This window comes from Dendrobates tinctorius, unplaced genomic scaffold (genome assembly GCF_039654945.1).
Source record: "Dendrobates tinctorius isolate UK_male_01 unplaced genomic scaffold, ASM3965494v1 ptg000003l, whole genome shotgun sequence".
NCBI lineage: Eukaryota > Metazoa > Chordata > Amphibia > Anura > Dendrobatidae > Dendrobates > Dendrobates tinctorius.
The window spans coordinates 71006157-71294514 of record NW_027361671.1 but is presented as its reverse complement, the minus strand read 5'-3'; the positions used below and the strand labels follow the sequence as shown (position 1 = coordinate 71294514).

The 288358-nt window shown below is 43.9% G+C and overlaps 1 protein-coding gene across 5 annotated transcripts; it reads right to left on the bottom strand.

The window, feature by feature from the left end:
* Positions 1 to 89632: 89632 nt before the first annotated feature.
* Positions 89633 to 250214, bottom strand: CSNK1G3 (casein kinase 1 gamma 3). Of its 5 annotated transcripts, none has more exons than XM_073556758.1 (14): positions 249821 to 250213; positions 200982 to 201404; positions 182947 to 182987; positions 166003 to 166072; positions 142774 to 142922; positions 139745 to 139979; positions 120663 to 120748; positions 119575 to 119659; positions 116780 to 116928; positions 114629 to 114724; positions 105026 to 105121; positions 100565 to 100671; positions 99469 to 99492; positions 89633 to 92078 (listed from the first exon to the last, which is right to left on the bottom strand). In XM_073556758.1, the coding sequence occupies exons 2-14, from the start codon at positions 201157 to 201159 to the stop codon at positions 92024 to 92026; spliced, it is 1371 nt and encodes a 456-aa protein (XP_073412859.1). In that variant the 5' UTR covers positions 201160 to 201404; positions 249821 to 250213; the 3' UTR covers positions 89633 to 92023. The 5 variants fall into 5 exon arrangements, with proteins under 5 accessions (XP_073412859.1, XP_073412798.1, XP_073412929.1 ...); XM_073556697.1 differs by having other exon boundaries at positions 249838 to 250213; XM_073556828.1 differs by lacking the exon at positions 99469 to 99492 and having other exon boundaries at positions 249838 to 250214.
* Positions 250215 to 288358: the final 38144 nt, after the last annotated feature.

Genomic DNA, 288358 nt, shown 5'->3' with positions numbered 1-288358 from the left:
TGATGTTATAGCGCTCCACAGCCAGGGCTGTTGTCCCAGGGCAGGATAGGTGAAGAGACACTTAGATGGTGTAGTGTTTGGCACAGGGGATGTAGCAGTGCCAGGCGGACGGACGCAGGAAGGAATGGAGGACACCAGGGCATGTAGTTCCAAAGCTTTACTCAGTCTGTAGTGCCCGCTTCTGTGCCGTGTCCTCCGGGTCAGGGACTCAGTCAACCTCCAGGCAAGATGGAAAGGAGCCCCCAACTTACCTGGATGGTGGGGCACCACACCTTAGGAGAAGGTGCAGTACCTCTGTGGCAACTGAGCCTCAGGGGCACCACATGTTCCCACTTCTTTTGTTCGGGTTTCATAACTATCACCAAGTTGTCTGCTCCACGAACAATTACTTCAGCAGGTTCTGGAGGACCTTTGTCCCCCAGATTTTTACACCATCATTGATAGAATGTGAGGATCCAAGTCCTTTATCAAATCTAACCTGATGGGCAACCCTCTGGTCTGTGCCCATTGGTAAGTAGCTATTTCTCCCAGGTGTCCATATTTCTGGTGTGCCCATTGAGTCAATCTGAGCAGTCCCTCAGTGGTGTCAGTCTTTGAACTGGATTCAGCGACTGATATTTTGGAATGTTCCTCTGCTAATAAGTTGAAGAGTCTTTCCAGTGTACCTGAAGCACAATAAGTGTGACATCGGCGGCTATGTCCGCCGATGCCCCTTCTGTAGCAGCGCGCGCTGCAGCGTTTCCTTACCTGCGCGCTCCCGTCCGGGCGCGCGCCCGTCGTCCACTCTCCCTCACGGCGGCTCCTGGCTCCCGCCCCCTGTCTCGTGCACGCCTCCTCCCCCTCTCTCTCTCCAGCGGTGGGCGGCGCTGAGGGGCTGGACTGGGGGACGCACTTCCGGGGGTTGGTCTATTTCAGGCGTCCTCGCTGTTAGGAGGACGCCTGATGATTGTGTAGTTCTCTGCACCCTCTGGCCGCTACTGTTCTCCTGTAGCTTTACCTTTCTCTGCCTTATCTCCCTGCCGTCCTCAGTGTCATTCCCTTGCTCTCCTCAGTCTGCCCAGGCGCTGCTTCCTTTCCATTCCCGGTGCCCGTCCTCTGTCTCCAGTTCGCCCTGGTCCTTTCCCTTGCCATTCCGTATTGTGTCTTTTCCTGTACTCCCCGTCCCTGCTTGTATATCAGTCCGCTGCCTCTCCAGGCCTTTTGTCCGTGGAGCCGTCCCTCTTGGTTCCGGCTGTCGCGCCTCCGTCCTCTGTGGTCCTGCCCCAAACGATCCCTGTATAGGGGTCGGTCATCACCTGGCGTGCTCGGCCCAGGGGCTCCGGATCCGCGATCCAGAGGGTCCACTCTCTGACTTAGTTTCTCGTCAGCATTACAGTATCATCAGGCCATGGACCCCGCCGGTGCCGCGGCTGCCACTCAAAAGGAACTGCTTTTCCTAAGAGAGAATCAGACCCGTATCATGTCATTCATGAAGTCCATGGACACCCGGCTCTCCGCCCTGCAAACCGCTGACCCAGCGCATGCACCTCTCTTAGTCAGTCTCCAGCAGGAGCTCGCACAGCAGCGCGATGCTCAATCTCACATTTTGGGGTATATGGCGTCCGTGGATGATCGGCTGCTGTCTTTGCAGTCCTCTGCGGTCGCTTCTACCCAAGCACGGGACGCTGTCTCTTTCCCTCCTCCCCGTCTTGGTAAGCCGCCTAGGTACTCTGGGGACCCAAAATTGTGTAGGGGATTTTTAAACCAGTGCAGGTTGCACTTTGATCTTCTGCCCCAACAATACCCCACGGATCATGCTAAGGTGGCCTTTATAATCTCCCATCTAGAGGGGGAGGCGTTGGCTTGGGTGAATCCGTTGTGGCAGAGGGATGACCCGGTGGTGACTAACATCCAGAGTTTTTTGGAAACATTCCGTAAGGTTTTTGATGAACCCGGACGCCTTGCTTCCTCTACAGAGGCCCTTTTTAACCTCTGCCAGGGGTCCCTAACTGTAGGGCAATACGCCATCCGTTTCCGGACCTTGTCCTCGGAGCTGGGCTGGAATAACGAAGCCCTGGTTGGTGCCTTTTGGAGAGGTCTTTCTAGTAAAATCAAAGACGAGTTGGCCGGGCGTGACCTTCCTACCACCCTGGAGGATCTCATCTCCCTGGCTGCTCGTATTGACCTGCGTTTTCAGGAACGCGCTAGAGAGTCAGCCAGGGAGAGGAGGTCCTTTAGGTTATACCAAGCTCCCATTCCGCGCACTGTTGCTCTCCCTAGTAACACTGCTCCCGAGCCTATGCAGGTGGATCGCATCAAGCTGTCCGAACAACGGCATAAGGAGAGGATGACTAAGGGACTCTGTCTATATTGTGGAGGGGCCAATCACTTTGTACGCACTTGTCCTGAGAGACCGGGAAACGCATCCGCCTAGGCCAGGTAGGAGAGGGCCCCCTAGGTGATCAGACCCCCTCTCTCCCACTTACTCTTTCAGCTCTGCTTATTACAGGTCGGGGGCGTAGCTCTGTGGAGGCGTATGTGGACTCGGGCGCTGCAGGCAACTTCATCCGCCAGGAGGAGGTTGACAAACTCCAGATTCCCGTGGTCGTCTTAAGTAACCCTCGAGCAATCACCTCCGTGGATGGCAAACCTCTTCCTGGGCTCATCACCACGGTTACCATTGAAGTAAAGCTACAAATTGGCGCACTTCATTCTGAGAAGATTGCCTTCTATGTCCTGCCTCAATTATCCCATGCCATTCTCTTGGGACTACCTTGGCTTAGGCGGCATGAGCCAGTCATCAACTGGCGCTCCGGAGAGATCCTGCGCTGGGGGCATACCTGCCATGCAATCTGTTTACGTACCCTGGTTCGTTCCCATCCTCAGCTTAGGCCAACGGACCTCCCCGGCCTTCCTGTTCCATACCACGCCTACGCTGATGTTTTCTGCAAGAAGGAGGCGGACTCCCTGCCTCCGCACCGGTCCTATGACTGCCCCATCGACCTGATTCCTGGAGCAGTTCCTCCCAGAGGTAGAACTTACCCTCTTTCTCCTGCCGAGACCTCTGCCATGATGGAATATATCCATGAAAATCTGTCCAAGGGGTTTATCCGGAAGTCCTCCTCTCCTGCGGGCGCGGGCTTCTTCTTCGTCCGGAAGAAAGACGGATCACTGCGGCCTTGCATTGATTACCGGGGTCTAAACAAAATCACTGTTAAAAATCGTTACCCCCTTCCATTGATTCCGGAGCTCTTCGACCGGCTGAGAGGAGCCCGGATCTTCACGAAGTTAGATCTGCGGGGAGCCTACAATTTGGTCCGGATCCGTGCTGGGGATGAGTGGAAAACGGCCTTCAATACCCGTGACGGGCATTATGAATACCTAGTCATGCCATTCGGCCTTTGCAATGCCCCCGCTGTGTTTCAAGAATTTATCAACGAGGTATTCCGGGATCTACTCTATTCCTGTGTGGTCATCTATCTAGACGACTTTCTCGTTTTCTCGCCCGACTTGTCCTCCCATCGCAAGAGCGTACGCTTGGTCTTGCACCGCCTTCGAGAGAACCAACTCTACGCCAAGATTGAGAAATGCCTTTTTGAGCAGTCGTCACTGCCCTTCTTGGGATATGTCGTCACCGATTCCGGTCTAAAGATGGATCCCGAAAAACTCAGTGCGGTACTCAAGTGGCCCCGTCCAGTGGGGATTAAGGCCATCCAGCGGTTTCTTGGGTTCACAAATTATTACCGTCAGTTTGTGCCTCATTTTTCTACGGTTACCAAACCCATCACGGCCTTGACCCGCAAGGGAACGAAGCCCAACAGCTGGTCCCCTGAAGCTGAAGACGCTTTCCAAGCTCTGAAACGTTCTTTTGCGTCAGCACCCATTTTGCATCGGCCTGTGACCAGCAGGCCCTTCGTCCTGGAAGTGGATGCCTCCTCCACTGGAGCTGGAGCGGTCCTGTCCCAGCAGGCTTCATCCGGACGGCTGGTTCCTTGCGGCTTCTTTTCTAAAGTCTTTTCACCTGCGGAGTGCAACTACTCCATTGGAGACCGAGAATTACTGGCCATTAAGATGGCCTTGGCTGAATGGCGGTATTTACTTGAGGGGGCTGTACATCCCTTTACCATCCTCACGGACCACAAGAACCTGGCTTACCTGCAGTCTGCCCAAAGACTCAATGCCCGGCAAGCCAGGTGGGCCCTGTATTTCTCCCGCTTTGACTTCCAACTTCACTTTCGACCTGATAATAGGAACATCAAGGCCGATGCCCTTTCCAGGTCGTTACAGTCATCGGAGAGGGATGAAGCCCCATCCTATATTATTGAGCCTACTAAAATGATCACTGTGGCCCCTGTGAATTTTGCTATTCCTCCGCCCGGCAAGACTTTCGTCCCTCAAGGCAGACGTACTGAGGTGTTGGACTGGGGGCATTCCTCCAAAATTGCTGGACACGTTGGGACTAAAAAGACTCTCTTGCTGCTGTCCCGGTATTACTGGTGGCCCACGCTTCGCCAGGATGTGATGGACTATGTTGCCTCGTGCACAATCTGTGCCCAGAACAAGGTGGCTAGGACTTTGCCCGCCGGTCTTCTTCACCCATTGCCAGTTCCTGAGGTTCCCTGGCAGCAGATCGCCATGGATTTTGTAACTGATTTACCCCACTCAGCCGGATGTACCACCATCTTAGTCGTAGCAGATCGTTTTTCAAAAATGGCCCACTTCATTCCCTTACCGGGACTACCGTCCGCCCCAAAGTTGGCCGAGATCTTCATCCACCAGGTCTTCAGGCTGCATGGTCTTCCTCAGCGGATTCTGTCAGATCGGGGGGTCCAGTTCACCTCCCGCTTCTGGAGGGCTCTCTGCTGGCTTATGGGTACATCTCTCGACTTCTCTTCCGCATACCATCCTCAGACCAACGGGCAAGTGGAGCGAATTAATCAAGTGTTAACCACCTACCTACGTCACTTCGCCAACGCCCATCAGGACAATTGGGTCGCGCTCTTACCTTGGGCTGAATTCTCGCACAATAATCATCCCAGCGAATCTACCACCAAGTCACCTTTTTTTGTGGCAACCGGTCAAAACCCAGGTATTCCATTACCTTTCTCTACGTCTACAGGAGTACCCGCAGCCGATTCTCTTGCTAAAGAATTCTCGCAGATTTGGAGAGAGACCAGGGACGCGCTCAAGGGTGCCAACAACCGAATCAAAAAACATGCAGACAAAAGACGGAAGGACGTGCCTCCGTACCATCCAGGTGACAAAGTCTGGCTTTCAACTCGACATATCCATTTGAGAGTTCCCTCTTATAAGCTGAGTCCTCGGTACATTGGGCCGTTTGAAGTGATTGGACGTATTAATGAAGTGGCTTACAAACTGAGGTTGCCTGCTTCGCTCCGGGTTCCCAACGCTTTCCATGTCTCGCTCTTGAAACCCGTAGTCCTGAATCGGTTCCAACCAGCTTCCATCGTCCCTCCTTCACCTGTTATCTCGGACAACGTCTTCGAGGTCAAGGACATCTTGGCTATAAAAAGAGTCCGGGGTAAGACCTTTTTTCTTATCGATTGGGTGGGTTTTGGTCCCGAGGAAAGGTCCTGGGAGCCCCGGGAGAATATCAACGCTCCCCGGATTCTGAAAAAGTTTTTGGCCAATCTCAGTAAGGGAGGACTTAAGGAGAGGGGTACTGTGACATCGGCGGCTATGTCCGCCGATGCCCCTTCTGTAGCAGTGCGCGCTGCAGCGTTTCCTTACCTGCGCGCTCCCGTCCGGGCGCGCGCCCGTCGTCCACTCTCCCTCACGGCGGCTCCTGGCTCCCGCCCCCTGTCTCGTGCACGCCTCCTCCCCCTCTCTCTCTCCAGCGGTGGGCGGCGCTGAGGGGCTGGACTGGGGGACGCACTTCCGGGGGTTGGTCTATTTCAGGCGTCCTCGCTGTTAGGAGGATGCCTGATGATTGTGTAGTTCTCTGCACCCTCTGGCCGCTACTGTTCTCCTGTAGCTTTACCTTTCTCTGCCTTATCTCCCTGCCATCCTCAGTGTCGTTCCCTTGCTCTCCTCAGTCTGCCCAGGCGCTGCTTCCTTTCCATTCCCGGTGCCCGTCCTCTGTCTCCAGTTCGCCCTGGTCCTTTCCCTTGCCATTCCGTATTGTGTCTTTTCCTGTACTCCCCGTCCCTGCTTGTATATCAGTCCGCTGCCTCTCCAGGCCTTTTGTCCGTGGAGCCGTCCCTCTTGGTTCCGGCTGTCGCGCCTCCGTCCTCTGTGGTCCTGCCCCAAATGATCCCTGTATAGGGGTCGGTCATCACCTGGCGTGCTCGGCCCAGGGGCTCCGGATCCGCGATCCAGAGGGTCCACTCTCTGACTTAGTTTCTCGTCAGCATTACAATAAGTATCAACATTAAACACAGTCACTTTAATTCTTTGTACAATTGGCCAGATATCTTGCCACAACTATTTCACCACACACAGGATTGTCCCATTCAGTAGTAGTAGGCACAAGCACACCAGTCTCCTCCTAATCCTGTAACCTTGCACCCACTGAATTGTTTTGGATTTACATAAATCAAACTGGCCTCCACCTTCCACCATTGTATCTACCAAAGCTTTATCATGTTGGCTGTTTTTATTGTTCAGTTAATCACCGAATCTACATGGGGGCTTCTATCCATTTGTGGGCCATGGCCAGCAAGTCAGTAACTCTTATCTTTTTCCCCCATTGAGTCTCCATTTTAGATAATAACATCTTGGAAGGATCAAATGATAGCCTCTTCAGCTGGGCTTTGAATTCCTGTATCAAGGATTTCATTTCAGCATAAAGATCCTCAATCCCCTGTGCTGTGGGCTTTGACGAAGACGGAAAGGGAGTGGGCCCTTTCTCTCCCCATGTCCTGTCTCGCCCCTGATGTGGAGATTCAGAATCTTTTACTGTAACCTCTCTATTATGTGAAAGACCTGTTTTTTTATTAATTCCTCTTTTCATACAGTTTCCACATCTCTCCAGTACCAATCCCGTCTATTTTATCCCTGTGGACGCCATCCTTTATTAAGGCCCTAAACATATATTTCCAGGTAATACCGGGTCTAGGATTGTAATGGCTTTTGTCACTGTAATGCTGCTCTTCAGAGAGAAAATTACCTTTTTGTTTGGGACCCCATTCTCCCAGATCCCTTAACTCTCGAATTGCTTCCAATGTATTAGTGATTGTTTTCCCAGTCTGATTTACCATAAACGTCATCATGATATGTTTATAAGCTGGAGGGGCATTTCTAATGATACGATTTCTAAAGGGCCCATCACACTAAGCGATATCGCTAGCAATATCGCTATAACGTCACCAATTTTGTGACGCAGCAGCGATATTGCCAGCGATATCGTTATGTCTGATACTTACCTCCGACCGGCTCCCCCGCTGGTTATCGCTGATCGTGCGTTAACGTCCTGGCCCGTTTCTCATCGGTGACTTCCTGCTGGGCTTCCTGTGGCACCGATGAGCGATGCGTGGACACGGGCGGAGGACGTCTTCATCACAGCGTCTGACAGGTAAATAACGACCACCGACCGCTGCTATGCCGCTGGTGAGATCTGCCTGTTTGGCAGCTCACTAGCGACACATCGCTAAGTGTGACGGTACCCTAACAGATACACTTACACCAACTTGCATATAATCATCATAGGTATTTGCTGAAGTAGCATTTTTCATTACCTCCTCCTTCAACCTCTGAGCACAATCTTTTAACGTAAACCATGGTTTTTCATTTGGTGGCCAGTCCACCTCAGATGGGTATTTATGCTGCAAAGCCATAGCCACAACATCAAGCATACTACACACCACATGTGGTTGCTGGATTATCAAGGTGCAGAATGCCTCCTTCACTACAGGCTCATGACTAAGCTGGACAAATTTTGTGCCATCCACAGAATCCACCTGTACTTCATGAGCCCTCATCTCCCATAATTTGACTGCCCAAGCTATCAGGGATTTATTTGACTTTTGAGAAAAACGATCATGAAGATCATTAAGCTCTTGCTGACTGTAATCCTTCACCACATTCTCATTCCATTTACCTGTCTCTGTCTCTACAATCCGTCTCCGATATATAGGATGAACTTTCAATGGGTTAAGAGGAGGAGCAATTTCCCTCTTTCCATGGAAATGTTCATCCTCAGACTCGGGATCGGTGATGTTTTCAGAGTCAGTTGAATTCCACACATCACCATCCCACTGATCCGGGTTCCACTCTACCCCTGCTTTGGCTATGGCCAAAGCTACTTTCTTTTCATTCACCTTGCCTTTCCTCCTTCTGTATTTATACTCTGCTACATGTATGGCAGCCTTTTCTGCAACATTTTGATAACCATCACATTTATCCATTAATAACTTATTCTGACATTGTGCTATAACTAGAGTTGAGCGATACCAGCCGATACTTGAAAATATCGGATCGGAATGGATCGGCCGATCTTAAAAAAAAATATCGGTATCGCCGATTCCGATACCGGGAACCAATGCAAGTCAATGGGGCCAAAATATCGGAATTAAAAAAAACCCTTTCTTTCCTTGTAGGTTAATTCTACATGAAGAAAAACAACTAAGAATAATGTAGAATGTATTGTGGGAGGTGGAGGAGACATTAAAGCCATAGAGTTTTAGCCCAATCAAAAGGAATAGCAGGAGTTAAACTTTTTTTTTAAAGGCGTTAGGAGTTACAAAGATATTGACTATGTTAGCCTCATTTATATTTTGCCAGACATGTATGTCTTCTTCTTCTTTCTTCTTCTTTCTTATTCTTCTTCCCTTTTTTACCTTCTTCTTCTTCTTCTTCTTCTTCTTATTCCTTTTTTTACATTCTTCTTCTTCTTCTTCCTTTTTTTACATTCTTCTACTTCCTTTTTTTACATTCTTCTTCTTCTTCCTTTTTTTACATTCTTCTTCTTCTTCCTTTTTTTACATTCTTCTTCTTCTTCCTTTTTTAAATTCTTCTACTTCCTTTTTTTACATTCTTCTTCTTCTTCCTTTTCTTACATTCTTCATATTCTTCTTATTCAACAATTATTATTCTACATATTCAACTTCTTCATCTTCTTCCTATTCTTCTTCATCATATTCTTGTTTGTGTCAGGCATTCCTGTAGTTGTTATCTAGAAAAGTTAGAAGTTTACACCTTCCGTTCTGCCTGTCACAAAAGATTTACAACAGGATTTGTCCGCGTTCAGTTTGGCCTGCAGCAGCAGGCCTTTTCCAGGGGCACCACGAGGAGGAACGGACTCACCCCCATACACTGCTTAGTCTTCTTCTGCTTATAAATAAGATAATATCATTTGCTCAGAGTATTAGTCTTATGCTTAATGTTCTTCTGCTTTGTTTTTTTTATGCTTCTTTGTCTTCTCTCTCTTGTTGTTCTGCATCTTGGTGGTTGTCTTCCTGTTCTTTGTCCTCTTGAACCAGCTGACGGTACTGGCACCCGGAGGGGCAGCAGAAGAAACAAGAGCCAATGGCACTACCGAGGACCAGCTGACGGTGCTGGAACCCGGTTACTAAGCAGGAGGTACCTGTGCTACAAAGCACTACCAAGGACCAGCAGACGTTGCCGGAACTCGGATACCGAGATGGAGGCACCTAGGCCAAAGGCTCTGACGAGAACCAGCTGACGGTGCTGGAACCCGGAGGGGTAGCATAAGCTGCAAGAGCAAATGGAAATAGCGAGGACCAGCTGACAGTGCTGGCACCCGGAGGGGCAGCAGAAGGAATAAGAGCCAAAGGCACAACCGAGGACCAGCTGACGGTGCTGGAACCCGGTTACTAAGCAGGAGGTACCTGTGCTACAAAGCACTACCAAGGACCAGCAGACGTTGCCGGAACTCGGATACCGAGATGGAGGCACCTAGGCCAAAGGCTCTGACGAGAACCAGCTGACGGTGCTGGAACCCGGAGGGGTAGCATAAGCTGCAAGAGCAAATGGAAATAGCGAGGACCAGCTGACAGTGCTGGCACCCGGAGGGGCAGCAGAAGGAATAAGAGCCAAAGGCACAACCGAGGACCAGCTGACGGTGCTGGAACCCGGTTACTAAGCAGGAGGTACCTGTGCTACAAAGCACTACCAAGGACCAGCAGACGTTGCCGGAACTCGGATACCGAGATGGAGGCACCTAGGCCAAAGGCTCTGACGAGAACCAGCTGATGGTGCTGGAACCCGGAGGGGTATCAGAAGTTACCCCTGAAAAGCAAAGTTGGCATGCTGCAAGCTGGCCGCAGTTACCGAATCACACAGTCCTACAGGGGGTGCTTGTCCTACTGGCACTATGGAACAAGCCTTTCTTACCAGAACCCGCAGTCCATATAGGAAGCACCTAAACTGCTGGCACCCTAGCCTCGGCTAACCCAACCGCAACACGACATGGCAACTTGGGGTGGCAAACTGACATTGACACTTCCCGGAAACAGCAGGCAGGGCTGGAACCAAGCTGGGCAGGAGGGAGTACCCGTGCCAAAGTCAGTTATGAGCAGCAACTGGCGATGTTGGAGCCCAGGACAAGCACTTAGCAGGCTGAGGCCTGATGTGCTGTCAATTGGGAGGCAGCAGGACAGATTGCCATCAAAACAGCAGGGGAACAGCTGACGTTACTGAACCCCACAAACACAGGAGCTAGTGTTTTACTCTGTGAAGACGGCACTTCCGAGCAACAACTGGCTGTGTTGAAGCCCAGGGACAAGCACGGAGCAGGCTGAGGCTGCATTGAAGAAATTTTAAGATCGGTTGTAGACTACTAATTTTAACCAAGCTCCACTTAGGCCTGTGGCTTCACTGATTTTCGTATTTCCCCTGTCCTCCAACCCCGCCAGTTACAGCTCCGAAGTGGCGTCTGCACAATCCACACTTGTTCCTGTGTTACAGGTGTTCAGTCCGGTCAGTTAATCCCCTGATGTGTGTCCGGCAATGTCACCTGCTCTGTCCACATTCCCATAATGGGAATGTGGACAGAGCAGGCGACATTGCCGGACACACATCAGGGGATTAACTGACCGGACTGAACACCTGTAACACAGGAACAAGTGTGGATTGTGCAGACGCCACTTCGGAGCTGTAACTGGCAGGGTTGGAGGACAGGGGAAATACGAGAGACAGTGGAGCCACAGGCCTAATTGGAGCACGGTTAAAAATCAGTAGTGGTATGACTGTGTAGGCAGCAGGAGACTTTGCCATCTACACAGCAGGGGATCAGCTGACGTTACTGAACCCCACTGAGACACGGGAGCAAGTGTCTCTTTCCGTGTGGACGGCACTTCCGAACTACAACTGGCTGTGTTGAAGCCCAGGAAATTGGAGGGTGTAGGCAGAGGCCTACTGTATTTTGAATGAGGTGACAGCAGGAGAGACTGCCATCCACACAGCAGGGGATCAGCTGACGTTACTGAACCCCACTGAGACACGGGAGCAAGTATCTCTTTCCGTGTGGACGGCACTTCCGAACTACAACTGGCTGTGTTGAAGCCCAGGAAATAGGAGGGTGTAGGCAGAGGCCTACTGTATTTTGAATGAGGTGACAGCAGGAGAGACTGCCATCCACACAGCAGGGGATCAGCTGACGTTACTGAACCCCACTGAGACACGGGAGCAAGTATCTCTTTCCGTGTGGACGGCACTTCCGAACTACAACTGGCTGTGTTGAAGCCCAGGAAATAGGAGGGTGTAGGCAGAGGCCTACTGTATTTTGAATGAGGTGACAGCAGGAGAGACTGCCATCCACACAGCAGGGGATCAGCTGACGTTACTGAACCCCACTGAGACACGGGAGCAAGTATCTCTTTCCGTGTGGACGGCACTTCCGAACTACAACTGGCTGTGTTGAAGCCCAGGAAATAGGAGGGTGTAGGCAGAGGCCTACTGTATTTTGAATGAGGTGACAGCAGGAGAGACTGCCATCCACACAGCAGGGGATCAGCTGACGTTACTGAACCCCACTGAGACACGGGAGCAAGTATCTCTTTCCGTGTGGACGGCACTTCCGAACTACAACTGGCTGTGTTGAAGCCCAGGAAATAGGAGGGTGTAGGCAGAGGCCTACTGTATTTTGAATGAGGTGACAGCAGGAGAGACTGCCATCCACACAGCAGGGGATCAGCTGACGTTACTGAACCCCACTGAGACACGGGAGCAAGTATCTCTTTCCGTGTGGACGGCACTTCCGAACTACAACTGGCTGTGTTGAAGCCCAGGAAATAGGAGGGTGTAGGCAGAGGCCTACTGTATTTTGAATGAGGTGACAGCAGGAGAGACTGCCATCCACACAGCAGGGGATCAGCTGACGTTACTGAACCCCACTGAGACACGGGAGCAAGTATCTCTTTCCGTGTGGACGGCACTTCCGAACTACAACTGGCTGTGTTGAAGCCCAGGAAATTGGAGGGTGTAGGCAGAGGCCTACTGTATTTTGAATGAGGTGACAGCAGGAGAGACTGCCATCCACACAGCAGGGGATCAGCTGACGTTACTGAACCCCACTGAGACACGGGAGCAAGTATCTCTTTCCGTGTGGACGGCACTTCCGAACTACAACTGGCTGTGTTGAAGCCCAGGAAATTGGAGGGTGTAGGCAGAGGCCTACTGTATTTTGAATGAGGTGACAGCAGGAGAGACTGCCATCCACACAGCAGGGGATCAGCTGACGTTACTGAACCCCACTGAGACACGGGAGCAAGTATCTCTTTCCGTGTGGACGGCACTTCCGAACTACAACTGGCTGTGTTGAAGCCCAGGAAATAGGAGGGTGTAGGCAGAGGCCTACTGTATTTTGAATGAGGTGACAGCAGGAGAGACTGCCATCCACACAGCAGGGGATCAGCTGACGTTACTGAACCCCACTGAGACACGGGAGCAAGTATCTCTTTCCGTGTGGACGGCACTTCCGAACTACAACTGGCTGTGTTGAAGCCCAGGAAATAGGAGGGTGTAGGCAGAGGCCTACTGTATTTTGAATGAGGTGACAGCAGGAGAGACTGCCATCCACACAGCAGGGGATCAGCTGACGTTACTGAACCCCACTGAGACACGGGAGCAAGTATCTCTTTCCGTGTGGACGGCACTTCCGAACTACAACTGGCTGTGTTGAAGCCCAGGAAATAGGAGGGTGTAGGCAGAGGCCTACTGTATTTTGAATGAGGTGACAGCAGGAGAGACTGCCATCCACACAGCAGGGGATCAGCTGACGTTACTGAACCCCACTGAGACACGGGAGCAAGTATCTCTTTCCGTGTGGACGGCACTTCCGAACTACAACTGGCTGTGTTGAAGCCCAGGAAATAGGAGGGTGTAGGCAGAGGCCTACTGTATTTTGAATGAGGTGACAGCAGGAGAGACTGCCATCCACACAGCAGGGGATCAGCTGACGTTACTGAACCCCACTGAGACACGGGAGCAAGTATCTCTTACCGTGTGGACGGCACTTCCGAACTACAACTGGCTGTGTTGAAGCCCAGGAAATAGGAGGGTGTAGGCAGAGGCCTACTGTATTTTGAATGAGGTGACAGCAGGAGAGACTGCCATCCACACAGCAGGGGATCAGCTGACGTTACTGAACCCCACTGAGACACGGGAGCAAGTATCTCTTTCCGTGTGGACGGCACTTCCGAACTACAACTGGCTGTGTTGAAGCCCAGGAAATAGGAGGGTGTAGGCAGAGGCCTACTGTATTTTGAATGAGGTGACAGCAGGAGAGACTGCCATCCACACAGCAGGGGATCAGCTGACGTTACTGAACCCCACTGAGACACGGGAGCAAGTATCTCTTTCCGTGTGGACGGCACTTCCGAACTACAACTGGCTGTGTTGAAGCCCAGGAAATAGGAGGGTGTAGGCAGAGGCCTACTGTCTTTGGAATGCGGAGACAGCAGGAGAGACTGCCATCTCCACAGCAGGGGAACAGCTGGCATTGCTGAACCCCACTAACACTTGAACGAATGTGTTTGGCTCTGTGGAGACGACACTTCTGAACACCAACTGACGCTGTTGGAGCCCAGGATTAGGCGTGGAGCAGGCTGGGGCCTACTGGATTTTGGCAGGTGAAGGCAGCAGGAGACTTGCCATCTCCACAGCAGGGGAACAGCTGGCAGTGCTGAAACCCACTAACACTCTAACGAATGTGTTTGGCTCTGTGGAGACGACACTTCTGAACACCAACTGACGCTGTTGGAGCCCAGGATTAGGCGAGGAGCAGGCTGGGGCCTACTGGATTTTGGCAGGTGAAGGCAGCAGGAGACTTGCCATCTCCACAGCAGGGGAACAGCTGGCAGTGCTGAACCCCACTAACACTTGAACGAATGTGTTTGGCTCTGTGGAGACGACACTTCTGAACACCAACTGACGCTGTTGGAGCCCAGGATTAGGCGAGGAGCAGGCTGGGGGCTGTTGTTTTTGGCAGGTGAAGGCAGCAGGAGACTTGCCATCTCCACAGCAGGGGAACAGCTGGCAGTGCTGAAACCCACTAACACTCGAACGAATGTGTTTGGCTCTGTGGAGACGACACTTCTGAACACCAACTGACGCTGTTGGAGCCCAGGATTAGGAGTGGAGCAGGCTGGGGCCTACTGGATTTTGGCAGGTGAAGGCAGCAGGAGACTTGCCATCTCCACAGCAGGGGAACAGCTGGCAGTGCTGAAACCCACTAACACTCTAACGAATGTGTTTGGCTCTGTGGAGACGACACTTCTGAACACCAACTGACGCTGTTGGAGCCCAGGATTAGGCGAGGAGCAGGCTGGGGCCTACTGGATTTTGGCAAGTGAAGGCAGCAGGAGACTTGCCATCTCCACAGCAGGGGAACAGCTGGCAGTGCTGAACCCCACTAACACTTGAACGAATGTGTTTGGCTCTGTGGAGACGACACTTCTGAACACCAACTGACGCTGTTGGAGCCCAGGATTAGGCGAGGAGCAGGCTGGGGCCTGTTGTTTTTGGCAGGTGAAGGCAGCAGGAGACTTGCCATCTCCACAGCAGGGGAACAGCTGGCAGTGCTGAAACCCACTAACACTCGAACGAATGTGTTTGGCTCTGTGGAGACGACACTTCTGAACACCAACTGACGCTGTTGGAGCCCAGGATTAGGCGTGGAGCAGGCTGGGGCCTACTGGATTTTGGCAGGTGAAGGCAGCAGGAGACTTGCCATCTCCACAGCAGGGGAACAGCTGGCAGTGCTGAAACCCACTAACACTCTAACAAATGTGTTTGGCTCTGTGGAGACGACACTTCTGAACACCAACTGACGCTGTTGGAGCCCAGGATTAGGCGAGGAGCAGGCTGGGGCCTACTGGATTTTGGCAGGTGAAGGCAGCAGGAGACTTGCCATCTCCACAGCAGGGGAACAGCTGGCAGTGCTGAACCCCACTAACACTTGAACGAATGTGTTTGGCTCTGTGTAGACGACACTTCTGAACACCAACTGACGCTGTTGGAGCCCAGGATTAGGCGAGGAGCAGGCTGGGGCCTGTTGTTTTTGGCAGGTGAAGGCAGCAGGAGACTTGCCATCTCCACAGCAGGGAAACAGCTGGCAGTGCTGAAACCCACTAACACTCGAACGAATGTGTTTGGCTCTGTGGAGACGACACTTCTGAACACCAACTGACGCTGTTGGAGCCCAGGATTAGGCGTGGAGCAGGCTGGGGCCTACTGGATTTTGGCAGGTGAAGGCAGCAGGAGACTTGCCATCTCCACAGCAGGGGAACAGCTGGCAGTGCTGAAACCCACTAACACTCTAACGAATGTGTTTGGCTCTGTGGAGACGACACTTCTGAACACCAACTGATGCTGTTGGAGCCCAGGATTAGGCGAGGAGCAGGCTGGGGCCTACTGGATTTTGGCAGGTGAAGGCAGCAGGAGACTTGCCATCTCCACAGCAGGGGAACAGCTGGCAGTGCTGAACCCCACTAACACTTGAACGAATGTGTTTGGCTCTGTGGAGACGACACTTCTGAACACCAACTGACGCTGTTGGAGCCCAGGATTAGGCGAGGAGCAGGCTGGGGCCTGTTGTTTTTGGCAGGTGAAGGCAGCAGGAGACTTGCCATCTCCACAGCAGGGGAACAGCTGGCAGTGCTGAAACCCACTAACACTCGAACGAATGTGTTTGGCTCTGTGGAGACGACACTTCTGAACACCAACTGACGCTGTTGGAGCCCAGGATTAGGCGTGGAGCAGGCTGGGGCCTACTGGATTTTGGCAGGTGAAGGCAGCAGGAGACTTGCCATCTCCACAGCAGGGGAACAGCTGGCAGTGCTGAAACCCACTAACACTCTAACGAATGTGTTTGGCTCTGTGGAGACGACACTTCTGAACACCAACTGACGCTGTTGGAGCCCAGGATTAGGCGAGGAGCAGGCTGGGGCCTACTGGATTTTGGCAGGTGAAGGCAGCAGGAGACTTGCCATCTCCACAGCAGGGGAACAGCTGGCAGTGCTGAACCCCACTAACACTTGAACGAATGTGTTTGGCTCTGTGGAGACGACACTTCTGAACACCAACTGACGCTGTTGGAGCCCAGGATTAGGCGAGGAGCAGGCTGGGGCCTGTTGTTTTTGGCAGGTGAAGGCAGCAGGAGACTTGCCATCTCCACAGCAGGGGAACAGCTGGCAGTGCTGAAACCCACTAACACTCGAACGAATGTGTTTGGCTCTGTGGAGACGACACTTCTGAACACCAACTGACACTGTTGGAGCCCAGGATTACTCATGCCGCATGCAGAGGCCAATTGGCAGCGGTTTTTATGGAGGTTGTGGACTACTACTGATTCTAACCATGCTCCACTTAGGCCTCTGGCTCCACTGTCTCTACTATTTACCCTGGCCTCCAACCCCGCCAGCTGCATCTCTGAAGTGGCGTCAGCACAATCTACACTTGTTCCTGTGTTACTGGTGCTCAGTCCCGTCAGTTGATCCCCTGATGTTTGTCCGGCAAGTTCGCCAGCTCTGTCCTCATTCCCACTACTGGTTATGGGAATGTGGACAGAGCAGGAGACCTTGCCGGACACACATCAGGGGATAAACTGATGGGACTGAGCCACAGGAACACAGGAACAAGTGTAGATTGTGCTGACGCCACTTCAGAGATGTAGATGGCGGGGTTGGAGGTCAGGGGAAATAGTAGAGACAGTGGAGCCAGAGACCTAAGTTGGGCACGGTTAAAAATCAGTAGTGGTTTGAATGTTGATGGAGCTGGTGACTTTGCCGTCCACACAGCAGGGGATCAGCTGGCATTACTGAACCCCACTAACACAGGAGCTAGTGTGTTTCTCTGTGCAGACGACACATCTGAGCGACAACTGGCTGTGTTGAAGCACAGGGATTATAGTTCAGGTGGTAGAAAAATGAACACACCAGCAGACCTGGATACAGTTGCCAACCACTAATTTAGTCTGTAAGAGGAATGGCAAAGTCTTTGGAGATCCAGGCCTTGTTCATTTTCAGAAAAGTCAGCCGGTCAACATTATCGGAAGATAGTCGCGTGCGACGGTCTGTTAGTACACCACCTGCGGCACTAAAGACACGTTCCGATAATACACTGGCAGCAGGGCAAGCCAGCACCTCCAATGCATACTGGCTAAGCTCTGGCCATGTATCCAGCTTAGAGACCCAAAACTTGAAGGGGGAAGAGCCATCTGGGAGTACAGCGACAGGGCAAGACATGTAGTCTGACACCATCTGACGGAAGCGTTGCCTCCTGCTGACTCGAGGCGTCGCTGATGGTGTAGACAATTGTGGTGGACACACAAAACTTTGCCACATTTGGGCCATAGTGGTCTTGCCTTGTGCTGCGGCGCTGTCTCTGCTCCCTCTTTGTGCAGAGTTTCCTCCACTGCCTCGACGCACAGAGCTGCTTTTTAAAGCACTAGCAACAATGCTGTCGGGTGGAATGGAAAACATTATGGACTGCACCAGTGACTCTTCGTACTCCCGCATTTTACGCTCCCGGTTCAACGTTGGTATGAGCCTTTGTACGCTGTCCCGGTAGCGAGGATCTAGGAGGGTGTACACCCAATAATCAGCCGAGACGAGAATGTGGGCGATGCGGCGGTCGTTTCTCAGGCACTGCAGCATGAAATCAACCATGTGCTGCAGACTCCCAACTGCCAAAGAACCGCTGTCCCCTGTTTGAGGCGTGACCTCGGCCTGCTCTGCATCACCCCACCCTCGCTGTACATACTGAGTAGAGGTTTGTGTACCTCCCTCCTCTGGAGAGATGTCTTCCTCCTCCATCGACTCCTCCTCATCCTCCTCACAAAGTGTCCCCTGCCTAGGCCTTTGTGAGGAAACACGTAGCGCAGACTGTCCAGAAGCAGATGGCATTTGGGACTCCTCATCCTCCACCTCTTCCGAAACCTCATCCCTTAGTGCTTGCAGTGTTTGTTGAAGCAGGCAGATAAGGGGGACAGTCATGCTGACTAGTGCATCATCTGCACTCGCCATCCGCGTGGATTCATCGAAGGCACGCAAAACGAGGCAGATGTCCTTCATAGAGGCCCACTCAATGGTGCTGAAGTGTGAACGGCGCACAGTGCGACTTGTTTGCGCCTGATGCAGCTGGTACTCCATGACTGCTGCCTGCTGCTCACACAACCGCTCCAACATATGTAACGTTGAATTCCACCGGGTGGGTAGGTCACATATGATGCGATGTTCCGGAAGGCCAAATCGTCGCTGCAGAGCAGCGAGGCGCGATCTTGCCGTGCTGGAACGTCGCAAGTGAGCGCACTCTATGCGGACCTTGTGCAACAGTGCATCAAGATCCGGATAGTCCCTCAGAAAGCTCTGCACGACCAAGTTAAGAACATGTGCCAGACATGGGATGTGTGTGAGGTTGCCTAGGCCAAGAGCTGCCACCAGATTTCGGCCATTGTCACACACTACCAAGCCCGGCTGGAGATTCGCTGGCCCAAACCACACATCGCTCTCCAGCTTGATAGCATTCCAGAGCTCCTGCGCTGTGTGGCTTCGATTCCCCAAAGAAATTAATTTGAGTACAGCCTGTTGACGTTTGGCCACGACTGTGCTCATATCGGTCGTAACAGGCTCCTGCTCTGCTGTTTCTGAGGAACTTGAGTAGGAGGAGGAGTCTATGTGTACAGACTGGAGTCCTGCAATCCGTGGCGTTGGAAGAACACGTACAGCGCCACTCTCCAGATCCGTACCCGGCTCCACAACATTGACCCAGTGGGCAGTGAGGGAAAGGTATCGTCCCTGTCCATGGTTACTGGTCCACGCATCGGTGGTCAGGTGGACCTTGCTACTAACGGCGTTTAGTAGCGCATGTTTTATTTTGCCCTCAACATGTTTCTGCAGGGCAGGGACGGCTCGCCTGCTGAAATAAAAGCGGCTGGGCACGTTGTATTGGGGGACTGCCAATGCCATTAAGTCCCGGAAGGTGTCAGTGTCCACCAGCCTGAATGACAGCATTTCAACTGCCAGAAGTTTGGCAATGCCAGCATTCAGAGACTGTGCTCGGGGATGGTTTGCCGAGTAAGGGCGCCTTTTATCCCATGCCTGTGCTACCGATGGCTGTGATGGATGGGAACGTGCTGCTATGGGTGTAATCTGACAGGGTCTCCGGACAACAGTGGCAGAGGTTCTTCCTTGGCGATCCTGTGAGGAAGCCGAACCAGCAGTGTGTGAGCTGGAGGAAGAGGCCCCAACACGAACTGAAGAGGTGGTAGGTGGTGCTGTACGTTGGCCTACGTCTTCAGGGTGTCTCTGCAACTCCAACTCGTGCTTGGTGCGCACATGTTTCCACATATTTGTGGTATTGAGGTTGCTGACATTTCTCCCTCTTTTGACTCTCTGATGACACAGCTTGCATTTGACAAAGCAAATGTCATCTGCAACTGTGTCAAAAAAGGACCACACACTGCAACTCTTGGGAGCGCCCGGTTTGCCTTTGGAATGAGGAATGCTCCTAACGGGTGCCGAAGTGGAGGGTACAGGCAACCAAGTCTTCCCCCTCCCTCTGCCTCCTGTTTTGGCCGGTAGGGGAATCTCTTCCTCCGAGCTGCTCCCACCACCTTCCTGTTCCTCACGCCATGATGGGTCAAGGACCTCATCATCTTCCCTCCCCTCTTCAAACAGCTGCTTCTCCGGGGTTGTCTCGCCAGCACCGTACGCACCAGAAAGTGGCAACTTAGTCTCGTCATCATCTGATGCATACTGAGGTGTGCTGACCATAGGCACTGGCCCACTCGCCTCTTCAGATTCAGAGGGACAAAGAAGTTGCGCATCACTGCATACTCCCTCTTCTTCACATTCAGGAATGCTGCTTGGCTGGCCCCCTCTTTCCAAGCCAACAGATTCCGAGAACAGAAGTAGAGACTGTGATGGCTCCTGTCCATGTCTCTCTGACTGCCTGGGCACTTTGGCAGGTGGTGAAGAGACAGATGGTTGCTCTTCGGTGCTCTGACCCTGAGAGGATGCGGAAGTAATTGAAGTCGATGCGTTAGCTGCCATCCATCCGACAACGGCTTCAATTTGTTCCTCCCGCAGCAGTGGGGTACGTTGAGGTCCTACAAAGCTGCGCATAAAGGACTGTTGCCTGCTAAAACTGGGGGATGCTGATCCACTGGTGCCCGCAGCAGGCCCAGAATCCCCACGTCCTCTACCTGTAGAATCCCCACGTCCTCTCCCTGCAGAATCCCCACGTCATCTCCCTGCTGAAACTCCACGCCCACGCCCACGCCCACGTGCCTTACTCACTGCCTTCTTCATCTTGCAAGACTGCTTAAGATAGGCAGAAAAGTACAAAGGGGGGCCTTAGTGTGCTTATTCCTGAACAGCTGGTTACAGGTACAAGAAACACTAATTTTATGAAGTGTGTGTGTGTGGACTACACTTTAATAGGAGCTGATGTGGCCTACACAAGTTCCAAATGTAGTGTTTGGTGAACTTTTTTTGTGGTTTCTTTGTTGGAAACAAACTCAAAGTATGTGAACAAAGAATTGAAACTGATAGTATCACCAACTTTTTGGAGCTATTACAATGCAGGCAGGTAACCTACAATGCAAAAGATGAGGCTCCAAAAAAATTGGGTAATACTAATCTGGCTGCGCCGGCAGGGCACAAGCCAGAAAAAAAGGCTCCTCTATCTACTCCTATATAGTGTTTGCAACCAACCAATGTTGATGGATACGGATGGATGCACACTAATAGGAGAAGAAAAAATGAGATGCACTCAAAGACAAATATGTGTGAGGCAGTGACGCACGTTGAGCGTCCTACAACCAGACGTAGCTGCAGGACACTCTACTCAGCGTGAGCTGCACTCACACACAGTCAGAGACCTCTCAGACAGCCGTCAACAGTGCAGCTAAGTGGGCACTGGCACTGACAGGCTGCAGAAAGGCTCCGCTGTGTACTCCTATATAGTGTTTGCAACCACCGTAGATGGAGACGGATGGATGCACACTAATAGAAGAAAAAATGAGCTGCACTCAAATAAAAATATGTGTGAGGCACTGACGCACGCTGAGCGTCCTACAGCCAGACGTAGCTGCAGGACACACTACTCAGCGTGAGCTGCACTCACACACAGTCAGAGACCTCTCAGACAGCCGTGAACAGTGCAGCAAAGTGGACACTAGCACTGAAAGGCTGCAAAAAGGCTCCGCTGTCTACTACTAGTGTTTGCAACCAACGTATATGGATACGGATGGAAGCACACTAGATTGAAATTATGTAAAAAATGCAGCTCAAAAAATAAAAGATGTATGAGGCAGCAGTGATCACACTGGGTGGCCTACAGCCTGACGTGGCTGCAGGACCCACTCCACAGCGTGAGCTGCACTCACACAGCCCTTGCAGACAGCTGTGAACACTGCTGCTAGGGCAAAGAAGGCTACAGTGGTGGTTTATGTAGCCTGGGTAAAGCACTAGATGTTTGGTGGAATCGCTATTTCTAACTGTCCCTCACAGTCTTCTACAGCAGCCTGTCCCTAACTGAATTCACAGCAGAGTGACCAGAAATGGCGGCTGCGGTGGCTTTTATAGTGCATCATGACATCATTTCGGCAGCCAATCACAGCCATGCCAATAGTTAACATGCCTACATGCCTAACAGGATGTGCCCACACTTCGGAGGATTCCCATTGGCTTAATCAAAGCAAGCAGGCTCATAGCATGATGGGAACTTCCGATTCCGATTCCGGAATCCGATATGACAAAAGTATCGGAAGTCCGTATCGGAATTCCGATACCGCTAATATCGGCCGATACCCGATACTTGCGGTATCGGAATGCTCAACACTAGCTATAACCAATGCATTCTGGGCTTCACACAACTGTTTTTCCAATCCCTGTAGTTTTGATAACATACCTAATCTTTCCTTATGCTATTTTTTTTTGGAGACAACAATATCCATCCACGCCTACCAACAGTGCCCAACTCTTTACCTTTCTCCACTTTCACTTTCTCTAAGCATGCAACCACATCAGCAGGTTCAGCGTCCTTCAAACATTTATCCCATGCTTCAACCAAACCAGCCCTGTGCGACCACTTGGTTGCCAAAATATGATAGGGAGCCTTTTCCCAGCCTGGAATCTCAATAGATTCACACACAGACACGTTTTTCTTAAAGACAGGCATGTTCTACGCAATATCACACTATCACACAGAGTCCTGTTAATATTAATAAAAAACTTCTGAGCCTTCTGCGTATCCTGCTAACTACGCCAATTATGTATTGTCAAGTTTTTAACACTAAGGTTTGGATATGGCTTTAAAGAAGGCTACTACTTGCGATATAACGCAATTTTACTTCAAGGTACAAAATTAAAGGAATAGTGTGATTGGATAGTATGATTGCGTACACTTTTGTATATTTTAAGATACAAAGGTTAAGTACATATAAAGATTGAATACATATAGTGATTAAGTATATATAAAGATTAACTATATACGGTATACTCACATCATCAATCACCAAGAGGCTTTTAAACATCATCCGTCTGGAATATCAGAGAAGCAACGCCAAGACAGAGAACCCCTGAGAGATTCACTACACTGCATGGGTGTCCCCAATTATGCAGGTATCAACACTGTACATGTGTACACGTGTCCAAGTTGTTACTTCTGTCTTAGGCTGGTTTCACACTTGCGTTTTTTTGCACAAAAAAATGCATGCGTTTTTTTCCTATACTTTACATTGGTGCTTATACACATGCGTTTGTACGCGCTTGTATGCGCATGTGTTTTTTTGTAGTGTGCGCTCGGGCGCACAAAATGCATCCTGTTGCATTTATTGTGCGTCCGACTTGTCCCAAAAAAACGCATGCGCAAGCAATGCGCACAAAATTCACCCAAACACCCATTATAGTCTATGGGTGCGCTGACATGCGCATGGTAATGCGCACATCAGCGCAAAAAAAGCATGCGTTTTCTTAAAAAACCATGCGCAAAACCGCAAAAAAACGCACACAAACGCATGATGCGTTTTTTATGTGCGTTTGCACTGCGCACGGTGCGCAGCGAAAAAAAACGCAAGTGTGAAAGTAGCCTCTGGCCTTATATACTAATAAATTACTCTTATGTGTAACTTGCTTCACCCAACCCTTCCAGTGGCCAGCCTTCAAGGTCTGATGAAACAGACAACATGGCATCATCATCAGACAATGGATCGAAAACCCTTACGATATAAAAGCCACATGGATTTAGATAAAACCAACACAGACAGAGGTTAAATAAACCTTAATATTTTACAATGACAAACATAGAAACTTAGAACTATTTGTGAAACAACAGTTCTCAACATTGTGTCACTTAGGAGCATTGTCTGTCACATCAGAAATGCAGCTATCTAATCGTCTGATAAACCCACCACAGTCAGAGATTACGTCATTGTCTCGGTCTGTAACTGTTTGACCAGAAATGCAGCTTTGTCATGTCTGCATTTTGTATATTTCAATATATGGACACAAAATATCCATTTTTATATTTGCAGTACACCAAGGCAACAAATTAGTGGCTCAAAAAGAAGCACATTAAGGTCATGGAGTGGCCTAGCCAGTCTCCTGACCTTAATCCCATAGAAAACTTATGAAGAAGTATGAAGCTCTGAGTTGCCAAGCAACAGTCTCAAAATCTTAATGATTTAGAGTTGATCTGCAAAGAGGAGTGGACCAAAATTCCTCCTTACATGTGTGCAAACCTCATCACCCACTGCAAAAAACGTCTGACTGCTGTGCTTGCCAACAAGGGTTTTGCCACAAAGTATTACATCTTGTTTGCCAGAGGGATCAAATACTTATTTCTCACTGCAAAATGCAAATAAATTTATATAATTTATGCAATGTGATGTTCTGGATTTTATTTTTTATATTCTATCTCTCAATGTTAAAATTAACCTGCTCTTAAAATTATAGACTGTTCATGTCTTTGTTAGTGGGCAAACTTACAAAATCACATTTGAAAGGTTGACTCACCAAAACCCTGATTAATGCACTAGCAGGATGCAGCAGACCTCCATTGATAAAGGCTGGAGCAGTACAGGTGCAATCCACTGATGAGAACAGCCAGCAACCCAAAAGGGTCTGGCTGCCTAGTGGAAAAAATGCACACAAATAGGGCTTGCATAGGACAACAGTCACACAGATAAGTGTGGTGCAAAGTGTCTGAACAGCCTATTAATGACGCACATAGTATTAGCAGGCGGGCTGCTCAGCACTATATATATGCATCACACAGAAAAAACCAAGCCAACATGAAGAGGTCTAGCTGCATCCTGCAAAAATGATAAAAAGTGCAAAAAGATATAGGGTATTAATTACTATTTTGGCCAAAGCAGATAAGCTCACAATCCAACGTCAAGGGTCCCCAAATTTTGTGAGTCCCTAACACTAAATCTGAACAGCGCACATAAGGAAAAAATTCTCAAAAATTAAAAAAAAACACATTTGAAAGGTTGACTCACCAAAATCCTGACTAATGCACTAGCAGGATGCAGCAGACTTCCATTGATAAAGGCTGGAGCAGCACAGGTGCAATCCACTGATGAGAACAGCCAGTAACCCAAAAGTGTCTGGCTGCCTAGTGGAAAAAATGCACACAAATAGGGCTTGCATAGGACAAAAGTCACACAGTTAAGTGTGGTGCAAAGTGTCTGAACAGTCTATTAATGACGCCCATAGTATTAGCAGGCGGGCTGCTCAGCACTACACTGTGTGCAGAATTATTAGGCAAATGAGTATTTTGATCACATCATCCTTTTTATACATGTTGTCCTACTCCAAGCTGTATAGGCTTGAAAGCCAACTGCCAATTATGTAAATCAGGTGATTTGCATCTCTGTAATGAGGAGGGGTGTGGTCTAATGACATCAACACCCTATATAAGGTGTGCTTAATTATTAGGCAACTTCCTTTCCTTTGGCAAAATGGGTCAGAAGAGAGATTTGACGGACTCTGAAAAGTCAAAAATTGTGAGATGTCTTGCAGAGGGATGCAGCAGTCTTGACATTGCCAAACTTTTGAAGCGTGATCACCGAACAATCAAGCGTTTCATGGCAAATATCCAACAGGGTTGCAAGAAGCGTGTTGATAAAAAAAAAGGCGCAAAATAACTGCCAATGAATTGAGGAAAATCAACCGTGAAGCTGCCAAGATGACATTTGCCAGTAGTTTTGCCATATTTCAGAACTGCAACATTACTAGAGTATCAAAAAGCACAAGGTGTGCCATACTCAGGGACATGGCCAAGGTAAGGAAGGTTGAAAGACGACCACCTTTGAACAAGAAACATAAGATAAAACGTCAAGACTGGGCCAAGAAATATCTTAAGACTGATTTTTCTAAGGTTTTATGGACTGATAAAATGAGAGTGACTCTTGATGGGCCAGATGGATGGGCCCGAGGCTGGATCAGTAAAGGGCAGAGAGCTTCACTCTGACTCAGATGCCAGCAAGGTGGAGGTGGGGTACTGGTATGGGCTGGTATCATGAAAGATGAACTTGTGGGACCTTTTCGGGTTGAGGATGGAGTGAAGCTCAACTCCCTGACCTACTACCAGTTTCTGGAAGACACCTTCTTCAAGCAGTGGTACAGGAAGAAGTTGGTATTGTTCAAGAAAAACATGATTTTCATGCATGACAATGCTCCATCACATGCATCCAAATACTCCACAGCATGGCTGGCCAGTAAAGGTCTAAAAGAAGAAAAATTAATGGCATGGCCCCCTTGTTCACCTGAACTGAACCCCATAGAGAACCTGTGGTCCCTCATAAAATGTGAGATCTACAGGGAGGGAAAACAGTACACCTCTGGGAACAGTGTCTGGGAGGCTGTAGTGGCTGCTGCACGCAATGTTGATCGTAAACAGATCAAGCAACTGACAGAATCTATGGATGGAAGGCTTTTGAGTGTCATCATAAAGAAAGGTGGCTATATTGGTCACTGATCACTTTTTTTTGTTTTTGAATGTCAGAAATGTTTATTTCTAAATTTTGTGTTGTTATATTGGTTTACCTGGTGAAAATAAACAAGTGAGATGGGTATATATTTGGTTTTTATTAAGTTGCCTAATAAATCTGCACAGTAATAGCTACCTGCACAAACAGATATCCTCCTAAGGTAGCCAAATCTAAAAAAAACCCACTCCAACTTCCAAAAATATTAAGCATTGATATTTATGAGTCTTTTGGACTGATTGAGAACATAGTTGGTGTTCAATAATAAAAAGAATCCTCTCAAATACAACTTGCCTAATAATTCTGCACGCAGTGTATATATATGCATCACACAGAAAAAAAACAAGCCAACATGAAGTCTAGCTACATCCTGCAAAAATGATAAAAAGTGCAAAAAGATAAAAAGATATGGGGTATTAGTTACTATTTTGGCCAAAGCAGAAAAGCTCACAACCCAACGTCAAGGGTCCCCAAATTTTGTGAGTCCCTAACACTAAATCTGAACAGTGCACTGTTGTGAATTCACTTTCTGGCCTACCTCTGGTTGCTGGTGAAGGGAGTGGAGATGGTTGTATTGACAGAGGGGTCGCGAGTTCTCTTTCCGGGCTTCCTCTGGTGGTTACAGGAGGTAATGGAGCTGATCTAATTAACAAAGGCCTGCCACCTGATAATGAGGAGGACGATTGGACATTGGGAGTTTCTGACTGGATTTAAGACAGCCAACTCCCTCTATCCCTGCTGGTGATTTTTTCCTGCCTCCTGAGGTCTTAGTATCAAGCTCAGTCCCTGCATGCTCAAAATAAGTGTTCTTTTGCTATTGTTCACATTTGATTTGGTTTTGTCTAACTCAGGTTTGTGTGGTCAGCCAGCCCCCCTGGGCTGTGCTGAATTTCCATCCTTATGTTATTGTTTGTGCCAGTTTGTTTTTGTCCCTTATTAGATTGGCCTCTCTTTGCTCTGTTTTCAGAATATACCAGAGTGCTGATATAGTGGGCGAAGTCTAGTGACTTCAGTATTTTTTCTATCAGACATGTTGGGCATTTTTTGCAGGGTTTTTTGCGTGATTGCAGAGAGTGTCTTTCCTTTCCTGTCCTGTCTAGTTAGTTTGGGCCCCATCGTTTGCTCAGCCTATTTTCCTACCTGCGTTTGTGTTTTCATCTTGTCTCACCGACAATATATGTTTGGGGGCTATCTATTCCTTTGGGGTCTGCTCTGGGGCAGTTTAGATTTCCTCTTTCTTGCTTTAGACTTATTTAATTCTCCGGCTGTGTCGAGGCGTCTAGAATCATAGTAGGCACGCTCCACGGCTACTGCTAGTTGTGTGGATAGGATCAGGGGTCTGCAATCCGCTTAGTTACCAACCTCTCTGGTTTTCTGTGGCTTAGCTTGGTCTTGCTTTCCTCCTCGGTGACCCAATCATAACAGAATCACCAGCCTAAACCGCAGATTCTAGGGTACTCAAAAGCAGGAGAGAATTGTAAAAAAAAAAAAAAAAGTGTCAGAAATTGTTTTATATATATATATATATATATATTTCTTCCTCTTTTTCTCTGGGGCCGTAGGAGGAATTTTTCTTTAATGGAGATTAAGCAATTGTCTGATCGTGTTGAGCAGCTCGCTGCTGAAGTGCGGGGAATTTCCGCCTATCTCGCTCAATCACCTGCTGTTGAACCAAAAATCCCTACTCCTGATGTGTTTTCTGGGGATCAGTCTAAATTTTTGAATTTTAAGAATAATTGTAAACTATTTCTTGCCTTGAAGCCTAACTCATCGGGGAGCTCTGTGCAGCAGGTTAAAATTGTCATCTCCTTGCTGTGCGGCGATCCCCAGGATTGGGCTTTTTCTCTGACACCTGGAAATCCTATTCTGACTAATGTGGATGCATTTTTTCAAGCCTTGGGGTTGTTGTATGATGAACCTAATGCTATTGATCAAGCTGAGAAAACCCTATTGGCATTGAACCAGGGTCAGGATTCTGCAGAGTTATACTGTCAAAAATTCCGAAAGTGGGCGGTCCTTACTACATGGAATGACGGTGCCTTAGCAGCTCTCTTTTGGAAGGATTTATCAGAAACCGTAAAAGATGTTATGGTGGGATTTCATGTTCCCTCTGGTCTTGATGATTCTATGTCATTAGCCATTCAAGTTGATCAGCGTCTACGTGACCGTAAAGCTACACGAGAGGCATTGCTGCCTTTTGAACAAACGTCTGAACCCATGCAATTGTCTAGGGCCCAACGTCAGGAGTTTAGAAGGCGTAATAAGCTGTGTTTTTCTGTGGAGATGCCTCTCATACTATTTCTGTCTGCCCTAAACGAGAGAAACATTTTGCGCACACATTTGCTGTGGGCAGTGTACAACCTAAGTTCCTTTTGGCAATTACTCTGATCTGCTCCTTATCTACATTTTCCGCTAAAGCTTTTGTGGATTCAGGAGCAGCTTTGAATCTGATGGATTTGGACTTTGCTAAACGCTGTGGTTTTCCCATGGTACCCCTGCGGACTCCTATCCCTTTGAGAGGTATTGATGCTACTCCTTTGGCGGAGAATAAACCCCAGTTTTGGACCCAGGTGATAATGCTAGTTTCCCCAGACCACCAAGAAAATTGTAAATTTTTGGTGCTGCACAATTTGCATGATCCTGTTGATCTGGGTTTTCCCTGGTTGCAAACTCATAATCCTGTTTTGGATTGGAAATCTGTGTCTGTGGTGAGTTGGGGTTGTCAGTGTGTTCTTAGTGACACTCCTGTTTTCTCCACCTCTCCCCAGTCTCATGATATTCCTGATTATTTGGCTGATTTTTCTGATGTATTCAGTGAGAGTAAGTCTGCATCTTTGCCTCCTCATAGGAGTTATGACTGTGCAATTGAGTTGATGCCCGGGTGTAAATTTCCCAAGGGTCGGCTTTTCAACTTATCGGTACCCGAATATGATGCTATGCGATCTTATATCAAGGAGTCATTGGAGATGGGTCATATTAGACCATCCTCTTCACCCTTAGGTGCTGGGGTTTTTTTGTGACCAAGAAAGATGGTTCATTAAGACCTTGTATTAACTATAGTTCCTTAACAAAATCACTGGTAAATATCAGTACCCATTACCTCTGATTTCTGATTTATTTTCCAGAGTTAAAAGTGCCTGCTGGTTTACCAAGCTTGACCTCAGAGGGGCGTATAATCTTATTTGCATCTAGCACGAGGATGAATGGAAGACGGCGTTTAATACTCCGGAGGGACATTTTGAGTACCTGGTGATGCCTTTTGGACTCACTAATGCCCCTTCTGTCTTCCAATCATTTACGAACGATATTTTCCGGGTCTTTGTGGATAAGTTTTTGATCATTTATCTGGATGATATTTTGATCTTTTCCAGTGATTGGGATTCTCATGTGGAACATGTCCAGACTGTGTTCCGGATTTTGAGGGAAAATTCCCTGCATGTTGAGGGATCGAAATGCCTCTTTGGTGTACAGAGGATTTCATTTTTGGGATTTATTTTGTCTCCGTCGGCTATTGAAATGGAACCGGCCAAGGAACAGGCCATGTATGATTGGGTTCAGCCCACTTCTTTGAAGGCTCTCCAGAAGTTTTTGGGTTTTGCTAATTTCTATTGTAAATTTATAGGTAATTTTTCTGGTATTGTCAAACCACTGACTGATCTGACCAAAAAGGGCGCTGATGTGGTAAATTGGTCTCCAGAGGCAGTCTCGGCATTTCAGGAGCTTAAGCGGAGATTCACTTCTGCTCCGGTTCTACTGCAACCTGATGTCTCACTTCCATTTCAGGTGGAGGTAGATTCTTCTGAGATTGGTGCAGGAGCTGTTTTGTCCCCAAAAGATCCAGTGACTTCTAAAATGAATCCCTGTGCCTTCTTTTCTAGAAAATTCTCCCCATCTGAACGTAATTATGACGTGGGGAATCGGGAATTGTTGGCCATGAAATGGGCATTTGAAGAGTGGAGACATTGGTCGGAGGAAGCTAGACATCAAGTTGTGGTCCTCACTGACCACAAGAATTTGATTTATCTTGAATCAGCCAAATGCTTTAATCCTAGACAGGCTAGGTGGGCCTTGTTTTTCACGCGTTTTAATTTTGTGGTCTCTTTTCTTCCGGGCACTAAGAATGTTAAGGCAGACGCCCTTTCTAGGAGTTTCTTTGCGGATTCTCTTATTGTGACCGAGCATACTGCCATTCTAGGTGAGGGGGTAGTTCTTTCCGCCATCTCACCCGATTTCAGACGTGCCCTGGAGGAATTTCAGGAGGACACACCTGAGCGTTGCCCTATGGGAAAATTGTATGTTCCTGACCAGTGGAGGAAGAGAGTAATGTCTGAAATTCATTGCTCCGTGTTGGCTGGTCATCCAGGTATTTTTGGTACCAGAGATTTGGTGAGTCGGTCTTTTTGGTGGCCTGCCTTATCTCGTGATGTCAGGAATTTTGTGCAGTCCTGTGGGACTTGTTCTCGGTCTAAACCCTGTTCTCGTTCTAGTGGGTTGTTGATGCCTCTGCCGGTGCCCAAGAGGCCATGGACCCATATCTCAATGGATTTTATTTCTGATCTTCCTGTCTCTCAGAGAATTACTGTTATCTGGCTGATTTGTGATAGATTTTCTAAGATGATCCAGCTTGTACCACTCCCAAAATTGCCATCTTCTTCAGAGTTGGTGCCCTTGTTTTTACCACAGGTGGTTCAGTTGCATGGGATTCCTGAGAACATTGTGTCGGACAGAGGAGTCCAGTTTGTTTCCAGATTTTGGAGAACTTTTTGTTCCAATCTGGGAACTCAGTTATCTTTCTCCTCTGTGTTTCATCCTCAGACCAATGAGCAGACTGAGAGAACAAACCAGACTTTGGAGTCCTATTTGAGATGTTTTATATCTGCTGATCAGGATGACTGGGTCTCATTTTTTCCCTTGGCCGAATTCGCGCTAAACAATAGAGCTAGTTCTGCCACTCTGATGTCGCCCTTTTTCTGTAACTTTGGGTTTCATCCTCGATTTTCTTCAGGGCAAGTGGAATCTTCGACCTGCAGGAGTGTGGACACTGTGGTAGAGAGAATGCAGCAGATTTGGGACCAAGTGGTGGATAAGTTGTCCCTCTCTCAAGAAAGAGCCCAACGGTTTTTCAACCAGCATAGGACCATTGGTCCCCGGTTTAAAGTGGGTGATATGGTTTGGTTGTCGTCAAAGAATATTCCCATGAAGGTTGCGTCTCCAAAGTTCAAGCCAAGATTCATTGGACCGTATAAGATTTTGGAGATTCTTAATCCTGTTTCTTTTCGATTGGCTCTTCCAGTTACGTTTAAGATCCATAACGTGTTTCATAAATCTCTGTTGAAGAGGTTTGTGGAGCCAGTAGTTCCTATGGCTGCACCTCCTGACCCTCTATTGGTTAAAGGCAATGTGGAATATTAGGTAGAGAAAATATTGGATTCTCATTTGGCTAGACGGAGACTCCAGTACTTTGTCAAATGGAAGGGTTATGGCCAGGAGGATAATTCTTGGGTCTCTGCTTCTGACATTCATGCCGATAGATTGGTTCGTGCTTTTCACCGGGCCCATCCTGATCGGCCTGGTGGCATGGATGAGGGTTCGGTGACTCCTCCTCAAGGGGGGGTACTGTTGTGAATTCACTTTCTGTCCTACCTCTGGTTGCTTGTGAAGGTAGTGGAGATGGTTGTATTGACAGAGGGGTCGCAAGTTCTCTTTCTGGGCTCCCTCTGGTGGTTACAGGAGGTAATGGAGCTGTTCTAATTAATAGAGGCCTGCCACCTGATAATGAGGAGGACGATTGGACATTGGGAGTTTCTGACTGGATTTAAGACAGCCAACTCCTTCTATCCCTGCTGGTGATTTTTTCCTGCCTCCTGAGGTCTTAGTATCCAGCTCAGTCCCTGCATGCTCAAGATAAGTGTTCTTTTGCTATTGTTCACATTTGATTTGGTTTTGTCTATTTCAGTTTTGTGTGGTCAGCCAGCCCCGGCTGGGGCTGTGCTGAATTTCCATCCTTATGTTATTGTTTGTGCCAGTTTGTTTTTGTCCCTTATTAGATTGGCCTCTCTTTGCTCTGCTTTCAGAATATACCAGAGTGCTGATATAGTGGGCGAAGTCTAGTGACTTCAGTATTTTTTCTATCAGACATGTTGGGCATTTTTTTCAGGGTTTTTTGCGTGATTGCAGAGAGTGTCTTTCCTTTCCTGCCCTGTCTAGTTAGTTTGGGCCCCATCGTTTGCTCAGCCTATTTTCCTACCTGCGTTTGAGTTTTCATCTTGTCTCACCGACAATATATGTTTGGGGGCTATCTATTCCTTTGGGGTCTGCTCTGGGGCAGTTTAGATTTCCCCTTTCTTGTTTTAGGCTTATTTAGTTCTCCAGCTGTGTCAAGGTATCTAGAATCATCATAGGTATGCTCCACGGCTACTGCTAGTTGTGTGGATAGGCTCAGGGGTCTGCAATCCGCTTAGTTACCAACCTCTCTGGTTTTCTGTGGCTTAGCTTGGTCTTGCTTTCCTCCTTGGTGACCCAATCATAACAGCACACATAAGGGAAAAAATTCCCAAAAACTAAAAAAAAAGCACATTTGAAAGGTTGACACACCAAAACCCTGACTAATGCATTAGCAGGATGCAGCAGACCTCCTATGTGGTTTTTTTTTTTTTTTTCCTTATATGCAACTTACAAAATCAGCAAGGGATCAAATACTTATTTCCCCCACTGTATAGATACACTATTAAAAAAACCTTCCTTCTCACTCCCCAATGGGGGTGGTCTTTTTTTGTCCTTTCTCATTCTTGCATCCTCTACCAGGGGCCAAGGAGTTTGAGGGTTCCGTGCAGGATCTTAGTTGTTCCCAGAAATGCGCTTTTCTGGACAGAGTTCAGATGTTGCTCCTAGGATCTGTTATAGCCATTTTCCTAACTTAGGGGTTATATATATTCAATAATGAATTGTGACTGTCTAAATACATGACCATTAATAAATATCACACAGTACACAGTTGAAACTAGAAGTTTACATACAGTATACAGTTGTGGCCAAAATTATTGACACCCCTGCAATTCTGTCAGATAATACTGAAAATGATTGCAAACACAAATTCTTTGGTATTATTATCTTCATTTATTTTGTCTTAAATGAAAAAACACAAAAAGAATTGTCCTAAAGCCAAACTGGATATAATTCCACACCAAACATAAAAAAAGAGGGTGGACAAAAGTATTGGCACTGTTCGAAAAATCATGTGATGCTTCTCTAATTTGTGTAATTGACAGCACCTGTAACTTACCTGTGGCACCTAACAGGTGTTGGCAATAACTAAATCACACTTGCAGCCATTTGACATGGATTAAAGTTGACTCAACCGCTGTCCTGTGTCCTTGTGTGTACCACATTGAGCATGGAGAAAAGAAAGAAGACCAAAGAACTATCTAAGGACTTGAGAAACCAAATTGTGAGGAAGCATGAGCAATCTCAAGGCTACAAGTCCATATCCAAAGACCTGAATGTTCCTGTGTCTACCATGCGCAGTGTCATCAAGAAGTTTAAAGCCCATGGCACTGTGGCTAACCTCCCTAGATGTGGACGGAAAAGAAAAATTGACAAGAGATTTCAACGCAAGATTGTGAGGATTTTGGATAAAGAACCTCGACTAACATCCAAACAAGTTCAAGCTGCCCTGCAGCCCGAGGGTACAACAGTGTCAACCCGTACTATCCGTCGGCGTCTGAATGAAAAGGGACTGTATGGTAGGAGACCCAGGAAGACCCCACTTCTTACCCCGAGACATAAAAAAGCCAGGCTGGAGTTTGCCAAAACTTACCTGAAAAAGCCTAAAACGTTTTGGAAGAATGAGACAAAAGTAGAGGTTTTTGGGCAAAGGCATCAACATAGAGTTTACAGGAGAAAAAAAGAGGCATTCAAAGAAAAGAACACGGTCCCTACAGTCAAACATGGCGGAGGTTCCCTGATGTTTTGGGGTTGCTTTGCTGCATCTGGCACTGGACTGCTTGACCGTGTGCATGGCATTATGAAGTCTGAAGACTACCAACAAATTTTGCAGCATAATGTAGGGCCCAGTGTGAGAAAGCTGGGCCTCCCTCAGAGGTCATGGGTCTTCCAGCAGGACAATGACCCAAAACACACTTCAAAAAGCACCAGAAAATGGTTTGAGAGAAAGCACTAGAGACTTCTAAGGTGGCCAGCAATGAGTCCAGACCTGAATCCCATAAAACACCTGTGGAGAGATCTAAAAATGGCAGTTTGGAGAAGGCACCCTTCAAACATCAGGGACCTGGAGCAGTTTGCCAAAGAAGAATGGTCTAAAATTCCAGCAGAGCATTGTAAGAAACTCATAGATGCTTACCGGAAGCAGTTGGTCGCAGTTATTTTGGCTAAAGGTTGTGCAACCAAGTATTAGGCTGAGGGTGCCAATACTTTTGTCTGACCCATTTTTGGAGTTTTGTGTGAAATGATCAATGTTTTGCTTTTTGCTTCATTCTCTTTTGTGTTTTTTCATTTAAGACAAATTAAATGAAGATAATAATACCAAAGAATTTGTGTTTGGAATCATTTTCAGGAAGAAACTGAGTATTATCTGACAGAATTACAGGGGTGTCAATACTTTTGGCCACAACTGTACATGAAGATTACTATACCTTTAAACAATTCTGGATTTCCCATATAATGATGTGTTTAGAAGCTTTTGATATGTTTTTGGCAACATCTGAGTTAATTAGAGACACACCTGGGGATGTATTTTAATGCACACGTGAAACACACTTTTTATACCATCATGGGAAAGTCTAAAGAAATCAGCCAAGATATAAGGAAGAGAATTGTGGACTTGCACAAGTCTAGCTCATCCTTGGGCACAATTTCAAGATACCTGAAGCTGCCTCTTTCATCTGTACAAACAATTATACCCAAGTACAAACAATATGGGAATGTCCAGCCATCGTACTGCTCAGGAAAGAGATGGGTTCTGTGTCCCAGAGATGAACGTGCTTTGGGCCAACATGTGCATATCAACCCAAGGACAAAAGTAAAAGTGTCAATATCCACAGTTTAACCAATACTGTATCAACATGGGCTGAAAGGCCACTCTGCCAGGAAGAAGCCATTACTTCAAAAGAAACAGATTAATGTTTGTAAATGCACAGAGAAACAAAGACCTTATTTTTTGCAGACATCCTGTGGTCTGATGAAACTAAAATTGAACTTTTTGGGCATAATAACCATTGTTATGTTTGGAGGAAAAAAGAAGCTTGGAAGCTTAAGAACACCATCCCAACTGTGATACACGGGGGGTGGAAGCATCATGTTGTGGGCTTGTTTTGCTCCAGGTGGGACTGGTGCACTTCACAAAATAGATGACATCATGAGAAAAGAAGATTATGTGTCAATACTGAAGCAACATCTCAAGACATCAGCCAGGAAGTTAAAGCTTGGGTGGAAATGGGTCTACCAAATGGACAATGACCTGAAGCATACTTCCAAAATGGAAATAAAGTGGCTTAAGGATAACAAAGTCAATGTTTTGAAGTGGCCATCACAAAGCCCTGATCTCAATCCTATTGAAAATTTATGGGCAAAGCTGAAAAAGCAGGTGCGAGCAAGGCGACCTAAAAATCTGGATCAGTTACATCAGTTTTGTCAGGTAGAATGGGCCCAAATTCAGACCAACTATTGTGAGAAGCTTGTGGAAGGATATTTCAAATGTTTGACCCAAGTCATTAAGCTTAAGTGCAATGGTACCAAATGCTAATGAAATGTATTTAAATTTTGACTTTGCAGTAAGCAATAAAAATGCCTTAAAACATTCTCTCTCACATTATTCTGGCATTTTGCAAATATTAATAATTATTGTAACTCTAATTGACATAAAACGGGAAAGGTTTATTCTGATTTCATGTCAGATATTGAGGAAAACATGCGTGTGTCTTTTTATATAGTGTATGTAAACTTCTAGTTTCAACTGTATTTAACTATGGTGTGTGATAAAACACTCCGGGATCGCCTTTGCTGGGGTCAAAGGTCACGTGCGTTCAGTATGAAACTCAGGCGCAGAGCTGGATTCGGGTATAACTGACACTGGGTCAGGTTTATTCAAGGTGAAAGCAATGCAAAAGGAAATAAAACATAAAACAAATCCTTGCCTGTCCGGCACTAACTAAACAAAGTACAACCTAACTACCAACTGGCGGGCTTCTCCCGTCCAGCCAAAACCACAGTTGCAGTGGGCACTACTTCCACTCACGTGTGTGTCTCTCACACAGACAGGCTCTCTGTGTTCCCAGGCTGAGACACTCACACAACCACCTTGCATCCTTTTATATCCACCTCCCATTATCCATTAGTAAGCAGGTGCGATACTGACCAGACTAGGCCACATAGGAAAGGAATCTGGGCGAGATATACCTGCCCTCATCCACTATTCCCACATGATTCTCACATATCCCCCCCCTCTGCTCAGACCACTCCGGTCGAGCAATGACACCCGCCAAACAGTGCACTCGGGACAGGGCATCTGCGTTTCCCATCTGTACTCCTGGGTGGTGCTCCACCGTAAAAGTGTAGGCCTGCAGGGCAAGGAACCACCGGGTCACCCGGCTATTCCGTTCCTTGTTCAAGTGCATCCACTTGAGAGGGGCATGGTCAGTGATCAGCCTGAACTTTCGGCCCACCAGGTAATATTTGAGGGCCTCTAGAGCCCACTTAATGGCGAGGCACTCTTTTTCTGCGACGGCATACCTTTGCTCGTGTTTATTCAGCTTCCTGCTGAGATAGAGGACTGGGTGTTCCACTCCGTCCCTCACTTGTGAGAGTACGGCCCCGATACCGGTATCAGAGGCATCCGTTTGTACCACAAACTCGCTGCGGAAGTCCAGAGTCACCAGTACGGGCTGAGAGCAAAGTGCCCGTTTTAGGCTATGGAAGGCTTCTTCAGCCGCTAAACTCCATTTAATCATGACGGAGTCTTTCCCTTTTGTAAGATCCGTCAGGGGGGTAGCGATGGCTGCAAAATTGGGTATGAACCGGCGATAATAGCCGGCGATCCCCAGGAAGGCTTGCACCTGCTTCTTGTTGACAGGTTGTGGCCAGTCCTGAACCGCCTGAATCTTATCAACCTGGGGTTTAACAACACCCCTCCCAATTACATACCCCAAATACCGGGCTTCTTCTAGCCCGATGTGACATTTCTTGGGGTTCGCGGTTAGACCTGCCTCCCACAGGTCGTCAATCACAGCTTGTACTTTCTGGAGATGAGTCTCCCAGTCCAAGCTGTAAATGACAATGTCATCCAAATAGGCCGAAGCATACCGCCTATGTGGCCTCAAGACTCGATCCATCAGTCTCTGGAAGGTCGCCGGTGCCCCGTGCAGTCCAAACGGCATATACACATACTGAAATAAACCTTCCGGCGTAGCAAACGCCGTCTTTTCTCTGGCAGCCTCAGCCAGAGGGATCTGCCAATACCCCTTTGTTAGGTCTAGGGTCGTAATTTACCGGGCTTTTCCTAACCGATCTATTAACTCGTCGACCCGGGGCATGGGGTAGGCATCAAATTTTGAGACCGCATTCAGTTTCCTGAAGTCATTGCAGAACCGGATGGTGCCGTCCGGTTTAGGAATTAGCACAATCGGGCTGGACCACGCACTGTGCGATTCCTCAATGACTCCTAACTCTAGCATTGCCTTCACTTCTCGGGAAACGGCTTCACGGCGTGCTTCCGGGATTCGGTAGGGCTTTACGTGAACTGTGACACCAGGTTCCGTTACGATGTCATGTTTCATTAGCATAGTCTGCCTGGGTTTTTCTGAGAAAAACTTTTGGTTGTGAAGTAGAAACTGCCTGACTTCCGTCTTTTGCCGCTCCGAGAGAGTCTCTGCAACCCGTACCTCTGGTACGGTATGCAAGCAGACAGGACGGGCCAGCTCCGCTGACAAGGCAGACCGATCCTTCCAGGGTTTTATCAGATTTACATGATAAATCTGTTCAGGTTTTCGTTTACCTGCCTGGTATACTTTGTAGTTTACTTCACCAACTCTTTCCTTAATCTCAAAGGGGCCCTGCCACTTTGCCAGGAACTTACTGTCCACCGTGGGGACCAGGATCAACACCCTATCTCCGGGTGCAAACGTACGGATCTTGGCGCCCCTATCATAGATTCTTTTTTGGGCTCCTTGAGCCTGTATCATGTGTTCTTTGACGATAGGCATAACAGCCACAATACGGTCCTGCATTTGTGTGACGTGATCTATCACTGTTTTAAACGGAGTGACCTGACCCTCCCAGGTTTCTTTTGCAACGTCTAACAGTCCACGAGGACGTCGGGCGTACAATAACTCAAAAGGCGAGAATCCCGTGGAAGACTGGGGTACTTCCCTGATGGCAAAAAGCAAATACGGAAGTAAATAGTCCCAGTTCTTCCCATCCTTGTCTATCACCTTTCTCAGCATCTGCTTCAGAGTTTTATTGAACCGTTCGACCAACCCGTCTGTTTGAGGGTGATACACGGATGTGCGTAACGGTTCGATTTGTAACAACCGGCAGAGCTCCTTCATTACCCTGGACATAAAGGGGGTCCCCTGGTCGGTGAGTATCTGTTTTGGTATACCGACCCGACTAAACACATGCACCAGTTCCTTGGCAATCGTCTTGGTGGCCGTGTTACGCAAAGAGATGGCCTCCGGGTAACGAGTGGCATAATCCAAGATGACCAGGATATGTTGGTGTCCACGTGCAGACCGTGGAAGGGGCCCAACTAAATCCATCCCAATCCTCTCAAACGGGACTTCAATAATAGGTAGGGGTACCAAAGGGCTACAGAACCGGGGCTTAGGTGCAGAGGCTTGGCAGTCAGGACAAGACTCACAATATACACGAATATCGTGATGCATGCCTGGCCAAACAAAACAGTGTAATATCCTTTCGGTGGTTTTCTGGACTCCCAGGTGACCTCCCATCACATGTCCGTGGGCCAGGTCCAGCACCTGCCGCCGGTAGGGTTTTGGCACGACTAATAGTTGCACCGTATCTTCCCCCTTTTTCTCTATCTGATAGAGTAAATCATTCTCCAGAACCATGTAAGGATATGCCAGCCTAGAGCCAGGTTCTACGGGTACCCCATTTATCACTTTTACATTTGTCCTAGCCTGAGAAAGGGTAGGATCCTTTATTTGCTCGCTTTGGAAGTCATCTTTCTGAACTTCTAAATCCGGCAAACGGGGAGGTGGACGGCTGTCGGCCTCCTCCTCTTCCCCGGTCTCCTCCGTATCACCCGCCATGACTGAAAACGGGAACGGCAGGTCATTTCCCGCAGACTCTTTTCCAGAGTCTTCCGGGGAGACCTCTTCCAGGGGTTCGGGAACCAACGCGCCCTGGGAGAAGAACCATGTGCACTATTACCCGAGGGCATCAACTGATTCTCCCACAATTGCCAGAAGTGGGGAAAATCCCGGCCCAGGATAACATCATGCAATAACGCCGGGACGAGTCCCACTTTATGTTGCACAGACCCATAGGAAGTAGTAATGCATATGACCGTGGTGAGGTATGAACAGGTGTCTCCATGCACACACGTTACAGAAAATTTGTCTGATGGTCCAGTCGGGGCTGACACCAGACTGGCCTTCACCAGAGTCACCACACTTCCCGAGTCTAACAATGCCACCACATTTTTGCCGTCAACAGTTAAATCACACAAGTGTTTTTCCACATCCTTTTGACCGGCATTCACACTCACTACCCGTGCAACCATAGACATGCGGTTTTTAGAGTCTGTGATGTCGCACTGCATTGGTTCAGTAGTGACCGGACAGTTCGCAGCAATATGTCCCATCTCTTGGCAGCGGAAACACCTAACGGGCCCCTTGCTTAGACCATAGTTCGTTACTCTCGGCCTCGCAGTGCGGGCAGTCCCGTTTTCCTCCCCCACTGTCTTAGGGATTTTTCCATCTCCCCTACTCCCTGGAACAGTCTTACCGGTTCCACGTGGAGATGATGAAGAACGAGGTGGGGTAACGTCGTCTCGGAGTCCTTCCGCCACGGAGTAACGTTCAACCAGATCCACCAGTTGATCTGCCGTCGTAGGATTTCCATGGCTTACCCACTTCCTCAGGGCTGGCGGTAGAGCTCTCAGGTACTTGTCCATGACGACTCTCTGGATTATCTCTGGCGCTGTCAACACCTCGGGTTGTAGCCACTTCTTCGTCACGTGGATCAGGTCGAACATCTGTGACCGCGGTGGTTTATCCGGCTGATAAGTCCATTGATGCACTCTCTGTGCACGGACAGCGGTCGTCACTCCCAGCCGGGCCAAGATCTCGGCTTTCAGTTTGTCAAAGTCCTGCGCAGCTTCAGGCTCTAAGTCATAATAAGCCTTTTGGGCCTCACCGGAAAGAAACGGGGCAATCAGGCCGGCCCATCGTGCCTTCGGCCATTTTTCTCGCACCGCCGTCCGTTCAAACGTGGTCAGGTATGCCTCGACGTCATCTTCGGTCGTCATCTTCTGCCAGTACCGACTCACGTGAATCACTCTCGACTCGGCTTCCAGGTTAACCTCCTGTAGGCTTGCCAGGCGCTGCGCCACCTGCTGGAGAAGCGAACGATCGGTAGCTGTCATGTCCACCAACTCCTTCAGCTGGGCCATCATCACCCGATTAGCTTCTTGCTGGACGGCGGTGGACTGTACCAGCGCTTTCACCACGTCCTTCATGCTCATGCTTGCAACGTGATGCCCGCATTCTCCACCACAATGTGATAGAACACTCCGGGATCGCCTTTGCTGGGGTCAAAGGTCACGTGCGTTCAGTATGAAACTCAGGCGCAGAGCTGGATTCGGGTATAACTGACACTGGGTCAGGTTTATTCAAGGTGAAAGCAATGCAAAAGGAAATAAAACATAAAACAAATCCTTGCCTGTCCGGCACTAACTAAACAAAGTACAACCTAACTACCAACTGGCGGGCTTCTCCCGTCCAGCCAAAACCACAGTTGCAGTGGGCACTGCTTCCACTCACGTGTGTGTCTCTCACACAGACAGGCTCTCTGTGTTCCCAGGCTGAGACACTCACACAACCACCTTGCATCCTTTTATATCCACCTCCCATTATCCATTAGTAAGCAGGTGCGATACTGACCAGACTAGGCCAAATAGGAAAGGAATCTGGGCGAGATATACCTGCCCTCATCCACTATTCCCACATGATTCTCACAGGTGCTACATAGCTACATACTGCCTGTCATCATAAATCCGAGTCTCAGCAGTAAGAAGATAATACAAATAAATACAATATACCATATATACTCATGTATAAGCCAAGATTTTCAGCACTTTTTTTGTGCTGAAAACTCCCCACCTCGGCTTTTACATGAGTAATTGTCCTAGAAGGGATGGTGAGGGAGGGGGAGATGGGGAGCTGCAGGTCACAGGAGGCAGGAGCCCACTGCTGCCGCTAAAGCCTGTGCCTGCAGCTAAAAAGAAATGAATATTCACTGAAATGGCAATGAATATTCATTTCTCTGATAGCGTGCACAGTTACAGCCGCCGGCGTAAGAGTTTTGAATATTCACCTCTGTCCACTCCCATAGGTGTGGGGAGACGTGAATATTCATTCCCTTAATGAGCGGGGACACGTGATCGCTCAGCCACAGGAACAAGATGTTGTGAGGACACACAGGGAAAGTAAGTAGGATGTTTTTTTTTTTTTTTTATGCTTTTTTCATTGGGGCCACGCATGCAAGGACATGGATCAGGAATAGTGATGAGCGAGAATGACGGAAGACCCGAAAAAAGATACCGACCACAAGTACTCAATATTGGATATTAAATAGCATACAATTTATTAATAAATCAGGTAAATCATAGCAGAGCAGCCAACAATGCAAACTTAAAAAACCGTAATAATCTCACAAACAAAGATAAGATAAGATAAGATAATCCTTTAATCGTCCCACCATGGGGAAATTCAGAGCATTCCAGCAGCAAGGCAGGAACAAGTACAGATACAGATGCATAAAGGCATTACATTGACAGTAGGGCACTCAATCCAGTGATAGAAGTATTGCCATATGAACTAGTATATAATATGACCAATATGTGAAAAAAGTGATATGTAAAATACCAAGGTACACCATAAATGACTCAAAGTGTACAAATAAAAGCATCCACAAGTGTACGCAAAAATAAAGTGCAAGTGCTAACAGACACCAATAGATGTCAGTGTAAGCAAAGCAAGAGTCTACAGACCGAGGACAAAATAAAGTGCAAATAATTGTAAACAGTATATGATGAGTGAAACCACAGTGGGACGGCCACTTACAATAGTGATACAGTCTCTGTCTCCTGGATGGCGCTCTCCCCAATGCGTGGTTTGGCACGCTGCCTTCGTTTGGGAGGTCATATTATATACGAGTTTATATGGCAATACTTCTATCACTGAATTGAGTGCCCTTTGTATGTGATATTGTTACAGTTTAAGTTTGCATTGTCATCTGCTCTGTTATTTACTTGATTTATTAAAAAATTGTATGCTGTTTAATATCTAATATTGTGGACTTGTGGTGAGCATCTTTTTTCGGGTCTTCCGTCGCTCTTGCTGTAATTTTCCAACTGTCCAGCACTTTAACTTTAGTCCATATGCTTGGGCAGCAGGTACACTTGTACTTTTAGTACCTCACCTAGATCACTTTTAGTGAACTCACTGTGGATTACATGTGCTCTGCTACCAGGTAGCAATCCTTTGTTTTGTTTTATATAGTGAGGAAGGAGCAATCTCAGTAATGCTCGGTACTCGCCCGAGCAACGCTTTACTCGCGGTACTTGGCGAGCGCCGAGCATTTCCGGGTTTGCTCGGCGGGAATTTGGTTCCCCGCCCTGCATGTTTGGCGATCTTTAGAGCGTCAATCAACATGCAGGGATTGTCTGACACCCACTGTAATATCGCAGCCATGTTGGTTGTGGTACTACAGTGATTGGCTGCCCACTCAGTATCATCAGGTCTATATGAGACCTGACGCCACCCTGCTCATCACAGTCACTGAATCAGACAGTGTAGGGAGAGTTGCTGGCGAGATGGAGTCAGATTTGGGAGTTTATATGTTAGTGTGGGTATACCATAATAGAATACAAAAATCCAGCTTAATCAACAGTCCTTCTAAGGACTAATTATGGGATGTATAGATTGCATTGCTAGGTAGGCAGTGAGTGTCTGTGGGTATATAGATATCAGTAGCAGGCAGGCATTGTATGTGGCATGCAATAACACTGGTCAACAGCATTTTTGGTGCCAAAGATATTTCATCGAATTTAGGGTATTTTTGGGGTGCTGATTCTGAATATGTCATCAGTTTTGCCAGATTGGCTCAAGTTTTTGAGATTTTTGGTATCTTATTTATAGCACTTGTTGGTAAATGCGACGCATCATCTCATTAATTTCTTTGGATTAGTACTTGAACTGAGCAGTTCTCAATATAGTTTTGTGTTAATTAGTGTTCTAAAAGTTTGTTCATAGCTTGATTTTTGCACTAACTTTATGTTGTTGTCTGTTTTCCAGTGAAAAGCATGAACTCATCAAGAAGAAGTTGTCTTAACGATCCAGACACATTCTGTTACATTTGTGGTGAATACACACTGCCAAAACATAGAAGAAACATAACAGACTTCGTAAAAAAAGTGTATTTTGCCTATTTTGGGGTTATGCTTGGGGACCAAGACAAGTTTTGGGCACCACACATAGTGTGCAAAGCATGTATCGAATTATTACGAAAATGGAGCAAAGGACAAAGAAAAAGCTTCAAATTTGGTGTTCCAATGGTGTGGAGAGAGCCAAAAAATCATCATGATGACTGTTATTTATGGTAAACACAGGTACAGGCACATCTTCACAATGAGGGACAGGCCTTCTTGCAGATTCCATGTTACTCCCATTTTCGTTTCTTATGCTTATTGAATCCTTGCACTTGCACTGCACAGAAATAACAGTCATCATGATGATTTTTTGGCTCTCTCCACACCATTGGAACACCAAATTTGAAGCTTTTTCTTTGTCCTTTGCTCCATTTTCGTAATAATTCGATACATGCTTTGCACACTATGTGTGGTGCCCAAAACTTGTCTTGGTCCCCAAGCATAACCCCAAAATAGGCAAAATACACTTTTTTTACGAAGTCTGTTATGTTTCTTCTATGTTTTGGCAGTGTATATTCACCACAAATGTAACAGAATGAGTCTGGATCGTTAAGACAACTTCTTCATGATGAGTTCATGCTTTTCACTGGAAAACAGACAACAACATAAAGTTAGTGCAAAAATCAAGCTATGAACAAACTTTTAGAACACTAATTAACACAAAACTATATTGAGAACTGCTCAGTTCAAGTACTAATCCAAAGAAATTAATGAGATGATGCGTCGCATTTACCAACAAGTGCTATAAATAAGATACCAAAAATCTCAAAAACTTGAGCCAATCTGGCAAAACTGATGACATATTCAGAATCAGCACCCCAAAAATACCCCAAATTCATTAAAATATTTTGGACACCAGAAAAAAAAATTTTTAATAATAAAGTAAAGAAAACATATTTAAATTTTTCCATTAGGGTTAGGGTTAGAATTAGGGTTATGGTTGGAATTAGGGTTAGGGTTAGGGTTGGAATTAGGGTTAAGATTAGAGTTAGGGTGTGTTGGGGTTAGGGTTGGGATTAAGGTTAGGCTTGTGGTTAGGGTTAAGGTTAGGGTTGGGATTCGGGTTAGGGGTGTGATGGGGTTAGGGTTGTGGATAGGGTTTTGTTGGAGCTAGGGTTGGCGTTAGAATTGAGGGGTTTCCACTGTTTAGGCACATCAAGGGCTCTCCAAGTGCGACATGGCGCCACCATTGAATCAAACGGTGCTCCCTCCCTTCAGAGCCCCGACGCATGCCAAAACAGTGGTTCACCCCAACATATGGGGCAACAGCGTACTCAGGAAAAATTGCACAACTTTGCGGGTCTAATTTCTCCTGTTACCCTTGGGAAAATAAAAAAACGGGGGCTAAAAATGTATATTTATGGAAAAAAATTATTTTTTATTTTCCACGGCTCTGCGTTATAAACTTCTGTGAAGCACTTGGGGGTTCAAAGTGCTCACCACACATCTAGATAAGTTCCTTGTGGGGTCTAGTTTCCAAAATGGGGTCACTTTTGGGAGAGCTCCAATGTTTAGGCACACATGGGCTCTCCATACACAACATGGTGTCCGCTAACGATTGGAGCTAATTTTCCTTTCAAAAAGTCAAATAGCGCTCTTTCTCTTCTGATCCCTGTCATGCGCCCAAACAGTGGTCCCCCCTACATATGCTCATTTCAGTGTACTCAGGACAAATTGGACAACAACTTTTGGGGTCCACTTTCTCCTTTTACCCTTGAGAAAATTTAAAAAATTGTTGATAAAAGATCATTTTTGTGACTAAAAAGTTAAATGTTCATTTTTTCTTTCCATGTTGCTTCTGCTGCTGTGAAACACCTGAAGGGTTAATAAACTTCTTGAATGTGGTTTTGATCAGCTTAAGGGGTGCAGTTTTTAAAATGGTGTCACTTTTGGGTATTTTCAGCCATATAGACCCCTCAAACTGACTTCAAATGTGAGGTGGTCCCTAAAAAAAATAGTTTTGTAAATTTTGTTGTAAAAATGAGAAATCGCTGGTCAACTTTTAACCATTTTAACTTCCTAACAAAATAAATTGTGTTTCCAAAATGTAAAGTAGACATGTGGAAAATGTTATTTATTAACAATTTTGTGTCACATAACTCTCTACTTTAACAGAATAAAAATTCATAACTTGAAAATTGCGAAATTTTCAAAATTTTCACCAAACTTCCAATTTTTTCACAAATAAAAGCAAAAATTATTGACCTAAATTTACCACTAACATGAAGCCCAATATGTCACAAAAAAACAATCTCAGAATCTCTAGGAAAATGCTAGGATCCGTTGAAGTGTGAATCCGTTGTACCTCATAAAGGGACACTGATCAGAATTGCAAAAAATATCCAGGTCATTAAGGTCAAAATAGGCTGGGTCGTGAAGGGGTTAAAGGAGTCTCTGGGCCCATATGTGAATTGTGAATCTCTCTTATTACAAGTTGTGTCGTGTCATCATAGCTTAATCTTAAATGCAGGTGGTTGGATGACTGCTGATGACTCTGAGGATTTAAAGAGTGCTTTTAAGATAGTATCAGGATCAACTTCAGGTGGAGGATTTTAAGCAACACTGGAGGAGGAGGAGGTTGTGTTTCTTCTAGATTCACCTTCCTTCTTTGATGGGTTGTCACTTAATCTTAGAAGTATGGGCTGGTCTGATGTTATCACACTACCATTCAAAGGAAGATTGCATTTCATTGGTTGTCCATCTAGGTATCTGTTGTTCTATTTTTCGTAGGCACCAACTGCATCTAACTTTCTTACAAACACAACCTCGGCAGCTCCGTAACTCAACAACAACAAGCAGGTGCGCTTCAAGGCACCGCTTACACAGAAAAGCTCCACGATATCTTCCTCTGTGACTCTTGGATACAAATTATTAATGGTCATTTTTTGGCCTTCTAAAGGGCTAAAGACAGACTCTTTTGAAGTGGGTCCTACTGATGAACTGGCCTCCTTTGTGACAAGTGTCCATGACACATTGGTTAGAGACTTTGTGTGTAATAAAGGTGTTGAAGTCCCGTGCTGAGTAGACATGGGAGCTGTGTATGCCTCATTCTGTACCACTTTAGGAAGAGGCAAAGTTTGACCAAGCAAAAATGAATTTCCAGACATTCACGGCCTTTTTTGCACATTGTTGGCAGCTGTGATCTTCATCTTCTTGATGGGGATGTGGGAAAGTTCCAGGTCATCATCAATACCATCATCTTCCATATCTTGTAAAAAGGAAATCTGGTGTTTCCCAGGGTCGTGGTTAACTAAGTTTATTGGCATTCCTTTAACCCCTTCATGACCCAGCCTATTTTGACCTTAATGACCTGGCCATTTTTTGCAATTCTGACCAATGTCCCTTTATGAGGTAATAACTCACGAACGCTTCAACGCATCCTAGCGATTCTGAGATTGTTTTTTCGTGACATATTGGGCTTTATGATAGTGGTATATTTAGGTCGATAATTTTTGCGTTTATTTGTGAAAAAAATGGAAATTTGGCGAAAATTTTGAAAATTTTGCAATTTTCAAATTTTGAATTTTTATTCTGTTAAACCAGAGAGTTATGTGACACAAAATAGTTAATAAATAACATTTCCCACATGTCTACTTTACATCAGCACAATTTTGGAAACAACATTTTTTTCCGTTAGGAAGTTATAAGGGTTAAAAGTTGACCAGCAATTTCTCATTTTTACAACAAAATTTACAAAACCATTTTTTTTAGGGACCACCTCACATTTGAAGTCACTTTGAGGGGTCTATATGGCAGAAAATACCCAAAAGTGTCACCATTCTAAAAACTGCACCCCTCAAGCTACTCAAAACTACATTCAAGAAGATTATTAACCCTTCAGGTGTTTCACAGGAACTAAAGCAACATGGAATGAAAAAATGGACATTTTAATTTTTCCAACCAAAATTTTATTTTAGCATCAGTTTTTTCATTTTCACATGGGTAACAGGATAAAATGTATCCTAAAATTTGTTGGGCAATTTCTCATGAGTACACTGATACCTCATATGTGGTCATAAACCACTGTTTGGGCGCACGGCAGGGCTCAGAAGGCAAGGAGCGCCATTTTACTTTTTGAATGTAAAATATGCTTGAATGTTTAGCGGTTGCCATGTCTTGTTTTAAGAGTACCTGTGTGCCTAAACATTGGAGCTCCCCCACAAGTGAGCCCATTTTGGAAACTAGACCCTCCAAGGAACTTATCTAGATGCATAGTATGCACTTTGAACCCCCAGGTGCTTCACAAATTGATCTGTAAAAAAAAAAGTACTTTTTTTTTTCACAAAAATTTTATTTGGCCTCAGTTTTTTCATTTTCACATGGGCAACAGGATAAAATGGATCCTAAAATTTGTTGGGCAATTTCTCCTGAGTACATCAATATCTCATATGTGGTCATAAACCACTGTTTGGGCGCACCGCAAGGCCCGGAAGGGAAGGAGCGCCATGTAACTTTTTGATTGGAAAATTAGCTCCAATCGTTAGCGGACACCATGTCGCATTTGGAGAGCCCCTGTGTGCCTAAACATTGGAGCTCCCCCACAAGTGACCCCATTTTGAAAACTAGACCCCCAAAGGAACTTATCTAGATGTGTGGTGAGCACTTTGAACCCCCAAGTGCTTCACAGAAGTTTATAACGCAGAGCAGTGAAAATAAAAAAATAATTTTTTTTCCTCAAAAATGATTTTTTTAGCCCACTATTTTTTATTTTCCCAAGGGTAACAGGATAAATTGGACCCCAAAAGTTGTTGTCCAGTTTGTCCTGAGTACACTGGTACCCCATATGTGGGGGAAAACCACTGTTTGAGCGCACGGCATGACTCAGAAGGGAAGGAGCGTCATTTGACTTTTTGAATGGAAAATTAGCTCCAATCGTTAGCGGACACCATGTTGTGTTTGCAGAGCCCCTGTGTGCGTAAACTTTGGAGCTCCCCCACAAATGACCCCATTTTGGAAACTAGACCCCCTAAGGAACTTATCTAGATGCATAGTGAGCACTTTGAACCCCCAGGTACTACACAGAAGTTTATAACGCAGAGCCGTTAAAATAAAAATATTTTTTTTCCCTCAAAAAATAAATTTTTAGCCTGCTATTTTTTATTTTCACAAAGGTAACAGGATAAATTGGACCCCAAAAGTTGTTGTCCAGCTTGTCCTGAGTACGCTGGTACCACATATGTGGGGGGGACCACTGTTTGGGCACACGTTGGGGCTCAGAAGGGAAGTAGTGACGTTTTGAAATGCCGACTTGATGGAATGGTCTGTGGGCGTCATGTTATGTTTGCAGAGCCCCTGATGTACCTAAGCAGTGGAAACCCCCCACAAATGACCCCATTTTGGAAACTACATCACCCAAGAAACTAATATAGATGTGTGGTGAGCACTTTGAACCCCCAAGTGCTTCACAGAAGTTTATAATGCAGAGCCGTGAAAATAAAAAAATATTTTTTTTTCCTCAAAAAATTATTTTTAGTCCACTATTTTTTATTTTCACAAGGGTAACAGGATAAATTGGACCCCAAAAGTTGTTGTCCAGTGTGTCCTGAGTACGCTGGTACCCCATAAGTGGGGGGGACTACTGTTTGGGCACACGTTGGGGCTCGGAAGGGAAGTAGTGACGCTTTGAAATGAAGTCTTGATGGAATGGTCTGTGGGCGTCATGCTACATTTGCAGAGCCCCTGATGTACCTAAACAGTGGAAACCCCCCACAAGTGACCCCATTTTGGAAACTATATCACCTAAGGAACTAATCTAGATGTGAGGTCAGCACTTTGAACCCCCAAGTGCTTCACAGAAGTTTATAACGCAGAGCTGTGAAAATAAAAAAATATTTTTTTTCCTCAAAAAGTGATTTTTAGCCCACTATTTTTTATTTTCACAAGGGTAACAGGATAAATTGGACCCCAAAAGTTGTTGTCCAGTTTGTCCTGAGTACGCTGGTACCCCATATATGGGGGGGACCACTGTTCGGGGACACGTTGGGGCTCGGAATGGAAGTAGTGACGTTTTGAAATGCCGACTTGATGGAATGGTCTGTGGGCGTCATGTTACGTTTGCAGAGCCCCTGATGTACCTAAACAGTGGAAACCCCCCACAAGTGACCCCATTTTGGAAACTAGACCCCCCAAGGAACTTATCTAGATGTGTGGTGAGCACGTTGAACCCCCAAGTGCTTCACAGAAGTTTATAACGCAGAACCGTGAAAATGAAAAATCTTTTTTTTCCACAAAAATAATTATTTTAGCCCCCATTTTTTTACTTTCCCAAGGGTAACAGGAGAAATTAGACCCCCAAAGTTGTTGTGCAATTTTTCCTGAGTACCCTGATACCCCATAAGTGGGGGTACACCACTGTTTGGGCACACGTCGGGGCTCGAAATGGAGGGATCACCGTTTGACTTTTTGAACGCAAAATTGGCTGGAATAAATAGCAGCTCCATGTCGCGGTTGGAGAGCCCCTGATGTGCCTAAACAGTGGAAACCCCTCAATTCTATCTCCAACCCTAACGCCAACACACCCCTAACCCTAATCCCAACCCTAATCATAACCCTAACCACAACCCTAATCCCAACACAGCCCTAACGAAATCCCAACTCTAACCCTAACCACAAGCCTAACCGTAATCCCAACCCCAACCCTAATCCCAATTCCAACCCTAACCCTAAATTCCACCCTAACCCTAAATTCAACCCTAACCCTTAGTCCAACCCTAACCCTTAGTCCAACCCTAACCCTTAGTCCAACCCTAACCCCTAGTCCAACCCTAACCCCTAGTCCAACCCTAACCCCTAGTCAACCCTAACCCCTAGTCCAACCCTAACCCTAACCCTAGCCCTAACCCTAGCCCTAACCCTAACCCTAGCCCTGGACCTAACCCTAATGGAAAAAAAAATATATATTTTATTATTTGTCCCTACCTATGGGGGTGATAAGGGGGGCGGTGATTTACTTTTTATTTATTTTGATCACTATGAAAGTTTATCATAGTGATCAAAATAAATGAATGAATCTGCAGCGTTGCAGATTCGATTCGGCACACTGCGCATGCGCCCGCCATCTTGCAAGATGGCGGCGCCCATGACGCTGGACGGCAGGACACCGGGACGGATAGTGGGAGATCGGAGGCACAAAGGAGGGTGAGGGGGTGATCGGAGGGTGAGAGGGGATGATCGGAGGGCTGGGAGGGCGGAGGGAAGGCGGGGGGGCAGATCATGACGGCGGCTGCCGATCGGTGCCGTCAGAAGGTGGCGGCAGCTGATCGGTGCCGTCAGTCGGTGTGGGGGGGGTCGGGTCTCGGTGTCCAGCCATGTCCGATGCTATTTCAGCATCGGCCATGGCTGGATTGTAATATTTCACCAATTTTCATTGGTGAAATATTACAATCGCTCTGATTGGCAGTTTCACTTTTAACAGCCAATCAGAGCGATCGTAGGCACGTGGGAGCTAAGCCACACCCCCAGGTGTTAACTCTGAAGGGTCCTTTGTGTGCGGGTCGGGTGACCTTTCAGTGACCCCGGTCACCCGACCCGCAGGGGGGCTATTTATAGCATGACGCCTACGTAGGCGTCATAGGTCGTTTGGGCACTGCTTTTCATGACGCCTACGTAGGCATCATAGGTCGTGAAGGGGTTAACAGTGTTCGATACACCGGAACAAATAGTTTTCGGCTCTGAAATTTGGATATTTTTGGTAATATAATATGCATGGGTGAAGATGAAGAACCTTGTGTCACTGGTGTGTTGATAGTTACGGCTGGTGCACTCCTCTTTAAAGTTAGTTTTTCCCAAGCAACCATCAGTTTGTTTGGTTTTCCACCAACTTTGGTTTCATGTGGCCATCTAGGACGTCAGTTCCGAGTGTTATTAGGGTGCGTGTAACTTTGGGCAAGACAGGCCTTGCATTAAATGCATAGTCTAGCAGTATTGCAGTGCCAAATGAAAACAATGGCAACTTTGCTTTCATGTGGCCATCCAGGACGTCTGTTACAAGTGTTATTGGGGTGCGTGTAACTTTGGGGCAAGGCAGGCCTTGCATTAAATGCATAGGTAAACACATTTTTATAATGGGAACATTTTTTCATGAGGCCCTCCTGTACGTCTCTTCAAAGGGGTATTGGGATGTGTCCTAATTTTTGGCAGCCCAGCTACTCACTGCATAGGCAATAACAGTATAGGAGACCCACTGTTTAATAATGGGAACAATACAGCATAGCCGGCTGTTGGCCCTTTAGGAAGATTAATGCTGCTTGATGCCCCAATAAAAATAGGCTTTGTGACTTTTTGTCCCTCCTTCAAAAATGTAAAAGGATGTGTCTGATGTGTCACACTCCACATGGCCAGCTAAGGTTGTTAAAATGACATTTCCCAGTGAATGCATTTGTATTGGTTGAAAGGACTGCTACAGTTGAAAAACGCATCAAAAACTCTACGTGTGAACATAGCCCAAGTGGTGGAGGTAGATTTTTTTAGGGGGGTTAATTATTTTTCCTTACATACGAATCATTACCCTGGAAAGGATGTTCCTTAACATATTTCCCAGTAAAATTCATTTTGGTTTTGTTTTTGTATGTTTTAGTGTGCGCCTGTAAAAGTGGGGTAAGACTCTGACAACATTGTTCTTCACAGCTGTGACCTCGGATTCAGAAATGCTTCCAGGGGTATTCCTCTTGATGTTCCCATGGCATTTCAGTACTGTTCCCATCGATTACAGACATTTTTAGACCCTAAAATGGGGATTGCATAAAAAATGCTCGGTTTTCTCTTAGACTTATATTGGGCTTGTTGCTCGGATCGAGCAACCAAGCATTCCAATTTGCTCGACCCGAGCAATGAGCACCTGAGCATTTTAGTACCCGCCCATCACTAATGAGGAACCATGCATACAAGGATAGGGATGAGGAGCCATGCAGACAAGAATGGGAATAAGGATGGGAATAAGGAACCATGCATGCCAGGATAGGGATGAGGGGACAATGCATACCCGGCTTATACTCGAATCAATAACTTTTCCCAGTTTTTTGTGGCAAAATTAGGTGCCTTGGCTTATACTCAAGTCTGCTTATACATGAGTATGTACGGTAAGTCAAATTTCTCCTGCAGAGAGTGGTGCCTGACACATGTTTCGGCCTATACAATTTTTTTACACTGATTTGATTATGAAAACAATTTTACAATGTGTCTCAGGAGCCATTTTTCAACAGAACAATGCCAGGCCACATGATTCTTGTGCGCATATATAGCCTAAATGTTCTACCTCGTCCTGCACCATCTCTGAACATATTTGCCATCATGCACATCTGGGACATCATTGCTGGGCTATTGTAAAGGAAGCTGCCAGTAGAGAATCTTGCTGATTTCCGTACCCAATTGCATTCTGGGCAGCAGAACATTCCTCAGACAGCCACTAATAATCTCAATGATAGCAGTCAAGGCGTGTAACTGTGTATTGCTGAGATCATATACTCATTACTGAATAAATCAAGATATTTAGAAAATGATGTTTCCAGTTTATTATGCATAACATTAAATACACTAAATGATTGTATTTCTATAGCTCCAACATATTCAGCAGCAAAAATTATTCAACAGTATGTTAATCATTCACCTGAGTTCCATAATTCCATGACTTTCCCTTTTGGTGTTGCAATTTCAATGTTGAGGTGTGTATATCAAACCCATTTGAGCTTTCCATTAGAGTGATTGAAATAAATGTATACCAAGCACATAGTGGATTATGTGGATGAGCTGCTAAAAATGCCTCAGGTCGCGCCTCAGGGATTTGAAGCCATGATATACAAGACATCCTGACATTATGTGTATCCCACTGCTGTCACAGACTGTGCTGTTTTACAGCTTTGACAGAGAAAAAACCTACTTAAGATGTCCCAAAAGAAACTTCTCACATGTCACAACCTCTTGGCTCTTTACCTGATATGCATATTTAAGCTGATACTTATATAAAATGTATGTAAACATTGAACAGGTCGTGTATTATTGAGAGTTCAGATCAACTCCATCTTGATAAGTTTTGCATAAATGCAATATTTTGTTGCTCTATTTCTAATTTAAAGGGGTTGTCCCAATTTATCAAGTTATCCCCTATCTTCAGTATAGGTAGTGACTGTCTGATGTTTGTGACCCCTACCGATCCCTTGAATGGCACCTCAGAGTCTGATTCTCAGGATTAGGCCGGGGTCACACTTGCGAGGAACTCGCACGAGTCTCACATCTCAATACCCGGCACTGCCGCCGGCACTCGGGACTGGAGCGCTCAGCTGCATGTATTTTTATGCAGCTGAGCGCTCCGGTCCCTAGTTCCGGCGGCAGTGCCAGGTATTGAGTTGCGAGACTCCTGCGAGTTTCTCGCAAGTGTGACCCCGGCCTTAGTGGAGAGTCCATCGATTGGTTAGTTTCCTCAAAAGGGTCTGAGTGGGTGATAATAACATACCAAACATTAATTTCCCTCCCCTGCTCCATTGTTGGCTCTTCACTGCTGCCTATGGAGATTGTTTTAAGGGCTGCAGTATGGACATCATGAGAAAAGCACATGTGGCCACTGAAGCTAATCACTGAGCTCAATGTACACAGTTCAACATAGAAGGGGCACATTGGGAACTAATATATTCAACCAAAAGGACTACAGTCATATATCAATGACTGGTCTCTTAATGGTCCCTTAATTTTTGCCAGAGCTGTATTTTTCTTACAATGTAAGAAAATGTTATTAAGTTACAGTATATCAACATACAATATGTGGGATATTTCCCAATCTCCTTGAATTAAGAGTCCCTGTCTTTTACTCAGGATGCACAGAGAAAATGAGCTATAAATATACCGTTATACGTAGCAAAGGTTATCATTAGTGATGAGCGAGTATACTCATTGCTTGGGTTTCCCTGAGCATGCTCGGGTGGTCTCCGAGTATTTTGGCGTGCTCGGAGATTTAGTTTGTGTCACCACAGCTGCATGATTTGCGGCTGCTGGACAGCCTGAATACATGTGAGGAATGCCTGTTTGTTAGGGAATCCCCACATGTATTCAGGCTGTCTAGCAGCTGCAAGTCATGCAGCTGTGTCGACAAAAACTAAATCTCTGAGCACGCCAAAATACTCGGAGGACATCCGAGCATGCTCAGGGAAAACCGTGCAACGAGTATATTCAATCATCACTAGTTATCATGACTCACAATTCATTATCGTGACAATTTGGCACAGAAAGTCTGCAGTCACTCTAAGTGAATCATTACAGCGCGTACAATGAGCGCTATCAGGATTCTCTAGCGGTCATATGACTGCAAGTATGCGATATGCATACTTCAAGCCACATTCCAACTAGTCATGCACAGCCTCGCTCAATTCATTTGTATTAAGCTAGGCCATGCAAATCTAGTAGGAATATGGCTGGGAATATGCACATCCCATAACTGCCATTACATAACCACCTGCTCCCAACACTGAAAACAGAGAATCCTGACAGTCCACACTGTGCACACTGTAAGGATTCTTAAGTTTGCAGTCACATAGAGTGATTTTCGTGCTAAACCTGGCAACCCCCTTTAAGGTGAATTAACACTGCACAACCCATTGAATTATGTCAAGTTAAATATTACAGGACACTTTTTTTTGTGCCCTGATATCCCGATGCTGTGTTGTTTGAGTCAAAGAAACCTTTTTTGGGGGGTGTTAAACCATTTTCGATAAAAAAGTAAACAGTTATGGAAACACTACCCATTATTGTCCACGTAGGATTATGTATGGAAAAAATAGAACAATCTTGACCTAAGTTTCTAAACATAGACTTGTTTGTACCTTCTAGGTGTGTACGATTAATGGGTAAACATATGAAAGACTGCAAGGAAAAAGAGAACATCAAACTTGACACAGTCATATAGAATATGAATCCAAAAAATATAATGGACTGATAAAATAGAAAAGACAGGAATAACCAAACTATTAATATTCCGCTCAACTTCCTTCCTTCAAGACAGATTGTCTGTAAGTTAGGCTGTTTCTGGGAAGTGCACACAGGAATATAAATGTGGGATCTAAGGACATGCTGTGTAGCTACACAATTCTTATGATTTAATGCAGCATCAATATATTATACAAGTAAGTCAATGTCATAAGAGGGTTTTTTTGTCTAAAAGGTTAGAAAGAAAAATAATTGTTGCTTGTGCACTTATGCTTGCAGACACAAGATTCCCATAATAGTGAAATTAAAATGTTGGAAAGTTTTATTTTCCTTCCTTTGCTATAAAATTTCACATATCCCAATTTAAGGGCAGGTATGCAAATTTAATAAAACTGCACTAGAACCCATCAAAACCCACAAAAATTAGTATTTTTTTAAGCAGTGTTATCTGTGATCTGTTTCTACAGCATTTAAAAGTAGTCTGTCACTGCAAAATGACTGTCCAAACCAAGCACATGGACTCATGCACCCTTGGAGTGCTCAAACAGTTCAGTTCACCTTACCACCTACTGCACTTATTTTGTATCCTTGCTCTTCTCTGGTTCCTGCAAAGTCACAGCCATCGATGAAGAAAGAAGACAGTGGAGATTGATGGCAGACAAGTACCGTAACTGGGAATATGCACTGAACTGCTCAGCCTTTCCAAGGGTGCACAAATTCCCTGTGCTTGGTTTCGACAGTCACTTTGTGCTGAAAGACTCACTTTAACAGAGTTCACATTGTAACAATTGAAAAACACTGAGCAATGCAAATATGTAAAACTGTATTTACAGGATACTTTAGACTTGATCATATAAGCTTACAATCTATTATGGATAAAGAGGTCAGGAAAGCGTGAAATGGAACGGCGGCATTTGAGGAACTCGTTAGACACGTTTTGTGCATGTCAAAGGGAGGATGTATTTGGATTTGCAGAATGCTTTATAAAAGAATAATAAAAATTGATGTTTTAACACACTGGCGCGAGTCCACTTGAAGGAAGGGAAAGGTCAAAAACGATCCCAGATGCAGCTGGTGATAATCAGGCTCTATGCTGATGCCTGTTAAAAAAACAAGCTGATATACAATAAAAATCACTGCACTATGCTAAGATAAGAAAAAATCCGGTTACCGGCTACTCACTTGAAGTTGTGATACTCGCTGTCAAAGAGTAGGAACTTGCTGTCACAGAGTTATAACGGTATCCGGGGCAATTCACGCTGATAAAGGTGTAAATGAATCCATATAGATGCCAGAGCTGCTGGATAAATATTATAAGGTTAAATCCAGGCTAGCCTGTCTGTAGGCTCATGGGCAGAGTGGGCTGGACTTGTAGTACTCACTTATAATAGGCCAAGCCGACTAGGAATCCTGCTTTAAATAGAGCTGGTGCTGTGGCGGCAAGATGAAAGTGCTTGCCAATTGAGGTTCTGATTCTAGAAGGAGTATGGCAGTTAAATAAAATAAAATATAGTTGAATAATTGTGGCCACTTGTATGGCAGATGAGCGCTGCACTTACTGCGTATTGGGTTGTATATGCAGAATTACTGCTGGTAGGTCCAAAGTGCAGATGGCTTTAGTAAACAATGCTGTGAGATAGAGGTGTATAAGTGATAACGATTGCCCCCTATTTGAATGCGGTGCTAGGCTGGGTGCACTTACTTGTGATGTCAGGGGCTCAGTAGGCAGGCTGGGTGCTGAGGAACGCTGCTGCCCTATATGCTCGTGAGGACCGCCGAAGCCCAGCGCGCTCCGGCCGGAAGCGACGCTGGGGAGGCGGCGTGATGGGGGGCGGAGCTAGTGTGACATCACACTGAGGTTGGACAGGTGCGCGAGAGGCACAGAAACCAACGCATTTCAAGGGAAAGCTTCCCTCTTCATCAGGGTTGGCCAGCAGTAATTCTGCATATTTAAAGCAGGATTCCTAGTCGGCTTAGCCTATTATAACTGAGTACTACAAGTCCAGCCCACTCTGCCCATGAGCCTACAGACAGGCTAGCCTGGATTTAACCTTATAATATTTATCCAGCAGCTCTGGCATCTATTTGGATTCATTTACACCTTTATCAGCGTGAATTCCCCCGGATACCGTTATAACTCTGTAACAGCAAGTTCCTACTCTTTGACAGCGAGTATTTTCTCACAACTTCAAGTGAGTAGCCGGTAACCGGGTTTTTTCTTATCTCAGCATAGCACGGTGATTTTTATTATATATCAGCTTTATAAATTAAATATCTTGCATTAAGTTTTGTTTAGCTTTGATTTTTCAGTGTGAGATGAATAGCATGTGAATCTACCATAATGCAAGTGTTTTACTCAAAAATAAATGCATAATACACACTCTCACACAAAACCTGTAGAAAAGTATACTCTTGCTGTGATCTCACTCACCGCAACAAAATAAAACTATTTTTGGTACACGATATTAGTCTACTATGTCCAGGTACTATCCCAATTCTCATGCTCTGCAACTAGCCAGTCACAGTTTTGGAGTGAGCTTTTTTGTTTTACCAACATTTTGACACCACAGACAGGAGGGCAGGAGCAGAGAGGCAGACCGGAGCTCAACTTTCTAAAGTCTGTCTCGTCATATCTGCTGCTAGAAATGGGTTACACTTGCTAACACGTAATGGACAGCAAGTTTGTAAGAAATGAGTTGTTTAGTGGCTGGCATTTTGGTGCTTTTTCGGGGGGGTTTAAAACAGAGATTTGCAAATAGGTAATATGCTAAATAAACCTTTCAGTCATTGGCAGCAGGCAGAAAGAAGCTGCCTGGGACCGAGACCTTGTAGACAGGCAAAATTTAAAGTATGCTAACTTTGAAACTAGAGGGGATTATAGGGAGAAAAATGGGAAGCGCAAGCTTCTAAGTGTAGTAATTAGTTTCCTAAGGTATATACTCAGTGTGAATACACTCACCTATTTGGTGTCTTGAGATACTGTGTGTAGATCCAATCCCTGGATCACTCCATTCCTCTTTCCATTCAGTTTGCTGCAAAGATCTGGGAACTAGTGAGAGCACTTGACAGTGCTTCCATAGGCTATAACACTTGGTGAATGTTTTTCCTAGCAATACAGGAAAGATATCTATCTTTGTACCGTGTTAGCCAGTAGATAGAAGAATATTTAGAATTGAGAGTCTTCAGTGGTTGATACCTTAATGGCTAACTGAAAAGATGGTAACAAATTGCAAGCTTTCGAGACTACTCAGGTCTCATCATCAGGCTAGACTAATACAACATCTGAAGAATCACATATTTATACTCAAAACAGCACAGAAATAACGCAATAGATAAGACAAGTGATGTGAAGCAGAATTGTCATTATGGGAGAGGGATAAACATAAATATTGGAACAGTTCATAGATAAGGAGTGTGACAGTTTTATTGCCCTCTGATTGGGGTCTGGTTCTGTGTTGTGATGACTCCAGAAGGTCTGAAGAGCAAATTCCTTAATTGATGTAAAAAGACATAAATCCATGCCACACATTCATTCTTGCACTGAGTGTGTCAAAAATTGTCATAAATTTATACTCCCAGACTCTTCTGTCTCTCTGACACATGAAGTTACCTTTTAATACAAGTAATTTAATGTCCATCATGCTATAACCGGTGATACAAGCAATCCCAGCAATATGTGCTCCTGAAGGATGATGATGGAACTTGATATTCAGATTCAAGGATGATTTTTATTTTTAATTCAAACTAGAACACAACCGGTTTCGACTTCTTAGAGTCTTCCTCAGGTATAATGTGAAGCATATAAACAGATCTATCTGAACATTTTTTATAGCAGATCTCCCTACATGTGGTTTTGGGTGGGGGCTGAAAGGTCTGTTTTTCAGACACACCCAGATACTCAGATATGCAGGATTTTGCACTCTGAGGAGTCTAACAAAACCCATATACCAAATGAATATTATACAAAAAAATTTTCACATAAAAAAATAATGAAAAATATCTAAAAACATTTCAAACAAATTTTTCACACTAAAAGTTTTTTCTTTTCTGAAAACACTATAAATATGATACAACTATATATAAAATTTCTTTAAAATGTTATTAAACATACTGAAGTACTGAAGTGTGCTTTGATACAAAAATATAAAATATTAAATCCTCCAGACGTACATTATAGCAAAATTTAAAACTCTTCCTTTTTTGTTCTTTCTTCATATTATAACTTATAACATTTCCGAAAACCAAATGGAATTTTTTGATATCTCATTCATACATGTATAAAGTTTGTATGCAATTTCATACCTGTCAATTTATTTAATTTGTATATCATATACCCTCTATAACATCATTTAATCCATCCGGGTATAATGTACCCAGACGGAAGATCCAATATGATTCTTTCCGGTTTAGCTTTTGTATCCTATTAGTACAATTCTCAGGTATTTGCTCCTGCGGGGTCACGGAAATATTGAATGTTTTATTATGCTTCAAACATAAGTACCGGGATAAACTCTGTTTTAAAAAAACATTTTTAGTATTATGTCTGTGGCCATTAATACGGGATCGTAAGGATGTGAGTCAGACCACTCAGTCCTTATGATCCCATAATGTGCTCAGATAGATCCGTTAATATGCTTGACATTATACCTGAGGAAGACTCTAAGGCCGGAGTCACACACAACGTATAAAAATACGGTCCGTCTTTTACGGATGAAATACGCAGAAATGTTCCCTGAACAGTGATCCGTATGTCATAAGTTGGCAATGTGAGGATGCGATTTTCTTGCATCTAAGCATCCGTGTGACATCGGTATGACATCCGTACGGTGAGATTTTATTGCCAACTTGCAAAATGGACATATAATGGGTTCATAGCCTCAAATATTCGTGAAAACATGTATATAGTCTATATATACAGTGTGTATATATATATATATATATATATATATATCAGTGAGACACACACATATATATATACATTTATATTTAATACAGATCTAGATAGCAGAATATGTGAAAAATCAATTGTCGGCATCTGGAAAATCATTACAGAACCTGAGAGGGACCATTGTTTTGGGGCCCCCTGGCTAAAAAGGCTTACTGTAATAAATGCTTTTGAGCAGTTGCTTTTTTCTGGTTTCTTTCAGCATCAGGTTATTGAGAGGATCTCTTTGATATCACTCTCAGCTTTCTTTGTCAGTCACAGGGCAAAAATCCTCCATCTCAGTGAATGAAGACACATTTGAAATTGTCTATATGTGGCGCCCCCAGGAGTATGGTCGCCACAGTTGCATTGCCTTCCTCCTAGGGAGTGTGATGTCATGCTTGGAAGCAATAAAGGATCTCTCTGGCAGTTAATTACAACACACAACACAGCTCCCACTCCAGGCCAGCAGAGGGAGCTCTGAACACAAAACTGGGGGAAGAGCTGATCTCTGGGGGCCAGGAAGGGGAAGTGAGGAGGGCAACGTGTGTGGACGTGAGGAGAAGAGCTGGGGGATTGAGGAGACAGTGGAGGCTCATTCCCAGCTATAGCGCATGATCTGGAGCCCGGTATCCAAGGCTGTATGGACACTGATTTTCCTGCAACAGAAACCGGAGGAATAGGAAGCTGTAAATGCTCTATTCCCACATAAGACTCGGAGGCACAACAGCGACGAGTGAGCCAGAAGAGAAAGGCTACAGCTGTCTGCCATACGAGGGAGTTCTAAAGAGGATAAGCAAGTGGAACTTCAGTGTAACACAGTACTGCAAGTACCTAAAACTAAGCGCTAGGAAGGAGACTACACAACCCATCTGCATATAGAGATTCCTAAGTTGCTTCCAGGCTAGCCAGCTCCTGTGCCATCTGTAATCTGGACCCCATTTGCCAAGCAAAGTAAAGGTCAAGAAACTGCACCCTGTTGTGTCCTTGCCTCCTTCCTGCAAACTCTCCAGCACTGCTACATCTCTGTGCCAAACACTACACCCTCTTCCTCAACACCTACCTTCTTCATCTACTCTGCCCTGGGACTACAGCCCTGCCTGTGGAGGGCTACACCATCATTGCTGCACCACACCATCTGTCCCAGAGGATCTGTCTGCAGCGTCCGCTTAACACCTTCATTGCCGAACACCACAGGTGGCGTCACAAATCATTCACTCATAAACTTTATTCCATCACTTCATCCCTTTTACATGGGCGCCCAGGGCCACGGACCGGGTCACCGCTACTGTGACATTCCCCTCTGAGAGACCGGCCTGGTGCCGAGTACCCCACAGCCCTGGGAGGGCGACCCATATACATGTATGGAGAGTGTTCAAACATTGAAAAACAAGAGCCTCAGTCAATTTATATCCTAAAATCTGCAGAAGAAAATGTGCAAATCACAGGTTTCGTTGCAGCCTTTGAGGCACACATTGCCTGGTTTGAGAAATATGCTCTAAATGCTAACAGAGTCTGTGGGAGAAAGAATACGTCATCGCAGTGGCTGCAGCTGAAGATTTGGGTGTGGTATTGGGCTTCAGCAACTCAGGCCGTACAATGATCAATGTGGATTCTTTCTTCTCTAAGAAATACGAAGCTCAATGATGGTTTCTGTTAACTACCACACACATATAAAAATGATATATACCCCTGTGTGTGTGTCTATAAATAAGTACATATATATATATACACATATATACTGTTTGTGTATATAATCTGCATATATATATATATATATACACACACACATACATATATACATGCATACATATATGTATACACACACATACATATATATTATATATACACATATACACGCACACATATATTATATATATACATACATATATAGACACGCACACATATGTATATATATACACAGTATATATATTTATATACATTTATTTTTATATATAGTATATATATACACACATACATGCACACACTACTAAGGCATCTTGCTTTTACTAGGATAAAAGCCTCATATTCACCATTCACCAGAATAGTCAGTGACAAGGATGTTCAATAAACGTTTTAATAGACCTTTTTCTAGAAGAAAAAGAAAGATGACTGCTGAACTAATGGTGACATTGAAAGGTTGCTAGAAGCATCTTTGACATTAACAATGGGAGGCTGTGAAGAAAGAAAACAAGAATGTATTTCAGGCCGCACGTGATGGTTTTCTAATGAGAGTCAGATGGGTAAGCAATATGCAAAGAAGCGCCGGGTATAAAAACCCTCCAACGCTTTAATGAGAACTGCATACTAATCATTTATGAGCTGCTCTAACTGTTTTCCCAGGCAAACATGGGATTTTTTTCCCAAGATAAAAATTGGCTCCAGTTCAGAACATAATTGCATTCTGCCAGCCTTTAGAAAGGCGCACATCTTTTTGTATTGATCAATGGACTCATTCCAAGAAATTTCTCATGAATAAATCACATCTAAAATAACAAAATCATGTGAGCATTTTCACAAGAGACTTCTGCTTCTGAAGAACAGGGCACTTCCATGCGTCTCCTAATTGTAGAGATATTTAGAAAAGGTCAGAAATAATTTATACAGCCCTTGTAATAAATGAGCACAGTAACCATTCTCCATCAGGCGCAGGGCTTCCCAGTTTTATCCGGCTGTAGATATTCCTTATTGTTGTAGTACAACACAATAGTTATCTCCAATGACACGTTTTAGCCCTACAGATATATATATTTTTTTACCCACTGGATCAATGCCTGGACTAATTGGGGTGAAAGGTGAGCATCTCAAGAGGTTATACATACATTTGCATTGCTATTAATCTTTAACGGCAATGTGAATCTTGCTTGTACTGAATTATCTGACAATGCAAGAAAAAAAATACATGGAACTTGGAAACTGGAGAAAGAATTGATAGGGAAATAGCGCCATCAAGTGGTAGATGGTGTAGTTGCTATATGGATTTTAAAAACCTAGCTTTTCAAACACAAAAAAAATAATACAAGTATGACACTTCAACAACATTTGACTTTCTAACAAATTATTTTATCTGGTATTGACCGAAAAGAATTAAAAACTTTATTTCATTATCTCTGAAAAGTGACTGATAAGAAATTTCAATGCACTTTTATTTCACAGGTAGTTAATTTATGGTTAACAGTAATGAGCGAACGTGCTTGGATAAGGTTCTCTCCGAGTGTCTTTGGCTTGGTCAAACAATATGTTTGAGCCCCGGCGCTACATGTCTCGCAGTTGTTCGACAGCCACAACACATGCAGCAATTACCTGTTTGTTCGGCAATCCCTGCTTGTGTTGCAGGTGTCTAACAGCCACAAAACATGAAGCTGCGGGGACTCGAACATGTCATTCGAGCACACCCAAGACACTCGGATAGCACCTTATCCAAACACGTTCGCTCATCACTAGTGGTTAACTATTAGGTCAAATTCACAACTCTGTGACTTTTCATGTCTTCAAAGAATGGATCATTTTTCCATCAGTGTGCTGGATCCAATTTTCATCAGTTTTGGTTCATGTGTCTGTTTTTATTATTTATTTAGTTTACATACTTTACATTAGTTTCCACATCACCTTACATACCATCAGAGTTTCATTAGCTTTCACATATGCAAAAAATACATATACTGTATATATTGAGGTTCCCCAAGCTTCTACTAGCAAGCAGTCAACTTAAAAAGAACAGCACAAGGGCCAGATACAACTAGGATGGTATTAGCCTGCTGTCCACCATCATTGGCTTATTCATTTGAATGGGTGAATTTTGTCTGCAATATGAAGCAGAATATCATGTACTGATATTGTGTTTTCATGCAGCCCAACCAAAAATGTTCACCAATATGTATTACTCTACTGACATAGATTTTCTTTTGCTCTGGCAAATAAAGACTGTCTACAGTATGGCAACTGTTTGGCCACCACATACCGCTACTTTTCCTGCTATAGAAGATAACCAGAGCAGAGAGTAATGGCAAGAGGAGGCAGGTCACTCAGACAAGAGTGACCTGTCAATCAGGGAGCAAAGGACAGTGGAGGGTTGGGAAAATAGGAAAGCAGAGTGTTATGGTGTGTGCACATGTTGCGGAATCTGCTGCGTAATTTTCAGCGCGGATTTGTCCAAATCCGCGGTTTATCTGTGCATTTTCTGCGGTTTTCCCCTGCGGTTTGACACCTGTCATGGAGCAGGTGCCAAACCGCTGTGGAATCCGCACAAAGAAGTGCTGCGGATTTAAAACCGTAGCAAATCCATATGGAAAATTCTGCACTGAGGGCACTGCATTTTGCATTTTTCATTGCCTTAAATGGTACTGTAGGGCCAAATCCACTGTGGATCCGCAGCAGAATCTGCAACGTGTGCACAGACCCTTAAGGTTGACGGATCACAGTTTATTAGTCATTTTATTTAGTGCGATCGCAACCTGGGGTCCAACATGCAGAGATGTTAACCTGCTGCTGGTGAGTAATGGCGGAGCAGTGAGGCGAGCGATCACAAAGAACACATGGGGTTAAACGTCACCCTGTGTGGATTAAGTGCAGATTACCCAACTCTGATAATTTCTCAGAGGGGTTAGCACTTGCCAAGGAATACCAGCTCAGCTAACTGCCGTGTGGCAACCAAAGTGTTGGATGTTGAGCTTGTGTTTTGCATATATTTACATATTTCCCATAAGGGTGGGGGCATTGCCCTAGAATCACTGCGTTGAGAAACATGTGATGTGTCTCCGCAGTGTTGGATGTTGATCTCCATGAGTTCATTCATCCTCATTTTTCACAGTCTTCTACTAGGCATTGCTCCTACTGGCCAGTTTCCAACTCCACACTGATGAGGGGCAATACCCCGAAACAGCTGTCTGTGGATGGATACCATGTTTTGGCATAGGTGGTTTCCTTCTTTGGAGACTGCCCTTCCCATGGTTGTTCCTTCCCGGGAAAAGACCTGGCTAGTCATTGCTTGCATTGAGAAACATGTGATGGTGTCTCCGCGGCTTGTGCTTTGCATGTTTTTACACCATACCTATGGGACACATTACAGGTATGAGGAGCTATTTATAAAAGTCGATATTTCAGCGTTACTAGGGGTCAGAAACAGAAGAGCCACCTTCACAGAATGCAGCCTTAGTGCTGTTGAAGGTGGCTCTTAAACTTAAAAACGCCCTGGGGGGTGACAGGTTCCCTTTAAGTCCAGTCAGACAGGACCTTGCTCGTGGACCAATCCAGAACTGCCACATCACCTGAGCAGCTGACAACCGACCACCAATGAGAGGTCATCACCTCACGAGCATGCCGAGTAGGATAATTCCCGGACTTAGCCTCAGGAATGTCTGTTCGCCACTGCCTATTGCTAGTTACTATAGCTGTAGCTGGAGAGCCAGCAGCAATAAAGCGCACAGCACGAGTCTGAGCAAGACTTTGAGACCCATGTCTTTGCTGAGCAGCACCCTCTGTGGTTGAAGCTGAATGGGAGATAAACCTTGGGATCTACCTTGTGCAGAGGGAGAATCCTGGCACCTAACACAGAGAGCTGTAAGTGCAGCCAAGTTACCTGCACTTGCTGCTCATTAGTATAAAATTGAGTAGAAAATTACTTTGGAACGCAAAGAAGGATTAAAAAAATGAAGGTATGTTTTGATTGTGGAATACAGCCATCTAACATAGATGTGTTTGGTTTGTGGTAATAAAGCCTGCTGACATGTTCCCTTTAATGACACCACACAGAGAAGGGCATGCCCGTCTAGCTGATCTTTAGACCAGCTTGTATTTAAAATGGACTATATCCAAGAGACAAACATTGATCTCATATGTGCTCATTTCGCAATTAGCAGACATTTCAGCCTTATTTCCAATTAATGAAATACAAAGTACCATAAATTCATAAGATGGTGTTTTCTCATATGATGTGGCCACTACGGATTTTGCTTCAGAAATACTACGGATTTAAATTGGAAAGGTTGAAATCCGTGGTGAAATCCACAACACAACAAAAAAATTTCTGCAGATGTCTAATCTGCATTGCATGACAACTTATTCTGTAGATTTATTCCAGGGTGTGTGGATAACATTTCACAAAATCTCATTCACAATGCTGCGACTTTAATATGCAAAGGATTTTTCATCTGGAAAATCTGCAGTATACACAATATAACCTTCATTATAAACACATTAAAATATGTTTCATGATTCCATTGTGAGCAGGTGCTGGGATGCAGTACGCAGGGATTGCAGAGCAATGCGGTATAACAGTATTATTTAATTTAACAGTAAAGAAGAAAGTAATCTCCTCGCAGGGAGTTAATAAACAGTGAACTATGAGGATTAAAGAGCACTTATCGTGATTTCTGCTGGTCCTCCTCTTTATGCAGTCCAATTGGGGTTGTAGTACCAACAACAGCCGGCGTAGATTCCTCAGATGGGGTCCTCTGGCAACAATCCAACTTCTGGCAGCAGCTGGCGGTCTCTGGTTTTACCTGCTGAGCCCGTGGTCCATAAGCCTGAGCAATCAAAGTGAGGGAAGCTGTGACAAACATGGGCTGATGCTCGCTGGTCAGCAGAGGAAAACACACCTCAGTGTCCTGTGGACGGCCCACGCTTCTCAGTACGAGCACTACCCGACATTTATCCTGCGCATGGCGCTCTCTTCAGTCACAGTCCACCTCGAGCGTGCAGGTAAGCCTGGTTGCAGCCCATCTCGGATCTGCTGCACTAGACGCAGAGTACGCTGCTCACCCTCCTGCGCTTTCCTGATGGTATGAAACCCTCTGCCGGGTTTCAATGTAGCCATTTGGTAAATTCAAAAAAGTTAATTTTTTCTCATTAATGTACACTCTGTACCCCATATTGAAAGGAAAAAAAAGAAATGTAGAAATTTTTGCAAAATTTTTAAAAAGAAAAACTGAACTATCACATGGTCATAAGTATTCAGACCCTTTGCTCAGTATTGGGTAGAAGCACACTTTTGAGCTAGTACAGCCATGAGTTTTCTTGGGAATGATGTAACAAGTTTTTCGCACCTGGATTTGGGGATCCTCTGCAATTTTTCCTTGCAGATCCTCTCCAGTTCTGTCAGGCTGGGTGGTGAACATTGGTGGACAGCCATTTTCAGGTCTCTCCAGAGATGCCCAATTGGGTTTAATTCAGGGTTCTGGCTGGGCCAGTCAAGAACGGCCACAGAGATGTTCTGAAGCCACTCCTTTGTTATTTTAGCTGTGTGCTTAGGGTCATTGTCTTGTTGAAAAGTGAACCTTCAGCCAAGTCTGAGGTCCAGAGCACTCTGGAAGAGGTTTTCAACCAGGATTGCTCTGTATTTTGCCGCATTCATGTTTCCTTCAATTGCAACCAGTTGTCCTGTCCCTGCAGCTGAAAAACACCCCATAGCATAATGCTGCCACCACCATGTTTCACTGTTGGGACTGTATTGCGCAGGTGATGAGCAGTGCCTGGTTTTCTTCACACATACCGCTTAGAATTATCACCTTAAAGTTCTATTTTCATCTCCTCAGACCAGAGAATCTTATTTCTCATTGTCTGGGAGTCCTCCATGTGTTTTTTAGCAAACCATGTGGGCTTTCATATGTCTGGCACTGAGGCAAAGCTTCTGTCGGGTCACTCTACCATGAAGGCCCAACTGGTGGAAGGCTGCAGTGATAGTTGACTTTGTGGATCTTTCTCCCATCTCCCTTCTGCATCTGTGGAGCTCAGCCACAGTGATCTTGAGGTTCTTCTTTACCTCTCTCACCAAGGCTCTTCTCCCACAATTGCTCAATTTGACTGGACAGCCAGGTCTAGGAAGACTTATGGTGGTCCCAAACTTCTTCCATTTAAGAATTATGGAGGCCATTGTGCTCTTAAGAACCTTGAGTACTGCAGAAATTCTTTTGTAACTTTGGCCAGATCTGTGCCTTGCCACAATTCTGTCCCTGAGCTCCATGCACTGTGAGTTGTGAGGATTTATATAGACAGGTGTGTGCCTTTACAAATAAAGTCCTATCAGTTTAATTAAAAACAGCTGGAGTCCATGAACGAGTAGAACTATTTCAAGGAGGATCACAAGGAAATGGACAGCGTGTGACTTAAATATGAGTGTCTGAGCAAAGGGTCTGATACTTAGGACCATGTGATATTTCACTTTTTCTTTTTTAATACATTTGGAAAAAATTCTACATTTCTGTTTTTTTTCAGTCAAGTTGGGGTGCATAATGTACATTAATGAGAAAAAAATGAACTTTTTTGAATTTAAAAAACGGATGCAATGAAAGAAAGAGTAAAAAATGTAAAGGGGTCTGAATACTTTCCGTACCTACTGTAAAGACATGGCTGTAATGGAACTGTAATTCTGATACATTGATATCTTTGTGGAAGAAATATGCTTACTTGTTCTTTAATCATTGTTGAAGTTTTCTGCTAATTAGATTTTGGTGCACAGGGGTCGGACTGTGCACTGTGTCTTCACCTCCCAGTGTGTAATTCTGTCCCCTCCGGGTTAAAGTGCCGGAAGCATTGTGGGCACCACTCCTGGTACTGAGTGCCGGGTGTCAGCTGTGAAAATCAGCTGACACCTGGACGCAATCGTGCAAAATCACCTTGACGTACTCAGTAGGTCCAAGGTTGGAAAGCACTTCCTAACCAGGACGTACTGAGTGTGTCCAAGGTTGTGAAGGAGTTAAAGATGATTTCTGTGCCATTACAACTATGTCTTTAATTTACATAATAAAATCATATTGACAGATTCTATATAAATAGAGCCACCATGTTTAGATGAACTGTTTGAATTTGTTGACAGGGTGTCACCAATTTAGAAAAAGAAGCCCCCAAGGTTCTATCACTCATGTCAAATATAATATTGCAATTCTAAGCATGGTACATCCAGCATACGAGAAGGCTACATTATCGTCTCTCTCTCTCAAATCAAATGCGCAGGCTAAACCTATTTCTTTATGCTTATTGGCTGCTAGTTGTTGGATACTAATATGACACCATAATTTTTACAGCTATTGATTATTGTCCCTTTATATCATAAAATATAATAACTGAAACACACGTGGTCAAAATTGTTGGTACCCCTCGATTAAGGACAGAAAATAAAGACAGAAATGACTTGACTCTGTCAAAAGTAACAATAAATAAAAATTCTATGAAAATGAACAAATGAAAGTCAGACATTGCTTTCAACCATGTTTCCATTTAAAAAAAAAATAAATAAAACTCATGACATAGGCCAGGACAGAAATGATGGTACCTTTAACTGAATATTTTGTTGCACAACCTTTTGAGGCAATCGCTGTAATCAAACGATTCCTGTAACTGTCAATGAGACTTCTGCACCTCTGGACAGGTATTTTGGCCCACTCCTCAAGAGCAAACTGCTCCAGTTGTCTCGTGTTTGAAAGTTGCCTTTTCCTGACAGCATGTTTCAGTTCTTTCCAAAGATGCTCAATAGGAGTTAGGTCAGGGCTCATAGAAGGCCACTCCAGAATAGATTAATATTTTTCTCTTAGCCATTCTTGGGTGTTTTTAGCTGTGTGTTTTGGGTCATTGTCCTGTTGCAAGACCCATGACCTGCGACAGAGACCAATCTTACTGACAGTGGGCAGCACATTTATCTCTAGAATCCCTTGATACTCTTGAGATTTCATTGTAGCCTGCACAGATTCTAGGCACCTGTGTCAGGTGCAGAAAAGCAGTCCCAGAACATAAAAGAGCCTAATCCATGTTTCACAGTAGGGACAGTGTTCTTTTTTTGATATGCTTCATTTTTCCGTCTGTGAAAATAGAGCTGATGTGCCTTGCCAAAAAGTTCCTTTTTTGCTTCATGTGTCCATAGGACATTCTCCCAGAAGCTTTGTGGCGTGTCAACATCTAGTTTGGCAAATTCATGTGTGGTTTTTTCGATTTTTTTTCCAACAATGGTGTCCTCTTTGGCATCTCCCATGAAGTCCACTTTGGCTCATACGACAGATGACACTGATGTTCCTTGAGCTTAAAATTCACCTTTAATCTGTTTAGAAGTTTTTCTGGGCTCTTTTGTTACCATTCGTATTATCCGTCTCTTTGATTTATCATCAATTTTCCTCCTGCGGCTACGTCCAGGGAGGTTGGCTACAGTCCCATTGATCTTAAATTTCTGGATAATATGTGTAACTGTAATCACAGGAACATCAAGCTGCTTGAAGATGGTCTTATAACTTTTACCTTTAACATGTTTGTCTATAATTTTCTTTCTAATCTCTTGAGACAACTTTCCTTCGTTTCCTCTGGTCCATGTTGTGTGATGCACACCATGTTACCAAACAGGACAGTGAGTATCTGTAGCCCTCTATACAGGCCCACTCACCTATTCCAAGATTGTAGGCACCTGTGATGCTGATCAGTGGACAAACCTAGATTTAATATGTCCCTTTTGTCACATTATTTTCAGGGGAATCATCATTTCTGTCCAGGCCTATTTCATGAGTTTTATTTGTTTTTAAATTCTGTGGAAGCATGGTTGAAAAACAATATCTGACTTTCATTTGTTTATTTTCATAGATTTTTGATTTATTACTTTTGTCAAATTCAAGTTATTTCTGTTACCATTGTGGGTTTTTCTGTCATTAAACGAGGGGTACCAACAATTTTGACCATGTGTTTATATTAATCTGCTATCCTGTGCACTATAGCAGCAGCTGTTGTTACTTGATTACTAAAGCTACTTTACTAATGTTACTTGGTAACTAAGTTTGATGACCTGCGAATAATATGCAGGTGTAAGTAGGTGACCGAATGCAGCGCACAGAAGGCAAGAGGCAGGAACAGTCTGTTTAATGCTTTCAAATACAGTAGGAATTTTTCAGTAGTTAGGTGATAGTTAATTATATCAAACAGCGCAAAACAACAATAAACCAAACAACAATACAATCATAATTACGGGGAAATGATATCAATGTTCTTTATACAAGGGTGGTATGCCCATTCCTGGGAGCTACCACGTTAGCTCTTCCTGCAACAATGGACCTAGTGGGAGTCACTGGGTTTTCTTGCTAGGCCGCAAGTCCACCTGATAAAGTCTATCAAAGAGTGTTGAGCCTCTTGTGCACCAATCGGCCCCACCAGTTGTTCTTTCAAAGGCCAACCACTGTACCTTATGTTAAGTGATGGTCCTGCTCACTAGTTCCAACCTTCTGTAACTGCAAGCATGCTCCCCTGATCAACGCCTTCTAATGGATCTAATCTATAAGCAGGTGCCTTTTAGGCCTGGGGCAGAGAGGACTGGGTCCCAATTCTCTGACATCGGGGACTCGACCGGAGTGGAGAAAATAGTCTGATCTAGACGGGCATAGGTCGGGTCTCTGGGTCTTGACCGGTATAGTTGGGTTTCTTGGTCTCACCAGGCATTGACTGGGCCTTGTCTGGTGGTGACCGGCACCCTGGTGGCGCATGTTTTCCGCTGCGGCCTGTCACACTAGCTTCAGCATCATCTCTGGTCCACATCTGCATAGCTACTCTTCTTGGCACCAAATCCCCCTGCGTTTTGGCATGCATGGCTTTTACATCCAAGATCTCTGTCATGCAGGCACCTGACATGTTCTGTACAATAACTGCCTCCTCCTAAATTCTTCTTGTGCTAGTTTGTTCCCCATAGTCTCCTGGTTTTGTCCTGCCAGCAGATGGCAGTCTTTCCTCACTAATTTCATACCACACAGAGGCTCTTCAGAGGTACCATCACTTCCACTTACACAGGAGCTAACCAGTCTCTAAAGACCAGACAAAAATTATCTATCTTTTATATTAACACTGTTGGCAGAACCACTACATGTAGATACCATGTTGTAATTCTAGATACATGATATAAGCTGCTATTTGCTGAATAGCAACATTTCAATATAATAATTAGATACTGCTGATATTATAACTGGTCTCAACGTGTTTCATCCACACAGTTATTGGAGGGCACCTCAGGAGAGATAGTACTGTACATTGGCACCAGAGAAGATAGAAAATGTAGATTGATTTCTCTTTAGTTTACTCACTTTTCATTTTGCTGGTTAGTAAAAATAAAATATTGATTTCTCTATTTTTGAAGGAATTCTTACTATGCAACATTTTTTCCTCATCTGCCTGAGTAACATGTGGCCTCACGTTGTCTACTTAAAAATCAGCTCTTGGGACATTTTGGTGAAATAGCAGTAATACTGTTTCCACAACCAAATCAATACAAATATATCTCTCTGTTTATATTAAGGAAGGTGCCAGTCACAAGGGGGCATTCTCTGCATCTGGAGGAGAGAAGGTTTTTCCACCAACATAGAAGAGGATTCTTTACTGTTAGGGTAGTGAGAATCTGGAATTCCTTGCCTGAGGAGGAGGTGATGGTGAATTCAGTCGAGGGGTTCATGAGAGGCCTGGATGTTTTGCTGGAGCGTAACCATATTGTATCTTACAGTTATTGTTAGGTTCTTTAGAAGGACGTAGATCTGGGGATTTATTCTGACAGAATATAGGCTGAGCTGGATGGACAAATGGCTTTTTTCGGCCTTGCTATGTTACTATGTTATAATGTAACACCAACCTGTTAGTGAACCTGGAAGGAAGACAAGAAGTGTCATGCTATCATACATTGATATGGCCTTTTCTCCAAAGTGTCCAGAGAGCCATTTTTTAACACAACACCAGACCACATGTTGCTCATACCACTGTACCACCTGCACGGCCTAAACATGCTGCAGCATCTCTGAACTTGTCTCCCATCGACCTCATCTGCAACATCATTGAATATTATATGAAGGCACCAGCCATGATGTTGTCTTTAGGCTATGTTCACATGTTGCAAATTTATTGTGAAAACTATATGCAGCAAATCTAGAGGAAAGTCTGCAGCAATAGATCTGTTTTAACCATATAAGATCCCCTATAAATATACATAGTGCCAAAAATGCATAGAAATCCAATTGGTCTCCTATATTTTCTACTTCAAGAGAAGGTGACCAAAAAAAGCACAATATACTAATATAATTGCAAAAAATTACATATACTTTATTATTTTCCACATGACAAAATTTATGTTATAAAAGAGAATGCCTCCAATGTGAGGAATTTTTAGGCTAAGAACATCATTATACACTAAGTTACAAAGTTCATATAATTGTCCCTGAGGAAGTGTGTAACGAAACGCGCGTCGGGGAGAGGAATAAGGACTGAACATCACACTTTATGTAAGTTCCAAAAGACATTTTTCTAAATAATTTAGGAACTGAATTACTGCTAAATTAGCAGTTCTATTCATGCGGATGATCAGATATCAAAGAAATAATTTTCGGATTAACCGTGCGCTGCTAGACAAAATGACTCCTTTCCAGATTGTGTACTTGTATACTTTTATTTTCCCAGGGAAAATAAAAGTATACAAGTACACAATCTGGAAAGGAGTCATTTTGTCTAGCAGCGCACGGTTAATCCGAAAATTATTTCTTTGATATCTGATGATCTATGGTCACGGCGTGGCCATCTGGATGTGCAGCAGCTTTGACCTCCATTCCTTTATGCCTTAAACTCTCCTGCTATTGGTGAGTATAATAGCTTGAATTATATCTCTTTTACCTGGGTAAGACCCTATTGCGCTCTTTCTCTTTTAGTTTTAACCATTCATGCGGATGAAGCAGACACATTCAAATGATTAATTATCGCTATTTGTAACAACTAGGATATGGACTCTATAGTAGCACATGAGAGTTGTCTGGCTTGTTACAGAGTGTCGATATAGGCTGCATGATTACTACATATAATTAAAGGAGTAATTTTGTTGAGAAATTGTAGTATAATATTTAATTCCTTATTTATTTATTATTAAATACAATTATATGAACTTTGTAACATAGTGTATAATGATGTTCTTAGCCTAAAAATTCCTCACATTGGAGGCATTCTCTTTTATAACATAAATTTTGTCATGTGGAAAATAATAAAGAATATATAATTTTTTGCAATTATATTGGTATATTGTGGTTTTATTGGTCACCTTCTCTTGAAGTAGAAAATATAGGAGACCAATTGGATTTCTAAGCAATAGATCTGTACCAAATTGTGCTGACCTTGCTGGTGAATTTCGACTTTAGCAGGCATTAGTAGAATAAAAATACCTATGCAGCTTATTTCTCCAGACCTAACAGTGTTTCCATGTCTGTATCAATATTTCCCAGCTTTCTGAAGAACGATCTCTGTTTATAGCAGAAAGGAGTATGCAAATAAAGTCCATGGAGCCTCATTTAAGAGTCTCAAACACGGGACTAGTCAGATCTTCCTCCAGGGAAGGACCAAGCCAAAGAGCGCTTCCTTTCGGAAACCACCATTGCCACCATATTAAGTGGCCCTTTAAGTCAATATCCAGCTCTTTACGAGTTTACAGATATGACAAGGGAAATACCAAGGCCAGGTATCCATCCACAGACAGCTGTTTCAGGGTGTTGCCCCTCATCAGTGTGGAGTAGGATTCTGGCTAGGTGGGAACAATGCCTACTAGACCAGTCCCGTGTTTGAGACTCCTAAATGAGGCTCCATGGACTTTATTTGCATATTCGTATTTCCCAGGGAGCAATGCACCTAGGATTTCACTGATTGAGCACCTTTGCAGGCTGCCGCAGTGTTTTCTTTGACTGGTCTCCCTGAGGTCAGTGATTGTTTTGTGATATAGCAGAAAGGAGAACATTCCTTCAGTTCCAATAGCGAACACAAAACGGAAACCCAGACGGATACCATAATATTTACGGTAATTGTGTCTTTCCACTTCTGTTTGCATAATTAGGGCAATGAACTTCCTGTGTCTGTTCCTCTAAGTGGAAATGTGAACATGGGATGAATCACCACCATAGGGTCACAGGGTGCCATGAGACCTGCAAAGAAACCCTACAGTTGCTATCAAATTATTCAATCCCCATTGCAAATTAGGTTCAGTAGCAAAAGTTACAAAGGTTCTGCTGTTTTTTTTTATCAAATATTCAAAGTCTAATTTAATTTGGTTGAACAGAAAATGTGATGCATAGACAGAAAGCAAGCCTCTGGCAGTCTTCCTGAGGAAGCTTAACCCACTCCTCATGGATAATGGCCTTCGCTAATATTCTTGTGTTTGCATGCTACAAACATTCGTCAAATTCTTCAAATCCCTCTAAAAATTTTCGATGTGGATCAAATCAGGAACTGTTTTTCCACTTCAGAATCTTTAAGGACTTCTGCAGCCAAGCCTTAGTGGACTTTGGGGAATGCTTGGGATCACTGGCATGTTGATAAGTCCATCGTTTCAGCTTCTTCACAGAAAGTATGATGTTTTCTCTTAGGATTGCCTATATTTTTATTGAATTCATCTTGTCCTCCTCACACTACAGGTTTCTGGCAAGTGCCAGAGCAAGCAAAACTGCCCAGAACATCATGTATGGATTGTAAAGACACATTCCAGCACTCTTCCTATCAAATCCCTTCTTTATTCTTCCAAAGAACAAGTTATAAAATAGACATTGCAAAAAGCAAATAGGATCAAAAGAGCATTTCAAACACTGAATGTTACTCATAGCTTATTGTAGTCCTCAGCCCATTAAAATACCCATTATACCTGTTGTACTCTGCCAAAAATAAAGACAAAACTTGATGAAAACAAACCCAATACCATTAACCAATATATACAAAAGCTGGCAAGTCTATACATGGAGACAATACATTTCATTAGAAAGCAATAGATTTCATGAGAATTGCCATATATCTCCTACAAAGAAAAACAATACCATACATAAAAATAGTAAATAGTGAGAATGACACCAAAACAATAACAGCTCAATAAATAGAAGATCATTCAGCATTCTGGCTGTTAAACATAAAATCCAAATGGCCTCTCTACCAAGGAACCATATCATCCAATTAAGGCCTCTTTCAGGATTCGAAATTTCTGCAAAACAAAATCTATCTAAAGTGCCATCGTGTGTATGAACAAAGGGGTCTATTCACAAAAGAGTTCATACTAGACAACTGGAGTATAAGGCTGTGTGCACACGTTCGCATTTGTTTCGCGTTTAAGCGTTTTTTCCCCTGCAAAAACGCTTAAAAAACGCATACATTAAGCATTCTATTCTTTGAATGAATTCCGCAATTTTTGTGCACATGGTATGCTTTTTTCTGCAAAAAAAAGCAGCATGTTCATTAATTTTGCGGAAAAATACGCATTTTCAACTGTATTCAATGAGAATGTGGATGCTACGGAAATAAACCGCGACAAAAACGCACAAAAAAATGTGAAAAATAAGAATGCAGATTTCCTGGAAAGGAATCAGGTTTTGCTCAGGAAGATTCTGCTTACGTGTGCACATAGCCTAAAAGTTGAAAAAAACGCATACATTTTTGCACAATGCAGAGTTTTGTAAAATGTAGCTATTTTTAGTTTTTTCATTTCAGGTTTGGGAAGTTCCGCTAAGCCAGGCAGAACTGGTGATGAGATGGTCTGGCAAAGGCCGTGGTGATGCTTCCCCGTCACATTCATCAAAAGTGGCGGCGTTCCATATGCCAGAAATGTTACTCCAATCCTCAACAGTAGTAATATTCCAAACGCTAGTCTTAATGACACCAAAGGTATTAGGCTATGTGCACACTTTGCGGATTTTGATGAAGCACTGTTTTTGGATGCGCGGAATTGCATAAAATCCGCAGAGTAGTGCACAGCCAATGTTAGTCAATGGTAAATTAAGAATTGCTGTGCACATGCTGTGGAAAAATCAGTGCAGATCTCTCTCCTCTCTCTCGCACAGCAAAAACGCATTAAAATCAGCAGGAAATCTGCATCAATTCTGGATGAAATCTGCAAGTGTTTTGCGCCAAGAGGTGCTGATTCTCTGTAGAAAATTACGCAGGCTAATCTGCAACGTGTGCACATACCCTTTGGCTGTGTTCACACAGAGCGGATTTTTTTCACGTTTTTTTAGCAGATTTACCAAAAAATCCGCTCAAAAAACTCTTAAAAGCTTCCCATTCATTTTAATGCATTTTGCACTTTTTGTGCATGTTGATGCGTTTTTTTACCGCGAAAAAAACACACTTTGCGGTAAAAAAGCAGCATGCTCATTAATTTCGTGGAAAATTCCGCATTTCTGGCTATTTTCTATGTGTCTGGGGACGCGCGGAAAAAAACGCATAAAAACGCACATTTTTTGCGCAGAAAACGCGCGTTTTTTACTCAGAAAACGCGCGTTTTCTGGGAAGGAGTCTTGTTTTTATGCAGAAATTTTCTGCATACGTGTGCACATAGCCTTACGGTGTTTATTTTAAATTATTTTAATGTATTTGGTCATGTGCACTTTTAATTTTTTAGCAGTGCATCTACATATATGAGCTCCCACAAAGTGTAGTAGACCATGTACATAATATGGTGTCTCACACTTCACAAAAATGGTACTGTAAAGTGTTCTTTTCCTTTTACTGGTATAAAAACAGGCTGTTTTACATGCCCATATGAATGAGTTGCATCATAAACCACTTAGTTCTTCTTTCCCAACATAAGCTGACAGATAAGTTATCACCTAAACTGCAACCTATCTATGACAAAATGTCATACTTGTACCTATAAAAAAAATGGTTGAACTTGTAATCGGTTTAAAGTTGTTACTGAGCGGTGTGGTAAATATTACACCCTTCTTATTGCGATTGTGGTTATTGATGTTACACTGATTTTGCTTTTTATTGAGTGCTTTGCATGCATTAACAACTCTATCCAAATACAATGACTTGCAAAAGTATTCATTCCCTTGTCTTTTTACCTATTTTGTTACATTACAACCTGTGTTTAAATATTTTTGTAATTTGATTTGTGTGTGATGCATCACCATTACATAGCCTAAGTTACTGAAGTAAGAAAAATCTGGGCATAAATTAAATTTGAGGGATCAAATTACTGAAAATTGGCATGTGCATATATACTCACCTCTTTTGCTATGAAGTTCCTAAAAATTTCTGGTGCAAGCAATTACCTTCATAAGTCACATGCTTAGTGAAAGGAAGTTCCACTGTGTGCAATCTAAGTGTTACATGGTCTGTCAGTATATACACACACCTTTTCTGAGAGGCAACGAAGCTGCAACACCATTAAGCAAGAGACACCAGTATCCAAACAACACCATGAAGGCCAAGGAGATCTCCAGACAAGTTGTAGAATCATACAATGTTAGAGTTGAAAGGACTTCAAGGGTCATCGTGTCCAACCCCCTGCTCATTGCAGTTCAAGGTTCAATAAACCAACTCAGGCAGATGTTTGTCCAGCCTCTGTTTGAAGACTTCAATTTAGAAAGAACACACCACCTCTCATGGCAGTCTGCTCCACTCTGTCAAAAAGTTTTTTCTAATATCTAATCTGTATCTTTTTCCTTTCAGTTTCATTCCATTGCTTCTTGTTTTTCGATGTGCAAATGAGAATAAGGGTGATCCCTCCCTGTACGCTGCGACATTCCTTCAAATATTAGTAGACCGATATTAAGCCTTCTTTTTTGCAAGCTAAACATTCCCAGATCCTTTAATCATTTCTCGTAGGACATACTTTGCAGTCCGCTTACCATCCTGGTAGCTCTTTTCTGAACTTGCTCCAGTTTTTCAATGTCTTTTTTAAAATGTGATGCCCAGAACTGGATACAGTATTACAAATGAGGCATGACCAAGGGGGAGTAGAGGGGGATTATTACTTCTTGTGATCTAGACTGTTTGTTTCTCTTAATGCATCCTAGAACTGTTTGCCTTTTTTGCTGCTGCATCATACTTTTGACTTATGTGCAGTCTGGGATCTAGTAGTACATCCAAGTCTTTTTCACACTTGCTGTTGCTTAGTTCTATTTCTCCCATTCTGCAGATGTATTTTTTGTTTTACTTGCCAGATGTAAAATCTTGCATTTCTTCCTGTTAAATACCATTCTATTAGGCGCTGCCCATTGTTCAAGCTTATCTAGATACAAGTGTTAAACAACACTGGGGCCAGGACAGAGCCTCGTGATACCCCACTTGAAACACTCTTCCAATTGGATGTGCAACCATTTATTACCATTGTTTGAGTACGGTCTCTGAGCTAGTTATGAATCCACCTAACCATAGCCTTGTCAATCCCACACTTGGCCATTTTTTCAATAAGGATAGCATGACACACTTTACCAAATGCTTTGCTGAAGTTGAGATATACTATATCTACCGCATTTCCCTGATCCACCCAGTCAGTGATTCCATCATAGAAGGAAAATAGATTAATCTGGCATGACTTGTTTGATACAAACCCATGCTGGCTCTGGTTAATTACTGTAGTCTTATCCAAGTACTTACATACATACTGTTTAATAATTTGTACAAAGCTCTTTACTGGTATAGAAGTAAGGCTCACTGGACTGTAATTTCCTGGCTCCATCTTCTTTCCTTTTTAGAAGGACAACATTTTCCCTTCTCCAATCTTCAGAGACTTCTGTTCTACAGGATTTTTAAAAGATTCTGGCTAGTGGTTCTGCAATTTCCTTTGCTAACTCTTTGAGTATCCTAGGATGTAATTCATCTGGACCAGGAGATTTAAATTCATTTAAATTAGCTAAATATTCCCCCCACCATCTCTGTTTATAGATAGTGTGGATTCTTTTATGCCTTCGATGGCACAGTGAACATCAGTTGATGTTGGATTTACTTTCTTAGAAACACAGATACAAAATAGGAATTTAAGGCTGTGTACCGACATTGCGGATTGTATGCGTTTTTGCATAGGCAGCCTCAATAGTAAAAAGTTGGTCACACTTGTCAAACACAATGTTTGACGAGTGTGACCAACCTGTCAATCACATTCCAAGCGATGCTTCAAATCGCCTGGAATGCACTTGAATTCTGCACGTGAAAACGCTTGTTTTCGCGGGAAAAACGCATGCGAAATTTCCGCAGCATCTCTGCAATGTGGGTACATATTACAGTACAAAGATCATGTCACTACTCAGTGGCACATAGATCAAGAGTGAAACAACTTTGAATAAAAACTCAATTTTTATTAAAGAATAAACATATCCGTTGCCTCAAACCACAAAATACATGAGCAGGGAGAACAGCAATAACAGATGGATACATAATTTGCATTATCCCTATATACCATATTTTGTTCATAAAATATTTTTATAGAAACCAATTGCACAGACCTATTGTAGTATAACTTATTTCAGAAAAGAGCTACAAATATCCTCCACAGTACAAAAAGCAAAAACCCCCAGGAAGCACGGGCAAAATGCGCGTCGGGGTGCGGAGAGACAGTGTGCAATGGTGTCCAAGAGAACTTTATAGGCTCAGGTAATGTGTCTGTCCTTTTTCAATTGTTTACTGGGACTAGTCATTTATGTGGACATGGGAAGATATGGCAATTTAGCCGGTGGTTTTTTTTAAACCAATAAAACCTGTGTAATTGTATTTACTTAATGAATTCTTTGGCCCGAAAAATATCTGTGATATAGGCATTTTTATTCAAATTAATTGGGTATAAAAACCTATCCTCCCCATGCGGCATTAGTAATATATGGCACTATTATATAGGAATATATTTTTGCACAGTGATTTTTTGTTCACCTATTTATGGTTGCTATAATATTTTCTTTACTATATGAAGACCTTTTTGTATTGAGCATTTTACCCAGCAATTTTTGCTTTTTGTACTGTGGAGGATAGTTGTAGCTCTTTTCTGAAATAATTTACACTACAATAGGTCTGTGCAATTGGTTTCTATAAAAATATTTTATGAACAAAATATGGTATATAGTGATAATGCAAATTATGTATCCATCTGTTATTGCTGTTCTCCCTGCTCATGTATTTTGTGGTTTGAGGCAACAGATATATATGTTGGTTTATTCTTTAATAAAAATTGAGTTTTTATTCAAAATCGTTTCACTCTTGATCTATGTGCCACTGAATAGTGACATGATCTTTGTACCGTAATAGTTTGTTGGAGTGGAGCCTGTCCCTTGGGACAATGGGCTTGGGTATTGTGCTTACTAAACGTGGGTACATAGCCTAAAAGTTTGGCCTCACATCTCTCTCAACATAATTTTCATCCTGTAAAAATCTTAGAGGATCTGAATTTTCTTTTCATTTTGACTGCTTGGACTTCATTTTCTTTTTTACTGCTTTTGGTCTCCCTTGCAAGCCTCACTTCTTTTCTGGCCTTAGCTCTTCTAACACTTGCACTGTATTCCATGCAAACAGCATTATATTCTTTCGTAGATATGAACCCCTCTTTGAATCCCTCCAAAAGAAATTCATGAAACGCTGGTTTTTGATCATTCTGAGTCCCAAAAATCAGAATAAAAACCGATAAAAAAAGTCACGTGTCCGAAAATGGTACCAATAAAAACGACAACTCGTCCCGCAAAAAATAAGACCACACATGACTCTCTGGGTCAAAATATGGAAAAATTATAGCTATCAAAACTATTTTTACAATAAAAAGCGTCTTTTAGCGTGTGACAGCTGCCAAACATAAAAACCCACTATAAATAGTAAATCAAACCCCCTTTATCACCCCCTTAGTTAGGGAAAAATAATAACATTAAAAAAATGTATTTATTTCCATTTTCCCATTAGGGTTAGGGCTGAGATTAGGGTTAGGGGTTTCCACTGTTTGGGCACATCAGGGGCTCTCCAAATGCAACATGGCGTCTGATCTCAATTCCAGCCAATTCTGAGTTGAAAAAGTCAAACGGCGCTCCTTCCCTTCCGAGCTCTGCCATGCGCTGAAACAGTGGTTCCCCCCACATAGGTATCAGCGTACTCAGGATAAATTGCACAATAACTTTTGGGGTCCAGTTTCTCCTGTTACCCTTTGTAAAATAAAAAAAAAAAAAATTCGACCTGAAGTAATTTTTCTGAAAAAAAAGTTAAATGTTCTTTTTAAACATTCAAAAAATTTCCGTGAAGCACCTGAAGGGTTAAAGAACTTTTTGAATGTGGTTTTGAGTACCGTCAGTGTGTGTGCACACTCTGCGGATTCTGCTGCGGATTGATCAGCGCGGATTTTGCAATCACCTCTACAATGGAGATGGTAAACCGCAGCAGAATCTGCCGATTAGAAACCACAGCAAATCCGCACCGTCTGCACTGCGGTTTCCATTTCCCATAGGGTATTATGGTACTTTACAACGCAGCAGAAACTGCTGCGGATCCGCTGGGCCAAAACCGCTGCGTATCCGCAGCGTGTGCACACACCCTTACGGGTGCAGTTTTTAGAATGGTATCAATTTTTGGTAGCTTTATCATATAGACTCCTCAAAGTGACTTCAAATGTGACGTGGTCCCTAAAAAAAAAACAAAAAACAAAAAAAACAACATGTGGGAAGTTACTTAAGTTTTTTTGTGTGCCATATCTCTGCGATTTAAGGGCACAAAAATTTAAATTTGGAACATTGCGAAATTTTCTAAATTTTTCGCCAAATTTCCACTTTTTTCCCACAAATAAACGCAAGTTATATGAATGAAATATTACCACTAGCATGAAGTACAATATGTCACAAGAAAAATAATTTCAGAATCACCGGGATCCATGGAAGTGTTCCAGGTTATGACCTCATAAACGGACAGTGGTCAGAATTGTAAAAAATTGGCCCGGTCATTAACATGCAAACCACCCTTGGGAGTAAAAGGATTAAATTAAGTTTATGTTATACTGATTTGGAATAATAAAAAAAATAGTTCTATTACACATTAAAATCTTGCAATATTCATATTGGCCACTAAGGCTTTTTTAAACTAACTTCCTTTTTCAATAAAGAACACAATGTACAAGGCTATAATGGTCGGACCAGACCTTATCTTTTGTATGAAGTGTCTAAAGAGCCTGCGCCTAGGTCATTGTAAAGGTACTGTCACACTTAGCGATGTACCAGCGATCCCGACCAGCGATATGACGCGGTCAGGATCGCTGGTGCATCGCTAAGTGGTCACTAGTGAGCTGCCACACAGGCAGATTTCACTAGCGACATCGCTGGGGACGGGGGTCGCTACTTACCTGTCACACCAGGCGATCCTGACGTCCTCCCGCCCGGCTCCACGCATCGCTCGTCCTCACAGCAGGAAGCGCCACAGGAAGCTGACGACGAGAAACAGTCCTGAACATTCTCGCGCGATCAGCGATAACCAGCGGGGGAGCCGGTCGCTGGTAAGTATCAGACACAGAGATATCGCTAGCAATATCGCTATAACGTCACTAGTTATAGCGATATTGCTAGCGATATCTCTTAGTGTGACATGCCCTTAAGAGGAGCAGGGTCCGCTGTGACATCACCCACTATAGAATCTGTGTCATGGGCTGTGTCTAGAGGTGTTACCTGTCACTGGCATCTGTGATATGATGTATGCCGTAATCCTTCCCTGTGCCAGTATGAAACTAGCAAAATTATGAGTGGCTTTTTCTTTTTTTTAATAAAAAAAAAAGATTGTAATATGGGGGGAAAGAAAACCACATTTAATATAAAAACCCAATTTAAACCCAAGGTAATTTTGTGTGCCAACAGTTTTTCTTTAAACTCACTGATGCACACAGAGGCTATCTTGCCAGGTCTGACCCCCTATAAGAGCTACTGTTGCACAAATTACTACAATGCCCTTCAGGACCAGCAGAATTGTTTTTTTTTCTTCCCTCTATTTCGTCCAAGGGCCATTAATTTTTTTCATCAATATAGCTATATGAGGGCATGTATTTCTTATGGACGAGTTGTAGTTTTGAACGACAATTCATTTTACCATATCATTCAAAAAAAAAAAAAGGGGGGGGGGGGCAGAAAATTCCAAATCAGGGAAGACTATGAAAAACTGCAATTTTGCCAATCTTTTAATGGAGTTCATTGTGCAGTAAAAATGACGTGTCAACAGGATATTTCTAAGTCAGCACAATTACAGCAAACTTGTATAGTTATCAATATATTAGATGTAAAGAAAAGTTGTGCCTATTTATTTTTTTAGTTATTATACTGACATTTAGCTCCCTTGATTCCGCAGCGCTTTACAGACTTTATCCTAGTCCATTTTCCGAGGTTTATAACCATCGATGGAGCAGTGTGAGAGCTTTTATATTTTGAATGTCGACCTGTAATTTTCTTTTTATTGATGTCATTTTGTGGGCAAATGCGACATATGGATTACTCTTTATTGTATTTTTGAGGGGCACTGCAGTTACTAAGAAAATGCAAATCTTGAATTTTACATTTTTAAAGGTTTGTTTTCGGAATCCAAATATTTTAAACCATTTTATATTTAATCTTTTATGGCAATACCAATTATGGTTAGATTTCATATTTCTCTTAAAGCTTGGAAAATAGGGGTGAATGATACTTTTATAACTTTTTATTACCTTATTTTATAGTCCCAGAGGACGTTAGTTTGATCACTTACACTATACACTGCAATACTGTGTTGTTCCAGTATAAAATATAAATCGTGATTTCCTTTGAAGCTTAGTGTATGGCTGAGCGGCAGAGGAGTGTCAAGATGGTGATATGGCCAAGATGGTGACGAGGGCCATCAGCAGGGCCTCGACAGACCTAGTAACCCACTACTGACCACGATCGTGTTGCGGGGAGTGGAAGCTGTGGGTGCCGGTGAGATCGTACACCAGCAGTCACGCTATTTAAATGCGGCTGTCATGAACCCTGCCCATGATGTACATGTACAGCAGGGTGCACAGAGAGGGTAAAAGTTTAAATAGTTGTCTCACAATAGACATCTAAGGCTTATTCTGTGCATAGGCATAAATGTCTGTTGTGAGACAACTCCTTTGATGCAGCTTTCTAAATAGGCACAGACCTGTCAAAGTTCTCAAGCTGGAATATGGAACAATTGGCATTTTTCTTACAGTGAGCTATGTGTAAAAGAAAAAAAAAATGGACCCAGCCCAAATGATATGGTGACTTTGGCAAAGTTCTAGACATTAGCGTACAGTGATGTATAACCTTCTATAGTTCATAAGTTATGGTACCACTGTCCAAAAATTTCCATGAAAAGAGCATCACCCAAACACACTCAACTCCATCCAATCCAGAGAACCAGGAGGGGGCTTTGCGGTTTTAGTGGGGCAATAACTAATTTTCAGCATTGATGAGGGGGCCCAATGATCAGACCCCTACAAATATGCTGTTTTAGACACCTATTCTGAAAGTAGTAAAATATAAAGGCAGAGACCCCGATTCCAGCGATGTGTGACTTACTGGGCTGCTCTTTATAGTTTTAATAAAATCACTGTTAGCAAATTTGTAGTCCTCCACATTCATGAGTTCTGTATATAACCCTGCTCACACCACTGAGTCACATATTTCTGCCTATGCACAGTGTACTTAGAAAGCTGCCAATCAGTGGTGTAGGTGGTTATACAGAGCTGAACATTCAGAGAACTGATAGTTTTGCTGAAATCACCATTTTAAATGCTACAGATCTAACAAGCAGCCTGGCATGTGACATCACTGGAATCTGGGTATCTACCCTCCACATCATGCTGCTCTCAGATGCCATAGCAAGAACATGGTGATGGATTCTCTTTAACCCCTCCACCACCTTGCAATTTTCCATTTATTTGCTCCCCCTTCTTCCAAAAGCCATAACTTTTGATTTTTTAGGCAATATAGCAGTGTGAGGGCTCGTTGCTTGCGGGACGAGTTGAACATAGCGCACTAGAAAACGGGAAAAAAATATTCCAAGTTCAGTGAAATTGCAAAGAAATAATGCAATTCCTGTTTTCAGGTTTTTGTTTTTTTCCCATGTTCACTAAATGGTAAAACTAACCTGCCAATATGATTCTACAGGTCAGTGCGCGTTTGTAAATACCAAACATGTTATTTTTTATTTAACCCATTTACCCCCAAAGGTGGTTTGCATGTTAATGCCCGGGCCAATTTTTACAATTCTGACCACTGTCCCTTTATGAGGCAATAACTGGAACGCTTCAAGGGATCCCGCTGATTTTGAGACTGTTTTTTCGTGACATATTGTATTGACATATGTGCCTCACAGAATTTTATATCACTGAGCGGTAAAGAAAGAATAAATTACATTTCTACCACTAAAATGTTGTTTTAGCCCAAGTTATTAATTTTTCTAAGGGCTAATAGGACTTTTTTTTTTTTTACAACAAACTGAGGTCCATTTTTCCTGAGTGCGCCAATACCCTACAATGTAATTGGGAAATATTTTTCAGGCATAGTAAAAATCTCAGAAGGAGCGCTAGATTTACTGTTATAGTTTGCAGGTGCCATGACCCACTGCGAGAGCCCATGAGATGCCAGGACAGCAGAACTCGCCATAAGTGACCCCCATTTAACAAACTACACCCCTCAAATAATTCATCTAGGGGTGCAGTGATCATATTGACACCATGGGTGTTACAGAATTTTATACCATTGTGCAGTGAAGAAAAATAATATACATTTTTACCACTAAAATTTTGTTTTAGCCCGATTTTACATTTTCACACAAGTTGGTAAAAATGTTACCAAAATTTGTCCCACAATTTCTCCTGAACGTGGCAATACCTCATATGTGGCTGTACAGTACTACTTAGTCATACGGAGAGACTCGGGAGGAACGGAGCGCTATTTGCCTCCTGGAGCACAGATTTTCCTAGACCAGTTTGCGGGCTCCATATACAAAGCCCCCAAGTGCTAGAAAAGCAGAATCCCTCCCTCAAGTGACCCCATTTGGGAAAATATACCCATTGGGGAATTTATCTACAGGTGTAGTGACTTTCACTCCATGGGTATCTTCCAGAAACAGGCAGCAATGAATGTTGCCGAGTGAAAATTGCAAACTGCAGTTGTACTGATCAGTACGCTGTAGTGACCAGTACGTTATGCCCTGCCCGTGCTTCTGGAGACACGCACCTGTAAGTTAGGCGGGCTCTCATCGCTTACAAAATGCCAAACGGGGACGGAATATGTGGTTTAGGTGCACTGGGGGGCTCAAAGGGGGGAGGGCATTTGGATTTGAGCATGCAGAATTTGCGGAATTTCTTTTGGCGGGTGTGGAGTCATTTCGCTTTTCCAGAGCTTTTGTACTACCAGTAACATGGAAGACCCCAATATTTCCGTTAAGAGATGACAGACCTGAGTGGGAGTTTACGTTTTTTGGTGGATTGAGTTGAAGCTTTTACTGGGAACATTTTACATAATGTTTGGGATCACATTTATCCAGCACTCTACGCTGACCACTTACTGTGGGGTCTCTATCTAAATCTGAGTGACGTCATTCAGATAAAATCCTCGAGGGATCCATTCACTATAATGAGGCAGCAGTTACTCAGGACTCCATGTGGCCTCTGTTCAGTGGTGTCCTTATCAGAAGTTCCCAAAACTATGGTCGGCGGCATTTTTATGCAATCCTAAAAAGACCAACACCGCCGCATCACCGGTCAGGCGGTGTTCACAGTGCATCCATCTGCCTCATTAAAGGGAATCTTCAGCCAGAAGTTCCATCTGATTCTCATATTTCAGAGATTTACACGGAAACTCCAATGTTCGCACTCAGCGCAGGATAAATGTGTGCCTAGCCTTACTGCAATCGTTGGGAAGCAGAATAGGAAAAAAAAAAAATCAACAGCCGTTGAAGAATTGTTTTCATTTTTTATGCCATTCCTCGTGCGGTAAAAGTGATTAGGCGACTTTATTCTTCGGGTCAGTGCGATTACATCAATACCAGATTTATATCAGGTTTTTGTGTTTGGCTGCTGTCACACACAAAGACACATTTTATTGCAAAAAATATATACCGTATTTTTTGGACCATAAGACGCACTTTTTTCCCCAAAAATTTTTGGGGAAAATGGGGGTGCGTCTTATGGTCGGAATATACTTACAAATACTATGGCAGCGATCCCAATCCGACACTGCAGGGCGATGCAGCCTCCCTTCCCAGGATGGGTGTGGCTGTGGTGCTCCACTGTGGGGCGGCGGCACTCCGCCGGCATTTTGTGAAAGCCCGGAGACCCCCGCAGATCCAGTGCTGCGATGGCCTCCAGGAAAATAGGCATCGGGGGTAGCACATGCTCAGAATCAGATCTCGGCAACAAGATCTTGTCAGCGAGATCTGAATCTGAGCATGTGCCGCATTCGGTGGCCATTTTCCTGGAGGCCACCGCATCACAGCACTGGATCTGTAGGGGCCTCTGGGCTTTCACAAAATGCCAGTGGAGCCCTGCCGCCCCACCACCACCACTGCACCTGTCGCAAAATGCCGGCGGAGCCTTGCCGCACCACAGAGCAGCACCACCACGGCACCAGCCTGGGATGGAATTTCCTGCAGGCCACCGCACCAGCCTGGACCACCAAACAACCTCTGTGACCACTCCTCCACATGAGCCGATCCCCCCCTGGTAAGCTGAATTTGGACTGTAATACAAACCCCCATTTGACACTTAGTTTTTTTCCCCATTTTCCTTCTGAAAATTTGAGGTGCGTCTTATGGTCCAATGCGTCTTATAGTCCGAAAACTACGTTAGATACTTTTACATGCCACTGTATCTACATGTCCAAGGTTGTGAAGTGGTTTAGAGGTGAAAACTTCTTAAAAACATTCATCTTACAATACCAAAAAGACTCAATTTCTTTTCACTAAGAGGAGGACACAGGGGTTGAGATATCGGTCTTGATAAAGATGACCAATAAACAAGAGTAGATTCTTCTAGGAATTTAAAAAAAAACGCAAGTTAAAAAAACTACCTTTATTTTTTATTTCTTCAGTTACATACTTTTTAAACAGGGATGTATTTCATTATTTGAACATTCAGGCAATGTTGACTTCATTAGTATAGACAGGGAAAAAGCATATAAATGCAAAAACATCGTTGGCTTAACCTGAACATACCTGCATTACCTATTATTGACCAGTTTTGTGCTGCCAAAGAGAAAAATCCCCTTTATACGGCAGTAAATGGAGCACTTAAATATTGCTAAAAAGCAAAATGTCTACACACTGGTCATTGCAGCAAATAAAGGGTTTTGTATTTTAAATATCTGAAGTCCACAATTGGATTAATATACACATTTCCTTGTTATGTGTGATGAGCTCAGATCATATAAACACTGTACAGGCCAAATAGCTTCTTCTCTCCACACAAAAGAAAGGTTTACCAAGAACAAAAGAAACAGAGGTCTTATAAGAAACACAAGTTGCTGCATGTATTTACAATATGGTGCAACAAAATTTGGTCAAACACTGTAGAGACAGAAGTGATTTCACATTAGAATGGCCACAACTCTCATCTTTCATAACGAAAAAAAATATATATGTATTTATATATATATATATATATTTATATATCATTCTTGAGATTAAGACAATAACACAAACAAGGCAGACTGAGAATTGCAGTATGGATACTGTAGTTGATAGAGGGTTGAATTCATGTATTTGACCAATGTAAAAAAAAAAAAAAGTAATGTACAGCGACAGTGAAAATAAACAACCATCAGATCAGTAATTTTCAGCGTTTTATGTGAGCGCATAAACCATCAAAAAAGAAGCACTGCACTCTTGGTTGTTAACCAAAATAAATTACAAATTACAATTAAAATCCCTGTAAATGCAATAATGAACTCAAAGATGTGCATTTATTTCTCTGCAATACACATTGTTTAATGTTACCACAAACCAGACTTAAAAAAATAAATAAATTAACTATAGGGCGTGCATGGAAAGACATAGAAAAAGTAAAAAAAAAATAAAAAATAAAAAAAAAAATACAGGTTCGATCTCGTTGACCTTTGGAGATTTTTTTTTTGTCTTTTTACATAAATTAGCCATAGTTTGGTTAATGTATTTGTTCTAGCCACTTCCCCAAAGAAAAAACAAAAATCCCCCCCAAAAAAGTCGGCCAATCTACCAGCTTAACAAAAAATCATCATGGCTTCAGGACAAAGTTCTGTGTCAGAATATTTACTGCTGACCTTTGTAACAATTTTTAAATGATTAAATTATGTAGGTCACCACCTCACTCAACAAAAAAGGGAAAAGTAAAAAAAAAAAAAAAAAAAAAGAAACCTACAGAGAATGAAGTGTCAGGCTAATTCTTTCCACATTCTCTACTACAACTTCAAAAGTTGGGTCAAGGTGAGAACGGATCTGAAAGCACCAACTAAGTTTAGGTATGTGGAGGGCAGTGAAGCGTCCATCAGCGGAGCTGCTCCGTGCCAGAAGAGATTGGTTTACACTCCAACCACATGACGGATCTGGAGATTGCCACCAACGGAGTAATAAGCTCTTCTGCAACGAGCAGTAACAAAGTGCTCTCCAGCTAAACTATGCATAATTCAGTTATTCTTAACCCCTCTCCTCCATGTAGTGTTTATTTTCTTACATCAGTTCAATAGTTTCTTTACAATGATCATATCATTTTACTAGACATTACCGTGAAGCCCACCTTTCCTTATACAGTAATATACATCAAGGATTGCTGTTCTTGTGGCTTCCACTTCTCTCCATCACTGAAAGAGGTACAACATTAAACCATTTGATATGTTTCGTAGGAGTCCGTTTCCTACTGCCTTGAATGTTGTTCTTAGACTGGTTCATCCTCGATGCTCGGTACCTCTGGCCGGCGGCTGCACCATTCACATGGTGGAGAGAAAGGTGATGCCGATCATCGACTAATGCAGTACCATTCAGTAATACTGTGAATCTCGCCAACATCAAACTGCAAATCTCCAAGGGTTAAGACTTTTAGTGTATTATATTAAAGCTTTAGCAAACAATCCTTATCCTTTATTTATATGCAAAATGGCCTCTTGCGGAGTTATCCAACTATGAACAGCTCGCAGTTCCCAAGGGTGGTGTGACCACTTTTGGCTGAAGACAGGTATTCGTGTCTGTGCCACTTCATTGGTCCATTGAAATAACGCTAACATGACAAAACTTTAAAGCTTCTAAAAGGTTGGACGTAAAATGTAAAACAATCAAACAGAAGCATGGGACATTATATTTTTTAAGGGGGAAAGACGTATGAAGAAGAAAAACATGTTCGTTGTGGAGATGAGGTTTGTGATCACAGGACAGCAGATGAACAAGTGAGTAATTCCCCATGGTCTGCCCTTCTCCAGAGTCATTTGTGACGTTGAATAGTTTTCCTTTTCCTCCTCTTGAAAAAACAACAGCACCTAAAAAAAAAAAAAACAGTAACGAGCCGTTAGGAACGGTCATGGGTCACACTGCCAGGCTTATCAAGTGAACTTGGCATGCACAAACATCTAGAGAAAACCACAATGGTGAATACAAACTCATTCTCCTGACAACACTCATGGGGAACACAAAATCTAAAACAATGCCGTATTTTTCCCATTCAGTCCCTCTAGAGGTTCTTGGTACACAATCTCAGTGCGGCAGAAATGGCGATAGTGCTCTATTTTAGAGAATGGAGCGACTTGATTTAATCTCTTGTGAAGTGGCAAATGGGAACTTTTTGCTGTTTTGACTAACGTGTACACCAAGGATTTCATGTTCTTTACCAACATTCTTTTACCAATCTTGTGCAAAGTTCTCTGTGACTTTTCATTTTAACCAAGCATAAGGAGCACAATTGCTCCAGATCAGATAAAAAAAAAAAAAAAAAAAAAAAAAAAGTGGCTGACTGGCTGCAGTTCTCCCATTACATCCCCAGCAAATGCAAATCCCAGCATGCCGGGGAGAGACGCAATGACTAGTAGAGATGAGCGAATTTGTTCGGATTTGGTTCAGAATACAATCGGATTCAAATATTGTTTTTGCAATATTCGTCGAACACAGCCGAACTTCGTTAGAGTCAATGGGAATAGAAATTACCGAAAATGTTCGGAACCGAACATAAGCATTTGGCCCGAATAGTGTTCGAATATGGCCCAAATGTGTCAAAATCAGATTCTGGGCCAAAATGCGAACAAATTCGCTCATCTCTAGTGCCGAGAACAGCGGTGTGTTGGTGGATCCTGCAGGTATCTATTTTTCACTTTCATATAATAAGTGTTTTTCCAATAGTGGACACAGCCCCTTTAGTATAAGGATAGTGTCCTGTTATAGGTGTAGTGAAGATGTTCTCTACAACAGATATTTAGTCATATCTCTGACAGTTTAATGTAACACTGCAAGGCGGCAGCAAGTGCTGAATGCTATGGTAGAATGACTATTCCTAGCAGGTCTCTGACTTAAAGGGAGTCTGTCACCTCTGAAACATTAAGACAGTGATATAGGAGACTGAGCCCCTATGAAAGTCATACAAAGCAGTATACACTTCATTGCTTAAATTACTTTTAAAACTAGTTTTACTTTATATGTATACGAGGTGGCTTAGGTGCACCCTTGGTGTGGCCAAGAGCTTGGTGCACCTTTATACCCCCTCAAACGCAATACTAAGCAGTACATTTGACTAATAGACAACGCTCGTTTGGCCACAATGAGCCATGCCTGAACCCGATTGTGTGGCTTGTGCAAACTGACTGAATGAGTCAGCAGCTCACTCACGGTGTGGGAGGACGGCCTCGCTATCCTCATTGCTTCCTGCCAGTGGCCACTGCTCCCCATACACAAGTGTAGTTAGTGTCGTTGGAGAGGATAGGATAAGCAACGTGCACCTTCTGTGTGCAGCACACGGTAAGGCTATGTACCCACGTTGCAGAAATGCTGCGAAAACCTCCACAACATTTCCGCACTCCTGCCGTGGGTAAAACGCATGCGGTTTCCCGCGGGAAAACAAGCGTTTTTCGCTTGCAGAATGCTTGCGCATTCCAAGTGATTAGCATCGCTTGGAATGTGATAAGTAGGATGCTAAAATAATAAAAATTGTTATTCTCACCTTCGGACGGCCCCTGATATGCCCTGCGGGGCTCCCGGCATCTTCCGGTCCCAGTAACACTTTGCGTGAAGAACCTGAGATTATGTCACGCTCGCGAGAGCGCGACATCATCGCAGTCGTTCGCGCAAAGCATTACTGAGACCGGAAGATGCCGGGAGCGTGATGAGAGGTGGGAAGGACTCCGGGGGCCACCGGAGGGCGAATATCTCTCTACTTTTTATTTTTATTCTATTTTTTACAGGATTATGGTACCCAGGGCCTGGAGGAGAGTCTCCCTCCTCCAGACCCTGGGTACCAACCGCACATGAGCCGCTTACTCTGCGCATGGTGGGCGTAGCCACATGCGGAAAATAAGCGGATCAATGCATTCCCATGGGTGCGGAATCACCACGATTCCGCAAAAAGAATGAGCATGCTGCAGATTTTACCGTGATGCGGTTCCACAGCGGTAAAATCGCAGCATTAGCACAGCAATGCGGAATCCCATAGGATTGTATGGGATGAGTTTTCTTAGCGTTTTCGCAGAGGAAAATCGCCACGAACACACAAAAAAAAAGGAACTTGTGAAGGCAGGAACTGCTCAGAATGCAAACTGAGAGGGTGTAAAGGTACACAGGTGCACTGAGCTCTCTGCCACACCAAAGCCACCTCATTTGCATATGAAATAAAAATAATTTTAAAAGTAATTACAGAAATTAAATATGTACTGCTTAGAGGATTTATATATGGGCCAAGTACCCCTATATAATAGTTTAGTTAGTCGGTCATTCCCAAACTATGAATTAAAAAGAGAAAGAAAAGTACGTCTAGCATGCAATCCACATGTACTCATTTAGTGGCTATGGCTTTCAGTATTATTCTAAGGGAAACAATTCAGTTGTCAAAGAGCAACAGATGCGAGATGCATTGCATAACAGATGCACATGGCAACCAGTCGGAGCCCGGCTCTTCTGACCTAAATATGGCAAGTGACAAGACGAGCTAAAATTCAGGTCAACAGAAATGCAGTGCTCGAACAATCAATGGTTCACTTCATTTACTTTGAAATTAAAAGGACCACAGTCCCATTCTACACCACCTCTAACACACATGTAATAAAAGTGAAAGCATTAAAACGGATGTGGTCTTCAGAGCACATATAGTTACTATATTACTAGAGAAGGTGGAGAGCATTGCTGCTGATTAGGACAAGTGGGAACAAGAACAAGAGGTAAAGCCGATGCTGTCTGATCTGCTACACACATTAATTATAGAGCAAAACCGCCATTATAGAATATAATGACTACGACCCTGTGCCCACCAAAAGAACTGCTCACAGGATCAAAAAATAGATGGCATAGAAAAAAACCAAAAAAACAGTGATGAGCAGCCAAAATCACGAAGAACAAGAGGCCTTCATTCACACATCCGCACACGGATGACATCGGCCTATTGTCTGTTACATCACAGCCCATTCATGGACACGTGTGAATTTGGACCAAGAGTAGAACAAAACTCAAGTGCCCAAAAAAGGATGAATGAACCATTAGGATATAATATGTACATGACTGATCAGTCAAAAAAATATAAAACCACCTGCCTGAATCATGGATGTGTGAATGAGGCTTTAGGATAATTTTCACATATTGAGGATTTGCCTATGGCAAATAGGACATCTATCTTTCTAGAGAAACCGCAGCAAAAAAAATGCAAGAATAATTAACATGCTCTTTTTTTGTGAGTCTTTTCCCATGGCATGGGAGGAGAGGGATTCATTTTACCCCTTTTTCGCCCAACCGATTCATTTGACTACAATATGAAAAATCAGATTAATTTGCATTACACGTGGAATATTATCAGATTCAATTAAGATTTTTCGAATTCCTCATCAATTTCTGAACATGTGAACACTGCCCTAGAGGGGCGCCTTTTGCTTTTCAGGGGTTTCATTTGTATAATAAAGCAAAACCTTCCCCGGTCATGTGAAATACACCCAAAGCCTACTGTAAAATGATCACACCTCACATTTCCATCAGCTTTTTTTACATTTCTGTTGCTTTATGATGAACAGAATAGCACATCATGCTGCTCTATTCTACCCCGTAAAATAAATAAAAACAATTAAAAACACAAGCCTACATAACAAAGGATAATTAAATGTCACGAAAACTGGAAAGTAGAGGATGCAGCAATGCTAGAGTGAACAGAGCCAACGGGGCATAAGTCTCCTGCATCAGGAAATGTGCAGCACCGGCAAAACAGCTTTACAGTCATGTACGGCAACCACAAAAAGTTACTTTTGGCAAATGAAATGGCTCATTAACAATCAGAAGGCCACCTGTCAATCAGGCCACAGTGACAAGCAATTTTCCCACTAATATCCATACTTAGACACAACTGGAAGAAACCAGAGCCGTAGCTACCAGTGCTGTGGAATCAGAAATGTACAGACTCCAGATTTATACAAAAATATACCATATACCTTACACACACTACTGCGCAAAATGCTGCAGAGTCAGAATGCGTTAGATAAAGAGAAGTGTTAATACTGGAGAACTAACCACAGATCTTCTGTGAATGTAGGCTTGCAAAAATCCTTCTGTCTCTAAGGCGATGTGCACACGTAGTTTTAGGTGCTGCGGATTTGTCCGCCCGGTTCTGGGAAAATACGCAGGTCAAAAGACCTGCGGTTTACCTGCGGATTAGCTCTGCGGTTTCATACCTCTACAATGGAGAAGGCGTGAAACCGCTGCGGATTCCGCACAAAGAATTGACATGCTGCAGATTTGAAGCATCCATAGCATGTGCACAGCGTGTTTCATTTTACCATTGAAAACAATGGTACTGTACAACGCAGCTAAATCTGCTGCGGTTCAGCAGAGCCAAAAACGCTGCAGATCCGCAGCAGAGTCCGCAATGTGGGCACATGGCCTAATAGTAATCCCAGACCAACTTGATGATACAGAGATCAGGGCGCTATTATGGGCCATATTATTATTTCCAGGACTCCTTGCACTGTTTTTATACAATGTAGATATTCCTTAACGACATCGAATGTATATCTGATGTCATTTTCGTGCTGCAGAGACAATTTGGAGCCGATCAGATGCCTCCCTAATGGTATTGCATCATGGGTGAGTATTTGCATGTAATTCTCAGCACTGAGGAAACCAAGAAATGGGCAACATTTAGCATCGTAGAATCAGTAGATGGCAAAGGAAACTTAGTGCAGCAGATGAAAGACACATCAATGCTTATTTCACACAGAAAATCAGAAGATGGCCAGCAGTGCACTCAGCACAGAACTGGCAGCAAGCCAGTGGGACCCAAAAACACACAATGGTTTGGAGAAGTCTGGCTAAAAACTGGTCTCATGGAAGGATTGTGGCCAAAAATCTTCAATATCAAGGCAAAGTCAAGCCATGCACAAAAACCTAGAAGGGGGCGAAAAAAAAAAAAAAAAGGATTACAGGTGCTTCAGACTGATGAGTGAAGAGTGTTACAATAATGAGCGCCTGCAGGCAACAGTAGAGACTGGTGGCAATTCCTGGCAATTTTGAAGCTGCATTTCAGCAAAAGGAGTTTCGAATTTGGTCAAGGTTAATGGTGGCGTCTGATTGGCTCCAAAGTTATGCAGCAGGAAAACAACCCCAAAATACAGTCATTGTCAATAAGAACCATCTTCAGTGTATTGTATAGATCTAATATACCGTATATACTCGAGTATAAGCAGACCCCCCTAATTTTGCCACAAAAAACTGGGAAAACTTATTGACTCGAGTATAAGCCTAGGGTGGAAAATGCAGCAGCTACTGGTAAATTTAAAAAATAAAAATAGATACCAATAAAAGTAAAATTAATTGAGACATCAGTAGGTTAAATGTTTTTGAATATTCATATTGAATCAGGAGCCCCACATTATGCTCCATACAGTTCATGATAGCCCCATAAGATGCTCCATACAAAATAAACCCCATATAATGCTGCACAAAGGTGAATAATAACCCCATAAGATGCTCCATAGATTATGCCCCCATATGCTGCCCCCATAAGATGCTCCATAGATTATGCCCCTATATGCTGCCCCATAGATTATGCCCCCATGGGCGGGCGCATTAAAAAAAAAAAAAAAAAAAAAATGACATACTCACCTCTCAGTCGCTGGGGGCCAGTTGCCGGTGTCACTGCTGGCACCTGAGAAATTCACCTGTCCGGGGTCCATCGCTGCTTGCTGCTGTCTGGCATGTCATCGGTCAGTGATGTTCAGACTGCAGGGGGCGCGGCGCGCACTAACCACGTCACCGTGCCCTCTGCTGTCTGAACGTCACTGACAGATGACATGCCAGACAGCAGCAATGGACCCCGGACAGGTGAATGTCGCTATACTTACCCGTCCTGGCAGTCTCTGCAGCCCCGTTCTCCCAAGGTCTACCTTTCTGCCTTCAGCGGTCACGTGGTACCGCGCATATTCATGAGTTTAATGAGCGGTACCATGTGACCGCTGAAGGAAGAGTGATCGTGGAGAAGCTGGGGGCTACAGAGCCAGCGCCAGGACGGGTAAGTATGACCTGACACCCCCGCCCCCCCCCCCCTCCGACCCCCTGGTGTATATGACTCGAATATAAGCCAAGAGGTGGACTTTCAGCCCCAAAAAATGGGCTGAAAATCTCAGCTTATATTCGAGTATATACGGTAGGATTGATTTGATTTAGATTTCGCTCTTGTTCATTCACTTTGCATTTTGTTAGATTACCGTACAAAAAATTAGTAACACTTCTATTTTAGATAGCATTCTAAATTTGCAGCTTTATTTATCCCCAAGCCAAACTTTTGCACCATATATAAAATATTATTGTATACATTTATTAACTGTCGTAAGAATTTACACAAGCACACAATTTTTAATCGCCCCGTTAGGGTATGCGGACTCTGTTGCACACACTGCGGATTTGGCCCTGCGGGTCCGCAAGCAAAGTTCAGTACCATGTTAGCCAATGGGATTTCAAAACCGCAGTGCCCACCTTGCAAATTTTTCTGCACAGATTTGCTGTGGTTTTAAATCCGCAGCATGTCAATTCTTTCTGCAGATTCCGCAGCGGTTTGACACCTGTTCCATTGTCCAGGTGTCAAACCGCAGGTCACTTAACCTGCGGTTTACCTGCAAATCCGCGCAGAAAAATCCACAGGTGATTGTGATACAGGGATGTTATTTTACCATAGTACATTTACTAATACTAGTTAATGGCCAGTGCCACCTATAAAGGAGTCAAAGCCAGATTGTCAGAAAAAAAAAAAATAAAGGTGCTGGAACCTTAGCTTACTAATGTCCAACAAAGGCAAAGTGGACACCCGCTTACATGCTGTGCCAAAATAAATAATATGGTACTTTATAAAAATGTTATAGTGAGGTGAAGACCAAAGAATTGTGATAAGGTGGACACTGAACTACACATTAACCTGTGTGGCAGATCAAGGAAGCAACAGACATGAAGCTGTGAACAGAAAACATTACGTGTAACAGGCAACTGTGCACAAAATGCTACTCCACTGACACAAACACAAAGCTGCGGCAGGCAAAACAGCTCCCGACACGGAGAACAGAGAAGTATTAATGCTCTAAATATTAAAATGAGATGGTAAAGGCAATAATGGTAGAAATCTAGGCATGTTTCACAATGGACTTTTGACAACGATGTTATTTTAGTGGAGCCTGTTCTGCCTGCCTCTGCATATGGACAACTCACCACATGTTCAACACTTTCTGGCAGCTATGCACGGGGAGAACACAAGGGAAAAAGGAGAAAAATCAGACAAGGAGCCACATATAACTTCCACAATTTCAACCATCGCCGGCTTTTAAACATATGTTATATGTGACATAAATGTGATCGGTTACATTCGTTTGATTTCCCTAATAGATGACCTTATTTCAGGTAGTGGGGCGCAAACAGTTATAGAGAAAATATTGTATACTAGAGAAACATGGTAACCATTGGGCAAGTTTTCACACGTCTGGCTACATAGTGAGACGTCAGGGCCGGATGCGTGTCTCCTGCTTAGAGTTGAGCAAATTTGTTCTGGTTCACACTTATTTAGCAAGCTATAGAGCTTACCAAGTAAAGCTTCAGTGGGAACCCGGCTTCTTGAATCGCGCCGGCTGATCGGCGCCGCAGCTGCATGTGTTGCGACTGTGTGACAGCCACAACACATGCATGGAGAGCCCAACAAACAGGCTCTCCAGCCATATGTTGTGACTGACACAGCCACTCTGATCAGCCGGCGCGATCCAAGAAGCTTCTCTCTGCAACTTATTCGGTAAGCGCAATGGCTTGCCAAATAAGAGGGAACCCAGAACAAATCCGCTTAACACTACTCCTGACCAGAACTTTGAGTTAGGGTCAGGAGAGGATTCTCAGACCGTGAATGTCGAGTGTGTGATTTCTTGTGCTTTTGCTATATATGAACATATAAGCTTTGTTCAGTGCGTTCAGGCTTCTTTTGCATAGCGCAGTAATATTTAGCTTCCATTAAGGTGGTTAGCCTTGCCTGAACCCAATTAACCTTCACTAAAAGTACACAGTTTCTGCCTCAGGGTCAATATAATGTAGTAATTAAACTATGGTTTTATGTTCTTCACATTAATCCACTTGTGAATGACCGCCTAATAACAGGTGAGAAATTAATAAGGCCCTGTCCAAATACCCCAAAGAAAACCCCCACTTTCCTTAATTAAATGCTGCCACTAGGAACACCCCTATCCCGCAATACATGGTACGAGTGATCACCCAACAGAAAATGCAGTGTGTACAGTGTGCGCGGCTGGTGCAGTGAAGGACGTACTTTGTTTCATCTAGGACTTCCACTTCTGCTGGGGCGGTGATCGGTGCGTTTGAATGTCCAGCGGTGGGGTCGTCTGTGTTCAGCTCACCATTTGTTGAACTAACGACCTGCAAAACAGTACAGACGATATAAACACGCGTTTCTGAACGCTCATTATGGGCACAATCCTCCAAACAGAACACGACTTCTTGTTCTACACGCAGTAAGGACACGTGGTCGCCCTTAATGTGTTTTGAAATTATGAAAAGGCAAAATCGATTGGGATTCACAAACACGCAACTTGTAAAGAGGAAATAATCGATTAAAAAGCCAACACAAAACAGTGGAACAGGGAAACAAAGTGCCCAGTTATTCTGTTACCAACACCAGTGCCCATCGGACTATTTCAATTGATTTTCATTATGGAAAGTAAAGAGATCAAACAATGACCTAACTATGCTGCTATCATTTACGACAAATTGGCAACTTCAACTGTGTCCCAATAATTTCATAACAAAGCCGTAATCCACAAAGAAAGCGTGTTCACACTCTGCAGTGCTTTTTCTGTACGTTTTCCAAAGGTAAAAAAAACCTCTGCCCTTTACGGTGCCAGCAAAACGAATGAGATTTCTGAAACCATATGAACATGCCGTTTTTTTCTTTGCCGATTTGAACCACTTTTTTTTTTAACCTGCAGTACATCAATTCTTTCGACATTTTAAAAGGGAGGAAAAAAGGCAAAAAAAAAGTTAAAAACGCAGCCTTTTGTCCTGCCGATATGATTTGCAGCACCAGACATGTGCACATACCCTAGTAAGAACAACTATAAAAAAAAAAAAAAAAAAACAAAAAAAAAAAAAAATAATATATAGGATTCCTGGAAGTTCCAAAATTGTTACAAATGTCAAGTCTATTATGTTATGTTGCCTTCTCTGCAGGCAGCGGTTCATTTGAGCAGTGTCACTTATTTATGGAGACATTTCGGAGAAAATGCTTCCGTCAAGGAGTCCGCTGTGCAGGAGGAGTCAGATGACATGTTATACAGGCGACACCACCGTCCCAGGCGCAGATTGCTGCATGTGAACGCTGCCTGAAAGAAATTGGTCAATCATACTGCAGATGAAGATCGCAGCAGCCTGTCACTGTGGCCTTTCCACTGGTTTCCTGCACAGATTGTAATGGCCCCACAGTTTGGCAGATGAAATGCTTATTAGAGAGAACATGTGACAGCAGCCTAAATCTGCGTAGAGGGGTGTCGGTCAATGTGGGGCTGGAGGACAGAGAATCAGGCATAGTTATCTGAAAAGCAATGTCTACCTAAGCAATGCCACTATTTCCATTACAACACCAGCACTGGATGTGGCTAATTCTCCGATTCTTTTTTTTTTTTTTTACAACTTTTCTTAGGCTTGATTGTGATTGATAAGTTGCAAGACTTAAGATGTACCCGTCAGCTCTAATATTACTATGCCAAAGCAGAAGCACTTTTGTAGCTATTTATACCGTAAGGTAAATAGGCTAAAATGACACAAACAAGACTGACGGCTAATTTATGCTGAAAGCCTGCCAAATTACTATTATTCCCTACCGCATGGAAATGAAGATAAAACATGGAGGCGGCATGCTGGGAATGGATTTCATTCATTTAGACTTGAGCTCTCAGGAACATTTCTGTTTGCAGCAAATATGGAAAAAATGGATCTCATCTATAGTCAACGCTTGGCATTTTATACAATGTGATCCTTATGACAACTTGTCAATGCAGCTGAATAGGGCTGGGAGAAGCTGGCGCGGACCCACTCATGTGGCTAGTCTTCGCAGACAAGTCATTCCAGGCTCCTGCTTTCTACCGTTTTTTTCTGAAACCCTGCAGCAGGATCCCTTTAAGTTCTTCGGCATCACTAGAGCCATGAACCTTTTTAGGGTTTCCCAACAGATCAGTGCATTTATGCAACACACATCCCTTTATGCAGTACAACCAAACAAAAGCAAAATAGGCACGAACTGAAAAATGGCTATATTAACACAGAAAGCTTTTCTCCCCACAACTTGTGCTCACACACTTAAACATCTGTTTAACCTTTAAAGTAGTCAAATGACCCAAAAGGTTCATAAGTATTTTGCAAATGTAAAATAAAACACTTATACTTCATCACCAAAAGGATTGGTCACTTGTTCCCACGTGTAAAGCTTCTAATACTGTCAAGGAGCAACCTCCTCTTGGTGTGTTGGTGATGTGATTAATGGTGCTGTAATTAGTCCCTGTTAGCGCTGCTATTCTGCTGCACACCAAGTCTATGGTAACTGCTGCCCAGCATGTGAAACACAATCCCTTCAAAAGACAGGGATGGAAGCTAGAGAACAGAGGAGATGAGAAGAATGTGATGAGGGATGTTCTGTACTATGGGCAAAGGGATGAGGCAGGATACGTGTGTTCAGAGTACCAGACGGCACACAGGACATGACAGTAAGGCATATCGGTAGGAGACACTTGTCTGAAGGCCGTCTGCATCTGACTTGCCTCTGTAAACCAGACTACTTTGTTACAGCAGTTAGGTCATCTACACACAAGTTTTAAAAGTCTCTTAAGTCTAAATAATTTAAATCAGGTGTGTCACATCCTAAAATATCCCCAACATGTCTACAATATACCTTTGAAAAAAAATAAAATGGTTGATTGACGGATTTGACAGAACTGCATCTTATCTGTTTTTGAGGTACAAAATTGTAGACATGCACCAAAGGCTGGTGACCAAGCATGCCACATAGCATCACAAAAAATTACATACAACCAATCAGATCACTGCTTTCATATTCTAATAATCAATACAAAGAGAAAACTAGTGTCTGGTTGGTTATTGTAGGCATCTTCTCTGCTTTGTCCTTCAGGGCAACATTTTGTAATAAAGTAAGGTGATCTCCATGTAGAGTGCCTTTCACCATCATAACCAAGCATGATTTTCCAAAATCTGAGTGCCACTTTTAAGAAGGTGATTTTTAAATGTACAAATTAAGAGCAGGGAACCACAGGTGGTCTGGAGCGCCATTCCTTAGTCAATCTGACATCCCATCTCCACCCCTTGCTTCATCGACTGACAGTACTGAATTCACCTGAGAATGCACTGTCAACCCATGAAGCATGTGGAGGAGCTCGGTGGCCAGACTGACCAAAGGACCGAGCCACGGACTGCCCACAGTGCACCAAGCGCTACTTCAAAGAAGTGCTTCAACTTTAGAACTACAGATATGCTGCCTCTCATGGAAAGCCACCCTACATGGACAAGTGTTTACTTCTTTATAGCAAGCACCAGATTTCTCATTTCTTGGACCATCTACTGCCCAGAGAAGTTACATAATTCATGGATCAGAGAACCGCCCATTATTTTACAGACAGTATCACCTTGTGCTTCATGCTGAACCTTGAATAGTCATACAGGCTCAAATCAATATATCCGTCACATATTGCCGTGCGCGACATGCTGTAAACCAGTGGATGGAGGGATTAGAGATCCTTAATATTAGAAAATGTGTGTTTACAGTGCTAATCATTCAAAGAAACAAGGAGTACGCTTCCACCACATTGCATATTATTCTAAGTGCTCATTGTTTATCTTAAAAAAAATCTGTCAGCACTAATGACTGCTCAAACCAAGCGCATTGCATCCTTGATGTGGCCAAACAGTTCAGTGCACCGCCCCGCCCAATTCTTCTGCATCCATCTCCATCTTCGGCTTCCATGATTGACAGATCTTTGGCGTAACAGAAAAAGGAGACGACAGATGGATCATAAATAGGAGAGGTGGTGCACCCTTGGTGTAGCCAAATGGTGGTGCTTAGTTTGAACAGTCATTTTGTGATAAATGACTGCTTTTAACTATGCTGGATGGTTGTCATGCAGTACTGGTGCATAGCAATACATGAAATCAAAGCCTGAGCTAAGTCCAGAAGCCAGAAAGTCAAAGAATCGAGAAATTTACTTTTGGTTGGACTGTATTCTGTAGCCACTAAAAGTGGTGCCATGGTCGATCTGGCTCCGGGAGACTATACAATTTGCAGATCTCCAGATTATTCAGTTTTTCAAAGCAAGAAAATAAAACAAATAGCAGGTCCTTAGTGTGACAATGTAAGGAAGAATATTTAAGTTGATACATAATTGTAAAAAGTGTTTCTTTTATACTTTAGAACACAAATAAAATGTCCACTATGATCATATGTTAAATAATAATAATAAATGTGATTCTGTTATTTCACCTTCATGGAAAAATAAAAGTTGGATATGTAAAATAAAGACATTTATTCCACGTCTCAGAAATGATGCAAATTTTAGTGTTACCACATAATGAACAGCAATGCATTCAGGAACACACTAAAGGCATCACATCAGCTAGAAACAAGAGGCATGCTATGGGAATCTGAGGTTGGGGGGCACGCGGGAGTTAGGGGACGCGCAAATAGCCAGACATGCAAAGAAGCAGAAAATACCTGTACCGAGCCACCATGTCTGTCAGCTGCTAGGTGGGCTCTTACGTGATGGGGGTTGGCCTGCTGGGAGTCCCAAGCTGCCCTGTGGTCTGCCGACTGCTCATTATATAATGCATAAAACATGCATGGAAAAGGAAGGAGAAAAACCCAAAACATATTAAACACCTCATGCGTCATCACAACATGTGAAATTAAAGAGAGCAAGCAAATTATACCAGAAGAGTTATAATTACAGCGCACACTACACTTTAAAGCAAAAAATGGCATGCAAACTAGAGAAGCAGACGCACACAATTAGTGGAGTTCAGTCGGGTTAGGCTATAGGATTACGCCATTCGCTCCTTGCAAAGATGCGTAGCCAAAGGTGGTGCCGTGTTCAGACACAAATGTGCACATATACGACAACCTGTATAAATATACTGCAATGTACATATGTGGGCGTTAACACACGTGCAAAAATGCAGATATTTATACAAAAGACCCAGGAGACTATGGATGACATGTAATGGTACAGTTTCAGGAGTAAAAATCCATATTTAATAACAATGAATGATAAACTTATTTCTACAAGATGTGTCTCACCAACTCCTCTGTACTAATGGACAAAACTGCACGTTTCTAAAAGTGACGAGGTGGTGTCATTTTTGGAGAATACCGGGCCTTCTGCAGTTTAACTATAACTTATGGCAGAACATAAGGTGAATGCCTCTTCAGAAATGTAGTGTACTGTTGTTTAAGTCGTAGGTCACACCAGTCTTCGCATCCCCCTCATGTTTGCACATGTTTACTGCAAATAATGCAAAAAGGGCACCCATCTCGAGACAGACGGCACCCATCCTGAGTTTGGGGCTGCACTTTTCATTTAATAAGAGTGCATAGCCTCAGACTGGGGATTTTCCTAAACAAAAGTTACAGACAAAAGTGCACAGGAATCAACCTACGTCTCACGAAAAAGGCCGCATCTCTAGGAAAATTTGGGCCCAAACGACTGGGTTGTGAGATCCAGGCAAGCAGAGAGGGGTCCTTCAACCCTTTGCTCCCTTCTCCCCTACCTCTCACAGTGAAAGCGCGAGATGTCATTTACCATGTGCTGACTGAACATAACATACTTAGAGCGGTAACCTAATACTTTACTTGTTATCGGTATCCAGTGTGCTGCAGTCTTCACTAGTATCAGCACAGCTTAAATGCTCGGAACAATAGCAGATACAAGTGCTTTCCTCCCCATCTGCAGCTTGTATTCCCTGCCCTACCTGAGAACACAGATGCCTCCCCCCCTTTCCAAACTCCGATCTGTCGTGTACTTTATCATTCCCTTTTCTGCAGCCATTTCTCCTGAAAAATGTATGGCAGATTTCATACACCAGTCAGCTATGTGGACGACTTACTGAAACACTCTACAGAAGCAAGAAAACGAGGACATTTGAATTGACGTTTTAAAAAACTGTCAGATTTTGAATATAGAAAGTTAACTTGGAATAAAAAAAAACAAAAAAAGACAAAAAAAAAAAACAGGACAACATAGCCTTTAAAGACTATACAGATGTAAGTCATACTGTTTTTACCTGCTCATGTGAGAAGCCCTGAAGCTCTACAATAAGTACTATTTTACTGTACGTGCTGCATACAGCTCCAAAGAATACAATTCAACAATTGCAGTTTTACTGGAAATGGTCCCAAAACGATGTCAGTGCCATAACTAACATTTTATCTTCTGTAATGCAACGCGATAAGGATATGTTTGGAAAATAAGTGCTCTCTTACTGTACAACCCCCTGATACTACCTACCACCAATCTACAGCGATGGAAGATTGAGAGTCTATGCTCTACAGAGCCGGTCATAAGTTTCTCCTTGGGGTAAGGAGACTCAGCCAGGGCTTACAGACATAATAATGTCACTAACCAATCAGGTCTCAGAGGTGAAAAACCTTTTTTGAGCAGAAACTAGTAGGAAAGGCAGTATAGTATCAATTATTCATTGGAGCACCAAATAAAGGGTACAAAATGGGAAAATAACTGTATAAACACTGTAGGCTGTCATTCAAAAGCGCATTTACAAATGACAAATCAATTTAATTTCCAGTTATCCTAAAATAACTCCATGAGGTGAATGAACAACACTTTCCAAGCTCTAACGCATGTGGCCCGTTGTAGCATACATCAGCTGACAGGTACCCTTTAAATAGGTTGTCTCTTTCTTCTGATATTGATGACCTATCCTCAAGTCATAGAACCATCAGCATCTCATCTATGGGGGAAATCAGCTGTAAGGAGCCAACCTGTCCACTATGTACATCCAGTTTTTGGTGGTGTCCCAGGTGCCACAATCGGATACAGATGACATAGCCTAAGGATAGGCCATCAGAATCTCATCGATGAGGGATCAGCTGTAAGGAGCCAGCCTGTCCACTATGTACATCCAGATGTTTCTGGTGGTGTCCCAGGTGCCACAATCAGATACAGATGACATAGCCTAAGGATAGACAATCAGAATCTCATCTATGAGGGATCAGGTGTAAGGAGCCAACCTGTCCACTGTGTACATCCAGTTGTTTGGTGGTGTCCCAGGTGCCACAATCTGATACAGATGACATCCTCAGAATAGGTCATCAGGTGTAAGGAGCCAACCTGTCCACTGCGTACATCCAGTTGTTTGGCGGTGACCCGGGTGCCACAATCTGATACAGATAACATATCCTCAGGATAGGCCATCAGCTGTAAGGAGCCAGCCTGTCCACTGTGTACATCCAGTTGTTTGGCGGTGTCCTAGGTGCCACAATCAGATACAGATGACATGGTCTAAGGACAGACCATCCATACCAAAGCAGTGGACAATCCATTGGTTATAGCATTGAGTGAAGACTATAAGCAAGATCGTAAATATGGAGCCCCATACCCATTAGTCCAAGGCATCTGAATCTGCAAATTTTGGAGAAAGACCATCTAATCTGAGATGTCGGGGCAGGTAATGGTGGAAAAGTTAAAATACACAAGTACAATTTTTTTTATTCTTCTCTTTTCTTCAGAGGAGACAAAAAAGCTACCAGAAGATTTCATCACCGACTTTCACCCATCTTCCCATTGAAAACCACATTAATGTAAAGTGTATATGATAGATAGTTTATTGACACAATCAATTAGCAAGTTGTTTGTATGGAAAAGGTCAAACAAGGAATAATATTTGACACCACTAATAATTTCCATGTTGAAAATTCGTTCCATCCTTGTAATAGTTTTCCTGTGGTAGGTCATAATCTTACAGAGCCATTCACTATTTGCAAGAGATAAAGCACTACTCCATCAGCTTTCTTATTTCACTGTCGTAATGGTATCTCTAGTGAATGTTCCCTGTGTGCACCAACAATGACACACCGCTGCATTCTGTTCTCGGCACCACTCCGGCCAACTTCTGTGTGTGAGCGGCCAGATGGCTGGCTGCAGTGTTTGCTGGACCAGTGGATGTCACTTCTCAATTTAAGTCTATGAGAGCCACAACGAGGCCCTCAGACTTACACAGAGAAATTGGGACAGTGACCTCTGATAGTCAGTCAGAAGCTGTGGTCACAAGATGGTGGAGTGGGACTGGCGTGGCACTGGGGAAGGGTACAAGACGGCAGCTGGAAATCATATTGCAAGGGGCAAGGAACAGACATTAGTGATATCACTCCAGCCGCAAAGTAACTACATTTAAAAAAACAAACAAACACTGGAGTGGTGTTTTAACCCTTTGAGGAGCATGGGTATTTCTGTTTTTTGCTTCTCCATTTTTTGCTCCCATTCTTCCCAGAGCCATAACTATTACTTTTCGGTCAATATGGCCATGTGAGGGCTTGTTTTTTGCGAGACGAGTTGTACTTTTAAAAGACACAATTGGTTTTACCAAATAGTGTACTGGAAAATGGGGGGGAAAAAAAATTCAAAGTGCGGAGAAATTGCAAAAAAAAAAAAAAAGTGCAATTCTACAATGGATTTTTGTTTTCTTTTTTACCAAAACGCTAAAAATGACCTGCCATTATGATTCTCCAGGTCATTACGAGATTGTAGATACCAAACATGTGTAGGTTCTCTCTTTTTTATTTAAGTGATGAAAAAAAAAATCCAAAGTTTAATAAAAAAACAAACAAAAAAAAACAAAAGATATATGAACAGCCCCACAGACATTAATAGGTACGTGTTCTCTGTGAAAAATAGATGTCTGAATGAGATCTTACTTGCCAAAGTAATACGGACAACAGATGTCACCCACACTCTGCTTCACCCCTTTTGATTGTTGAATTAAAGGGGTATTCCCACCTCTAAGAGGCCATCTCAATATGTAGTAGGTGTAATAAAAATATTACCAAACACTTCCTATTAGAAATGTATAGTTTTTATAATCACTAAAATTGACAAATCCCCAGGCCCGGATGGGATACACCCCCGAAGTACTGCAGGAATTAAGCACAGTCATAGATAGACCATTATTTTTAATCTTTAAAGATTTCATAATAACAGGGTCTGTACCACAGGACTGGCGTATAGCAAATGTGGTGCCAATATTCAAAAAGGGGACAAAAACTGAACTTGGAAATTACAGGCCAGTAAGCTTAACCTCTACTGTGGGTAAAATCCTGGAGGGTTTTCTAAGAGATACTATACTGGAGTATCTGGAGAAGAATAACCTCATGACCCAATATCAACATGGGTTTACAAGGGACCGTTCCTGTCAGACTAATCTGATAAGCTTTTATGAAGAGGTAAGTTCCGGACTGGACCAAGGGAATGCAGTGGATGTGGTGTACATTGACTTTTCAAAAGCTTTTGATACGGTGCCACACAAAAGGTTGATACATAAAATGAGAACAATGGGGATAAGGGAAAATGTGTAGGTGGGTTAACAGCTGGCTCAGGGATAGGAAACAAGGGGTGGTTATTAATGGAGCACACTCGGACTGGGTCACGGTTAGCAGTGGGGTACCACAGGGGTCAGTTTTGGGCCCACTTTTTAATATATTTATTAAGGACCTTGTAGGGGGCATAGAGAGTAGAATTTCAATATTTGCAGATGACACTAAACTCTGCAGGGTAATCAATACAGAGGAGGACAATTTTAGATTACAGGAGGATTTATGTAAACTAGAAGCTTGGGCTGATAAATGGCAAAAGAGCTTTAATGGGGATAAATGTAAGGTCATGCACTTGGGTAGAACGAACAAGATGTATAATTATGTGCTTAATTGTAAAACACTGGGCAAATCTATCACTGAAAAAGACCTGGGTGTATGGGTGGACGACAAACTCACATTTAGTGGCCAGTGTCAGGCAGCTGCTGCAAAGGCAAATAAAATAATGGGATGCATTAAAAGAGGCATAGATGCTCATGAGGAGAACATAATTTTACCTCTATATAAGTCACTAGTGCGACCACACTTGGAATACTGTGTACAGTTCTGGTCTCCGGTGTATAAGACAGACATAGCTGAACTGGAGCGGGTGCAGAGAAGAGCAACCAAGGTTATTAGGGAACTAGGGGGTCTGCAATACCAAGACAGGTTATTACACTTGGGGTTATTTAGTTTGGAGAATCGAAGGCTTAAGGGTGATCTTATTACAATGTATAAACATATGCGGGGACAGTACAAAGACCTTTCTAATGATCTTTTTACTCTTAAACCTGTGACGGGGACAAGGGGGCATCCTCTACGTCTGGAGGAAAGAAGGTTTAAGCATACTCACAGACGCGGATTCTTTACTGTAAGAGCAGTGAGACTATGGAACTCTCTGCCATATGATGTTGTAATGAGTGATTCCCTACTAAAATTTATGAAGGGACTGGTAGCCTTTCTTGAAAAGTAAAAGAAACAAAAACAGGGCGCATCCACTGTGTGAAACCTTTAAAATACAATTGTAATGGTGAGGCAAGGAGAGACTCACCTATGTCTCTTTCTTCATGTGCAGGCATTGCAGGATCTTGGGTATCCACGGTTACGACCACGAGCAACGAACTAACTGTCACTATATATCAGTGGTCGTAGCCATGGATACTTAAGGTCCTGCATTACCTGCACATGAGGAAAGATCTAGCGAATCAGAAAAACTATACTACATTTCTAATTGGAGGTATTTGCTAATATTATTATTACTCCTACTATAATTGGGATAAGATCTTGTAGATGGGAATACCCCTTTAAATGTTTGTGACATATATGACCGATTGTATTTCCCGTACAGTCTTCGTTGTCACCTCTTGGATTTCACCGTAGGCCATTTTTGCCACGCACTAGTGCAGGGGTGGGGAACCTTTTTTCTGCCAGGGGCCATTTGGATATTTGAACCATTCTTCGGGGACCATACAAAATCAACTTGAAAATTATCCTGCTATATTTTGTCAAGCATTTAATTAACTCACCCTTGTGACAGCTGGAGCGGCTTCTCTTTGGCAACACGTGTAATGTTAGGTGGAATTGTTGATGCGGATATTTGTAATTGGCTTTCCAGATTTGCATCTGTCTGAAGCACAGGCGACTCTTTGTGAAAAGTTTTGTAAAGAACTCGCAGCAGTAAGTTATTCTGAACACAGATGCATATTGCACTGCAGGTCTCCTCACAGTGGGAAATTCATCACTGCTCACATTACATTTACAGAGCTCTGAGTATACGTCACACAGGAGACTCCGGGGCTGGAGCAGACATCACACAGGGGACCCAGGGGGACAGATTTCAACAGTATGTCCTTGCATACATGCTCGCAGAGTAAGAAGGAATTCAAAGGGCAGGTACACACGTGGTCAAAATTGTTGGTAACTCTTGTTTAATGACAGAAAAACCCACAATGGTCAGAAATAACTTGAATCTGACAAAAGTAAATAAAAAATCTATGAAAATGAACAAATGAAAGTTAGACATTGCTTTTCAAACATGCTTCCACAGAATAAAAAAAAAAAAAAAAACTCACAAAATAGGCCTGGACAGAAATGATGGTACCCTTAACTTAATACTTTGTTGCACAACCTTTTGAAACATTCACTGCAATCAAATGATTCCTGTAACTGTCAATGAGACTTCTGCACGTCTTGACAGGTATTTTGGTCCATTCCTCAAGAGCAAACCGCTCCAGTTGTCTCGTGTTTGAAGGGTGCCTTTTCCAGATGGCATGTTTCAGCTCTTTCCAAAGAAGCTGAAAAAGATTTAAGTCAGGGCTCATAGAAGGCAACTTCAGAATAGTCCGATGTTTTCCTCTTAGCAATTCGTGGGTGTTTTTAGTTGTGTGTTTTGAGTCATTAACCTGTTGCAAGACCCATGACCTGCAACTGAGACCAAGCTTTCTGACACTGGGCAGCATATTTCTCTATAGAATCCCTTGATAGTCTTGAGATTTCATTGTACTCTGCACAGACTCTAGACTCCCAGTGCCAGATGCAGCGGAGCAGCCTCAGAACATAACAGAACCTCCTCCATGTTTCACAGTAGGGACAGTGATTTTCTTGATATTCTTCTTTTTTCCGTCTGTGAACTTAGAGCTGATGTGCCTTGCCAAAAAGTTCCATTATTGTCTCATCTGTCCATAGGACATTCTCCCAGAAGCCTTGTGGCTTGTCAACATGTAGTTTGGCAAATTCCATTCTGGCTTTTTTATGATTTTTTTTCAAACAATTGTGTCCTCCTTGGTCATCTCCCATGAAGTCCACTTTGGCTCATAAAATGACAGATTTTGCGATCTGACACTGATGTTCCTTGAGCTTGGTGTTCACCTTTAATCTGTTTAGAAGTTTTTCTGGGCTTTTTCTTGTTGCCAGTCGTAATATCCATCTCCTTGATTTGTCATCAATTTTCCTCCTGCGGCCACGTCCAGGGAGGTTAGCTACAGTCCCATGGAGCTTAAATTTCTGAATAATATGTGCAACTGTAGTCACAGGAACATCAAGCGGCTTGGAGATGGTCTTATAACTTTTACCTTTAACATGTTTGTCTATAATTTTCTTTCTAATCTCCTTTGACATCTCTTTCCTTTGCTTCCTCTGGTCCATGTTGAGTGTGATACACATCATGTCACCAAACAGCAACAGTGAGTATCTGTGGCCCTCTAAACAGGCCACTCACTGATTCCAAGATTGCAGAAACCTTCATGCTAATTAGTGGTCACACATTGATTTAAAATGTCCCTTTTGTCACATCATTTTCAGGGGTACCATCATTTCTGTCTAGGCCTGTTTCATGAGTTTTATTTTTTTAAAATTCTGTGGAAACATGGGTGAAAAGCAATGTCTGACTTTCATTTGTTCATTTTCATACATTTTTGATTTATTATTACTTTTGTCTGATACAAGCCATTTGTCACCATTGTGGGTTTTCTGTCATTAAATGAGGGGTACCAACAATTTTGATCAGGTGTGTAGCCATCAAAACGCTGTTCCAAGAACTGCAGTTCCTGGGAACCTGTCTGGAGAAAAGGTCATCACAGGTTATTTACTGCCCTAGGGCATGAGGATCTTCAACCCTGCACTAGTGTAATATTGCATCGAAATTACAAACGGTAAAAGATGTGGCTTTTTCCCTTTCCCTGGGGCAGCAAAGCAACCCCAAAACATCAGGGAACCTCCACCATGTTTGACTGTAGGGACCGTGTTCTTTTCTTTGAATACCTCTTTTTTTCTCCTGTAAACTCTATGTTGATGCCTTTGCCCAAAAAGCTCTTCTTTTGTCTCATCTGACCAGAGAACATTCTTCCAAAACGTTTTAGGCTTTTTCAGGTAAGTTTTTCCAGCCTGGCTTTTTTATGTCTCGGGGTAAGAAGTGGGGTCTTCCTGGGTCTCCTACCATACAGTCCCTTTTCATTCAGACGCCGACAGATAGTACGGGTTGACACTGTTGTACCCTCGGACTGCAGGGCAGCTTGAACTTGTTTGGATGTTAGTCGAGGGTCTTTAGCCAACATCTGCACAATCTTGCGTTGAAGTCTCGTCAATTTTTCTTTTCCATCCACATCAAGGGAGGTTAGCCACAGTGCCATGGGCTTTAAACTTCTTGATGACACTGCGCACGGTAGACACAGGAACATTCTGGTTTTTGGAGATGGACTTGTAGCCTTGAGATTGCTCATGCTTCCTCAAAATTTGGTTTCTCAAGTCCTCAGACAGTTCTTTGGTCTTCTTTCTTTTCTCCATGCTCAATGTGGTACACACAAGGACACAGGACAGAGGTTGAGTCAACTTTAATCCATGTCAACTGGCTGCAAGTGTGATTTAGTTATTGCCAACACCTGTTAGGTGCCACAGGTAAGTTACAGGTGCTGTTAATTACACAAATTAGAGAAGCATCACATGATTTTACGAACAGTGCCTAGGAGATGCCAAAGATGTATGGTACATAAGAGGCCAGGCGCACATACAGTCCATCTGCACGGATACACATTCTCAGAAGAGAAAAACTTATCACCCAATATTAGGCCGACATAAAATAAAGTAATGTGTTAGCTGGTGATATAAAAAACGAGTGCTTACAGTAAGGTTATTTGAATTATCATACAACTTAGATTTATTAATTACAAATTATGTATTTGCCAAAACAAAAAATGAAAATTAAACCTCGTGAATGAGTGGTTAAGGAGGTTTCCCTACATTTACCTGGTTTTTGGCTTGCTGCATCTTATCTCTGTGTTGATGTGCTTCTCTGTTTGATGAAAGTGCTGGATCGGCATGAATGGAGCCAACTGGTGTGGGCTAAAGTCAATGAAAAGTATAGAAAGAATGAGAATTATTCTAAGAAGCTGAAGACCTACTGATGAAAGCAACGTGGAATCTGAAGTGACTACAAAACAAGGAATCGCTGTCTGCAGGATACATTCTGCTCTGAATTACACCGACTCTAGTCTCCCTTATTGAATGTGGCCCCATCCTTTAGAAAGCTCTCTGTATTCCTCATGGAAGAGGCCAATTTAAATTCCTTTTGCCCAAAAAGCATCACCTAGATGTCTCCTTACCAAGTGTGGCAATCTCCAGGCGAAACATGATCCCCCTAGAACTCCAGGGATATCCTCCTCACTTAACTACTGTAGTGTACAGAACTTTGAATGACAGCAGTCAAGTGTGCTTGGTGCCACTGTATTCAGAGTCTAAAGGACTGACAGACAAACTCTAGTACGGTGCTTTACTGAATCCATCAGCAGTCAGACATTAATTAGAGCAGCACCACTCAAGTTTGATGGCCACCCTTTCAACGTCCTCCCACCTCCAGTCATGCAGCTCAGGATCCAAAACCTAGGGACAAGTGGGGGTCCTGCCCTCCGGATAGGTAGTAAGTGGTCATTATGATAAAACCACTAAAGACATGATTAGACTTAGGCTGTGTGCCCACGTTGCTTTTTTTTTTTTTTTTTTTTTTTTTTTTTTTTTTTTAAGCGTTTCTGAAGCGTTTTTCGGGGTCAAACCGCTTCAAAAACGCTTAAAATAAGCATCCCATTAATTTTAATGCATTTTGGCCTTTTTGTGCCAATTGATGCGTTTTTTTTTCCGCATAGGAAACGCTTAGCGGCTAAAAACGCAGCATGCACATTTTCTGCTTCAGTCCGCGTTTTTAGCTGTTTCATATGAGTCCAGAAGACGCGCGGAAAAAAACGCATCAAAAACACGTGGCTTTTAAGCAAAAATGTGCAACGCATGGAAAAAAAAAAAGCGCGTTTTCTGGGAAGAAGTCCGGTTTTATATCAGTTTTAAAACGCTAACGTGGGCACATGGCCTTAAAGGTAACTTGTCACCCCCCAGGGCGTTTTAAAGTAAAAGAGCCACCTTCAGCAGCACTAAGACTGCATTCTGTGAAGGTGGCTCTTCTGTTTCTGATCCCTAGTAACACTGAAATATTGACTTTTATAACTTGCTCCCCATACCTGTATTGAAAACAGAAGGGCACAACAACAGACACCCATCAAAACACAAAAACAGAAGGGTGCAACAACAGAGACACCCATGAAGCACAAAAACAGAAGGGCGCAACAACAGAGACACCCATAAAGCACAAAAAAGAAGGGCGCAACAACAGAGACACCCATCAAGCACAAAAACAGAGGGGCGCAACAACAGACACCCATCAAGCACAAAAACAGAAGGCACAACAACAGTGACACCCATGAAGCACAAAAACAGAAGGGGGCAACAAAAGACACCCATCAAGCACAAAAACTGAAGGGCACAACAACAGAGACACCCATCAAACACAAAAACAGAAGGCACAACAACAGTGACACCCATGAAGTACAAAAACAGAAGTGGGCAACAACAGTGACACCCATCAAGCACAAAAACAGAAGGGCGCAACAACAGACACCCATGAAACACAAAAACAGAAGGGCGCAACAACAGACATCCATGAAGCACAAAAACTGAAGGGCGCAACAACAGACACCCATGAAGCACAAAAACTGAAGGGCGCAACAACAGAGACACCCATCAAACACAAAAACAGAAGGGTGCAACAACAGACATCCATGAAGCACAAAAACAGAAGGTAGCAACAACAGACACCCATCAAGCACAATAATTTTGATATGTCACCAGTAAGTTTGTATATAAATCCTGACCTATTCAGAGAGATCAGTGACCAGAAAAATCCTGTAAGCCCATCTGTATTACAGGAGACCACAACCATCACGTACAGTCCACATATGTTGTCAATAAGCAGATCAAGAATCAAGATCCGTGATGTGACCTACACTATACTGAATTGTACATACCATACAATAATATATACCGGTATATATTGATTATCATCTCAGAACTTACCAGTTGCTTACCAATCCAGTCATACTCATAATCAAACATATATCCCTTTCGATCGAACAAGTCTGTAAATAATTTCCGTAAGTAGTCATAGTCCGGTTTCTCAAAAAAATCTAGTCGTCTTACGTAGCGCAAGTATGTGGCCATCTCTTCTGCAAATAAGTGGAAAAAGAAACACTGTAACTGGTAATAACTATATAAGCAAGACGTCGTACACTGTTACAGGGAACAGATCAGAAAGTTACCTATTCTTTACAACAGGTTCTTTTCAAATCACAATACTAGAGTATCGCTGTACCCAAAATAAAAGCAAAGTGAGCAAATATGCTGGAGTAAGCAAATAGTAATAGGGCACTTAGTTAACATAGGTTTGAGCAAAAAATTACTACTAAACTTTAATTACTGCAGGGTGCTTGGTCATTTTGTATTTATCTTAGGTTCTGCTTGTTAAATGGCCACAGTATGAATGTTCACCTATGTGTTGCACTTCTATAAAACATATGCTCTGGCTCATTATTTTAGGGTTTGGTTCAGTTTTTTTTTTTTACTCATTTTGCATTTATGGTATCTTGGGGTTCTGCTTGTTAAATGGCTACAGTATGCATTGCGCTTCTACTAAAATATTGAGGTGCAGAGCAAAAAAAATCGCGGTCTCATGAGTCACAGGCTGGATTTCATGGAAGTAAGCCGTCAAGACAAGTGTACAGGGGTCGTCAGCAGACTGAATAGCAGGCAAGTTGATGGGCACTTTCAACAGTGCCACTGGCAGGGAGTGACAACGGCATTTAATGTTCACACGTTGCGGGTTATTTCTGCTTTTTTCAATGTAAATTTTCAGCTGCGTTTTACAGTACTGGCAAAGTCTAGAAGATTTCAAAAATCTCATGCGCACAGCTTGGGGTTTTTTTTTTGTCCTTAGCATTTTGTGCAATACCTTGTTTTTTTTGCAAAATGTAACATGTCGCTTCTTTCAGTATGTAACTTCTTCCAGTGTTTCACCCATTGAAAGCAATTTGAGGCACAAAAAAAAAAAAAAAACTGGGCAAAAACACAGATTTCAGTTTTTGCTGCATTTTTGAGGCCAAAGCCTGATGAAGTAGAGTCAGATTTTTTCCTCTATGCACTAAACTTTATCAGCATGCACAAGAGACAAAATGTACCCTGAAAACATGCAAAAACGCAGCAAAACCTGCTTTTTTGAAGCAAGTTTCTCACTGCCAAGACAGAAGGTTTTGCCTGTGGAAAAAAAACCGCATCAAAAATGCAACGTGTGAACATAGCTGACAACAACAGTGGGTGAAGCAGAGCTCCGTTACAGAATATCAGAGCCATCATCTGCCGGGAAAGTTGTGGGCTCAGGAGCTGAATAAGGGGACCAAGCATATGACATAGCAGTACACTGGAGGTGGGGAATGGAGCACTGGCTCATAAAACACGTCGGGCCCCTGTAATAACCATTTTTAACTATTGCTACCGGAGCACAGGTTTTGCAGTCTGATGTGATCAGTAGAAGAGAATTATTTTTTTCCAGAACTAATCAGGTCAATTTACTTATCTTTTTTTACTTTATAGGATAATCTGCCAAGTATTCCTATATGAGGAACGCCTATGGGCAACATGTGTCATGTAGTCTGCTGAGCCTTCCTTTACAGAGATCGGAGCCTACGTGCAGCACATGTCACTATATAGAAGCATATGTTATCTATTTCCACAGGCATGTTTTGGAAATAAGTATAAAGTGACAGGAACAGATCCAAATGTAACATGCAGGAGATGAGATATCACCGATGACAATAGCTTAATTCGAACGTAACAGAAAAGCTGAGAAAAAAGACCGACCCACAGCGCAGCAGAAATGATTTACTGCTTTTGCTAAAAGGTCTGTCACAATGAAAACAGAAAGAATTTTAAAATGTTGCTTCCTATAGTTTGTGAGTTGGACTGTAGCCTTTCCATTGCTGACTGCAGAATGAGTTAACTGAGAATCCATCAGTCAGCACCCTAGGACTAAAACCACTATCTTTCTCTGAGTGCCTCTCAGCTGATTGAGGACCATAGCCACCTCAAAGGTGAATGTGCGCTGAAACAAAGCCTGCATAAGGAAATAGGTGCAACATTTTTAATGAATTCGAATTGCAAAAATGATTTATTTACTTTTTAAACACCAATTATACATGCATTTAAGTATTTATAAAGATGCCTCCAATAAGTCAGGAAAAATCTAAACAAACTCTCTGAAAGATAGAGTATAAAATAGAGGGGCTCATTGAAATCTGGTAAACTTTTTAGGAAGTGGGGGAGGGGGAACGGTGCATTAAAATGGAATTTATGACTATATCAAATATACCCAACTATCTATCCATCATTGGGATCCACTCCTGGTTTTACTGCTAAAAGTGCCCTTTGTGAATAAGCTGTTATGCATGACGCTTCATCCGGTCTCAGAAGAGAACCCGAGTAACATCTCCTTCACACAAATCTTTCCGATCTCCCGAGCCGTCTTCTGGATGGCAGAAATGCGCATCCACGGCGGAGCATTAGCAAATCTACTGTCATTTAGTCTAATTTAGAAGACAATAACAGCAGACTGTAAGAGGCGCTCCGTGCAGGAGGAGGCAAGTTTCATCAAATCTTCTGCCTGCTCAGAGAAGCCCCAATTTACATACAGATGAGGGAGGCAGCTTCATAAAAACTAAAATAGCATTTCAAGGAGCGCGGAGTGGTTATTGAGAGCAGGTACTGATCATTCATCAGCCCGCTCCGCACGGAAATGAGGCCACTCGGCAGCAGTTAGTTACCTGGGAAATTCTCGCACAGCACTTCAATCGGAGTCGCTCGCTTTGTATCGCCAATTTTCTGATACCTTTCTTTTAACGTGTCTGCCTACAATAAAGAAAAAAGACAAAGAATGAACGGATTTGGTAAACTGGAAACTATAAGAAAAATTGAACAACTCAAAAGAACCATTAATGCCGCCATTAAGAGTAATATTCCTTCCGCTTCTGACATTTGTAGTCATATTACTAGGATAGAAACCTAGAGAAGCTTTCCATACCACGAGGTCACTACATTGTGCTGGAGCAGAGCCAAGCTCCTATACCCTCCCAGCTTCATTAAGGGTCTGCATCTTCCCCTAAAACATCACCATATTTGTCTAGTGGATGTGCTTGATATATAGCTGCTGCTCAGTGTCACTGATTGGAAGCAGAACGATCCAGCAAATGGCTTCAGTGGGATTTTTTTTTCTTGTATTGTTAGCGGCACATGAATGATGCCCACCATCTTCTAGAGTACCTCATTTAGCAGCAGCTTTGTATTCTACATATGAGTGTGACATTTATAAAGGACCATCCAATCAGTAAGATAAAGCTGGGAGAAAGCGCTTTAAAAAAAAGGATGTCCACTACTTTTACACTGATGGCCTGTCCTTATGATAGGTCATCAATATCTGATCGCCCAGGGTCCGACTCCCAGCACCCCCCACCAATCAGCAGCTATCTGTGACCAGAAGTACTCACCTGCCGAGGTGGTGGCCAGAGCTTGGTACTGTACATCCACCTCCTATACAAAGCAGTAGCAGGCAGATGTGTAGTACCCTGCAGCGGCCACTACAAGTAGATGGAGCCACTCTGCAAGTGAGTACTCCCGGCTGACGCCACCGATAACAGTTGATTGATGAGAGTGCCGGATGTCAGACCATTGGTGACCTATGCTTAGGTCATGCAATCAGTGTAAAAGTAATGGATAACCTATTTGTGGATGCTGGATTCTCTGATCCTTGACCCTTTTTTTCAATATTTGAAAAAAGGTGTTAATGGAATGGCATTTCATGTCCTTTCTGGGAATTGTACTACTGAGGTCTGCCCCATAGTGAACCGTTTGTTACCTTAAGTCCTTGCCAAGGCAGGCTTCCTCGTAGAAAATACATAAACATATGTCCTAAAGCTTCTAAGTCATCTCTTCTACTTTGCTCTAAAAAGAAAGAAAAAAAAAAAAAGAGTATGTTACCCACAGGAACAAACAATACAATCCCAGCAGACAATATAAGCTCAGAAGAAAACCAGATACCAAGCTATTTCTCACGGTAAAGCCCCAATGTACACTCTCGATGGTTTACCCAGCAGCTATCTCACCCGACTGCCCTGTGATCTCCATGGGAGAGCCACTGTCAGACATCATTGGCGGTGGCTTCTCTCGCAGACCAATTTCGGAAAAATGACCCTCTAATAGTCATTGAGCAGGTATGGGCGACATATCATGGTAGCTCAGTGGTTACTATTGCAGCGCTGGGTTCTTGGGGCCAACGTCTAGTAAGGATGCCATTTGTATGACATCCCTCCGGGTGCTCTCGTTTCCTCCCACATACATAAAAGCCAAATTTAATCTTCAATGTAGCACCAAACCGATGAGCAATGCCAGCCTTTGTCCATCGCTGCGGAATATAAACTATGGCATGAATGCCCTCTGTCACTAGACCACAATCAGCACGGACGCTTGGCATTCTTCAGTGGGTGACAAAACAATAGCATTTCTGTGCAAGGGGGGGGGGGGGACAGAAATTTCAAGTATTAACGCTTCTGAACAGGCGAAGAGAAATGCCTTGGGCTATTTTTATCACCCTGCTCACGGCCATGGTATCCAGAGACACAGGAGATGGCGTTTTCATGGCCAAGTAATGCTACGCGGGTCACCTGAAATGTCCTGTTTACACTACACACTTCACGGAGTCAAATTCCCCAAACTAGTGAGCCATTCAGATTCTCCGCCAGCAGGTGGCAGCAATACACTACTCCCAATCCAGAATATGGTCAAAACTGGCTTTTCTTCTCTTTCTGCAAGTTCCTATACTCTGTAAAGCGACCGGTGTCACTAAGAACCTGCGTAATGGCTGCAGCTTAGCATTTCCAAGCATGCCGAGCAATCCATTAATGAAGCTGGAAATCCTGAACAGAGGTAATCATAGAAACCGGAAAAGAGACCAGACAGATCAATGCCATCTTCCCCGCTCGCAAACTGGAGATCTACTTAAGTTGTACACATTTATTTTTATGTCCGGCCCGGAAATTCTTTAATTTCTTTATTGACTTCCAGCGCCAGGATCGCTGCCAACAGTAGGAGATGCCAGAGCCTATTCCAGGTTGTGTAACTTCGGGCCTGGCATACATTTCATACAGATGACCTGCAAATATTCCCAAGTAACTTGTAGCCCAAAGAAGAGTCACATATTAGGCTACAGCCACTCTATAAGTATTTGGTCACTATTTTACCTCAGTATTTTCAAGCCAAAACCAGGAGTGGGAACAATCAGAGGAAAAGTATAAGGCCACGTTCACACGGTCAGTATTTTACCTCAGTATTCATAAGCCAAAACAAGGAGTGCAACAGTCAGACAAAGAGTATAAGGCCACGTTCACACGGTCAGTATTTTACCTCAGTATTCATAAGCCAAAACCAGGAGTGCAACAACTGGAGAAAAAGTATAAGGTCACGTTCACACGGTGAGTATTTTACCTCAGTATTCATAAGCCAAAACCAGGAGTGCAACAATTGGAGAAAAAGTATAAGGTCACGTTCACACAGTCAGTATTTTACCTCAGTATTCATAAGCCAAAACCAGGAGTGCAACAGTCAGACAAAGAGTATAAGGCCACGTTCACACAGTCAGTATTTTACCTCAGTATTCATAAGCCAAAACCAGGAGTGCAACAGTCAGACAAAGAGTATAAGGCCACGTTCACACGGTCAGTATTTTACCTCAGTATTCATAAGCCAAAACAAGGAGTGCAACAGTCAGACAAAGAGTATAAGGCCACGTTCACACAGTCAGTATTTTACCTCAGAATTCATAAGCCAAAACCAGGAGTGGAACAGTCAGACAAAGAGTATAAGGCCACGTTCACACGGTCAGTATTTTACCTCAGTATTCATAAGCCAAAACAAGGAGTGCAACAGTCAGACAAAGAGTATAAGGCCACGTTCACACGGTCAGTATTTTACCTCAGTATTCATAAGCCAAAACCAGGAGTGCAACAACTGGAGAAAAAGTATAAGGTCACGTTCACACAGTCAGTATTTTACCTCAGTATTCATAAGCCAAAACCAGGAGTGCAACAGTCAAAGAGTATAAGGCCACGTTCACACGGTCAGTATTTTACCTCAGTATTCATAAGTCAAAACCAGGAGTGCAACAGTCAGACAAAGAGTATAAGGCCATGTTCACACGGTCAGTATTTTACCTCAGTATTCATAAGCCAAAACCAGAAGTGCAACAATCAGAGGAAAAAGTATAAGGTCACGTTCACACGGTGAGTATTTTACCTCAGTATTCATAAGCCAAAACCAGGAGTGCAACAATTGGAGAAAAAGTATAAGGTCACGTTCACACAGTCAGTATTTTACCTCAGTATTCATAAGCCAAAACCAGGAGTGCAACAGTCAGACAAAGAGTATAAGGCCACGTTCACACAGTCAGTATTTTACCTCAGTATTCATAAGCCAAAACCAGGAGTGCAACAGTCAGACAAAGAGTATAAGGCCACGTTCACACGGTCAGTATTTTACCTCAGTATTCATAAGCCAAAACAAGGAGTGCAACAGTCAGACAAAGAGTATAAGGCCACGTTCACACAGTCAGTATTTTACCTCAGAATTCATAAGCCAAAACCAGGAGTGGAACAGTCAGACAAAGAGTATAAGGCCACGTTCACACGGTCAGTATTTTACCTCAGTATTCATAAGCCAAAACAAGGAGTGCAACAGTCAGACAAAGAGTATAAGGCCACGTTCACACGGTCAGTATTTTACCTCAGTATTCATAAGCCAAAACCAGGAGTGCAACAACTGGAGAAAAAGTATAAGGTCACGTTCACACAGTCAGTATTTTACCTCAGTATTCATAAGCCAAAACCAGGAGTGCAACAGTCAAAGAGTATAAGGCCACGTTCACACGGTCAGTATTTTACCTCAGTATTCATAAGTCAAAACCAGGAGTGCAACAGTCAGACAAAGAGTATAAGGCCATGTTCACACGGTCAGTATTTTACCTCAGTATTCATAAGCCAAAACCAGAAGTGCAACAATCAGAGGAAAAAGTATAAGGTCACGTTCACACGGTCAGTATTTTACCTCAGTATTCATAAGCCAAAACCAGGAGTGCAACAATTGGAGAAAAAGTATAAGGTCACGTTCACACGGTGAGTATTTTACCTCAGTATTCATAAGCCAAAACCAGGAGTGCAACAATTGGAGAAAAAGTATAAGGTCACGTTCACACAGTCAGTATTTTACCTCAGTATTCATAAGCCAAAACCAGGAGTGCAACAGTCAGACAAAGAGTATAAGGCCACGTTCACACAGTCAGTATTTTACCTCAGTATTCATAAGCCAAAACCAGGAGTGCAACAATCAGAGGAAAAAGTATAAGGTCACGTTCACACGGTCAGTATTTTACCTCAGTAATCATAAGCCAAAACCAGGAGTGCAACAATTGGAGAAAAAGTATAAGGTCACGTTCACACGGTGAGTATTTTACCTCAGTATTCATAAGCCAAAACCAGGAGTGCAACAGTCAGACAAAGAGTATAAGGTCACGTTCACACGGTCAGTATTTTACCTCAGTATTCATAAGCCAAAACCAGGAGTGCAACAGTCAGACAGAGTATAAGGCCACGTTCACACGGTCAGTATTTTACCTCAGTATTCATAAGCCAAAACCAGGAGTGCAACAGTCAGACAAAGAGTATAAGGCCACGTTCACACAGTCAGTATTTTACCTCAGTATTCATAAGCCAAAACCAGGAGTGCAACAGTCAGACAAAGAGTATAAGGCCACGTTCACACGGTCAGTATTTTACCTCAGTATTCATAAGCCAAAAGCAGGAGTGCAACAGTCAGACAAAGAGTATAAGGCCACATTCACACCATCAGTATTTGGGCAGTATTTTTTCCTCAGAATTTGCAAGCCAAAACCAGGTGAGGAACAATCAGAGGAAAAGTAAAGTATAATAGAAATAAGTGCACCAATTCTGCATGTTTGACCCACTCCAGGTTTTGGCTTACAAATACTGATGTGAAATACTGACTAAATACTGAGAGTGTGGCTGTAGCCTTAGAGGAAAATCCTGAAGGATCGTCCGACAATCTGCAGGTTTTACAGGATTTTGGGAGCGTGGGGTTGGGCGTTTTGTATATTTCTCTAAACATGTGACGCTATGCTGATCTTAGTGCGCTCACTGTTCTAGTGAGCCAAGCACTCGTCCATTAGCTCATTATGGAAGAGCAGCCATCGAGTTAAAGGTGAATTGTCAGACACCTGTTAGACAGGTGGACTCACATTTGTCTCCATTCCAGGTTTTTTTCTGCTATTAGGAAGCACTGCCGGGGTCTCCAGGTTCTGCCCCCTCAGCAGGAGTGTGATATTAAGATTTTTATGGGAATGGGCTTTTCACATGCGCTCCCGTTACAGACAGGCCCACAGCTAAAACTATAAGAAAGGTCAGGTAATGAGTCCACTGCGGAGCACCCAAAGTCCTATGGGTCCGTTCACACGAATGGTTTTCGAGACCGCATGGTGTGCGGGGAAAACGTACCGTGCACGGAACAAGTAGTAAAGGAAGGTTCAAATGGAGTGAGAAGCTGCAGAGTTTAGACTCAGATTGCCTATTTTAAGTGAATAAAGTGAGGGGCACATTTGACATCCATTTTGCCGCTCATCCAGGCAACCAGATCACCAGACCGGACCGAGGTTCTCACCAGAGGAACGAGTCAACAGCGGCCACCTTTCAGAGGTTTATGGCATATTCTATACATCTGTTGTAAGTGCTGGCGACGGGAAAAAACACAAACGCTAGAATATTCTATGAGCGTTCTGGAAGAAGCTGTTGTGTAACACATTGGCCTTGGGAACGCTACTTTTGTGCCGGCTGATCCTATTCCTCACATAGGAGCGACTTATTTCTGGACTTGTGACCTTCAGAATACAAAAGACTTTAGTGCTTTTGTTTTCTCACAGTAAACCGATCCAATAAAGAGCGTGTCATCAGCACAACGGTGGCCTTATGTCTCCGAAAGAGGGAGATGGTCCACGATAGTGCGTTACAGCCACTGCAGGAGGAATACAGGAAAAGCCAGACAAACCGGTCACTGGTTTATTTTTTCATTTGGCTGAGGGGAGGTGGTTGTGTCTTGCTGCATTCATGGTGAAGTAAAAATGTCATTCTTAAAAATGCATTCAGCCGAACAGTACGATAAATGGGTTGTCGAGTCATATACCTGTGATCTAGCCACAGGGTAGGCCATCGACATCTGATGGGCACCCAACTCCCCCAAAGAACTAGCTGTTATTTACTCCTGCTGCAGCAGTTTGTGGTATTAGTTATCTGTGTCGTCTTACCATGCAAGAGGTAACACCAGAAAATAACACCTTTCAGATAAGGTCTAGGAAAATTTATCTGTGTGACAGTCCAAACCCTTTTATCAGCTCTCCCCCTCTCCTAGCACTGTCACCTCTGCTGTGCTGCCCCACACCCCATACCGCCTTGTCCAGAGATGTGTCAGTATCCCTCTTAAGTGAGTTGTGCTCATCTTGTCATCACTCTGCAGTGAGATCCGAGCAGGCTCATAACATCGCACACAGTAGTGCAGACCAAACTAATCTCACTGGAAAGCAATGACAAGCTGCTTGAGCACATCAGACAGTGTGATTACCTCAAACATGGAGAAACCTGCGTTAAGCTATGGTGGGGGCGTGTTCTTTTTCCAGTGTGTTGCTGTTTGCATATGGTTGGTCAGTATCATACAGGGGGAAGAAGTACAAGTCCCCAATGAAAACTCTCTCATAACTTTTGTTAAGTTTAAGGCCAGGATCACACATGCGAGGAATACGGCCAAGCCTCACATCTTAATACCCGGCAGTGGGATCGGAGCGTGAGGCCGCATAGCAATACATGGAGTTGCACGCTCGGCTCCTGAGCGCCGGCGGCAGTGACGGGTATTAACATGTGAGCCGTATTTCTCGCATGTGTGTTCCCGGCCTAAGGTGGGTGTTAACATATTTAACTCATTAAGTGCCAAAGACTTTGCCAATATCTCTGCAACACAGGTGGAAAAAAAAAAACAAAACATGTTTTTATTCCACTCCGCAGACACCATTATACATCATGTCCAATTGAACATGAAAATAGAAATGTCATGATCGGATGTCAAACCGCTCAGATATCGCAGTCACTATTGACCACTAAATGGTTGTGATAAGAATTATCTCCGATCCCAGCTATTGCAGCAGAAGGTTGGCTGTATATATTACAGCTAGTTTCCACTGCTTATTGAACAAATTTAGCTTTAAGAGGATACTGCAATAAAAATCAATAACTTTAGCAATTCTTTACTGTCCTGCAAATTCAAAAAATCCTGTTTCTGCACCTTTTTCCTCCTCATCTGTAAACAACGATGTCTCAGACCATCAGGATACACGAACCATTCACAGGTACGATCTGAAACAGGCCAGTATTGGGGGATGCAAAACTGAATTATTCAGGTAAGCATATTTGCTCCATTTATAATATTTGGCAATACTAAAATCAAAGGAGTGGTCAGATAAATATTTATAAAAGACATTTTAGTTATTTTTACACCTTAATCACTTTTGTAATTGGCTTTATTACAAAATATGCTACAATTCTCCATATTCTGCTAAGCCCTAAATGTGTTTTCGCATTTTTTATTTTAAACTTCACTTCCTGTAATACTTTGATCAATAGAACAAAGTAGCAGAGGAGATTATATATATATATATATATATATATATATATATATATATATATATATATATATATATATATATATATATATATATATATATATAATTATAAATAAAATAAATTCCTCTGCTACAACATTTGAATGGCAGACCATTCGGTAATCATATATAGAGAGAAGGAAGTACATCCACAGGGTTGAAAGTATATAAATGGGACATGAATCATAATGATAAAAAAAACCTTTATTAATAAATGGTTATATAACACTGTATCCACACAAAGACACCGAGATATAAAAACAGGTATATAATATAAAATTATTAGACCCACTATAATCAATATTTCTCCAGATAAGTTCCTATACACTGTATGACGCACAAGCAAAAATAATTGCATAAAGTGAACAACGAAAAAAATAAATAAAAAATTAAAATTAATAATTTCTGAAAAAATAAAAAATATATAAAGTGCCAAGTGCTAATTCATACCAAGTGAATATATACCAAAAAATGAACAACATAAATTCATCAAAAAAACAGCGATCAAGATGCAAGGCATATAAAGTGCAAAAATTGTTCCCCGCTAACATAAATAATCACTCCAAATGGGAAAAAAAATATACAATATATGATAGACTCCCAGCTGTGATTTTAAAGTGCTATTGTGTAATACACCTGCCAGTATAGATATTTAATGTGGGTTATATATAATACCAGGATTGTGCAAATTGCAATAGTGCCCTATGCTTGCCGCTGAACAATGAAAAGGAATCAATCTGAATGCAATTCATCCATTATACCAGAGGAGGAAATAAAGTGCTAAGTGCAGTTTTCTCCTATTAATGAGAAGCGATTACTCTGGTCGCATGAGATGAGCAAAAAATCTTACATGGAGAGGACACAAGACATTAAAAGCGCCTCCCCTTAATTACCATAATGACCGGGTCAACAAAAGGACATTAGTCCGCAATAATACCTGAATAGTGGGTCAGAGAAGATGATGATGGGGCGCATGTGTGGATACAGTGTTAAATAACCATTTATTAATAAAGGTTTTTTTTATCATTATTATGATTCATGTCCCATTTATATACTTTCAACCCTGTGGATGTACTTCCTTCTCTTTATATAATACTTTGATCAAGCAGAGTCTGAAACAAGATGTCTCAGAAGGCTGGAGCTGCACTCTCTTTCCTGTAGGGTCCATCACCAGGACATAATCAGGGTGTGGCACTGCAGTTACATACTACAGATTTTATTTTTTATTTCCATTTATGCCCTCTGAAGATGTCCTGGTTCCATAATGGTGATCCAAGCTGTGGGAGTGGTGAGCGCAGCACCAGCTCTCTCCTTTCGTCTCCGTTGGCAGACTCTAAAGGTGAGTTCACACAGTGCAGATTGCCCTGCGGATTTTTCCGTGCGGATCTGCAGGTAGAACCGCAGGTAAAGTGACCTGCAGTTTTCCTGCAGATGTGCCAGCGGTTTTCCCCTGCGGTTTGACACCTGGACAATGGAACAGGTGTCAAACCACTGAGGAATACGCACAAAGAATTGACATACTGCGGATTTAAAGCCGCAGCAAATCCGTGCGGAAATATCCGCAGCATGTGCACTGCGGATTCTAAAACCCATTGATTAACATTATACTGTACATTGCTTGCCGATCCGAAGCTGAATCTGCACATACCCTTAGTGTGAAATAAGAGGTCACCAGGGGTTGGAGGTAAAAAAACAGTGAAAGTGACACCAGTGCTGGACACACTTTGTCATAAGCGTAAAACGATAGAAGCAGGGCGAGTGACATCAGCGCTGCCCACTTATGACAATTCGTTTGAGGACAGTGATAGAAGCTGTGGGACTGTGCTGGTGTCACTCGCAAATTTGTTTTTTAAAATCATCTCCACCATCTAACGACATCCTGTTTCAGAATAAAAGGCGGCTGTGGCCGTTGAAGACAGAAGCAGAGTGCCGACAATTGGGTTCACCTCTCCCACAGTTTTTATCAGTACCAAGCAACGATGTAAAAAAAAACTAAACAAAAAAAAAAAAACTGTAGAAAGTAACTGCAGCGCCACCCCTTGATGACATTCCAAAGAAGGGTGATAAATGCTGCTGAGTAAGTTAGTGCAGACCAAGCCTCCTGTGACGTCCAGTTTCAACCTCTTATGAAAGGTTCCAGGAAGTGATGTAAAAAAAATAAAAATGAACCACATTTGGAGATTAGCTGGATGTGGAGAAAGCGCAGGGTATATTGTAATAAAGCAAAACTTCAAAAGTGATTAGGGTGTAAATATATATGTAAAAATGACATTTTAGGCATCAGAGCACTTCTTAAATCTCTTAACCCCTTAGTGACAGAGCCAATTTTGCACTTCATGACCAAGTCAATTTTTACAGTTCTGACCACTGTCACTTTATGAGGTTCTCTGGAACGCTTCAATGCATCCCGCTAATTCCGAGATTATTTTTTGTGACATATTGTGCTTCATGTTAGTGGTAAAATTTCTTTGATATGACTTCCAGAAAATTGGCAACATTTTTTGTACCCTTAAATCGGGGTCATAGCACAAAATTGTTAATAAATAACATTTCCCACATGTCTATTTTACATCAGCACAATTTAGGAAACCATTTTTGTTTCCTTAGGATGTTTTAACCCCTTTTTTCATTGGACGTAATATTCTGTCCATGTGCCCTGGGCCCAAATTACCATGGACAGAATATTACGTCATAGCGATAAGCGGCGCCCACGTGGTGAGCGCCGCTTATCGCGGCCGGGTGTCAGCTAATTATCATAGCTGACACCTGGCACAATGTGTCAGGGGCGGTCACGGACCGCCCCCGACACGTTAACCCCTTGTACACCGCGATCAAACACGATCGCGGTGTACCGGGGGTTACAGGGAAGCATCGGCAAGGAGGGGGCTCCCTCCATGCTTCCCTGAGCCCCCCACGGCAGCGCAATGTGCAGCGCTGCTGCGGGGGGCTCCTTTCCTGCAGGTCCCCGGATCCAATATGGCGGCGGGGGCCTGCAGGAAGCCGGCTTCCTCACTGCCCGCACAGCGCAGGCATGAGGAAGCCTGCAGCAGTGCCTGTGACAGATCGCTTCCTTGGTGGGTCTAGTTTCCAAAATGGGGTCATTTGTGGGGGTGGATTCCAGTGTTTTGGTACATCAGGGGCTTTGCAAACGCGATATGGTGTCCGATCTCAATTCCAGCCAAACAAGTCAAATGGCGCTGCTTCCCTTCCAAGCTCTGCCATGCGCCCCAAATAGTGGTTTACCCCCACATGTGGGGTATCAGCGTACTCAGGACAAATTGCACAATAACTTTTAGGGTCCTGTTACCCTTGGGAAAATAAAAATTGGGGGTGAAAATATCATTTTTGTGGAAAAAATATGATTTTTTAATTGTACCGCTGTACGTTATAAACTTCTGTGAAGCCCTTGTGGGTTCAAAGTTCTCACCACATATCTAGATAAGTTCCTTGGGGGGGGGGGGGGTCTAGTTTCCAAAATGGGGTCACCTGTAGGGGGTTTCCACTGTTTAGGTACATCAGGGGCATGGCGTCCGATCTGAATTCCAGCCAATTATGCATTGTAAAAGTCAAACAGCACTCCTTCTCTTCTGAGCTCTGCCATGCGCCGAAACAGTGGTCCCCCCCCCACATATCAGGTATCCGCGTACTCAAGACAAATTGCACAATAATTTTTGCAGTCCAATTTCTCCTGTTACCCTTGGTAAAAATAAAAAAAAAATGAACCTGAAGTATTTTTTTTGTGAAAAAAAGTTAAATGTTCATTTTTTTTTTTTTTTTTTTTTAAATATTCAAAAAATTCCTATGAAGAACCTGAAGGGTTAATAAACTCCTTGAATGTGGTTTTGAGCACCTTAAGGGGTGCAGTTTTTAGAATGGTGTCACTTTTGGGTATTTTCTATCATATAGACCCTTCAAAGTGACTTCAAATGTGATGTGGTCCGTAAAAATAAAATGGTGTTGCAAAAATGAGAAATCGCTGGTCAACTTTTAACCCTTAACTTCCTAACAAAAAAAAATTTTGGTTCCAAAATTGTGCTGATGTAAAGTAAACATGTGGCAAATGTTACTTATTAAGTTTTTTGTGTGCCATATCTCTGATTTAAGGGCATAAAAATTCAAAGTTGGAAAATTGCGAAATTTTCAAAATTTTCGCCAAGTTTCCGTTTTTTTCACAAATAAACGCAAGCTATATGAATGAAATTTTACCACTAACATGAAGTACAATATGTCACGAGAAAACATTGTCAGAATCACCGGGATCCATGGAAGCGTTCCAGAGTTATGGCCTCATAAAAGGACAGTGGTCAGAATTGTAAAAATTGGCCTGGGAGTTAACGTGCAAACCACCCTTGGTAGTGAAGGGGTTAAGGATTACGATTTGACCAGCGATTTCCCATTTTTCCAACAAAATTCACAAAACCATTTTTTTTCTAAGGACCACCTCACATTTGAAGTGAAGTGAATTGGGGGGGGCAATATAACACAAAATACCAAAATGTGACACCATTCTAAAAACTGCACCCCTCAAGGTGCTCAAAACCACATTCAAGAAGTTTATTAACCCTTCAGGTGCTTCACGAGAACTAAAGCAAATGTGGAACGAAATAAATGAACATTTTACTTTTTTCACAAAATAATTACTTTGGAACCATTTTTTTATTATTATTTTCACAAGGGGATCAGGAGAAAATGGACCACAAAATGTGTTATGCAATTTCTCCTGAGTATGCCGATACCCTATACAGTTGTGGCCAAAAGTATTGACACCCCTGCAATTCTGTCAGATAATACTCAGTTTCTTCCTGAAAATGATTGCAAACACAAATTCTTTGGTATTATCTTCATTTAATTTGTCTTAAATGAAAAAACACAAAAAGAATTGTCCTAAAGCCAAATTGGATATAATTCCACACCAAACATAAAAAAGAGGGTGGACAAAAGTATTGGCACTGTTCGAAAAAATCATGTGATGCTTCTCTAATTTGTGTAATTAACAGCACCTGTAACTTACCTGTGGCACCTAACAGGTGTTGGCAATAACTAAATCACACTTGCAGCCAGTTGACATGGATTAAAGTTGACTCAACCTCTGTCCTGTGTCCTTGTGTGTACCACATTGAGCATGGAGAAAAGAAAGACCAAAACTGTCTGAGGACTTGAGAAACCAAATTGTGAGGAAGCATGAGCAATCTCAAGGCTACAAGCCCATCTCCAAAGACCTGAATTTTCCTGTGTCTACCGGGCGCAGTGTCATCAAGAAGTTTAAAGCCCATGGCACTGTGGCTAACCTCCCTAGATTTAGACGGAAAAGAAAAATTGACAAGAGATTTCAACGCAAGATTGTGCGGATGTTGGATAAAGAACCTCGACTAACATCCAAACAAGTTCAAGCTGCCCTGCAGTCCAAGGGTACAATAGTGTCAACACGTACTATCCGTCGGCGTCTGAATGAAAAGGGACTGTATGGTAGCAGACCCAGGAAGACCCCATTTCTTACCCAGAGACATAAAAAAGCCAGGCTGGAGTTTGCCAAAACTTACCTGAAAAAGCCTAAAACGTTTTGGAAGAATGTTCTCTGGTCAGATGAGACAAAAGTAGAGCTTTTTGGGCAAAGGCATCAAAATAGAGTTTACAGGAGAAAAAAAAGAGGCATTCAAAGAAAAAAACACAGTCCCTACAGTCAAACATGGCGGAGGTTCCCTGATGTTTTGGGGTTGCTTTGCTGCCTCTGGCACTGGACTGCTTGACTGTGTGCATGGCATTATGAAGTCTGAAGACTACCAACAAGTTTTGCAGCATAATGTAGGGCCCAGTGTGAGAAAACTGGGTCTCCCTCAGAGGTCATGGGTCTTCTAGCAGGACAATGACCCAAAACACACTTCAAAAAGCACTAAAAAATGGTTTGAGAGAAAGCACTGGAGACTTCTAAGGTGGCCAGCAATGAGTCCAGACCTGAATCCCATAGAACACCTGTGGAGAGATCTAAAAATGGCAGTTTGGAGAAGGCACCCTTCAAATATCAGGGACCTGGAGCAGTTTGCCAAAGAAGAATGGTCTAAAATTCCAGCAGAGCATTGTAAGAAACTCATTGATGATTACCGGAAGCGGTTGGTCGCAGTTATTTTTAGGCTGAGGGTGCCAATACTTTTGTCTGGCCCGTTTTTGGAGTTTTGTGTTTAATGATCAAAGTTTTGCTTTTTGCTTCATTCTCTTTTGTGTTTTTTCATTTAAGACAAATTAAATGAAGATAATAATACCAAAGAATTTGTGACTGCAATCATTTTCAGGAGGAAACTGAGTATGATCTGGCAAAATTGCAGGGGTGTCAATACTTTTGGCCAGAACTGTATGTGGGGGAAAGCCATGGCTTGGGCGCATGGCAGAGCTCAGAAAGGAGGGAGCACCAATTGATTTTTTTGAACGCAAAATTAGCTGGAGTCAATGGCGTGCGCCATGTCGCGTTTGGAGATCCACTGATGTATTTAATTGCCCCCTGCTGTGAACCGTCCTCCACCCCCTTCTCCTCCTCCCTCACTCACCTGGCTTCATTTCATGAACATTTGAATGGTATAAGTTGAAGAGAGCAGGTCAGATATGACATCATTTAAAGTGATAGATGAGAAATATACCATAAATAGTCCAGAAATCGGTCAGACGGTAAGACTAACCACTGCTTTTTTACTTTACTTTTTTTTTTTTTTTTTTTAAACCCTGCTCTTCAACCATGCTCACACTTGCCATCACCGTTTTTGCTCCACTAATCTTCACTCTCCTTCGCTATCCCCAAACCCCTGCAACCTTAAACCAAATAATCTCCCCCTCTCTTTTTTACCCCCCCACCTCGCTTCATTTGCAGACATACTCCTAAGGCTATGTTCCCACGTAGTTTTTAGTCTCTACGGATTTTGTAGAGAAAACCGCAGGAAATCCGCAGGACAAAGTGCTGCGGTTTTTCTGCGGATTATCTGCGTTTTTTCTGCTGTTTTGCCCTGCGGTTTTACACCTCATAATGGATGAGGTGTAAAACCGCAGCGTTTCTGCACCAAACAATTGACATGCTGCGTTTTAAAAACCGCAGCAAAACCGCGCGGAAAAAAACGCAGCATGTGCACAGCTTTTTTTTATTTCCATAGGAAATAAAGGTACTGTACAACGCAGCAGAATCTGCAGCGTTTCTGCAGAGCCAAAAACGCTGCGGAAACGCAGCAGAATCCGCAGCGTGTGCACATACCCTTAGCCTCAGACCTCTCCTACTAAAATACAAATCACCCTCCTTCACCCACCTGCTTTCCCTTTCTCTGCTTCTCCTCACTGCTGGTGACGTATCCCCCAATCCTGGCCCCCCCTGCCTCATACATCCCACTAATCCTCACCCCTATCTTTCTCACACTAAGAGAAACTACTGCAATCCCTCAAACTTAAAACCTGTGCCACTGACCCCCTCCTTCCCTCATCATCTTTATGGAGCACTTTGGAATGCTCGCTCCATCTGCAACAAGCTCCACGTGATCCACAACCTCTAACTCCTGCAAACTTTCCTTCCTGGCCCTCACCGAGACCTGGCTGACGGCCTCCCTGGCCGCACTGAATTATGGCGGGCTCCACTTTACCCACACTCCTCGCCCTGGCAACAGACAAGGTGGAGGAGTGGGTTTCCTCCTTTCTAAACACTGCTCCTTCAACCCTATCCAACCCCCACCCTCCCTTATCCTCCCTTCTTTCGAGGTTCACTCTGTCCGTATTTATTCTCCCTCTAATCTCTAAATGGCTGTCATATACCGACCACCGGGCTCAGCCACTGCCTTCATTGACCAATTCTCCACCTGGCTCCTCCACTTTCTCTCTTCTGACATCCCCACCATCATCATGGGGGACTTCAACATCCCCATTGACACCCACCAGCCAGCAGCCTCCAAACTCCTGTCACTTACCTCATCCTTTGGACTTATTCAGTGGTCCTCCACAGCCACCCACACAGATGGACATACATTAGCCCTCATCTTCACTCGCCTCTCTTCCCTATCTAATCTCATAACCTCTCCCTTCCCCCTATCTGACCACCATCTACTCACCTTCTCATCCTTATCATCCTCACCTGGCCCCCATGTCCAGCCACTAGCACATCCTCGCAGAAACCTCGCACACCTAGACATCCACAGACTCTCTTCTACCTCTGTCCTCCATATCTTCACTCCACAACACGGACAGTGCCACCGCTTTCTACAACACCACCCTCACATCAGCCATAGACTCACTCGCTCCTCATGCATGGCAAAGTGCGACAAACCAATAGGCAACCCTGGCACAAGAACCTCACCAAAAAACTTTGACAAGCATCCAGGGTCGCGGAGTGGCGTTGGAAGAAAAACACACCTACCAGATGAATTCACTGCTTTCAAACAAGCTACACTTGCCTTTAAATCAGCCCTCACCTCTGCTAAACAGACCTATTTCACAAACCTTGTATCTTCATTATCCCACAACCCTAAACAACTGTTCAGCACATTTAACTCTCTCCTCTGCCCACCACTGCCACCTCCAACTCCCCTCATCTCTGCTGAGGACTTTGCCATCTGTTTTCAAAAACAAGATCGACCAAACAAGGCAAATCTTTACAGTTCCACCACCCCAACCGCTTCACATACCAGACCTCTGCCCTTCCCTAATAACATCCCTCTCCAACATCACTGAAGGAGAGCTTACTCATCTCCTTTTTAAATCACGCCTCACCACCTGTGCATTTGACCCCATCACTTCCCACCTGCTCCCCAACCTCACCAACATGATCATTCCAGCCCTAACCCATCTCTTCAACCTATCCCTAACTTCTGGTACCTTCCCCTCTGCCTTCAAGCATGCCACCATAACACCCATCCTCAAAAAAATCAAACCTTAACCCAACTGCTATGCCCAGCTATCGCCCCATATCACTGCTCCCATTTGCTTCCAACCTCCTCGAACAGCATGTCCATGCTCAACTTTCCTCCCGCCTCTCATCTAACTCCCTCCTTGACATCCTGCAATCTGGCTTCCGCCCCCACCACTCCACTGAAACTGCCCTGACCAAAATTACTAATGACTTACTCACAGCCAAAGCTAACAGACCGTTCTCCATCCTCCTTCTTGACCTGTCAACTGCCTTTGACACAGTTGACCACTGCCTACTGCTACAGATTCTTTCTTCCCTTGGCATAAAAGACCTTGCCCTGTCCTGGATTTCCTCATACCTTTCTGACAGCACATTCAGTGTTTCCCACTCCCACACTACCTCCTCATCCCCACCCCCTCTCTGTTGGGAGTCCCCCAAGGCTCTGTCCTGGGGCCCGTACTTTTTTCCATCTATACTCTTGGCCTAGGACAACTCCTAAAGTCCCATGGCTTCCAGTACCACCTGTATGCAGATGACACTCAGATCTACCTCTCTGGCCCAGATGTCACCTCTCGGTTGTCCAGAATCCCGGAGTGTCTATCAGCCATATCCTCCTTTTTCACCTCGCACTTCCTAAAACTCAACGTAGACAAAACTGAACTCATTATCTTTCCTCCATCTCACGTATCTTCCCTACCCGATCTATCTATTATGGTAAATGGCATCACGCTCTCCCCCGCACCTGAAATCCGCTGCCTCGGAGTAACTCTCAACTCTGCCCTGTCCTTAAAACCACACGTCCAAACTCTTGCCACCTCCTGTCGCCTCCAACTCAAGAATATTTCCAGAATCCTTCCCTTCCTCAGCCCTCAATCTACTAAAACTCTTATACATGCCCTCATCATCTCCCGCCTTGACTACTGCAACACTCTCCTCTGTGGCCTCCCAGCCAACTCTCTTGCACTACTCCAGTGTGTCCTCAATTCTGCTGCCCGACTAATCCACCTCTCACCTCGCTACTCCCCTGTCTCTCCCCTCTGCAAATCCCTCCATTGGCTCCCAATTCCCCAACGAATCCAATTCAAACTACTAACACTGACCTACAAAGCCATTAACAACCTTTCCCCTCCCTATATCTCTGAACTAATCTCCCAATATCTTCCCTCACGTAATCTTCGATCCTCCCAAGACCTCCTACTCTCCTCCACATTTATTCGTTCCTCACACAACCGCCTCCAAGATTTCTCCCGAATATCCCCTATCCTCTGGAATACCATGCCTCAACACGTCCGATTATCCACCACCCTTGGATCTTTCAAATGGAACCTGAAAACCCATCTTTTCAGGAAAGCTTACAGCCTGCAGTAACCATTCTGCCGTCTCACCACCACCTGAGCTGCTGCACCTCTGACCTTCTGTCTCTTCCCTATTATCCCGTAGAATGCAAGTCCGCAAGGACAGGGTCCTCACCCCTCTGTACCAGTCAGTCATTGTAAATTTGTTTACTGTTAACGATAGCTATAACTTTGTATGTAACCCACCCTTCCCATATACAGCACCATGGAATTAATGGCGCTATATAAATAATAATATTTAACGAGTGGAAACCCCCCCAATTCTAACTCCAACCCATAACCCCAACACACCTCTAACCCCACCCCTAACACTAGCCCCAACCCTAACAGAAAATGGAAACACTTTATTATTTTTCCTTAACTAAGGGGGTGATAAAGGGGGGTTTGATTTAGTTTTATTTTGATCACTGTGATAGTCTATCACAGTGATCAAAATTAACATATAGGAGAAATATATTGTTGCTGGCAAGCAGATCTCGGCGGGTGCACTGCAAGCGCTCCCGCCATTTTTTTCCCGAAAGAAGATGCCGAGGAACATCACCGAGGGATGCAGGAAGTGCTGGATGTAACAGAGGGGGCTCCCATTTCTCTCTCCTCTGATGTGCTAGATCATATCAAAGGAGAGAGAAATAGGAAATCTGACTTTTGATTTTTTTGTGGGGTTTTTTTTGTGGTAGCCGTTATTCCGTGAATAACGGTGATCAGAACACTGGGGTCGGAAAAACCATCCCAAATCATGTTCTCCAAGGTCTCGGCTACCTTCTGGTAGCCGAGACCCTGGAGAATTTCCGAAGCTGGGGGCCGCTAGAACCTTATTTCTCAGCGCCATTAAGGCTATGTGCACACGCTGCGGTTTTTGCTGCGGTTTTGGCCGCAGCAGAACTGCAGCAGTTCTGCAGATAGTGTACAGTAGCATGTTATCCTATGGGATTTACATTCTACTGTGCACATGCTGCGGATTATTAACTGCGGAAAAGCTGCGGTTTAATTGACTTGTCAATTCTTTTCTGCGGATTCTGCTGCGGTTTACCATCTTCTCCATTGTAGAGATGAAAAACCGCAGGGAAAACCGCAGGTCATTTTACCTGCGGTTTTACCGGCGGTTCCGCAGATAAAAAATCCGCAGACCAATCCGCAGCGTGTGCACTTAGCCTAAAAAGCGGAGCTGAGGAATAAGTAACCTTAACTGCTGCCGTTAAAAGGTGTATCGATGGGGTAAAAATTAAATCTCAAAAAAACTTAACGATTCATAGTGCACAAAGTAAACAGATTGCTCCACAGAGCCTCTCTGCAGTCTGAGAGGATGCCAATGTGATTGATGTTCTCATGATTGGTCAGATCACTTTGATGCCAGACAGAAGTGACATTTGCTGAAGCTGCGCTCACTTATCAGTTGTGTGTGGCCTGTTTTGAGCTTGAGCACCTGTCTAGTGCATGCTACTGACTATAAAACATCTACCACCACAAGTGATTGACATAAACCCGACACCAGCAGAAACTATAGGATCAGCTTTGTCAACAGCTGCCCTTCAACGCAGTACAAGAATGCCAGATGGAAGAGGAAAGGAAATCTATGAAAGCGCCCTGGCTGCACCTTTATGGGATGTAAACTGCTTCATCATACAGAATACACCGTAATGATGCCCAGGTCGTGTTTATTAAAAGGGATGTTAGCAATATAGTTTTATTTCGGGCAGTCCCATGAACAAAGTCTAGGGCAGTGGAGTTAGAGTATGCACACCTCCGCTTTATTCAAAGTGAGGCTCTGCAGAGCCCGGTTCCTGGGTCCCAAAGCCTAGTTCTTGAGCTTGCTGGTCAGCAGCAGTCAGACCCCCAGAAACCTCCTCACTCACGGAAAGATGATGACATACAATCTAGAAAACAATCTTTTAACCTTTAGAGACTCCATTTGCAGTAACTGTGGAGAGGCTGACACGTGTCACACCTACCTTTTCCTAAATGCGTGTTTATACTCATGTATCTAGCTGTTCCTGTAAGGCTTTTGTGTTCTCTGTAGGGTATGTGCTTCTTTGTTTCTGGGTCTATGTACTCTTTTGCCAAGCCGAAATCTATTATGTGAATTATTTGCTGGTTCTTGTTTCCTGGACGACCTATCAAAAAATTTTCAGGCTTTACATCCCTATATATCAAGTTCTTGGAGTGAACATATTCCATGCGGGAAATCTGTAAGAAGAAAACATACAGGCATTAATAATCTGAAGTAAATTGGTAAGAATTATTTATTACAGTTGTATATTCACAATGGTCACAACGTTGTTACGGGGAACCTGTCATTTGAAACCGGCATCTGATCTGCAGGCATAACGCTGTAGAGCAGGAGGAGCTGTTTAGACTGATGGACATTTTTTGTGGGAAAGTCTCTGTATACACTACATTTCGTTCATTGATATCCCTGGTGCTTGGATGTATGAGTCCCCCTAGTCCATGACTGACGGCCTTCCTTATAATTGTGCAGGTAGCGACTGCTGTTAATCACTGATTATACGTATACGAGTCCAGTGGGCGATCCCAACGTTGATTAACAGCTATCTCTACATGCACAATATGAAGACTGTCAATCACTGGTTAGGACCGCCCACTGGACTCAGACATACAGACAACAGGGACTTCAATTAATAAGATAGAAGCTTTACTGAATCTTTTCCAACAAGCCTATATATTATTTTGTTCAGCTTCGCCTTCTCTGTTCCAAGCTGTCCAGAGATTAAACCAAATGCGCAACATGAGAGGTCCCCTTACATTGGGTTATCTAGAAAGATCATAATCATTTGGCATTTGTCAATTTGATGAGTTTCTGCCTCCAGGACCCTCCAAAAGCAGCGATCATTGGGGTACCAAGCAGTAGTGTTCCTAGAAATCAGCTCTCCACCCTATATCATAGGAGAGTTCTCCTCTCTAACATTAGGAGCACCCAGAGAACATGTAAGGGGAGCCAGAATTTGCCTTTACACCTAGCAGCACAATGCATTTAGGCCAAACTTTCAATACAGAAACTTGTTCCCAACATGTCTACAGGAATGAATCAGGTTTCTCTTTTTAGACCTGTATTACCATTCCTTGGGTCAAGTTCAAAAGAGCTTTACAGAACGACAGAGAAATGCTGCAGAGTTCATTCAGTATGGAGGGAAATGTTTACACTAAGAGGGCGGCTCAGAAAATTCCTTTATAGTGGTTGTCTGAGAACTGAAGACATTAAAGTAGATGAAGGAAATGTCAAAGGAAAGAAAACAAAACATTACTCTGTGGATGCTATGGTGGTCCCCATCAGCCTTCGTTTACTTTCCTAGAATAATGAAGGCCGTAGCTACAAGTGACTGATGCAGCTAATCACTGGAAATACCTTTCCTTCAGACAAATAACCGCAGAAGAATCAATTTTGGGGATTTAAAGAGGTTATCCCCTACTTTATCAATGATGACCTACCCTTAGGACAGGTCATCAATGTCTGATCGGTTGGAGTCCGACAACAAGCTCCCCCGCTGATTAGATGTTCTATCGGTAGGCACTGCTTAATTGGGGAGCTGCTACGTCTTCGGATTGTCGCAGCAGCATGGACTGCACATCTGCCAGCTGATCAGCAGGGGTGCCGGGTGTCAGACCCCACATGATCAGATACTGATAACCAATCCTAAAGCCCCAGTCTCACATAGCGAGATCGCTAATGCGTCACCAATTTTGTGACGCGCCTGCGATCTCGCTACATGTGACACGCAGCAGCGTCCGGCCCCCCCTGCTGGATATCGCTGATCGTGCAGGAATGTCCTGGGCCATTTTTTCGTCGTCGGCGTCCCGCTGGCCAGCATGCATCGCTGTTTGATAACAAGATTGTTGCTGCATCGCTGAAGAGATCTGCCTGTTTGGCAGCTTACTAGCGATCATTTAGCGATGCACCAGCGATCCCTACCAGGTCGTATCGTTGTCGGGATTGCTGGTGCGTCACCAAGTGAAACGGGACCCTAAGGATAGGTCATGAATGCTAAAATAGTGGACAATCTCTCTAATCCCAGCTCAAATGCATCCACACATTCCGCCCCCACCCACCTTTATGATAGGCAGCTATCTACCGAGTAGACAGGTCAGTCTGACTTCCTATGTACTCAAGAATAGCATCAAAATCTATAAGCTCCTTTCCCAACCAGCTCCGCTCTCCATATTCCTCTGCGTGTACCCCATGTATAGATGGCTGTTGAAGGTATCATTTCTGCCCTACTGAAGAGACCAGGAGTACAGCAATAAAGTAGCTAAAACAATGATCATCTGATGTCCCTTGACTTACAATTGGGATATGCAGAATCCAGACACTAGTGTATTCCTACACAATGTAGCTCTACGCTGTTCTCCTGCATCCTGCTTGTGAGAGCAGACAAGCAGAAACCCATCATATGCAGGAGGCAGTCTAAATCTGTAGTACATAAAATACAACAAGACTTTGCAGTATAGTCAGGAGGCAGCTAGTCTTTAATCACGAATCTCTCAACTGCTGCCCTCAGATAGTATTTTGACCAAAGCAAGCAAGACTCTGAGCCCCTTAAGCCTTTGAAGAGCCAAAGTCTTCAAGATATATTAGGGAAACCATATCAAAAGGAAGTGAGAATGAGCCATGATAAACAATCCATAAAATTCACATTAACCAAAACTGGCATACACAAGATACACTAAAAATCCCCTACAAATTTCTTTATTGGCATATGCTGCACTATATAGGTAAAACATGCCACACTGCTTTTCTAAAGATGTTCTTACAAAAAACAAATCAAACCCACAACACTAAAAAATTAGTCACAAGAACCAATGAAAAAAAAAACATTTTGAAACACCAGTTTAATTGTGGAGGCATAGCTATACGATGCGACATCAACAATACCACAAACAGCAGCACTGAAAATACTGATAGACAATGAACAATAAACACAGTCACTAATGTGAAACGGGAGAAAAACTACACAAGGCAGCTTACCAGCTGTATGGCTATCATAAGGACTGTCTTCAGCGAAAACGTTCTGTCACACAAGTCGAATAAGTCTTCCAAACTTGGCCCCAGTAGTTCTAGCACCATGGCGTTATATTTACCGCAAGGACCAAAGTAATAAACCTGAGGTACACCATCTACGGGGAGAGAAAAGAGAAGTATTAATACAACGGCATAATCAACAGAATAGAATAAATAACAAGTCTGCTAAAATATGATTACTACATACAGAAGAAATAATTATCTGCAAATTAATGGCTTTTCAGTGTTAGAAATACAGAAATTTCATGGAAGACTCAACTGGATTCAGTGCATAAGCCAAGCTACAGCGTTTGTGTAGGCTAAATTGGCAAATTCAGCAGCTTCTAAATGCCCCCAATATGGTCCAAACTGGCTAGTGTGTGTCTATGGATTGCTGCTGGATCCATCCTAATGAATGACTACTGGACATGTTAAACAGCCATCAGGCGAACAGACTGCTTCATCTTCCAACACCTACAAAAGAAACGCTCTGCAGAGTGCTCCTGTGCACTCTCAGAGAAAGCCAAGGGGTAATGTTTCTCCTTGAGGCTAGTGTCCTGTCAAACCTGGCATGCCAGGCTAGACAAATCATTTTCCGCAAGAAACGTTACTCCTTGGATCCCAGTCAGAAGCCTCTCACCAAGCCAAATCAGATCTTACACTTTGTACTGATGAGGGGCAAAACCTAGAAACAAGGTCTTCAAATTGAGATTCTGTTTTGGCTTTTATTCTAAGTAATGTGACAAGGATTGTTAAAGGGTCGATATTGACTTTTAAGATTGCAACTTCCAATAGCTGGCACTAGAGTTCTAGTCCTCTTCCTCCCTGAAGAGACAATTTACATACTCTAAGAAGAAAACACTATTAAATTTATGTATGATGAGAAAAGGATCCGCAGCTGAAATTAAACAGGGTCTGCCTTGCAGAGGTTGGACAAAATAATGGAAACACCTAATGTTTTGGCATCATAATCTTTGAACATGTTAGAAACATGCAAACCGTGACATATGGTAATTGTTATGTAATTGATTATTTGTGTTATGTGATATGTGTATGTAAATTAACTGTTTGTTTTGCAGAATTGTAAGAACACTCATGAGAGCCTGATACCAATGGCAGACCTCTCGGACTTTCAAAGAGGCCAAATTGTTGGTGCTCGTATAGCAGCCGGTAGTATAACAGAAAGTGCACGAATGCTTGGCATGTCAAGAGGTACTGTCTCAAAAGTAATGACTGCGTTTGAAAGAGAAGGAAAAACGTCCGCAGCAAAGCACAGGTCCGGCCGAAAGTCGAAGTTGACTGAGAGAGACCGTAGGACTCTAAAGCAAATTGTGAGAGGATCGGAAGACCACGGCTCCGAAAATAACTGCTGAGCTCAATGAACACCTACAGAACCCAGTTTCCACAAAAAATGTTCGTCGGGAGCTGCACAAATCTGGATTCCACGGAAGAGCTGCAATTAGAAAACCGCTGCTCTCAATGACAAATGTTTCCAAGCGTTTGGCGTGGTGTAGAAACCTCCAGAATAGGCCCTCGAGCAGTGGAAACGTGATATTCTCAGACGAATCATCGTCTTACCCCATTTCCAACCTCCGGCCAAGTGTATGTTTGGAGACAGCCAAAAGAAGCATTCCATCCAGACTGCCTTCTCTTAACCGTAAAACATGGCAGAGGTTCTGTGATGATCTGGGGTACTATTTCGTGGAGATCCGCCGGGCCAATGATATCCCTTCATAGAAGAATTAACAGCCGAGATTTAGGCATTTTGGGTGACCAAGTGCATCAAATGGTTCAAGCACTGTTCACGGAGGGGAACACCATCTTTCAGGATGATAATGCACCAATTCATACAGCTAGAATCGTTAAAGCATGCCACGAGGAACATTGTAATGAAGTTGAGCATCTCATCTGGCCCCCACAATCCCCAGACCTCAACATTATTGAGCATTTATGGTCGATTTTAGAGATTCAAGTTACACGTCGATTTCCGCCGCCATCGTCACTCAAAGAACTGGAGGGTGTTTTATCTGAAGAATGGGCTAAAATTCCTTTGGAAACAATTTACACCTTGTATGAATCCATACCTCGGAGAATTGAGGCTGTAATTGCCGCAAAAGGTGGACCACCATATTAAACTAACTTTTGTTGATGTTTCCAGGTGTTTCCATTATTTTGTCTAACCCCTGTATGTCCCCAACATCTTTTGTCAGACTAGAGTCAAGAAAACTGATAGGCTAAGTGCAGACGTACTTTTTAGCCCTTCGGATTTTTCCGCGAAGAATTGAAGAAATCCGCAGGTCAAATGACCTGCATTTTTCCTGTGGATTTCTTCCTTTTTTCTTGCGGTTTTCCCCTGCAGATTTCCCCCTGCGGATTTGGAGAATGGAGCAGGTGGAAAACCGCACAAAAGAAGCGAAATGCCGCATATTTAAGAACCACAAGAAAAGCGCACGGAAAAATCCGCAGTGTCTGCACAGCGGATTTTTTCTATTGACTAACCTGCTACTGTACATCACAATGCGGATATGCAACGTTTCTGCGCGTTAGAATCCGCTGCGGATCCGCTGGATATCTGCATCGTGCGCACATGGCCATATACATTCAACTGCTGGTTCAGATGGCTTTAGTCTAAGGTGTATTGGAGCCTTTGGAAAGTGCCTAGCAGATTAACCTGAGCAAGTCATTAACGGAAGCACTTTTTTTTTTTTTTTTTTTTAAATCAAATGGTCACATTTTTTCTAAATCCCAACTTTTAACCACTTCATAGGACAATTCGTAGTTGACTTTCAGCGGGTATAAATGTGTCCTGATTACATGATGGGCGGAAGGGGTATGGCGCAGTTCTCAGCTGTGTATTGTAATAAGCCATGTACCACTGTGCCCATTTGTACAAAGGTTCCTATGGAGTGGCTACAAAAAGATCTAGAAAAATAGTTAAAAGAAAAAAAATGCAAAACAAAAAAAACCCCATTGTATTTGCTGTAACTATTCACCATTGTGTATGCTTCAGATATTATAAAGGACACGTACAAAATACATAGAGAGCGTAATGCAAACAGGAGGGTGGTGTCCTCCAATACACATTTTCCTTTCCATCACACAAGTACAAATGGCAGGAGGAAGTGATCCAAAGGAGGCAGATACTAATATCCAGATTTTTTCTAGTGACAGAGTAAGTACACATTGCCACAAGACACGCACGGATACAGCACAAAGCACAGTTTGCAGGAATTGTTCAGATTCCATCTTCGCTCATACACACAAATCCGGCACAGGCTTAGCCATGTATTCATGAATACAGTTTAATACACCAGATTAAGCAGGATTAAGCATATGGAGTATGGACAAAAAAAAGATTTATCCATGACATATTCCCTAATAGAGTGAAGAGTCACAATCCAATAGAAGTGAATCGTACAAGACGAGCTGTAAACAGCTTCTGATGCTCATACGACGCGAGCCGTCAGCAGTGGAGGGGAATAGTCTTTGGTCCGGTTGGAGAACAGTTTCTTTTGAAGAGAAACCCCAGAAATCTATTCACACACACATCAATACACAAATGTCCTAAATCTGGTGTCAGATAAGTTCATGGTATAATGAGCATTCATAGCTCCCCAAACATTTTTTCACGGTCTTGTAGAATACCTATTAAGAAAAAATATATACATTACACACATACATATATATATATATATATATATATATATATATATATATATATATATATATACACACACACATACATACATATATATATATATATACATACATACATATAAAAAAATCAAACCAGGCGGTGTATCAAATCTCCAAATGGCTTTGCTAAGGCCTATAAAACCGGTAATTGTTGCAGTGATATCTGACTTTACACATTAATAGATGATAAACTTAATAAAGGTTGGTAAGCCGCTAACAAGGAGTAAATACTGTATAATTTATATACTTCAGGCTGTGGCAGTTTCATAGCTTTTGTAAGGAGTGAGTAGGCAGGAATGCATTATTAAAATCCGGCTTGCAGCATTTATGGAACGAAAAACATATCACAACTCATTCAATGGGAAATAAGTTATCATGTAAAAAGAATCAGTCACCAGGTTTAGTCTTCGCAATCAGACAACAGCCTAAAATTGGAACACTAGGACCCAAATTTCGGCGACGTGTCACATACTGGGCTTCTTGCTGTAATTTTGATACAATCACTGGTTTCTTTGGTGCGGCTCTGCTAGTACTCTCAATGAGGATCTCCGTATGATCACACCATTTAGTGACAGCTGCTGGAAATGGGCGAGTATAGCAAATTCTACTGAATATCAAGGATTACATATGAGGAACTCCTTAAGAGCCGCAGCAGATAAGCAGCACTTTATCAAAACTGCAGCAAGAAGCCCAGTAAGGGTCATCATTAGAATCGGGGTCTCTGCATCTACATTATGCTGCCATCAGAAGGGCTAACAAAAAAACCTGGTGACAGATTCTCTCCAACAAAACTAAATCTCAGCTGCCAGAGGACGTAACAGTCAAACCAGCCTAGAGGCTTATAAAAAAGGGTCTAAAAGGAAGAAGCGATAAAAAAAGAGGGCACATAAACATTCTACAGCATCTTACAAAAGATGAATAGCCAGATATAACATTTGCTGATAGTGCAAGCAATATTTTTATGTGCAGCCATATCCCCTCTCACATATACATGCAGTAAGTTATACCAATACCCTGTCAGTCCCAAAAACACAAATTTCTTCCTAAAAGAAGCAGAAGTGCAGCGGCGCAGCCAACCGTGCAGCTGGTTTCAGCAGCTGTCAACAAATCTGCTTAGATTGGGATCATAGTGATAAACCAAGGGTAAATCAAGTACTGTAGGGGTTTTTTTGTTAAATAAAAGTCCTTCTTAACCATTCTAATATCTGTAATATCAAATCAAAGAACCCATCCTGTGTTCTGTATTCTAATGATACAGTATCTGGGGGGTCCAGCAGCTGGGACACGCACATAGAAAAAAAATCAGATGGCGTGCCATCTCTAACGAAGAGCTGCTGAACCTTGAACACTATAAATGTTAATATTCTGCGATGACACAGGTCTGAATAGAATGCAAAAAAAAAAAAAAAACTTAAAAGTGCTTCTTAAATTTTTTCTTTTTCTACAACCCCAATGCAGATCAGCGTGTGACCATTCATGGTGACAGTCATACCCCACCCTCAGTCTGTCCCTAACTCATGCCAATACAGCAAATGTAGGTAGCCAGTGACAGCAATAAAATAATTGGTCAAAAAAAGGTGTACACAGCCTTTGAGAAAAAGCTAGGTGGCAATCCATTAAGCATGAAAAAGCATTCAAGGGAAACATCGACCTGTCCAGTTATGAAGCAACACCTTCAAGTTCTGAATCAATTTCTCCTGCTGTTGTGCAAATAGAAAAGACAACAGGTTTGACTGATAGGCAATTACCAAGACAACCCCTATAAAAGGAGTGGCGCTGCAGGTGGTGACAACAGACTAGAGATGGCGGAACCTGAACAGTAAAGTCTGGAGTACATACCGAACACCTACAGTTCGGGCACGAACACCAACTTCACTAGGACGTCCGTGTTACTGTTGAGGTTCGGCCCCGCGAACACCGGGTGTTTGTCGCACTGTCATGTACATGACAGCACAGAAAACACTGCTTCAGATGGGCGGTAAAATCATCCCCGCCGGTCAGACAGCAGTGGTTCCCCAGCTGTGCTAACAAATAAAAAGATAAAACGTTTACCTCTGGTCACTGGCATTAGCTGATGGGACTACTGCTGCCACCAACCTACGTCTGCTGCTGCTAATAAGAGCTAGACCAGGCGGCGCCTGATGGGAGTATTAGTCAACCAGCTCCTGCACTATTTTTGATAACCAGCCAGGCAAAACTAAGTTAGCAAAGCTGGTTAAGAAAAGAGCGTTTTCCACACTTTAAATTATTTAAATACATGCCAAAAATGGGGGGGACCCCACGCCGTTTTTTGTAAATCAGCCTTGCTAAAGCAGGCAGCTGGGGGTTGGTATTCTCAGGCTGGTAAGGGGCCATTGATATTGATCCCCCAGCATAAAAATAGCAGCTCGCAGCCGCTCCGAAAAGGCACATCTATTAGATGCGCCAATTCCAGCGCTTTGCCGGGCTCTTCCCACTTAGCCTGTAGTGGTGGCAAGTGGAGTTCAGATTTGTGGGGTTGATGTCACCTTTGTATTGTCTGGTGACATCAAAACACCTACCTGTTGCTAATCCTATAGTTGTATTGTAAATAAACACACAGCAAGAATAAAGTCCTTTGTTTGAATTAAACACAAAACACTTTAACAGATGTGCCTTTTCTGGGCAGCTGCAGGCTGCTATATTCAGGCCAGGGGGCCCCAATATCCATGGCTCCGTACCAGCCTGAGAATACCAGTCCTCAGCTGTCTGTTTCGGCAAAGCTGGTTGTCAAAAAAAAAAAAAAAAAAAAGAAAAAGAAATTGAGAAGTGGGGGGACCTCACGGCTTTAAAAATTTTTATTTAAATAATTTAAAAAACAGTGGGAACCACGCTATTCTTGATAACCAACCTTGCTAACTCTGGCAGCTGAGGGTTACAGCCCCTAGCTTTGCTTGGCTGGTTATCAAAAACACAGAGGAACATAATAATAATAATAATAATAATTTTTTTAAACTCTTCGGCCTAACCCACCAGACCTGAACATCCAGGTGTCTGTCCATGTCTACAACAGACCATTTCTCTGTTCTCATCTTTTTTGCCAGTTGTTTTGGTCTCTTGAATTTTGTCATTGCTCTCACCCATGGGTACAGTAGCATGAGGTACTGTCTACTGTACAAACCACAGAAGTTGCTCCAGTAGTGCAGCTCATCCAGGATGCCACATCAATTCGAGCTGTGGCAAGAAGGTTAGGTGCGTCTGTCAGTGTCTAGAGCATGGAGCAGATACCAGGACACAGACCAGTACACCAGGAGAAGTGGAGGGGGCAGTAGGAGGGCAACAACCCAGCAGCAGGACCACTACTTCCTTCTTTGTCCAAAGGGGAACAGGAGCAGTGCCAAAGCCCTGCAAAATGACCTCCAGCAGACCACCAACATCCATGTGTCTGTTCAAGGTGTCAGGAACAGACGTCATGAGGGTTTTACAAGGGCCACAGCCCAAAACCATGCAGGGCGATAGGCATTTGCCAGAGAACACCAAGATTGGCAAATTTAACATTGGCACCCTGGGCTCTTCAAGGAAGAGAGCAGATTCACACTGAACACATGAGAGAGTCTGGAGACGCCGTGGACAATGTTCTGCAGCCTGTATCATCATCATGACTGGTTTGGCAGTGAGTCAGTAATGGTGTGGGGAGGCATTTCTTTGGAGGACCGCACAGTTCTCCATGTGCTAGCCAGAGGTACCATAACTGCCATTAGGTACCAGTATGAGAACCTCAGACTCATTGTGAGACCATATGCAGGTGCACTAGGCCCTGGGTTCCTTCTGATGCATGACAATGCTAGGCCTCATGTGGCCAAGTGTGTCAGTAGTTCCTGCATGATGAAAACATTGATGCTATGGACTGGTCTGCTTGTTCTCCAGACCTGAATCTAAACTAGAGGAGCACATCTAGGACATCATGTCTTGTTCCATGCACCAACGTCACAAGGCACCACATACTGTCCAGGAGTTAACTGATGCTTTAATCCATGACTGATGCTTTAATCCAGGTCTGGGAGGCGTTCCCTCAGGAGAACATCCGCCGCCTCATCAAGAACATGCCCAGACGTTGAAGGGAGGTCATACACGCACATGGAAACCATACACACTACTGAGCATCATTTCCATGTCTTCAGGCATTTCCACTACGGTTGGATCAGACAGTAATTTGATTTTCCACTTTGCTTTTGGTTATCATTCCAAATTCAGACCTCCATGGGATATTAACTTTGACTTACATTAATCATTTTTATGTTTTATTGTTTTCAATGCATTCCACTATTTAATGAATAAAAGCTTTGCAACTGGAAGGATATTTCGAATGTGGTATTTTAGTGTTATTTTTTGAGCAGTGTATATAAATAAGCATTTGAAGCTTTTGGGTTTGTGATAGAAATTCCCATAGATAATGATGGGGAAAAGTCTCAAGAATTGACATGATTTACAATTCGGCAGTGCGTGATTTTCCATCGCTACTGTATTCCACTGGTCTTCCTGTCCAGATGAAAGAACTGCACTGATCCGAATACATGATCCTTAGAGTTCAAATTAGTCCTAGCAGTACCATTCTTGCCCTATGATATTTCTCCTTTATATTGGTGACTGAACATTGTCAACATTTAACAAATGTAATGAAAAAAGTACATTTCCAGAGGTGACACTTTCTTGGAAAGGCTGATTGCTTCCTTACAGCATTGTTTATTAGGAGATCAGATGCCCTCGGGAATTATTATAAGTGTTCTTAATCCTCAAGGGATGACACTTTTCCATGATGCATGCCAAAATTAAAGGAGACAAACAAAAGATCGATACCCGAACAAGATTTTTCTTGGTCACAACAAGACGTATCTTAAGTGATCTGACCGATATGCTTAGCGCGACAGAGGAAGTGGCGCGCTGGTGTAATGTTACAGTAATGTAAAAGATGTAGACCTACTGCAGGACCCTGCAAGCTAATAATCTTGACCTTCTCCATACACATTACATAGTATACATACAATATCACAGCAAATTCCATCTAGAATCAATTTGCTTGTCCACTCCCAAGACACAATTTGGCATTGGAGCACACATTAGAAACTGTTCGTGCTTGCTGATAGGACTGAAAGTACCACTTACTGAGAAGAGCTTTTTAAAGCTGCATTACTAGGGCGGGATAGGACAACATTTACCCACAATTATTACGATGGATTGATTGTTATGTCTAATACATTTGCTTCAAATTATTTGTTTTGTTTTGTTTTTTTTATAGAAAATGTAAAAACTACTACTACACATGGAGAATTTAAAGGCAATGGTCATAACAAATCAGTACTACATGACAACACACAAAAAACAAATAAGCCTCATTCACAAATATTCTAGCATAGCTTCAATGGCGATTCTGTAATAGTAAAGATCTCTCATTTCAGTGGCACTGGGATCAAAGAGTAACAGATCCACAAGAGATTCCTCAATCACGTCACCCTCCCGACACTCTGGTTAATGGAAAACTGTCTGTTGCATAAGAGCCAATAGTCTGCTAATACAATGCTGGGCAACAGGTTGGCATAATTCTGAAATACAGGGGTTGGACAAAATAATGGAAACACCTGGAAACACCCACAAAAGTTAGTTTAATATGGTGTAGGTCCACCTTTTGCGGTGATTGCAGCCTCAATTCTCCGAGGTATGGATTCATACAAGGTGTGAATTGTTTCCAAAGGAATTGTAGCCCATTCTTCAGTTAAAACACCCTCCAGTTCTTTGAGAAACGATGTAAGAACAAAACCGTTGGCACAACCCTGAGAATTGTAGGTGGTGCCCAAGTAGGATCCCAATCCGTGAACTAAATATATATAAACTTGGCACACACCAAAGGTTTCTGATGCAGAAAGGTGATTTTTAATTATACAACAGTACATACATACACAGACGTTTCGGTCTAGGACCTTCATCAATGTACGATATATTGTACTGTGAGATTCTTAGTGACTGGGCTTTGTGAGATAGACCAATCCTATGAGGAGGCACATGAAGCCGTCCCACTGCGTGGTGATTTGTGGAGTGTGGACGCAGTATCCACCGCGAATCCCATGCTCAACTTCATTACAATGTTCTTCGTGCCATGCTTTACCGATTCTAGCTGTATGAATTGGTGCATTATCATGAAAGATGGCGTTCCCCTCCGGGAACAGTGCTTGATCCATAGGATGCACTTGTTTGCCCCAAATGCCTAAATAATCGTGGCTGTTACTTCTTCAATGAAGGCATATCATTGGCCCGGTGGATCTCCACGAAATAGCACCCCAGATCATCACAGAACCTCAGCCATGTTTTACGGTTGGGAGAAGGCAGTCTGGATGGAATGCTTCTTTTGGCTGTCTCCAAACGTACACTCGGCCGGAGGTCGGAAATAGGGTAAACGATGATTCGTCTGAGAATATCACATTTCCACTGCTCGAGGGACCAATTCTAGAGGTTTCTACACCACTCTAAATGCTTGGAAACATTTGTCATTCAGAGCAGCGGTTTTCGAATTGCAGCTTTTCCGTGGAATCCAGATTTGTGCAGCTCCCGACGAACATTTTTCGTTGAAAATGGGTTCTGTAGGTGTTCACTGAGCTCAGCAGTGATTTTCAGAGCCGTGGTCTTGCGATCCTCTCTCACAATTCGCTTTGGAGTCTGACGGTCTCTCTCAGTCAACTTCGACTTTCGGCCGGACCTGTGCTTTGCTGCGGACGTTTTTCCTTCTCTTTCAAACGCAGTCATTACTTTGGAGACAGTACCTCTTGACATGCCAAGCATTCGGGCACTTTGTTACACTACCGCCTGCCATACAAGCACCAACAATTTGGCCTCTTTGAAAATCCGAGAGGTCTGCCATTGGTATCATGTTTTCATCAATGTTCTTACAATTCTGCAAAACAAACAGTTAATTTACATACACATATCATATAACACAAATAATCAACTACAAAACATTACCATATGTCACGGTTTGCATGTTTATGACATGTTTTAAGATTATGATGCCAAAATGTTAGGTGTTTCCATTATTTTGTCCAACCCCTGTATGTGTACACTGTTACAATAAATACTGTATTTAGTGAGGAGTGAAAATGTTTGGATAAAGTGTTGCCAGAGCATGTTCGTGTTCTAACAGAGTGACTTCGGCTTGCTAGAAAAATATGTTTGAGTCTTAACATACTGTACTTTGAGCACGCCGAAGTTACTCGGTTGGCACACGAGCATGCTCTGATAACACCTTATCCCATCACTATGTATGATATCTATTTTTTTTTTACAGATACTGACTGTAACAATCATGGGTTGATGCAACACATCATCACGAGACCTCAGTAAACAGACTGAAGACCAAGGCAGCATTGGTAGAGGAGCAGTGAAGGAAAATTTATAATAAAGTCATGCAAACCTGCAAATATCTAATATGGAAGGGAGAGCTGCCAACTCCATCGGCCTCAGAGTTATCATTCCTGACAATCCGTATGGGAAGATAAGGGTTGGGTAGTGTGAACTTGAACCCCGACCCTTTTCTCCTCCGGGTATTAAGCTACAGCTTTCTCCCATATACCAACTGAAAACACATGACTGCTGGCGTGAGCATTAGTGAGTGTATAGGACAGTAATGGCTAGTCAGGACCGACACCTATGGCATGTGTATGACTAGCTTTTCAGCTAAAACAATACCATCTCCGTAAGATTATTTTTTAATATCATTTTTTATCAAGTTGAGCCTACATATCGGAAAATGCCCAAAAAAACAAACAAACAAAACACGCAGCACACCATATATAATAAAGTAGTTTAGTGACATTCTTCATGTGCTAAATTTCTCCACAACATTACTTCAGAGCTGGACAACCAGGAGCCGAATGGTGCAAACACAAGGTCCCATTCATTCATGCAGCTTCTACAGTGCCCATAAGTAGTAAAAGTCATGAAATGCACCAGAAAGCCCCATCGTATGCCACAGGAGACACATCGTGGCATATATTAGTTAACGGCTCACGTTATTCTTAATTTAAAAAAAAAAAAAAAAAGTGCAATCTACTTACAACGATAAGCCATCTACTGTAACTGAATAAAGAGTATGCAGACCTGACTGATGCCAAAAGATACCTGTCAGGAAATATAGAGTAGCCATAAACCACAATAGAAATATAAGAAAAATGAAAAATAAATCTTTATTAACACATCTTAAAACAATCAGACATTTATAAACACATAATAGAGATAGATATACAAGGAATGATCCCAGTGTAGCGCACGGTAAACGTCCCTATACCTAAAGTGACAGCAGGCAAAAGCACCATATGCTAAAAGTATGAAGCTTAGTCTAAGCACCAAAGGGTATTATGCAACTTATCCAGAGACAATGTCTCTATATACCTAAAAGAACCAGGTGCTATATATAACGTCATGCTAAGATTATATAAGCAATTGCTGGCTCAAGGGAATATATCGATCAATTCTGGGATCATACCCAATATCCTTATTGCTCATGCCACTTACCCATAAGGGAATATAAATGCAGGGAGGATACCGCGCTCAACCCCGACGCATTGCACAAAGTATGAATACATTACATATTTCACAAAAATGTAAGAATGATCATCATAAGGTGAAGAGATGTGTGGCTGATACAGAGCACACATGGATTTGTGCAGATAAAAGCATAACGAGGAAGTTTTCTGACAGACAAATTCATTAGATCAATACAGCAGCTGCTAAAATACCCTTAGAAAGTAGCAAATAAGTATGTGAAACTGCTGCAGCCTCTGGAGTCCTGTGAACAACAATGTTTAGGATCCTTCATAGGCTTGCAGCTGTGCTTATACTATTTGGCCGCCGCTAAACAGTGCTCACAAGCAGTAACAGTTGCAGCGGGCCTAGACATACCTGAAGACTAATTTTAAAATAGTCTTTTGTACTGGCGAGTGCTGTGCAACCCTGGATGATCCAGATGGATGTAGTAGACTGAAAGGTCAGCAAGGATGGGACGGTCATGTTTTGGCTGCAACCATAGAGAGCTAGTAGGCCTCTTTAGGATCCCTGAAGGTGTGAAATTGACTTCAGCAAATTATACAGCGTTTCTTACTGACCACTTTCTTCCATGGTACAAAAATAAAAGCATCTTCAGTAGCAAAATCTTCATGCATGACAAAGCACAATCTCATACCGCAAAGAATCATTGGCTGCTATGGGCATAAAAGGAGAGAAACTCATTGTGTGGCTTCCATCCTCCCCTGACCTCAATTCTATTGAGAACCTTTGGGGTATCCTCAAGCAAAAAGATCTATGAGGGTGGTAAGCAGATCGCATCAAAGCAGCAGCTCTGGGAGGCTATTCTGACATCCTGCAAAGAAATTCAAGCAGTGACTATCCAAAAACTCACAAGCTCAATGGATGCAGGAATTATGAAGATGATATCAAAGAGGGGTCCTACAATAACACAGTTTGGCCTGTTAAGATGTACCGTATTTGATTGAAAAAGCTTTGGATTTCAGCAAATGTGACCTCTTAATGGCGAACGTTCAACAAATGACCATTTTCAGGCATTTACAACCTATACAATGATTGGAAACTCTTGTGCATAATAATTTGGAACAAGACATTTTGAGTTATTTTAGCTTTAAAGATATCCTGCTACCATTGCGAAGTTTGCCCAATAATTTGTGATACTTCCCAAATCAGGGATCTACTGTCACACGAGAAATAGCATCTCATTTTGGAAATCATTGAGTTGGAGCGTTGACCATTGTCCACCAGTGGCCAAGGAGTGATATCTTCTAAACTGTCTAGGAGCTTACACAAGGACAGTTTCATTACACCTTCTAATTGTTTGGGTTTTTAAACTTTCAAGTCCTCACTCTAATATCCCATAAAAACCACAGTAGGCCTCGTTGTACGTACAAATATGTGAAAAGCTGGATTGAAGACCACACTTTACTGTATCAATCTTGTACTAATTTGCAAACCAGAGAAAGATGACGGCACAGAACAGATGCTGTTCTTGTATATACGGCAGGAGTCTGGGAAACGGTAATGAACTTTTTTCCTTCGAGCGAAATATAGAAAGAAGGAAAATAAGAGCAAAAGAATTTAGGGGAAAATAAAAGGTAGTTTGGTATAAAGATGGCAGTGGGCCAAATAGTTCAAATGCTTGAGCCATGGCATATGTTATTGAGACACCACATGTAAGTCGTGTAATTTAAGCAAGTCAGAATGTAGAAACAACACTCCCTTTTAGTTAACCATGTCTGAAATGCTCGGCAGCAGGAAAGAGCAGATCGGTTACCGTCACTTCCAACACTACACAAAGGTGACTGGAGCCGTCCAGGAAGACCACCTCTAGCAGTAATAAGATCACAAGTGCCAGGACGTCCTTCATAACGGGCAAAGACTGCACACTCCGTGCCAATTCTACCAGCTTAAAGGGAACCTGTCACAATGAAAATGCAGTAGATTCTGCAGGCGGCATGTTATAGAGCAAGAGCGGAGAATGTGGATGTATTGTATTGTGGGGAAAGATTCCGCCTAACTTCTAATTCATTGACCTAAATCTTGGTACTTTGTGTTAGACAAGTCACTGAACTGCTAATAGTCAGAAACCCCCGACTGGACCTTTAAAGGGTCTCTGTCCGCTCAGATTGACTGTTCAAACCAAGTACAGGAGCAGGGTGTTGCACAGTGAGGTCAATCAATTATATACACCTTCCAACTTGCTTGGTTTCCATCCATGTCCATCAGTCTCTGGCTCTATGAAGGCAGAGGTGTCAAAGAAGAGATAAGGGGGGTGGTGGAGAAAGGGAAACAAGAAGGTGGGAAGGTGCATTTATATTGCTTGGCCCCGCCGTGAAGCAACAAGCAGCAGGAGTTGGCTTGAACAGTCGTTCTGTGCCTATAGTCCCTTTAAGCCAAGAACAGAGAATTAAAAAACACAAAAAAAGATTAAAAAAAAAAAAACACCAAACACCCTAAAATTACAAATGCCATTTGTTCATTCACTGCAACACTCAAAAATGTAATAAAAAGCCATAAAAACATGTGTAAGCTAGCCCTCACATCTCCATAGCTGGAAAAATACGTTACGGTCTCAGAAAATGGCAAAACAATTAATTTTTGATAGAGGTAAAAGAAAAGAAAAAAAAAAAACCTATAAAGTTTGGTTTAGCCGTAAAAGTACTGACCCGGAGAGTCAAGCGGATAGGTCAGTTTTAAAATGAACACAGCAGTGAATAATAAAAAATAAAAAAAGAAGGTGGATTGGGGGGGGGGGTTATTTTGCTACCCTTGAAATTTTGTAAATCAATGGTGTTATTAAAAAACTACAATTCGTTCTGCAAAAAAAACGAGCCCTGGAAAGGGGGAAGGAGGGTATAAAAAAAAAAAAAAATAGAGGTATGCCTCTATAAAATGTGAAGACGAAAAAAAATCTTCAAAAGATGTTTTTTTCAATTCTTAACTTTTCCTGCAGTGAGAAGTTAACATCCAAGTGACCACTGCAGTCAATCATGGGCCAGAGTGGTCTTCCGCAAAGTCACACTGTAAACAGTGAAGAAAAAAAATAAGCCCTGCGAAATCTATTTTTTTTTTTAATTTTATCACATTTACTAAAAAAAAAAAAAAAAAAAAAAAAAAAAGTTGAATCCCTGAAAAAAGACTGCTTTTAAGTTGTAAAACGTTTCATTACAGACATTTTTACGTAACGCCCCCTTTTATTAAGCAGAGCAACCACTGGAAGGTACGGTACCAATCCAACAAGAGAACGCCCTCCATGCCAACATTTTCAGAATCCTTTACAATGCCACACAAGTCCCTAGCAACCTTACTTGTGGCGATTCACTAGACCATTAAACTATTGTATCGCAGCCTAATAAAAGCGTTGTCACCCAGCATTTTACACTCAGCATGTCAGGTCTTTCTTATGCAGAACAAAGTTAAAGTTAAAAAAAAAATATATAAAAAACCATTAGAAACCAGTTCAGCAACGCGATTGTGACAAAGACTGGAATCCGGTGGCCTTTCATGTATTTCAGCACTGTACTTATGCCATGAATAGATGACTTTTGTATAAGTGGGGAGGATTCCTGCTCGTTCTATTCGGAGATGGAAGGAGGAACTCCGGGGCAGATGAACTTGGCTCCTTCCCCTACGACGCACGCCCACAATACACACCTACAATACTCAGCTTACTTTTAGTCTGTGCGCCCCGAGGGAGTGATCTGCAAATCTTTCTGGATTAAAAGGCAGGAGATCAGCACTTCAGAAGTAAAAGCATTTATAAAAATGGGAACCGGACCCCCTTAATAAGAGTGGTCAACTTTGGATCAACAGGAGTGAAGCCGCGCCCAGTAGACCGCTTCAGCCTGGGACCACGCATATAGATATTGCACACTTGTTCACCATTCCCAGGGCAGACAACAGGGAATACTTGCAGCGTACAATCCATGAGCTGGGGGGAGGGGGATTCAAAAATCTGCAGTCACAGAGTGACTGCAGACTTCTCATTTTAGACCAGAAAACACCTTAAAAAGGGAACCGGTTACCAGAAAAATGCTATTAACCTACAGCTTATAAGCCAGCACATAGCAGAACACTGCGGGGAGAAAATAAACTTTAATCCCCCTGGCACGTTCTGGTATTATCAGTCACATTCTGTATATACACACACTCTGTGTATATACAGTGGCGGCTGTAACCGCACTTCTGAGGGTCGGCTGTCCGTCAGGGCCGGGGGCGCAGTTATAGCTGCTGTTGTCCATACTCCGAGCCGGGACTGAACCGATGGCGCCCCATGACAAACCAGAACACAGCAGGGGGAATAAAGTTAATTTTCACCCAGCAGCGTTTGGCTAAGAGCGGGCGCCGGTTGGGTTAGTAACGATATTAACCTGCAGATTAACCGTACAGCTGCATGTTAATAGCGTTTTTTTTTTTTTTTTTTTTTTTCCAGGTGACAGGTTCCCTTTCAGGCAGAAAGACCCATAAACCAGCCACAACTGAAGTCATCTGCAGTAAAGACCTGGCAAAGCCTCACAACGGAGGAAAGGCGGCGTTTGGTGATGTTCATGGCTTGTAGATTTCAAGCAGTCATTGCCTGCAAAGGATTCTCTGCAAGGTATTAATGAACATTTTATTAATGGTGTATATAATTTGTCCAATTACTTCTGAGCCCCTGAAATTAGGAGGCTGTGTCGAAAAATGGTTGCAATACCTAAATGTTTCACATGATATGTTTGTTCAACCCTTTAATTAAACCTGAAAGTCTCCACTTCAATTTCATCTCAATTGTATCATTTTAAATTAGAAATAGTGGCATGTAGAGCCCAAATCACAGACTCGGCCAGTGTCCAAATACCTCTGGACCTGACGGAGGTAGATATACATTTTATATTTTTATGCTTGGTTTTTGTTTTTACCAATAAATGATTTGTTGCCTCCATGCTCATACATATATACCAAACCACACTACCATTTTATTAGTCTACGTTCCCAAGTAGTTTTTTTTTTTACGCTGCGTATTTTAAAAAAAATGCAAACATCCTATCTTATTTAATGGGTGCAGGAAAGCTGCAACATCAAAAACTCCCCAAAATACTCATGGGAATGCAGCCCTACTAGAAAATGACTGGAATCAGGGCAGTGTAAAGATCTAGAGGAGATTTTCTTAGAGAATTTCCAACAGTCTGAAAGGTGATCCAATTAAACGTGGTCTCAATAAGAGGGTTCTCTTTCTATTGCTACACGGGCCGTAATACACTGTAGAAATGAGCGAGCTGCTGGTTGCAGCTGTACTATATGGAAAGGAAGCGGTAACAATACTGCAGGCCGAGGATTGTGGCACCTACACAACAGATGTCCTTGTGAAGCTCCGGCTGACACAATGAAAACAACAATTTGCACCTTTCTACATTACTGATTATTTCCTTGCCAATTTCCTTAGATTCTATGCAGAAAGAAAGGAAATGTAGAATCCTCACATAAATAATGTGAATGTGGAGACCGGAGAAGTTATTGTATAACGGAACGTGGGATAAGAAGGAAGCTCGCCGAATCCATGAAAGTAGTGGTTAGAAAAAGTGTTCTCTCGATCCTACCATGAAACATGCCCAAGAGTGTTGAAGGTCCGCCATGCTCATTCAATGGTTGTCGGCTGGCAGTCATCTTGGCCGGCTTTCCCATACACAGGAGCGTCTAGGTTGAGCATCTAAGTTCTCCATGAGAGCCGTTGCTCGACAGTCATCTCCAAGAGACAATATCATCAGCAGCCAAAAATCGGACATGCTGGACCAATATTTCCCCCCTCAATAAATCAAGGCTCCCATACACAGACAGTTGGCCGAACCAGTGTATAACAGCCAACAGTTTAATATGCATGTTGGAAGGGGGGGGGGCCCTTTACGCTCCATAGGTACACAATCTAGATCCTCAGACCTAGACTAGGCCCTCTGACCTGACTGATAACATTTCTAGATCCTTTCACAGTATGGATACAAAGACCAGAGGCCATATTTGGCACTTGTTCACTTGATGCAAGAATCCAAAACAAGAGAGATCAGACAAAAATAAAGCTTATTTGTCGTCTGATGCCATTTTTTTTTTTTTTTTTTGGAGGGGGGGGCTAAAAATCAGCTCCTCATATTAAGGATTAATTACAACTATGTGGTTTGCAACTCCCCGTGTAGAAAGGCCCCAAATGAGCACTGCTAAGCGTTTTATGATCGGTTTGCCCCTACTCTCGTCTTTTGACATGCGACCTTAGAAATGCCAGGTTGTGCAGTTTTTCAGTACATTATTTTTTTTTTTTTTATTTAGGAATGAATATGCAAAGGGTGGGGGAAGCCCTGCAGTCTTTCCCACTAGATTTGCTACCAAAAAAAGTACTAAATCATCTATAATTCAGAAAATTCTCTCTGAAAATGCTGAAGTCTTGAAAGTAAAAACAACCATTTTTGGCATAAATTGAGCCTTAGAAAATCGGAATTTGCACGAACTGGACAAAAAATGTTTTACTTTTATAAAGTGCTTGCCAAAAGCTGAAAAAACTGCAGCTGGTTAACCAGGAAAGGTTTGTGAACCATAGACAGATTTATTTGGTCTAAAGGTACTGTCACACTTAGTGATGTACCAGCGATCCCGACCAGCGATATGACGTGGTCAGGATCGCTGGTACATCGCTAAGTGGTCGCTAGTGAGCTGCCACGCAGGCAGATCTCACCAGCGACATCGCTGGGGACGGGGGTCACTACTTACCTGTCACACTAGGCGATCCTGCGTCCTCCCGCCCGGCTCCACGCTCGTCTCTCCACAGGAAGCGCCGCAGGAAGCTGATGACAAGAAACAGTCCTGGACGTTCTCACGCGATCAGCGGTAAACAGCGGGGGAGCGGGTCGTAGGTATCAGACACAGCGATGTCGCTAGCAATATCGCTATAACGTCACAAGTTATAGCGATATTGCTAGAGATATCGCTTAGTGTGACAGGCCCTCAAAGCCTTAAAAAGGAGTCGCACATTCTAGAACAAACCTACGACTTTAAATCCATGTAAAGATCAAATCAAAGTTATCGAGTGGTCTACGTCTTATGCAGTTTACTCCAACAATTTGCTGTTTTCAATGTTAAAAATTGAAAAAAAAAATGCACCACTTGGTGCAGAATTCCCACGGTGTATTTCCAGAGGCTTCAGTATGAAGACTTAGCGAGGGTGATGATTAAGCATGTTTGAAGTCAAACAAAAGAGAACGAGAAGCCGAAATGACCAAAATTATCATTTTGGTAAAAATTGGCAAAAAGCGTCACACATTTACAAGGTTGGCAAAGTGAAGCTAATGTAATAGGGCTGGCACAGAATCTACCAGCTGATACTTCAGCATCATCTAGGATCAGAATTACAACCTTGGTTGTTTAACCCCTCAGATGCTACTCTCAGACATGGTATGCCGATAGGTTGCTAGTTGCACACGCCAGACATGTTATTTTTACATATACTCCGGGTAGTGAAAGGTTTCAGTAGTTGCCTGTTGATATAACAGTAAAGTATTTCTGTAGGGAGGAAAAATGAAATGGCATTTACAATGTTTATGGGTCTTTTTTTCTGAGCGATATAAACAGGAAATGCTTGTGGAAAGCTCGATCTTCTGGAGACCCTCAGGGGAAAATGTGAATAATGACATCAGAGACCACAAGCAGCCAGGATCATGGCATATACAGGCAGAAATGGAGAAAGACGCCGTCACAGGAGGATACTGCAGAATGTACTATTCTGATTGGATAGTAATCGTAAACCAAAAAGGAAGAGCCAAGCTGTGAGCGCCACCTACTGTCAGCGCCACCTGTCAACGGGGTGACTCAGGCGGATGCTCCACCTTTACAATAGAGGCATTAGGCACGACAATAATCCAGCCCTGAGATGACAATAGGACGGCTGCAGACCTCATCCACAATGTACGGCCTCAGTGCAAAGTTGTTATATTTCATGATATCTGCCATGTTTATAACCTCTCCCATCAACAAAGGAAAGGCGACAATACTCATCTGTCATCAATGCTAAATCCCGAACAGAAATATCAGCGGCGTCCTGGAAAACCTCTTCCCCATTTACTTCAGAATATCAACTGATCATACGAGTGGCAGCCGCAGTAATGGGAGGAGGTGGAATATATATTTCCTAGCCTGCTTTTTCCTGTAAAGATATTTTTAGTGCTATTGGCTGTCTGTCCTTGTTAGTAAAGTGGATTAGCTTTGCAATATTTTGATAATGTACCTAAGGGTATAAGGTAAATCGCATCCGAAAAGCAACAACGCAAAATCTGCCGCCAACCGCAGGACAGTTTTATTGCTACAGCCAAACCCATCCAGGCCATGGCTGAACAGGGGCTGAAATATTAACTAGATGGCAACAGGGAGGATTAAAATACAAGAATGCTAAAAAGGCGAAAAAAAATATAAATATTTTTTTTTTTCATTGAGCAGCGAGGTTATGGGGAGACACCGGCCGCTGACCTAGGTGGTACAACATTTGCGCCCACCTGTTATGAAGCCAGGCTGTAGGGTGGAGAGCTAGGAGGGTGGCATTAGCAATGCTGTTGAACCCATCGATACCAGTTAAACTAGACCAATGAGCTGTGGCTTGGAGCAGAGAAGCCCGACATACTGAGCCATGTGGTGACAGACATCTCCACAAGGGATCAGCTTCCTCGGCATTGAGAGAGGAGTACTTCAAAACTTAAAGTGCTGAAGGAAACAAGCAAAGAAAAGAGTAGTCATAGCCAGCTCAACTTGTAATCAAAGTACATTGCAGACATTTTGCTCTGCATATTGCTACCACTTGAAAAACATTACAATTCCTGGAAATCCCCACTGAAGAAGTTTTCGCACTGATCCTACTAACCCTGACACTCCGCACTTTACTGATCCACAACACTTTATCATGCCACGTGTCATCCAAGACAAACTGGTAAAACCGTGCATTATGTAGCCAAGCCAGCAATTTACATTGCAGTGCTGCCACATAGTCAGCTCTACTTGTACAAAGATCAAAATTAAGCGGTAACTCCAATCTAGAACATAGCCAGTATCTTATACCATAGCCCAACCAGTAATCTGACAAAGTACAGTTACCAATAATCCGCAAAATACATATTCACACATAAAAGGGGAAAGCTAAAGAGAGTCAATGCTATGTGCAAATTGTAGGTACATAGTGAAAATGAAATGACCATCTATATTGCATTGCAAGTAGGGATTCTAGTGAGGAGGTCTTCCTTCAGGAGATGACAAGTATGATTAAACTATGATGGAACGGATGGAAAATCTGGTGGTATAAGGGGCTGTTCTTGCAAGAAGGGGGACTTGAAATTTTATCAAGACTGGTAATGCTCCATATTTTCATGTATAGTTTGGGACAGCTGCCCCCAGTAGCCTCGGCAATCACAAATCTCTGGTCTCACCCCTCAGCAGTGCTGCACATGACCACTAAGGGTATGTTCACACGGCGCGGATACTGCTGCGGTTCCGCAGCGTTTCTGCACCTGCGGGTCCGCAGCAGATTCTGCTGCGATGTACAGTACGTTTATTTCCTATGGAAATTAAAAAACGCTGTGCACATGCTGAGGATTTTTCTGCGGTTTACAACCTGCAGCATGTCAATTGTTTGGTGCAGAAACGCTGCGGTTTTACACCTCATCCATTATGAGGTGTAAAACCGCAGGGCAAAACCGCAGGACTTTTGTCCTGCGGTTTTCTCTACAAAATCCGCACACCAAGAAAACTACGTGTGCACATAGCCTAAGGCCACCGATTGTTTACATGTGGTTGCAGAAGGCAAAGACTGGAAGGACAGACCGTGGGGTAGAGGGGGGGGGGGGGAAAGGGGGAGGGGATGGACCGGAAATTTGTTTTAAATGGTATTTATCCAATGTTATGTAAAACATTTAATTGTTTAGTATTTATTTTTCCCCAAATAACATTTATCATTTTGGTGATAAATACCTGATTGTTGGGGCCCCACTAATCACTAGAATGGGTGGTCCCGTTTCCCTGGTCAGGAGTTAATGAAGTGCCACTGGTTAGACATGACTGCTACTAATCGACTGACAGTGACAGCCAAATGCCGCACTCTGTGGTCTCCACCAGTCCCATAGACTATGAATGAGGATGCACAGCGCTGATTAATAAGTGTAGGTCCTAACATTGAGGCACGCAGAGATCAGACTTTTCTTAGCAATCATGGAAGCAGGCAACAAGTCATCTGTGAGAAAATCCTCTTAAAAAGGGGTTGTCTGGTCTAAAAAGACTAGTTTGCAGACAAGAAGCAGGACTTGGCAATGTTAGTGGATATATATCCTTTAATTCTTCCAGTGGAATTACAGAAAATCAAGAAAAAGGTAATGACTGCACCTAAAACTGTTCCTAGTGGATACAATATAGACTTAGCAAAATGGAGTCATAATTACACCCAATACTTTAGTTGCATTTATTTTAAGACTTTTCCCCCTTCCAAACAGCGGCAGGTAAGGGTTTTTTAATTCAAAAACTTGTGTGATGTATTCTAGATTAGCATATCTGCAACTTGTTGACTCCTCAGCCCCACTGCATAGGAGAGCACAGCAGGAAAGCAAAGAAACAGCCAAGAGACTACGACTAATGAAAGCAATTAGTTGAATTTTAAAGGGGTTTTCCAGTGAAAACAGGTTATGTTCCCGTCTGCTTAGTAATGGCGGCAGAACTAGAGCTGCAGCATACATACAGCCCAACCATAATCAGACACATGCAACAATCTCCGTTCTTAAAGCCTTGACAGTGGTATCCATGACGACGTGTAGAACACAGAAACCATAGCTACCGTGCTCCAGGGAACAGTACAATAACGCACGGTGCAGCCTGCATCGCCTTTGTGAGGACGCACACAATATACAGCTTTAGCATATGCTAAATGCCACATTTCACCTTGAACAAAAAGTGTATCATCTCGGAAAAACAACAACAACTTACCGACAGACCCCAACTGCTTGTAGAATCGGTATTCCAAGTGCAGCTGCGGCGCTCGAGATTTCATAGGTTCCTGGGGAGGAATAAACACATTAAAGATTAAAACGTAGACTCGGGCCGCATTGAGGACTCTGCTAGCAGAACATACCCCTTTACCCAACATAATGCCAGGGGCGAAAAGAAAGCTCAGATTCACGGCGCCACAAACAGTACAGTCTCGTGGCAGATTTGTAGGAGAAAGCTGTGGACACTGCTTACATACATGCGAGTACGGCGGATGCGCCTGCTTCTGCCGCGTGGGATTATACCATGTAACTGTCTGTATGCACCACCGCTTCACAGGGCCAAATTCAGACATCCGTTCTTCACGGTCTGAGTAGGGACTGGCCGGGGGTCTCCTGACTTTTACTTGACAGCCTCCTATATTCCTATGAAATTATCAAGTTCGGGTCAGCAGAGATGTGGCCAGGCTGTGTGCGGCCCATGGTAAACAGATGTCTGAATTCAGCCCAAGTCGCCATCATCTGATTGGAAATACAGTGTACACTGCTCGCTTGAGGTGATGGTACAGAAACCACACAGCGGACAACAAACGGAAGGCATTCACCTTGAATTTCCAGTAATCCAGCAGAAAGCCATTGTGACCTTAATAAAACGGCTTAATTGTGCCTACATGACGGCTACAATGATTGCTATGTGGGATGATACCTTATACGTGTGGCCAAAGACCGGGGTCCCACGTGACACATGGCATGCTCAGGGCATCGGATGGAACATTAAAAATTTAATGCACAACCATGCGGCCACATGAACCAAGTATTCAACAGAAAGCAGCTGAGAACTTTAAGCAACTTAGGAGCCGTACCATGGAGGTGCACCGAACACTACATGGGAGCCCCGCCAGTATGGGGTTTTACTAATTGTGGACACAGGCGCACATTGGGGGGGGATACAAGGCGATCCGGTCACTTGCATATTCATGTCTCTAAGATTTAGGGTTCGCTCATTACATTACAATTCTGTAGCATAGTAAACTACAAATGGTCCTGTAAAAGGAATAGCTGCCGAGTAAAAAAAAACGATTCTATACGGAGAGCACACAGATGACAAGGGAAAAAAAAAAAATGGTCTCTCTCCTGGATGAGAATGGGACTGATTATTTATACACCAGTGTGAGAGGACCCCATGAACCCACAAAGATGGCACAGTGACTGCGAACAGCTCATTGAAACAGCCACAACGATGAGGACCACACTATCACTATACAACACAATAACCTAATAACGTGTCCGAGCAAGTAGCCAACCCGGAAAGAAGAATTTCAACATGAACCACTTTTGTTGCCAAACTGGCAAATAGGGCTAAGCAACAGCACATGTGAAAGACTTGGGTATACTAATAGATCAACGACTGAATAGGAGTCAACAGTGTGATGCAGCAGCAAAAAAGGCAAATGCAATTCTAGGATGTATTAACAGAAGCATACAGTCTAGATCACGTGAAGTCATTATTTCCCTCTACTCCTCTTTGGTCAGACCTCATCTGGAATATTGTGTCCAGTTTTGGGCACCACATTTTAAAAAAACACATCAACAAACTGGAGCAAGTTCAGAAAAGAGAGACCAGAATGGTGACCGGTCTGCAAACCCTGTCTTATGAGGAAAGGTTGCAGGATTTGGGAATGTTTAGTTTGCAAAAGGGAAGACTGAGAGGAGACTTAATAGCTGTCTACAAATATCTAAAGGGCTGTCACATTGTAGAAGGATCATCTTTATTCTCATTTGCACAAGGAAAGACTAGAAGCAATGGGATGAAACTGAATGGGAGGAGACAGATTCGATATTAGAAAAAACTTTTTGACAGAGTGATCAATGAGTGGAACAGGCTGCCACGAGAAGTGGCGAGTTCTCCTTCAATGGAAGTCTTCAAACAGAGGCTGGACAGACATCTGACTGGGATGATTTAGCGAATCCTGCTTTGAGCAGGGGGTTGGACCAGATGGCCCAGGAGGTCCCTTCCAACTCTACGATTCTATGATTCTAAGATCTTCCCTATACAGAGCATCAATGCAAACAAATATACCTTAAGCGCAGATACATTCAGGGCTCTGGAGTCAGAGTCGTGGAGTCAGTGCTCATTTTGGTGGAGTCGGTATAAAATGGACCGACTCCTAAAATATATAATAAATTGGGTACCGTAATTCAATGCAGAATGTGCTGAATATTTTTTCATAGGAATTTGGGAAAGTTATGAAATGTCTTATAAATGGCTGTTATATTCCTGATCTAGGGCTACATTCACACACAGCGTTTTTCCTGTGTTTTAGGAGGATACGTTTTTCAGCTGCAAAAGCCGATCAGCTTTTTAAAAAACTGCATCACCTGAAAGGTTTTTGAGCTCATAGATAATGTTTTCAATAGCCAAAGCAGATTAGAAATCTGCTCTATCCATTTATCCATATCTGTCTATCCATATCGTATCTGTACCAAAAATAATGAAAACCGGGTAGTACACAGACTAACACTAGTTTTTTTTAACACCAGTCAGGTACACCTCATAGCTGCCCAAAAGGACGCCCAGGACAGGCATTGCTCGTCTTCAGTAACACATCAACATCAATTGATAGTTGGAATAAATAGACTGCATTCATCACCACCACATCATCTTAAGGTGCAGGCTTTATTTTCAAGTGTAGGGGTGTGCAGTATGAGGTTTTGCAGCAGCTGAGGTGTGCAGTATGAGGTTCTGCCCCGCCCCCCCAGGTTTGATCTGGCTACGCCCACGGTGTGAATGTAGCCTGAGGATCTAGGCTTTGTCTTAGCGGAGATAAGTCATAGTGATATTATATATATATATATATATATATATATATATATATATATATATATATATATATATATATATATATATACACACACACACACACATACACACATACAGTACAGACCAAAAGTTTGGACACACCTCATTCAAAGCGTTTTCTTTATTTTCGTTACTATGAATATTGTAGATTCACTCTGAAGTCATCAAAACTATGAATTAACACATGTGGAATTATATAATTAACAAAAAAGTGTGAAACAACTGAAAATACTGTATGTCTTATATTCTAGGTTCTTCAAAGTAGCCACCTTTTGCTTGATTACTGCTTTGCACACTCTTGGCATTCTCTTGATGAGCCTCAAGAGGTAGTCATCGAAAATGGTTTTCACTGCACAGGTGTGCCCTGTCAGGTTTAATAAGTGGGATTTCTTGCCTTATAAATGGGGTTGGGACCATCAGTTGTGTTGTGCAGAAGTCTGGTGGATACACAGCTGATAGTCCTACTGAATAGACTGTTAGAATTTGTATTTTGGCAAGAAAAATAGGTATTAGACTTACCGGTAATGATGTTTCCAGGAGTCCATCCTGACAGCACTATGGAGGACGTCCTCCTCCTCCTTACAGGGACAGGAAAGCACACGAGAGGTTAAAAGGCCATGTCCCACCCCCTTTCCCTCAGTGATTTGACAAGTACCACAAGGTGGATGATGCTAGTAACGGTTTAATGAAACAATCATATTACAGCATATGACATAACATATTACAACATAGTATAACATAACAGGGAGGGAACTACCCGTGCTGTCAGGATGGACTCCTGGAAACATCATTACCGGTAGGTCTAATACCTATTTTCCAGGACGTCCACCTGACAGCACTATGGAGAGTACCAAAGCACCTCCTCAGGGTGGGATTACTGCTTGGAGAACTTTTCTCCCAAATGCGGTTTGTTGGCCAGCTAACACATCTAGTTTGTAGTGTTTGCAGAATGTATTAAGACTAGCCCAGGTTGCCGCTCGACAAATTTGATCAACTGACGCCCCCGCCCGCTCGGCCCATGAGGCCGATACCGCCCTCGTAGAGTGGGCTTTTAAGGAATCAGGCGGGCTGGCGCCTTCAGCCTGGTAGGCGTCCGAGATTACTGAGGTAATCCAACGTGCGATGGACGCCTTAGAGGCCTTCTTCCCTTTATTCCTACCTCCAAAGAGAACGAACAGGTTCGGGTCGACACCCCAACTATTGGTGGCCTCTAGGTATTCTATAACTGCGCGCCTCACGTCTAGCGAGTGGAGCCGCCGCTCCTTCTCATTTCGGGGATTATCGCAGAAAGAGGGTAACACTACCTCCTGGTTCAGATTTCTTGTAGAGGCTACCTTCGGGGTAAATGCCGGGTCTAACCTTAGGATTATACTATCCTCTCTTATCTGGAGGTATGGATCCTTAGTGGATAGGGCCTGGATCTCCCCTATTCTTTTGGCCGTGGTAATGGCTACTAGAAAGGCCGTTTTACGAGTGAGAGCAGGGATGGCTATCTTCTCACTAAGGGCGAAAGTGTCCGAGCAGAGGAACCGAAGTACCAGGCCCAGGTCCCATGGCGGGGTGAGCTGCCTAATCGTGGGGCGCAGGCGCTGTGTGGCTTTTATAAACCTTATCACCCAGGGATGTGCAGCTAACTGATAATCGAAGAAGGCGCTCAAAGCTGAAACCTGGACTTTTAGAGTGCTGGGCTTGAGGCCTTTATTAAAACCTGCCTGCAGGAACCCTAGTATGTTAGGGAGATCAGGGGTACCTGCCACGAGCTCGGACCTGCCACCCTCCAGACAGAATCTCTTCCATATCTTCCGATAAATTGCCGACGTCACCGGCTTCCTGCTGGCCTGTAGGGTGGATATGACCTGCTCCGACAATCCTTTTGCCTTCAGGATGTTCCTCTCAGGATCCAAGCCGATAAATGGAGTCTTGCTGGGTCCGGGTGGTGGATCGGGCCCTGGTGGATGATGTTCTCCCACAAGGGCAGCTCGACTGGATCTTCTACTGCCATGGCTCCCAGAAGGGAAAACTAGCTTCTCCTCGGCCAGTATGGCACTATCAATATCACTCTTGCGTGGTCCTCGCGTATCTTTCTGAGCACTGCCGGTATGAGGGCCAGTGGTGGGAACGCATAAGAGAGGGATTCTCCCCAAGTCTGACTCAGGGCATCTACGCCCTCTGGATGGTCCATCGGATTTAGGGAGTAGAATCTGGGAACCTTCGAGTTCTTCCGGCTTGCGAAGAGATCTATACTGGGGTTCCCCCAGCGCTGACAAAGCTGGTCGAAGATCTCTACGTTCAATTCCCACTCTGTCGGGTGGATCTGTTGTCTGCTCAGGTAGTCTGCCACTTCGTTTTGGGAACCCTCTAGATGTACCGCGGTCACGGATCGAACTGTCCGTTCTGCCCACGTGAATATCTTTTCCGCCAGTGCCTGTAGTGGTTGATGTCTGGTTCCTCCTTGGTGTTTCAGGAATGCCACTGTCGTTGTATTGTCGGATAAAATGTGAACATGACGACTCTTTAGTACCGACCGGTTTCTCCGCAACGCTTCCCAGACCGCGAAGAGTTCCTTGAAATTGGAGGATCTGGCCTTGATGCTTGCTGGCCACTTCCCCTGGAAGATCTTCCCTTCTATGTGGGCTCCCCATCCCCACGCACTTGCGTCTGTGGTGACTACCACGTATGGAGAGGTTGTCCAATGCACGCCCACCTGAAGGTTCCTGGCCTGTAACCACCAGCGAAGGGACTCCTTTACTCGTCCTGAGAGCCTTAGGGGTTTGTCTAGCGACGCCTGACTCCTGTCCCACCTCGCGAGAATCTCTCTTTGTAACAACCGCGAGTGGAATTGGGCCCAACGGACACACTGGATGCAGGCCGTCATGAGGCCCAGGACCTCCATTGCTTCCCTTATGGAGCATTGACGCTTCAACAGGCCTCTGGTTCTGGCCTGAATGGACTTCTGCTTCTGCTCGGGTAGCCAGGATATTCTGTCGGCTGAGTCTAGGAGGACTCCCAGGAATACCTTTCTGGTGTCTGGTGTGAGGTCCGACTTCTCCCAGTTGATCACCCAGCCCAGGAACTCCATCACAGTAGTCGTTCGGATCCTGTCTCGGATGAGCGCTTCTTTGGATCTTGCCACCAGTAAGAAGTCGTCCAGGTACGGCACAATCACAATACCCTGATCTCTCAGGTAGGCCACCACCTCTACCACCAGCTTTGTAAAGATCCTGGGAGCGGAGGCCAGCCCGAATGGAAGACCCTGGAACTGGAAATGGCAGGTCCGGGCTGGTGAACTGATCGCGAACCTTAGTAGGCCTTGGGATGAGGGATGAATAGGAACCTGATAGTATGCCTTTTTTAGGTCTAGGGTGCACATAACTGCGTCCCTGTCTATCAGAGGAATTGCGGATCGGATTGATTCCATCCGGAACCCCCTGTATCTGACCCAAGCATTTAGTGGCTTCAGGTTTATGATGGTGCGGGCCTCGCCGGATTTCTTTGTGATTGCAAACAGGGAAGAGTAGTGCCCTTTCCCTCTTTCTGACGGTGAAACTGGTATTATGACCCCTGAGTCTAACATGTCCTGAAGATCCGACCACATTGCGGAGTCCTCCTGGACGACAGTGGGGGCAATATATCTGTCGGGGGGAGGAGAATAGAGCTCTATCCTGTAACCTTCTCTGATGGTTCTGAGGACCCACTGATTGTTGGTGACTCGTGACCAGTTTGCTGCAAAGTGGCGAAGTCTCCCCCCAATGCCTATGGCGTCATTGTCTCCTCGATCTAGATGTCGATGCAAATGGGGGACCTCTGTTCCTCCCACTTTGGCTGAAGGAGCCTTTGTAGGAGCTTCTATTAGACCTCGCCCGGCCCCTAAACTCTGACTGTCCTCTGAAGAAGGAGCCTCTCCGAAAGGACTGGGACCGCCTGGGCTTTTCTTCCGGGAATCCCTTATTCTTATCGGACACCAGCTCAAGGATATTATCCAGGGCTGGACCAAACACCCTCAGACCCGAGAAAGGGATGGCACATAACTTTGCCTTAGAAGGGTTATCCCCCGACCAGGATCTAAGCCAGACTGCTCTCCGGGCCGCATTAGAGAGGGAGCTGTTTCTGGCCGTAAACCTAACTGATTCCGCCGACATATCCGACAGGAACGCCGTGGCTGATTTCAAGAGAGGAAGAGATGCTAGTATCTCTGACCTCGGGGTCTTGTTGGTTAGGTGTTCTTCCAACTGCCCCAACCACAGGAACATAGACCTAGCCACCGAGGTGGCTGCTATGTTTGCTCTAATCAGGGCCGCCGACGTCTCCCATGCTCTTTTTAACAAGACGTCCGCCTTTCTATCCATCGGGTCTCGAAGACCGGATGAGTCCTCGGCTGGGATAGCCGACTTCTTAGTAACCTTGGCGACCGGGACGTCGATCTTAGGGACTTCTTCCCACGCCCGAGTTTCCTCGGGATCGAAGGGCAGTCTATTTTTAAAGTTTCGGGAGAGTGTCAACCGACGCTCTGCTTCTTTCCACTCCTCCAGGATCATTGCTTTGATGTGCTCGCTCACAGGGAACACCACCTGTTTGCGGGACACCAGTCCTCCAAACATTAAGTCCTGTCTGGACTGTGGCTTAGGGACTTCTTCCATCTGCATGGTATTTCTGACCGTGTGTACCAGCTCGTCCGTATCCTCCAGTCTGAATAGGTACTTTCTGTTCTGCTCCTGACTATCCCCCAGGATCTCGCCTTCTTCCTCCTGATCTGAGTCCCGGAAATCGGATTCCTCGCTAGGGCTCGCCTCGGATACTGGGACTGGTTCCCACCTCGGACGCTTGCGACCTGGCCCAGGGCTGGGGGATCGACGCCGGGTTGTAGAGGCCTGAATCTCTTCCCTTATCAGCGACCTCATTTCGGAAAGTAGAGATTGCTGTTCCTCGCCTATGACCCTGGAGGTACAGGGACCGCATAGGGTCTTGCTATAGGTGTCTGGCAGCTTTACTCTGCACACCGGACATCTGACTGATTTGGAGGTGGCTTTCGCCGGGTCCTTCCCCGAGGGGGACTCAGCCGGGGTTCCCTTTTCCTGATAACATAAGGGGCACCTCATCAGATCTGGGCTGTGGGGACGGGTGGGGAGGGTGGTCTGCGCTATGCGCACTTACCCCTCCACCAGATGCAGTGTTGCCTTCCATCCCCTGGCGTCCGATGCAGTCACACAGCCTGGAACGACCTGTGACGACTCTGGAGAACGCTTTGGTCCAGGAGCGCGCGCGCGCCCTGGATTTGAAACCGGCGTCTGACGTCACCGGATGTGACGCTGGTAAGCCGCGCCTCCACTTCCTGCCGGGCATCTGCGCGCGACCGCGCTCGGCGCGTGCAGGGAGCCGCCTCCATTCCTGCTATGGCGCTCCGGCCTCCACTGCCCAGCCGTCGGCGTCGTCCTGCGGGTACTCGGCCCGCCGCGGCCGATTGCGCCCACTTCTGTCGGTGCCCGCACGGCCAGCCGCCTGCGGGGAGCCGACCCGTCCTGGAGCCGAGAGCCCCCCCACCGGGAGGAACGGCTCCCTCCAGGAGCGTCGTCCTGCTCCTGGCCTTTGGAGCCGAGGGACTCCCCACCGGGAAGTTTCGGCCCCGGGACCTCTTGACAGGGGAAGGATTGGACCGGCCGCACGATCCCCTGGGCCCCTCCGGTAAGCTCTCGCGTGTCCCTCCGTGCAGGGACAGGAAAAACACTGAGGGAAAGGGGGTGGGACATGGCCTTTTAACCTCTCGTGTGCTTTCCTGTCCCTGTAAGGAGGAGGAGGACGTCCTCCATAGTGCTGTCAGGTGGACGTCCTGGAAAAAGCAGCTAAGAAAAACGAGTGGCCATCATTACTTTAAGAAATAAAGGTCTGTCAGTCCGAAAAATTGGGAAAACTTTGAAAGTGTCCTGAAGTGCAGTGGCAAAAACCATCAAGCGCTACAAAGAAATTGGCTCACATGAGGACCGGCCCAGAAAAGGAAGACCAAGAGTCACCTCTGCTGCGGAGGATAAGTTCATCCAAGTCACCAGCCTCAGAAATCGCAGTTTAACAGCTCAGATTAGAGACCAGGTCAATACACAGTTCTAGCAGCAGACACATCTCTACAACAACTGTTAAGAGAAGACTTTGTGCAGCACGCCTTCATGGTATAATAGCTGCTAGGAAACCACTGCTAAGGACAGGCAACAAGCAGAAGAGACTTGTTTGGGCTAAAGAACACAAGGAATGGACATTAGACCAGTGGAAATCTGTGCTTTGGTCTGATGAGTCCAAATTTGAGATCTTTGGCTCCAACCACCGTGTCTTTGTGCGACGCAGAAGAGGTGAACGGATGGACTCTACATGCCTGGTTCCCACCGTGAAGCATGGAGGAGGAAGTGTGATGGTGCTTTGCTGGTGACACTGTTGGGGATTTATTCAAAAGTGAAGGCATACTGAACCAGCATGGCTACCACAGCATCATGCTATTCCATCTGGTTTGCGTTTAGTTGGACCATCATTTATTTTTCAACAGGACAATGACCCCAAACACACCTCCAGGCTGTGTAAGGGCTATTTGACCATGAAGGAGAGTGATGGGGTGCTACGCCAGATGACCTGGCCTCCACAGTCACCAGACCTGAACCCTATCGAGATGGTTTGGGGTGAGCTGGACCGCAGAGTGAATGCAAAAGGGCCAACAAGTGCTAAGCATCTCTGGGAACTCCTTCAAGACTGTTGGAAGACCATTTCCGGTGATTACCTCTTGAAGCTCATCAAGAGAATGCCAAGAGTGTGCAAAGCAGTAATCAAAGCAAAAGGTGGCTTCTTTGAAGAACCTAGAATATAAGACATATTTTCAGTTGTTTCACACTTTTTTGTTAATTATATAATTCCACATGTGCTAATTCATAGTTTTGGTGCCTTCAGAATGAATCTACAATTTTCATAGTCATGAAATAAAAGAAAACTCTTTGAATGAGAAGGTGTGTCCAAACTTTTGGTCTGTACTGTATATATGTAATTGATATTATATAGTGTATTACATATTTACAATTTATTACAGTTTGTGTTCTAAAGTTGTATTCCAATAAATATATATTCGTTCTAAATATCTTGATTATTGGATCATAAAAATTATTAAGGCTGTGTGCACACGATGTGATGTTTAAGCATTTTTGCCGCGATTTTCGGCAAAAAATCTTGTACATGACGCACCCCATGCATTCCTATGGCATTCCGCACATGCTGTGCTAATGCTGCACTTTTTTCCGCGGCGGAATCACATCGCGGAAAAAAAAAAAAATCGCAGCATGATCATTCTTTTGTGCGGAATCGCAAAGAATTGCCGCGATTCCGCACCCATAGGAATGCATGAGAATCGCTTACTTCCCGCATGTGGCTATGCCCACCATGCGGGAAGTTAAGCGTCTCATGTGCGGTTGGTACCCACGGTGTGGAGGAGAGGAGACTGTCCTCCCGGCCCTGGGTACCATAAAAAAAAGAATAAAAAATAAAAATCGGGGTAGATTTACCTTCCGACGTCCCGCGCTGCCATCCCGGGCCTGAGCGTTCCCAGTAATGCCTTGCAGCAAGGTCCTGTGAAGACGTGGTCTTGCGAGATCGCTATAGTAAAGCGAGACCAACGTCATCACAGGTCTCGCAAGGCATTACTGGGAACGCTGAGGCCCGGGATGGCAGCGCGGGACGTCGGAAGGTAAATATACCCCGATTTTTTATTTTTTTTAATCATTTTTAACATTCTCTCTTTTACTATTGATGCCGCATAGGCGGCCTCAATAGTAAAAAGCTGGTCACACTTGTCAAACACTATGTTTGACGAGTGTGTCAATCACTTTCCAAGCGATGCTTCAAATCGCTTGGAAAGTGCTTGAGAAAATCGCGGCAAAATCGCGGCGAAATCGCGCGGAAAAAAACGCGCAATTTCAGGGAAGGAGTCCGGTTTTCATTGTGCGTTTTAAAACACTACGTGGGCCCATAGCCTCAATGTCTGATGTTCACATTGTACTACAATAAATTTTTCACTTAAATATAAGCAATATGTGTGGGAGTCGGAGTCGTGGAGTCGGAGTAAGGGAAATTGAGGAGTCGGAGTCGCAGGTTTGGCTTCCCGACTCCACAGCCCTGGATACATTTCTTCCAGTTTTTATGGTGAGTGGATGTCTAGGCATTCATCGAGACTGAGGTCGCTGTCAAGTGTATACCAGCTGAGCGTATACACCAAAGAGTGCCTCGTCAACGAGCATTTAGCCCAAGTGTGGGAGCCCTGCGAACTGCAAGCTGCAACAGCCATGGAGTACATCAAGTCAAAATACGAGTGTCCTGGTAGTAACCATTACCGCTGCACACAGGACCGTCCAGGAGACCCCAGCATGGCGCACGGACCACGCACGAGGGTTCGCAATTAGCCTTGATATACTTCAAATCACCATTTCATCTTTCAATCCAAACAGCACTGCTACACTGAATCATGAATATAAGAGGGGCAATCACCGCCACAGCAAGTGTAATCCCCTCATTTAAATATTAACCCCTTAATGACCGGAGCTTTTTCCATTTTTTTTCCGCTCCCCTTCTTCCCAGACCCATAACTTCTATATTTTCCCGTCAATATGGCCGTGTGAGGGCTTATTTTTTGCGGGACGAGTTGTACTTTTGAAAGACAGTTTGTTTTAGCATGTCGTGTAGTCAAAAACGGGAAAAAAAATTCCAGGTACGATGAAATTGCAAAAAGTGCAACACAGCACGTTTTTGTGCACTGGGCGCAGCATCAAAACGGCGCAGCGCCAGCAAAATCAGACCTGCGCACGATCAGCGCACTCAACGCTAAGTATAGGGTACGCTGATTGCATGCACAGTCATGCGATGGGAGGAGATAACAGGAGGGGGCGCGGCCGGGGGCTTAGCGGCGGCCCTGCGCCCAGAAACGCTAGTCTGAAACTAGCCTTATTCTGATATTACGCCTAGATTTAGCGCAAAGGTCCTCACTGTATATATAAATTGGAAACTAAGTCACCAAATCAGTCTCCACTACTTAGGATTATCCTGCCACAGCACAATTTACCCAATATAAAATGGGACAGTAATAGAAACATTTTCATATACCAGTCTTGATCTGCATGTGAATCTGCCTCCAGAGCTTATTTTACATGAAGGGGGGTAACCAGTGTGATGAGTAATGGTCGCTCTCTGCTCTCACTGCAGAGCTGTGTGTGATTATACCGGACACATCTGCAGGTTCCTCTCAGCTTCCAGCTCACAGGCAGACAGGGTTCAACTATTTCTGTAATACAGCAGAGCTGTGAGAGCTGCAGATGCCATCATGTTTGTTATGAGGCAAAGTTTAGTTATACTGTTCTGTGTTAGTTATATGTCTCACACTGGTAACTGCCCTTTTCTTTTAACATAAGCTCTGGAGGCAGATTATCATGCAGATCAATGTTCAGACTTCGGCTGTGGAGTCTGTAAGCCAAACCTCTGACTCCAACGCCTCAATTTCCCCGACTCAACTCCACAGCACTGGCTCACTACTGAGCATGCACAAACTGCAGCACAGATTCATCTCGACTAAAAGCCGAGATCCTTAGATCAGGAACAGATATTTTTGGGACATTCGGACATTTCATAACTTTCCCCAAGTTCTTATGAAAATTTTTTACAGCAGATCCTGCACTGAACTACTGTACCCAATTTATTATACATTTTAGGAGTTGTAGTCGGTCCATCTTATACTGACTCCCACTTGACCAAAATGGACACCAACTCAGACCCCACAGCCCTGGTCCAGACCATTGTCCTGAACAGCTCATTTATGTATTTCAGGGAAATCTAGTTTTTTTTTGTTTTTTTAAAGACTGATCAGATCACAGATATCAAGGTATCACTTTATTCAGTTTCCTATGACCTACATGCCCACATAGACCGCTTAAGGCCGGGATCACACACATGCGAGGAATACAGCCGAGTCTCGCATGTTAATACCCGGCACTGCCGCCGGCATTCTGATCTGAGCGTGCAGCCGCATAGCAATACATGGAACCGCACGCTCTGATCCGCCGGGTATTAACATGAGAGACTCGGCAGTATTCCTCGCATGTGTGATCCCGGTCTAAGAGGTTTGATCCTACTGACAGATTCCCTTTAAAAGGTGTATGCAATGTAGTGCAAGAGCCATAAAATACTTATCGATCGCTGTCTTCTCAGGATCACAAGAGCTGCAAGTGGTTTTTATAATGTAAGCCTACACATCCTTGTTCTGACAAACTATAAACTTACACTTGTGACAAAGTAAATGGCAACATACAGGAGGGGAGATGTGCATCACTGCAGTTGTTGGCTTCAGTGGTGTGAACCTCACACTGCCTTTCTGGCCTAATACTGCACTGGTTTATGCAGTACCTTTAATAAGCCAGTGAAATATTTAAAGAGACAGCGTTCCTGTGTCTACCTCTATGTGTAGCCAAGTGAGACTATCTAAGATACACTGGAAAAGCAACTTCCAGCTCACGCATAAACCCCAGTGTGATTCGGAGAGTCAGAAATTTGGGCACTTAAACTATAAAACATCATGTTTGTTTAAGGCATTTAAGAAAAAAAAAAATCTTGGCGGGTTTCTTTAATTACAAATGTGATGGTTAAAATGCACAGCATTTACTAAGTGGAGCAACCTGTTAAAAAGATTTGCCAAAATTTTGGGCAGCCCATGTGCCATAAGACAACAAATGTACACAAGCTACGAGGGGGCGCAGAAGTATGCCATTATGTTACTAATGTAAATTAGAGCAAAAACAACTATGCACCGCCTCATCTTAAAGTGTAATGGGTAACACAAAAAGGGTAAAACTTTTGTGCAAGTACAGTTTGACAAAAAAAAAAAATCTAACTTAACAAGTTGGGCTGTGGAGTCGGTAAGCCAAACCTGTGACTCCGACTCCTCAATTTCCCTTCCACCGACTCGGACTCCGACATATATTGCTTATATTTAAGTGAAAAATTTATTGTAGTACAATGTGAACATCAGACATTTAATCATTTTTATGATACAATAATCAAGACATTTAGATAGAACATAATATATATTTATTGGAATACAACTTTAGAACACAAAAAACTGTAATAAATTGTAAATATGTAATACACTATGTAATAAACTATGTAAGTGGCAAAAAACAGTTTTCAACAAAAACATACTAAATAATATTTGTGCAGTCTATGAATTTGTTCTAAGAAATAGAATTGCATCCTCAGATCCTCCTTCATAGATGACCTCACATCTGACCTAATAATTTTAAGGCCAGAGAACAACCTCTCTACACTAACTTGGGTTGGAGGCAAAGCCGTAACCACATGGGCAACATCTCTAACAATTTCCGGGTATAAAGGAATTGACTCATGCACAGTCAGTTTTGATGAACGGTTGAATTTTTCTTTGAGAGTAAGTGAAACATTTTGCTGAAATATGGTCAATCTTCTTGCTATAGGAGACGGAGTGAAATCTTTTTCTTGCAGCAACGCTTTGCCTGCTCCATGTCATCCAAATACTTGTCAAAGTCAAACTCCTCATCTGATGAGGATGAAGTTATGGCAGCAGTAGCAATGTCAGGACCCAAGTTCCCTTGCGCCTAGCAGTCCTCCTGTAGGCCACTCATCCTAACTGCTACCTCAGTCAGAGCTTTTCCTTTAGTAAGCTGTTGATCATCAAGCAATATACGATGACTTGGGTCCACAGTCATAAACAGCTGTCAGAAAAATTTTATTTTCCAATAGCTGTGTCTCTCTCCGTTTCATTGAAGCAGAAATGCCATCTGCAATTAAATCTCCTCTTTGGGACAGGCAAAATAGCAAGTTCTTCCACTCCCATATGAAAATGCCAGGAGTTAAATCCTCAGCTTGTAATTTTTTAGTCACGGTAAATAGGTGATTAAGCAATTCCTTCAATTCAGCCACCTGTCCCCATTGACCTTCATTTAGGGTTACCTGAGGGTTCGCCATATCAATAAGAAACGGTTTTAGCCAGGATCAAGACTAGGGGGGGGGGCAGAATCTCATACTGCACACCTCAGCTGCTGCAAAACCTCATACTGCACACCCCTACACTTGAAACCTGCACCTTAAGAAGATGTGGTGAATGCAGTCTATTTATTCCAACTATCAATTGATGTTGATATGTTACTGAAGACGAGCAATGCCTGTCCTGGGCGTCCTTTTGGGCAGCTAAGTGGTGTACCTGACTGATGCTAAAAAAAGGAGTCTGTGTGCTACCCGGCTTTCATTCTTTTTGGTACAGATAAGATATGGATAGACAGATATGGATAAATGGATAGATAAAAGCAGATTAGAAATCTGCTCTGCTATTGAAAACATTAGCTATGAGCTCAAAAACCTTTCAGGTGATGCGGTTTCTTAAAAAGCTGATCTGCTTTTGCAGCTGAAAAACGTATCCTCAAAAAACGCAGCAAAAACACTGTGTGAATGTAGCCTTAGATCAGGAATAGAACAGCCATTTATAGGACATTTCATAACTTTCCCAAATTCCTATGAAAAAATATTCAGCACATTCTGCATCGCAGTACTGTACCCAATTTATTATATATTTTAGGAGACGGACCATTTTATACCGACTCCACAGCCCTATTAACACACATTTACCGTATTTTTCGGACCATATGACGCACTCCAAATTTTAAAGGGAACGTGTCACTTCCCCAGGGCCTATATAGGTATATTTTCTCCCCCTGACTCAGATGCCTTGCAGCCGTCCATCATCCCCCTCTGGGCTCCGTGCGCCGCCTCCTCTCTTTGTGACGTCAACGGCGCCTGCGCTCTGCAATCATTTCTTGGGCATGTGCGCTGCCCGGGACCTTACATTAGGTGATTCAAGGATATCGCGCCTGCGTGTAGCGGAGGCCGCAGATCCCACCCCACCGTGTGTTATGATGTATTCACACTGCGGGGCTGGGAAACCTGGCACCTACGCAGTGAGGATCTCTGCGCCTGTCCCCATCTCCCTCCGCTGGCGCATGCCCGAGAAATGATTGCAGAGCGCAGGCGCCAGTGACGTCACAAGAAAGAGAGGAGGCGACGCACGGAACCCACAGGGGGGATGATGGACGGCTGCGAGGCGGTTGAGTCAGGTGGAGAAAACATACTTCCCTGACCCAATAGAGGTATTGCGGGAAAGTGATTTCAGCGTTCCAAGGGACACTAAACATAAGAAATGCAGCCTTAGTGGCTCTTTTACTTTAATAGGCCCGGGGGGGGGGGGTGACAGCTTTTTAAGAAGGAAAATAGGGGAAAAAAATTAATGCGTCACATGGGGGTCAGTCTTGGGCAGTTCGAATTCAGCTTACCGGGGTTGGGGGGGGGAGGCAGAGCTGGTGAAGCGGGGTCACAGGTGGTGTTCGTGGTGATCTGACTCCCATCCCAAACTGGTGCGGTAGCTTCAGCGGTGCAGGAGCTCCACTGACGTCTTTTGAAAGCCCGGAGCCCCTCCCCCCCCCGCACATCCATTGCTGTAATGTGGTGGCCTCCAGGAAAATGGCTGCCACAGGCGGCGCATGCGCAGATTGAGATCTAGGTACCAAGATATCGTCTCCTGGGATCTCGAGACAAGATCTCGTTGCAGCGATCTCAATCTGCATATGCACCGACTCTGGCAGCCTTTTTTCCCCCCTGAGGCCACCGCATTGCAGCAATGGTAGTGTGGGGGTATCTGGGCTTCCACAAAAAAATTCAGTGAACACCCTGCACCACCGAGCACCATCAAATACTGCCTGACCAGTCTGGTATGGGAGTCAGATAATCGCCCTGCAGCATCAGACCACTGAAGACCATTCTTCCCAGCCCAGGGCCTGCAGAATCGCCTGACTCCTGCTGCCACCACACTCCTGGTAAGTACATTCCAACTATAAGACGCACCCCCCATTATCCCACCAAGGTAAGGGGGGAAAAAGTGTGTCTTACAGTCCAAAAAATCTGGTAACATACAAATATTGAACATACAGATTGGAAACTACAGGATAATGCAAGTATCCAATGGCTCAAAAATGATATAAAAGATGAATACAAACTTACCAGTTTAATTGCCACATACTCATTTGTGTACAGATTTTTCCCTTGAAAAGAACAAAAAACAAGAATGTCAGACGTTGCCAGGACTAGGTTTATAGCAAAGCATGAGAAACAAGTGAGCAATGTGACAATCTAAAGTCCACATAAAACATCAATAAGGCCCCACTAATGGCTTTTATTTAAGATGTTTGCCATAAAAACCTTCTGCCAGCCACTGCTTATGTGAATGCCGACTGTTACAAAACCCATTCACTACATGAAAAAGTTACGGATTTCACTCATTCGGCGACTGTCAGCTGTAAGGATTCTGTGATGGTGGAAGACGGAAGTGCACATGGCTGAGCCAACAACCCACATATATAGAAATGTACTCCCCTCCCCCCCACTAGTTGTGTCTAAAGGTGGATTCATACGTTCAGACTTTAGGTGTCCTGACCTAAACTGGGAAGCCTCAGACATATAGGATGACGACTAGCTCTGACCACGAGACCTGCAGCCAGTCCGAGCACTGTGAACACCATATCAGAGGCACTGTTCTCAATTACCCTATGGGCCTCCAATTGTCAAAAAAAAAAAAAAAAAAAGGATTCAGACGTCTCCATCTTGTCTAGCTAAAAAGACAAGAGAGGCAAACCGCACTCATCCGAAGGGCGTAAGGGCCATAAACAAAGAAATCCTACATGGCTGACTATATCAGTGGACCGTGCCCAAGTGGGTGGTCATTTGCAAATAGGAAAACCATTTATTCAGCCTAATACATAATCGTTACGTTTCTATCTGGTACAGGTCTTTGTCAAGCATGCAATTATGTTTTGGGGCTTTATAAAGTGTTCCATCGTACATTAGGTGCTTGATAAAAACCTATAATAGATCAAAAAGATGCTATTATATATTAGGCAGAATAAATCATTGCACTTTCAATCGTGCACCGGTATCTACTCTAATTACAATGGCTAAAAAAACAGAACACAAAAAGAAAAAAAAAAAAAAAGTCAAACATTGCATGTTTTACACTCACTTTGCTTACTTGAAGTTGAGTGAAATGGTATGGGTATGTTCCCACGGTCAGTAAATGCTGCGGTTTGAACGCTACGTACATCCACAGCGTCCAACCCGCAGTGGCCACATGTTCCAGCACAGTGGATGGGATTTCAAGAAACCCCATGTCCACTATGTGTGCACTGGTGCCCGCAGATCACCTGCGGAGACAGACATGTGGCGCGTCTTTCCAGACCGCAGCAGGTCTCCGCAAGATAAATCTCACCCATACATTGTATAGGGCACGGTAATTCCGCACGGCTTAATGAAGACATGTAGAATTCCCTGCATTCAAAAGCCGGCAGCGCTATGGACGGAGCGGATGTGTTGCATTTGCATTCAAAGCGCTGCCAGTTACGGACCGTGTGAACGTAGCTTAAGATGGAGCGCTTTCAGGACATTAAGATATGAACCCCTGAAAGCAAGTAGGCAGATTTTGCTTTGCTCAAACCATTTGCTGTCACCCACGATTTTATATTTAAAGTAGTTGTCTCATCAGAATTTTTTTTTCCCCCCTGCTCTCTTTATAGCAATTGCTCCACACCCCTAAAACAAACAATTCAGCCAGACCGTGCCTGCCAAACCTGACAGTCGCTCTTCTACAGTAGCCATCTGGTTGATTAAAGGTGGGGTCAAGTAGTCCATACTTCCAAAACATTTATATTGTGCTGTATAGTGAGAAGTTTTATAAAAAATAAAAAAAAAAAATCTTAAATAAAATATTGATATGAAGAGGACCCCAATGGCTGACTGTTACCAGGGCCAAGTTTTGGCATCCTCTGAAGGCGCATCTACAGCACAATGTATCATTTAACAAACACCTAGATCTACACCACTCAAAAATGTGACAGATTTAGGACACGGTCTAAAGGCCCCGTCTCACTAAGCAATCTCGGTAGCGAGATCGCTGCTGAGTCACAACTTTTGTGACATAACAGCGATCTCACCAGCGAGATCGCTATGTGTGACAGCGATCAGCGAGCGGCCCCCCTGCCGGTATCGCTGATCGCTGCAAGAAACCTCTGGACATTTCTTTGGTCGCTGGTCTCCCGCTGGCCAGCACGCATCGCTGTGTGTGACAGCGGGAGACCAGCGATCAGGTGTAAAAAATAAAAAAAAATAAAAAAATATAGTTATTCTCACCTTCCGACGTCGCGTTCAGCCATCCCGCCTCTCTCCACGCTCTGGTCCCAGTGATCCTTTGCACGAATGACCGCGAGACTTTGTTATCCCGCGAGACTGTGACATCTCGCGGTCATTCTCGCAAAGGATCACTGGGACCGGAGCGTGGAGAGAGGCAGGACGGCTGAACGGGACGTCGGAAGGTGAGAATAACTATTTTTTATTTTGATTCTATTTTTTACAGGATGGCCAGCGATGCCGGGCGCTCGGCATCGCTGTGCTGATCGCTGGTGAAGCTGTCTGTGTGACAGCTCACCAGCGATCACATAGCGATTTACCAGCGATCCTGACACCTTCATATCGGTGTCGGGATCGCTGGTAAGTCGCTTAGTGTGACGGGGCCTTAAGAGAAAAATGGACTCTTGGCCACTGGAACCAATCACATCGCAGACTCAATTCTAATAAACGCACTAAGAAATAAAGCTGCGCTGTGTTTGGCTGCTGGGCACAACAGATTCTTTTCGACAGTGTCAAAAATCTCTTTTACAGGTTTCCTGTTGGAAGACACCAAAAACTTAGATATTTTGAAAATCAAATGGGAAAATGACTAGCATGACCCAAGCAATAGCGGCAAAGTATACGAGGTGTCAAACTGATAGGAACCCCAAAACCGGCTACCATTAAGCTTGGTTTACATCACCGAAACAATCTGGGTGAGGCTGCACTACACAGGCGATCCTCATCTTAGAGTCGCCCATTTCCCTTCACTGCTAAAGGTGTATGGAATATAAAAACGTCTAAAACTTGTGACAACCTGAACATCATTATCCAAATGGCAGTGAGCACCTCCACGTCCTCAACCTCCATTTACTCCTGGTGAGCATGGAATGACATGTCCATGTAGACGTACACAAGACATGTACAAACTGCACATCCTCAACTTTTATTGTTAGGTCTTCTGTGATCGGGTCAGACGTTGTGAATTTTTACACATTTTTTCATGTTTCAATACAAAATTGAAAATGGAGTGAACATGACCGTACTTTACAGGCTTTGTCAGAGTGTGCCAGGCGTCTACTTTCAAGAGGGTTCATCACAAGTCAGCCAAAAAAAAAAAAAAAAAACACGGGGGATTTTGTTAGTTTTTGTCAGGCAATCCCCCTATATTTTGTTGTAGTTCACAACCGTGAAACACGGGGCAGCAGGGCCTGGAACACATCATTGAGCACCCACGATACTCGGTGCGTACTCCATCACCTGGGCAAACTCGGGTAACAAGCGCTTGCGCTCATCACTAGTCATCACGTACAGAGACGGAAATGCCTGGTTAAAAAGAGCTGCCCACCTTAGTGACCAAGCCAAATAACTCAGAAATGTTCCAACACATTGTTTTTTTGTGGTTTATTTATGAGTAAGTTAGGAAATTGCTTTTTTGAAATGTCTATTTTACATCAGCACCAATGTCAATTTTTTATTTTGTTAGGATTCAAAAAAAAAAAATTCTTTTCAAGGAAATTTACAAAATTCCCTATTTTTATCTTTTTAAGGGACCAATTCAGTCATGACACAACTTTGGAGGACCTTTATATTATAAAGCCCCCCATAAGGATTACCAATTTGATATCCACCCAAATGAGCATATTCGAAACTGTCAGGTAGTCTGTTAACCATTTAGGTGCTTTTCAGAAATTTGTGCAAAGTGGAATGAAACTAAAACGTTGCTAACATCTGAAGAGGCCAACAAAATTTCAAAAACCACCATAGAATAAAAAGATACAGCCTTACGAACACCCGGTCAGATTACCAATGCAGCTGACCCCCTTGATAAAGGCAGGGGGCAGCACAGGTGCAAAATACTGATGCAAAACAGCCACTTACAAACCTACCAATTCATGGAGGGGGTGGCTATGTAGTATTAAACATGCACTCAGGTGGAGCTTGCATAGGACGCCAGTCACACAGCTATTTGTGATGCAGCGTCAGGCTTACAGCCCATTAATGACGCCCATACTTTAGGGGTAAGTTCACACTAGGCATTTTTTTTTCCAGCACGTTTTCTCTGTTTTATGTGCTGTTTTGTCATGCTAGATAGGTCTCTTGTGCATGCTGCTAAAGTTTAGCGTTGAAAGAAGAAAAAAAAAAAGAAAAAAAAAAAAGATATCCTATAGAATCAGGTTTTGGCACAAAGAACACAGCACAACCTGATATTTGCGTTTTTTCACCACCCATTCATTGCAATGGGTGAAAACCGCTGAAATAAGTGGCCAAAAAAAAAAACATGCAAAGCACAAAATCCTGAAGACAAAAAACAAGCTGTGTGCATGAGATTTCTGATATCTCAGACTTTGCTGGTTATGTAAAATGCAGCTGAAAATTTGCATTTAAAAAAAAAAAACAAAAAAAAAAAAAAAAAAAACGCTACAAAAGCGCACCTCGAGTATTTGCTTGCAGAAATTTCTGCAAGATTTCGGCATTTCTTGGCAGAAAAAATGCACGTTTTGCCACGTGTTTTTGTACAGCAATGCATGTTTATTTTTTTAACCCAACTAAAGATATTTAAAAAAAATGTTTTGTGATGTAATTTCCTGGTTCAACACCTGCTTTTCATTCTGATGCAGTGGCAGCATCAGGGTAATGGGATTAGGGCACGGTGTCAGCAGCTATCGCTGACACCAAGCCCTAGGTTTAGTAATGGAGATATCAGCCAGACACCTTCATTACTAAACCGGTAAGTAAAGAGTTAAATATAAACTCAGTCACCAGCCTACAAACGAATATAAATGAACATAGGCTGTAACCTAACAGCAACATGCAGAAATCAGTGTGCACCACGATAACTTAATTTTTACAAATGAAAAAAAAAAAATTGTGTGGGCTCCTACATAATTTTCATAACCAGCAGAAGGAAAGCAAATAGCTGAGGGCTAATGTTAATATTCTGGAATGGAGACAATAGCCATAAAAGGTACCCAGGCTAATAATAACCACTCACAGCTGTTTGCTTAGCCTTTACTGGCTAGTTTACAGGGGGTCCCCAGAAAAAAAAAAAAAAACAAATGAAGTAGGGTCTCCCTATAAAATCTAACCAGCCAATGCTAAGCAGACAGCTGCGGGCTGATATTAATGGCCTAGGAATGGGCCATGGATATCGGGCCCCCCTCCTAGACTAAAAACCATCAGCTCTCAGCCACCCCAGAAAGATGCGCCAAATCCGGCACTAAGCCTCCCAATACTAACCCCATAGTGATGATATGAAACAAAAAAAAACAGAATAAAGCCCTTTCTTTGAAATTATACTGACGACTACTTTATGGTTTAGTTTAGATTTAATACTCACATCATCGCTCAATCCACTGAAGCCATGATCTCCTGTAACAGAATTCAAATAAACAATGTCCGCAGAGAAGATAATTCACAATGTCCCACAACGATCCTGATGTGCCTGCTCTCAAGGACAGCTGGCTACACACTGACACAGGAGGTAGTCACTCCTGCATTGTGAAGCGCTTTGCTGCCATGAGAGTGGTCACACAAATTCATTAGCTGGCCTCTCCCACAGCAGCACAGGACTATACACTGCAGAAGTGATGACGCTTTTATCAGTATGAAACTGACAGCCAGTTAGGTAAGGTTCACATTTGCGGCTGGGCGAGCTGCAGACTACCACCATGAAGCTCCGGTCAGCTCTGCATACTTCTGCATGCGGCCTGCGTACCCTATCTTTAGCACTGGGTACGCAGGTTGTGCCACGGTATGCGGAAGCCTCCGCATGCAGCGTTTTGACGATGCGACAAAAAAAAAAATTCCAACATGGTGCGTTTGATGTGGGTCGCCGCATCGTCATAACGACGCATGCGGAGGCACCCGCATACTGCGGCACGATCTGCGTACCCAATGCTAAACATAGGGTACGCAAGCCGCATGCAGAAGTATGCGGCCGTAGGCGGAGTTGACCGGAGGAGGTGCGGCCGTGGGCAGAGCTTCACGTAGGACATCCGCAGCTCGCCCAGCCGCAAATATGAACCTAGCCTTAGAGCAGTCACAGTGAATGTTCTACAAGCGAGATCGCCGTGGGACACTGGATCACGTGGACTATGGCAGACAGGAGAGTATATGTTTTATTATTTTTGATTGTTTAGAGACATGGGCATTGGGTGTTAAGGTGAGTATGTAGTTATTTTTTATGTTACTTTTTTTTTTTTTTTTTTTAGAAGAAACAAGGGCATCAGCGATTTGTTAGGGGATTATGTGTTTATTTTTATTTGAATATGTATTTAATTTTAAAGGTTTATTTTTTAAGTTTGAGCACAGGCGTCGGCTGACGAGAATCTACTTGTCCCATCAGCAGCGCCTGCTATCACTGTTATCAGTGACAGCAAATGCAGCTTGATGGAAGTATCCGTCTCATCAGCAGACACCTGCTGACCTGCATTAAGATCAGGTGGACTGGTCTGCACATTTTAAGTGCACCCCATAAGGACAGACACCCCAATACACCCAACCAACACTAAAGGGCCTGGCTGCATATACAATGGAAAAAAGTGCAATAAAAAAATATGATGAATAATGTATAAGAAATACATTACATGAGGTATTGGTTGATGTTTTGTCCAAAATAGGCAAGCTCGCAACCCACGCCAAGGGTCCCCACACTTGCGAGTCCTAACACTAAAATTAAAAATGGCTACTATAGGACAAAATTTCAAAACACATCACAAAAATAAAAAGATACAGTCATGGCCAAAAGTTTTGAGAATGACACAAATATTAATTTTTACAAAGTCTACTGCTTCATTTTTTCTAATGGCAATTTGCATATACTCCAGAATGTTATAAAGAGTGATCAGCTTAACAGCAATTACTTGCAAAGTTAATATTTGCCTAGAAAATTAACTTTATCCCCCAAAACACATTTCAACATCATTGCAGCCCTGCCTTAAAAGGACCAGCTAACATCATTTCAGTGATTGCTCCATTAACACAGGTGTGGGTGTTGATGAGGACAGGGCTGGAGATCAATCTGTCATGATTAAGAATGACACCACTGGACACTTTAAAAGGAGGCTGGTGCTTGGCATCATTGTTTCTCTTCTGTTAACCATGGTTATCTCTAAAGAAACACGTGCAGTCATCATTGCACTGCACAAAAATGGCCTAACAGGGAAGAGTACCGCAGCTAGAAAGATTGCACCTCAGTCAACAATCTATCGCATCATCAAGAACTTCAAGTAGAGAGGTTCCCATGTTGCCAAAAAGGCTCCAGGGCGCCCATGAAAGACCAGCAAGCGCCAGGACCGTCTCTTAAAAGTGTTTCAGCTATGGGATCGGGCTACCAGCAGTGCAGAGCTTGCTCAGGAAAGGCAGCAGGCAGGTGTGAGTGCATCTGCACGCACTGTGAGGTGGAGACTCTTGGAGCAAGGCCTGGTCTCAAGGAGGGCAGCAAAGAAGCCACTTCTCTCCAGAAAAAACATCATGGACAGACTGATATTCTGCAAGAGGTACAGGGAGTGGACTGCTGAGGACTGGGGTAAAGTCATTTTCTCTGATGAATCCCCTTTTCGATTTTCCAGATGTCCCAAACAACGGCTTATTCGGAGAAGACCAGGTGAGCGCTACCACCAGTCTTGTCTCATGCCAACTGTCAAGCATCCTGAAACCATTCATGTGTGGGGTTGCTTCTCAGCCAATGGAATGGGCGCTCTCTCAGTCTTGCCTAAAAACACAGCCATGAATAAAGAATGGTACCAGAATGTCCTCCAAGAGCAACTTCTCCCAACCGTCCAAGAGCAGTTTGGCGATCAACAATGCCTTTTTCAACATGATGGAGCACCTTGCCATAAAGCAAAGGTGATAACTAAATGGCTCAGGGAACAAAACAGATTTTGGGACCATGGCCTGGAAACTCCCCAGATCTTAATCCCATTGAGAACTTGTGGTCAATCATCAAGAGACGGGTGGAGAAACAAAAACCTTCAAATTCAGACAAAATAAAAGCATTGATTTTGCAAGAATGGACTGCTATCAGTCAGGATTTGATCCAGAAGTTGATTGAGAGCATGCCAGGGAGAATTGCTGAGGTCCTGAAGAAGAAGGGTCAACACTGCAAATATTGACTTGCTGCATTAACTCATTCTGTCAATATAACCTTTTGTTACTCATAATATGATTGCAATTATATTTCTGTATGTGATAAAAACATCTGACAAACACATAAAAACCAGAGGGCAGCAGATCATGTGAAAATATAATATTTGTGTCATTCTCAAAACTTTTGGCCATGACTGTACAGCCTTACCATTACCAGGTCAGATTACCAATTCACTAGTAGATGCAGCAAACCCATGTTTTAGCAATTGAACAGGTCATTATAGATGTCGGACTAAGACCAGTACTGGCCCTTGGATTGCCATCGCAACCATCAGGACTACACAACTGCAATCTCAGGGTGCCAATGGGGTTAAATATAGAGTCCCCATACTCTTAACCATCTAGAAGCCACTGTCACTGTTAGCAGCATCTGAGGGATTAAACAGCAAAGGTCAATGCAAACAACAATTGTGGTTCATGCGGCAGGGTGTCGGCTCTAGTGTACAAATGCTGCATTCTCTCTCCTAGGAGTATGCCATTTGCTTATATCTCAGGTCATTAAAAGGACATATGGGTGGCCATTAAGAGCGAACATCCACCAAATATTTCTTGATGAACTGGACATGATGTAATAGTGGCTGCAGAGTCAAATAACTTTTTAAAATTTTGCTTCCTCACTGCAGAGATATTAATTTTTGTTAACTTATAAAGTGCCAAATAGTTTAAGTCCTAGTGGGCGTTCTCACACAGTTTTCACTGTGAAGCATATCATTCTCCTTGTATGAGGCTGACTAATCATAATCAGGCAACAGCAAAGCAGAAAAAGAACACAATGAATAGCATAGACCAGGGTTCTTAGTGTGAGATGTATTGTCAGAGTCTTACCTCCAGTCTAACCTCCTCCATGATTAGAAAATGTTGGAGTAAGGCACGGATGACCAACACATTTCAAAAAAGGTGCAGGTGAGGGCAAGAAGCATCACAGCAGAGTTTAGCTGGGTCACAATACAAACCCTTCTATAAGCTCTCCATTTCTCTGCAGCCACCTTCACAGTACTGCCCTTCCCATTACTCTACCTGTTGGGACATGTGTCAATAACACTTATGTTACTTTGTGCTAAACTTGCAATCCCTCTTCAGTGAGATCAGAACAGGGTTTCATTACATCTCACACAGCCATACCCAGACCAGACTCCTCCTGTGCGAGATGTAATGACAGCCCTGATCTCACATTAGAGCAATAAGTTGCTTGAGCACAGCAGACAAGTATGATTACATCTCACACACTGAGAAACCTGCATATTTCCCCAAGTTTTACCACTTGACTATGATTGGTCAGCATCAAACAGGAAAACGAAGTATAAGCCCCCAGTTAAAACTACTTCAGAAATTTTGCAGAGTTTAAGTGGGATTTAATTCAATGGGTGCAAAATACTTCTCAATATCTTTGCAACAGAAAAGCACAATAAAAAAAATACCACAAGTTTTATTTTGCTCTTTATGCACTATTGCATCATGCGTCCAGATCAGCAGGAAATATATTATGAAAGTTTACTTTTTAAATGCATGTATTTGGTGTCAAAAATCAATTTTACAATTGGGTTTCATTAAAATATTTGCCTTTACAGCTCTTCGTTCCCCTGCACACTCAAACTTTGATGTGTTCTGAAGTCATAAATCAGCTCAGAAAGACAGATTGAAAAGAAAAGAAAAATACTAAACACTCCTGTGTCACGGTGAATGTGTAAAATGGTCCTGAAAGGTAGACAACCCCTGTCCAAGTCCCTTCCGATTGATCAAGTCTTTTAAACGGAGACTCTCAAATTGCACCTTGAATTTGTTTTATATCTGTAGACTTAAATACATTTAAAAATGGAAAATTTGTCAAACTTTCTTTGTAAAAGGCTAACCCAAATGAATAAGGCCTCTCTCTAAATCCCATTAGAGCAGTGTTCCTCAACTCCAGTCCTCCAGAGCCACAAATGAGTCATGTTTCCAGGATTTCCTTAGTATGACCCAGATGATCATTGCATAATTCCATCACCTGGTCAATGCTAAGGTAATCCTGAAAACTTGACCTGTTTTGTGGCTCTGGAGTTGGGGTAATATTGTTACGAGAATATGGACCTTTAAGAGACCCTCTAAAGACCACTATACAGATTATTGGCTGATCGATGGTTTGGCCAAATATCCAACCAGATGTTCTCGGCTGTCTCTCTAAAGGAGCACTCGTTTGGTCAAGCGCTCCTGTGTTCTTTACGAAAGAGAGACACTTCTAGAAATCACTTAGAGCAGCTTATCTCCGTGAGAACAAAGTATCATCAGTCTGAAATCAGACATGCCAGATCCTTAACTCCAACAATCAATAGTCTGATGCTTCCATACACGATCCTGTAGGCCGAACTTACCGTTCTTGATAAAGATGGGTTAAGCCAACATGAAGTCTCATGTATAGGAGGTTTAAGTGTTAGGACTAAGGCTGCGTTCACACGTTGCGGTTTTTTGAGTTATCGCGGCGGTTTTAAACACGCGATTTTGCCGCGAAAACGCAAAGAAAAAGCATCCCATGCAATCCTATGGAATTCCGCAATGCTGTGCTAATGCTGCGGATTTTCCCGCGGCGGAATCGCATTGCGGAAAAATACGCAGCATGATCATTATTCTGCGGAATCGCGGCGATTCAGCCCACATAGGAATGCATTGTTCTGCTTAGTTTCCACACGTGGCTGTGCCCACCATGCGAAAAGTAAGCAGAACATTTCCGGATAGTACCCAGGGGGTGGAGGAGAGGAGACTCCTCCAGGCAGTGGGTACCATATCCCCGTATAAAAAAAAAAAAAAAAAAAAAAAAAAAAAAAAAAAAAAAAAAAATCGGGTTATAAGTCCCGCGCAGCCTTACCGATGCTCCCGCCAACTCCCGTTCCCAGAAATGCTTTGCGGCAAGGACCTGTAATGACTTAGCGGTCTCGCGAAACCGCTACTTCATCAAAGGTCTTGCAAGGCATTACTGGGAAAGGGAGCATCGCGATGATCGGGAACGTTGCACGGGGCGCCGGAGGGTGAGAAAAACACGATTTTTTATTATTTTTAACATTAGATCTTTTTACTACTGATGCCGCATAGGCAGCCTCAATAGTAAAAAGTTGGTCACACTAGTAAAGCACTATGTTTGACGAGTGTGATCAACCTGTCAATCAGTTCTCCAAGCGATGCTACAGATCTCTTAGAAAACGCTAGCATTCTGCAAGCTAATTACGCTTGCAAATTGCTAGTTCTGCAACATGTGCACATAGCCGCCCTAAGCAGTAACCTGTGCTCAGGCAGTCCTGGTCTGTGCACATATAGTTAGGTCAGGCAGTCATAGCCAACAAAGGGTTTTCAACCAAGTACTAGAAATGAACATTTTATTTACAATTATTTAATCTGTACAATTACTTTTGGCCCCTTTAAAAACAGGGTGGCACATGTTAAGGAGCTGAAACTCCTAAACCCTTCATCCAATTTTAATGTGGATGCCCTCAAATGAAAGCTGAAAGTCTGAACTTCAACTGCATCTGAATTGTTTTGTTTAAAATTCATTGTGGTAATGTCTAGAACCAAAACTAGAAAAATGTTGTCTCTGACCAAATATATATGGACCTAACTATCACATGGGCATTAAATCATCTGTATGACCACACGTACTGGTAGTCATTTCCTTAGGGTGCTGCAGGGAACAGGCAATGGTAATTTTAGTGGGATGCAGAGAGTAGAATAAGGCTGACCACTATGGCTGTTCTCAATGTCAATGGAGGAAGGTATCCGATGCAGAGAGTTCAGCTGGATCCGGGGATTTATCTGGATAGCTCCCAACATCTATGACATTGTGTAGAAAGCTGAGGATGATAATTGCAGTAATAGCAATAATTAGAGAATTCAGCTTCCAGTTTGATGACCTTGTGCTTTCATGAAGTGAAAGGTTTGCAAGCCTCTAATAGCCTTCAGTCTTAAATATTTTATACGTACTATCCGCTATCTACCCGGAGATACAGAGTCAGGAACACACAGATCCCTCTGCAGAAACAACACATGGACCCCGAGCACAATTATTCACAGCAGCTAATTGAGTCACCCAGCAACAGAAAGTTCCATTAGTGGACAATTATTTCAATCAGCCCAAGCTGAGAAAAATACCAGTATTGTCCTGGGAATGCTGATAAATCCTGGACCAAATCCAGAAAGCAGCGACATACGCAAGCAGCCATCGAGAGATGGAAGGATTCTCCCAGGCGGTTACTGCACGCCGGAAGGCAGGCAGCGGATGGCGAAACTGGAGAAAGTAGCGGGGAGAATGGATTAGACAATGCCCTTTGACCTGCAAAGAGCCAAGATCAGGACCATACGGATTTGGATTACCAACTTAAATGTTTTTTTATGGGGCTATTTATTTTTTCGTCAGTATAGAGGACGGTGAGCAGACACACAGCAGACTGACATCTGAACATGGCCATATCTAAAATTTTATCACAGCGCAAATACAGAAATAAAAAAAATTATGCTCATGTTTTACACAAATATGTTAAATAGCCTTTCAGAAAAAAAAAAAAAAAAAAAAAAAAAAAAAAAAAAACACATTATGTTCAGAATTTTATCTTAAAACACAGGGTGGGTAAATAATCTTCCCAAGGAAGAACATGAGAACCGGAGTGTGGTGGAGGGAACATAAACCTGGGCTCGGATGACTGCACTGAAAAGCGGGCGAGGTACATCTGTAAATGGCAGATGTGACTGGATACTTGTGCGGCCCCGGAGTTGACCGCAGACGGGGGCCGAAGCTTTACATTGCATGAGTTAGTCGGCCCCAGAGCAGTGCACACCTATACTCACTTCCCACTAGTGGTCAGTTTCATGGTCCTTGTGCAGACGGTCACACACGAGCAGTGTGCAAAGCAAATCATAGACTCATCTGAATGCCTGAATTCTGGGGCAGGAGGAAATTCTATTTTTTATTTATTTTTAAACACAGGATTCTAGAGGCACTTAAACCCTTAATGACCGTCAATATAACCCCTTACTGACCTGAAATATAAGCGTATCATCCTCCTACAGGTGACCATCCAGCAGCTGTCGGCTGCACACTATAGCTGACAACTTGCTGCCTCAGCCAGCCACGATCAGTGTTGTCACTGTCCATCTATTTAACCCCTTAAATGCTGCTGTCAATAGTGACTATATCATATAAATGTTTTAAAGAGTGTGGCCTCTCCCTCTTTATCCCATTTGGCACTCTGAGATCATGATTGTGTGGTCCTGATGTTTGCCATGGCAAGTCATGAGTAAATAGCGGCCTTAGAGTCTGCCGGCTACACTGACCTGTTGAAAAGTCAGCGACATTTAGGTGGTAAAAAAATCAACTTTTTCATTCCCATCATGCCATTTTGTATTAATTCCTGAAAAGCACCTGAAGGGTTAATAAACTACCTGACAGCAGTTTTCAATAAGTCAAGGGGTGCCGTTTTTAAAATGCCATCACTTTTGGGATTTTTCCAATATATACGGCCCCCAAACTCACTTCAAACCTTGAGAGGTCCCTAAAAAAAATTATTTTGTAAATTTCCATGAAAAAATGAAAAATTACTGCTACATGTTTCAACCTCCTAAAATGCTAACAAAATAAAAACATTTTTCAAATGGTGCTGATGTAGAGCAGACATGTGGGAAATATTAGTTATTAAAGTTTTGCTATGGTATGACTCTCTGAATTAAAGGGATAATCAAAGTTTGAAAACTGCTAATTTTTTTTACATTTTTGTCAAATTTCTGATATTTTTATAAATAAACACAAAACATGTGAACCTAAATTTACCATGATCATAAAGTATAATGTGTCATGAAAAAAAAAAAAAAAACAATCTCAAAATCACTGGATTTTGTCAAAGCGTTCCAGAGTTATTTCCACAAAGTAACACTGGTCAGATTTTTAAAATTTGGCTGTCACTAAGGGGTTAAAGGGGCTGTCCAATAGCATAGAACCTTAATGGGGGCTTTACACACTGGGAGTATGTAATTGATGTTCAATTTTCAACTTCTACTAAAAGACATTTGTGCCACATGTACACGTGACGCAAGTCTAATACTCATTCCACATGTCCATGGGGCCCAAATATCTTCATCTGATCCAAAGCGCAATTCTGGAACAGTACGAGGTTCAGTATTCTAGAACCACACTATGGGCCAAGTGACAAGATAACTGGGCCATTGAACATGTTTAAATGGCGGCTTACTATGGGCCACAGAGTGCGCTATTCAGGCGGTGCAGCAGTGGAGCCATTACATTGTGATAAGTATCTGCAGATAGGAGCGCACACAGCGAGGAGAGACACCGCGAAGAGCGCACACCGTTACTGCACAGTGTGTGTAATATAGTGTGTGCACCAGGTAAGTGTGTCTTCGAGTCTACGCTTGTCAGGTTCACACTGCCCTAGAAGTCCCCGCAGCATCTCATTTCTATCCCCCATAACAGGGACAGATGTGACTCGTGGGCCGGTTTGCAAAGGTCTGCATCAAAGAATTATAGCGTTCTTAGTGCACAGACATCCATGAAGTCATTTCCAAGAACCCTAAACTGACTGCAAAAGGGGGGTCCCCCAGCATTTGTGTCACAGTGGAACCATGGTGACGATTGCAAATAAAGGGTTCAACAGCCAGGCCAGTGCAGCACTTTACAAGTAAATAGCACAAGGACCCAATGCCATCCTATACGCTAGACTACAAGGACCCAATGTCAGCCTACACGCTAGACCACAAGGACCCAATGCCAGCCTATACGCTAGACCACAAGGACCCAATGCCAGCCTACACGCTAGACCACAAGGACCCAATGCCAGCCTACACGCTAGACCACAAGGACCCAATGCCAGCCTACACGCTAGACCACAAGGACCCAATGCCAGCCTATACGCTAGACCACAAGGACCCAATGCCAGCCTATACGCTAGACCACAAGGACCCAATGCCAGCCTATACGCTAGACCACAAGAAATCCCGGAGTGTCAACTGTAGATTCTTTGGCTATTGTTACAATTCTTGATACGTATTTTACATAGTACAGCAAGAACCACCATTAAATGACAGAACGAGCCATATGCACTACAAATGCAGGTTATATTCTAAGCCCCACTGGAGCCGGCTACAGACCCAACCTGAAAGAGAATGGAGGAAAAAATACCAGTTAGGCGGGCCGTGCACATACGATTGCTGATGGCAGTGGAACAGGCTGTCACGAGGTGGCGAGTAGGGATGAGCCATACACATCAGACTCGGCAGGGTCAGTTAACATAAAGGGGATGTCCACTTCTCGGACAACCCCTTCTCAATACCTGTATCCCACCCCCCCCCCCCAGCAAAATAACACCTACACTCCCCTCCAGCGCAGTTTCAGTTGTGTCACTGGCTCTGTCGTGGCTCGTGACATTGTTAGCTGTGGCTGCCACCTCATTTCTTCCGGATGTCTATTACATCCGTAGCAGAGAGGAGAGGAGCCAGCGCCGATTGCCATGTCACACAATCCCTGTGGCCAATCAGCAATGGCTTCACATTGCTCTCCTGTGGACGCAAATTAACATCCGGTGGAAGTCAATCAACAGCCGTGTCCAACGGTCCCGCGAGCGCCAGTACCGGGACCCCTGAAAAGGTGGTGGCGAGTGTAGGTGTTATTACTATACTGGGAGGACACAAGGATTGAGAAGGGAGCTGTCCTGTTCTTATGCAATAAGTACAACACGCATTACTATATAACATAAGCTTTATTACTCCAGCGACAGCTCACAGCATATGCCAGATGAGTGAGAATATACAATATGTGAATACACAGGATCACAAGTATATGCCAGAGGAGTCCCGTACAGTCAGAATATACATTATGTGAACACAGGATCACACACGTATATGCTAGATCATATATAAAAAAATAACGGAGACTCCTGATACACAAAAACTAGGCAGGGAAACTATCTGGTTACACTGTAGAGAAACTTCTAGGGGTCTTCAATGAATTAACCCATGGGATAGGTCATCAATATGAGATCAGAGGGGTCAGACACCTGGTACCCCCCATTGATCAGTAGAAGTCAGCTTAGGGTATGTGCACACATAGTTTTTTGTCTCTGCGGATTTTGTAGAGAAAACCGCAGGTAAATCCGCAGGACAAAGTTTTGCGTGCGGTTTTGCCCTGCGGTTTTACACCTCATAATGGATGAGGTGTAAAACTGCAGCGTTTCTGCAACAAACAATTGACATGCTGCGTTTTGAAAACCGCGCGGAAAAAAACGCAGCATGTGCACAGCTTTTTTTTTATTTCCATAGGAAATAAAGGTACTGTACAACGCAGCAGAATCTGCACCGTTTCTGCAGAGCCAAAAACGCTGCGGAAACGCAGCAGAAACCGCAAAGTGTGCACATACCCTTAGACCATGGCCAGTTATAACCAATGGCGAGAGCAGAAAACCAACTCTATACATTACTGCAATCTCCCATTAAAGTAAGTACACTGCAGTAGTCTGTGGCCATGTACATTGCTCAGTCAATGCTGACTCTTTACACCCACCTACTCTACTTCTATCAGGCAGGTGTAGAAACAGATTTTAGCTAAATAAATGGAGGTGGCGAGTGTCGGATCCACACCGATCTCAGATTGATGAAAATATAGGTCATCAATTGCTCAGACCACACGGCTTCTTTAAAATGAGTATGCTATGTTGACCCACTTTGTCCCTTGGCTCTCCTATGCTTGACACTACCATGGGGACAGTTTGAATGTCCACCAACCAACAAGTAGAGAGAGTAGAAACATCCTTCAGTGAGGACTCGCATAACTCCTGTTGCTTTGTATAATATGTCGATTTGGCCTCGCCCTGTCCAGAAAAAATTGTGGGTTAGTACTAGTTATTTTTCTCAACAGTCTGGTGGTGCACACAAGGAGTCGTTACCATAGTTCTTAAAGAGAACCAGGCATGTCAAAAACAGACCATTAACCAACAGATGTGTGGTTAATATGCAGGTTATAGCGTTGTAAAGCCGTGCCGCCGCTGCACTTAAAGTCCAGATGTCGGGAGAAAATTATATTTGCTATTCCTCCCGGCAGCCTCAGGCTTTCGGTCAGAGGTGCGGCCTCTACAGTTATGGCTTAGAGCATAGCGAGTGGCGGCTGTAACCACTCCCTGGCACTAACTGACAGCCGGCTCAACAGTGCATCAGTGCCGAGCCAGCTGTCAGTCAGTGCCGAGGAAGTGGTTCCAGCAACCGCGGCAACTGAAGCCGCAACGCTGAGGAAGGAATAATAAAGTTTATTTCTTCCCAGCAGCAGGGCTTTCAGTGACCACATGGCTTTAGAACGCTATTAACCTCATAACTGCAGGTTAATAGCTTTGGGGTTTTTTTTTTTTTGGTTTTTTTTACACATGAGAAGTTACCTTTAAAATAAGCAGAACCCAGACACCTACTACAGGAAGGCTATAAAGTGAACAGACCAAGTCTAGTCATATAACACTGCATTTATGAGAATGTTAGCCTGGCAGAGAATATGTGATTGCAAATTAAAAAGACAAAAATTATCCAAAACTCTCAAGGAAGATCCATTTCCTAGAGGAATTGCCAGATGGTTCATGTGCACAAAAGAGAAAACTTCATTATTAATTTACTGCGATCTCTGAATACACTACAGAAGCGTCTTCACAAGTCTGGGACTTCTAATATAATAGACTACAGTTTTATAGGTGTCTGTCTGGACGTCCAGGCGTTGTCATTGCACTTACCTAATCGAAGCTCGCCAAAATTTCCACATCCAATCTTTTTACCCACTCTAAAATTAGGTCCAACCATCAATACTCCAGAGTTTGAGGAACCAGTACGTGTGCCATGACCCGACCGTCCACCACTAGGCCGGGCCATCCTCTCATCAGGTTTGTCCTTGTCTTTCTTTTTGCCATCCATATCAAGTTTACGGTACTCCACTTTGAATTCTTTTTTAAAGACAAGCAAACTTAAATGGGGTGTTGTAAAAGTGGAAACATAACTAGAGAAGCCCCCCTCTGGATGTTCTTAATCTCTCAGCTGGTAATGAGGGCTCAGCAAAGGCGGATTCATCCCATTCGCAAATGGTTTCCACTGGGGACTTCCGCGCAGCAAAGGTTGTCCTCCGCGTCAGTTCGTCAATCCAAACGGCCGGGGCCAGATACCTGGAAGAGAAAAAGATTTGGTAAACTAAACGTCAAATAAAATCACAAAGACATAAGAAAGTCCTAAATGATGGGGCACGGTAGTCTACCCAGCATAGCCATTAATAAACGTACAGGGAAATGAAAATATGGAGGAATCTGCAGCGCTAGCCCCGAGTCAGATCTTCAAAGATTATCCGTACGCAGTCAATTTTTATAGATTTTTTTTTTTTTTTTAAACTACTCCACCATTTTTCTCCCATTGAGCCACCACCGAACCTTTAGCATTGTTCCCAGACATAGGCCTCAGCAGTCTACAAGTTTCAATGCTCAACAATGATAGTCATGATGCCAGGAATACAGAATACGACTGCCAAGATGGGAGCCCAGCTGGAGAGTTAGGCCAGGGTCAGACTTGCGAGGACAATGCGAGAAACTCGCGAGAGTCTCTCGCATCCGGCACTCGGGACCGGAGTGTGCGGCTGCATAGAAATACATGCAGCCGCACACTCCAGTCCGAGTCCCAGGGGCAGTGCCAGGTATTGATGTGCGAGTTTCTCGTGTCACACTCGCAAGTCTGACCCCAGCCTTAATGTTGGACTATCTGGGAGAAACCAAAATAAAATTGAAAATGAACAACGTGTGTAACGGTTTTCATCTCCAATCCATTTTCGACAGAACACTGGCAAGATCCTTTCAAATTCAAGAAATTTTTTGCATAATCTGTAGTAACGCAGAAATTAAAGAGACTTGGCGTTTTTATTCCAGATTCGATCAGCTCAACCAAATCATTGCATAGAACGCAGAGCATAGACACTCGGAGAGAGCACACAAAACGGAACAAGGTAGACAAGTTAATCATAAATTTACGCCGTAAGTGTGCTCCAATCACTTCCTGGAGTTTTTATTTCCTTCAGTGGCTTATTCCAGCGCACTTGTCATCAAGACTGACATACTAACAGCCGTCCGGTGAATCAGGACATTAGGTTTTTTTAGCCCAAGGATGTTGTAGAGAATCGATAATTAGCGTGGTGGGGATACGCACTCAGTCACAGCTTGGATTTCACATAGAACTCAAAATAATAAAATGTGCCGTCAATAGTTGCATAAATCTGCACTTCTATATTACAGCGCTGCAGTGGCTGCAAACTAATGTATCTATCCATTTGCTGTGATGGCAGGAGTCTCATGTATTCATATGTGGGGTTCCCTCACCCCAGGCTGCTGTGTCAGTTTATCCCCCATTTACCCAATCAGTGCCTGGAAGGTGCATCAAAACTTTAGCCAAGGCAGCATAGCCACGTTGGCATGTTCCCCTCAACCAGATAATGACCAAGCAAATTAAAATTATATTGTTTGATTCTGAGCCTTAACCCCACGCCGTAGGGGTACAGTGGTGGGAGGTTAAAGAAATCAAACACAAGCAAGTTGCGTGCCCATCTGTCAGACACTGAAAACCTAAGACCCTGGGGAGAAGAAGCGGTTTATTACTGCTTCTGTCTTCTCATTTGCCGTCCACATAACGCACATCACGTGCCATGTAGCAAACCGAAGCATCGGCAGTGTAGGACTTGGCAATCACATGATCGTTGGGTCTCTGCCAGTGTAGCAAAGAGCCAGGGTCCTAGAAGGCCCAGATCAGCTCTGCTAATGAAGCCTCGTACACCAAGTTTTCCCCTGTAACTGGTACTCTTATGGGTGCCACAGTTACAGTGGGGGGGGGAAAAAAAATTGTTCCCTAAAGATCTTATGATATCTTGGAGTACAAAGTAATATTAAAAATAAAACATCTGAAAATAAATATATGTAATATATATAACAAAACCTACACAATAAGTATCTACGGAATTATGATAACTTGGAGAATTCATTCAATGGGTTATTTGGTGTGAAACTTGAAAAAAAAAAAAAAATCATTATGGTTATAGTCTGGTTACTAAGCAGTTAAAATTAATACTGAAAGAGGAAAGAAAAATAGTTTTATCAATATCCTCCAGTCATGTAATATAAGATGGCAGGTGAAAGCAGAGCGAATGTGCTGCAGAACAGACATGACCACATTGCTTTCTGTAGAAGACTTCAGTACTGCTAGACCACATTCTAACACACAAACCACAAAGAAAACAAAACCTCCAAAATACACAGTCAGCACAAGTTACATCACTAGTACGAAGATGGGTCTGCTGAAATCACGCCATTATTCATCGTCTGCTGCCTAGCTCTCATGTCATCAGAGCTCCAGCCTCTTGTATACTCATAGTATCACAGAGCCAGCTTCCATGTTATCCATACAACCTATATAAAATACTCCAAATACCATACGAAGCTGATAGACATTAGTAGAAATTCACCTTTTCGGTGTCTTGTCACAACGCCATCTGCAGCACTTCCTTACATGCTCAGGCATTTAGCTTTGTGCATACTGGGTCATCCTGAACGCCCAGGCAGCCAAATTTAGGCATCTATTTCATGAAAGGCATTTTTTTCCCAAACTCAAAAAAATTTGTAACAGGTTGGTCAAAAACAACTATATCACAAGGATGGATCCCTACTGGGTGTTTATTCACTCTAGGACCTAGTGTCTAGGTGATCTGCAGAATCACTGTGAAGAGCCCCTTTTGGCGTTACATTAACGACCAAGTAATATGATATTGCACAATTTTCCTTGCAGTGATGTTTGGAAAGTAAAGTGTCAGCAGCCAAACTGGTAGTGCAACACCCCCAGGGTCATCTCATTGTCAAACAGGGTACATTTAGAAAAATAAAAAATAAAAAAGCTGTTCTTGCTGGAACCTCACTACAGTTGATATTTTAATGGTAATGATGGCTCTAGCAGTTTTTACATATGTGATCAACAAGATGCGTCAGTTCCAGCCCACATGACATTTGGCTGTCCTGTATAAGGGTGAGTGCACACGCTGCGTATTCTGCTGCGGATAATTCCGCACGGATTTGCAGGTAAAACCGCAGGTAAAGTGACCTGCGGTTTTCCTGAGGATTTGCCGCGGTTTTCCCCTGCGGATTGACACCTGGACAATGGAACAGGTGTCAAACCGCTACAGAATCCGAAGAATTGACATACTGCGGATTTAAAACCGCGGAAAAATCCGCAGCATGTGCACTGCGGATTTGAGATCCCATTGGCTAACATTGTACTGAACAATGTCTGCGGAACTGCTGCGGATCCGCAGGGCCAAATCTGCTGAGGATCCACAGCAGAATCCAAAACGTGTGCACATAGCCTTAGACTTTTTTGATTTTACAGAATCATTGACCGTTGTTTCCGGTAATTCTAAGGTCAAGTTGCAAAGATGGGTTTTGACATTGCGTATTTTCGTTTTGCAGAGCGCCGTATCTTGCAGTTCCAGCCAAGTGATTCATAGAAACTTAAAGTGCTGAAGGCTGCGTTCACACGTTCAGGTTTTTTCGCGTTTTCGTGGCGTTTTTTAGCTTGCAATTATGGCACGAAAACGCAAAAAAACAGCATCCCATGCATTCCTATGGGATTCCGCAATGCTGTGCTAATGCTGCGGATTTGCATTGCGGTAAAATACACAGCATGCTCATTAATTTGCGAAATTGCGGCGATTCCGCCCACATAGGAATGCATTGTTCTGCTTACTTTCCGCATGTGGCTGTGCCCACTATGCAAAAGTAAGCAGAACATTTGCGGATGGAACCCACGGTCCGGAGGAGAGGAGACTATCCTCTGGGCGCCATATCCCTGTAAAAAAAAAAAATAAAAAATAATGGAAAAAAAAAAAAAAAAAAAAAAAAAAAAAAAAAAAAAAATCGGGTTATATTCCCCTTCCGACGTCCCACGCAGCGTCCACAGGCCCCTGCGATGCTCCGGCAGGTCCCGTTCCCATTAGTGCATTGCGATGACCTTTGCTGACGTCGCGTCCCGCGATGCTGTAGCGGTCTTGCGAGATTACCACATCAAAGGTCATTGCCGCAATGCATCACTGGGAACGGGACCTGCCGGAGCATCACGGAGGCCTGGGGACGCTGCGTGAGACGTCGGTAGGTGAATATAACCCGATTTTTTTTTTTTTTTTTTTTTACTATTTTTTTAACATTAGAGCTTTTCACTACTGATGCTGTATAGGCAGCCTCAATAGTAGAAAGCTAGTCACACTAGTCAAACACTATGTTTGACGAGTGTGACCAACCTGTCAATCAGTTCTCCAAGCGATGCTACAGATCGCTTGGAAAACGCTAGCATTCTACAAGCTAATTACGCTTGCAAAACGCTAGTTTTTCCGGGGGAAAATTGCGGGAATTTAAAATGCGATTTTCCCGCAGAGTGGAAATGCGGAATTCTCGCAGTAACTTACGAGGGAATTCTGCTATGTGTGAACTTAGCCTTAATGCTGCCAGTTTCAAAATTTGCAGAGTGTCAATGTCTCTATGTGCAGATTTTCCTCATAGAATTGCATTAGATGCCGAAAATCTGCAGGTAAAAAACCTCATGTAATTCGCATACAACAGTATAAATAACGTTATCAAAGCCAAATCCTAAGGAGAATTAAAACCAAAGCAGCTTTATTTAAACCATGACGTAACAAACAGTTGCATAAAAAAAAAAAATTAAACACACACAACCAAATTTAGTTGAGGCACCACTCCAGCAATTTTTTTATTGCAGCGTTGCTACTAATCCAAGTTCCATGCCCTTAGTCACAACTCAATGTAAGTCTATGGGAGCCAGAAAGAGAGACTTGCACTGAAAGATTGTGACCGTTCCCGCTGACTCCCAGTCAGTCAGAAGTTGCTGTCACAAGATGGCAGAGCCGCTCCGGGATGGCAGCAGGCAAATCTGAAACTAGGGTTAGGGAACTTAGATTAGTAGCACCACTACAGTCCTGAAAGTAAAACAAACAAAAAAAAAAAAAAAAAAAAAAAAGCTAGAGTGGTGCTTCACCGAATACTCAACGTGGAAACAAAGCCGAAAAATGTAGTTTCCGCTAGGATTAGTTTTGGGTTTTTTTTCCATTAGGCAAACAAAGATTGACATGTCTATCCTGGTGGACATAGATATGTTCTGTTGTACTATAGAAAGGTGAATCCAGCTTCACGAACAGTCTTCTTTATTAAATGTACGCAAGAAGAAAAATGACATGTCCAGGCAGACACATTGTCAATGCTCCAAACTGCACCTGAAGCCTACAAGGATATTCCTATTGTCTATTGTACAATACAGGAGAGGACATTTTTTCCCTTTCATCACGAAATGTTTCAGCAGGATTAAATGCCATGTGAAATAATCTAGGCTCACAACGCTCGCTTTAACATAGTATGTAAAGCACAATTGTCGGGCCTGTACAAACCTCGTCTTTAATATCCTTGTAATTGGGAGCGCTTTTCCCAAACCTGATTTTCAGATCCCTGCAATTAAAATGATTTATGTACTTTAACCATGCGAGTATGTAAGACCTCTAGAATTCCGTTTCAGAGGCGAAGTGAAATAAACAGAATTAATACATTATTAATTGAACAGTACATGAAAAGTAACCCAACTAAAATACCCGCCAGCCTGTCTGTTTATGCCCATTTATCAGACTGAGCGCTAGAACAACCTAGTGCTGTAAAAGAAGTAATGCGGAAATAAAAGCGTTTTTCAGCACCAGTGAGCATAACATACTAATCACAGGCCAATCTAAACTAATACCTTCAGCTTCGACACATATGGTAGACACCAACAGCTCAGCTGCCCAAACCCTATAGGCCAGGGCAAAGAGATCTTTCCTGGCAACTGAGTATGACTTACTAACATGTACATTTAGCAGTCAGGTACTACAATCTCAATGGGTAGTCCATCATTTCCACAAACTTTCCATAAATCAATAGGACTAGTGAACAAACTGGTAAGGCATTTTTTCTTCTCACCACTGGACTAGTCACTCTCAAACACTGCTAAAATCGGTGAAAAACAAGACAGAAGGCCAGTTTACTGAGGGATCAAATTACAGCTGCCTTCTGAGGTCTACACAAATGCTATAGGGTGAGAGGGATCAACAACACAGGTTGAAAATCAAATACAGAGATGCTGCTTCCTGAAGTTTTAGCTCACCCTCTAGATCAGGGGTCTCAAACACGTGGCCCGCCCTGAGGCAGGCATCTGCGGCCCGCGGTGCACCACATGTCTCACTCCCTGAGGCAGGGGGAAGGCACGCATTCAGGAGCGGCGATGGCATTGGCTGTTCTGTGTGCACACACTGCACAGGACCTGTGATGAGGTCACAGGAAGGGGAGGAGTCAGGGGTCACATGATCAGGGGCCTCAGTGTGTGCAGGACGGACGCTGCTGTCTGTGCTGGTTGTCATGGAACTGGATGAAGGTAAGTTTATGCGTGGGGTCAGGAGGGGTTTACAGGGCGTACGGAGCAGAGTCCAGTGTGTTCGAGGTGTACGGAGCGGAGTCCTGCGTGTACGGGGTGTATTAAGTTTGAAAGGAATGCGGCCCTCCAGCTCAATTTTTTTTTTTTTTATGTGCGGCCCATTTACTCTGCCGAGTTTGAGATCCCTGCTCTAGATGGACTCAGCTACACAAATCAGTACAAACAACTGTATAATGTCCTCCATGTTGCTGCTTCGGAACATGTGAGGGCACACAAGAGCAGGAATTCGTCATGTTTCTGTGTGTATAGTGTATGGGAAAAATTATAGCACTCTCCATCTCCACTAGCTTAGAGACAACTGAAAATTAGAGAGCACGCAAGGGGAAAACTGGTGAAAAATTCAGGATACATATCAAATGAGCAGGAATAGTGTTCTCTCTCATGGGCCCCCATATCTTATTCTGAGCAGTCATCTTAAGTTAAAAAGTATGCTTTAATGCTGAAAACATGACACCAGCACTAGGCTACGTGTGACAGCAACCAAGTCTATGGCTTAGTCAAAGAATGTAATAAGCAAGGTAAAAATGGAGCAAAGATTTCGAAGTGCACCAGACACTGATAGTGGGATAGAAAGCAAAATAAGAGCAAATTCTGAAAAGAGCTACCAGGATGGTGAGCGGACTGCAACCCATGACCTACAAGGATCTGGGAATGTATAGCTTGCAAAAAAGAAGGCCCAGAGAATTAAATTGTTGTCTGCAAATATCTGAAGGGCTGTCACACTGTAGAAGGATCATCCTTATTCTCATTTGCACATGGAAACATGAGAAGCAATAGAATGAAACTGAAAAGAGGAAAGATACAGATTAGAAGCTAGAAAAAAAACTTTTTGACAGTGAGGGTGATCAATGAGTGGAACAGGCTGCCATGAGAGGTGGCGAGTTCTCCTTCAATGGAAGTCTACAGATGCTGGACAGATATCTGTCTGAGATGATTTAGTGAACCAGGCATTGAGCAGGGGGTTGGACCAGATGACCCATGAGGTCCCTTCCAACTTTACCATTCTATGATAAGTTACCCACGATTCACTGCACATTTCAGATTGCCAGCAGAGGGTGAAATGTAGGAAATTGGTGGTTAGCTAAATGCGCATCTATTGGTTTGCGGTCACTACTAAAAACTAGAGTTGAGTTCCCCACACATATAGCAGTGAGTTTTGTCAGTATGGAATATTTTTCCTCTGCCTCTGGAATGTTTTAGTGTTTTTATCATGGAGCGTTCCATGATAAAACTCCTGCTCTATGCCACCACTAGGGGGAGCTTACGAACTAAAAGCTAAATCGAAAATACCAGCTATAGATGGGGAGAGGTGGTTTGAACAATCACCCAAATATCAAGTTATTTGTTTGGATAACAACCAGGGCTGTGGAGTCGGTAAGCCAAACCTGCGACTCCGACTCCTCAATTTCCCTTACACCGACTCCTACATATATTGCTTATATTTAAGTGAAAAATTTATTGTAGTACAATGTGAACATCAGACATTTAATCATTTTTATGATCCAATAATCAAGATATTTAGATAGAACATAATATCTATTTATTGGAATACAACTTTAGAAGACAAAAAAACTAATAAATTGTAAATATGTAATACACTGTATAATATCGATTACATATATACAGTACAGACCAAAGTTCGGACACACCTTCTCATTCAAAGAGTTTTCTTTATTTTCACGACTATGAAAATTGTAGATTCATTCTGAAGGCATCAAAACAATGAATTAACACATGTGGAATTATATAATTACCAAAAAAGTGTGAAACAACTGAAAATACTGTATGTCTTATATTCTAGGTTCTTCAAAGAAGCCACCTTTTTCTTTGATTACTGCTTTGCACACTCTTGGCGTTCTCTTGATGAGCTTCAAGAAGATGTGGTGATGAATGCAGTCTATTTATTCCAACTATCAATTGATGTTGAATTGTTGATGTGTTACTGGGTATCGGTTTGGGCAGCTATGAGATGTACCTGACTGGTGCAAAAAAAAAAAAGTGTTAGGGCCCCGTCACACACAGCGACTCACCAGCGATCCCGACAACGATATCAACTTGTCAGGATTGCTGGTGTGTCGCTACATGATCGCTGGTGAGCTGTCAAACAGGCAGCCTTACAGCGATCAGCACCAGAGACGCCGAGCGGGCACGTCGCTGTGTACGTTAGTTACCAGTGCGCTGATGCAGGGAGCTGGTAACTAAGGTACACATCGGGTTTTTAAGCAGAGCGCGTCACTTAGTTACCAGCGCGCTGATGCAGGGAGCTGGTAACTAAGGTACACATCGGGTTTTTAAGCAGAGCGCGTCACTTAGTTACCAGCGCGCTGATGCAGGGAGCTGGTAACTAAGGTACACATCGAGTTTCTAAGCACTGCGCGCTGCTTAGAGACCCTGCGTTTACCTTAGTTACCAGCGCGCTGATCGCTGGTCTCCCGCCTGTCACATGCAGCGATGCGTGCTGGCCAGCGGGAGACCAGCGATCAAAAATGTCCTGGCCATTTCAGGACGATCAGCGATAAACGGCAGGGGGCCGGTCGCTGGCCAGTGTCACACATAGCGATCTCGCTGGTGAGATCGCTGTTGCGTCACAAAACTTGTGACTCAGCAGCGATCTCGCTAGCGAGATCGCTATGTGTGACGGGGGCTTCAGTCTGTGTGCTACCCGGCTTTCATTCTTTTTGGTACAGTGAAGATATGGATAGACAGATATGGATAAATGGATAGATAGAGCAGATTTCTAATCTGCTTTTGCTATTGAAAACATTATCTATGAGCTCAAAAACCTTTCAGGTGATGCGGTTTTTTAAAAAGCTGATCTGCTTTTGCAGCTGAAAAAATATCCTCAAAAAACGCAAGAAAAACGCTGTGCGTGAAGGTAGCCTTAGATCAGGAATAGAACAGCCATTTATAAGACATTTCCTAACTTTCCCAAATTCCTATGAAAAAATATTCAGCACATTCTGCATTGAACTACTGTACCCAATTTATTATATATTTTAGGAGTCGGACCATTTTATACCGACTCCACCAAAATGAGCTCCAACTCCGACTCCACAGCCCTGATGACAACCCCAAAATTCAACTGACCAATGTATTCAGAGTATATGAGGCCACAAATGTAAAAGGTCTAACCTTATTTTTGGAGAATATTTAAAGGCGTGGTGAGCACAATCAATGATGGTGAGCACTGAGCAGTTCACCATTAGCTCTCGTGGGACAAGACTACATACTATCTTTACTACTTAGCCTCCAGATAATAAATGATGGCAATGTGCTGCAATGTTAAAGAGCTTAAAAAGAGAATACTAACCAATGCCCTACATAAGAGGAGACTTCAGGCATCGCTACGCAAAAAGTGTTACAGCAAAGAAGAAATTGATCGACCATTTCAAAGGCTGCAGAGATCACTGGGAATAAAGAGTGACACTTGATCACAGTCATCGTGCCAAATGCTGTTTGAACTCATCCTGGACCTACATTGTTTAACCTTTCCAAGAACCCATGGAGGACACAGCTGGGTGCACGGACCAAGACATACGTCAGACATGCTCTTGTCAGCTGCCATTCAGGAAAAGCTCGACTACATGACTACCTACCACATTCTGTTGGCACAAGGGAACCTTGCTCCAGAATGGTTACTACAGTGTGACTGCAGTAAGATCTATGGCGAGGCACACGCCACGTGCCAGATTCATTAAGTGGTGTGCACCTCTTATGAAATGTACAATGCCACACTTAATAAAAAAAAATAAAAAAAACAGCATGAGAAAAGCCTAGGGCAATAATGACAGATAATGGAAAATGAGCATTTTTTATTGTATGTCTGTTCTGCAAGGAAGTTCCCATTCAACATATTCCTAATGCCCGCATCTGCAAAAAATAACGTATCTTGTCAATCTAAGGCCCTAGGGTACATTTACACATGAAAGATGCACATACTGCAGAAACAACCCCAACCGCATATATGGAAACCATTTTTTAGTCGCAGACATTTCACAACACATCTGTAGGTTCAGCCATCACCTCTCCTAGACATAATCTGCACGCAAGAACGTCTCACAGATTACAGCAAACACTGATGCACGATAAGCCACCATTGACTCTGAATGATGCGCCGTATTCTGCGGGCCGCTGCCTGGATCTGTCCTTACTCTGCCGGCAGACCGCTTACTAATCAGAACCCAATGAATCTTGATGAACCACATTCCCAGGACTCTTTCATAGACTCCAGAGAAGAGGGACATGAAAGATATGACATCAGGAAGAGAGGGCCAGCCTTAAAGGGGTGATCATCTACAAATTGTAAATAAAGATGTAATGTTGTAAAGTCTCAGGAATGCCAGAGTATGTGGCACACCCAAGGTACGTGTGACAAAGCCGGAAACACAGATGTGTTCTAGGGACGTGATCAGACCACGGAGTATGCCCCCATGCCAAGCTAACCGCCATACCACCATGCCAAGCAATGCGATCGGTATGTAAGCACTAAATGCATGGAACCTCATTATTAAGTAATTAGCCAGGGTTTTGCTCAGAGATTAAAAAAAAAAAAAAAAAAAAAAAACAACCTGTAAGAAAAAAAAAAAAAAAAGAAATCTACAAGATATCTTTCTGTAAAAATGAATCCATAATGGTGTAAAGAAAAAAATTGTGTGTGTGTGGGGGGGGGGGGGGGGGACGCTAATTGGCTGCAGCGGTCATGTGATACAGAGCTAGAAGAGGAAGGACCCATGCAGGGGAAGACACCAGTGTGGTCCTATTTTAAGACCATCAAAGTCCTCTTTTTTAAAAGGTAGGGTGAAGAAAAAAAAAAAAAAAAAAGTGGTGAAACGATTTAACTTCTCATGAGATTTTACTATATGGGGGGGGGGGGGGGGGGAAGACAGACCCTTGTTCAGCTATCATTGGATGCGTCTTTGCCATGCTTGTGAAGTGATGAATGCGGATACTAATATTTTTCTTTACCTACCACGCATTTCGGGTTTTGCTTACCATTTTAAAAGCATTAGAAATCTTTTCAGCACAGCAGTCAGTTATTTTCTAACCTTCTTTATACCTTTCCCCCTCTCCAATCAACTTGTTGATCAAAGTTCCTTCTCCTTTGGTACAATGTATGGAACAAGCCATTTCAGTCACTGGGCAAGGGCTAAAACCAGCAGGTACATTTGCTGCCCTCCATTAAAGAAGGCCCATAATGACACCTGTGTCTGCACAGAATGAATAACCTTACTAATTGACCTCCGCACCACTTTTAATTAGAACACCCCCCGTTTTCATTAAATGAGTCAATTACACCCAATTAGCAGCGTGCATGTCATGACTGTTGATTGCCCATTACTCGCCTACACCTAGTCATTAATTTTTCCATGTTATATGATTTTTATTCTTCAAAAACACTAATTAAAAACAGTGATGTTAGACCGCTATTATTTTGCACATAATTCAAGTTGAACAAAAAGCAGAGTTTAACATTGTTCTATGGTAACTTGTGCGACTTTCTGCGGATACCAGAGACCCTGCTTATTGTCAGATTCCCCTACAGGCTCCATGGACTAGTGTGTGTTAATACTTCACATATCCAGAGCCCGGATAGAGGCTGACAAAGAGCCACAATAATGGACTACATGTCCAAGCAAGAACTCCTAACAAACCATTCTTCTGACCTAAGTAGTTCTGCGATATTAGTCCAAATGACCAGACCTACTAGTGCAAACCAGACCAGTCTTCTGTATCACCTTGGTTTCACCATGTTGCCATTTCCCAAGAAGGGTTTATGGCAACAGTGTGATGCAGCAGCAAAAACAGCAAATGCAATTCTAGGATGTATTAACAGAAGCATACAGTCTAGATCACGTGAAGTCATTATTTCCCTCTACTCCTCTTTGGTCAGACCTCATCTGGAACACTGTGTCCAGTTTTGGGTGCCACATTTTAAAAAAAGATATCAACAAACTGCAGCAAGTTCAGAGAAGAGCGACCAGAATGGTGACCGGTCTGCAAACCCTGTCTTATGAGGAAAGGTTGCAGGATTTGGGAATGTTTAGTTTGCAAAAGAGAAGACTGAGAGGAGACTTAATAGCTGTCTACAAATATCTAAAGGGCTGTCACATTGTAGAAGGATCATCTTTATTCTCATTTGCACAAGGAAAGACTAGAAGCAATGGGATGAAACTGAATGGGAGGAGACACAGATTAGATATTAGAAAAAACTTTTTGACAGTTAGAGTGATCAATGAGTGGAACAGGCTGCCACGAGAAGTGGTGAGTTCTCCTTCAATGGAAGTCTTCAGAGGCTGGACAGACATCTGACTGGGATGATTTAATGAATCCTGTTGTGAGCAGGGTGTTGGACCAGACGACCCAGGAGGTGTGTATGTATGATATATATATATCTAGATCTATCTCCATCATCCAGTCACAGCTGTGCCCTAACAGAGGTACAAAGAACAGCAGTGCCCATGCAAAGGTGCCCTGAAATGCCAACACTTCTCCATGGATATATACAGGTTTCTACTCCACTAAAAAGGGAGACTACCAACCCCTAAAATGCATATCGAACTACCCATTTAGGGATATAGGGGATTTGGCCATTATAAAATGAAATAAATAAAAAGATCATGGCAAAGTACAATTTAATGGTAGAGTGACTTTAAAATTAACTGTTTGAATGCAAATGAGCAGGCTACGGTGCACCCTTGGCATGGCCAAGGGCTCAGTGCATCCTTCTCAATTTGCGTTTTGGGGAATTCCCCTGCACTTGCCTAGAGCTAGTGCTGCATGAACTGCACATCCATACAAATACTGCCCGAGCCTGGTCAATACCAGCACGTTCTCCTCCAAAGCAGCGCACTTACTAAACTTACAGCTGTGCCAGTGTAGCTAGCGGAGGCTGCAGAGAGGAGCCACGGTGAGGATCGGGAGTGCATCCCGGCTCAGGCAGTACCAGTGCGCACGTAGACACACGGGATAAGTTTAAGCAGCGCTCTCTCTTGGCCATATCAAGGGTGCACCGAAGTACACACGGAAAAATATCCCTTGGCTGCAGATCCAAAAGTAAAAGTCTGTGCTACTGCTCCCTGTGTGTTATTATCTGCAGTGCTGAAATCCTGACAACAGAGCTGCAGACAATCAGTGAGCTTACCAGCTCATGTCATTAGGCACAGATGCTAAGAACACAGATTGGCTGCACCTGGAACACCGGTACTGGCAACATCAATAGACACTGGGATCATCAGCGAGACTCAGCAGTGGACCAGGGGAGGGTGGAGTAGGGAAGTTTATTATTGAAAAATTTTATTTAAAAAAAAATTTAAACGCTTTAATCTTGTTTGCATGGCCTACCTAATGAAGCTCTAATCCACTGCCGTTCTATGCAGCAGAGCCCTGCAATTTAATGGAAAGAACGGTTCTTTCCTAGGATCCGACCTGACATCCATACTGTCCCACAATATCCCTGACGCTTGCTCTTCAATGCACAGTCTCATTTTTTAAACCCAAGTCGGAGGTTTCCGAAGTCTTAGTCTATCCCATTTTTACATAAAACTAATGCAGAGAACGCTAGTAAAACCAATTTACAAACGAAAAAAATGTAATATAAAAACACCACTAGTCGGGCAGGCAGGTCAATGATTTAACTGCAGGCAAGATTCCAGCCCTACATGTGAAATAAAATACATTTTTGCAGGTAATAAAACCTTTGATGACCATGTTCTCGTGTGCAGCAACACAAGGCTTCCTTCAGCAGAACACAGACATTTTGGGACTTTCCATTATATTTGCATATGAAATAAAGTAAGGCTTTTTACACACAATATTTAGTTGAAACAAATCCATTTCCCACTGTGTGCATAAATCAGCAAATGGTGGTAAAGCATCTGTCACGTCCATGTGCTGCTGAAGAAACCAGTGATCTGGCAGCAAGTAGATCACACAAACCAGAACAGAAGAGTCAGCTGTTCAAATTCCCTTAAACTGAATGGGCACGGTGCCCCATTAGAGGGACTTACTGTCAGCCTGCCCTTGGCTTCCAGGATTATACCTCAGCTTCATAAAACTAAATTCTCCTAGCAACTAGTTAAAAAAAAATTACAAGGCAGATATTGGAGATTTATTACGACTTTTTGCATGCGTTTCTGAAATGGTCACTGGTATTTCAACAAGATTCTGATAAACCAATAGGACAGCTGAATGTAAGACATTGTAATAAGTTATCCTTTCTCCACTTACTAGCCACGTCTTTAACTATAGCTAGTCCAATTAGTAATGGTGTTACTAATCTTCCTCCTGTTAATTTGAGATTTTGGGAAACCCCTTGCAGGGGTTGTCCAGTCTTAAAGGGAATCTGTCAGCAGATTTTTGCTATGTAATCGGAAGACAGTATGCTGTAGGGGTTAAAATACTGTATTCAGGCACCTATCAGGTTGTGTGCTGTTTACTTACAAAGAAGGTTTTATCAACAGGATATTAACACTGCCAGGACTACAGCTCATGTGCCAGTTAGAGCACGCCCCATCCTGTGATAAGCAGCTCACTGTCAATAGACAATGTACATAGAAAGCTGTGGTGTGGGCAGGGACAGCTTTCTCAGCTCTGCTACATCTAAGAACTCTGTCACAACTGCTGCACCCAGTACAGTAAGCAATACATTGTTGGAATCGGGATCTTTTTTCCTACATTGTGCTGCTCTCAGATGAAGCGAAAAGCTGGTAACAAATTCCCGTTAAGCTACAAGTCTGTAGTCACTATGTGACTGCAGACTTGTGAATCCTCAGATCGCCAGCACTGTGCACTCTGAAGATTCTCCGATGCCGGGAGCTAGAGTTCATGTGACAGCAAATTTGCGATATGAATACAGCCATATTCGACTAGACATGTAGTCTCAGAATAGAGCCGGGAGTACGCTGATCACATACTTGTAGTCACACGACAGCTCGCTCATGGGGCTGGCACTGGAGAATCCTCAGAGTGCACGCTATGACCACTGGGACCACCAGCGATCCTCAGACCTGGGCACAGCAGAGGTGGATGCTCAGCCTCCGATCCATTCAGTCCCCATGGGACGGTCAGAATACAGTGCCATTAACAATGAAGTAGGCAGGGTCCGGGCATGTACCTCTGCGTAGCTCTAAAGTGTAATGGAGGCAGTTTCAAAGCATTGGGGGACCCAGGATGTTTCCTTTAGGCGTTTGTCACAACTTCCTTTATATTTAAAAACATTAAAATTTATTTTTTGTCCTAATATTCATTTTCGCTGCACAGTTTTGGTGTATCACTGCATTTCTGGGTACAGGCTAAAGCTTCATGACAAAGGTCATAATATAGGACCACAGCATGACATGTGTCACACCTCCATTTCCTTTCTTCAGAGGATCGGGGGTGCTGATAAATACAATTCCCTTGTTAGCAAATGTGCACCACTACCACAGACCAAGGAAAAAAAAACAAATAAACTGTTCACTTAGGTAGTAGTATGCAACTAAGGTTCTCCATACATAGACCGTAAGACCGGTGTTTATTCATATCCATGTAAGTGACATTTCCCAATGTGCTTCAGACACCACTGTTTCGGAATATGCCCTGTCTTGTAGGACAAGAAAAAACACGGATCTTCAGAGATACTCGCAGAGAAAGTTAAAGGAGAGAAATTATGTAGAGCCGCAGCACCACACAAATCCTAAACAGAGATAATGAGGGTGAGGACAACTTAATGAAGGTCACAAGAAAAGCTCAACCAGCCAAGGAGGAAGAGCCAAACAGGGAACAACAGAGATCCAGAACGGAGGGCGCAGACCCGCACCAACTGCAAGAATTCAGAAGTGTCAAGGGAACTTCAGACCTGGAAACGTGGCAACCTCTAAGGATACAAACCCACAAACCACGCACAATCCTACAGCAAGTTTATTCAGCATTACACGGCACACCTAGGCTAGGGTCACACTTGTGCTTGGGCCTCCATTAGCCATGCTGCACTATTTTTTGAAGGTAAAAATGACATGCACAGTAACAGAGCAACGGGGACCGTCTGGCGCCATTGATGCCCATGATAGGACAGGTTCTGATCCTTCAACAGAAATGCAGAATAATTCCAAACACCAGTTCAGATGAGCGCATTACACATACATATTTTATGTGAATATATACATAGCATGCACTAGTCTTCTGAGTTCTCCGATGATCTAATTTTAAGATTTTCTATATAGCGTTCGATTTTAACATTCGTTGCCATTATTAACCTAGGAAATAGGAAAGTGCTTTTGATCACGTACATTTTCAACGGTTGATGTTTTCCAAAAACAAAATTCCACACGATTTTCATACACATCTGACGTTGGCCTTATAGTCAGGTAAATGGTAATAGACCCAATTACAGAAATCTCAACAGGAGATTCATGCTGCGTTCACAAACAACTCCAGTACCTCCCTGCCCACCCAGAGACAGATGCTTTGGAGAAGTCATCTGAGCGACCCCGCTTCTTATGCTTCCCTTTTCTGTCAAGCCTTCCAAACTAGAGCAAAGTAGATTCTAAAAATGATGCATAAAAGCCACAGCATTTTCTCAGGTAATTATTGGGAACAGAAATATATACTAGTTCGCCCATGCAAAGTTTTCGCACATTAGTCGTCGGGGGCGCAGGCAATTTCAGAAAAAGCAAGCTGGTCAAATGTAAATGTATTTCATGAGCTGATGAACACAGACAGGTATGTATATATGTAGATTGGTAATACAATAAATTGGTTTGATCAGTAGAGGCCAAAAAATGTCTTCCGGTTGAGGTGCCACCTGCAGGTCATTGTGTCTTTCTGCAGGTTTATGAAAATGAATGTTTAAACTGTATGTCATGATAAAATCGTGAATGTGTGGTTTGTTTGGCTCTTTCCTTGCTGAAGGGGGCATGTTTACCTTTCAAATGGTGTATCATGTGTGTGTGGGGCGAAGTAATCACCGAAAAAGCAGTGCATGTATAAAAATGTGTTTGCATATATGACTCACCTGCAGTGAAGTGTGCAATCCTTCAATATGCCTGAAATAGGCTGGGCAAGCTGGAAAGACCCCAAGGCAAATGTGAGGTGAGTAAGTGTTTTATTATGAAGTCGCCAAATATTCAGCATGATACAGGGTCCCACTAGTGGACAACCCCTTTGAATGTCCAATTTAGTAATGACTTGATTTTCCCAATGATTCTGTAGCATCTTACCTTAGGGTGTGGCGATCTTCAGCAATGCCAGAGATAAACGGAGTAAAATGACAACTAGGTGCTACCATTCACCCTGTCCTTATACAGTCTTATAGTCAGACCTGGCTGAATACTGTCAGTTTGGCATGGATTCATGATACTGTGTTAATTCATTTAGCGTCAAGGATCAGGTCAATAAACTCTTATCTTACCCGATCTGAACAAAGTTCCTAAACAAAAGGAGTCTAACCTGGTAACGTGAAAGTGGTTATATTCCTGGCATTCATGCCAAGGTACAGTTCATTGCATGTTAATATTTGACCATTTTTAAGCTGTAGTCGCTACCATATTAGTGGTAGGACCTCAGTAATGGTAGACATGTCAGCACTAGGGATGAGCGGACCCCGTGGTAGGGTCTCTCTCTTGGACTTCCTCCCAGCTGCCTTCCCTTTCTTCTGCAGCACCTACCCCTACCTACAGGACTTCCCCTCCCCCCACCCCTACGGACTTCTCCCCCCAGAACTCGGAATATTGAGATTTAAACCTGCGCAAAAGAAACAAGAAGCCAATGTTCATAAAGGGCCACTATCATAAGGACAGGGCGCATGCGCAGAACAACTAGACCTGGACTAGACACTAAGGCCCTGTGACACTCATGGGAGGCGACAGGCACGCAAATGAAGAACGGAGGCAGAGTTTGTCAGGCACCGCACTTCCCGGAGCAAGGGATTAACAAAGAATTAAAAAGAGGATATCTGAGGTCTTGTTCTTCAGAGATCAGGCATACAGGTATGACTATTCTAAGTATTTTAGTACCTGTATGCCCAGATTTAAAGCTTAGGTACATACAAGGGGGTGACAGATTATCTTTAATATTAATGGGCTTGTCCTATCTGCAGAATACTCTACAACTTGCTGTTCGCTGCTGGTCCCAGCAATCACATAGATACCATTTATCCTGGGGATAGGCAATAACTTGCTAAGATGAAAGTAAAGATGCATTTACACAACGACTGGAGTTACCGCTCGCTCATAATAGTGCAGTGTAAGCAGGCGGACAGACACCCGATGAAGGAGCAAAACAGTGTGTGAATGGCTTTTCTACAAACCATACAGGATAATGTGATGCCGATCTTTTCAACAGTACAGCCGTTGAGAACAATGGCAGCCTATGCACAATGAACAATTAATGTTCAATGCATATCTGAAGCAGGGTTGTCTGTGTAAACAGGCTATTAAATGTCTGCTGACCAGCAAGTATATTGCCGATCAGTGGTAGTTTAACAATGAGCTTCGCATAATTTACATGGTCTTTACCACTTTGAAGGACTGTATCATAAGAGTAAAGGGGGTTTTACACATAGCGATATCGCTAACAATATCACTAAAGCATCACCGATTTGGTGACGCAGCAGCGATATCGCTATGTGTGATACTTACCTCCGACCAGCTCCCCCGCAGTCTGTCGCTGATCGCGCAGCTCCATTTCTCGTCGAGCGCTTCCTGCTGGCGCCGACGAGCGACGCATGGACGCGGACGGGAGGACGTCAGGATCGCAGAGTCTGAAAGGTAAGTAACGACCGCTGTATCGCTGCTGCGATCTGCCTGTGTGGCAGCTCACTAGCGACGCACCAGCGATCCTGACCGGGTCGTATCGTGGTCGGGATCGCTGGTGCATCGCTAAATGTAAAGGGGCCTTAAAAGTAGAATTGTTGCATACAAAATCCAAAATCTAACATTTAAATTTCCCAAATCTAAAATTTAAATTTCCCAGCATAGTATAAAAAAATGGAAATTAAATGTGACTGGTTACTATGGATGAGGCCCAAACTGTGAATGGTCATTATGGAAGAAGTCTACACATAGCCGAGGTCCTAACTGACTGGTTACTGTAGACTGAGCCTACACATACAGTGGGAAAAATAAGTATTTGATACACTCCCGAACATACAAGTTTTCCCACCTACAGAGAATGGAGAGGTCTGCAAATTTTACCGTACAAAAAAAAAATCTCATTGTATGATTTTTACATAATTAATTTGCATTTTATTATATGAAATAAGTACTTGAAACAATAGAAACCTGGAACTTAATATTTGGTGCAGAAACCTTTGTTCGCAATTACAGAGATCAGATGTTTCCTGTAGTTCTTGACCAAGTTTGCACACACTGCAGCAGGGATTCTGTCCCACTCCGCCATACAGCTCATCTCCAGATCTTTCAGTTTCGGGGCTGTCTCTAGGCAACATTGAGTTTCAGCTCCCTCCAAAGATTTTCTATTGGGTTCAGGTCTGGAGACTGGCTAGGCCACCCCAGGACCTTGAAATGCTTCTTCCAGAGCTACTCATTAGTTGCTCTGGCTGTGTGTTTCAGGTCATTGTCATGCTGGAAGACCCAGCTGTGACCTATAGTCAATGCTATTACTGAGGGAAGGAGGATGTTGACCAAAATTTTGTGATACATGACCCCATCCATCCTCCCTTTAACATGGTGCATTCATCCTGTCCCTTTTACATAGAGGCAGCCAAAAAGTATGAGGTCCCCCCCACCATGCTTCACGGTCAGGTCCGGGTTCTTAGAGCTGTACTCATCTATCTTCCTCCAAACACTTCGAACGGAGTGGATACCAAAAATACCAATAGTTCTATTTTGCTCTCATCTGACCACATGACCTTTTTGCATGCCTCCTCCGAATCATCCAGATGGTCATTGGCAAACTGCAAACTGAATATGTGCCGACGTGAGCAGGGGGGCCTTGCGTGTCCTACAGGATTTTAACCATTTCGCGCCAAAGCCAGTTTTTGCCTTCGTGACCGGGCCAATTTTTTAAATTCTGACCAGTGTCACTTTATGAGGTCATAACGCTAGAACCAGTTAACAGATCACGGTGATATTGAGAATGTTTTCTTGTGACATATTGTACTTCATGATAGTGATAAAATTTCTTTGATACGACTTGCGTTTGCTTAAAAAAAAAATGGAAATTTGGCAAAAATTGAAAATTTCGCAATTTTCAAACTTTTAATTTTTATACCCTTACATCAGAGTCATATCGCACAAAATAGTTAATAAATAACATTTCCCACATGTCTACTTTACATCTGCACAATTTTAAAAACAAAATGTTTTTGTTAGGAACTTATAAGGGTTAAAAGTTGACCAGCGATTTCTCATTTTTACAAGATTTACTAAACCATTTTTTTTTTTTAGGGACCACCTCACACTTTAAGTGAGTTGGGGGGGTGGGGCAGCATGACAGAAAATACCCAAACGTGACACCAATCTAAAAACTACACCCCTCAAGGTCCTCAAAACCACATTCAAGAAGTTTGTTAACCCTTCAGGTGCTTCACATGAATGAATGGAATGTGGAAGGGAGAAAAAAAAAACATTTAACTTTTTTTCACAATTTACTTCAGAACCAATTTTTTTTTTTTTTTTTAATTTTCACAAGTGTAAAAAGAGATAACGAACCACAATTTTTGTGTGCAATTTCGCCTGAATACGACCCCATATGTGTGGGTAAACTATTGTTTGGGCGCCCGGCAGAGCTCAGAAGGGAAAGAGCGCTGTTTGACTTTTTCAATGCAGAATTGGCTGGAATTGAGATCAGACGCTATGTCGCATTTGGAGAGCCCCGGTTGCGCCTTAACAGTGGAAACACCCCACAATTGACGCCATTTTGGAAACTAGACCACCCAAGAAACTTATCTAGATGTGTGGTGAGCACTTTGAACCCCCAAGTGTTTCCCTAAAGTGTATAATGTAGAGCCGTGAAAACAAAAAAAAAAAAAAAAGTTTCCACAAAAATGTTTTAACCCCCAATTTTTTATTTTCACAAGGGTAGCAAGAGAAATTGGACCCCAAAAGTTGTTGTCCAATTTGTCCGGAGTACGATGGTATCCCATATGTGGAAGAAAACTACTGTTTGGGCACACGGTGGGGCTCGGAAGGGAAGTAGTGACGTTTTGGAATGCAGACTTTGATGGAGTGGTCTGCAGGCATCATGCTGCATTTGCAGAGCCCCTGATGTGCCTAAACTGTGGAAACTCCCCAACCCTAACCACAACCCCCTTACCCTAGCTTTTTAGCCTAATCCTAAACCCTAGCACTAACCCTAATCTACATGTGTTTTTTTTTGTTTTTTTTTTTTAAATTGACAACAAGATCGCTGACTGGCACAGCTGTTGCCAGCAGCGCTTGTCACACTGTTTCTCCTCTGATCTCTGACAGGAGATCAGAGGAGAAACAGCATTACTATGAGGCAGATCACCGGCAAAGTTCGTTGCTACAACAATCTTTCCCAGTGATCTCTCTCATTGGCTGGTGTGACACTCACGTCACCAGGACCTGAACCAATCAGGTCTCGATGAGGTCGAGGGTCACAGAAAGCGCGGTGCGCCGGGTTCCCCTCATTAAAGCCCAGCAAGCGCCGACGTTTTTCTACATAATACATACATAGTGCGTTACTAACTGGAATGTTTGAGACTGTTGCCACAGCTCTTTCAGGTCATTGACCAGGTCCTCCCGCGTAGTTCTAGGCAGCTTCCTGATCTTTCTTAGAATCATCCTTACCCCACAAGGTGAGATCTTGCTTTGAGCCCCAGACTGAGAAGATTGACAGCCATCTTGTTTCTTCCATTTTCTAATAATTGTGCCAACAGTTGTTGCCTTCTCAGCTAGCTGCTTGCCTATGATCCTATAGCCCATGCCAGCCTTGTGCAGGTGGTCTACAATTTTGACCCTGCTCCTGTCCATAGACAGCTCTTTGGTCGTGGAGAAGTTGGAGTGTCAGACTATGTGAACAGGCGTATTTAAGAGTATGTGCACACGATCAGGAATGGCTCAGGATTTGATACAGTGAAATCTGCATCTGAGGTCACTGGCAGGTCACCTGCGTTTTTTCATTGCATGCGTTTTTTTGTCACTTGAAATAAAGCTAGTTGAAAGTTGGCTTCTGGGGAAAAAAAAAAAAGTGATTTCCTGTTTGCAGTGTCCAGCTGTTACAGCATAGTGGATGAGATTTCAAGAAATCACTTTCCCACTATGTGTGCACCGATGCCCGTGGCTCACCCGCAGAGACAGACATACGGAGAGTCTTTCCAGACCACAGCATGTCAATTTATGTAGTGGAGTCTCCGCTGCATATAAATTACCCATAGACTTATTAGATGTGGTCAAACTGCATTATCTTCCTAGTCATATGCGTATTAAGTGCGGGAACACAGCTTACTATGCATGTGTACTAATTTACATAATGGTGAATCTTGTGACACAGCTGGACGTACATGACACAGGAAGTGGAGGAAAGTACAGAGAGAGGTCCCCTCCTTTTTCAATAAATAAAAAAAAAAAATAAAAAAAAATAATATAGTATGGAGTCCCACTATATTTGTTAACCAAAAAAAAAAAAAAAAAAAAAGGGTTGCCGTGACGTGGCGGGATGGCTTGTACATTATTTTGATCAAAATTATGTTTTCTAAATACCATTATTATTATTACCTTTATGCATTATTTGCAGTATATTTTTTACTTTTAGTTCAGGATATTTGTGTTTTTTGCTTTTTGTTTTCTCTGGTTAATGGTCATGTGTTAATATGCACTTACATTGTGCATACACATTAACTTACTTTTCTCAGTTCAGATTTGTTTTTTATTCATTTCATTGTGCATTCAGTGTATATATGGGTGTGACCGCCCTCTTTCTGAGCTGGGAAAGCCATCCAGTCTGGCCTAAGCTGTTACAAGTGGTTCAGCCGCTCGACCCTTATTCACATTCACGCCACTTGGCAAGTGATAAGGTTTTAAATACTAGAGTAGGGACTGTCCCACAAGGGTTGCCGTGACGTGGCGGGATGGCTTGTACATTATTTTGATTAAAATTATGTTTACTAAATACCATTATTATTATTATTACCTTTATGCATTATTTGCAGTATATTTTTTACTTTTAGTTCAGGATATTTGTGTTTTTTGCTTTTTGTTTTCTATATTTGTTAACCAGCCAGAGTAAGCAGACTACTGGGACTGGTATCTCAGGCTGGTAAGGATCCAATAGTCATGAACCTTACCAGCCTGATAACACCAGGCTGGAGCCATCTGCTTACCTTGGATGGTTAGCAAAAATAGTGGGATCCCCCCCAAAAGAAGTTATTTTTGTTAACTAGCCAAGGAAGAAAACCGACAGTTGCAGCCTTATATTCTCAGGCTGGCGAGGCCCATGAATTTTGGCCCTCATCAGCTTAAATATAGCAGCCTGCAGTCGCCCCACAATTGGTACGTCCAAAGATGCACCAATTGTGGCACTTTACCCAGCTCTTCCCACTTGTCTTGTCGCGGTGGCAAGTGGTGTAATATTTGTGGGTTTGATGTAAACATTGTATTGCCTGGTGACATCAAGCCCATGGATTAGTAATGGAGAAGCTTCTATAAGACACCTATGCATTACTAATCCTATTGTTATATGGTAAATAAACACAGACAGAATAACGTATTTTAATTGAAATAATGACAGACTCCTTTAATACATCTTAATTAAACCATTCTTACTGCATAGCCTAATCAGCCACTGAAGCCGACGTCTCTTGCGAGAAAAAAAAAAAGCAACAATATCCTTACCTGTCCGCCGAGAAGATATGGATACTGCCCCACGACGAGTCCAGCTCTGTTCCATCGGGATACCTTTGGCTGAACGGTGGCATTATGCCACCATTCAGCATGACATCCAGACACAGCGAAGCTTGAAAATGATCACCAGAGATAGCTCGGTCCTTGGCGGTCACATGCACAGCAGTTTTCGTGATCAGCTCAGCTCATCGTGAGACCTGCAGTGTAGGTGAACTTCCGGCTGAAGCAAGATAACATTATTTAAATTAATACACATGCGTAGTAAGCTGCATCTCCGCACTTAATACGCATGTGACTAAGATGATAATGTGGTTTTACCGCATCTAATGAAAGTGTATTGGCAATTCACACAGCAGAGTCTCTGCTACATAAATTGACATGATGCGGTCTGGAGAGGCGCGCCGCATGTGCGTCTCCGCAGGGAAGCCGGGGGCGTCCGTGCACGCGTAGTGGGCATGGGGTTTCTTGAAATCCCATCGACTATGCTGTAACATCTGGACGCTGTAGGTTTGACGCTACAGATGTAAGCAGCGTCCAACCCGCAGCGTTTACTGACAGTGGGAACATAACCTTATACAGGTAATGAGTCCATCAGGTTCAATTAACACAGGTAATGAGTGCAGAGCAGGAAGAATTCTTAAAGAAAAAAAGATTCTGTCTTGCACAGTTGGAATGTACCTACAAAATAGGTACTTTCTGAACCAGTCACTGAAGCCAATAAAAGTTACAGACCTCTCCATTCTTTGTAGGAGGAAAACCTTACAAAATCAGTAGTGTATCAAATAGTTATTTTCCCCACTGTAGCTGAGGTCCTAACTGACTGGTTATCATGGACGAGGCCTAAACAGAGCTCAAGTCAGATGCTTACCACAGTCAGAGTGACTAACGCCAACTCCATGTGGTAAACTGGAGAAAAGGCAGAGAAAGTGACCCGTTATATGACACAGCTGTACTTGGGAAAAAGCAGCAACCTCCTCTTGGCATTAGGCATGACATTTAGCGAACAATCGGCTCGGCGAAGACAACAATCAGTAAACTGTCTTTACTTTCCACAATGAGCTGATCCCTGATGCTGAACAAAGCAATGATAAATTACCTCAGGCTTTCACAGACAAACAATGTACTCAAGAAGCCAATTTGCAAATTCTGAGGCCAAAATGTTACTAGCTAGCCAATGATTTTGAGGAGCTTGTCTACCAAGCTCATGAGATTTGTCCACTCCATGTGACATAACAAAACGTGTAGAACACGAGAAAACTCTCATCTGAGCTATGTAATCCATATCTGCAAGGAGATCCCTCTGCAGAGCCCGGCACAGATAATTAGGCGAGTCATCACTGCTCGAGCATTTACGGGCAGAGCAACCAAACATACGATCAAGGCAATGGTATTGTGCACCCGGGCCAGATTCTGGCACTCGCATGGCAGTCTGTCAAGGGCTGCATGAAGAAAGACCAAAAGTATGTACATGATTTCATTTTCCAAACTAACAAATACAGAGGAAGCTAGAGTGAGTCTTGCTGCCTCTTCTGGAGTGACGGAACTAGGTAATACGGTTTTTTTTTTAGTGGCCTTGTTCTCCATAGACAAACACTTCTAGGAACCTTGGCTACTTCTTTCTCAGAATTTGAGAAGGCCAGACGTCAGCTCATCAAGTCTCATCCCTACATGTATGGATCAAGGTAGAATCTTGAGATTCCAAATTCATCATACATAGCTGTCAAGAAGAGAAAAGGGTTCTCTCATGTGTCACACACACACCTTCCCCAGGTCCAGAGCTTTATCGCTGATGCTGAACCAAGCTGTTTGGGTGCAGTGTTGTCGACATGGTGTTACCTCTGCAACTAATCGCTAAATTCAGCGGCTCTGGCAGCCTATATCGGTATAGCGGATGATCTCAACGAGTGGTTGCAACGCTGCTAACTTGCTATTTCAGCTGCAGCCAAACATCACAGCCTGGGGCAGCAGGACAGATCAGAAGACGGTAATTGTTTTTATAAAGGTCCATTTACACCGAAATATCATGAAACTAGCACTTTTTTTAGTGTAAACAGGCTACCGATCAACTGATAAACGAGCAAAACACTCATTCATCGCCTGTGTCTGCAGCAATTCGAGGTTATGGCACTTCAGCACTTTATGGACAGTCACACCAAGAGTTTTTATTACTTCTTTGTAAAAGTAGGCCATTGTTTTCCTCTTGGCATTCTAACATGAGATCTGCCATAAATCAATCTCAATTACTAAGACTAGAAGTCAAGAAATCTGGACATCTCTCCTAAATTGACTGATAGAAGCACTCAACCATGCAAATCACCATAGAGTAAAGTTAGCGACCACCTTCTCGATAAGTGAAATACGGCCATTTGTGTGAGCCCCAACACTGACTAAATAACGGAAAATGTTCACTTTAGTGTGTGATGCATTACTTACCATTGATAATAGCCAAGAGTGTTTATAGGGGTCCTACACTGCAACTGTGCGAAAGAACTGCCCTACTGTCATCTACTTCACCTCAAGTGGGTCACAGAAGCTGCCAGAACAGGAGAGACAAGTGAAATCCTAGAAACAGCAACAAATTCATTTTTAAAGAATCACAAAAGAAACAAAAAACTAAGACAAGGAACAGGTAAATATTACCAACTATTTCTGGGTTTCAAAACCCATTAGCCAACAACAAGGTGACCAATTTAGATGTGATCCTATACTTAGGCTATTTTCACACATTGTGTTTTGGGGTTGTGTTTTTAAGCAGGCAAGACCTGCTCTCTTGGCAGTAATAAACTTGCTTTAAGAAAAATAAAAAAAATAAAAAAAAAGCAGGTTTTGCCTAGTTTTTTGTTGCTTTTTTTGTCCTGCATTTTTGTCATGGTGCATTTATCTCTTGAACATGCTGATAAGGTTTAGTGTATTAAAAAAAAAAAAAAAGGTTTTGGCACCAAAAACTGATACCTACACTTTTTGCACCGCCCATTGCTTTTAATGAGTGAAAAACACTGAAAAAGGGCTGAAAGAAGTGTCATGTTGCATTTGGCAGAAAACAAGGTATTGCACAAAATACGGAGGACAAAAAAAAAAAAAAAAAGATTTCTGATCTGAAGTGTCGGACTTTGCTGGTAGTGTAAAACGCAGCTGAAAATTTGCACACAAAAAAAAATAAATAAATGTGTGAACATAGCCTTAAGACTCACCCCTGCTGGGGTAGATATGATCACTGCAGTCACTAGATAGGAGAAAAAACAATGTGACGACACTACCACCTGTTATTTAGGGCAACCATTCCCAACATCAAATAAGGCAGGTTTACACAGAACCTGCCCATTATTAAGTCTGTCATAGACATACTAAAGAACAAAAACTGGGGTACTGCTGCTGGAATCCTGCTTTAGGCTGTGGCTACACAGTGATTTAGCCACATTGGTTGAGAGCCTAAGGCTAAGTTCACACGTAGAGGAACTCTCGCGGAAATTACCACGAGAGTCCCGGAATTCCATTCAGCGGGGGGGGTGGAAATCGCATTTTAAATTCCCGCGGAAAAAGCCGGATTACTTACCGGTAATGCTCTTTTAATGAGTCCACGACAGCACCCACTGGAGGTATCGGATCCGCCCATTTGGAACAGGAAACCCTACAGGAAAGATAAAAGGGGCGGTCCGCCTTTCCTCCTCAGTTTTACGTTTCAGAGTACCAGAAGGACCGCCAAGGATTAGGCAATGTTCTCTTATTTTAACATCTTTCTTATCCATTATTTGGTTAATATACTTTAACTATTGATATCTTTAGGGGGGGAAGTGAGCGGGTGCTGTCGTGGACTCATTAAAAGAGCATTACCGGTAAGTAATCCGGCTTTTTACTCTTCGCCACGACAGCACCCACTGGAGAGATTCCAGAGACCTTCACCTGGGTGGGACCACCGTGCCAAGGATAGTCCTGCCAAAGCTTAAGTCAGAGGTTGATGAAAGATCAAGTCTGTAGTGCTTATAGAAGGTAGAAGGGGATGACCAAACTGCCGCCTTACATATAGTTTCAATCGGAACATCTCCCTTTTCCGCCCAAGAGGTTGCCATTGCCCTGGTGGAATGCGCCCTGATGTTCCCTGGAGGATCTTCGTTTTTTGCGGAGTAGGCTAAACGAATGGCCTCTCTGATCCACCGGGAAATGGTGCTCTTCGTGACTCCATACCCCTTCTTACAGCCCTGAAATGAAACAAATAGGGCCCTGCTCTGCCTCCAACTGTTGGACCTCTCAATACATTTTAGGACAGTTCTTTTGACGTCCAGAGTAAGGAACTTCTGCTCTTCCGGAGTAGAGGGATTTTTATAGAAGGTTGGGAGGAGTATCTCCTGAGATCTATGGTATTTTGTTGCCACTTTTGGCAGGTAGGCAGGGTCTGGTTTTAATACTAATCTGTCTTGGTATTCTTGGAAAAAAGGTGGATCTATTGACAAGGCTTGGATATCACCCACTCTTCTAGCTGAGGTTAGTGATACTAAGACGGCCATTTTAAGTGCTAAGTATTTGAAGGGTATTGTGTCGATCGGCTCAAAGGGGTCTACCATTAGGGCGTCTAAGACCAGATTTAGATCCCATGTAGGGACGGAGGGTATGTGGATTGGAGCTATTCGTTCACATGCTGTAATAAAACGAGTTATCCACTTGTTGCCTGCTATATTATGGCCATATAGTGCTCCTAATGCCGATATTTGTACTCTCAGTGTATTTACTGCTAAGCCTGTCTTTCCCCTTCTGCAGAAATTCCAAGATTGGGATTATCGGAACTTCTGCTGTATGAGGTACTGTATGGAATTGAAGAAATTTTTTCCATATTCTAGTGTAAATTTGGGTTGTGGACTGTTTTCTACTTTGTAGTAGTGTAGTAATTAAGGACTCCGAGAATCCTCTTGTCCTCAATAACTGCCTCTCAAATTCCACGCCGTCAAGTGCAAGCTGAGCACTTGAGGGTGGAAAAAGGGGCCTTGGGAGAGTAGATTGGCAGTCGGAAGGATCCAAGGATCTGTTATTGACATAATCTGCAGCCACGAAAACCACGGTCTTTTTGGCCAGAACGGTGCTATTAAGATTATTCTTGCTTTGTCGTCTCTGATCTTCCGAATTACTTGAGGCAGGAGGATCAATGGAGGGAACGCATACGCTAGGTTGAAATTCCATGGAACTAGAAAGGCGTCCAGTATGTTTGGGTGATCTGACGGAGATAGGGAGGCAAATGTTTTTATCTGCCTGTTCTCCCTTGTGGCGAAAAGATCCACCTCGGGTTGTCCCCATGCAGCTACTATGTCCCTGAAGACCTTCCGATTGAGGCACCACTCTCCTTGTCGTAGAGTGTGACGGCTTAGGAAGTGTGACTTTTGATTGCTCTCGCCTCTGATATGAAGGGCCGAGAGGGACAAAAAATAGTTTTCTGCTAAGTTTAAAATTCTTGCCGCTGAAGACATCAGAGTCTCTGATCGAGTTCCTCCTTGTCTGTTTATATATGCCACTGTGGTGGTATTGTCCGACAGGATCCTTACATGCTTCTGTTGGAGCTGCGGAAGGAAGTTGTATAGAGCATAGAACACTGCAGTCAGTTCTTTTAAATTAGATGAGTAATCACATTCCTCTTTACTCCACCTTCCCTGATAAAACCCATTCTCCATGTGGGCTCCCCAGCCCTGGGGACTGGCATCGGTGGTTACGATACAGGATGGAACTATAACCCATGGAACTCCTGAACATAAATGGTCATCGTCTAACCACCACTCTAGGGAAGTCAAGACTTCTTGTGACAGGGTTATTTTGCTCTGTAAATGACCACTATGTCGCTTATCCTCCTGGAGGATCTGGTGTTGTAGCGTACGGACATGGTACTGGGCCCACCGGACTGCCGGGGTGCAAGAATTTAGTGATCCTAATAGTGACATTGCTCCTCTTAAGGATACACGTGGTTTATCTATAGCTGCTTGTATTTTTTGTTTTGTGAGGATGATTTTTACCTGGGGTAGTAGACATCTCTGGGTCAAGGAATCTAGTTGAAATCCTAGAAATGTCTGGAGAGATTGCGGATCGAGTCTGGACTTTTGGATATTGATGATCCAGCCAAGGCTCTGAAAAGAGGAGATTGCGTCAGTCACGCGTTCAGTACATTGTTTGACTGAATTCCCAATTACTAGGAAGTCGTCTAGATATGGCACAATTAGTGTGTCCTTTTGGCGAAGGTAGGCCATCACTTCTGCCATCACCTTGGTAAATATTCTTGGTGCCGTGGAAAGCCCGAAGGGCATTGCCGCGTATTGGAAATGATGAATCCTTCCCTCGACTTCCACTGCGACTCTTAGGTATTTCTGGAATCTGTTGTGTATAGGGAGATGATAATAAGCATCTTTTAAATCAATCCCTGCCATTACGCAATTTGGGAAAAGAAGCTTTATAGTGGATCTAATTGATTCCATTTTGAACTTATAATTTTTTATAAATGAATTTAGCTTCTTTAAATTAATAATGGTTCTAAATGTACCGTCTGGTTTAGACACCAAAAACAGGGGAGAGTAAAAGCCTCTACCCTGTTGTTCCTCAGGGACGTCAACTAAAACTTTTTTAGCTAGCAGGACTCGAATCTCGTCTTCGAGAGCCTTTTGCTGAAGTGAGGAATTAAGGCGAGTTATAACAAAGAACTCATAGGGGATCCGAAGGAATTCAATCTTTATTCCTTCCTTGATTATGTTCAAAATCCATGGGTTTAACGTAATTTGTTCCCACTTTGTAAAAAAAAAATTTTAATCTACCCCCAACTGGTGGGTCTAAACTTTTAATTTTTATCTCTCCTATATGTTGGCCCTCTGAAGATGGTACCCTTCTGCTTTTCGTCTTTCGTGGCCCATCTATTCGTTCTGTCCGATTGTCTTCTTCTCCCGAATGGCCGTCTCTTAAAGGTTTTCCTATAAAACGGAATGGGAGAATCACTGAAGGCCTTTTTCCTTTCTTTTGCCTTGGCGAGAATTTCGTCTAAGGCTTTTCCGAAGAGGAACTCACCCTCGCATGGGGTTGCACTAATTTGGGATTTTGACTGTGCATCCCCTTTCCAGCTCTTTATCCACAGCGCGCGTCTGGCGTTATTCACCAGGGCTGCCGACCTTGCTGCCAGTCTTAGGGTGTCCGCCATAAAGGCAGCTGCCCCTCTTATCAACGGGATGGCTGCACGCAGTTTCTCCCTTGACACTCTTTGCTCAATCTGCTGGTCTAATTGATCTAGCCATACCAGCATTGACCTAGCAGTACATGTGCTGGCTATTGCGGGTTTGAATACCCCGGTGGTGGATTCCCAGGACCTTTTGAGCGAGGATTCAGCCTTTCGGTCCAATGGGTCTGCTAACAATCCTGCGTCCTCGACCGGGATCGAGGTTTGTTTGGAAGTGGAGGATATGACAGCGTCCACCTTTGGTATTTTAGTCCATTTTAATAGATCTTCATCAGTGAACGGGTACTTCCGTTTTGAAGCGGATGGGAGAAAACCCCTTTGGTCGTGTTTTTCCCACTCCCTTTTGATGAGATCTTTAATTGCCGGTATCACTGGAAATGATCTCCTCTTTTTCTCTGCCAATCCCGGAAACATAATGTCCTGCGCGGTCTGGGCTCCCCTTTCCTCTTCACACCCCATAGTATTTCTAACCGCTTTTACCAGGTTATCTACGCTGTCCAGTGGAAAACATGCGCGTCCTTCCACCTCCGAGGATGATGATGAGGACGTGGATGCGGAGCCTGAGTTTAACTCCTGTTCTTCCTCTGACTCTGAACTAACAATGACCTGTTTTCTATGACTGGACTCTGCGGGAGTGCTGGCGCGGTTGATGGCTTGTATTTCCTCCCTAATTATGGCTCGGATATCCTTAGAAGATATCGTCGACCCCTGCCTGGTCTCTTTAATGCATTGTTTGCAGAGTTTTTTGGGGTAGGAGTCAGGGAGAGGCTCTGAACATAATGCGCATTCTTTATGTTTTGTTTTTTCCTTTTTTCTTTGACTGAAGTGGGAGGTCAAAGGTAAAGAGAGGGGGGAGGGGGGGGAGGAGAGGAGGTTAGCTTAATAGGTAGAGCATATACTTTGCACACTCACCCAGTGAAGCTTAATACCGGTTCGGATGGCGGAGACGGTTTGGATCGGGTTTCTGCTGCCTCGCTCCTGCGGGCAGTCTCTGTCCTGGCGCTGCGGTCCCTGGTGGAGTTGCCCCCAGCTGAATCCCCTGCTGGGGTCTGCGACTCTGCGGGGGACGACATGGTTCCAACGTTGCAGCGCTGTTTTATCTATACACTTATCGTACCCCCGGAAGTCGCCCTGTCACAGGGCGCATGCGCCGCGTCATCGCCATCTTACCCCGGAAGTTCAACCATTACTTCCGGGGTATAGGAGCGTCGGGCGCCGGCCCGCTCCCGCGCCACCGCTACTGACACGCGCGGCTCGCGCGCTCATGGCCTCACCATCCACGCTATACCCCCACCTATGGGGGGGGGATCCCCCGGATGCCAGACCGGCCCGCTCCCTGGTAAGACCGGGCGGCCCTCCCCGGACCCGGCCATTACCACTATGCCACCAGACGAGGGGGGAGCCGTCAAACGGAGTCTCCCCCGACGCTGCTTCCGGACCGCAGCCCCTGCCGTTCCCGAAGAGACCGCACAGGCGGATGCATGGCCCAGGTAAGATCCTGCAGGATCCTGCTCCATTTGGAACAGGAAACCAAAACTGAGGAGGAAAGGCGGACCGCCCCTTTTATCTTTCCTGTAGGGTTTCCTGTTCCAAATGGGCGGATCCGATACCTCCAGTGGGTGCTGTCGTGGCGAAGAGTAAAAACTAGCATTTTGCAAGCGTAATTAGCTTGCAAAATGCTAGCGTTTTCCAAGCGATCTGTAGCATCGCTTGGTGAACTGATTGACAGGTTGGTCACACTCTGTTTGACAAGTGTGACCAACTTTTTACTACTGAGGCTGCCTATGCAGCATCAGTATTAAAAGATAAAATGTAAAAAATAAAAAAATGGTGTTATTCTTACCTTCCGATGTCCCGCGCAGCCTTCCCGCCTCTCTCCACGCTCTCGTTCCCAGTAAGTTCTCGCGGGATCGCGACGTCTAGCGGTAATTCGCGATGACGTCGCGCGAATGACCGCGAGACTTCGCGATCCCGCGAGAACAGACGTCATCGCGGGCATTTTCGCAAAGGATTACTGGGAACGAGAGCGTGGAGAGAGGCGGGAAGGCTGCGCGGGACGTCGGAAGGTAAGAATAACACCATTTTTTATTTTAAATTCTATTTTTTACAGAACAGACGTCATCGCGGGCATTTTCGCAAAGGATTACTGGGAACGAGAGCGTGGAGCGAGGCGGGAAGGCTGCGCGGGACGTCGAAAGGTAAGAATAACACCATTTTTTATTTTAAATTCTATTTTTTACAGGGATATGGTACCCAAAGCCCGGAGGACAGTCTACTCTCCTCCGGACCATGGGTACAATCCGCAATTGTTCTGCTTACTTTTCGCATGGTGTGCACAGCCACATGCGGGAAGCGGAACAATGCATTTCTATGGGTGCGGGATCGCCGCGATTCTGCAAAATTAACCCCTTCACCCCCAAGGGTGGTTTGCACGTTCATGACCGGGCCAATTTTTACAATTCTGACCACTGTACCTTTATGAGGTCATAACTCTGGAACGCTTCCATGGATCCCGATGATTCTGACATTGTTTTCTCGTGACATATTGTACTTCATGTTAGTGGTAAAATTTCATTCAAATAACTTGCGTTTATTTGTGAAAAAAACGGAAATTTGGCGAAAATTTTGAAAATTTCGCAATTTTCCAACTTTGAATTTTTATGCCCTTAAATCACAGAGATACGGCACACAAAAAACTTGATAACTAACATTTCCCACATGTTTACTTGACATCAGCACAATTTTGGAACCAAAATTTTCTTTTGTTAGGAAGCTATAAGGGTTAAAAGTTGACCAGCGATTTCTCATTTTTACAACACCATTTTATTTTTAGGACCACATCACATTTGAAGCCACTTTGAGGGGTCTATATGATAGAAAATACCCAAAAGTGACACCATTCTAAAACCTGCACCCCTTAAGGTGCTCAAAACCACATTCAAGAAGTTTATTAACCCTTTAAGTGCGTCACAGGAATTTTTTTGAATATTTAAAAAGAAATGAACATCTAACTTTTTTTCACAAAAAAATACTTCAGATTCAATTTTTTTTATTTTACCAAGGGTAACAGGAGAAATTGGACTGCAAAAGGTATTGTGCAATTTGTCCTGAGTACGCTGATACCTGATTTGTGGGGGGGGGAACGACTGTTTCGGCACATGGCAAAGCTCAGAATGGAAGGAGCGCCGTTTGACTTTTTCAATGCAAAATTGGCTGGAATTTAGATTGGACGCCATGTCACGTTTGGAGAGTCCTTGATGTACCTAAACAGTGGAAACCCCCCACAAGTGACCCCATTTTGGAAACTAGACCCCCCAAGGAACTTATCTAGATATGTGGTGAGAACTTTGAACCCACAAGGGCTTTACAGAAGTTTATAACGTACAGCGGTACAATTAAAAAATCATATTTTTTCCACAAAAATGATCTTTTCACCCCAATTTTTATTTTTCCAAGGGTAACAGGACCCTAAAAGTTATTGTGCAATTTGTCCTGAGTACGCTGATACCCCACATGTGGGGGTAAACCACTATTTGGGCGCATGGCAGAGCTCGGAAGGGAAGCAGCGCCATTTGACGTTTTTGGCTGGAATTGAGATCGGACACCATGTTGCGATTGGAAAACCCCTGATGTACCTAAACAGTGGAAACCCCCCACAAATGACACCATTTTGTAAACTAGACCCCCCAAGGAACTTATCTAGATGTGTGGTGAGCACTTTGAACCCCCCAGTGCTTCACAGAAGTTTATAACGCCCGGGCGTGAAAATAAAAAAATTGTATTTTTTCCACAAACATGATCTATTAGTCACCTTTTTTTTTATTTTCCCAAGGGTAACAGGAGAAATTGGACCCCAAAAGTTGTTGTCCAATTTGTCATGAGTACGCTGACACCCCATATGTGGGAGAAAACTACTGTATGGACACACGTCAGGGCTCGGAAGGGAAGTAGTGACGTTTTGGAATGCAGAGCCCCTGATGTACCTAAACTATTGAAACTCCCCACAAGTGACCCCATTTTGGACACTAGACCCCCCCCACGGAACTTATCTAGATGTGTGGTGAGCACTTTGAACCCCCAAGTGCTTCACAGAAGTTTATAACGCTCGGACGTGAAAATAAAAAAATCATTTTTTTCCACAAAAATGATATTTTTGCCCCCAATTTTTTATTTTTCTTAGGGTAACAGGAGAAATTGGACCCCAAAAATTGTTATGCAATTTGTCCTGAGTAGGCTGATACCCTACATGTGGGGGTAAAACACTGTTTGGGCGCATGGCAGAGCTTGGAAGGGAAGGAGCACCATATGACTTTTTCAACTCAGAATTGGCTGGAATTGAGATCAGACGCAATGTTGCATTTGGAGAGCCCCTGATGTGCCCAAGCAGTGGAAACCCCCAATTCTAACTCCAACCCGAACCCCAACACACCCCTAACCCTAACCCAAGCCCTAACCCAAGCCCTAACCCTAACGGAAAAATGGAAATAAATACATTTTTTAAATTTTATTATTTTTCCCTAACTAAGGGGGTGATAACGGGGGGTTTGATTTACTATTTATGGCGGTTTTTATTTTTTGCAGCTGTCGCACACTAAAAGACGCTTTTTATTGTAAAAATAGTTTTTGCATCACCACATATTGAGAGCTATAATTTTTCCGTATTTTGACCCACCGAGTCATGTGAGGTCTTATTTTTTGCGGGACGAGTTGACGTTTTTATTGGTACCATTTTCGGGCACGTGACATTTTTTGATCGCTTTTTATTCCGATTTTTGTGACGCAGAATGAACAAAAACCAGCGTTTCATGAATTTCTTTTGGGGGAGTGCGTTTACACCGTTCCGCGTGCGGTAAAGTTGATAAAGCGGTTTTATTCTTCTGGTCAGTACGGTTACAGCGATACCTCATTTAGGTCGTTGTTTTATGTTTTGTCGGTTTTATGCAATGAAAACTATTTTATATAAAAAATCATTATTTTTGCATCGCTTTATTCTGCGAGCTATAACTTTTTTATTTTTTCACTGATGATGCTGTGTGGCGGCTTGTTTTTTGCGGGACAAGATGACATTTTCAGCGGTAACATGGATATTTATATGCGTCTTTTTGATCGCGCGTTATTACACTTTTTGTTTGGCGGTATGATAAATCATTTTTTGCTTCGTTTTTTATTTTTATTTTTTAAGGGGTTCGCTAAAGGGGTTAACTAATGGGACAGTTTTATAGGGCGGGTCGTTACGGACGCGGCGATACCTAATATGTGTACTTTTATTGTTTTGTTTTTTTTTATTTTCAAAAAATGAATTTATTGGGGAATATTTTTTTTTTTTTAACTAATTTATTTGGCGATTTTTTTAAAATTATTTTTACACTTTTTTTTTATTTTTTTTTTACTTTATTACATAGTCCCAGGTGGGACATCACTGTCCTGTGACAGATCACTGATCTGTCACATCACAGATCACTGTGACAGATCAGTGATCTGTCACAGGCAGTGCCGAAGGCTTCCTCATGCCTGCGCTTTGCAGGCACTGAGGAAGCCAGCTTCCTGCAGGCCCCCCGAAGGCCCCCGTCGCCATCTTGGATTCGGGGGCCTGGAGGAAAGGAGCCCCCTCCCTGCCGATGCTTCCCTTTAACTCCCGGTACACCGCGATCATGTTTGATCCCGGTGTGCAAGGGGTTAACGTGTCGGGGGCGGTCCGTGACCGCCCCCGACACATTGTGCCGGGTGTCAGCTGTGATAATCAGCTGACACCCGGCCACGATCAGCGGCGCTCACCACATGGGCGCCGCTGATCGCGCTAGACATACTATCCCGTCCATGGGCATAGGGGCCCAGGTCTCATGGACATGACAGTACGTCGGATGGCAGGAAGGGGTTAATGAGCATGCTGCGTTTTTTTTACCACGAAGCGATTCCCCCGCGGTAAAAACCGCAGCATTAGCAAAGCATTGCGGAATACCATAGGAATGCATGGGATGCTTATTTTTCGCGGCAAAATCGTGCGGTTAAAAAACGCCACGTGTGAACTCAGCCTAAAAGTCATTCTGTGCAGATGCTGGATGGATGTAATTTAGGTGAATAGGACCACACTGATGTGTCAGATTTAGATTGTGAGCCCCACTGGAGGGAGCGATTATAATGTGTGCAAACTGTAAAGCGCTGAAGAATATGTTGGTGCTATATAAAAGATTATTATAGCGCAAACAGCAAAAAAAAAAAATATATATATATCTGGCAAAAAGTAAGAGACCACCACATCAAAACCCTGTCATGAGCAGCCCATTCTCCAGACCTGAACCCCATTGAAAACCTCTGGAATGTAATCAATAGGATGATGGATAGTCACAAGCCATCAAACAAAGAAGAACTGCTTAAAGTTTTGTACCAGGAGTGGCATACGGTCACCCAAAAGCAGTGTGAAAGACTGGTGGAAAGCATGCAAAGACACATGAAAGCTGTGATTAAAAATCATAGTTATTCCACAAAATATTGATTTCTGAACGCTTCCTGAGATAAAACATTAGTATTGCTGTTTCTAAACTATTATAAACTTGTTTTCTTTGCATTATTTCAGGTCTGCAAGCACTGGTTTGTTTGTTTTTTAATTTTGACCATTTTTCTTTGTCAGAAAAAAAAAAAAAAATTAGTGCTTGGAAATTCGGAGACATGTTACCAGAAGTTTATAGAATAAAAGAACAATTTACATTTTACTCAGAAATTATATACACACACCGGTATATAAAAATGAATGAATGCATGTATGTGTATCAATCCACGCCCACTCCACATAGCAACCAATCACTAAGCATCTTTCATTTCACCACAGCTGTTTAAAAGATGAAAGCTGAGCTGTGATTGGTTGCTATGAGCAACAGTTTTCCTTGTAGACAGTTGTGGTAACTGAGGTCTATTATTCTTATTTCTATGGTGTTATCGTCCTTATGTAAAGCTGGAAATAACAATTACTGTGCCGAGACAGACCACCCTCTCACAGACTGCAGGGGGTGCCCAGAGGTAGCCCAGTATCACACAGGATAGCATTAGATACACGGCTCAGCAGACAGTAATACACAGGATAGGATTAGATACACAGCTCAGCAACAGGATGTTCCAAAGGAGATGACATTTTCATTCCAAGAATTCCAATAATGAATCTGATTTGCCTTTTGATTGTAAATGCCTCCAGTTAATTTTTAGTTTTTTCCAGCTCGACTGGCATTTGCAATGTCCATTAACAATGCTCAGGGACAGTCCTTGAAAGTAGTAGGGATCGATTTGCAATCTCCATGCTTTTCTTATGGTCAACTTTACGTGGTCTGTTCAGGAGTTGGATCTGCCAAAAATCTGTTCATCTTTGCACCGAAAGGAAAAACCAAAAAATATTGTTTGTTCATCAAAAGGCTCTTGAATGAGTTGAAAATAAAATACTATCAATACTTGGGTAATCGTTTAGTTAATTGTTGCAAATCTGTAGTGTTGAATATATGATGTGAAATGTTTTAATGTGCAATATAATCATAATTTGTTACAGCTAATCACAGTTAGTTACTATGCCCGGGTTCTTCAGCTAGTACACCTATAAGGCCGGAATCACACTACTGTGTGTGACACGATTCTCTCGCATCCTCAGGACCGGAGCTGCGGCTGCACAGAAATACATGAAGCCGCGTCCGCCTGTGATAAGCAGCTCATTGTCAAACTATGGACATGGAGAGCCGGTGTGGGTGAGGGAAGCACTCTCAGTTCTGCTTCATGGTACAATCAAGAATTTTGAAGATGTATCGCAATGGCTGCAACCAGTAATCTAAGTGATGCATCACTAGATTCAAGGTCTCTGCCTACATGATGCTGCTTTCAGATGAAGTAGCAAAAAAACCTGTTGGCAGATTTCCCTTCAGAGTTGCAATGTACCCGCAGTCACCTGGACTATGCTGTGACACATGCAGAGCCATCTTAATCCTCCTTTACACATCCGTGTTTCCGATACCTTGTGGCATCCATTTTCACGCGTACCAGAGATCGGCACAGCCATTATAATCTATGGGGCTGCACACATGTCCATGCTTTTACACAGACCGTATGTCCGTGTGAGTCACACGAACTGTGTCCCCCACACACAGACAGGTCAGTTTTCTTCCGGAAGCACAGATAATACGTACTGAACAAGGATGACATAAGTGTGACACATACGGGAATAGAATGCACAATAGAAATGACAAATTTGTATGTGTTAAAACATGTACAAAGATACAGGTGCTTCTCACAAAATTAGAATATCATCAAAATGTTAATTTATTTTAGTTCTTCAATACAAAAAGTGAAACTCATATAGAATCATCACAAACAGAGTGATCTATTCCAAGTGTGTATTTCTGTTAATGTTGATGATTATGGCTTACAGCCAATGAAAACCCAAAAGTCATTATCTCAGTAAATTAGAATTAACAAAAAACACCTACAAAGGCTTCCTAAGCGTTTACAAAGGTCCCATAGTCTATTTCAGTAGGCTCCACAATCATGGGGAAGACTGCTGACTTGACAGATGTCCAGAAGGCAGTCACTGACACACTCCACAAGGAGAGTAAACCACAAAAGGTCATTGCTAAAGAAGCATGGCTGTTCACAGAGTGCTGTATCCAAGCATATTAATGGAAAGTTGACTGGAAGGAAAAAAGTGTGGTAGAAAAAGATGTACAAGCAACCGGGATAATTGCAGCCCTGAAAGGATTGTTAAGAAAAGGCCATTCAAAAATTTGGCAGAGATTCACAAGGAGTGGACTGCTGCTGGAGCCATTGCTTCAAGAGCCACCAGACAGATGTATCAAGGACCGGGGCTATAAGTGTCACATTCCTTCTGTCAAGCCACTCATGACCAATAGACAACGCCAGAAGTTTCTTACCTGGGCCAAGGAGAGAAAGAAGTGGACTGTTGCTCAGAGGTCCAAGGTGTTGTTTTCAGAGGAAAGAAAATTTTGCATTTCATTTGGAAATCAAGGTCCCAGAGTCTGGAGGAAGAGTAGAGAGGCCACAATCCAAGCTGCTTGAGGTCTAGTGTGAAGTTTCCACAATCAGTGATGGTTTGGGGAGACGTCATCTTCTGGTGTAGATCCACTGTGTTTTATCAAGACGAAAGTCAAAGCAGCCATCTACCAGATAATTTTAGAGCACTTCATGCTTCCCTTTGCCGACAAGCTTTTGGAGATGAACTAGATCACTCTGTTTGTAATGACTAATATATGAGTTTCACTTTTTGTATTGAAGAACTGAAATAAGTTAACATTTTGATGATATTCTAATTTTGTGAGAAGCACCTGTAGATATCCGTGAGATATATATATATAGTTAGTGCTTTGCGTAGTCTACTGTACATGTATTAACCAATTAAAAAATTACCGTATTTTTCGAATTATAAGACGCACATTCCCCCCAAACTTGGGGGGGAAAAATCGGGGTGAGTCTGAAAATGCGTATATACCTTACCAGTACCGTTGCTGCAGGCCGGGATGAGGGAGTGCCTGGCGGTGCTGCGGGTGCCCAGCGGTGCTATGCCGACATTTTGTGACAGGCCAAAGGCCCAGCAGTTCCAACCGCACAGGGTACCATGGAACTGCTGGTGCTATGGCCTTAAAAAAAAAAAAAAAAAATGTCAGCAGAGCCCAGGCAGCGCCAGACACCCCTGTAGCACCGCAAGGCACGCCCAGCACCACCAGACACCAGCAGCTGCGCGCCACACATCGGAACACACCCTCATCCTAGCCTGCCTCCTCCAGCAGCAACCCTGGGGCCAACCCCACCGGTAAGCAATAAGACACATGGATTATAAGAAGCACCACCATTAAAAAAAAAGTTCCTATTTTTCTCCTCAAAATTTGAGGTACATCTTTTAATCCAAAAAAATATGGTATGAGGAGTCACTCCCATTTTTGTTAACCAGCAAAGGTAAAGTTGAGAGCTGATATCAGGCTGGGAAGGTCCATGGTTATTGGGCCCTTCCCAGCCTAAAAATACCAGCCGCAGAAGTAGAGCATAACATGAGATGCACCAATTCTCGCACCACCTAGTATGCCATTCTTGTATACAAACCTTTTGCATGTAGAATACATGAGCATAAACAGGTTGGCAACCAGATCTCCCATCTCTTTTCACTGTCCGGTGTCCTTCTGTCAAATTAACTATCGATCTACAAAGTTATTGCACTGTTAATGTTATTAAAAAAATATAAAAAGCATGAAAAGCAAGCAGGGCCCCATCCTGCAAGGGCGACGCTGCCGCAATATGTCAACGCTTTGCAGGATACATTCTTATTAAAGCTGCACACACACACACACAACAAGCCACTGAAATATATATACACCATGTGGCTTTACACTACTCCTGTCAAATGGAGAAACATGTCACACTAACAGCCCAACACCTCACCTGACAGCCCGCTGTACGCCCCCCAGACATTCACTGGTGGTAATACAATCTGTGTGTCCCAAACCAACAACTAAAGCATTTTGATGCTAGGATGGTGACAGAGGAGTTACTTCAGGCTGACCTTCAATTAGGCCTCATCTTATATCGAGCCGTCATATTGCCAGAATACGCCCTCGCATTATGATTGTGAGCAGTTGTGAAAGTGACACCCACCCCCCATCCTTCCACGATACCCTGAATGCCATAGTCTTTCCTTTTACACATAAACACCCCTATGTACCCGGAGTTATAAAAATAAATTAAAAAGTTGCAGTCATGACAACCTATTTGGCAGCGGTCATGTGGTATTTTACTTTGTGTGCAGACCAAAAGACATTAAAATTAAAGTAAAATATAAACGTTTTAAAGAACTTTTGCCCAAAACCATAAGAAGTAAAAGCTCAAGTTGGTCTCCAAATATAAAAACTCTATTAGGTATAGGTGAGATGTAAATTTGGTCCAAAAGGATCGTCTGAAATGGATGGTAAGAGGAACCACCATGTTTTTTCCCCCATGGCATCCAATAAAAGTTGGAGAAAAACCATGCAGCTCCCTTCCCAAACCGGCATCACACCTGTCATTGCCAATGTGCAAGTACAGTTTATAGTCCTGCACCACCTCTTTAAGCATCGGCCTGGCAGGCTGACAGACAGCTGCTCCACTTCCACGATTTAGTCATTTCTTCTACTGCAGTTCTTACAGAATAATTACGATTAACAATTTATAGAATTTACAAACCATATTCCTTTCAATGAATAAACAAACGCCCAATAAAGTACCAGGCCTCAGCAGTCTATTACCGCCCGTCGCAGATTCTGAAAGGGAAAAATCAATAGCCAGGAATGAACAGATCCTCTGAACTTAAGGGAAATGTTCCTTCCATATTACCAGAAGTCTGAGCCGCTGAACACAAGGCGTTATCCACATCAAATACCGCGCACCATACCTATACAGTCAGGGGTGAATAACAGAAGACACCCCGCTACCTACCACTCCAGGACGAGGAACAAACATGGAAGACTACCAGGAGACATTAACAATTGGCTTTACCAAACACCTACAAATAAAGCTCGAATTATATACACTCAAAAGAACGTCCATAAGACATCCAGATCTTATCGCATCACTGCCGGTTCCTCCACAAATAACCCTAAAACATAAAAAAGGGAGATGGCAAAGCTGGCCACACACTCGAGATGGCCAAAGAAGCCATTTTCTGCCAACCATCACCACATGAACTAGGCTGATCCATGACGCAAGATGGCACATACCTATCAAAAAGTGTACCGTCCATGCTAAGGGCTGCAGGCGGTCATTCCGTAACGACAGGTGTGCATCATTACACATGGCGACTAGGTCAAAGATCGGACAGAAACATTATTGTAACTGATGCCTTCATTGTCCAAGACGATAACCTACACGGTTCAACTATGAATGACGGATCCCTGACTTGTCTACCAGCGGTAGATTTATTCTCCTTAAGGCTACATCCCAATTAAAGTTAAATTCACAAGTCAGTCATGACCGTGAGCCACTCCATAGGTGCAGCTTCATGAATCTAGAAACAGGTAACAGGAATGAAGCAAATATGAGAAATGGGGGTTAAGCTTCTCACCTAACCTGTCCGGAAGAGGCAGAAAGGTGGTCTCACGTGTGCTCATTGTACAGTGGTGTAAAAAGCGCACAGAGACTGTTTTTTTTTTGTCTATCTCATATTGATGGATGCATGACCAATTCTCCACTCTAAATAGGTGGTCTCAAAAGCCATTGGAATGCCAACGAGTCACTTCTGACCCATCAAGGCCTGGGATCACCAAAGGCCACATATTAGTATCCACATCCCCTGTAAACGAAGCCTAGCTGGAAACCGGGGGGATTGTGGCACAGCATACATGTGACTATGTAGCACGGGATCCATAAAACTTTTACTATCATAAATTAAAAATTGCTCACAGAAACAGACAAAACACCAAATTCAAAACTTATGACAAAATAATGACAACGAACAAAGAAAGTGCCCACGGCGACAACAGTGCAGAATAAAAGAAACTGGATGGACCTCTCAGGTGTCACCTAGCAATGTGCCTGATAGCAAGTAGGTGGTGGGCCCTCGGACACACAGGGTACTTGCCATCAGGCACACTGCAAGGTGAGACCCATCTACTCCTTTGAGTCTAGAGTGCCAACTGCAGCACTCAATTTTCTCTTGAATACTTCCCCTGCAATACACTCTCCCATGAGGAGGTCTGTAAGAAGGGGCCAAAACGCACAGGGAATTTGGGGTTCATCATCAGGTTACACTCGGATACTGCCCTTGTTAGTGTGGGAGCCACTCATATGGGGCACGACAGGGAATAGGGACCAGATATCCTCATCGCCTCCAGAGTGATCCTTGGTCATTGATATCCACAGGAACGGATGAGATATACCTTTTTTTTTTTCATTTCTGCACTGTTGTCGCCGTGGGCACTTTCCTTGTTCATTGTCATTATTTTGTCATGAGTTTTTGTTTTGATTTTTGATTTGATTGGTGTTGTGTCTGTTTCTGTGAGCAATTTTCAATTTATGATAGTAAAAGCTAAGTTTTATGGCTCCCGTGCTATATATTGACTATTACCTTAGGGAGTCGTGTCACATATCCTAGTCACCCCCATCTGCTTCTACAGCATACATGTGGCTATAACTGCTGGACTACAGCTGGCTCTTCATTCTACCCCTACATGTACTAGATATCGACAGCAGGGGTGCGGAGTAAAAAAACACAAGGCCTCCGTGGACACCAGATACAGACCGTGACATCTCTACTTTTACATTATGCTTTGCTTATATCGCACCGTCATATTCTACAGCGCTTTACAGGCATTGTCATCGCTGTCCCCATTGGGGCTCACAATCTAAACCCCCCCATCATTATGACTTTGGAGTGTGGGAGGAAACCCAGGCAAACATGGGTAGAACGTACAAACAGGAAACCGGTCAGCCGATTCATGCTTCCCACACTGTGGGTAACATGAAACAAAAGATTGCAGGCAGGTAGGTTTCTCTCGATACATGCTGGGGTTTTGGAGAAAATATTTAAAGATCAGGCAGGAGACCATAGCCGAAGAAGCGATAAGTCCGGCTCCATACCTGGCCGCCACTTCTCAGTGCTGATAGAGGGGAGACTGACAGATCAGGCTGGGGAGAGACCTGTTAATCACCTCTAGAAGAGCCGGGAAAGCAGGCTGGGGATAGAGGCAGACTCTCTGGCATTATAGAGGAAAACATACCTGGCAGCAAGCGTGCAGCCAGGCTCGGACCCGTGCTGCCCATGGTTTACACAGCAGTCATCCGAAAAAAAAAAAAAAAAAAAAAAACTTGCAAGTCTATCACTTTGATTATATTACACATGAAGACAAATGAGACTCCTAGTGTGAAGGGGACCTGTCAACTGGTCAAAAGCGGACAGTTTTGCCATCACTTTATTCATGACATTTTATTTCAATGGAACCGGTCACTTGCAGGTATCCTAAAGACCAGCAGAAATAGGGGTAATATGCAGGTAAACAGCGAATATATCCTGCTTAGCAGGCTTACTCAAGCCTTTTATCCTTACATGTAGCCGATCATTTCCACTGATATGGTGATGTGAGCTGTGCCTGTCCATGCTCACTATAGTCAGCACATGGTGATCCCCCCCCCCCCGACACTGATTAACAGCCTGTTCTGCAGAGGCCGTCACAGTGCCGAGGAGCGATCACCGGAACAGCTCCTTGCTCCACTATGAAGCCAGCAGCTGCAGGGAGGATACAAATTCATTTTCTCCCTGTAGACACTGCTCCAGTAAGCCTGCCAGGCAAGACATAAATGCCATTTACCTGCAGATTACCATTACATCTGGGGATAAACAGCATTATCCCACGAGCAATGCCTTCTTGGTAAGGAACATAGATGAAAACACCCAACTTTCTGGACAAATGTAGGCTAATTAGAAAAAAAAAATATGGACTACTCAGCAGGACCAAGAGAAACAAAATGTGGCCACAGGACCCTTTTGAAGAAATTTTCCGGAATTCCACAAATGCTATCAAAACTGTATTACTGTACTCAACTTTCAAGTAATTCTCCTGCCTGGTCCTATGTGACTTCTGCTTGTTTAGGGGAAACATATAGGAAATTTGTAACAGGTCCATGCAATAGAGCGACCCATCAGTCACCGGCGCTATGAAGAGGCTGGCCTGGTCTCCGGTTATGGATCCTGGCCGGATCGGCTGAAACTTTACCTGGCTCCAATCTGACAGCCGGGAGGAGATCCGCGCTGCCCGCAGCATGAGCCGCCTGCAGGGTCCACTTAAATACCAACAATTACATCCGACAGCTCTCAGCTCCCATAGCACTGAGTGGATGTGGGTTATGGGGTATTAAAGACAGATCCACAGGGTATAAAATAACACGCACAGTGTGGAGCGCCTCTTGGTCTGATCACCAGGTCACATCGGACAGATCTTTTATTCTTATTTTATTCCTGCTGCTCCCTTGTACGTTTGCCATTTTACATCAACCATACAATCATATCACAACGAAAAAACACAAAAACAACGTCAAATATTCAATTAAATTAAATGTGTATTAAGAAAGAATCAAAACAATAGATGCAAGGGTGGGAATAAATTACCAAAAGAAGGGGCAACACAAGAGGTCTATTGCACAGATATTATGCGCTTCAATATACTATGACTATATAGGATATAATATAGCTGTAAAAAGAATAAGCCACAAAAAAAATGAGAAAATTGGCAGACGCCGAAACGCGAAACATTTTATTTGCAGCCGCATGTATGACCAATTGTCATTGGACTCCTATTTAGAACCTGCCACTGAGCATCTTTCTACGGTTATCTGCTGTGACATATTTTTCTTTGTCCATATGGCTATTTATATCAGTCCTTTGTTGAATTAGTGATACACATTTATGCGGTTGTGTGCCTCAGCCCATTGTTCATGAATTCCTGCATATTGCACTTTATATATGGGTTATTTTTTACTTGCTTGTACCTAAGCCCACTATCTATGAATGCTAGCACATTGCACTTTATATATGGATTGGTCTTTACAAATTTGTGCTTTTTTATTCATTACTTTTTCACTCCTTGCACGTTATGATCACGTATAATATCAGCATACCAATTTTCTCATTTTTTGTGGCTAATTCTTTTTACAACTATATTATATCCTATATAGTCATAGTATATTGAAGTGCATAATATCTGCAATAGACCCCTTGTGTTGCCCCTTCTTTTGGTAATTTATTCCCACCCCTGCATCTATTGTTTTGAATCTTTCCTAATAAACATTTAATTTTGGACGTTGTTTTCGGGTTTTTTCGTTGTGATAAGATTTGATTTCCCCTTGTCTTATACTGTCCATTTGTGCTTTGATAAGGCTTATTATATAACAATTTTTAACACCATTCATAATTTTCCTTAAACACGCACTTTTGACCTTGGGATTTTGTTGAATCCACCATACAGTGTCCGATATGGGCCTTTACTTAGTGCTGATTTTTGGGGTCTTCACCCAAGGGGGCACGGCTCACAGAATTCACTAGGGTACCATGTGTTATTGCCCTGCGTGCAGCACCCCCTCGGGAAAAACAAAGAATAGCACTAGAGAAATACATAGGCCCAAATCTGTGTAACTATATGGAAAATGAAGATTCACAGGAGCAGCAGGACTAAGATAGGAGCAGAATCTGTCTACGTCCGGCCTGGGGACGGCTCCTCGTTACAGCTGGGTGGCGTGTGACAGCCGCTGATCGATACCTGAACGCACACATTCAGAATATAAAGCTACAGTAACTTTTATACTTTTTTTATGAAAGCCAAGAGCGGATCGTTAATAATGGACAATTAGAAACAAAGCTGTGATATTCGCTCCTGTGTTTAGCTCAGTGGCGCCACCCTAAGTCCCCTGGTGACGTCTGTGCACTGCAGGTGGTCATGGCCACAGGACATAAGCTCTGTAATAGAGGCCTCACCAGGAAAACTGGGCAACAGGGCCTATCACACTGTACGTGTACTCCGATCTGTGGACAGCGGGGTACAGAGAAGGAGAAGCTGAGCAGAAGGATATATCGGCTTGTGGGAAAAGACTAGGAATGACTGGGAATGTATTCCCTGGTTCTTCTATGTAGGAGAGTCCACTGGGTGGTCCTACTAGAGTCTGACAGCTATATCTGCATGCACAGTCATACAGGGAGGACTGTCAATCACTAATAGCACCGCCCACCGGACTCTAATGCGTACAGACACCAGGGATGGGAATGAGGATTCCTACACCGTCCCCATCACAACCAGCCTGCAGAGCGGACAGTAACAGGACAGGAGCCCTGACAGTACAGAGAGGACACTAGGGGGCGCCATCCAGCTGATAACAGAGAGTAACAGCACAATCAGCAGGTCCCGGATGTGACCCCACAACTCTGCGGCCTGTGACGTCATCCCCGCCGTGACGTCACCGAGTGCTGCCCCGGCAGTGACCTCCGCACACAGCCCATGTGCCCAGCCCCCCACAGGCCCGACCGGAGGCCACACACGGGGGTCGCTACCTGACACCGTCACCCACCAGGGTCTGCGCTCACACGTCCCGATCCCAGCAGGGCATGTCCCGGGCTCCCGATGACGTAGAGTCCGCTGCGGGCGCGGATGCTGGCCGCTCTGTTGGGGAGAGGCAGGGCCGGCTCGCTCTTCCTTTGCGGTAATGAATGTAATAAAGATGGCCAGAGGAGGAGGGACCTCACACACTGGAGGGAAATGTTCCGTGTCAGAGGGGACCGCGCAGCGGAAACCACCCCTGTCAGCGGGCCCGCCTCTTCCGCGACACCACAGGGCTCCGGCAAGGCCGCGCTCAGCCCATTCCCCGCACTCCGGCCTGGAAGAACAGGCAGCGAAGTGACGGCGACCCCTCCCTTCACTCGCGTTACCACTAGGGGGCGGCAGAGGTGGGGAGGACACAGAGCGTAGAAACCGCCTACTGCCCGAGAGCACTGACCAATCACATGGCGGCATCCCGAGGCTACCACGCCCTCATCCCCCAGACGGTGGCGAGACCGGGGCGTGGTCACATCACTTACTACTGGGAACACACCTCAGTGTTTCTGGTCCGGGGAGTTCGCAGGGCTCCGCCTCCTTGTGGGCGGGGTTTACTTAACTCGCATTGCCAGATTGGTCAGCTACTGGTGTCAATCATAGGGATTCCCCAGGGAGGGCGGGAGAGCTGGTGCTGGCCAATGGGATGGGGCGAGGCAGTCACCTCATAGGGAATGGGATGGCACTGCCGGCCGGCTGTCATGCTAGCTGCGTCATAGCTCGCGAGCTCCAGCGCCGGCTTCCCAGACGTGGTGTGCGCTCATATGTGGCCGGCAGCCCGCGGCCATTGACAGAGCTGTGCAGCCATACACATGTGCAGGACGGCCTTATACAGAGCAATACACGTGTGCAGCAAAGCGCAGCGTGCCGACGTGATGGAGCCGCGGACTGTGTGTCTGATGTCCGGCATAATGAATCACCAGCGGACCGGTCTGAGCCGAGTCCTGTACTGTAACTGAGTCATAGGGGCCCCGGACCGGCCTGCGCATGCGCCCAGGGTAGCAATAGCGTCCCATAGGGTGGATGGAGGTTTATCGGGGTCACTTGTCCTCTGGGAGAGGATTTGGGGGGGTGGGTCGCGTCCTGCTGCTGTTTTCTTGTGTGGCGCTTATTTTCCACTTCGCAGGAGAAAGTATCATAACCATAGCAACAGTTATTCTAACCATAGCAACACTTATAACCATAGCAACATATATTGTAACCATAGCAACATGTATTGTAACCATAGCATCACGTATAACCATAGCAACGTGTATTATTATAACCATAGCAACACATAAGTCCCTTCATCTCTAAACTCCTGGAACGCCTGGTCCACTCCCATCTGATCCGCTATCTCTCTGATAACTCTCTTCTCGACCCTCTCCAATCCGGTTTCCGCTATTTACACTCTACTGAAACTGCCCTCACTAAAGTCTCTAATGATCTACTAACAGCTAAATCAAATGGTTATTACTCCATGCTAATTCTCTTGGATCTCTCTGCAGCATTCGACACTGTGGATCATCAGCTCCTCCTCACTATGCTCCGTTCCATTGGCCTCAAGGACACCGTTCTCTCCTGGTTCTCCTCCTATCTCTCTGACCGCTCCTTTACTGTATCTTTTGTCGGTTTCTCCTCCTCTCACCTTCCCCTTACTGTTGGGGTTCCTCAAGGATCGGTTCTAGGTCCCCTCCTCTTCTCCTTGTACACTGCCCTTATTGGTCAAACAATCAGTAGATTTGGTTTCCAGTACCATCTCTATGCTGATGGCACCCAATTATACGCTTCTTCTCCTGACATCACACCAGCCTTTCTAGAAAACACCGGCGATTGTCTAAACGCTGCGTCTAATATCATGTCCTCACTATATCTGAAACTGAACCTGTCAAAGACTGAACTCCTTGTTTCCTCCCGCTACTAATGTACCTATACCCAACATTGCCATTTCTGTGTGTGGTTCCACTATTACTCCCCAGCAACATGCCCGCTGTCTTGGGGTTATACTTGACTCCGAGCTTTCCTTTGCCCCCCACATTCGATCATTGGCTCGCTCTTGTCATCTGCACCTCAAAAACATTTCTAGAATTCTGCCTTTTCTTACTTTTGAGTCTGCAAAAACTCTTACTGTTTCTCTTATTCATTCTCGTCTCGACTATTGTAACTCTCTTCTAATCGGTCTCCCTCTTACCAAACTCTCCCCCCTCCAATCTGTCTTGAATGCTGCAGCCAGGATCATATTCCTCACCAATCGTTATACCGATGCCTCTGCCTTGTGCCAGTCATTACACTGGCTACCCATCCAGTACAAACTTATTACCCTCACCCACAAAGCCCTCCATGGCTCAGCACCACCCTACATGTCCTCCCTTGTTTCAGTATACCACCCTACCCGCGCCCTCCGCTCTGCTGATGACCTGAGGGTAGCATCCTCAATAATCAGAACCTCCCGTCTCCAAGACTTTACACATGCTGCGCCAATTCTTTGGAATGCACTTCCCAAGTCAATACGATTAGTCCCCAATCCCCACAATTTTAAGCGTGCCCTGAAAACGCATTATTCAGACTGGCCTATCGCCTCAACACATTAACCTAACTATCCCTGTGTGGCACAGCCAAAAGTTTTACCATAACCAGGTTCCCCTCATCATGTTCCCACATGCTTTATGCATCCATTAGCCCTCTGTGTCTGTACTGTTACACACTTAACATTATGGCTGGTCCATACAATCAGGGCAACTGTTACCACCCAACTTTCGTGTCGACCTCTTTCCTCATGGACTGTAAGCTTGCGAGCAGGGCCCTCATTCCTCTTGGTATTTGTTATAATCTATGTGATAATTGTTATGATGTAATGTCTATTGTCTGTACAAATCCTCTCTGAAATGTAAAGTGTTGCGGAATATGTCGGCGCTATAGAAATAAAATTTATTATTATTACTATAAGTGTGTTATAAGCAAATCAACAGGAATTATAGAATAGCGGAGGGGGTTCCAGCAATCATCTTAATTTATAGGATTAGAACATGATTTTTAACCCCTTTCTGACATCAGACGTACTATCCCGTCCATGGGACCCGGGCCCCTATGCCCATGGACGGGATAGTACGTCTAGCGCGATCAGCGGCGCTCACGTGGTGAGCGCCGCTGATCACGACCGGGTGTCAGCTGATTATCACAGCTGACACCCGGCACTATGTGTCAGGGGCGGTCACGGACCGCCCCCGACACGTTACCCCCTTGCACACCGCGATCAAACACAATCGCGGTGTACCGGGGGTTAAAGGGAAGCATCAGCAGGGAGGGGGCTCCCACCGTGCTTCCCTGAGCCCCCCACAGCAGCGCAATGTGCAGCGCTGCTGCGGGGGGCTCTTTCCCTGCAGGCCCCCGGATCCAAGATGGCGACGGGGGCCTGCAGGGAGCTGGCTTCCTCAGTGCCTGCAAAGCGCAGGCATGAGGAAGTCTGCATCTATGCCTGTGACAGATTGCTGATCTGTCACAGTGATCTGTGATGTGACAGATCAGCGATCTATCACAGGACAGTAATGTCCCCCGTGGGACAACCTAATAAAGTTAAAAAAAATGCAAAAATAATTTTAAAAAAATCGCTAAATAAAAAAAAAAAATTCCCTAATAAATTCATTTTTTGGAAATAAAAAAAAAAAACAATAAAAGTACACATATGTGATATCGCCGCGTCCGTAACGACCTGCCCTATGAAACTGTCCCATTAGTTAACCCCTTTAGTGAACCCCTTAAAAAATGAAGCAAAAAATAATGATTTATTATCATACCGCTGAACAAAAAGTGCAATAACACGCGATCAAAAAGACGCATATAAATATCCATGGTACCGCTGAAAACGTCATCTTGTCCCGCAAAAAACGAGCTGCCACACAGCTTCATCAGAGAAAAAATAAAAAAGTTATAGCTCGCAGAATAAAGTGATGCAAAAATAATTATTTTTTATATAAAATTGTTTTTATTGCATAAAAGCGCCAAAACATAAAAAAATGACATAAATGAGGTATTGCTGTAACCGTACTGACCCGAAGAATAAAACCGCTTTATCAATTTTACCGCACGCGGAACGGTGTAAACGCATCCCCCCCAAAAGAAATTCATGAAACGCTGGTTTTTGTTTATTCTGCGTCCCAAAAATCGGAATAAGAAGCGATCAAAAAATGTCACGTGCCCGAACATGATACCAATAAAAACGTCAACTCGTCCCGCAAAAAATAAGACCTCACATGACTCAGTGGGTCAAACTACGGAAAAATTATAGCTCTCAATATGTGCTGATGCAAAAACTATTTTTACAATAAAAAGCGTCTTTTAGCGTGTGACAGCTGCCAAAAATAAAAACCGCCATAAATAGTAAATCAAACCCCCCGTTATCACCCCCTTAGTTAGGGAAAAATAATAAAATTAAAAAAATGTATTTATTTCCATTTTCCCATTAGGCTAAGTGCACACATACCGGAACTCTCGCGGAAATTACCGCGAGAATTCCGGAATTCCATTCCGCGGGAAAATCGCATTTTAAATTCCCGCGATTTTCCCGCGGAAAAAGTAGCATTTTGCAAGCGTATTTAGCTTGCAAAATGCTAGCGTTCTCCAAGCGATCTGTAGCATCGCTTGGAGAACTGATTGACAGGTTGGTCACACTAGTCAAACATAGTGTTTGACGAGTGTGACCAACTTTTTACTACTGAGGCCGCCTATGCAGCATCAGTAGTAAAAGATAAAATGTAAAAAAAAATAAAAAATGGTGTTATTCTCACCCTCCGACGTCCCGCGCATCCATTCCCAGTAATCCTTTGCGAAAATGCCCGCGATGGCGTCCGTTCTCGCGGGATCGCGATGTCTCGCGGTAATTCGCGATGACGTCGCGCGAATGACCGCGAGACTTCGTGATCCCGCGAGAACGGACGCCATTGCGGGCATTTTCGCAAAGGATTACTGGGACCGGAGCGTGGAGAGAGGAGGGAAGCCTGCGTGGGACGCCGGAAGGTAAGAATAACAATATTTTTTATTTTAAATTCTATTTGTTACAGGGATATGGTACCCAAAGCCTGGAGGACAGTCTCCTCTCCTCCGGACCGTGGGTACCATCCGCAAATGTTCTGCTTACTTTCCGCATGTTGTGCACAGCCACATGCGGGAAGTAAGCGGAACAATGCATTCCTATGGGTGCGGGATCGCCGCGATTCCGCAAATTAATGAGCATGCTGCGGTTTTTACCGTGAAGCGATTCCGCCGCGGTAAAAACCGCAGCATTAGCACAGCATTGCGGAATCCCATAGGAATGCATGGGATGCTTATTTTTTGCGTTTTCGCGGCAAAATCGTGCGGTTAAAACCGCCGCGGAAACGCGAAAAAAAGCCACGTGTGAACTCAGCCTTAGGGTTAGGGCTAGGGTTAGGGCTCAGATTAGGGTTAGGGGTGTGTTGGGGTTAGGGTTGGAGTTAGAATTGGGGGTTTCCACTGTTTGGGCACATCAGGTGCTCTCCAAACACAACATGGCGTCTGATCTCAATTCCAGCCAATTCTGCGTTGAAAAAGTCAAATGGTGCTCCTTCCCTTCCAAGCTCTGCCATGCGCCCAGTGTTTTACCCCCACATATGGGGTATCAGCCTACTTAGGACAAATTGCAAAACAACTTTTGGGGTCCTATTTCTCCTGTTGCCCTTAGGAAAATAAAAAAATTGGGGGCAAAAAAGTTATTTTTGTGGGAAAAAAATATGATTTTTTTATTTTCACGCCCGGGCGTTATAAACTTCTGAGAAGCACTGGGGGAGTTCAAAGTGCTCACCGCACAACTAGATAAGTTCCTTAGGGGGTCTAGTTTCCAAAATTGTGTCATTTGTGGGGGGTTTCCACTGTTTAGGTACATTAGGGGCTCTCCAAAGGCAACATGACACCCGCAGACCATTCCATCAAAGTCTGCATTCCAAAACGTCACTACTTCCCTTCCGAGCCCTGACGTGGGCCCATACAGTAGTTTTCTCCCACATATAGGGTATCAGGGTACTCAGGACAAATTGGACAACAACTTTTGGGGTCCATTTTCTCCTGGTACCCTTGGGAAAATAAAAAAATTGGGGACTAAATGATCATGTTTGTGGAAAAAATACGATTTTTTTATTTTCACGCCCGGGCATTATAAACTTCTGTGAAGCCCTTGGGGGTTCAAAGTGCCCACCACATATCTAGATAAGTTCCTTAGGGGGTCTAGTTTCCAAAATGGTGTCATTTGTGGGGGGTTTCCACTGTTTAGGTACATTAGGGGCTCTCCAAAGGCAACATAACACCCGCAGATCATTCCATCAAAGTCTGCATTCCAAAACGTCACTACTTCCCTTCCGAGCCCCGACGTGTGCCCATACAGTAGTTTAGATAAGTTCCTTGGGGGGTCTAGTTTCCAAAATGGTGTCATTTGTGGGGGGTTTCCACTGTTTTGGTACATGAGGGGCTTTCCAAACGCGACATGGTGTCCGATCTCAATTCCAGCCAAAAAAGTCAAATGGCGCTGCTTCCCTTTCGAGCTCTGCCATGCGCCCAAATAGTCGTTTACACCCACATGTGGGGTATCCGCGTACTCAGGACAAATTGCACAATAACTTTTAGGGTCCTGTTACCCTTGGGAAAGTAAGAATTGAGGGTGAAAAGATCATTTTTGTGGAAAAAATATGATTTTATAATTGTACGGCTGTACGTTATAAACTTCTGTGAAGCCCTTGTGGGTTCAAAGTTCTCACCACATATCTAGATAAGTTCCTTAGGGGGTCTAGTTTTCAAAATGGGGTCACTTGTGGGGGGTTTCCACTGTTTAGGTACATCAGGGGCTCTCCAAATGTGGCATGGCGTCCGATCAGAATTCCAGCCAATTTTGCATTGAAAAAGTCAAACGGCGCTCCTTCCCTTCTGAGCTCTGCCATGCGCCGAAAACAGTGGTTCCCCCCCACATATCAGGTATCAGCGTACTCAGGACAAATTGCACAATAACTTTTCCAGTCCAATTTCTCCTGTTACCCTTGGTAAAATAAAAAAATTGAACCTGAATTATTTTTTTTGTGAAAAAAAGTTAAATGTTCATTTTTTTTTAAATATTCAAAAAATTCCTGTGAAGCACCTGAAGGGTTAATAAACTTCTTGAATGTGGTTTTGAGCACCTTGAGGGGTGCAGTTTTGAGAATGGTGTCACTTTTGGGTATTTTTTTATCATATAGACCCCTCAAAGTGGCTTCAAATGTGATGTGGTCCGTAAAAATAAAATGGTGTTGTAAAAATGAGAAATCGCTGGTCAACTTTTAACCCTTATAACTTCCTAACAAAAAAAAATTTTGGTTCCAAAATTGTGCTGATGTAAAGTAAACATGTGGGAAATGTTACTTATTAAGTTTTTTTGTGTGCCGTATCTCTTTGATTTAAGGGCATAAAAATTCAAAGTTGGAAAATTGTGAAATTTTCAAAATTTTTGCCAAATTTCCATTTTTTTCACAAATAAACACAAGTTATATGAATGAAATTTTACCACTAACATGAAGTACAATATGTCACGAGAAAACAATGTCAGAATCACCGGGATCCATGGAAGCGTTTCAGAGTTATTACCTCATAAAGGGACAGTGGTCAGAATTGTAAAAATTGGCCCGGTCATGAACGTGCAAACCACCCTTGGGGGTGAAGGGGTTAATGTTTTTTGCTAACATTATGGGAGCAATATTAGGATAAAAAAAGAAGAGGCAGGGAGGGAATAAAGGACATTAGTCAACGCGTTTCGGAGTACCTTCCGAGTCAGTCTAGCTAAGGGTATGTGCACACGTTGCGGATTCGTGTGTGGATTTTTCCTCGCGGAATCTCCAGAATCCACAGGTCAAAATGCCCACGTTTTACCTGCGGATTTCTAGCATTTTTCGCCTGCGGATATTGTGCGGATTTCTCCTGCGATTTTACACCTGTGGATTCCTAGAATGGAATAGGTGTGAAAACGCTGCGGAATCCGCTCAAAGAATTGACATGCTGCGGAAAATAAACCTCTGTGTTTCCACAGCATGTGCACGGCGGTTTTTGTTTTCCATAGGATAACATGGTACTGTGCACCGCATGGAAAACTGCTGCGGATCCGCAACATGCACACACCCTTATTCAGATCGTCCAGTTCAAAACACATTGACTAATGTCCTTTATTCCGTTCCTGCCTCCCTTCTTTTTTTATCATGAATGATATTGCTCCCATTATTTTAACACAAACCGTTAAAACTCATGTTCTATTAAGGCGGACGCTGGCACCCCCCCCCCCCCCTGTGGCCGGGCTGGAATCCGCACACTGCATACCGTGATGGAGGCTACATACACCCACACTTAGTGAGCTAAATAATCTCCCCTTTTTCCCTTGCTTTTATCAACATGCATTGTAACCATAGCAACACATAAGTGTATTATAACCATATCAACATATCAGTGTATTATAACCATAGCAACATGGTAAGTGTATTATAACCATAGCCATTTCTAAGTGTACTATTTCCATAGTAGCAACTAAGTGTCTAACTATAGCATATGGTATCATAGTCGTGCCCAGTGGCATCGTTGTGGCCCTGACTTCTGATGAGCAACACAGAGTGATCCAGTGGTAGAGCACAGAGCCCCCAGCCTAAGCACTCACCTTCTTGGAGACTGTGGGCCCATGGCCTTCAGGACATCACCAATGGCATTGATCTACTTATGCCGGCCCGCACTTGTTTGAAAGGGCAGAGAAGTAGATGTTAGAGGAGAGGAGTCTGTGAGTATAAGCTTTATTTTTTATGTGGCCATTATTACTCATAGGGTAATTCTGGTGGTATTACTACTGGGGGTGGCACTTTGGCAGTATTATTACTGTTGGGACACTCTGCCATTAATCTAATATATAAAGCTCAAGTGTGTGTATGTATGTATGTGTGTATGTCCAGGATTGGCATCCGCACCGTCGCAGCTACAGCCACAAAATTTGGCACAGTCACACGTCTGGACCCCGAGAGCGTCCTAAGCTATGTTGTGAGGGGAAATTTTAACCCCACGCGTTCCAATTCACCACACAATTTTGCCCCTATCTACATAGTGGGGAAAAAATGTGTGCGTATCAAGCCCCGCCCCTCATTATGATGTCATAATGGTTGCCATGGCGACGCTGATGTCATCATAGGTTGCAAGCCCCGCCGCTCATTATGATGTCATAATGGTTGACTATGGGATGGAGGATGTGTGATGGGTATATGGGCACTGGACTATGGGATGGAGGATATGTATGACGGGTATATGGGCACGGGACTATGGGATGGAGGATATGTATGACGGGTATATGGGCACGGGACTATGGGATGGAGGATATGTATGACGGGTATATGGGCACGGGACTCTGGGATGGAGGATGTGTGATGGGTATATGGGCACGGGACTATGGGATGGCGGATGTGTGATGGGTATATGGGCACTGGACTATGGGATGGAGGATATGTATGATGGGTATATGGGCACAGGACTGTGGGATGGAGGATATGTATGATGGGTATATGGGCATGGGACTATGGGATGGAGAATATGTATGATGGGTATATGGACATGGGACTATGGGATGGAGGATGGGTGATGGGTATATGGGCACTCGACTATGGGATGGAGGATATGTAAGATGGTTATATGGGCACGGGACTATGGGATGGAGGATAACTATAATTTGCTATAACTAACCATAGTTAGTTACTATGCCCGGGCAGCGCCGGGCTCTTCAGCTAGTCTAATATATAAAGCTCAAAGTGTGTATGTATGTGTGTGTGTGTATGTTCGGGATAGGCATCCGCACCGTGGCAGCTACAGCCACAAAATTTGGCACAGTCGCACGTCTGGACCCCGAGAGCATCCTAAGCTATGTTGTGAGGTGAAATTTTAACCCCGCGCGTTCCAATTCACCAAACAATTTTGCCCCTATCTACATACTGGGGGGAAAAGTGTGTGCGTGTCAAGCCCCGCCCCTCATTGTGATGTCACAATGCCCCTATTTGCATACTTGGGAAGCAGTGTGTGCGTATCAAGCCCCGCCCCTCATTATGATGTCACAATGGTTGCCATGGCGACGCTGATGTCATCAAAGATTGCAAGCCCTGCCGCCGCTCATTATGATGTCATAATGGTTGACTGTGGGATGGAGGATGTGTGATGGGTATATGGGCACCGGACTATGGGATGGAGGATATGTATGATGGGTATATGGGAATGGGGCTATGGGATGGAGGATGTGTGATGGGTATATGGGCACTGGACTATGGGATGGAGGATATGTATGACGGGTATATTGGCATGAGACTATGGGATGGCGGATATGTATATGGGCACGGGACTATGGGATGGAGGATGTGTGATGGGTATATGGGCACTGGACTATAGGATGGAGGATATGTATGACGGGTATATGGGCACGGGACTATGAGATGGCGGATATGTGTGATGGGTATATTGGCACGGGACTATGGGATGGAGGATATGTATGGTGGGTACATGGGCATGGGACTATGAGATGAAGGATGTGTGATGGGTATATGGGCACTCGACTATGGGATGGAGGATATGTTTGACGGGTAAATGGGCACGGGACTATGGGATGGAGGATGTGTGATGGGTATATGGGCACTCGACTATGGGATGGAGGATATGTATGATGGGTATATGGGCGTGGGCCCAAGGGAAGGAGGATGTGTGATGGGTATATGGGCACGGGACTAAGGGATGGAGGATAAATATAATTAGTTATAACTAACCACAGTTAGTTACTATGCCCGGGCAGCGCCGGGCTCTTTAGCTAGTCTAATATATAAAGCTCAAGTGTGTGTGTATGTATGTATGTGTGTATGTCCGGGATTGGCATCCGCACCGTCGCAGCTACAGCCACAAAATTTGGCACAGTCACACGTCTGGACCCCGAGAGTGTCCTAGGCTATGTTGTGAGGCGAATTTTTAACCCCGCGCGTTCCAATTCACCAAACAATTTTGCCCCTATCTACATAATGGAGAAAAAGTGTGTGTGTATCAAGCCCCGCCCCTCATTATGATGTCATAATGGTTGCCATGGCGACGCTGATGTCATCATAGGTTGCAAGCCCCGCCGCTCATTATGATGTCATAATGGTTGACTATGGGATGGAGGATGTGTGATGGGTATATGGGCATTGGACTATGGGATGAAGGATATGTATGATGGGTATATGGGCACGGGACTATGGGATGGAGGATGTGTGATGGGTATATGGGCACTGGACTATGGGATGGAGGATATGTATGACAGGTATATGGGCACGGGACTATGGGATGGCGGATATGTATGATGGGTATATGGGCACGGGACTATGGGATGGAGGATATGTATGATGGGTATATGGGCATGGGACTATGATATGAAGGATGTGTGATGGGTATATGGGCACTCAAATATGGGATGGAAGATGTGTGATGGGTATATGGGCATGGGATGGAGGATGTGTGATGGGTATATGGGCATGTGACTATGGGATGGAGGATGTGTGATGGGTATATGGGCACTCGACTATGGGATGGAGGATATGTATGATGGGTATATGGGCACGGGACTATGGGATTGTGGATATGTATGATGGGTATATGGGCACAGGACTATGGGATGGAGGATAATTATATTTTGCTATAACTAACCACAGTTAGTTACTATGCCCAGGCAGCGCCGGGCTCTTCAGCTAGTATATACATATTATATACAGTATATATATATTACTGATGGGGGCATTAGTGTTGTAGATGGCACTAATGAATTAATACCAGGGGAAGAGTCCTGAGGAGAGAATTTGCATATTCCCAGTGCCTTCTGGGATAAGTGAAGTTTCCGTGAGCTCAGCGATCACTGGATTTTTGCCATTGCAGTTGAAAAAAGGAAATCGGTAAACCGCGCACCGAATTTTGGCTCAATTTTCATAGCTTTTAAGGGTATGTGCACACGCTGCGGATTCTGCTGCGGGTCCGCAGTGGTTTGGGCTCTGCGGGTTCGCAGCAGATTCTGTTGCGTTGTACAGTACCTTTATTTCCTATGGGGAAAAAAAAGAGCAGTGCACATGCTGCGGATTTTACTGCGCGGTTTTGCTGCGGGTTACAATCCGCAGCATGTCAATTCTTTGTGCGGTTTCTGCTGCGGTTTCACACCTTATCATGTGGTGTGAAACCGCAGGGCAAAACCGCAGGTTAATTCGTAGATAAACCGCAGGACTTTTGTCCTGCGGATTTTCCAACAAAATCCGCACACCCTAAAAACTACGTGTGCACTTACCCTAAATCTCTTTAACAATAACAATATGGAAGAGGCCAGGAGCCATTTGGTGAGCTGCATTTCTTGCTACATGTTCACAGACTTACCAGTGGAAAAGCCAAACTTCACATGCCATAAATGCAAGCTTGTGTCCCCATTGGAGGAAAAGTTGCAAAATCTCAAAGAGAGGTTAGCCACATTGAAGATCATTAAGGAAGGTGAAGAGTTCTTAGAGCAGAATTATTTCTTCATGTTACAGAAAGAGAAGAAATTCGAAGTGCACCTGAAGAAACAGAGGAATGGACACATGTGACCCAGAGAAGCAGGAGGATCGAGAGGAAGACAGCGCCCATACTGCTAAGGAACCAGTACCAGGCTCTTACACAGGAGAACGATGAAGATATACATCAGGATAAGACTTTGCCCACAAATAGCAACCTTGTACGCCCTCAGAGTCGTCCTGGATGGAGAAAGAAAAATGTTGTGAAGAAGAAACGTAGAGTGGTGGTCAAGGGGGATTCCCTGATGAGAGGAACAGAGGCCGCTATCTGCCGACCGGATATAACCTCGAGAAATGTGCTGTCTATCATGTGCAAAAATTTAAGATGTGTCTGACAGGATATCAGGACTCTTCAGACCTACTGATGACTACCCATTCCCATTCCCTACTGATGACTACCCATAATACATGTGGGGACAAATGACACCGCAAGAAACGACCTGGAAACCATCTGCAGGGACTTTGAAAACGTAGGTAAGAAAGTGAAAGAACTGGGAGCGCAGGTGGATGGCCATGGAACAAGGAGGTGGAATAAGATTCTGCTGGTGAACCACTGGCTACGTCGATGGTGCCGTCAGCAAGGATTTGGATTTCTGGATCACAGAGTGAATTACCTACAGTCATATGTTAAAGTTTGGGCACCCCTATTAATGTTAACCTTTTTTCTTTATAACAATTTTGGTTTTTGCAACAGCTATTTCAGTTTCATATATCTAATGACTGATGGACTCAGTTATATTTCTGGATTCAAATGAGGTTTATTGTACTAACAGAAAATGTGCAATCTGCATTTAAACAAAATTTGACCGGTGCAAAAGTATGGGCACCTCAACATAAAAGTGACAATAATATTTCGTAGATCCTCCTTTTGCAAAAATAACAGCCTCTAGTCGCTTCCTGTAACTATTAATGAGTTCCTGGATTAAGGTATTTGTGACCATTCCTGTTTACAAAACAATTCCAGTTCAGTTAAGTTTGATGGTCGCAGAGCATGGACAGCCCGCTTCAAATCATCCCACAGATGTTCAATGATATTCAGGTCTGGGGACTGGGATGGCCATTCCAGAACATTGTAATTGTTCCTCTGCATGAATGCCTGAGTAGATTTGGAGCGGTGTTTTGGATCATTGTCTTGCTGAAATATCCATCCCCTGCGTAACTTCAACTTCGTCACTGATTCTTGCACATTATTGTCAAGAATCTGCTGATACTGAGTTGAATCCATGTGACCCTCAACTTTAACAAGATTCCCGATGCCGGCATTGGCCACACAGCCCCAAAGCATGATGGAACCTCCACCAAATTTTACTGTGGGTAGCAAGTGTTTTTCTTGGAATGCTGTGTTTTTTAGCCTCCATGCATAATGCCTTTTTGTATGACCAAACAACTCAATCTTTGTTTCATCAGTCCACAGGACCTTCTTCCAAAATGTAACTGGCTTGTCCAAATGTGCTTTTGCATACCTCAGGCGACTCTGTTTGTGGCGTGCTTGCAGAAACGGCTTCTTTCACATCACTCTCCCATACAGCTTCTCCTTGTGCAAAGTGCGCTGTATTGTTGACCGATGCACAGTGACACCATCTGCAGCAAGATGATGCTGCAGGTCTTTGGAGGTGGTCTGTGGATTGTCCTTGACTGTTCTCACCATTCTTCTTCTCTGCCTTTCCGATATTTTTCTTGGCCTGCCACTTCTGGGCTTAACAAGAACTGTACCTGTGTTCTTCCATTTCCTTACTATGTTCCTCACAGTGGAAACTGACAGGTTAAATCTCTTTTTGTATCCTTCCCCTGAAAAGCTATGTTGAATAATCTTTGTTTTCAGATCATTTGAGAGTTGTTTTGAGGAGCCCATGATGCCACTCTTCATAGGAGAATCAAATAGGAGAACTACTTGCAAGTGGCCACCTTAAATACCTTTTCTCATGATTTGATACACCTGGCTATGAAGTTCAAAGCTCAATGAGGTTACAAAACCAATTTAGTGCTTCAGGAAGTCAGTAAAAAGTAGGAGTGTTCAAATCAAGAAAATGATATGGGTGCCCATACTTTTGCACCGGTCAAATTTTGTTTAAATGCAGATTGCACATTTTCTGTTAGTACAATAAACCTCCTTTGAATCCAGAAATATAACTGAGTCCATCAGTTATTAGATATATGAAACTGAAATAGCTGTTGCAAAAACCAAAATTGTTATAAAGAAAAAAGGTTAACATTAATAGGGGTGCCCAAACTTTAACATATGACTGTATACAATGGACTACTTGCTAGAGATGGGGTGCACCTTACAAAGACTGGAAAACATGTATTTAATGGATGTCACCTTGCTATACTCATCAGGAGAGCTTTAAACTAGAACAATGTGGGAAGGGAAGCCAAAGGCCAGAAAAAGTTATACACCTGACAAATGCTATTGAGAACTCTGCTATTAGAAATGGGAGGAAAGAACAAAGACCAAATAAAATAATAAAAATATTGGAGAAAGAGAAACCAATCACAAACTAAAATGTTTCTATACTAATGCACAAAGCATGGGCAACAAATAAGGAGATGTGGAACTACTAATGCAGGAAAAGAAATATGATGTCATTGGAATCACTGAAACTTGGTGGGACGATACACATGATTGGAATACAAGGCTAGAAGGATACAACTTATTTACAAGAAACAGACTTGATAAGCAAGGAGGAGGTGTCGCATTGTATGTTAGAAACACGTATATCTGCACAGAGATTGAAGCTTCAGAGACTGGGAGTTCTGTGGAAACTGTTTGGGTAAGAATACAAGGACAGAACAATGGAAAGGACACCATTGTAGGCATTTACAACAGGCCGCCAGTGCAAGCTGAAGATATCTATGAACTCTTTATGCATCAATTGGCCAAGTTCTCCAAAAAATATGACATAGTTGTCATGGGAGATTTCAACTATCCAGACATTTGTTGGGAATGTCTATCAGGCAAAACTAACAGGTCAAGGAAATTCTTATCCTCTCTTGCTGACAACTTTATCTTCCAAAAGGTAGGGGAGAAAACAAGGGGAACGTCTACCTTGGATCTAATCCTTATAAACAGGGAGGAAATCGTTGAGGAGGTAAAAGAGGCTGGGACTCTAGGAGGTAGCGACCATGCTATTTTAGAATTTTGGATAACTAGAGCAGGAAGATCTGTGAGGACTCAGGCGTCAAGGTTAGATTTCAGAAAGGCAGATTTTAAGGGATTCAGAAAGAGAATTGGAGGGATCCAATGGCTGGATATCCTTAAGGACAAAAATGTCCAGGAAGGATGGGAAATCTTGAAAAAGTAAATTCTCAAAGCACAATTGTTAGCAATTGTTAAAGAGGGATGAATAGGAAGCATTTAAGGAAACCAGGATGGATGAACACAGAACTTAAGCACATGCTAAAAAGGAAGAAATAATATAATAATAATCTTTATTTATATAGCGCCAACATATTCCGCAGCGCTTTACAGTTGAACAGTTTCAAACACAACAGTCATAAAGAAGAAGAAAGAAATGTTTATAAAATGGAAAGAGGGAGGCATATCTAAAGAAGAATATAATGCTGTCTGCAGAACCTGCAGGGCCCGAATCAGATTACTAAAGCTGACAATGAATTGAGGCTTGCAAGAGTCGTCAAAAGCAATAATAAAAGATTTTGGGGATATGTCAAAAGTAAAAGAAAAGTCAAAGATGCTATAGGATTTTTACAGGATGAAAATGATGAAATGATAAGACAGGATGTTGAGAAGGCCGAACTTTTAAATTCCTATTTTGCATCTGTTTTCTCTCAGAAAGGAAATGTAACATCAACTATTCTTCACTGTCCTATTAAGGGAATAGAAGAATCCAGGATAACTATAAACAGAAAGATAGTGAGGAAACACTTTGCTAACTAAATGAATTCAAGTCTGCAGGTCCAGATGAATTACACCTCAGAGTACTGAAGGAGATAGCAGAAGAAATTTTTGAACCCCTCTCCATCTTTGAAAATTCGTGGAGAACAGAAGTCTCAGAAGACTGGAAAAGAGCAAATGTTGCTCCTATCTTCAAAAAGGGGAAGAAGGTGGACCCAGGCAACTATAGGTCGGTGAGTCTGACTTCTATACCAGGAAAGATCTTTGAACAAATTATTAAACAACATGTATGTCAGTATCTGGATAAGAATTAAGTGATTAAACAGTCAGCATGGGTTTGTAACTAATAAGTCATGTCAGACTAACTTAATTTCCTTCTATGACAGAATCACTGATTGGGTGGATCAGGGAAATGCTGTAGATATAGTATATCTTGACTTCAGCAAAGCATTTAACAAAGTATCTCACCCAATCCTTATTGAAAAAATGAATAAGTATAGAATGGACAAGGCAACTGTTAGGTGGATTCATAACTGGCTTAGTGATCGGACCTAAAGAGTGGTCGTAAATGGCTGCACATCCAGTTGGAAGAATGTCTCAAGTGGGGTACCACAGTGCTCTGTCCTGGGCCCTGTATTGTTCAACATCTTTATCAACGATTTAGATTAAGGAATTGAGGGTAAACTGATTAAATTTGCTGATGACACAAAGTTAGGAGGGATAGCTAATACTAGAGAAGAGAGAGAGAGGATTCAAAAAGATATAAATAAACTGGAGCAGTGGGCAGCAACAAACATAATGGTTTTTAACAGGGAAAAATGCAAAGTACTACATCTGGGCAATAAAAATGAAAAAAGCATATACAGAATGGGAGGAATAGAGCTAAGCAACAGCACATGTGAAAAAGACTTGGGTATACTAATAGATCACAGACTGAATATGAATCAACAGTGTGATGCAGCAGCAAAAAGCAAATGCAATTCTAGGATGTATTGACAGAAGCATACAGTCTAGATCACGTGAAGTCATTATTACCCTCTACTCCTCTTTGGTCAGACCTCATCTGGAATACTGTGTCCAGTTTTGGGCACCACATTTTAAAAAAGACATCAACAAACTGGAGCAAGTTCAGAAAAGAGAGACCAGAATGGTGACCGGTCTGCAAACCCTGTCTTATGAGGAAAGGTTGCAGGATTTGGGAATGTTTAGTTTGCAAAAGAGAAGACTGAGAGGAGCCTTAGTAACTGTCTACAAATATCTCAAGGGCTGTCACATTGTAGAAGGATCATCTTTATTCTCATTTGCACAAGGAAAGACTAGAAGCAATGGGATGAAACTGAATGGGAGGAGACACAGATTAGATATTAGATAAAAACCTTTTTGACATTTAGCGTGATCAATGAGTGGAACAGGTTGCCATGAGAGGTGGAGAGTTCTCCTTCAATGTAAGTCTTCAAACAAAGGCTGGACAGACATTTGTCTGGATGATTTAATGAATCCTGCTTTGAGCTGGGGGTTGGCCCAGATGACCCAGGAGGTGTGTGTGTGTGATATATATAGATGGCCCAGGAGGTCCCTTCCAACTCTATGATTCTTTTAATATTACTGAAGGGGGCATTCTTGTGGCATTATTACTGACAGGGGCACTTTGGTTGTATTACTGATGGGGCATTCTGGGGGCATTATCACTTAAGCAACAGAACTGAGCATAGCAGAAGGATGTAGAGTTTCTCGGTCTAAATAGATAAATATGTGTTGGAAATGCAAACTGCAGTCAGAAGTCATCATTTTGGTCTGGGCCAGATGGAAAAGACAAGCAAAGTGAGCTACTTTAATCAGAAAGAACATCAGGGCAGCATGGTGGCTCTGTGGCTAGCACTGTAGCCTTGCTGTGCTGGGGTCCCACTAAGGACAACATCTGCAAGCAGTTTGTATGTTCTCCCTGTTGTGAATTCTCTTGCTCGGAGTTCTGAGCCAAAGCTCCCTCTGCTCCCTCTGGTGGTTGCTGAGAGTAATGGAGCTGGCCAGGTGGATGGAAATTCCCCACCTGACGACGAGAATTGGAGGCCTGAGATTACTGGTTGGGAGCATATAATTGAGCTGGCTGCTCTTGGAGTGCTGATCTAGCGGGGGTGAGATCGTGTGATCTCAGGTTTTTTGTATATCAGTAGTGTTGGACTTTTTCAGGGTTTTGTGCGTGATTGCAGACAGTATCTTTTCTATCCTGTCCTGTCTAGACAGCTTGGGCCCCACCGTTTGCTCAGTCTGTTCTCTGCCTGTTTGTGTCTCATCTTGTCTCACCGACAATATATGTTTGGGGGCTATCTATTCCTTTGGGAATCTGCTCCGGGGCAGTTTAGATTTTATCTTTCTGTTTTTAGGCTTAGTTCTCCAGCTGTGATGAGGCGTCTAGGGCATCGTAGGAACACCCCACGGCTACTGCTAGTTGTGCGGATAGGATCAGGGGTCTGCAATCCGCTTAGTTACCAACCTCTCTGGTCTTCTGGTGGCTTAGCCTGTTACTGCCATCCTCCATGGTGACCCATTCATAACAGAATCACCAGCCTAACCGCAGACTCTAGGGTACTCAAAAGAAGGAAAGAATTGTGTAAAAAAAAAAAGTGTCAGAATTTTTTATATATTTTTTTCCTCTTTTTCTCTGGGGCCGTAGGAGGAATTTTTCTTTAATGGAGACTAAGCAATTATCCGATCGTGTTGAGCAGCTCGCTGCTGAAGTGCGGGGAATTTCTGCCTATCTCGCTCAATCATCTGCTGTAGAACCAAAGATCCCTACTCCTGATGTGTTTTCTGGGGATCGGTCTAAATTTTTGAATTTCAAGAATAACTGTAAACTATTTCTTGCCTTGAAGCCCAATTCATCGGGGAGCTCAGTGCAGCAGGTTAAAATTGTCATCTCCCTGCTGCGCTGTGATCCCCAGGATTGGGCTTTTTCTCTGACACCTGGAGATCCTATTCTGGCTAATGTGGATGCGTTTTTTCAGGCCCTGGGGTTGTTGTATGATGAACCTAATGCTATTGATCAAGCTGAGAAGACCTTATTGGCATTAAACTAGGGTCAGGATGCTGCGGAGTTATACTGCCAGAAGTTCCGAAAGTGGGCGGTCCTTACTAAATGGAATGATGATGCCCTGGCGGCTCTCTTTTGGAAAGGTCTGGCAGAAACCGTAAAAGATGTTATGGTGGGATTCCCTGTCCCCTCTGGTCTTAACGACTCCATGTCATTAGCCATTCAAATTGATCGACGTTTACGTGAACGTAAAAGTACGCGAGAGGCGGTGCTGTCTTTTGAACAAACTTCTGAACCCATGCAATGTGATAGGGTTTTGTCTAGGATGCATATCAAACTAATAAATATTGAAAGGAATATAAAGACATAATTTTGTGAACATGCATTCCCTTAAAACTTTTAATGATATATTTTAAAAAGAACACCTGTTCCCTTGAAAAAAATGGAACAAAATCCACACTAATTAACAATAATAGAAGACCATAGAGAGAAGCCCTACAAAAGGACTACGATAACCTGTCTTAACACCTTCCTTGCCGTGGAGGTTGGCACCCTTGTCTAGGACGCAACATCAGGAGTTTAGAAGGCGTAATAAATTATGCTTATTTTGTGGGGACACCTCTCATGTTATTTCTGTCTGCCCTAAATGAGAAAAATGTTTTGCTCACGCATTTGCGGTGGGCAGTGTACAGCCTAAGTTTCTGTTGGCAGTTACCTTGATGTGCTCCTTGTCTTCTTTTTCTGCTAAGTCCTTTGTTGATTCAGGAGCAGCTTTGAATCTGATGGATCTTGACTTTGCCAAGCTTTGTGGTTTCCCCATGGTGCCCCTGAGAACCCCTATTCCCTTGAGGGGGATTGATGCTACCCCTTTGGCGGAGAATAAACCCCAGTTTTGGACCCAGGTGGTAATGCGGGTCACCCCGGACCATCAAGAGAATTTTACATTTTTGGTGTTGCAAAATTTACATGATACTATTGTACTGGGTTTTCCTTGGTTGCAAACCCATAATCCTGTTTTAGATTGGAAATCTCTGTCTGTGGTGAGTTGGGGTTGTCAATGTGTTCTTAGTGACACGCCTGTTTTCTCCACCTCTCCCCAGTCTCAAGATGTTCCTGACTATTTGGCTGATTTTTCTGATGTATTTAGTGAGAGTAAGTCCACGTCTTTGCCTCCTCATAGGAGTTATGACTGTGCAATTGAGTCAGTGCCCGGTTGTAAATTTCCCAAGGGTCGGCTTTTCAACTTATCTGTATCTGAACATGATGCTATGCGATCTTATATCAAGGAATCATTGGAGAAGGGTTATATCAGACCATCCTCTTCACCTTTGGGTGCTGATTTTTTCTTTGTGGCCAAGAAAGATGGCTCATTAAGGCCATGTATTGACTATCATTCCCTTAACAAAATCACTGTTAAATATCAGTACCCGTTACCCCTGATTTCTGATTTATTTTCCAGAGTTAAAAGTGCTTGCTGGTTTACCAAACTTGACCTCAGGGGGCGTATAATCTTATTCGCATCAAGCACGGGGATGAATGGAAGACGGCGTTTAATACTCCAGAGGGACATTTTGAGTACCTGGGGATGCCTTTTGGGCTCACTAATGCCCCTTCCGTCTTCCAATCTTTTATGAGCGATATTTTCCGGGACCTTGTGGATAAGCTTTTGATCATTTATCTGGATGATATTTTGATTTTTTCCAGTGATTGGGATTCTCAAGTGGAACACGTCCGGACTGTGTTCTGGATTTTGAGGGAAAATACTCTGTATATTAAGGGATCAAAATGTCTTTTTGGTGTACAGAGAATTTCGTTTTTGGGATTCATTTTGTCCCCGTCTGCTATTGAAATGGACCCAGTCAAGGTACAGGCCATTTATGATTGGGTTCAGCCCACTTCTCTGAAGGCTCTTCAGAAGTTTTTGGGTTTTGCTAATTTCTACCGTAAGTATAAGTAATTTTTCTGGTATTGTTAAACCTCTGACGGATTTGACCAAAAAGGGCGCTGATGTGGTAAATTGGTCTCCAGAGGCAGTCTCGGCATTTTAGGAGCTTAAGCAGAGATTTACTTCTGCTCCCGTTCTACGGCAACCTGATGTTTCACTCCCATTTCAGGTGGAGATAGATGCTTCTGAGATTGGTGCAGGAGCCGTTTTGTCTCATAGAGATTCGGTAACCTCTAAGATGAATCCCTGTGCCTTCTTTTCACGAAAATTTTCTCCGTCTGAACGTAGCTATGACGTGGGGAATCGGGAATTATTAGCCATGAAGTGGGCATTTGAAGAGTGGAGACATTGGTTGGAGGGAGCTAGACATCAAGTTGTGGTCCTCACCGATCACAAGAATTTGATTTATCTTGAATCAGCCAAGTGCTTGAATCCTAGACAGGCTAGGTGGGCCTTGTTTTTCACGCGTTTAAGTTTTGTGGTCTCCTTTCTTCCGGGCACTAAAAATGTTAAGGCGGACGCCCTTTCTAGGAGTTTCTTTGCGGATTCTCCTGACGTGACCGAGCCTACGACCATTCTAAATGAGGGTGTAGTTCTTTCTGCCATCTCTCCTGATTTGAGACGTGCCCTGGAGGAATTTCACGAGGATAAACCTGAACGATGCCTATGGGAAAATTGTATGTCCCTGACCAGTGGAGGAAAAGAGTAATGTCTGAAATTTATTGCTCCGTGTTGGCTGGTCATCCAGGTATCTTTGGTACCAAAGATTTGGTGAGTCTGTCTTTTTGGTGGCCTGCCTTATCTCGTGATGTCAGGAATTTTGTGCAGTCCTGTGGACTTGATCTCGGTCTAAGCCCTGTTCTCGTGCTAGTAGTTTGTTGATGCCTCTGCCGGTGCCCTGGAGGCCATGGACCCATATCTCAATGGATTTTATCTCTGATCTCCCTGTCTCTCAGAGAATGACTGTTATTTGGGTGATCTGTGATAGATTTTCTAAGATGGCCCATCTTGTACCACTCCCAAAGTTACCATCTTCTTCTGAGTTGGTGCCCTTGTTTTTACAACAAGTGGTTCATTTGCACGGTATTCCTGAGAACATTGTGTCGGACAGAGGGGTCCAGTTTGTTTACAGATTTTGGAGGGCTTTTTGTTCCAAACTGGGAATTCAGTTGTCTTTCTCCTCTGCATTTCATCCTAAGACCAATGGGCAGACTGAGAGAACAAACCAGACGTTGGAGTCCTTTTTGAGATGTTTCATATCTGCTGATCAGTATGATTGGGTCTCATTTTTGCCCTTGGCCGAATTCATGCTAAACAATAGGGCTAGCTCTGCCACTTTGATGTCTCCTTTCTTTTGTAACTTTGGGTTTCATCCTCGATTTTCTTCGGGGCAGGTAGAAGCTTCTGCCTGCCCAGGTGTTGATTCTGTGGTAGAGAGAATGCAGCAGATTTGGGACCAAGTAGTGGATAAGTTGTCCCACTCTCAGGAAAAGGTCCAACGGTTTTCCAATCGGCATAGGACCATTGGTCCCCAGTTTAAAGTGGGTGATATGGTTTGGTTGTCCTCAAAAAATATTCCCATGAAGGTTGCATCTCCAAAATTCAACCAAGTTTTATTGGACCTTATAAGATTTTGGAAATCCTTTCCCCGTTTCTTTTCGTTTGGCTCTTCCAGTTACGTTTAAGATTCATAACATCTTTCATAAATCTTTGCTGAAAAGGTTTGTGGAGCCAGTCATTCCCATGGCAGCACCCCCTGACCCTGTACTGGTTAAGGGTAATTTGGAGTATGAGGTAGAGAAGATATTGGATTCTCGTCTGGCTAGACGGAGACTTCAGTACTAGGTCAAGTGGTAGGGTTATGGCCAGGAGGATAATTCTTGGGTCTCTGCTTCTGACATCCATGCCAAGAGATTGATTTGTGCCTTTCACCAGGCCCATCCTGATCGGCCTGGTGGTGTGGATGGGGGTTCGGTGACCCCTCCTCAAGGGGGGGTACTGTTGTGAATTCTCTTGCTCGGAGTTCTGAGCCGAAGCTCCCTCTGCTCCCTCTGGTGGTTGCTGAGAGTAGTGGAGCTGGCTAGGTGCATGGAAGTTCCCCAGCTGACGACGATAATTGGAAACCTAGGATTACTGGCTGGGAGCATATAATTGAGCTGGCTGCTGTTGGAGGTTGCTGGTGATTTCTTCAGTGTGCATTTGGAGCTCTTTTGTCCCCTGCCTGATCTGCATGGTTCAACTAAGTGATTCTTTTGCTAATCCTTTGCATCTAATCTGGTTGTGTCTTTTTTTTGCTTTTTGTTTTGCTGCTAGGGTTCAGCATGCTCCCTGCTGGGGGCAGCGCTCGGCCCTGCTTCATATGTTGCAGCTTGTTCAGTCCCCTGTTATGTTAGTATCTTTTTGCTTTGCTGCCAGTTTATACCAGAGTGCTGATCTAGCAGGGGTGAGATCGTGTGATCTCAGGTTTTTTGTATATCAGTAGTGTTGGACTTTTTCAAGGTTTTGTGCATGATTGCAGACAGTATCTTTTCTATCCTGTCCTGTCTAGACAGCTTGGGCCCCACCGTTTGCTCAGTCTGTTCTCTGCCTGTTTGTGTCTCATCTTGTCTCACCGACAATATATGTTTGGGGGCTATCTATTCCTTTGGGAATCTGCTCCGGGGCAGTTTAGATTTTATCTTTCTGTCTTTAGGCTTATTTAGTCCTCCGGCTGTGATGAAGCGTCAAGGGCATCGTAGGAACGCTCCACGGCTACTACTAGTTGTGCGGATAGGATCAGGGGTCTGCAATCCGCTTAGTTACCAACCTCTCTGGTCTTCTGGTGGCTTAGCCTGCTTGTTGTGAGCTCATTTTCTCGTTCACCTTTGATGTCCGATGAACTCCCTCTGCTGGTGAAAGGAGGTGGTGAAACTGATTTGGATGGGAGAAACCTATCACCTGAACAGGTGGATTGCGATTGGACATCCGGAATTTCTGAGTGGGCATAAGGCAGCCGACGCCCTGTAGGGTTGCTGGTGATTTCTCTGCTCTGAGCTCTGGCCTCCAGTTCAGTTCCTGTCTTCTAAAGCTAAGTTTTGCTCTGTTATTGTTCCATGAGATTTTGTCAGATTTGCTTAGTTTTGTGCTCTGCCAGCCCCGGCTGGGGCTCTGCTGAATTTCCATTTTTGTCCCTGATCGGTTAAATCTCTTTTGCTCTGTCTTCAGAATATATTGGAGTGCTGATATAGGGATTTTGAAGTCTAGTGACTTCAGGTCCATTTTTCCTATCAGACGTGTTGGGACATTTTTGGTAGGGTTTTTGCGGATTGCAGCCAGCATCTTTTCTGTTCTTTCCTATCTAGTTAGTTGGGCCCCATCGTTTGCTCTGCCTGTCTTTCTGTCTGTGTTTGTGTATATAATATGCGTACCAACATGTAACTATCCACATAGAAGGAAAGAAGACCATAGCACTCACCGATCCAGGTGAAAAAGTCCGCTTTATTTAGCAATCCACATTAAAACTTCATGGCCAGGAGGCCTGTTGAAGTGCTAGTAGGCACGAAACGGCCGTCGTCAGACTTTGCTCACTCCTCCTTCCAGCCTCCCGGCCATGAAGTTTTAATGTGGATTGCTAAATAAAGTGGACTTTTTCACCTGGATGCTATGGTCTTCTTTCCTTCCATGTGGATTTATATACTGTGTTTTCTGCATCAGCACCCGAGATCACGGGGTTCAACCTCCATTAGCAGTATGGATATGACAGCTTTATATCGGCGGTAGTTTTGGCAGTGCCGACTGGCTTTTTCCTTTTCACGTTCACAACATGTAAGTATATTATATCTGTTGTAAGGTGGCTGTCGGACACCTATTGGTTGGGAGATAAAGTTGGAGTAATGCTTTAGTACTTATAGGACTAAAAGGGATTAATTGGCCATGACAGGTTGATTATAAGCAGCTGAAGAGTTGGGAAAGAGATGGTGAGCTTTACTTTCTAAATTGAAAGCTGTTTGTCTCACACAGGGCTGTGTGTATAGAGGTGTGCAGATCTTCTGGATTGAATACCTCTGCTAATGGACTAAGAAGCTGGACTCGTAAGCCAGGTGTCATGATACCAGTGCTGGGTGACCGGCACTTCTGGGGTTAATGTTCTGATCGCAGTGCAGACTCTCACCTGCACACCTGGGACCTATTATGGTGGCCTCTCATTGGTTCTGGGGAGGCTTCTTATAGCCTCAGGAAGCTCCCATCCCCCATCAGTTATACTTTCGCCCTTGGCATTGTTTGGGGACCCCTGTGTGTGTTAATGCTGTGTTCTGGTTGCTTGATTCTCTGTGTATGACTCGGTCTGTTCTCTGGATATCGCTTTGGATTCTGCCTGGTACCTTCTATGTCCATTTGGTTTTTGATCTCTGCTTGGCCCTGACTGTCCGTTCTGTCTCATCCCTGGTACTGTATTGATATCTTGTGTATGACCTTTGTCTTTGTCTGACCTCCCGTCTGTTTATCCCTCCTGTACCTCACTTGCCTGTATTGTGCCTGACTTCTGCTTTGCCCGACTCTAAGTTTTCTTCCTCCTCTGAAAGCAGGACGCTAAGCCCTGCCCCCATGCAGTCACATGACCGTTCACATAACCGTAGGTCCTGTGCCTGCTTTCTAAACTTCTACATTCAGGTCCCATGCCTCGTTATTGTCCGGCTGTTCTTGTCCCCAGGGGTCCCTACGGTGCGGGTGAGTCCCTGCTTAGCACAGGCTGTACGCCGGCGCTGTCAGGACCCTGACACCAGGCAGGCTAACCACTATTGGACTTTTTGCTTTATGTTGCACTTTTAACCAGACAAGGGCTGTATTTGCATTTCCTGTGATGTATTTTATGAGGACTGAAATAAACCAGCCGGTGTCACAATCCATTTTTGGATCCGTGGCGGATCTGGCTTTTCATATTAAAACTTTTTTTCTTTCAGGCCATCGGGGGTTAATGTCAGTCCCCCCCCCTGCTGGCCTGCTGGTGTAATTGCATTGCTGCTGGGTTTGCTGATGCAAGTGGTGACCAGTCCTGTTATGATTAGGTCACCGAGGAGGATAGCCGGGGAATAAGCTAGGCAACCAGAACACCTGAAGGTTGGTAACTAAGCGGATTGCAGACCCCTAAAACTAACAACACAACTAGAATTAGCTGTGGGACGTACCTACTGTTAGGGCTGGCGGAACGCACCAAATTATAAAATAATAGTAGGTGCGTTCGCAGCCCGGGGTCCACTGTACAGAGGTGGTATACTGCTGCTAAATAATGGCGGGAGAATCTAGCGGTGTGAAACCAGTCACACGTGGGTTACGTCACCCAATGTGAACAGGGGCGAACTCTGTTAATGCACAGAGCCGCACAACCGCTGAACATAGATGCCAGCGCCTGTTAAGCTCACAGAGCCCGGCCAAAAGAGCGCACAGTGTACGGCCACAGAACTCTAACCCAAGGACACCGGGTTAGAGTCGTTCTAGGCCCACTGAGCTGGTGGCGTCGCTGCCGCGAACGCCGCTATAGACGCTGGCTATGGAGCACGTGCACTGAGGCGTGCCGAGTCCCTGGTGAGGACAGATGCCTTACTCAACCTCTGACCTACCTACGCCTAAGCCTGGGCGCTAGCAGGCTAGGCTGCACAACACATGCGTACTAAGGGTATGGGTTTCTTAATGAGTCATTCACCAGAGACAATCATACGTGCATACATCACTCACTCCACATAGTCTGTAAATACAGTTTTATCCTAGCGCATTGCTGAGCGGCCATGCGAACCTTTTATAGCCGCGAGCGACCGGGACCTGCCTGGCTTCTCGGATGGACCAATCCGAACAGGAGCAGGACCTGAGCACGTGACCTTCGATCTCCAATGGGAGATCACTCCATGGGCATGCACAGTGGCCCGACATGGGGACTTAGTCCCTGGAGAATCTCCCTGCTGAGCAGCATGTATTGCCATAGCTGTGCCAGAGGTGGCAGCAGCATGCAAACCCACGGAGCTGGTCTGGGCAGAGCGTCTGGACCGACGAGTTTGCTGAGCAACCTCCTCTGTGGCTGGAGAGGAATGGGAGACCGCTGGAAGTAAGGCTCAGGATTCTCGCTGTGCAGCGACAGAAATCCGATGCCTAACACCTACGATGTCCTAGATGCCTCGGCACAGCCAAAGAGTTAACTAAGCCTAAAGCAAGAAAGGGGAAAGCTAAACTGCCCCGGAGTAGAACCCCAAAGAAATAGATAGCCCCCAAACATATATTGCCGGTGAGACAAGATGAGGCATAAACACAGGCAGAAAATAGAGTAAGCAAATGATTGGGCCCAAACTGTCTTGATAGGACAGGAAAGGATACTGTCTGCAATCACGCAAAAAACTCTAAGAAAAATCCAACACGTCTGATATGCAAAAATACTGAGGTCACACGACCTCTCCCCCACTAGATCAGCATTCTGGTGTGAACTGGAAGCAAAACAAAAGATACTGATATAACAGGGGACTAGCAATACTGAACAGATTGACATAAGCTGTAGCATATGAAACGGGGTCCAGCACTGGTCCCAGCAGGGAACAATGCTGAACCCACACAGCAAAGCAGAAAGCAGAGAAATACAAAAACTGGATCAAATGCAAAAAGATTCAAGCAAACAAATAACTTATCTGAACGATGCAGGACCAAGCAGGGGGCAAGCGGACTTCAAAATGCACAGGAAGAAAACCAAATCACCAGCAACAACTGAAGGAAGCTTGCTGACTTAAATCTTCCCAGTCTGTAACACCTGACCTCTACTCATCCTCTTCAGGTGATTGACTTCTGTCAACCCGACCAGCTCCATTACCTGCAGCAACCACCAGAGGAAGCCAGAAGTCAGTTCAAAAGTGTTCACAACACACTCCCACCATCCTTTAAAAGGTCACCTGATGCATCAGCTGACTGTTGGTGATACAGGACCTTTCTGGATACCGACCAAGCAGAAGCAGCTTTCTGGTGTTCAGTCAAATCTGGTGTTTTGTAGTCTTGTTACTGTGCTATCTGTTGTGTGGAGTTTGCAGCGGTGCTTAAGCTAAGTGCTGAATTTTTGTTACCTTGTTCCTTTGTTGTTTGTGCATTTCCCTATTGGTATTGAGTTCCCCTCACTCACATTTTCTGTCATCCTGTTAGTTTGCTTTGTAGTGCAGTTTATGTTGTTCACATCCTGGGGTCGGGTTTGGGGGTGTAGCCCAGGGCTAAACAGGAGATAGGGACAGGTTGGTGACTTGGATCTCCCTACCTTCAAGGGTACCCCCAAGTTAAGGAAAGACAGGACTCTGCCCTAGCCTGAGGGGCAGTTCAAGGGCCCAGGTTCCTCATCTCCTGTTTTCCCATTACTGCCTCGTGACATTATCACCAAACTACCCATTTTTTTTTCTGGTGAGCCATGACCCAAATGCAGGCCTTTGCTCAGCTGCCCCAGACCCTCACCGATGAGCTCAAGGTGCTGCGTGGCGAGGTGGTGCAGCAGCTGCAGCAGTTGCTGGGGATCTGGGCCTCGTCTCAGTTGCAGATTCTACCAGAACCCAAGATATCTCTCCCTGAACAGTTCTCTGGAGGGAGAGAGAAATTTTTGGTATTTAAGGAAGTCTGCAAGTTGTACTTTAGACTCCGCCCTCATTCATCTGGGAGTGAGGAACAGCATGTGGTGATTATAGTCTCCCTTCTCAAGGGTGATTCCCAATCCTGGGCCTTCTCCCTGCCGACCGGTTCTCCATCTTTACGGTCGGTGGACGAGTTTTCTATGGCATTGGCGCTTGTCTATGGAGATTCTGATGGCGTCTCCCTGGCGGAATCCCGACTGCGTAAAATCAAGCAGGGGGGCCGGCCGGCTGAGGAGTACTGCTGATTTCCGGAGGTGGGCCACTGACACGTAGTGGAACAACCCTGCTCTTAGGAGCCATTTTATGCAGGGTCTATCTCCAAGGTTGCAGGATACTCTGGTGCAGTATGCTGCCCCGGGTCTTTGGAGGCCACCATGTTCTTTGCCATCCAGGTGGATAGACGCTTGAGGGAGAGACATACACCAAATGTGCCCCCTGTAATCCTTGTTAGGGAGGAGGACACCAGTGCAGATGGGTCGCCCTCCCAGGGCTGTGGGGTACTCGGTAGCGGGCCAGTGTCAGGGGAATGTGTCACAGCAGCGGTGACCCAGTCCGTGGCCCTGGGTGCCCAAGCAATGGGGAGATGTAGTTAATGGTAGAATAGTTTGTGACGCCACCCGTGGTGTTTGACAAATATGGTGTTAGGCCAACGCTGCATACAGATCCGCTGGAACTGATGGTATATGCAGCTTAGATGGTAAAGCTCCCCACAGGTGGAGCTGTAGTCCCAGGACAGTGTAGATGTAGCTGGCACGGGGATGTAGCAGTGCCGAAAGCGTAGGGAACAGACAAGACACAGCGGTTGTAGTTTCTGTACCTTTACTGAGTATATGCAGTCCAGAGTCCTTATTACAGATGGTATTGGAGCAGGTTAGCCTGGAAGCAGATCAGGATTCTCTCTCAGCAGAAGGGCTGTGCAGTTTCCTTCCTAGCGCTTTGTAGTGTGAAGCACTCCAGTACTTAGTTGCTCTGAAATGCCTCTCTTCAGATGTTCCTAGAACTTTACTTGTATGACAGACAGCTGTAGCCTCTCTCAGAGACTTCTCTCCTGAGTCCTGGCTCTCTATTCAATTGCTGTTGTGTCCCAAGTCTTTGGTGAGAGCAGGGCATTTACAGCCTCCTACTCCTCTGGTATCTGTGGCACGACCATTAGTATCCGTACAACCATGGAGACCAGGCTCCAGTCTTTGCGCTCTAGCGGTGAGGGAGCTCTCCTCCCAGAGCTCAACCTCCACCCTGCTCCACACGTCTGCACATGTGGACCTCTTCACACTATCTGATTACTCCTTCCTCCTGACCCTCAGAGAGCACTCTGCTCCTCAATCCTGGTTCAGAGCTCCCTGTTGTGAGTTCATTTTCCCCTTCACTACTGAGGCCCGAGGAACTCCCTCTTCTGGTAAAGAAAGGTAGTGAGCCTGATTATCAAACACCTGAGTCTGATGATGATGACGGGCTGAGTGGAGTTACTGACTGGATATAAGGCTGCCGACGCCCTTCTGCCCTGCGGGTGATTTCTCTGTGGGATCCTTGGAGACCAGTCTGAATTCCTGCTCCTCTAAAGCTAAGTTTTCTGCTCGGCTTTTTGCATTTGTGCTTAGACTTTGTTTTGCTTTGTTTTTCTGGATTTCTGCCATTCCCTGCTGGGGTGTGCTGAATTCCTTTAGCTCTGTCTTCTGAAAATACCTGAGTGCTGATTTAGTTTTTGAAGCCTAGCTGCTTCAGGGTCTTTTTCATATCAGCTTGTTGGCTTATGTCTTTGATAGGGTTTTGGCAGATTGCAGACAGCAACCTTCCTTTCCTGTTCTGTTTAGCTAGCTTGGGCCCCATCGTTTGCTCAGCCTATCTTTCTATCTGTGTGAGTGTTTTTTCATCTTGCTTCACCGTCATTATATGTTGGGGGCTGCCTTTTACTTTGGGGTCTGCTCTGGGGCAGTTTAGATTTCCTTTTCTGTCTTTAGGCTATTTAGTGCTCCGGCTGTGATCGAGGGGTCTAGGGCATCATAGGAACCCCCCACGGCTACTGCTAGTTGTGTTGATAGGTTCAGGGGTCTGCAATCTGATAGTTGCCAACTTCTCTGGTTTTCTGGACGTAGCTTCTATTTTTGTGTCTGCCTCCTACGGTGACTCAATCATAACAGAATCACCCGCCATACCGCAGATCCTAGGGTACTCAATAGCAGGAAAGAATTGTATAAAAAAAAAAAAAAGTGTGTATATTTTTTCCTCTATATCTCTGAGGCCGTAGGGGGAATTTTTTTTTCTCTCAATGGAGATAAAGCAATTGTCTGATCGTGTGGAGCAGCTCGCTGCGGAAGTGCGGGGAATTTCCGCCTACCTTGCTCATTCACATGCTGCTGAACCAAAGATTGCTACACCTGATGTATTTTTTGGGGATCGGTCTAAATTTTTGAATTTCAAAAATAATTGTAAATTATTTTTTGCCTTGAAGCCTAACTCGTCAGGGAGCTCCGCGCAGCAGGTTAAAATTGTCATCTCTTTGCTGCGTGGCGATCCCCAGGATTGGGCGTTTTCTTTGAAACCAGATGATCCTATTCTGACTAATGTGAACGCATTTTTTCAGGCCTTGGGGTTGTTGTATGACAAACCTAATGCCATTGATCAGGCTGAAAAGACCCTGCTGGCATTGAACCAGGGTCGTGATTCTGCAGAATTGTACTGTCAAAAATTCCGAAAGTGGGCAGTACTTACTACCTGGAATGATAATGCCTTGGCTGCTCTCTTTCAGAAGGGGTTGTCAGAAGCCGTAAAAGATACTATGGTGGGATTTCCTGTTCCCTATGGTCTTGACGATTCTATGTCATTAGCCATTCAGGTTGATCGGCGTTTGCGCAAACGCAAAGCTGCACGAGAGGTGTTGCCACCTGTTGAACAAATGTCTGAACCTATGCAATGTGATAGAGTTTTTTCCAGAGAGCAGCGTCAGGAGTTCAGAAGGCGTAATAAGTTGTGTTTTTTCTGTGGAGATGCCTCGCATATTATTTCTGTCTGTCCTAAACAAGAGAAACGCTTTGCACACACGTTTTCTGTTGGTGGTGTTCAACCTAAGTTTCTTCTGGCTATTACTCTGATCTGCTCCCTGTCCACATTTTCCGCCAAGGCTTTTGTGGATTCATGAGCAGCCCTAAACCTAATGGACTTGGATTTTGCTAAACGTTGTGGATTTCCGATGACACCTCTGCAGACGCCTATCCCTTTGAGGGGGATTGATGCTACTCCTTTGGCTAAAAATAAACCTCAGTTTTGGACCCAGGTGGTAATGCGGGTCGCCCCAGACCATCAAGAAAATTGCAGATTTTTGGTGTTGCATAATCTGCATGATACTATTGTTCTGGGGTTTCCCTGGTTACAAGTTCATAATCCAGTTTTGGATTGGAAATCTGTGTCTGTGGTGAGTTGGGGTTGTCGGTGTGCCTTTAGTGAGGCTCCGGTGTTTTCCACCTCTCCTCAGTCGCATGATGTTCCTGATTATTTGGCAGACTTTTATGATGTATTTAGTGGGAATGAGTCTGCGTCTCTGCCTCCTCATAGGAGTTATGACTGTGCAATTGAACTGAGCCCGGGGTGTAAATTTCCCAAGGGTCGGCTCTTCAATTTATCTGTACCCGAGCACGAGGCTATGCGATCCTATATTAAGGAGGCATTGGAGAAGGGTCATATTAGACCATCCTCGTCACCCTTAGGTGCCGGGTTTTTTTTTGTAGCCAAAAAGGATGGATCATTAAGACCTTGTATTGATTATCGTGCCCTCAACAAAATTACTGTTAAATATCAGTATCCGGTACCCCTGATTTCTGATCTATTCTCCAGAGTTAAAGGTGCTTGCTGGTTTACCAAGCTTGACCTTAGGGGGGCGTATAATCTTATTCGCATTAAGCATGGGGATGAATGGAAGACAGCGTTTAATACTCCGGAGGGACATTTTGAGTACCTGGTGATGCCTTTTGGGCTCACTAATGCCCCTTCTGTCTTCCAGTGCTTCATGAACGATATTTTCCGAGATTTTGACAATAAATTTTTGATTATCTAGCTGGATGATATTTTGATCTTCTCCAAGGATTGGGATTCTCATGTGGAACATATTCAGACTGTGTTCCGGATCTTGAGGGAGAATTCCCTGTATGTCAAAGGATCTAAATGCCTTTTTGGAGTACAGAGGATTTCTTTTTTGGGATTTATTTTGTCCCCGTCAACTATTGAAATGGACCCGGCCAAGGTACAGGCCATTTACGATTGGGTTCAGCCCACTTCTTTGAAGGCCCTCCAGAAGTTTTTGGGTTTTGCTAATTTTTATCAGAAATTTATAGCAAAATTTTCTAGTATTGCCAAGCCATTGACTGATTTGACTAAGAAGGGTGCTGATGTGTTAAATTGGTCTCCGGAGGCTGTTTCTTCCTTTCAGGAGCTGAAGCGAAGATTCACCTCCGCCCCGGTTTTGCGGCAACCTGATGTCTCACTTCCGTTCCAGGTAGAGGTGGATGCTTCTGAGATTGGTGCAGGAGCTGTTTTGTCTCAAAAGGATCCTGTAACATCTAAAATGAATCCCTGTGCTTTCTTTTCCCGAAAGTTCTCTCCATCTGAACGTAACTATGATGTGGGGAATCGGGAACTGTTAGCCATGAAATGGGCATTTGAGGAGTGGAGACATTGGTTGGAGGGAGCTAAGCATCAAGTCGTGGTCCTCACTGACCACAAGAATTTGATTTACCTAGAGTCGGCTAAGCGCTTGAACCCTAGACAGGCTAGGTGGGCCTTGTTTTTTACACGTTTTGATTTTGTGGTTTCTTTTCTTCCTGGAACTAAGAATGTCAAGGCTGACGCCCTCTCTAGGAGCTTCTTTGCTGATTCTCCTGTGGTGACCAAGCCTGCTACCATCTTAGGCGAAGGGGTAGTTCTTTCTGCCATCTCGCCCGATTTGAGACATGCTCTGGAAGAGTTCCAGGAGGACAAACCTGAGCGTTGTCCCAGTGGAAAGTTGTATGTTCCTGACCAGTGGAAGAAGAGAGTGATGTCTGTAGTTCATTGCTCTGCTTTGGCTGGTCATCCAGGTATTTTTGGTACTAGAGATCTGGTGAGTCGGTCTTTTTGGTGGCACTCCTTGTCTCGTGATGTCAGGAATTTTGTGCAGTCCTGTGGGACGTGCTCCCGGTCTAAATCGTGTTCTCGCTCTAGTGGGTTGTTGATGCCTTTGCCTGTCCCCAAGAGGCCATGGACCCATATTTCAATGGATTTCATCTCTGATATGCCTGTCTCTCAAAGGATGACTGTTATTTGGGTGATTTGTGATAGGTTCTCTAAGATGGTTCATCTTGTACCACTACCTAAGTTGCTGTCTTCCTCTGAATTGGTGCCCCTGTTTTTACAACAGGTGGTTCGCTTGCACGGGATTCCTGAGAACATTGTATCTGACAGAGGAGTCCAGTTTGTGTCTATATTTTGGAGAACTTTCTGTTCCAAGCTGGGAATTCAGTTGTCCTTCTCCTCTGCTTTTCACCCTCAGACCAATGGGCAGACAGAGAGAACAAACCAGACCTTGGAGTCATATTTGAGATGTTTTATTTCTGCTGATCAGGATGATTGGGTTTCATTTTTGCCCTTGGCCGAATTTTCTTTAAATAATAGAGCTAGTTCTGCCACTTTGATGTCACCTTTTTTTTGTAACTTTGGGTATCATCCTCGATTTTCTTCAGGGCAGGTGGAGCCCTCTGCCTGCCCAGGTGTTGACACTGTGGTGGAGAGAATGCACCAGATCTGGGACCAAGTGGTGGATAAGTTATCTCTCTCCCAGGAAAAGGCCCAGCGGTTTTCCAACCGACATAGGACCATTGGTCCCCAGTTTAAGGTTGGTGATATGGTGTGGTTATCATCAAAAAATATTGCTATGAAGGTGGCTTCTCCTAAGTTTAAGCCTAGATTTATTGGACCTTACAAGATTTTGGAGATTATTAATCCGATCTCTTTTCGTTTGGCTCTCCCTGTCACATTTAAAATCCATAATGTGTTCCATAAATCTTTGTTGAAGAGGTTTGTTGAACCTGTTGTTCCGGGGGTTGCACCTCCAGACCCTGTATTGGTTGAAGGTAACATGGAATATGAGGTAGAGAAAGTACTGGATTCCCGTCTGGCTAGACGGAGACTCCAGTATTTGGTTAAGTGGAAGGGTTATGGTCAGGAGGATAATTCCTGGGTCTCTGCCTCTGATATTCATGCCAAAAGATTGGTGCGTGCCTTTTATCGGGCTCACCCTGATCGCCCTGGTGGCGTGGTTGAGGGTTCGGTGACCCCTCCTCAAGGGGGAGGTACTGTTGTGAGTTCATTTTCCCCTTCACTACTGAGGCCCGAGGAACTCCCTCTTCTGGTGAAGAAAGGTAGTGAGCCTGATTGTCAAACACCTGGGGCTGATGATGATGACTGGCTGAGTGGAGTTAGTGACTGGATATAAGGCTGCCGACGCCCTTCTGGCCTGCGGGTGATTTCTCTGTGGACTTCTAGGAAACCAGTCTGATTCCTGCTCATCTAAAGCTAAGATTTCTGCTTTGCCTTTTTGCATTAGTGTTTTGTTTTTCCTTGCTTTTCTGGATTCTGCCATTCCCTGCTGGGGTGAGCTGAATCTCCTTTTGCCTGTTGCTCTGTCTTCAGAATATTCCTGAGTACTGACATAGCCTTTTTTGAAGCCTAGCGTCTTCAGGGCCTTTTTACTGTCAGTTTGTTGGCTCTTATTTTCTTAGGGTTTTTTCACGGATAGCAGACAGCAGCCTTCCTGTCCTTTCCTATCTAAGCTAGCTTGGGCCCCATCTTTGCTCAGTCTATCTTTCTGTCTGTGTTTTGTTCTTTCTTCTTGCTTCACCGTCATTATATGTGGGGGGCTGCCTTTTGCTTTGGGGTCTGCTCTGGGGCAGTTCAGATTTCCCTTTCTGTCTTTAGGCTATGTAGTCCTCCGGCTGTGATCGAGGGGCCTAGGGCATCGTAGGAGCCCCCCACGGCTACTGCTAGTTGTGTTGATAGGTTCAGGGGTCTGCAATCTGATAGCTGCCAACTTCTCTGGTTTTCTGGACTTAGCTAGCATTTCTATTTTTGCCTCCTACGGTGACTCAATCATAACAGAGGATGATGATTGGATCTCAGGATTCTCAGATTGGATTTAAGACAGCCGACGCCCTATTCAGTTGCTGGTGATTCCTTCTGGCTTGTCAGCTCTTGGTTTTCAGCTCTGTTCCAGTCATCTAAAGCTAAGTTTTTCTGCTAATGTTCACACTTGATTTTGTTGGTCTATTCAGTTTTTGTGTGGTCTGCCAGCCCCGGCTGGGGGCTGAGCTAAATTTCCACTCTTATTTATCAGTATTTTGCCAATTGGCTTTTTGTCCCTTACTAGTTCGGTCTCTTTTTGCTCTGTCTCAGAATATTCCAGAGTGCTGATATAGTGGGAGAAGTCTAGTGACTTCAGGGTTAATTTTGCTATCAGAAGTGTTGGACATTATTTTTGTAGGGTTTTTTTGGAGGTTGCAGACAGTGACTTGCCTTTCCTTTCCTGTCTAGCTAGTTTGGGCCCCATCATTTGCTCAGCCTATTTTCCTGCCTGTGTTTGTGCCTTCATATTGTTTCACCATCAGTACATGTGTGGGGGCTATCTATTCCTTTGGGGTCTGCTCTGGGGCAGTTAGTTTTCCCTTTTCTTGCTTTAGGTTTATGTAGTCCTCCGGCCGTGACGAGGCGTCTAGGATCATCGTAGGTACGCTCCACGGCTACTGCTAGTTGTGTGGTAAGATCAGGGATCTGCAATCTGCATAGTTACCAACTTCTCTGGTTTTCTGTGGCTTAGCTTGTTTTGTTTTTTTTCCCCTCGGTGACCCATTCATAACAGAATTGACTTTCTGAAAAGAACAGGAATAACATCTTCTACGGCCTCTCCCGGACTCTCCTCTCTGTTTTCATCAAACATGTATTCCACTTGAAAGGATTTTTATTCCACTTGCTATAATACTAAAAGAACCAGACTTTTTCCCTCCAACTAGTCTTAGGATCACCTTAAGATGTTTCCAGACGCAACAGGCTCTCATGTTTCTTCATACATTACTCGATATATGTTGTGATGCAGTGACCCCTGTGACAGCTAGGGGGTGCTGTATGGGCTTCCCAGGACATGCATCCTTTATTGTGATGGGGAAATGGTGAGCGGCAGGGTTGTGAATGGCCGATGTGTATCACAAGGGTGGATGCCTTGTGGTGGAAGCTTGAACATGTGTTGATCAGCAGATAATACTGCTGAGGGTTGTTGCTGTGTATTGGGAAAGCTTCCAGGTGACTTGGTGAGATGGGTGAGACCAGTCACGTACAAACCCACTCAGGGGCGTGTGTCTGAACACCCAGGATAAAGCCTGTGTGTGTGTGGCTGTGTGAAATAGGACCTTTAGTGAGGTCATGACCATGTGATCCATACCTCACCTGTGGGTGTAGTTATGTACCATATAATGTGCCTGAGGTCTGGTCACATGGAGAGAGTGTGTACCTGATTGGCTCAGGGTGCAAGGTCCTGGAGGGTCAGTGTTGGGAGACGTATCGGATCCCTGGAGCACCTGCTGCGACCTTGGACCTCGTGAGGCGTGAGTGTTGGACGGTCTCAGAAGGAGACGGACATCCTGAATAGCACCCTCTGAGGCCCTGGACCTGGTGGCCGGTGTGTTGGGAGACCCTGGGAGGAGGGTTGGATCCCTGAATAGCACCTGGTGAGGCCTGTGTTGGACGGTTCCAAAGTGGGGACGGATGTCCTGAATAGCACACAGACAGGCCATGTGTGTTTGCAGAGTCAATGACGGCACTGCATTGGGGGAGCTACTGTCCATCTGTGGATCTGGACTATCAGGTGGCCTAGTGAGCAAGGCTTTGTCTGGGACGGTGATCCCAGTTCGGCAGCTTCCCTGAGAGAGAGGACTACCAAAGAGTCGGCATCTGGAGCAGGAGCTCCTGCGAGGTAACCCCGGACATGGGGATATAACTGTTGGTGCCCGTGATGTTCTATGGACACTAACAATAAGCGCTACCTTACAATTACTCATATATTTTATAAGACTCTGTACTTTATGTAGATTTTGGATCTCAATCTTTGTATGATTATTAATACCTGTTTTTAATTTAGGTGCTGAAATACTAAGCTACGCTAAATATGTGTATTTCTGAAATGTATATTTGCCTGTCTATCCCCATTTTTCCTCCTTATCCCTTTTCCCCTCTTTCTTCCATCCCTTCTCCCCAATTCCCCATGTTTCTCCTTCCCTTGCCCTTCCCACCCTTTGAAAAATTATGAAAGTTCAATAAAAATTATTGGAAAAGGGAATTTCTGCAGCAGAACCAGACCTGTTCTCAAATTTGACAGAGTGTATAGATGTCATAGAAAATGAGGTTCTGAAGGAACCCCTTGTGTGGGTGAATTCAAAGCCCTAACAATTTCCAGAAGCCTGCCGAGAAC

Bases quoted from the DNA above. Each gene is read 5' to 3' on its own strand.
- CSNK1G3 (XM_073556758.1), bottom strand. From the start codon at position 201,159: ATGGATGGCAAAAAGAAAGACAAGGACAAACCTGATGAGAGGATGGCC. The intron at 166,073-182,946 runs GTAAGTTTGTAT...ATTCCTCCCCAG, and splicing joins AGTATGTGGCAATTAAACTG to GAACCTATGAAATCTCGAGC. The intron at 116,929-119,574 runs GTAACTAACTGC...ACTTATTTGCAG, and splicing joins GCTGTGCGAGAATTTCCCAG to AAGAGATGGCCACATACTTG.